The sequence below is a fragment of the Cervus canadensis genome, chromosome 12 (assembly GCF_019320065.1).
Source record: "Cervus canadensis isolate Bull #8, Minnesota chromosome 12, ASM1932006v1, whole genome shotgun sequence".
In the NCBI taxonomy this organism is placed as follows: domain Eukaryota; kingdom Metazoa; phylum Chordata; class Mammalia; order Artiodactyla; family Cervidae; genus Cervus; species Cervus canadensis.
The window spans coordinates 66432229-66720586 of NC_057397.1; the positions used below are offsets into that span (position 1 = coordinate 66432229).

Consider the following 288358-nt stretch of genomic DNA (forward strand, 5'->3'; position numbering starts at 1 on the left):
CAGATGGGTATTTTATTTTCATGTCTGCACCCAGCAAGCTCATGACTCTACCAAGCACTCTGCCTCTTACTGCTGGTCTTCCTGGAGACCAGGCACCGGACTAAAGCAGTAATACGGTTATCTGGGGCCCACAGGGAGAATACAGAGATAGACTACTTTCCTAGCCCAAATACCAACACAAACTTTTTTTAAAAATTGATTTTTACTGGAGTATGTGTGTTTACTCACTCAGTCGTGTCCAACTCTTTGTGACCCTTTGGATTATAGCCCACCAGGCTACCCTTTCTATGGAATTTTTCAGGCAAGAATACTGGAGTGGGTTGCTATTTCCTCCTCCAGGGTATCTTCTTGACCCAGGGATTAAACCTGTGTCTCATCTCCTTTGTCTCCTGCATAGCAGGTGGATTCTTTACCCGCTGAGCCATCAGAGCTGATTTAAAATATTGTGTTAGTTTCTGCTCTACAGCAAAGTGAATTGGTTATGCATAAACATATACTGACTCTTTTTTAGATTATTTTCCCATATAGGTCATTACAGAGTATTGAGTAGAGTTGCCTATTCTATACAGTAGGCCCTTATTAGTTATCTATTTTATATATGTAAGTGTAAATGACAGTGTTAGTTGCTCAGTCATGTCCAACTCTTTGCAACCCCATGGGATGGTAGCCCATCAGGCTCCTCTGTCCATGGAATTCTCCAGGCGAGAATACTGGAATGAGTTGCTATTCCCTTCTCCAGGGTATCTTCCCGACCCAGGGATCAAACCCAGATATTCTGCATTGCAGGCAGATTCTTTACTGTCTGAGCCACCGGGGATGCCCATTTTATATATGGTAGTGCATATATGTCAATTCTGATCTCCCAATTTAGTCCCACTCCCCATCCCCCTTGGTCCAACACAAATTTTTATAAGTGAACAGCACACATGATTCTATTACTATCCTCCTGTTACATAACTCCAACTCAGTGTTTCCACACTCAAAGCACCCAGCCACAAGCAAGGGTGATTCTGAGCATGAGCTGAAGACAGATGAAGCCCTGCTGTTGGTCACCCAAGCTCTAGAAGGGGCCAGCAAGAGATCAAAGTGCAGCCTTGTCACCAGCTGCCTGCCTCTGAGCAAGTGGTTCTTTGGAATAGCTCTGCCACAAATTATGAGCAACCGTTAGTCTAAATTTGGGGCTGGCAGAGATAAGAGGCCAGGCAGATGGCCTGGATGAGAGCTTTTCCAGGGCCTCAGTAAGAATCTGCAACCGACAATTGTCAAGAGGGTGTAATGCACTGGAAATATGGGCATGTCTTGTTACCAAAGGCATCCCCAAATCCCTTTAGAAGAGGAGGTATGGGTTGCAGTCTACAGGTTTGGTTGTTTACCTGAGTGAGTATTCCTGCCCATAAGACCCCCAAATAGAGATGAAATAAGGGAATAGCATGGAATATTGCACACTTACCATCACAGGTTTCTTCTGTTAGAAGAATTTTTCTGATCTTCTTTCTTTCCTTACCTCTTGGGCAGCATGAAGAGAAATCACAAGTCACATGGAGGCTGAAGTCCTGTGTTCAAATTTAGGTTCTTCTATTAGCTGAAGGATGCTGGGACAAATCACTTAACTGAAGAGTTTGTGAAAATGGGGACATAGCAATATTTACCTCGGAGGTGCTGAAAAAAAGCATCTCAGTTAAATAGTGCCTGTTTTCTGAATCAATGGATTATTTTTCTCATGAAAGAAGAAAAAAAATCATATCTTGAAATTGATATGCTGACGGTCTCATCAGACAAGTAACCTCTTTGGAGGGCTCCAGAAGACCCCTGGTAGCTTGGCATTATGACCTAGGTACTTCCTTCCTCACTTTGTGATGAATCATGATCAAGTGTGCGTGTGCCTGTGTGTGTGTGTGTATGTAAGAGAGAGAGATTGTGACAGTTAAGGGACAATTTGGCTGGGCTGTGCTGCCCAGATATGTTGTCAAACATATGTGCTTATGTGAGATTGTTTTGAGATGGGGACAGGGAGGCCTGGCGTGCTGCGGTTCATGGGGTCGCAAAGAGTCAGACACGACTGAGCGACTGAACTGAACTGAACTAAAATTTAAATTAGTGGGCTTGAATAAAGGAGATTGCTTTCCCTAGTGTGGTCAGCCTTACCCAATCAGTTGAAGGCCTGAATAAAACAAGACTGATTTCCCTGGGTCAAGCATGAATTCTGTCAGTCAATGGCCTTTGGATTTGAACTGCAACATTTGCTCTTCCTGATTCTCCAGCCTGCTGATCCACCTTGCAGATTTTGGATTTGCCAGAGCCATAATTTCATGAGCCAATTTTTTTTTTTAAAGAAATCTTTCTATTGGTTCTACTTCCTTGAAGAACCCTGGCTGATTCTGGAGAGACAAGAAGAGCATCAGCATCCTCTGCTGGCTTATAGCATCTGAGGAACGTCACTTGACAAACCTGCTCATAGTGCTTTTTTTCACAATGATTCTGCATTTTTGAAATACTGTAGTGTTTTTGTCTTGTGCCTGCTTTTCATTATTTTCTTATTTGGGATAAGTTAAAAACATGAAACAGGGAATACAATGGTCATTACTAGACTGTACTATGTTTGAGGGAATCTGAACTCAAACTAAGACCAAAAACACACACCCACTCCTCTTCTGAAGACAAAATAAAAGACAATACATGACAGTTTCCATCACTGTAGTTCTAAGGACCTGCAAAGCAAGGATCATTTTAATAATTATAATAGTAATAACAATAGCTGACTCTTAGAAAGAAAATGAAAGTGAAAGTCGCTCAGTCCATTCCAACTCTGTGACCCCAAGGATTATACGGTCCATGGAATTCTCCAGGCCAGAATACTGGAGTGGGTAGCTTTTCCCTTCTCCAGGGGATCTTCCCAACCCAGGGATCAAACCCAGGTCTCCCGCATTGCAGGCGGATACCAGCTGAGCCACAAGGGAAGCCCGACACATAGAAGCCCTTACCAATTATTGGGCATATACAAGAATTTACATATATTATTTCCTTAAACAGGATAATAGTGGTGGGAGGCCTTCTCAAATGTACTGGAGAACCACTGCAGGCCCCTAAATTTTAGTGCTTAATTTCTCCATACAAATGATACATTTCTTTGAATTTTATTTTTTTGTTTTTAAGTTTTGACTGTGCTGGGACTTTGTTGCTGTGTGTGGGCTTTCTCTAGTTGCAGCGAGTGAGGGCTGCCCTAGTTGTGTGTGGACCTTTCATTTAGGTGGCTGCTCTTGTTGACAAGCACAGGCTCTAGGACACTCGGGCTTCAGTAGTTGTGGCGCGTGGGCTTAGTTGCCTTGAGACATGTAGGATCTTTCTGGACCAGGGGTCGAACCTGTGTCTCTTACATTGGCAGGCAGATTCCTAACCACTGCACCACCAGGGAAGTCCTAAATGATACATTTTGAAAGGACAATTTCTTGGTTATTTTCTACTAGATTCGTTCCAGTTCAGTTTTATCTGTCTTCCACTCTTCATGTGGTAGAATAACTATATGTGGTGGAGGTTGTGTTTATCGTTATCCAGCAGCAGAAAAGCCAGCATGGTCAGAGAACATGTTTATCCTGGGTAATCAAGTATTCTGGGTTATATAGATTTCACATAACCATATGCGGCTGAACAGTTGTCAGATAAATTTAATTCAATAAGATACATTTAATGCTCTGCCTCTGGAATGTAATAGCATTTTGTGGGTCATAAACCTCTTGAGGATATCTCGCTGCCTCTGGGTCATCTTCACAGTCATCAGTTCTCACTGTATGTATCACTACTTTCTGTGTTTTAAAAAAGTGGAGTATAGTTGCTCACAATATTGTGTTAGTTTGCTGTACAGTGAAATGGATCAGCCATATGTATACACGTACCCCTCCCCTGTTAGACCCCTGTCCCAGCCTGTCTGCATCCCCACCATCGAGGTCACCATAGAGCGCCGGGCTCCGTGTGCTACATGGCAGCTTCCCGCAAGCTGTCTGTTTTCACACACGGCAGTGCGCTACTTGCTAATCAATAGGACGCTAAATAAATGAGCCTTTAGTGCATTACTTGCCACGAGGGACGAGGGGCTGCTTGGGTCTATAAAATACATTTGTGGTCAATTTATTTAAAAGTGATGGAAGGTGATGGGAAAAAGGAGCTGTGAAATATACTTTCTCCTTCCTCACTGCCCACCAGCCCCTGCCGGGTTTTCTGGATGTTTTTTGTCCTGGATTTGCTGCCCAGATAAGCAACAGAGATATCAGTTGTCTTCTGAAGTCATTCACCTTTGGTAACAGGTCTTCATCCTTTCCCTGATGGTGCTGTTGGCCTTATTTCAGTGGGCAGGATTTTCATCCAGGAAATGCTCTGGGCTTTGGTGCCCACAAAATGCCACCTGTGGCCTGCCAAACCCAGACAGTGGGGGAAGGCTTTTGAAGGCAGAATTCCATAAGTTAGAGGACAAATGAAGTCACTTGCTGGCTGTGTGACCCTGAGAGAATAACTCAACCTCTCTGAACCTCCTTTTTCTTACCTGTAAAATTGTGGTGGTGATGCCTGTGCCGTGAGAGAGGGGAGACTGGCACGATTCACGGAGGAATGTACATAAAATGCTTAGTACGTGGCCTGGAATGGTAATTCATGAATGGCAGTGGATCTAATTGCTTGTAGCCCTGCCATCAGCTCAGATTTCTCTGACCATTGGAGACACAGAATCTCAAATCACACTGTGAGAGGCTAAAGACACCCCCAAGATACCTGTAGATGCCTGAGACCTAACCTCAAGTGGGCAAGCTGCCTCTTCCTTCTCCACCCCTTTTGCTTCCAGGTCACAGGCTCCTGTATCTATAAGCGGGCTACTTCTGTTTCTCTCTGCGCCCACTGGCCGAGATCCTTATATCCTTGAGATGCTAACACAGGAGAACAGTTCTTATGTTTCAATACTAATATTGTAGTGCTCTGAACTCCAAATTTACCTTCCAATTCAGGAGACTTCATTTACATTTTCTGAAAGGCAAGATTCAGAATGTGAAATTAGAGGATTGGCACATGGCGTTATGGTGGGACAGTCCCTTCTCTGGAAACTGTCCAATGAGAATGTGCTTAACACTGTCTCTAAAGAAATAAATACCTTGATGGTTGGAACCAAAAAAACACTACTCACCCCTTATTGACCCAGATCCTTTGCTCAAAACAAGAACAAGAAGTTGGGAAACTCAGGGTGTGCATGTGTGTGTGTAACTAAAGTGTTCTCATTTTAAAGTTTACTAATAAAGCATGTCAAAATCAACAAAAATAGAATAATGTAATAAACTCCTATGTGCCATCATTGCCCAATTGCTTTGGCATTTAGCTTTTGCCTAGGCTTGTTTCATTTCTGCTGCCCTGTACCACACTCCCTTCCCTTACAACCAGAATGGATTCTTATGAAGCAAATCTAAGACAGCAAATCACTCCATCCATAACTATACATATCGCTAAATAAGGACTCTTAAAGAACCGAAACCACATAACCGTTTTCACACCCCAAAATGGAATTTACCTATTTTTATAATTAAAAAAAAAAAAAAAGAATTTGTTTGGGGAATTCCCTGGCAGTCCAGTGGTTAGGACTCTGAACTCTCACTGACCTGGGTTCAGTCCCTGGTTGGGGAGCTAAAATCTCCCATGCTGCATGGTGCAGCCGAAAAGAAAAAAACAAAACCACAGCAGAGAATTGGTCCATGCCTTCTTTTAATTTTCTTTTAATCTATAACTGTTTAATCTTTTTTCCTTTTCAATTTATACATGGAAGAAACAGAGTCATCTGTAGTATTTCACATTTTCTATTTTGCAACCCTGAGTGTCATTTCATCCGTAACTTGTTCCTCTCACCAGCATTTCCTGTAGACTAATTCTTTAGACCTACCGTCTAGAATGGAAAGTTTTATCTGGTTTAGATACAATTTTCTATCAAGAAAGTTTCATAAGCGTACTTCTCTCAGGGGGCAATGGTGCGACAAGTTGTCTGTTTGTTGTAGTTCATCATCTTTGATAGATTCATTATTCACTAGGGGTTGCAAAATGATAGTAGTCTAATTCTATCATTCCTCCATTTATTTGATGGAAGTCTTCTATAAAGAGAAACTTTCCCTTAAAAGTATCTTGGTTACCCCAAGATACAGTTTGCACAGTAAGGGCAGGTTAAGTCCTTTATTCTTAACTGTTCAGAATGATGACTTGGTTCTCAGTCATCCTCCAAGGGTGATCAATGAGTTTTTGTTGTTGAGTATAATTATAGCCTCATGGATTTTAACATATTTGATGTGTTTCAGTTCATTTTAGTCATTATTCTTGTTGGTTTTCAAAAATTTCCATCTTTTGCCTCTGAGAGTCTCTTTCTATTTGCTGAATTCTTTGAATACAACCCCAGTGGTTTTTGATAACTGCTGTCCATTATGACAAATGTTCTAGGTACATTTTGTACATTTCCTGCTACAGACCAAGAATCAGCAATTTCTTCAAGGAGACTTAGTTCCTTTTGTGAGAAATGATGTTTAAAGATCACAAGTTGGCTTTAGGGCTGCTCATTGCTTATGAGCTGGTCATTGTTTCTAGGCTGATTCAGTGGACAGAATGATAAAAATTATTTAGGAGAAAATACATCATGAGTTCCTGCTAAAATTTTGAATTTGGACTTAGTATTGTAGGACTTCTATTTAACTTCTTTGATTTTGTATTTGTAAATTTTCTTTATGCCTAAAATCTTGATTCCAAGCAATATTAATATAATTACTTTGGCTTTACTATCTGTGTTTCAGAATGATGATATTAATATCATTGCTAGGAGAATGATTTCTGAAAACAGTTTAAGATTTTTAAGGTGATTTCTGTCCTTAGGATCTAACCCACCAGGGTTCGCAGTGAAATTGCTGTTTTTAAATCATTTGAATTTATTTCCTCTCAGGCTATGCTTCTCATTCAATACACAGCAAAGTTTGTTTGTTTCATTTGCTTTCCATTTAAGAGTGGCTTTCTTTTAATTTTGACCTAAGGTTGTTTTGCAGTTATGTAAAGAATTTTCATAGTTCTAATGTCAAATCTATACAGTCAGTTATATTCAGAGAAGTTCTAGCTTCTCTTCTTCTTCTCTCCACTTTGATCTCTAGCTTCCCCTATGATAACTATTAAACAAATGTGCTTTATCCTTCTCTTTTCTAAAGTATAAGTAAATATATACCTGTATGTGTTTATATATATGCATAATTATATATATACAAATATATGAATTTGTATCTTCCCCTTCTTCAGTATTAGGTAAATGGTTCAATTCAGTTCAGTTCAGTCACTCAGTCATGTCTGACTCTTTGCAATCCCATGGACTGCAGCACACCAGACTTCCCTGTCCATCACCAGCTCCTGGAGTTTACTCAAATTCATGTTCACTGAGTCAGTAATGCCATCCAACCATCTCATCCTCTGTTGTCCCCTTGTCCTCCTGCCTTCAATATTTCCCAGCATCAGGGTCTTTTCCAATGAGTCAGCTCTTCGCATCAGGTGGCCAAAGTACTGGAGTTTCAGTTTCAGCATCAGTCCTTCCAATGAGTACTCAGGACTGATCTCCTTTAGGATGGACTGATTGGATCTCCTTGCAGTCCAAAGGACCCTCAAGAATCTTCTCCAACACCACAGCTCAACAGCATCACTTCTTCGGTGCTCAGCTTTCTTTATGGTCCAACTCTCACATCCATACATGACCACTGGAAAAATCATGGCTTTGACTAGATGGACCTTTGTTGGCAAAGTAATGTCTGTGCTTTTTAATATGCAGTCTAGGTTGGTTATGACTTTCTTGGTGGCTCAGATGGTAAAGCGTCTGCCTACAATGTGGGAGACCTGGGTTTGATCCCTGGGTCAGGAAGATCCCCTGGAGAAGGAAATGGCAACCCACTCCAGTATTCTTGCCTGGGGAAATCCCATGGACGGAGGAGCCTGGTAGGTTGGTTATAGCTTTCCTTCCAAGGAGCCAGTGTCTTTTAATTTCACGGCTGCAGTCACCATCTGCAGTGATTTTGGAGCCCCCCAAAATAAAGTTTCTCACTGTTTCCATTGTTTCCCCATCTATTTACCATGAAGTGATGGGACTGGGTGCCATGATCTTAGTTTTTTGAATGTTGAGCTTTAAGCAGCTGTTTCACTCTCCTCTTTCACTTTCATCAAGAGGCTTTTTAGTTCCTCTTCACTTTCTGCCATCTGCATATCTGAGTTTATTGATGTTTCTCCCGGCAATCTTGATTCCAGCTTGTGCTTCATCCAGCCCTGCATTTCACATGATGTACTCTGCATATAAGTTAAATAAGCAGGGTGACAATATATAGCCTTGATGTACTCCTTTCCTGATTTGGAACCAGTCCATTGTTCCATGTCTGGTTCCAACTGCTGCTTCTTGACCTGCATACAGATTTCTCAGGAGGCAGGAAAGGTGGTCTGGTATTCCCATCTCTTTAGAATTTTCCACAGTTTGTTGTGATCCACACAAAGGCTTTGGCATAGTCAATAAAGCAGAAGCAGATGTTTTCCTGGAACTCTCTTGCTTTTTCTATGATCCAACAGCTGTTGGCAATTTGATCTCTGGTTCCTCTGCCTTTTGTAAACCCAGCTTGAACATCTGGAAGTTCATAGTTCATGTACTGTTGAAGGCTGGCTTGGAGAATTTTGAGCATTACTTTACTAGCATGTGAGATGAGTGCAATTATGCAGTAGTTTGAACACTCTTTGACATTGCCTTTCTTTGGGATTGGAATGAAACCTGACCTTTTCCAGTCCTGTGGCCACTGCTGAGTTTTCCAAATTTGCTAGCATATTGAGTGCAGCACTTTAACAGCATCATCTTTTAGGACTTGAAATAACTCAGCTGGAATTCCATCACCTCCGCTAGCTTTGTTGGTAGTGATGCTTCCTAAGGCCCACTTGACTTCTGACTCCAGGATATCTGGCTCTAGATGAGTGATGGTAGCATACTATTAAATATATAGACTTTCTTTTGGTTTTACTTATTTTATTTTAAACTTTTTATTTTGTATTGAGGTATAGCCAGTTAACAAACAATGTTGTGATAGTTTCAGGTGAACAATGAAGGGACTCAGCCATACATATAGATATATCCCTTCTTACCCAAACTCCCCTCCCATCCAGGCTGTCACATGACATTGAGCAGAGTTCCATGTGCAATACAGTAGGTCCTTGTTGATTAACCATTTTAAATATAGCAGTGTTCTGGGTTAAATATAGCGGCAGCCAAGCAAAGACTGAGCTGTTTGGTTAGAGCCCGAAAGTCAGTTCCTCTCAGTTGTTGACCTGAGGCAGCTATAAGGCATTTTTTCAACTCATGAACTTCTATGGTTCAGAGAGCAAAAATTCCTCAAAATTGCCTACCACAAACAAGTGATGTTAAGAGTAACTTGCATGGTGCCTCTTCAGGCCCTAGCACAAACAGATTTGGAAAAATGCTCCAAGAACCCAACCAGTTCAAAAGTAGAAGAGCTTCTGTTCATTGGATGCCTGTTAGATAGAGAGAAAAGCTGATGTAATTTTGTGAATTGAGAAGCTTGGCCTATAGTTCAGGTGATGCAGGACCATTTGACCTCTAGCAGAGTTGACCAGAAGTCTGCCTCCAGGCAAGACCACTATTTCTTTTTTCTTAAGAAGTCAGTTTAAATGCTCTAGGGTGAAGGATCAGGTCATGTGTTTCAAGGGAAATACAGATGGAACAAAGCTGGACATGAGCTGTCAACTGCTGAAGCTGGAGGTTGGTACAAGTGTTCATTACATTAATCTCTCTACTTCTGTTTATGTTTAAATTTTTCCACTGCAAAATGTTACAATAAGAGAATTCAAGTCACACACACACACACACACACAGCCTGACTGAAGCATTTGGTATCCAACCATAGACTACAGATACTCCTGTGGGCCTTCTACATCTATCCTTGAATCAAATTAATCACCAGCAGAGAGATTATCTTAGATGGACCTCATTAATTTAAATTCCAGTGGAAAAGCCTTTTTATTAAGTTACTTTTTCATGTTATATCCTTTGCTTTCATCAGTGATGGATGTAAGAGATACCCTTATAGTGAATGTACATCTTTTATACAGTCAATGCAAAAAGAAATTACATTGTTGGATATACACTCTAGAATTGAGGTTTGATCTGATTCAGGTACATTTTCCCAGCAATAATCCTGTATAAATGGTATTGCATACTTCTACCAGAAGGCATCTAGTGACCAGTTTGCCAACTTGTGATGGGGCAGTCTAGTCTTTATCTAGACACATTATTTCACTAGGCATTTATAAAATGTTAACATTCAAATTCAAGCATACAGGACTTCCCTATAGCTCAAATGGTACAGAACCTGCCTGCGATGCAGGAGACCAGGGTTCGATCCCTGGGTTGGGAAGTTCCTCTGGAGAAGGAAATGGCAACCCAGTCCAGTATTCTTGCCTGGAGAATCCCATGGACAGAGGAGCCCGGCAGGCCACAGTCCATGGGATCGCAAAGAGTTGGACACGACTGAGCGACTAATACACACAAAAAACATTCAAATTATATCATTGTCATTTCATTTGTTTGCTGAAAGACATCTATAAGAGGAACTTTTCCTCATGACCCTAGAGTTCCTCTCCTCACAGAATGGCTGGCATGCTTTAAGCCTGGAAAATGCTAAGAGTGGTTACCACCTTCCTCAACCTCAGCAGAACCTTAGTAAGCTTCTGAAATGGAGAGGATGGCATTTGGACAGAGCAAGCTGGATGAATTCATATAAATATGTCCTGGAGAGAATATAGAAGTAGATGAATAAACAGGGCTGGTTTAACGTTGCCTACTTCAACATTAGTGAGTTTGCCCAAAGTAACAATTTTGGTTTTGATGTAAGTTCTCCAGAAAATTTTTTTGACTATCTGAAACAGTTAATCGTATACTAAGGCCTCTTCTGATTGGTTGAGCCACTCAAGGTCAAGTAATAGGAGAAAGGATGTGGTCCTGGTGTTCAGGGTAGAAGCTGTGACTAGGACATCTCTATAAATCAGGAGTAGTGTTCACAATGACAAAGATCCTGAGTTATCTGAATCCAAATCTTAGCTCTGTAACCACCAATTACGTGTCTAAGAACAAGGTATTTGATTTCCCTGAACCTCAGTTTCTGTAATTGGGGTTGGAGACTGTGATCTACCTTGTGTAGATCTTGTGTACATTAGAGATAAGATAAGCCAAGCACTTTGCCCAGCATCTGTGCCATCTATCTGGCACAGAATAGATACTTGCTAAATAGACCTCATCATCATTTAGAAGTAATTCAGAAAAAAGCAAACAACATATGATACCACGTATATGTGGAATCTAAAATATGACAGAAATGAACTCATCTACGAAACGGAAGCAAACTCACAGACACAGACAATGGTCTTGTGGTTGCCAAGGGGGAGGTGGGGTGGGAGAGGGATGGACTGAAAGTTTGGTGGGGCGGGGGAGAAGGCATAAATAAAGCAACAAATGGAAGAAAGACAATGGAACTGCTTAATGATCAGACTAAATAGTCAAGTTGGAATTGGGGACCATCCTTAGATTCAGGGCTGAACACATTGGGTGGCAAACCAACTTCTGGAGCAATCACATGGGCTGCATTTGAAAACTGTGGAAGGTTCTTACTGGGGAGAATTGTATGTCCACCAAATGCAAAGACGTTGCTGCAGAGTTATAAAGTCAGGGCAACTCTCTAGTTGGCTACCAATAGAAATCAGAGTTTTCACTGCACTTTCAGAAGTCATTTGGTGAGAAATATGTCCAAATTGTGTCTGTTGAGAAGCCTAATGACTTATTTCAAGTTTTCTCACTGATGTTTGCTGTATTTTAGCTTTTAAAATAGAAACTTAAATGAGAATTTGAACTTAGCTTTCTGTGGCTTCCTTTGTATTTGGTTTGCTTATTAATAACACCAATTTTAGTTTCCTAGCAGCCTTTGCAATACCACGAGATTAGGGTGATTAAGCCTTCTAGGCTTGTGGTAGATGAGGCTAATTGCTGTTGGTTCCTGGTCTGAGTGAGGTTGGGAGGCAAATGGCAAAACACTCTCAAGGCAGGTAGAGTAGGGTTGAAAGGCTCCTTAGAAAAGTAATTAATGGAAGATGTTGGAATCTCCTCTTTCTACCTTCAGTATATTCTTACGTATCTTGGTACCATTTTAAGGCAGAGTTCAGAGCTCCCTACAAACACCCCTATTGCACCTTAGTTTTTTTAACCCCTTAATTGTGTCACTGCTGTTATGAGCACAGAGTAGGCGGTTCAGTTATGGAAGGTCTAGTCTAAGATTTCCAAATCCTTGTTGGTGATAAATGTGGGAGTCAAAGAATAGCATTGGAATTGGGATTCGCATCCTAATTTGCCAGTCCCCAAAGGCTGTGGTCTTAAACACCTTGACTCAAAGAACAGTATGCATGTGTTAGCCTCTCAGTCGTGTCTGACTCTGCGACCCCATGGGGTGTAGCCCGCTGGGCTTCTCTGTCCATGGAATTTTCCAGGCAAGACTACTGGAGTGCATTGCCATTTCCTTCTCCACAAAGAATAGTAGACTAACAGTTTATAGGGAGCTGACTAAAAATGGGGAGAAATAAGTTCTCATTGCCCGTGTCAGGCTCAGGAAATGTGTCTGTGACACTGAGAACCCTGGGACTGGCTCTGTGGTAATTCTCCCTCCATTCTTTTCCTCATGGTCAACAAAGAAAAAAGACCAAAGTGTCCTCTATTCCAAAGACAGAAGAAAATTAATTTCAAAGTCCAAAGTGCATGTAACTCAGACTCTTTGCGACCCCATGGACCATACAGTCCATGGAATTCTCCAGGCCAGAATACCGGAGTGGGTAGCCTTTCCCTTCTCCAGGGAATCTTCCCAACCCAAGAATTGAACCCAGGTCTCCTGCACTGTAGGTGGATTCTTTACCAGCTGAGCTACCAGGGAAGCCCAAGTTCAAGTCAAAGTCCAAGGTCCCTGTTAAATTCCAGAAGGAAGGTCAGCACATTGGCACTGTTGTACTGGGAGCCATGTGATACCCCAGTAATGGAGAGGATGTTCAGTTACTGGGGGAAGGGGCTTCCCAGGTGGCTCACCGGTAAAGAATTCACCTGGCAAGCAGGAGATGGTGGTTGGATCCCTGGATTTCTGACCCTGGTGGGTCAGAAAGATCCCCTGGAGAAGGAAGTGGCAACCCATTCTGTATTCTTGCCTGGAAAAGCCCATGGACAGAGGAGCCTGGCCTGCTGCAGTCCAAGTCAAGTCAAGTCAAGTGAAGTCACTCAGTCGTGCCCGACTCTTTGTGACCCCATGGACTGCAGCCTACCAGGCTCCTCCCTCCATGGGATTCTCCAGGCAAAAGTACTGGAGTGGGGTGCCATTTCCTTGGGGGTTGCAAAAGAATCAGACACAACTGAGCGACTAAACAATGAACAACATGTAAAAAGCCCAGGAAGTCAGGGATAATTGAATGACTGCTGGGGCAAAGTGCACCTGGCCTCGTGTCTAATTCTTTGAACAATATTGGCTGCTGGGCTGGGCTGGTCTGAGCTGAACTCCAGTAAAGCTAACCACTTCCTCATTAGCTCTGAGACAGGGTGACCTTCCTCCAGACCAGCTGAGAGAGAGACTGGATCCAAGTCGGCCAGGTGATGCTCTCACTCCACGACGAGAAAGGTCAGGGGGATGTCTAAGAGGATACCAGCTGGGGAGGAGATCTGGGTAGAACGTTCTCTAGGGGGTAAAGTAGTTGGTGTTATCTCTGAATGGCAATGACACCAGGGAAGGATTCCCAGGGAAGGAACTCTCAGAAAAGGTGGAGCGAAGGGACAGCTGGTGGGAATGTTGTCAGGGTGGGAACGTAGATGCTTGGGCTGTGGTTCTGTGAGCTGATGCGTCTGAGCTGCCTCTGATTCTGGTGCCTGGTGCATAAGTAGAGCTGCATAGGAGAGGCACCCTGTGGGCTATTAAAGAGGCTCAGTCCCGGGTAGCTAAGAAATGCTCTGATATATATATATATATTTTTAAATTCACACCTGGATTCAAGCCTTGGTGAGTCTATTTTTATCTTCTTTTTTTCTCAGTTTCTTTATTTGCAAAGTAATAAAAATAATGACCTCACAGCATTGTTGTGAGTGTAATATGCTGAGACCAGTTAGGAAAGTGCCTGACAAAGGGCAGGCCTTGGATCGGTGAGTCTCAAACTCAGTTGAGCCTTTGGTACCAAGGAGAACATAGAGATGGCTGTTGTCAGGTCATCAGACACCAATCCAATTAGAATCACTTTGTTTCTGTGCATCCAGGGTTAAGAACCTCATACTAAAAATTAATTGTTTTCGGAAAGCTCAGAGGATAGAAAAGAGTGGTGCTTTTTGGTTAAATTTTAGTCAAGTCCTGTGTTGTTAACTGTGATTAGTTTTCTTTTGTATAAGGTGGTATCTTGGAGAAGGTACAGCCACCTCTGTCTTATAAATCAATCTGATTGGATACAGTCCTGGTTCCAGGCAATTCCTTTTGCTTCTCATGCTTAAGAGAAGAACTGGGAGGATATGGGAGTAAAATAGTCTCTCTGGAGCCTTGCCTCTGGGACTCACCGGACAAGACCGCCTGGTTTAAAATAGGGGCATGGTGTGAGTGGGACTCTAACAGTTTAATCAAAGACAGTCTGTGGGGCCTCCCCCCTGCTTTGTGAGGGGACCTGGCATTACCTCACCGCTCATTGGTGACCCTCAAGAATCTTTCCCCAGTGGCTTCCTGCTTTCCTCCTCCTTCAGGCTTCTCCTGAAGAACAGCAAAGTGAATCTCAGGTGTAAGATTTCATTCCTGGATTTTCTCATGTAGCAACTGGAGAATTTCAGGCTTAAGATGACAGAGCTTTTCCAGAAATTCTCCTGCGTTATTACTGTGTGTGTATGTGACACTAGGCTTAGTATTACCCTGAGCTGGAAGACCAAAGGAAGAAAAAAATTTCTCTTTTGTTTTCCGAGTTACTAGATTTGGTCACGTCGAAAGAAAATAGACTTCCTTTTTTGGGGGGCAGTGAATTCAGAGTTTCTCTAGTTCTGTACTGACTGACCTGAAACGCTAAGAGAGAGACGGAAAGGCCTGTGGTAACCAGGTCCTCTTTTCCTTCCTTCTTTGCTCAGGGCAGAGAACTTTCAAGAATGGAAGTGTTTTTATAGACATTTTTAAAAGTAAAACATAAAAGATGAGATCAAATAATAAGTAAAATAAGCAAAGCAAATATATTTAGGTGAGACTAACATGATTAAAACCCCTCAAATCATCTGTGATAGTAGAACACAATGAATTTGTTCTGAAGTTCCTGGTTTGGGGTAACTGGAAATGTTTAAGCCTGTGCCTTGTATTTTGTATCATGGTGAGTTTGGTTGTAGCAATTACTTCTTCCCTTTTTTTGGTAACAGTTTTACTGAGATAAAAATTAATGTACATAAAATTTACCGATTTAAAGTATGGAACTCAATAGTTGTTTTTAGTATATTTATAGAATCATGCAACCGTCACTGCAACGAATTTTAGAACATTTTCATCACTACAAAAAGAAACCCCATATCCTTTAACATAAACTTCTAACCCCATCCACCCACTCCCTGACCTCAGGCAACCATTAATCTACTTTTTAGCTCTATGAACTTGCCTGTTCTGGGCATTTCACATGAATGGAATCATACAGTGTTTGGCCTTTTTTGTCTGGCTACTTTTACTTCATCTATGTTGCAGCATATGCCAGTGCTCCATTTTTTTTTTTTATGGTTGAAGAATACCCTATTACCTGGATATACCACATTTTGTTTATCCATTTGTTGGTTGGTTCTTTTTACTTTTAGTTATTATGCATGATGCTGCCATGACTATTCATGTACCAATTTTTATGTGGACGTATGTCATTTTTTCTTAGATACATACATAAAAATGACATTGCTAGGTCAGATGGTTTAAGTTTTTGAAGAAATTTCCAGATTTTTTTTTCCAAAGTGACTTTATCATTTACATTCCTATTGAGTATACAAAGATTCTGATTTCTCTATGTCCTCTCCGATACTTGCTATTATATGTCCTTTTTGCTATAGCTATCTTAGTGGGTATAAAGTACTGTCTTCCTGCAGTTTTGATTTACATCATGCTTATGCCTAATGATGTTGACCATCTTTTCATGTCTTTGTTAGCTCTTTGAATACCTTCTTTAATAATATCTGTTCTTATCCTTTATCCACTTCTATTGGATTTTAATCTAGCTATTTTTGAATTCTAAGAGTTTTTTTTAAAGTGTGTTCTAGCTATATTTCCTTTCTTGGATATGTGGTTTGCTTTCATCCTGTGGGTGGCCTTTCCACTTTAAAAAAAATTATTTTTATTTATTTGGCTGCACTGGGTCTATGTTGCAGCATGTGGAATCTGATTATAGTTGCAGCATGCAAACTCTTAGTTGTGACATGTGGGATCTGATTCCCTAACCAGGGCTTGAACCTGGGCCCCCTGCATTGGCAGTGGGGAGCCTTGGCCACTGGACCACCAGAAAAGTCCCTCACTTTTAAGAGTGTTCTTTGAAGCACAAGTTCTTAATTTTGATGAAGTCCAATTTGTTTTTCTATTGTTGTTTGTGCTTTTGCTGTTATGTCTAAGAAACCATTGCCAAAGCCAAGGACATCCAGATTTACCACTGTTTTCTTCTAAGAGTTTTATAGAGTCCCTAATTTCAGGTCTTTAATCCACTCTGAGTTGATTTTTCTGGATGGTATGATGTAGGAGTTTGACTTAATTTCTTTGCATGTGGGTATGCAGTTATTTCATCACCATATGTTGAAAATACTATTTTTCTCCAGGAAATACTTCTTAAGGACAACATTTTCAGAGGTAATCCCAATGTTTTGTTTTCTAGCGAGAGACCCATAAGTAGAGAAGGGAATCCAGAGTTTACTGAGCCCTCCTGTCCAACTCACGGAGTCCTTCCTAGGCAAGGTCTGTGATTCCCAGGCATATTCACTGCCAGCCTCCTATTTGTACCCATGACAAGAATTACTAATTAACCACAGCACCCTGGCTAAGGCTTGGTGACTACCAGGGCTAACATGAAGGGGTAGTGTCCCAAAAGGGTCAGTTTGGGAGAGAGTGAAATGGTGAGGTTAATTTTGGATATGTTGAGTTTGTAGTGTGTTGGGGACCTTTAAAGGGAGCTTTGGAAATAACTGGTTGGTGTAAAAAGACTGAAACCCAGGCCAGGGGAGGGATCTAGGCTGAGAGACTTGAGACTTTGCTGTACAGATGGGAACAGATCCAACCTCCTAGAATGAGTGACAAGGCGAGATAACCCGGCATTGACCCAAGGAGTCTGGTGAGGCTACAAATGGGACTGCCAGAGATTGGCTCGAGAGGTAGAAAAGAAACCAGAACAGAGTATTTGCAAATAAACCAAGGATAAAGGGCAGTTCAGGGAAGGCTACTGATAGTGTCACATGTTGTGAGAGATCTGGTAAGGTGCAGCATTTCTGATTATCAAATGGGGTTGTTATTGCCTTGACAAGTGCAGCTTCCATGGGATACTGGAGGTGGAAACAAGATGCAATAGTCTGAGCATTGAACTGGATGTGAGCCGAGACCAGTGCTGGTGAAATCTGGTAAGAGAGACAGAGATAAGACTCAGAAAGACAACAAGATTATTGTAATTTCTTGGAATTAAGAAAAAAATTTGAGGTCAAATGAAATGTTCAGTAGACTGTGAAAAAAATGTTTGAGGCAAGATAAGCATCTTTGTGTTTGCCAGATTCAGTCTGCATGGATGACATCAACTCAACCACAGTGTTGTCTGAGACAGGTCCTGCAGAAATGGTGGGGGAAAATTAATATCAAGGACAGACCTTGTTAAAGAATATTTACTTACAGACAGAGCACAGAATCACTAAGCTGTGTTTCTCAGAGAAGGGTCCATGTGATTACCTGCATCAGGAATCCAGAGGGCTTTATAAAAATGTTGATCCCTGGGGTGCATCCGTGACCCCTGAGTCAGGATCTCATCATAGGAGGCCAAGTTTTAATAAATTGTCCAGATTTAGAAAGTTCTATAAAGCATTTGTCCAATATATGTCTGATGTGGATACTTACTAACCATTCCAGTCATAGGGTTCTCGAGCAGTTTCCTGATAGGGGTAACTGGAGCCAGATTAAGGACCTATTGCCTATTAGGACCAATTGCCTACTAGGCAATTGCCTGGAGCAACCCTCTGTAGATGGAGTTAAAATATTCCTGAAATAAACAACTGCAAACCAGATCCACTTCTGTCAAAATTGAAAACAGGGAAAAAACTTTTCATTAGCTTCAGTCTTTTTTGAATATTTTTAGGATGAGCACAGGTCATAGCTAAGATTTTGAAACTTCATTATGTATGGTTCAGTGTTTTTGGCATTATTGTTTTATTTTAATTTCTAAGTCTTAAATCACTTAATAATTCCTTAAAGTGTTCTGGTTTGGGAAATTGCCCAAAACAATAACAGGAAAAACAATAAAAAACCCAAACAAACTCAAGGACAAGAGTAAGGGCAATGTAAGAGTGGGGGGTATGTTGCTTACTATTATCAGAAAATGGACACTGCCTTGGCCAGTGAAAGGAATTAGAGAAAATTCTGCTTTGGTCTAAAACATTCACTAGCAGAAAATTAGTTTCATGTCATCCCACTAAATAAATATGGAATAGAAGATGTAAAATATAGCCTTGAGAAGATCCTAAATCATTCACTTATCTGGGTTCCCATTAGCCTGGGTAGAGCCTGCATGCAATCCTGACTATTTGGAGTTATCGAATTAAATAACTCAAAAGAGTTTAATTCTAAAAAGTATTTACTGAGGATTTCCTGGTGGGCAAGTGGTTAGACCATTGTACTCCCCCTGCTGAGGGCCCAGGTTCAATCCCTGGTCTGGGAACTAAGATCCTGCAAATTGCACGTCTCAGTCAAAAAATAAATAAAAAAAATAATAAGAATTTACTCAGTGCTAATGGAAGACAGATGACCATTATATCTACTAGTGTGGGCAGGAATTCCTTAGAAGAAATGGAGTAGCCATCATGGTCAACAAAAGAGTCCAAAGTGCAGTACTTGGATGCAATCTCAAAAACGACAGAAAGATCTCTGTTCGTTTCCAAGGCAAACCATTCAATATCATGGTAATCCAAGCCTATGTCCCAACCAGTAACGTTGAAGAAGCTGAAGTTGAACGGTTCTATGAAGACCTACAAGACCTTTTAGAGCTAACACCCAAAAAAGATGTCCTTTTCATTATAGGGGACTGGAATGCAAAAGTAGGAAGTCAAGAAACACCTGGAGTAACAGGCAAATTTGGCCTTGGAGCACAGAATGAAGCAGGGCAAAGGCTAATAGAGTTTTGCCAAGAGAACGCACTGGTCATGGCAAACCCCCTCTTCCTAGAACACAAGAAAAGACTCTACACATGGACATCACCAGATGGTCAACACCGAAATCAGTTGATTATATTCTTTGCAGCCAAAGATGGAGAAGCTCTATACAGTCAGCAAAAACAAGACTGGGAGCTGACTATGGCACAGATCATGAACTTCTTATTGCCAAATTCAGATTTAAATTGAAGAAAGTAGGGAAAACCACTAGACCATTTAGGTATGACCTAAATCAAATCCCTTATGACTATACAGTGGAAGTGAGAAATAGATTTAAGGGACTAGATCTGATAGACAGAGTGCCTGATGAACTATGGATGGAGGTTCATGACATTGTACAGAAGACAGGGGTCAAGACCATCCCCATGGAAAAGAAATACAAAAAGGCAAAATGGTTGTCTGAGGAGGCCTTACAATAGCTGTGAAAAGAAGAGAAGCGAAAAGCAAAAGAGAAAAGGAAAGATACTCCCATTTGATGCAGAGTTCCAAAGAATAGCCAGGAGAGATAAGAAAGTCTTCCTCAGTGATCAGTGCAAAGAAATAGAGGAAAACAACAGAATGGGAAAGACTAGAGATCTCTTCAAGAAAATCTGAGATACCAAGGGAACATTTCATGCAAAGATGGGTTCGATAAAGGACAGAAATGGTACGGACCTAACAGAAGCAGAAGATATTAGGAAGAGGTGGCAAGAATACACAGAAGAACTGTACAAAAAAGATCTTCATGGCCCAGATAATCATGATGGTGTGATCATTGACCTAGAGCCAGACATCCTGGAATGTGAAGTCAAGTGGGCCTTAGGAAGCATCACTACGAACAAAGCTAGTGGAGGTGATGGAATTCCAGTTGAGCTATTTCAAATCCTGAAAGATGATGCTGTGAGAGTGCTGCACTCAATATGCCAGCAAATTTGGAAAACTCAGCAGTGGCCACAGGACTGGAAATGGTCAGGTTTCATCCCAATCCCAAAGAAAGGCAATCCCAAAGAATGCTCAAACTGTCACACAATTGCACTCATCTCACATGCTAGTAAAGTAACGCTCAAAATTCTCAAAGCCAGGCTTCGGCAATATGTGAACCGAAAACTTCCAGATGTTCAAGATGGTTTTAGAAAAGGCAGAGGAACCAAAGATCAAATTGCCAACATCTGCTGGATCATCAAAAAAGCAAGAGAGTTCCAGAAAAACATCTATTTCTGCTTTATTGACTATGCCAAAGCCTTTGACTGTGTGGATCACAATAAACTGTGGAAAATTCTAAAGAGCTGGGGAATACCAGACCACCTGACCTGCCTCTTGAGAAACCTATATGCAGGTCAGGAAGCAACAGTTAAAACTGGACATGGAACAACAGACTGGTTCCAAATAGGAAAAGGAGTACATCAAGGCTGTATATTGTCACCCTGCTTATTTAACTTACATGCAGAGTACCTCATGATAAAGGCTGGGCTGGATGAAGCACAGGCTGGAATCAAGATTGCCAGGAGAAATATCAATAACCTCAGATATGCAGGTGACACCACCCTTATGGCAGAAAATGAAGAGGAACTAAAAAGTCTCTTGATGAAAGTTAAAGAGGAGAGTGAAAAAGTTGGCTTAAAGCTTAACATTCAGAAAACTAAGATCATGTCATCTGGTCCCCATCACCTCATGGGAAATAGATGGGGAAACAGTGGAAACAGTGTCAGACTTTATTTTTGGGGGCTCCAAAATCACTGCAGATAGTGATTGCAGCCATGAAATTAAAAGACGCTTACTCCTTGGAAGGAAAGTTATGACCAACCTAGATAGCATATTAAAAAGCAGAGACATTACTTTGCCAACAAAGGTCCGTCTGGGTCAAGGCTATGGTTTTTCCAGTGGTCATGTATGGACGTGAGAGTTGGACTGTGAAGAAAGCTGAGCGCCAAAAAATTGATGCTTTTGAACTGTGGTGTTGGAGAAGACTCTTGAGAGTCCCTTGGACTGCAAGGAGATCCAACCAGTCCATCCTAAAGAAGATCAGTCCTGGGTGTTCATTGGAAGGACTGAAGCTGAAGCTGAAACTCCAGTACTATGGCCACCTCATGTGAAGAGTTGACTCATTGGAAAAGACCCTGATGCTGGGAGGGATTGGGGGCAGGAGGAGAAGGGGACGGCAGAGGATGAGATGGCTGGATGGCATCACTTATTCGATTGGCATGAGTTTGGGTAAACTCCGGGAGTTGGTGATGAACAGGGAGGCCTGGCATGCTGCGATTCATGGGGTCGCAAAGAGTTGGACACAACTGAGCGACTGAACTTAACTGAATGGAAGACAGTTTCTGCCATCAGTAACATGAGTAAGACAGATATTAAGTAATTAAAAGTATTGTTACAGATATGTATTATATAACTCCTGTTAGATGAGGCTCTAGTTGATAGATGCATGATAAAATGTTCTTAAAATACATGATATGTAATGCAAATAAAGCCCAAGATAAAGTGCAAGTGAATGAAAAATGGACAAACTTAGCATTTATACATTTACTTTGAGCTTTAAATAAAAAGAATATTGGAAATGTAACATTCTTTGAAAGTTAAGGATCATTTCAAATTTTCTTCAAGCTTTTGTCTGGGAGGCTATCCAAACTTTATTACTTGCTAACTAGCTAACTGGCACAGTCTATAAATCAAACACTGCTTATATATTTTCTATGGCTAATGTTGGAGGAATGGTTAAAACACTATTAATATTAATTGTTAACATGTTCTAATACCATGAAGCTGTTAGTCAGAAGTATTTGTCCAAACTTTTCCAATTGTTCACTTGTTTCCATCATATAAACAATTTATATCTACTTTGCTCTGATAAAAGGAATTTGTAATCTTTATCGATTAAAATTTCCTTATTATTACTGTCAGTGTTAAACTATTGAACTGGAAATGCCTCATTTTTGCATAAGAATGGGTTCCTAAAATGCAAAGGTGTTCACCCTGAAACACAGGGCAGAATTTAATCTAGAATTATAAATCCAGATAATTTTAATCTATAGTTGTAAACCCAGATAATTTTATAACTTATAAATTTTATAACTTATAAATTTAATGTATGAATGGTGAACACACAGCTCTGAAAACTATGCTAACCTATTATCATGGCAAGCACAGAGCCTTTATAATACAGAGATGTAATTACCTGCTAATTTCTCTGATGGGTGGTTTTGGCCTTTTTAGAGTTTAATCAATCTAATTCTCTGACTTGAGAATCTAGGGACCTAGAACATAAAATATATAAAGGGAAGCCCACTTTAGGAACCTGGCTATCTCCCATCAGGAACGGGGTCACACAAATGGATTTCTTCCTAAATGGAACCAGAAGAAAAACAATCTGGCAGATTCAACAGCTGTGGTGGTGAATAGGTTAGGCTTTGAATCAGATCAAGGCTGGAGTCCTGATTCTGTAATTTTGATCATTGCTAAGAAACAGTGATTAAAAGTGGTATATATATACACGTTCTTTTGAAGCAAAGCTTATAGATTTAAACGTACTTTTTGCATGAATTATTAAAAAGGACCACAAGTTTCTGAAGAAGAAGCAAACTCAGAGCAATACCTTGAGATTCTTGCCATTGATTCAGGAAGTAAAACATACAAGTGAAAGTTCTTTGATCTGTGGAACAAGGTTATTTTATTTGGTTCACGGGAGGACAGAGGTGTTAAGAATGTGAGAGTTGCTTGGCCTCACTGACCTCATTTTTCTAAATGTAGCTATGTTGTGAGACAGAGGAAGAGGATCCTTGCTGGGCCTGCTGGTCCACCGAGCATGTGGACCGCTGGCCCACAACCAGATGGTTTCACCTCAGGGTCCCCAAGACAAGTGAGGCTTAGTCTTCTCAAGGGGATCGAGAAGGAAGAAGCCCGTCTAGACAGTGGGCTATGCTCTTGTGCTTTGGTTGTGCTAGATACACACTAGAGACCGATGGAGAACACAGTGCAGCCCAGGAGAAGCCCAGAAATGCACATCAGAACGACTATCACATTTGACATAAAAGTGACCTTGATTCACATCTTTAGTGTAGGTTTCCAGAGTGACTGAGGGGTGGGAATGAGGAATCCGTCAAAAAGAGCCCTTGACTTAAGAAATCTGGGTAATAGGCTTTTATTGTTTAATTGGAAACCTCATTTTGAGTGGAAAAAGTGATAACTTGTTCTTAATAAGTCCATTCTCAGAGAGGTGAGAAAAAGGACTTGGTTTGTGTTTTTGGGGAGGCTACTGCCGGCTGTCTCATGCAGATTTTGAAGAGGACCTTTGGGCTTCAGAAGCAGGTGCTGTCAGATTGCATCCTGGGTTGCACCGTCTGAATCATTTCCCCCGTCTCTTGTGCCTGGTTATCAGAGAACTGAGTCACTGCTCAGACATGACACCCTGTACTCGTCTGTGTTTAAGTTGGAATCTACACAAATATCTGTCAATTATTCTTCTGTGCCAGGTGGTGGGAAAGAGGACTTCCTCTCTGGTTCATTGGGTAAAGAATCTACCTACAATGCAGGAGACACAGGAGATGCGGGTTCAATTCTTGAGTCAGGAAGATCCCTTGGACAAGGAAATGGCAACCCCCTCCAGTATTCTTGCCTGGGAAATCCCATGGACAGAGGAGCCTAGGGGGCTACAGTCCACGGAGTCGCCAAGAGTTGGACACGACTGAGCGACTAAACGCACAAGGGTTGGGAGAGCAAAATATGGATGAAATTCAGAGATGTCAGGGAACTCACACTCTCCAGACAGTTGAATACACAGAAAGTTATTCCATGCTAACTTCTCCTTGTCTTCTATTTTATTTAACCTACATTCTGAAATTCAGAAACTTGTTCTGAGACATATTAGATGTGAACAAACTGCTTTTGGTACAAACACATTTCTTTCCTGGATTATGATTCCATTTATGACATCTGATGAAAATCAATAAAACCAGTCGATGGTTAATGTTTGACTGAAGGGGAAGGGAGAGGCTGGGGAACCAGAGCCGTGCACTGGGTGTGGCCTCTGGGGAAGATACTTGAGTCCCAGCAAGGGTCCCAGCAGCTGATGGAAGAAAATAACCTTTCACCACCACTTTTATTACTTACAAAAAGGTAAGCTTCGGTATGTCTTAACTATGATGATAATGTATTTCTTTAAGAAGAACACAATAGATGGCGAAGGGGCTTACTTAAGTTGCTGGACAAAAATATTCCTTGAGGGGTGCTGGGTAGCATTTGCTGGGAAGGAAAGTTTATTCCTAGTGTGATAAGTTATGCTTCTGGAGCATAATTTCTTTTGCAAGTTCTTTTTATTAGTCTATATCTTCTATAAATCCATTTCATGAGTGGTTTGGGTTAAATCAAGCTTGGTAGTAGAGTTAAAGGAAAACATGATACTTTGGATATTTATATGTGGATTACCCCCATTCTTTGTAATTAAAATATAAAAAAGTGCCCAGCCCTGAGAGCCCCTGGGACTCTCATACTCTAGAAATCAGGGCCAGAATCTCATTTTCACAAAGTGTCATCTCTCAGAGGTGGTCTTTAAAAACTGTGCATTTTATTTACTTCTTAGAGAGCGAGATTCAATTTAGGATTCATAGGACTGCCTGGGACAGAGCAGAGAAAGGGAAATGTGTAGGAGGAAAAAAAGTCCTTTGTTAAAAGTAGTGGAACAGGAATTGAAAACAGAGAGACAGATCTGACTTCCCAATTGGGAAAGCAAGGTTGGTGCGTGTATCGGTCAGATTCTGGTCCTGCTTTCGGCCACATCGGTGGATGTAACATTAACTAACGAGTGATTATTTTGAGATGTCAAGACATATACAGCTTGTTAGTGTCTTCAAAGGTACAGTGCCTGTATATGTCCCAGTTTTTTCTTCATTGTGAGTGACTTTGAAACAGATGCCCTCTGGGCTGGCAGACGCCAAGCAGCAGACAGGCAATGCATTCTCTAATATTTTCTTGTCTTTCTGTTTCTTCAAAAACTCAGATAGCAAGAGAGGAATAATTTGAAAGAAGAAGAAAGCATATGTTTCGATGACATGGAAAATGAATGGCATTCAGCCCTCACCAGGAAATGAGATGAGTCTTGCTGAGTGAGAGTTTATCATGGACTATAGAGTATATAGTTTATGAGTCTTCAGGGTTGGGCAGATGGGTTAGGCCAGTTTCATCATTTACCAGCCAGTGGACACCGAGCAGATTGCTTAAGCTCCCTGTACCTTAAATTTCTCACCTACAGAATGGAGATACCTGCCTCACCAAGTAGTCGTGAGAGTAAGTTAAAAATTAGATCAGCATGTCAAGAACTCAGTACAATGTTTGGCACACAATAGACATTTAATGAATGTTAACTCTACTTTCCATGAGAAAAGATGTTAACTCTACCTTTCAAGTAGGTGATTCAGGTCAGACTGAGAAGTTGCTCTTTCAATCTCTAGGGAAAGAAACCAACAGTAATGTTGCAGTAACTACATCTACCATTGTGCAAGGGAGAAACTAATTCTATGCCAAAGAAGTAGGGTCCCAAAATATGAGATAATGAGAAAACACTTGACTTTTGCTTTTTTTAAATGAAGCATTTTAAAGCATGTCTGATGTTTCACATATATCTTTGGTGAGAAGGGGTTGTGGTATCCTTTGAGACTTGCTAAGATGTCCCCTGGGAAAAATCATTGCTGTCGTTCAAGATGAAGATTGCATATCCAATACCTTCTCCCTTCTTTTATAAAAGGCAAAATATACTCCGACAACAACTTACTTCCTGTTCCTTTGTCAAAGGAACTCTCTGGAAAGGAGGGTGGGCTCCCACTTTTCTTTCAGGTCAAGAGAGGTGACTCTGCTCAGGAGGAAAGCTGAGCACCATTGTGCTCCTTTCTTTGAAGGTTGACAGGTGCCTTTATGGCTGTTAGTTTACACGGGTAGAAATATACAGATTTATTTGTTGGCATAAGGCGGTATTCCTTCAGAAATCCCTGGTGTCGAATTTAGCAGGGGCTAGTTGTTCTGTGCTCTCTTCAATGATTAAACAAGAAAAGAGGTACTGAAGTTTGTTAGGGGAATATCAGTCTATCTATTTGTTACTTGTGAGAACAAACAAGAATGTTTATTTAGGTACAAGAAATGTTGTTAGCAAAAGCTGATACTCACCCAGTGGTTGAGGTTTAAACTCTTGTACACTCAAGCTGAGCTTTTCACTTCTGCACGTGTAACAGATCAAGCTGTCCATGGGTATTGTGTATGCGACACAAATAAAACCTGATTTCTCTTACAATATTCTGTAAGACCGACATTGAGTTCTCTCATCCATGATATTCTGAATCAGTGATTTCTTACTGCATTTTAATTATTTTAAAACATAGGACTTGTGTTTCTGAGTGAGAGACAGAGAAATCGGAAGGGTAGACTTGTGCCCTTAAGGAACGTTAAACTCAGGATGAGCGCGCCTTCCTCACGTGGAGGGTGACGTGTTTGGTCTCTGTGATCACACTGATGCTCCTTCCTCAGCCTCGCTGAGCTGTTTCCTGCCCTGTAGGATGACAACAGGTCCTGTCTTATGGGAACATTGTGAAGCTAAAGGGAATAAGTCATCCAAAGTACATAACTTGGTAAATATTCACTAAATGCTAGCTTTTTTTTTTTTTTTTGTAAAGGTTTCAATTATAAAAAACCAACTCATGAGGGAGTTTTCATAGTGGTATAGCACCCTTTATGGAGATAGAATTAAATTTATTTTCCCCTTACTCTCTTGTCCATCCCAGTTGTCAATTACGACTTAATTACAGAGTCAGAAAGTTAGGCTGCCACACTTGAGGAGGACTGCACATTTTTGTTTTTAGAGTCCTTGCCTGAAGTTCATCTTGTACGTGAGCTAGTATTATAGCAAGTCTTTTGTTTTGTTTTAAATCTCAGTGTTTAAACTATACGTGAAAATTAAAGTGTTAGTCACCCAGTCATGTCTGACTCTTTGCGACCCCATGGGCTATAGCCCGCCAGACTCCTCTGTCCATGGAATTTTGCAGGCAAGAATACAAGAGTGGGTAGCCGTTCCCTTTTTCAGCAGATCTTCCTGACCCAGGGATCGAACCTGGGTCTCCTGCAATGCAGGCAGATTCTTTACTGTCTATCCACCAGGGAAGCCCTTAAATCATATGGGATGGGATCTAATTTAGATTTACCTCATATTGAATTTTTAAGGTCAGAATGTATTATCTTGACAAAGTATTCACCTGTGCACTTCATAATATGCAAAGAAATGTTGTATAAAGCATGAAGAAACACTCTGTCAAAAATAATTAAGCCACTTTTTTGAGAAACATTAATTTCTACTCTCCTTTTGGTGACTTAGTAAAAAATCCGCCTGCAATGCAGGAGACTACCTGCAGCGTAGGAGGCCCAGGTTCGATCCCTGGGTTGGGAAGATCCCCTGGAGAAGGAAATGACAACCCACTCCAGTACTCTTGCCTGGAGAATCCCATGGACAGAGGAGCCTGGTAGGCTACAGTCCGTGGGGTCACAAAAGTCGGACACCACTGAGCAACTAAACAACAACAAAACCCTCCTTTTAGGCTAGTAAAGACCCTTGTGATGTTGTTGTGCTATATATGGAGGAAAGAAGTCCTATCTCTGCCTTAGGTTTCTGAGGTGGAAACCTAAACACCTTAGAGACCTCAACACTGTTGTCCTTACTGCCAATCTGCTTAAGTGGTCGGAGAAGTACCATGGGGGAGTGGGTAGCCATCTGCGACCCCATGCCAGGGCCTCCCTTCCCTCTGACCTCCTCACCCGAGCTGCCCCTTCCCTAGCTCACTCTGAGGGGAGTGCTGGGTGGCGGTAAGTATGAGCACATTTCCTGAAACAGTCCTCTACCCTCTCATAAGACTATATAACCAATTATTCACCTACTGATAAAGTAGGAAATCACCCTCAATTTTGCTTGCGTGTAAATTCAGATTTTCATATGCTGTAAGATGGGCATAGTTCTATTGCAAAATTCAGTGAGAGAACAAAGGGCCTGCCTTTATGTGTGCATTGGGTGGGGAAAGGGCAAGCCACCCATCCTTTTACTTCTTTGGACCTTCCTTCCTCCTTTCTAATCAGCCTGAAGTGGAAGACAGCAGCCCAGATTTTACACCTTCCTGTTTGTTTCTAGCTTATTATTAGCCGCTTTAATTGGGTCCTTAATTTGCCAAGAATGCAAATTGGTCAGATCCTCCTGTGATTTTTTTCTAAACCTTAAATGATGTAACGGGTGCCAGAGATTTGTGAGCAAGAAGCCCACAAAGATGGGCATGATTGATCTGAACATTACTTGATGAACAATGTGAGCAAGCTTTTAATCTGATTTTTATTCCTATCTGGCCTTGCTGTCCAATTTACGCTGCTCTTAGCAATATACAATGCAGAGGTGAATTAAATGGCACACAGAATATTTGGCTCTATTATGTGATCCTGATGGTGTTATGAATTCTAGTCACATTCTTTCCTTGGCCACATCACCTATGATATTTGAGAGCAAATTTTGCACCCCTCTCCTTCTATACGTTCATTGTTTGGAAAGGCATGGTTCAGCCTTAGAGCGTGGTGAATTACTTTAATTCAAAGCCCTTAACTTTCCTTTTTTTAAACAAAAAGGATGAGTATGGCTGACTTGATTTAAGGTTTGCCTATCACTTAGCTTTTTGTAAGAGGGGAAAAAAAAAAATCAATGCTTGTGTATTGATTTACTTTCAGGTTTTGAGACCTGGGACCTAGAAATTGCTTGCCCTTACTCAGATAAATGGGGAAATGACAGGGGAGTCTAAAAATACCTCTTGGAGGCACTGGAGCCCAGCAGGAGATTCAATCAGCTTGGAGTGGAGGCCCTGGGATGCAGTGGCGACTGCCTATATAGTAACTGGATGAGGCCCCATCTGAGGCCACCTCTGTCCTAGGATGGCAGTGCCTTTGTCAGTCAAAACTAGGGCCCCTTGATGTATTAGTTTGGTAGGGATGCTATAACGAAGTGCCACAGAGTGGCTCAAGCAAAAGAAATTTATCGTCTCACAGCTCTAGAGGCTCGAAGTCCAATATCAAGGCATCTGCGGGGCTGACTCCTTCTGAGGACCTTGAGAACAGGTCTGAGGCCTCTCCCCTTGGCTTGTCTTTCCCCGTGGCCCTTCATATCCTCTTTCCTCTATGTGTGTCTCTGCGGCCAAGTTCCCCCTTTTGACGAGGACACCAGTCATATCGGAGCAGACCCACCCTGACAACTTCATTCTAACTGCATTACCTCTGTGAAGGCTTGCGTCTCCAAGTCAGATCACATTCTGAGGTACTTGGGAGTCAGGACTCCAACATGAATTTTGAGGCAAGGGTCACTCTTCAACCCATAACACTTAGCTCGATTAAAAACTAAGAAACGACTGGGGTGAAGGTCAGAGAGTGAAGGAGGAGAGCGTACGAAAGAGAAATAGTTGTGCGGTAGGAGCCGGATCTCCGAGGCCGTTGGTCCTCTGAGAAGGCGGACACGTGTTAGCGTCTGAAGAGGAAGAGCCGCCATGGAGTGAAAAACAACTTTTTGAAATTTCAGCAAGATAACGTAATAGACTCAGTGACACTAGCCATCTTATTTGTAAGGATGTTCATGCTTTCAGAGAGACTAATATATGAATAAGAGCTTAGGTATGAAGTTAGCCAGACAGTGTGATCTTGGACAATGTCTTGTAACTTCTTTGATTTTTGATCTTTATGAGGTAAAATTTTTTTTACATTAAAAAATAATTTTGTATTTATTTTTGGCTGTGCTGGGTCTTACTGCTGTGCGGGCTTTTCTCTAGTTGTGGTGCATGGGCTTCTCATGGCAGGAGCTTCTTTTTTTGTGGAGCACAGGCTCTAGGGTATGGACTCAGTAGCTGTGGCTCCCGGGGTCTAGAACACAGACCCAGTTGTTGTGGCACATGGGCTTAGGTGCTCCAAGACAGGCAGGTAGGATGTTCCCAGATCGGGGATCGAACCCATGTCTCCTGCATTGGCAGGTGGGTTCTTTACCGCTGAGCCACCAGGGAAGCCCCTTTAAGAGATACATTTTAACAGTGCCTGCTTCATTGGGTTCTTACGAAAAATCAGTAATTCATATAAGAGTCTCAGCATGTGCTGAGACAAAGGGCTTCTAGCAAATGTTAGCTGCCTTTGTGTTGTTATCCTGGCTGGACACAGATTAAGGGTATGGAGGGTTTCCAGTGTTTTCTGGGCTGTGGTGAATTAAACGAAGCCATCAGCTCTAATCGTCAAGGCCAGCAGCCCTGATTCCGCTTTTGAAAATGGTCCACGGTTAAAGCAATTGATGGTGGCTTTTCAAAACTCTCCCAGACCTTTAACCTCTGTTGCTAAGGATGTATTTGGCCTCTCAGATAGTTGCATAGAAACTGTGTGAATTTAGTCTTTGTGCCTAAGGGAAATTCTGACAGATAGCAAAAATTCCTAGCAAATGGTTGGATCAACTATTTCAGATAGTTCAGATAAAATGTCACTGAATTATCTGGAAATCTACTCCAATCCTTTGCCAAGTAGGGTTGGTGAAGTAGTCTATCAAGTGTTTATGGCTTGGTGGTTTTAGTCAGTTTCAGTTACAAACTATGGTTTCCTTCCAGCCAGGATGTAATATTCATTAGTGAAATTATGTCTGTGCAAAGAGGAAAGATAGGCGAGACTTGTTTGTGAGGACGGAATCCTCCTCTGGCATAATCCTAGCAGTGGTGTACTTTGCCTTGGATCATTCAGACCAGCTTAGCCACTTCATTTGGCCGTGAGGGTGTTGCTGTGAAGGCTGCTTCTAGTATCCTTGTGGCCAGGGCCATCGAAAGCCGGGAATTGTGACAGGAACTGTCTTGTAGGACAACATTTAAAGTTCTGACTAATAAACTTGGGTGGCAGAAGAAAGTTGTATTTGACAAAAAATATTAACTGTTCAAAATATTCCCTTATTGAGGTCCACAAAGTAGATACTATTATCCTCGCTTTACAGATGAGTAGATGCGAGTCAGTGGAGGAGCCAGGATTCAAACCAGCCAATCTAACAATTGCGTTGTGTGACTGATTCATCCATAAAGAAATCACGAGACCCTAGGCATGGGAGCGGAAAGCAATTACTTCTGTTTCCCACTGGAAACCTTTCTGTGAGGGGTGAAACCAAATGTAAATGACAAAATAAAGGATGAGTTTAATGGTTTGTTTACTTTTTAGGTTTCATTAAGCACCTCAAATGGTGGCCTGTTGAGCATCTAGCTAAAATAAGGCATTTATTTTAATTTGCTTTTGTGTCATTCAACTTACATGTCTTTGGAAGATTGGAAGTGCTAAAAAATCATTTCAAGTGGAGATGGTATATATCAATCGGTTCTTAACCTATTTACTGAGAAGAAATCTGTTTGTGTATTTAAAAGAGAAATAATCCTTTTCATCAACAATAAGAATTTATTACTGTGCATCAAAATAAATCTTTAGATCTCAAGTTAGTTTCCTTTAATATTTTCTGTTTATTCTGAAAGCTCTTATTAATTGGAGAAATTCACAGAATACCAATGTTAGACAATTACAAATGTTTTAGAATTTAATAAACATCTGTTGAGAGCGTAATATATGCAAACCATAGTACGAAGAGCTGGGAGAGGTTAAAAATATATAATTTTAAAATAAGGCCTCTGCTTTGAAGGATTTTGTTTTCTAGTAGAGGCAGCAACACAGACATGTAAATAAGCGATAAAAAATAAAATGCAGGCAGGAGGGGCTTTGAGAGCTTCTGGCTGGAAATCAGAGAGATTGCATGAAGGACATAATTTCTAGCTCCATGAAGCAGATGCTCTCCCCCTTATTTTGTTTTCCCAGATTTTAGCCCAGTATCTGGCACATAATAGAATTGTTAAATTCAGTGATTTTAAAATAAATAAGTTGGCCCCAGATGGTCAAGTATGTAAGGAAAAATGAGAACACATAATCCTCAATCCAGCTTGATTCAGCAAATATCAATTGTCATATACTCTGGGTGGGGCCCTTTGCTGGGTGGGAAGAACAGACAGTGCCAAAGCGTGGAGACAGGGAAGCTGGGTGCAAAGTCCATGGAGTGCTCGGCATTCCTGGGTGCGGTGGGTGTGGGAGATAAGGCCAGAAGAGCAACTGGGGACCAACATTTAAAAGATCTTGATGCTGAGGTTTTGAGGAGAAAGATCCCCAAATGTCTATATTATATTGTCTGTATTTTTACTTCTCTTAAGCAAATATTGGTTGCTAGCTGATCGTGTTCATTTTACTAATATAAAAAAAAAATGACTAGTTAGATTTAATAATACCAATTGATTCATTTTAGATATATTGTAGTATGCTAGAACCCGGGCTTGTTATTTGTTTCTGTATGTTTCCAAACCACATAAGCAGTCTAAAGCACTAGAAAAAATGTCTTGTTTGTGTTTGACAAAGAGCCAGTCCTAAAATGATGTTTGGACACATAGACCAGACTAATTCTGTTGCAGAAGCTCATTTCTAAACATTCACAGAATTTACAGATCTAATTGTCCTGAAGGGTTTTAATCCTAGCTCTTTCTTAAAATAGCTGTAGCCCTGGGACACTTTGCTTCATTTACCCAGCATGTGCAAACAGTATGTACATCTCTATACCTACGTCTATGTCTCTTCAGCTATCACACAGTACAGGGTAGAGCAGAAAGAGAGGAAAAGTTCTCTGAACTTTGGCCTCTGACAGATCTGGTTGGCAACAAGGCAACATTACTTCCTAGCTGTGTCTTTAGGTGAATGGCTAAACTTTGAACTTCAGTTTCCTCACATATAAAATAAGAGTAACATTTCCTAATTTGTTATGGCTGTGAGAAACTCCTAAGAGTGCTCGCTCACTATTGAGCAATTGCTATGTATTTTCCATTTGAGTAAGCTGAGGCACACAGAGAGATTAAGTAGTACCCACATGGCCACACAGCTAACGAAAGGCTGCACTGGGTTTCTGGTCCAGACTCCGACTCAGAGTACACCTTCTGGGCCTCCATTCTGTCTGTAAAGGTCCCTCCACTGATCTACCCTATGTGTTGTGCTGGGCTGAGTCGGTCAGTCGTGTCCAACTCTTTGCGACCCAATGGACTGTAGCCCACCAGTCTCCTCTGTCCATGGGATTCTCCAGGCAAGAACACTGGAGTGGGTAGCCATGCCCTTCTTCAAGGGATCTTCCTAACTCAGGGATCAAACCCAGGCCTCCCACGTGGCAGGCAGATTGTTTTTTTAGCATCTGACCCACTAGGGATGATCCTTAATAAACACTAATTTATATCTTTATTTCCCAGGACATTTGTGAAGCTAAATTGTTGTAGTACTTTGACCTTTCTTAAAGTTCAAATATAAGTTATCCAAAGGTAAGGAATTAAAAATTTTCAGGGTTTAAATTTTTAGATAGTTAGAATTGTATAACCATTTCCTCATGCCGATTATATTAGCAATGTAAGTTCAATGTAGATAACTTTAAAAAATTTTAAAAAAAGAAGTAAAACAAGATCATCTACAATTCCTCAAGGCAATAAAATAATTGGAATTTTAGTGAAGTGAATGCATCCTTCATTTCCTTGTTTTTTTGTTGTTTTGTTTTAGCAGTCCAATATTATGATAGGCAACAGTCCTGCTTTACAGACCATGTGGAAAATTTGTCTCAGATCTTAAAATCAGTTAGTCATGAAAAGATAAGAATAGGAAAAAAATCGGTTAGTCATGATGTATCTTAGGGTGAAAGGTATATTTTTTGTGAAATGTGAAGGCACAAGGAAAGAGGAAAAATAATGTTGAGTAGGAGAGAAGAGGGGCAGAGTCTGGATTCTTATTGGGTTGCTTTGGGAGTAATAAATACATTTTTTCCTTTGGTGTATTGTACAGTTAACAGCAAGGTTTAGAAGACCAAAGAGGTGGCTGGTGAGGTTGCTGAATGAAGGATTGGGAACATTCTTGGTTCTTCCTCCTTGAAGAATCTCACATATTTGCAGCTGTGAATCAGAACCACTAAAATTTTAGCATCTCGTTATTTTGGAATTTGCGCATCTCCTCCATCCATATAATGAGGGTCTTCATTGCAGCACACGGGGGCTTCTCTAGCTGTGGTGCAGAAGCTCACTAGTTGCGGTTTCTCTATCTGCCCCCAGGCACAGGGGCTCTTAGTTCCTCTACTAGGGACTGAACCCTCGTCCCCAGCATTAGGAAGGCGGATTCTTAACAACTGGACCACTAGGGAAGTCCCCATTTAAGACTCTTTAAGTGAAGAAGACTGATAAAGTGAAGCGGTCAAGATGGAGTTAGCATAAGCTTGTTTCGGGATATTGACTTGGTACCGGGGAGCTAGGGGAAGACCAGACTGTTCCACAGAGGAGAGGCTGGCCTTCAAGGATGCCATCTGCTAGGTTTATAACTGAGTATCGTCCAGTGATCCTTTGTGCTTGGGTAAACATGGTTTTAACAGGATGGGAACTAATCAACTTGTCTCCGGTTTATTCACAGGGGTTTGAATAAGGAAAATTATGGCAACGCAAGCCCAGCTACACTGCCTCTGTCTCCTCACACTTTACTTGGTAAGAGAAGAGAATTGTTCTTTCTGTATTTAGTGGACTATTTCTAGCCCGTATCGGGGAAGCAGCAGCTATCATCACTTAAAAAAAAAGCCTATCAAATTAACTTATTGTGAACAAAGCACACAGCTTACCCCAATGGGCTGCTTTTGATGAAATGGCTGTAAGTTATATGTCTAACTTTCAACCAGGGAGACGCTTTCTCCTCAGCTCTTATAAGCCAATGCCCCTTCACGGGCAAGTGTTAAACAATTCATCTACTCAGTTTCAGACCTTCACATACAGCTCAGGGAATCTGGAAAGAAAAGTATACTGATACATGTGTTAATCTATATCCCTTAGTCTTGACTTTATTTATTTTTTCTTTAACCGTGGTTAAATTACCACCACAATTAAGAAAAGCATTTTCTCCATTTTTGACTCTGCTCTGCTCTGTACTTTTGTTCCCATATATGGCTTGGACTTTTTTTGGCCAAATTTGTCCTTAGTCACTTGTTGAGCTAACCCTATCGACTCAGGCTTCTAGAAGTTGGAGCTGAATGGAACGTGGGGAGACCAGTCCAGACCTCAGGTAGATAGAGGGATGCTGTCTTCCCTTTTGTCATGAGGTTCATAAGGGTCATACACTTGCCAGATTTGTTGTGTTACGAAGCAAAGTTATGGGGAAACATTTGCTTTCTCCTTAGAAGGAAGCTACTAGATCCTCTTACCTCTAATCTTGGTTCCTTTCTTTGAAAACCCAAATATAACATCGAATTTCAAGTTCCAGAGAACCCCTGAGAGTCTACACAGTTCAAAATATTTAGAGTGACATATAGCTATACTTGTAAACTTACCAGAGCATTCCTCCTGAGGGGAAAAGCTGCAATTTGAACCTTATGAGCACTGTGCATCCTTATAGCCTAGGCCTCGAAGCTTGTCCTTAGGACTGCCAAAAAACACCACATGACTTCTCTCCTCTTCCTACCTTCTCATATGTGCTTTGCAGTCTATATTATGGTAGAATGGTGAAATCAGTGCCTAGTTCAAACTTGACACTGCTGTTGACTGGTGATAGGAACTTGGGTGAGTTACTACACTCTGAACCTCAGTTTTCTGCCCTGTGAAATGGGTCTAACAAGAGGACTTGCCTTGTGTGGCAACTAAATTAGATCATATAAAGCCCTTGGATCAGTGACTGGCACAGTCTAAGGTCTTGATAAATATTAGCTATAATTATTACTACCACATTTTAAATATTCAGTAATTACACTCATATGGACCCTGGCCTCCATGAGGAAGGCTGTGTTTTAGTCATCTTTGCAGCCTCAGCACATAGCACAGTGCCAGGAACAAGGTAGAAGCTAAATACATAATTATGGATTCATATTAGGAAACAAAAGTGAGCTCTAAGAAAGAGCGAGAAGATTCTATCATGATAATTTAACATTAGCAGGCTCAACAGCTTCTGATCTGAGATGGGGCTATGCATTTTTCTTCCTAGATAGAGGGTGAAAATAAGTTTTCCTTTTCCTTACTTTCATTTTCCTTACTCTCACCATAGTGAGGTTTCTACGTGGAATAAGAAATATGGCCCAAACCACTGCTGGCAGCAAGAGCGTTGCCCGGGAGACAGCCCTGTGCTCAGCTGTCTCTGGGTGAAGGACGGAGGCTGCGACCTGCGGGGTGGGGTCTCGGGGCACTGGGCGGAGCCGTGTCTCTTCTGCCCCCTCACCCCTACGCCCAGACCTCTCCTGTAAAGACTGCAACTTCACTGGGTGCTTCTTTCTTTCAGCATCAGGCTTTTATCTGGCAGAGGTTATTTATCATTTATTACATACTATAGTGGTTCTCCCATTCTTTTGTGAGAACTGGTTCTCTTGGGGGATTAGAAACACTGCATGAATATATGGGAAGGGCACTGAAGAGAGGATTTGGGGGCGTGCTGAGTAGGGATGCAGGGAAATCAGGGAGAAGCCAACTCTTTTAGAATTGTGCCTGGGACTCTGCTTCCTGCAGAAGGAAGAAGAGCTTGAAATACTTACTGTGTAACCAATGCAGAGAACTCTTGTCGTAAAGTACAATGGAGGTGGCTCCTAGGCAGGCAGATCTGACAATTGCGAGTGTCCTCTGCTGGCCTGGAAGGCAGTGGGGCCACATGGTGGAGAGTTGGGGCTTGGTGGTCCAGCCCATTGGCACCATTCCACAGTAACACCAACTATCTGTGCCTCTGCTAGGGGGATTCGCTTGAGAGACTTCCCTGATATTGATGAGGATCTTAAGAAATGACATGTGTGGAGGATCTCATTCCATAGCAGGAAACACTCAAAAATATCAGTTCCATTCGCTTCCTACCTTTCACCTCTTTATGCAAGATGGTGGGTTTTATTCCTCCAACTCTTTCACAAGTTATCACCGTAACATTCTTCCCAGTTCTGGCACTATGGCTCATTGACTCGTGCATTTTGAAATCTTTATAGCTCAAATAGCCCTGATATGAGAACCCAACCCTACTTTGAACCTTGCCACTGAGACCTCTCCTTTTTTCCTGATAGGTAAGCCAGCTTGTCCACCGAGGAAAAATGCAGGCTTGTGTGTGAGGTTTGCCTGACTAATGTAGTTTTCCTGTAGGGGCCGCCACCGGTGTGATCAGCTGAAAGACAGACTGCTTACTGATGGGAGCAGAAAGCTGATGAAATGAAATGAATGAAAGTCGCTCAGTTGTGTCCGACTCTGTGACCCCAAGGGCTATACAGTCCATGGAATTCTCCATTTCAATTCCATTCTCCATGGAATTCTCCAGGCCAGAATACTGGAGTGGGTAGCCCTTCCCTTCTCCAGGGGATCTTCCCAACCCAGGGATTGAACCCAGGTCTCCCGCACTGCAGGTAGATTCTTTACCAACTGAGCCACAAGATGGACTGCTTACTGATGTGAGCAGAAAGCTGATGAAAGCAGTGTGCTATTAAGCAGTAGCCCCTCAAAAAGCACTGCCCTCATCCTCTATCCACCATGGCACCCACTTCTTGTGCCCTGCCTTCCAGAGGGGCCAGTGGAGCTGGAGAAGATGTGGAAAGAAGCGGGAGAGAAGATGAGCCCTCAGAGGAAGATACACCTTGAAAGGAACTGATGAACTAGGAGTCTGTATGGTTATTGTGTCAGTTAAGAAGTCCTTTAGCTACGAGCAAATTTAGAGTGTCTCCAGTCAACAGGGATTTATTTTTTCATTAGACAACAACAATCCTGTAGTGGGCAGTCCTGGGCAGGTTTAGCAGTTCTGTGATGTTATCAGAGACCTGGGCTTCTTTATCTTTGCTCCACCATTATTTGAGCTGGTTTATCCCCCATGGTTTCATGACAGCTGCCACAGCTACAGACAGGGGACCACTGCCTGAACAAGAACAAGGAAAGAGGAAGGGCCATGCCACCCACATCTGTCCTTTTTCATCAGCTTGGTTCAGTTCAGTTCAGTCACTCAGTCATGTCCGACTCTTTGTGACCCCGTGGACTGCAGTACACCAGGCCTCCCTGTCCATCACTAACTCCTGGAGTTTACCCAAACTCATGTCCATTGAGTTGGTAATGCTGTCCAACCATCCCATCCTCTGTTGTCCCCTTCTCATCAAGAGAACAAAAGCTTGACTACAAACATCCCCCCACCCACACCCTGACCCAGCAGACTCCACCTTTCGTTTCATGAACCAGAACTGAGTCACTTGGCCATGATCTTTCCTGCAAAGGAGACTGGGAAAGAGATCATTTGTCTTTCCAAGGGATAGAGGTTGACAGTGGCTGCAAGGGCAGCTAACTCTGAAGGGGAGGGAAGTTCCAAATTCCAAAACCTCTGTGTTCTTGTTTGTTACTGCTTTTTTGTTGGACACCCAGATCAACTCAGTCAAGGTTTAATGAGCCATAGTACAAGATCTTTTTCCCCATCATTTCATCCTAATTGTTTTTGGGTTATTTATCGCGTGTTTCTGTGGCCAGAGTGTACTTGCTCCATACAAAGAAATGGAAAATAAATCTCTTCTCCCCAGTTTTTCTTTCTTTTTTTTGGTTTTACCTGTCCAGTTCTCCAAGCCATTAACTTCCCATATCATTCTAATCTATCCCACCCCTGACTCCCGCCACAGGAGGAGAGCGGAAGGACCACTCAGGAGGGGCACTGACGTCGGGTGTCGTGCTAGATGCCTCATTCCAGGGGTGCCCACTGTGGTGGGTTTATAGCTGGCGGTCCCTTCCTGCGTGCTGCTCTGCCTCGCGACTTCCTTCAGTGATCCTCGTTGGGGGAGACAAAGGGATGGCAGGAACTACCGCTGAATGTGCCCCCTTGCACACTCCCCATGCTGCAGATTTCCTGCCAGGCTGTCTCAGCCACCTCTGCTCCTTCTAGTGGGTAATGGGGCCGTGGCTTAGCGCAGCTAAGGGTGGTCTGGAATTGTAGGTTCGAATCCTGCTTCCTGCACTGTGAGCAAATGACTTAACCTTTCTGCATCTCAGTCTCATCACCGGTGAAACAGAGCTAGTGATGATAATTTACCCTGTAGGATTATTAACGTGGTTAAATGTGCTTAGGACAAAGCTCAGCATACACTAACGTAACAAATCTGAGCTCTTTCTGCTGTGTGCCAGGCAAGCATTGTACTAAACAGGTCCATGTATTTTTCCCCCTTATGGATTCAATTGTCTTTGAGGTGCCTGAATTCTAGCATGCTGGGGATCTGCCATGGACTTCCTTATAAACTAATGAGAGTGGAATGGAGGGGTTTTAAGAAACTTGTGTCAACCAGGTAGAATTGAATGGCATCGTGGCCTTGTGGGACGACGATCACCAGTTTTCCTTCAGCTAGAACCTAGTGTGTATGCCATGTCAGCCGCTCATGGGTTCTACCCTGGTCAAGTGACTAACCCTCTGTGAGCCTCATTGAAAACACGGCAGTGTTAATTTTCCCCCTCAGGCTGATTGCTTGAATCACCTTGAACGAGAAAAGCAATGCTAGGCTGCTGGCAAACCATCTTGACGTAGTGGAGCCTCAACAAATGTGAGAACCCTTCCTGCCTATTTTGATTTGATTTCACTTTTTTTTTTTTTTTTTTAGCCATGTTAGAATCTTAGGTTTCATATATCACTCCTGGAACCATAAGAAAATCATCAAGTGGCACATATACATTCATAGTACATGGTGTTGCTAATTTTCTCTTTTTCTTTCATCTTTTAACAGACAACTGGATATGGGCAAGAGGGAAAGTTTAGTGGACCTCTAAAACCCATGACTTTTTCCATTTTTGAAGGCCAAGAACCGAGTCAACTCATATTCCAGGTAAGGGCTACTCTTAGTCCCTGTCATCTTGATTTTGTAGGCTCTCTCCATGGACTTTTACTCCTTTATCTACTGGACACCCTGAAATAAAATAGAGGCCTAGGAAATCTCATTATGGAGAATGGTTTCAGGAGCCAAGAGACAAGCAGCCTCAGTAATACCAGGCATCCTCATTCGGACTTCCTCTGGTATCTGGGGTATCCCCCATCCCTGAGGTGGGGACCTTAGGGCCTGTAGACTCCAACCCTCCCCGGGGGTGGGAAGGGAACCAGTCTTGGAAGGGGGTGGTTATCTGAGTCCTGGTCTGTTCCGTGAGCTGGCTGCTTGCCGAGTTTGAAGATGCAAATTCTCTGGATTAGCGCTGGAATAGCCTGCCTTCCTGGAGAAGGAAATGGCAACCCACTCCAGTATTCTTGCCTGGAGAATCCCGTGGATGGAGAAGCCTGGTGGGCGATAGTCTATGGGGTTGCAGAGTCGGACACGACTGAGCAACTAACACACACACACAGCCTGCCTTCCCCGCTGCCTCCTCTGCGCCCGTCTCTAGGCCTCACCCAGGCGTTGGCCGAGACACACTGGGAGGCAGGCATCTTGTTTACTTAGTTAACTGAGAGAAGCCTCAGATTGAGGGTGGACGCCAGGGGCTTGAAGGGCAAGATACTTCAGCTTTAGGGGCACTGAAGTAATCCTGGAAACATAATGGACAGAGGGAGAAAAACATACTACTGCATTGGTCAGAAACCCCCTGGGGAAGCCTGCTTGGCCCTGGAGTGGTTGAAGAGGCTTTGATGGGCCTTAGGGGGTGCCCATGACTCCCTGCCCCATGCACTGGGGGAGCAACAGGGTTGCTAAACTACTGTCTGAGTTGGGTATGCCTTCTGTTAAGTTCCCCGCATCTCTTTTGTTGGACAGTTCCCATCCACAGAGGAGGGCCTGAAAGCTGCCTCTTCCCACCTTCTGTCATTTGGTACCAGATCAGTGCGAAGTGGCCCTATTATATGAGCTGGTGGGGGTGCACAGGTATCTCTGTGCCCCCGCTGTGGGGTGTTGCAGAGGCTTTGACCTCTCCTGTCAGGGGAGTCAGGCCCTGAGGGAGGAGCAAATGCTTTGAGAGCTTAGACAGAAGAGCACTTCAGCAAAGGCACAGCTGGGACACCTGCCCTGTGCCGGGAGAGGGCAGGGCGTGCCTGGGTTCTGGCAGAAGGCCAGTGAGGCCGGGAAGCTGTGGGCCTGGAGAAGGAGGTAGGAGCGGAGGCCGCAGAGAGAGGAAGGACCCTGACTTCTAAGGGTCTTAGATTTCCCCCCAGAGGAGCAGGCCTGAATCAAGTCTCCATTCAGGGCTGCAAAGTGGAGGGGGCTGGAAAACAGGAGAGGATGCCAGGAAACTGGTTGGGAGTCTCTGGCAAGGGCCACTTAGGGGAAGATCTCCTTGTTAACTGACTCTGTCTCCCTCGCCAGGGAGCATTTAGTTAGAGATTTCTCATTTACATTTGGAAAGTCCTTTTCATTTGTGTGTTTTTATGCTTCATAAGTTGGTAAGAATGCTGTGGGCCAGGCACACATTCATCTCCTTTTATGAACTGTGCAGAAAGTGCCTACTGTTACAAGATGCTGTGCTGGGTCCTGGGGGTGCAGGATGAGACCCACAGCATCCCTGCCCCCAGAGAGCTCTTGGGTAGCAGAAGGAGACTAACCAGAAAGCAAACAGTGCAGTGGAAGGTTCTGATTGGAGGCTGGTGGGCTGCAGAGGGGACCAAGTGCAGGCGGAGAAAGAGTGGTCGATTTTAAGAGTGGAGGGTAGTCGTTGGACAGAAAAGGTTTCATTGGACCCCTGAACTGAGTATTTAAAGTTGACCAGGCACTCCCCAACAGAAAGAAGGCCCTGAGGACTAGATGGAAAAAAAATAAGGGGGCATGCATTTAGCAAGAAAATGAAAGATGGCAGGTGGTTTAGGGTGGGAGGGGGTGTGAGGAGAAGGAGAGACTGCTGAGGGTGGGGGGTTGGTGTGGGGGTCCAGACTGGCTGTTTAACCTGTGCCAGGTGGCAGGACCCACTAGGACGTTAAGGAAGGGGTGAAGGAGTTAGGCTGTGTTTGCCCAGACCTACTCTGTGATCGCTTTGAGGGTATGATGAGGGGAGTGAGCCTGGAGGTGGGAAGGGTCTTGGGACACTGTTTGCCATAGAACCACTGGGACGTGATGGAAGCCTGGTGTAAGCAAGTATAAACGGGAGTGGAGGGGAGGGGAGGGGTGGGAGCAATGCCAGGGGGTCCCAGGTGCTGGAATTGGTTACCGAGTGAGCGCAGGCAGTGAGAGAAGGTGTTGAGGCTAACTCTGGGGTCTCTGGATTGCTTGACTGGCTGGTTCATGGTGTCATTCAGAGAGAGAGAGAGAGAAGGAGAGGAGGGAAAGTTTATGGGAAAGTAAGTTTTAGCCTTGTTGAATTTAATCTGTGGGGTTAGTGAGGTGGAGATGTTTAGGAGACAGTGGCCACATGAGTTTGGAGCTGTAGGCCAGGGAGTCTTCCTCTCACAGTTGCTAATCCAGGGCTTGGGTTTGAAAGCCCATCTGTAGTGAGTACCTCAACTACCCACAGGGGCCAGGTAGACGAGGAATGGTACTATCTTGGGATAAGAAAGGCAATAACAAAAAAGAAAACAGATGTAGAAAACCCCCAACTGTGCAAATGTGAAATTAAAAGTCTTCTGACACTTGGTTTCAGCCTGTGGGACACAGGGGACAATGGGGAGGGTGGCAAACTGTGGGTGCCTCAGAGGGCAGAGGCTCAGTGCAATTCCAGATAATTTCTCAAATCAGAATTTGTGTATGGTATTACAGGATTTCATGATTTTTTCCACAAAAGTCAGACATTTTTCTATTTATGTAGAATTTCCTAAGAATCTAGATATTTCCTAAGAATAAAAATCTAAGAATATTGGCACAGTTAAAAGAAAAAATCATCCTATAATCAAAGCAAAAGCTATCTGTGGGCCAGAGAGTCTGCCGTCACTTCTTCGGGCAGAAAGGAATGGATGTTCTGTGAGTACAGGTCCATGTCTTGTTCAACAGAATCAGAACTGTGTATAGTTTTGATGTACTGAACTGCACAATCTCCAACTTACAAACATCACAGACCTAGAAATTGCTTCTTAGGACCCTTTCACAGTCTCTGAGGATTCCAGCCAGTAAAATCATTCTTTGGGTTGCTCCACTTTATTTTCTGTTCTTTTTCCATCAGTCATGCTACAAAGCTTATCTCTTCTAGGCAGGAAATGAGAGGCCCGTTGTCATGGCTGAAAGTTCTTGTGTATGGGTGTGTGTGTTACAGTGGAGAAGTATGAGATGGAGGAGATTTCCTTCTAGAATCTCAGAGTCTTTGCGCTAGAAAACACCTTAGAGACTTTTTGTACCAACTGCTTGTTTTACAGATAGGGAAACTGAGACTTAAATAAGTTAATGGCATGACTGATATTATAACCCTGCTGTTCTCATGTTCTAGTCGAGTCTGTCATGCTACCCAACACCATATATGGCTTCCCAGGCGGCGCTAGTGGTAAAGAACCCGCCTGTCAGTGCAGGTAGAAATAAGGGACATGGGTTCAATCCCTGGGCTTGGGAAGATCCCCTGGAGAAGGGCATGGCAAGCCACTCTGGTATTCTTGCCTGGAGAATCCCATGAACAGAGGAGCCTGGTGGGCTATAGTCTATAGGGTCACACAGAGTCAGGCACAACTGAAGTGACTGAGATGCATGCAACACCATATGCAAAAATTAACTCAAAATGGATTAAAAACCTAGATGTAAGACCAAAACCATAAAACTCCTAGAAGAAAACATAAGCAGAACACTCTTTGGTATAAATCATATCTGTCTTCTAAAGCAAAGGAAATGAAAGCAAAAATAAGCAAGTTAAACCTAATTAAATTCCAAAGTTTTTGCATAGCAAAGGAAATCATTGATAAAATGAAGACAATCAACAGAATGGGAGAAAATGTTTGCAAATGATATAACTGATAAGGGGTTAATATCCAAAATATACAAAGAGCTCATACAACTCAATATCAGAAAACAACCTAACTAAAAAAATGGGTGGAAGACTGAGATAGACATTTTTCCAAAGAGGACATGCAGAAGGCCAACAGGCACTTGAAAGATATTCAACATTGTTAACCCTCAGAGAAATGTAAGTTAATAAACTTTAGAAATGATCCCTGAAAGTATAGTCTTGAGAAATGCAAATTTAAACCACAAAGAGATAGCACCTCAAGTTGTCAGAATGGCTATCCTCAGAAAGAGCACAGATAACAAAGGTTGGTGAGGATGTGGAGAAAAAGGAACTGCTCATGCACTTTTTATTGGGAATATAAATTGGTGCAGTCACTGTGGAAAATTGTATGAACATTTCTCGAAAAATAGAGCTACCATATGACCCAGTGATTCCACTCCTGGATATATGTGAAAGAAAATGAAAACACTAATTCAGAAAGATACATGCACCCCAATATTCATAGTAATAGTATTTACAGTCGCCAAGATATGGAAGCAAGCTAAGTGTCCATCAATGGATGAATGGATACAAAATATGTGAAACACACACACAATGGAATACTCAGTTCAGTTCAGTCACTCAGTTGTGTCTGACTCTTTGCGACCCCATGAATCGCAGCATGCCAGGCCTCCCTGTCCATCATCAACTCCTGGAGTCCACCCAAACCCATGTCCATCAAGTTGGTGATGCCATCCAGCCATCTCATCCTCTCTTGTCCCCTTCTCCTCCTGCCTCCAATCTCTCCCAGCATCAGGGTCTTTTCCAATGAGTCAACTCTTCGAATGAGGTGGCCAAAGTATTGGAGTTTCAGCTTCAGCGTCAGTCCTTCCAATGAACACCCAGGACTGATATCCTTCAGGATGGACTGGATGGAATACTACTCAGCCATAAAAAGAACGTCCCTGCTGGCTGAGACTGTAAAGAATTTGCCTGCAGTGCAAGAGAACCAGGTTTAATCCCTGAGTCGGGAAGATCCCCTGGAAAGGGAATGGCAACCAACTCCTGTATTCTTGCCTGGAAAATCCCATGGACAGAGAAGCCTGGCAGGCTACAGACCATGGGGTTGCAAACAGTCAGATGTGACTGAGCAACTAACACTTTCACTTTCATAAAAAGAATGAAAATTTGCCACTTGCAGCAATATGGATGGACTGATAGGGTATTATGCTAAGTGAAATAAATCAGACAGAGAAAGAGAAATATTGTATGAAATCATTTATATGTGGAATCTGAAAAACAGAACAAACTAGTGACTACAACAAAAAAGACTCATAGGCACAGAGAACAAACTACTGGTTACCAGTGACAGGTTGGGGGAAAGGAAGGGGCAAGATAGATGTAGGGGATTAACAGGTACAAACTATTATGGACAGCAAGTGGATCAAACCAGTCCATCCTAAAAGAAATCAACCCTGAATATTCCTTAGAAGAACTGATGTTGAACCTGATACTCCAATACTTCGGCCACCTGATGCAAAGAGCTGACTCAGTGGAAAAGACCCTGATGCTGGGAAAGATTGAAGGCAGGAGGGGAAGGGGACGATAGAGGATGAGATTGTTGGATAGCATCATTGACTCAATGGAGATGAGTTTGCGCAAACTCCAGGAGATAGTGAAGGACAGGGAAGCCTGGTGTGCTGCAGTTCATGGAGTTGCAACGAGTTGGACACAACTTAGCAACTGAACAAGAACAAATAATCTACAGGGATGTATTGTACAACACAGGGAAGAGGACCAGTATTTTGTCGTAACTATTAGTGGAATATAACCTTTAAACGTTGTGAATCACTATGTTGTACCCTCTAATTTATATAATATTGTGTGGTGTGCATTGCTTTGCTTAGTTGCTCAGCCTTGTCCGACTCTCTGTGACCCCACGGACTGCAGTCCTCCTGGCTTCTCTGTCCATGGGGATTCTCCAGGCAAGAATACTGGAGTGGGTGGCCATGCCCTCCTCCAGGGGATCTTCCTAACCCAGAGAATGAACCCAGGTTTCCTGCATTGCAGGTGAAGTCTTTACCACCTGAGCCACCAGGGAAGCCTATGTAATATTGTGCTTCAATTTAAATTAAAAAGTAGGTTACATGGCAAAAAATAAAATAAAATCTGACATCTCAGGGAAAAAAAAAGCACTTCATACTCTCTCCATCTTTGGATGTAGAGATGATGTGGAAAACTCAGCTTTGGTAAGATGTACTCTGAGCTCTTTATTCCAGTGGTAGCAAGGAGTTGTCCCAGTCCCCTCATCTGTACCACTCAAAGAACTTTTTACCTGAAGTCAGGGAGGCACAAAACAAGCTTATTGCCCCATGAGGTTGATCCTTGCGCTGTTAACATATCTTCTAAACAAGAAAGAGAGAAAAGGAAGGAAGGAAGAAAGGAAGGAAGGAACTACACATCTATGACTTCTTTCATGGAAGATTTGCAACTGTCCCCAGCTCTGTACTCTCAGGGGCTTCCAGATGAAAGAATTGCATGATACATTTCTGAGATAGGTCATTTTTTGCCTTTTCTCTTTGTAATGTATGAGATGTAACTCACATATCTTAAGATTTGCCCTTTTAAAGTGGCCAATTCTTTGGTTTCTAATATATCATAAAAATATGCAACCATCACCACTGTCTGATCTCAGAACACTTTCTCCAGCCTCAAAGAAACCCTGTACCCACTGGCAGTCACTCTTTCCTCTCCTCCCAACTCCTGGCAAACACTAATTTACTTTCAGTCTCTATAGATTTGCCTTCATAAAAATGAAATCATATAACATGTGACCTTTTGTGTATAGTGTCTTTTACTTAGCATAATATTTTCAAGGTTCATCCATATTGTAGCAGGTATTAGTATCCATTCCTTTTTAATAGCTGAATAATATTCCATTGTGTGAATATACTACCTTTTGAATACCATTTATCATTTGATGGACATTTATGGCTATTACAAAGTAATGGTATTATGGACATTCATATACAATTTTTCGTGAGGACATATATTTTCCATTCTCTTGAATATATACCTAAGAGTAAAATTTCTGAGTCGTGATGAATTTAATATTTAGCCTTTTGAATAACTGTAAAATTGGTCTGCAAAACAACTGAACTATTTTACATTCCCACCAGCATTATATAAGTGTTCTGATTTCTCCACATCCTTGGCAACGCTTGTTACCATTTTTTTTTTTTTTTTTATTAAAGCTATCCTAGTGGAGTAGAGTGGTTTCTTTGTGGTTTGGGTTTGCATTTCCCTAATGTTTAATGTTAATATCTTTTAATGTACTTATGAGCTATTTGTATCTGTTCTTTGGAGAAATGTCTCTTCAAATCCTTTGCCTATTTTTGAAATGGATTATGTCTTTTTATTGTTGTAAGAGCTGTTTATATATTCTGCATAAAGTTCCTTATCATACAAATAATTTGCAAATACTTTCTCACATTCCATAGGTTATCTTTTCAGTTTCTTGGTGATGTCATTTGAAGCACAAAAGCTTTTAATTTTAAAGTTCAATTTATTTATTTTATTTTCTGTTTGTGCTTTTGATATAATCTAAAAAACTATTGCCTGATCAAGAGTCATAAAGTTTTATGCCTGTGTTTTCTTCTCAGAGTTTTATAGTTTTAACTCTAACATTTAGGTCTTTGATCTATTTTTAGTTTTATTGTGCATGGTGCAAGGTAGGGATCTAACTTCATTTTCTTTTGCATGTGAGAATGCAGTTGTTCAAGCATCATTTGTTGAAAACACTATCTTTTCCCCTTGAATAATCTTAGCACCTTTGTTGGAAATTAATTTGACAGTAAATACAAAAGTTTATTCTGTACTCCTGATTTTGGTTCCACTGATCTATATGTCTATCCTTATGCCATTGCCATAAGCTTATTGCCCCATGAGGTTGATCCTTGGGTTATTAACATATCCTCCAAAAACGAAAGAAAGAAATTCTTATACAGTTCTAATATTGTACCTTTGTAGTAAAGTTTGAAATGAGGCACTGTTAAGTCTCCCAACTTGGTTCTTTTTCAAGATTGTTTTGGTTATTCTGGGTCTTTTATATTTTTACCTAAATTTTAGGATCATCCTGTTAATTCCACAAACAAGACATAGGTAATTTTGATAGGGATTGTGTTGAATCAATATCTCAACTTAGGGAATATTACTATCTTGAAAATCTTGTTTTTCAGTTTTTAATCATGGGGTGTTTTGCATTTATTTAGATCTTTAATTTCTTTCAACAATGATTTGTAGTTTTCAGTTTACAACTCTTGTATTTCTTAGGTTAAATTTATTTTGAAGTATGTTATTCTTTTTAATCTTATTGTGTATGGAGTTGTTTTCATAACATCACTTTCAGCTTTATTTTTGCTAGTGTATAGAAATAGTATTGAGTTTTGTATATTGATCTTTTGTCCTGCAGCCTCACTGGATTTGTTTATTTGCTGTAAAATTCTTTTTAGATCCCTTAGGATTTTCCATATATAAGATCATGTCTCCTGTGAATAGAGGTACTTTTACTTTCCAATCAGGATGACTTTTATTTTTCCTCTTGCCTAGGATCTCGAGTATAATATTAGATAGGAAGTCCCCTACATACGAATGAGTTCTGTTCTGAGAGTGCATTCTTAAGTCCAATTTGTTCATAAGTCCAATAAAGTTAGCCTAGGCACCCAACTAACACAGTTGGCTATAGAGTACCATATTATAATTGATTTATAATACTTTTCACACAAATAATATGCAAAAAACAAACATAAAAATAAGGAAAACATTTTTAACCTTACAGAATAGTACCTTGAGAAGTACAGGACAACATCTGACATACAGAGGCTGGTACAGAGTTAGTAGGCAAGAAGAGTTACTGATCTGAAGAGGGAGAGGAGGTGGGAGATGATAGAGCTGAAGCATTGTCAGCAGTAGGAGGTGGAGGGCGAGCTGCGATTTCACTCCCACCTGATGTTGATAGCACAGGTTCTTGTTCCTTGCTGGATTCAATTCTATCTACCCTTTTGATAAAATGATCCAGTGATGTCTGGGTAGTGCCTCTTTTTTTCTCATCATAGATGATATCTTGGGCTGGAAATTAAGACACCATACTTCTCACTCTATACAGTGCGTGCTCGCTCAGTCGCTCAGTCTTATCTGACTCTTTGAGACCCCAGGGACTGTAGCCCACCAGGCTCTTCTGTCCATGGGATTCTCCAGACAAGAATACTGGAGTGGGTTACTATTTCCTCCTCCAGGGGATCTTCCCAACCCAGGGCTTGAACTAGCATCTCCTGTGTCTCCTACATCGGAAGGCAGGCTCTTCTCACTACTGAACCATCTGAGAAGCCCATTCTCTACAGAACTGTAAAGGACACAAAAGCGCAACTCCTTTTAGAGGACGGACACATGTGATAATGTGCGCCAGATAAGTGAACTAACTTAAGACATGCAAACGCATATTTGAATCTTTGAGAGCTCGCACTTGAAGGGGACTTACTAGGTAGAAGTGACATGATTGGGCTTCATTTTCTTGTTCCTGATCATATGGGGAAAGCTTTCAGTCTTTCACCACTAAGTATAATATTAATATTAACTGTGGGTTTTCCTTATATATCCTTTATCAGGTTGAGGTATTTACCTTCTATTCCTGAATTGTTGCATATTTTTCATCATGAAAGGATATTGGATTTTGTGGAATGATTTTCTGCCTCTATTGAGATACTCGTCTGGTTTTGTCCTTTATTCTATTAATATGGGGTATTAAATTAATTGATTTTTGTATGTAGAACCAGCCTTGTATTCTGGGATAAATGCCACTTGGTCATGATATATAATTTTTTATAGTTGCTAGATTCAGTTTGCTAGTATTTTGTTGAAAACTTTTGCATCTGTATTTATGAGAGATATTGCTCTGCAGTTTTATTGTATTTTTTTCTGGTTTACATATAAGGATGATACTGGCCTCAAAGAATAAGTTAGGAAGTGTTCCATATTCTTTTTTTTTTTTGGAAGTATTTGTGAAACTTTGGTGTTAATTCTTCCATACTTGTTAGGTAGAATTCACCAGTGAAGTTATCTAGACCTGGACTTTCCTTTGTGGGAATTTTTTAAATTACTAGCTCAATCTCTTTACTTGATATAGTTCTTTTATTCTTTTGTCAATTTTGGTTCAGTTCAGTTCAGTTCAGTCGCTCAGTCGTGTCTGACTCTTGTGACCCCATGGACTGCAGCAGTCCAGGCCTCCCTGTCCATCACCAACTTCCGGAGTTTACTCAAACTCATGTCAATTGAGTCTGTGATGCCATCCAACCAACTTATCCTCTATCATCCCCTTCTCTCCCTGCCTTCAATCTTTCCCAGCATCTAGGTCTTTTCAGATGAGTCAGTTCTTTGCATCAGGTGGCCAAAGTATTGGAGTTTCAGCTTTAGCATCAGTCCTTCCAGTGGATATTCAGGACTGAATTCCTTTAGGATGTACTGGTTGGATCTCCTTGCAGTCCAAGGGACTCTCAAGAGTCTTCTCCAACACCACAGTTCAAAAGCATCAATTCTTCAGCGCTCAGCTTTCTTTATAGTCCAACTCTCACATCCATACATAACTACTAGAAAAAACATAGCTTTGACTAGACAGACCTTTGTTGGCAAAGTAATGTCTCTGCTTTTTAATAAGCTGTCTAGATTGGTCATAACTTTTCTTCCAAGGAGCAAGTGTCTTTTAATTTCATAGCTGCAGTCACCATCTGCAGTGATTTTGGAGCCCAAAAAAATAAACTGTTTCCCGATCTGTTTGCCATGAAGTGATGGGACCAGATGCCATGATTTTAGTTGCCTGAATGTTGAGTTTTAAGCCAACTTTTTCACTCTCCTCTTTCACTTTCATCAAGAGGCTCTTTAGTTCTTCTTCGCTTTCTGCCATAAGGGTGGTGTCATCTGCATATCTGAGGTTATTGATATTTTTCCCGGCAATCTTGATTCCAGCTTGTGCTTCATCCAGTCCAGCATTTCTCATGATGTACTCTGCATAGAAGTTAAATAAGCAGGGTGACAACATACAGTCTTGACGTACTCCTTTCCCAATTTGGAACCAGTCTGTTGTTCCATGTCCAATTCTAGCTATTGCTTCTTGACCTGCATACAGATTTCCCAGGAGGCAGATCAGATGGTCTGGTATTCCCATCTCTTGAAGAATTTTCCACAGTTTGTGGTGACCCACACAGTCCAAGGCTTTGGCATAGTCAAATTTGGTAGTTTTTGTCTAAGAATTCATCCATTTCACCTAGGTTGTCTGATTTGTGAGAAAACGATTGCTTGTATTATTCTATTTAGATTTTTTTATCTCTGTAAGTTTGGTAGTGATGTTCCTTTTTTTTGGTTTTTTTTGGTTGTTCCATGTGTGGCTTGCAGGTTCTTAGTTCCTCAACCAGATATTGAACTGGTTGAGGTAAGTCCAGTTGAAGATTTTTTTTCTCTGTATTGATCTTTAAAAAAAAAAACAAAAAACTTTTGGTTTTGTTGATTTTCTCCTTTGCTTTTCATTAATTTCCACTTTACATTTCCTTCTGCTTGCTCTGGGTTAGTTTAGTCATCATTTATTTAGTTTCTTTTTAAAAATATTTTAAAATTTATTTATGGCTGCACTGGGTCTTCATTGCTACATGTGGGCTTTCTCTAGTTGTGGTGAGCAGGGGCTACTCTTTATTGCCATGAGCGGGCTTCTCATTTCAGTGGCTTTTTTTTTGTGGAGCACAAGCCATTTATTGTTTAAAAAATATTTCCTTAAGATAAATTCTGTTTAGCAATGTTTGCTATTAAAGGCTAAAAACATTTTATGCCTCAAGTTATTTCCAAAAGGATTATGCTCATTTATATTTTCATTAATAATATATGTACTTCTTTACATTCTTGACAAGAGCTTTTACAACATTGCTATTATTGATTTTTAATTTGTGAATATAGAAAAATATATTAAAATTGTTAATGAGGTTGAATGACTTTTATGTCTGCTCCATTTTACGTAAATTTTCTCTTCCATGGTCTTAAAAGTACTGTAGCTATCCCATGAATGATCATTGACATTTTCTTCATTTCTGAAAAAGTGAGATTTTCATACAGAATTTTATCAAATAAAGCCACTTTAACATTGTTTTCCTTAACATTAAAATATCTCTTAATCTTTGTCATAGTTTTTAGAAGTACTAAATGCTGTCTTTTTCATCCTAGCAGTGAAACTACACTTCTTAATGTTTCTTAGAAGCTAGTAGTAATACGGCTGTCAGATATTCCCAGAAAAATCTCATCTAACTCTAGCTATAATGTAAAGTATCAATTGATTTTTGTAAATATATTGAATTAAGTCATATGTTGTTTCTTGAGGGAAATGTAGTTTGAATGTTAGTTAATATTAAAGCAAACTTTTAGAATGTATCCCTTTAAAAACTTAGCAATTCTTATTTTGGTGATTGTGCAAATGAAAATGTTTCCTGAAATTGGTGACTTACTACAAATTCTACAACATTGCTTTTCCTTGTGACTTAATCTAATTTTTGCTTTTTCCTAGTTTAAGGCCAATCCTCCTGCTGTGACTTTCAAACTAACGGGGGAGACAGATGGGATATTTCAGATACAACCTGACGGACTTCTATATCACAACAAAACCCTGGACAGGGAAACAAGAGCTGTTCACAGACTCCAGGTGAGCTGACGCCAGACAACGGACACTAACTCCAGTCTCTGAGCACTGGAAATATCACTGACACACTCATCCCCAGCACAGAATACCGTTTCCACTCTCCTGACCCTAATGACGTGTTTGCACATCTCATTTGTCCACATTTTTTTTAAACCAACTAGAGAGTGATTTGGTAAAGGTAGCCTCGTTTTTAGGCTTTTTGACCAGGGTAACCCAAGTTATACTGCCAAGGCTCTCAGACGGGTCACTCATCCCAAGTAAGGCCCTACTTAGGCACCTGGATTAAACCACTCGACACTTCTCTGATGTTTCACTGATGTCTCGCTCTGGCTGTTGGGTGGGCTCTGGCTCTGCAAAGAAGGCAGCATCGGTGCTAGATGGCACACCTTTGGGCCTTGCAAGAAGCAGCAGTAACCGATGACCAAAGTCAGAGTCTGACTAAAGAGACCTCCTCCCTCTCTCCTTTAGATTTCATGGTTTGTATGTGAATACACAGAAATGGTAGAGAGCTAACTGTGGGTAAAGAGCCGGCCAAAAGCTTTCTGTTGGTAAATCTGCAGACTGACCACTAAAGTGCCTGTGTCTAATAGCACGTGACGTTTCCATACCCTCAAGGGTCAAAGTGTCCTTATTTCACTGATTCTAGCTATTTAGAAAAGAGCATGTCCAGTGTCCAGCATATCACACTGCTGGAAAAACACAGTCATGATTAGCTAGGCTTAACTGATAGGGCCCTTATTTTAGCAGCCCCCAATTTGGGCTTTTATAGGTGTCTTTCTCTCCTGTAGTTATCAGATTATTGGTTATTTGGGCTCTAATTTCCTTCAAGTGACTTTTGGGTGTGTGATATGAGGTTCAGACTTACCAAGAAGGTTTCCTTTTCCTGTCAACATCAGGTCTCAGCCCTGGATGCTCAGGGCAATACAGTGGAGGGCCCGGTCCCTGTCACCATCGAAGTGAAGGACATCAACGACAACCGACCTGTGTTTCTCCAGCAACATTATGAAGGCTCAGTAAGGCAGAATTCTCGCCCAGGTAATAGGCAGGAGCCTGGAGATATTTGGCAGAATGGCAGATTTGTGTGGTTAACAGCTATGGCTATCATTCATTAAGTGCTTACTATCTTATTTAAATTTCATTTATCGTATTTAAATTTCACAGCAATCCTCCAGGATTTGTTTTATTATACCCATTGCTCAAGGGCACAATTTCTCACCCTTGGCACTACTGACATCTTAGGCTCTATAATTCTTTTTTGTGTTGTTGTGTGTTTTTTTTTTGGTCAGGGGCTGCAGTTCTGTGCATTATAGGATGTTAGCAGCTTCCCTGACATCTATCTACACATCAGATGCCAGGAGCAACACTTCCCTTCTTTCTGCTTTGATAGCAGAGATGTCTTCAGACATTGCCAAATATCTCTTGGGGGCAAAATCACCCCCAGTTAAGGACCACTATCTTAGGGTGAGATTTTAGAATACCTTACAGCTCTAGAGGGGCTTCCCTGGTGGCTCAGACAGAAAAGACTCTGCCTGCAATGTGGGATACCTGGGTTCAATCCCTAGGTGGGGAAGATCCCCTGAAGAAGAGAATGGCAACCCACTCCAGTATTCTTGCCTGGAGAATTCCATGGACAGAGGAGCCTGGCAGCTACAGTCCATGTTGTCATCAAGAGTAGAACATGACTGAGTGATTAACACACACACACACAGCTCTAGAAGGGTAAGCTTACTTTCCCACATCCTCCCAGGAATCCACATTCTCATGGTCACTGCTGGCTCCCAGTTCTTTTTCTTCTCTTCCAACTCCTAGCTATGGCTCATCCTTTCGCAATTCTCTTAACTTTCATCTCCAGGAAATCCCCTCATCAAAAGCTAGGTGTGTGCGGTAGGCTTTACTAAAGATTTAGAGAAACGAAGGAGCATCTTGTCATAACAGTGCACAAAATAAACATGAATATTAGACTTTGAGTTCTCAAAAAGACTCTTGGCCATTTCCATTGACTCACTCTCAAGCTTCCTTCTGTGTTACTTAATGTTCCGTCTCATTTTTCAATGCCCACTTCCAGTAACTCAGGAAGAGTATTCCTTTCACTTTATTATGTAGAGTAATTTCATGTGTCTCAGTACCTGAGGTTGTATACCAAAGGTTCACTGCTGAACTGTGCTAAGTAATAATCTTGCAGGTCTTATTCTTCACCAATAGGATTTTCTAGTTCAGTGGTTCTCAAACTTTTTGGTCTTAAGGCCTTTGTATTCTCCTAAAAATTATTACAGCCTCCAGGGAAATTTTCCAAGGATATGTGGCTTATATCCAGTGGTATGCTGGCAAATGTTAATAGCTATCTCTCTGGGCGGGGGGGGGGGCAGGAAAAAAACCTCTGATTTGTAGCATTTGTCAATTTCTGTGGTATAAGTACTCCCACCATAACCCATTTTAAACTACCAGTGGTGTTAATAATTGACTCACAGAATTCCTGGAAATTCAACTGGGTTGTACAAATTGGCTCCACTATATCACTGGTTATATCTACCAATAGTTATCATATTTGAAATCAAAACTGAGAAATTGAAAAATTATTTAGTAATTGATTTAAAGTAATTATCACATTTTAATAAAAAGAACTGTATTTTCGAAGATAGAAAGAATTGTTAAGAACATGGCATTGTTTTAGTCTTTACACATCCTTTAATGTTTGGATTAGTTGAGAACAATTGGATTCTTATGTCTGTTTTTGCATTCATTTTGTGGCCATATACTGTTTTGGTTGAAACATTTAAAGAAAAACTCTCAGATATGTAGTTGGAAAAAGGAGTATTGTAACAGTGTTTTCAGATAATTGTGAATACTCTTTGACACCAGACAAAACTCAGCAGGGGATGGTTTCTTTATTGTTGGTTGCAATGTGGAATCTGAAACTGTATCAATGTTTTTTGGGGGTATTCCTTTATGCTAAAATGCATCAATTTATCTTGTGATTTGGATGGGTCTTTTATACATCTATGACCTTAAAAACAGTCTCAAAGACCCCTAGAGGTTCCTGGATCATACTTTAAGGAACTTCATCCTAGGAAAAAAGAGCAGAATAAAGATTTATCCCACACTAATATGAATTATGGCACATTCCTCCACTCTATTTCTGCCCCTTGGAAGGCAAATGTGTCTATGGTTGGTTTGGGTATCATTTAATATCTTTTTTTTTTCCCCTGGGTACATTTTGTTAAACAGGAAGGCCCTTTATGTATGTCAATGCTACAGACTTGGATGATCCAGCCACACTCAATGGCCAACTTATTTATCAGATTCTCATGCAGCTTCCCAAGGTCAACGATGTCATGTACTTTCAGATCAACAACCAAACGGGAGGAATTTCACTTACTCCACAAGGTGAGTTAAGTGATGCCCTCATGGGACTCTCTGAATCAATACAAAGGACCTAGATCCGTATCATCTTCAGAGACATTTCCTTTTGTTTTCTCTCCTACTTCCCATAGGATCCCAGGAATTGGATCCTTTGAAGAATCCTTCCTACAAGCTGGTGGTCTCAGTGGAAGACATGGGAGGCCTGAATGAGCATTCCTTTAGTGACAGTGTACCTGTGGATATTACGGTGAAGGAGAATATTTGGAAAGCGCCAGAACCTGTGGAGATTGAAGAAAACTCGACTCAACCTTACCCCATTAAAATCACTCAGGTAGTGCCCAAGGAATGCTAACAGCCTGCCCAATCAATGCACTCACATTGTCGGGGCCCAACCTCATGGTCTTCACTGATGTTTTTGCATAGTATCATTATAAAGCAAACTAAATAAACAAAATCTCTGGCCCCAAGTCTCTGGAGTTTGCCATCATGGGTGAACTCTGGACTGTACCAACTTAGATTCATGTGTGCTAAGTCACTTCAGTCATGTCTGACTCTTTGTGACCCTATGGACTATAGCCCACCAGGCTCCTCTGTCCATGAGATTTTCCGAGCAAGAGTACTGGAACAGGTCGCCATTTCCTTCTGCAGGGTATCTTTCTGGCCCAGGGATCGAACCCAAGTTTCCTGCATGGCAGGCAGATTCTTAATCATCTGAGCTACTAGGGAAGCCCAACTTACATATATTTGAGTTCTAAAAGAGAACTTTACTCATCTTCATTTTCTAAGTAGATAATGCTGATTTCTTTTTCTTGTCTATAGTGTAAGATATGGTTGAGTTGTATGTGGTACTTGTGCATGATTTGAATTTGAGACTGCGAATTATTTTTGAAAGGTTGCTTCTTATTCCGGTGGGGAAAATCTTGATGTGAAAGATTCGCCCCATCATAGGCTGAGGGGCAGAGATAGGACTGGCCAAGAGTAAGAGCTGAGTAGACAACTTTTATCTTTGGAGCCCACCCCCTTCCCAACGCCATCCCTTTGTAGGTACCTCCCCTCTCCCTTCAGGCACTCCCCTGGTCCCACCTGTGTCTCACTCTGAGCCTCCTCTTCCTGCTTTAACTCCTGGAAATCCACTCTGGGGCCCACCCAGATCTGATCTTTCCTGGGAGATCAGGAGATTTCTTGACACAGAAAGAGCTGTGAGTCGGTGGAAGAGCACTGGATTTGGAAGCAGATAAGTAAAACCACTGCTACACTCAATATGCCAGAAAATTTGGAAAACTCAGCAATGGCCACAGGACTGGAAAAGGTCAGTTTTCATTCCAATCCCAAAGAAAGGCAATGCCAAAGAATGCTCAAACTACTGCACAATTGCACTCATCTCACACACTAGTAAAGTAATGCTCAAAATTCTCCAAGCGAGGCTTCAGCAATACGTGAACTGTGAACTTCCAGATGTTCAAGCTGGTTTTAGAAAAGGCAGAGGAACCAGAGATCAAATTGCCAACATCCTCTGGATCATCGAAAAAGCAAGAGAGTTCCAGAAAAACATCTACTTCTGCTTTATTGACTATGCCAAAGCCTTCGACTGTGTGGATCACAATAAAATGTGGAAAATTCTGAAAGAGATGGGAATACCAGACCACCTGACCTGCCTCTTGAGAAACCTATATGCAGGTCAGGAAGCAACAGTTAGAACTGGGCATGGAACAACAGACTGGTTCCAAATAGGAAAAGGAGTACATCAAGGCTGTATATTGTCACCCTGCTTATTTAACTTATATGCAGAGTACCTCATGATAAAGGCTGGGCTGGATGAAGCACAGGCTGGAATCAAGATTGCCAGGAGAAATATCAATAACCTCAGATATGCAGATGACACCACCCTTATGGCAGAAAGTGAAGAAGAACTAAAGAGCCTCTTGATGAAAGTGAAAGAGGAGAGTGAAAAAGTTGGCTTAAAGCTTAACATTCAGAAAACTAAGATCATGGCATCTGGTCCCATCACTTCATGGGAAATAGATGGGGAGACAGTGGAAACAGTGTCAGACTTTATTTTTTTGGGCTCCAAAATCACTGCAGGTGGTGATTGCAGCCATGAAATTAAAAGACGCTTACTCCTTGGAAGGAAAGTTATGACCAACCTAGATAGCATATTAAAAAGCGGAGACATTACTTTGCCAACAAAGGTCCGTCTGGTCAAGGCTATGGTTTTTCCAGTGGTCATGTATGGATGTGAGAGTTGGACTGTGAAGAAAGCTGAGCACCAAAGAATTGATGTTTTTGAACTGTGGTGTTGGAGAAGACTCTTGAGAGTCCCTTGGACTGCAAGGAGATCCAACCAGTCCATCCTAAAGAAGATCAGTCCTGGGTGTTCATTGGAAGGACTGATGCTGAAGCTGAAACTCCAGTACTTTGGCCACCTCATGCGAAGAGTTGACTCATTGGAAAAGACCCTGATGCTGGGAGGGATTGGGGGCAGGAGAAAGGGACGACACAGGATGAGATGGCTTGATGGCATCACCAACTTGATGGGCATGAGTTTGAGTAAACTTCGGGAGCTAGTGATGGACAGGGAGGCCTGGCGTGCTGCGATTCATGGGGTTGCAAAGAGTTGGACACGACTGAGCGACTGAACTGAACTGAACTGAAGTAAAACCACATTCTTGCTCTATTACCTCAAGGACTGATCATAAAAAAAGAAAGTGAAAGTGAAGTTGCTCAGTCCTGTCTGACTCTGTGTGACCCCATGGACTGTAGCCTGCCAGACTCCTCTGTCCATGGGATTTTCTAGGCAAGGATACTGGAGTGGGTTGCCATTGCCTTCTCCAGAGCATCTTCCCCACCCAGGGATTGAACCCAGGTCTCCCGCACTGCAGGCAGATTCTTTACAGTCTGAGCCACCAGGGAAGCATAAACAAGTCATTTATTATTTATGAGGAGTTGAGGCAACTTCTCACCAATAAAATGGGGATAACGACAGCTCTTTGCGGTGTGGCGGAAGTTGATTAGTATCTGTGAAAGTGGATAAAAGGTATTAACATTATGAGGCAGTTCTGGTCTCTAGTACTCCTATTTTTTGTTTAATGGCGCTGCTGTTATTAAGGGGTCCTGGAATGGCCCATCCCACCGTATCTATCATCTAACTTAAGATTTTTATTTATTGAAGTTTTTTAATGTGAAAAATGTTTCACCTCCTTTTATTTATTTAATTATTTATTTAATTGGAGGATAATTTCTATACAATGTTGTGTTTGTTTTCTGCCATACAACAATGAGAATCAGTCATAACTGTATATATATCCCTTCCCTCTGAAGCTCCTCTCTCACTGACCCTCCTGTCCCCTATCCCAGCCCTCACAGTGCCCCAGACTGGGCTCCCTGTGTTATATAGCAGCTTCCCACTTATTGAATGTTGAATTAATGAATTTCACCTTTGGAAGAAAAAAATGAAAGCAAGAAGTATTCTGCTTTACCAGATAATAAAGTATACCCGGACTCATTACCTAAAGAATTTCAGTTTGGGTTCCTTTATGAAAGTCTTCCTATTTATTATTCAGGTTGCCTTCATAAAGATTTGTAAATGCTAAAAAAAAATGCATATACTTATTTTTTTCATAGGGCTGTCAAAGAAAAGAAAATATAAACAGCCACAGCCAATACCCAGGCCTGGGAAAAGTACTCCGTGTGTCTTCAAACTGAGGAAGAAGAGTGCAGGGGGACAAGATGGAAGAACTTGGGCTGAATTTGTAGGGCATAATGGGAGCTTGCTTACAGCCAAGAACATGATCTTTGACTTGGAGCTTAAATAACTAGAAAAGGACAGTAGTGGCTCCTTGATACCCTTCTGAAACTGTCTTTGAGAAAATAGAATAGAATAGTGTAGAAATTTCTACACTAAACTAAGTACAGGACCTAAGTGTAAACCTAAGTGTAGGACTTGAGGCAAGTCATGTAAATATTCTGTGTGCTAGTTGCTCCATTTATAAGATGGGGATAACAATAGTGTCTACCTCATGAGACTGCGGATTTAATGAGATACTTTAAAGTATTTAGAATTATGTCTGGAATGGGGCACAACCCTCAAAAAGTATTGTTATTAGTAGTAAGTAGATTATCATATAGGCTAGGCTCTGTCTGTAGCAAGTAGATGGGACTTACTATTGAGTTTATTGATTTTTATTTTTTTTTTTGCCAAGTTATTTACAAAACAACACTGGGAGTTGGCAAATATTCTTATCCCTAAAGTCTATGAGATTAAATATTTAAGGGAGAGATGTTCTTTATTTATGTATCACTTGTCTTAAATAACAGCATGGTGAAGAATTGAAAGTGTCTCCTATCTTTACTGAGGAGTTTTGGGAGCTTGTCATTCATCATGGCTTAGTCCTCAGATAATGCCAGATACTAAGTATATCTTGTTTCTTAAATTGGTGTTTCGTGACAGGAAGTCTTCACAGCCAGCCTTCCAAATGAACAACCTATAGACTCTTCAGAGGGTTCACAAAGAATTGCTTTAGGGCAGAGAAACACCGCTATGTGCTTATTTGGAGCAATATAACAGTGAAAAGGCAAAAAAGGAGAGGGATTATTTTAGGTTGAAAACCAAAAATGTAATTTAACAGTTATGAGAAACCACAGACATCCAAACAAGGTTGTCAGAAATTTCAAATGGAGAGCTAGAAAATTGCTTATTTCCTTTACAGTTCTCTCCGTCCGGGTCTGTCTTTCCTCACATTTCGCTCTGGGCCCTGTAGGTGCAGTGGAATGATCCAGGTGCTCTATACTCCTTAGTGGGCAAGGAGAATACACCACGATTTCCATTTTCGATCGACCAGGAAGGAGATATTTATGTGACTCAGCCCTTGGACCGAGAAGAAAAGGACGAAGTGAGTAAAACTAAGAGGAGGTTCACGGGTGACAAGGCAAGGTCCTGTGCCCATGGAGATCTGAGAGCAGAAGGGATTTTACTTAACACCCGCACGTCCGCCACCAAACCCCCAAACTGTGTTCTGAACCTCAGTGCCTTATTGCTCTCAAACACATGGAAATAACCCCACAAATTTGATCCATTTTATATTTTCTCATTTCCCAGTTCTAAATGAATTGAAAATAAGGGGATAAATGAAATAGTCTTGAAATAGTTGTTTTCTCTGCCTTTTAAAGAGGATGATGAAGGAGTCATGTTTTACCTCTGATCTTCTTATAGTATGTTTTCTATGCGGTTGCAAGGGATGAGCAGGGAAAACTACTCTCAAAACCACTGGAAATTCAAGTGAAAGTGAAAGACATTAATGATAATCCACCTACGTGTCCATCTCCAGTGACTGTACTTGAGGTCCAGGAGAATGAACAAATAGGTAAGAAAGTGTGTGTCTGTCTTCTTTAACTCTGTAATCCCTTTCTCCTCCCTGTTGGGTAAATGGTGGGCAGGTAAACCTGACTGGGGATTGGTTGTCCATGCCCAACACAGCACAGAGGTAGAATGCATTTGGGGACTCACACAGGTACAGTATTTCAGCAGGGAATATGCGAGAAGTGTTCTAAAATGGGAGTTTTCTAACTACCACCCCTACTCATAGCACTTTTCCTGCCACTACCGTTGTTACTATTACTATTACTACTACTGTTACAACCCTCACACCCGCCGTGAGCGCCGTAACCACTTACACCAGGATCCTGTATAAATGTGTAAGGTTATCTCATCTGCACGGTTTTCCCATAGATTCTTATCTGCCTTCCAAAAAAGTCAGTGACAGATGTAACCCCATCAAATTTGCTAAATAATTTAAGCAAACATTCACACTCCATGTTAGATACCCTGCAATTCACCCTCTCTAGGAAGCTGGTAAAAGCTCATGGGGCTTGAAGATGAAGTTCAATTTCTATCTGTTTTTGTCCTTTTGTTCTTGACCTGCTTCGTTTCTTTGTACTGTGCCAAGATAGCTTTAGTTTTGTGCAAGAACAACTACTATTAGAACACTGATTTCTGGGGGTTTTATGACTTCACTGGATTTGGGACTCCTCTTATCTATTACTCCTTACTGCTCAGCTCATTGGTTGTGCAGAAGATCTTTGAAAACCTCTGTAGATGATACCTCAAGTATCTTTGCGTAGGGTCCAACATTTCGTGTATTAGTCATCTATGCTGCATAACAAACTGCTCCAAAATTTAGCAGCTTAAAACAACAAACATTTATTATCTCACAGTTTCTCTGAGTCAGGAATCTGGACATGGGGTGAGTACCTTTCATTCAGAAAGAGAGAGAGTTAAAAAAAAATGGCAAGTAAGATGAAAGTCAGTCTTTTTATAACCTAATCTCACAAGGGACATCCCATAACTTTTGCCATATTCTTTAGAAATCAGTCACTAGGCCCAGCTCACATTCAAAAGGAGGCAGTTACACCAAGGCGTCACTGTCAGGAGTGGGGGGACTGCTGGGGGCCATCACAGTGGTGGCCTGCCTTACTAGGGAGGAGAATAGTGCTAGTTTTCTGAGACTAGTAAGGATGTCATTGTTGGTAAAACAAATTGTTCAAGGGTGCAGCCTCTCCAAAAGTGATAATTTATTTTGTAACGATGTTTCGCAGTCTTGAGTTGTGGACTTAATGGACCAGGAATTCTCATAAATCAACACAGAATGAGTCTATTCTAATATATAGCCTAAAAGGGCACCCCCAAAAATGTCCCTGCCTTTTGGGGTCTTACTATCTAGCTCGCTAAAATACTAAATTATTCTTTCGTATGTTTATATTCTCCTGTTTGGTGTCTTGTATCGGCCAGAAACTTGTGAGACTCACGTCCCCAAGTCTCAGCAGCGCCAACTTTAATTCTGAAATCCCACTTGCCACCAACACCTTTGTGTTCACACCAGAACTTTATCCTCTCATAAAAGCCCCACCTCCCCAAAGTATTTCTCAATGCCCCAAGAAATGCTGTATGTACCTCTAAATCAGTTTGGGCTGCCACTTGTTCCTGGCCTTTGTCACTCGGAGACAAGACACTTCTTTTTTTTTCCCCATTTATTTTTTATTAGTTGGAGGCTAATTACTTTACAATATTGTAGTGGTTTTTGCCATACATTGACATGAATCAGCCATGGATTTACATGTATTCCCCATCCCGATCCCCCCTCCCACCTCCCTCTCTACCTGATCCCTCTGGGTCTTCCCAGTGCACCAGCCCGGAGCACTTGTCTCATGCATCCAACCTGGGCTGGTGATCTGTTTCACCCTAGATAATATACATATCTTGATGCTATTCTCTCAAAACATCCCACCCTTGCCTTCTCCCACAGAGTCCAAAAATCTGTTCTGTATATCTGTGTCTCTTTTTCTGTTTTGCATATAAGGTTATCGTTACCATCTTTCTAAATTCCATATATATGTGTTAGTATACTGTATTGGTCTTTATCTTTCTGGCTTACTTCACTCTGTATAATGGGCTCCAGTTTCATCCATCCCATTAGAACTGATTCAAATGAATTCTTTTTAATGGCTGAGTAATATTCCATGGTATATATGTACCACAGCTTCTTTATCCTTTCACTCCTGGCTCATTCATAAAGTTCTCCGCTCCCACTGAGTGGTGCCCCCTACCAGAATTTCCCTGTCATTGATGCCAAACAGTCCTGGTGTCTCTGACAGCTGGAGGGTTCCCCCACAGTGAGGGAAGACCAGCGTCCTCTGTGTTACGCTCAGCTCACTTGCTGGGGGAAGGGTCCCGAGCAGGGCTGCTCAGACGCCAAAGTGAAAGTGAAAGTCTCTCAGTCGTGTCCGACTCTTTGCAACCCTATGGACTATGTAAAGTCCATGGAATTCTCCAGCCCAGAATACTGGAGTGGGTAGCCTTTCCCTTCTCCAGGCGATCTTTCCAACCCAGGGATCGAACCCAGGTCTGCCTCATTGCAGGTGGGATCTTTACCAGCTGGGCCACAAGGGAAGCCCTCAGACACCAAACTATCACAGAATTTAGTGAGACGCACTTTCATTCCAGCACACAGATGCTTTTCTTACAAGGGCAGATGCAGATTCCAAAGGTGACTTGGTTGCTTGTGAGGACGCAGAAATGGCAGCTGCTACCACGCTAGACACACGTTCTGATGCCTCTCCTCCCCTGGCCAGGAGACACGCCTGCCAGAGCAACCCCCTTAGAGGCATAACCTAAGTACTGCCATTCCTTCTCTCACAAAACCCTCCAAATCTCCCTGTGAATCAGTAGATGCAAAGTAACAGGGCGTGGGGATAAAGCCAGACTCCACAAGGGGGATACATATCCAAGTTCTAGCCCTCACGTGGGATTCCGGCTGGCTGTGTGTAGATAAACGCACAATTCCCATTTAATGCAGCAAGATGACCCAGCATCTGTCAGAGCTCATCCAGACAGACCTGGGTAGAGCACTGTGTTGTGACCAGACTTCTAGAACTCCCTGGACTGAGATGCTCACAGAATTAAAACTTAGGTCCATAAACTGCAGCGAGGCAGAGAGGACGCCTGCCTGCTCTCCGCCCCGTGCTGTCTTTATCTCTGGGGTGGAGTCAGTCTCTGTCGTTGTTCCAGAAACTTGCTTAGAATTCAGCACAGTTGGCTTGTCCTTCCCTAGTGCTACCATTTGCCTTGTGCAAATGTGCAAAAGGGAGGCTGTAACAAATGACCACCAACTCGGAGACTTGAAAGAACAGAAATGTATTTGCACACAGTTCTGGAGGCTAGAAGTCTGTGATCAAGGTGCCAGCGAGGGGAGAATCCTGGCCCCTGGTAGCTCCTGGCATTCATTGGCTGCTCCTGGTGGTCATGCTGCAGTCTCTGCCCTCTTCTTCACATTGCCTCCTCCTCCCTGAGTGTCTCTGTTGCCTTTTCTGAATTTAGGGCTCACTCCACATCCAGGATGGTTCATCTCAACACCCTGACTTGGGTCCTCCTGAATTCATATGGTGAAGTCCTAGCCCCCGGCACCTCAAAGGGGGACTATCATCTAGAGACAGGGTCTTCAATGTCATTAGTGTGAGTCTTAACCCAGTATGACTGGTGTCCTTCTGAGAAGAGAAAATCTAGATAGACACAGAACGGGGGAAGACTACATGCAAACACATGCAGCCGATGGCCATCTATAAGCCAGAGATCTCTGAAGAAATCAGTCCTAGCACACCTTGCTCTCAGACCTCTAGTCTCCAGAAACTGAGAAAATAATTTGCCGTTGTGAAAGCCATCCATTGTGTGGTCACTTTTTTTTTTTTAATGGCAAGCCCTAGCCAGCTAAAAATGGACTTCCATGGTGGCTCAGGCAGTAAAGAATCCGCCTGCAATGCAGGAGACCCAGGTTCCATCCCTGGGTTGGAACATCTCTGGAGAAGGGAACAGCAACCCACTCCAGTATTCTGGCCTGGAGAACTCCATGGACGGCGGAGCCCTGCGGGCTATAGCCCATGGGGTCGCAAAGAATTGGATGCGACTTAGCGACTAACACACACATATGCAGCCAACTAAGACGCTGCTCCACACACTGCACTGCTGAAAAGGTTAGAAGCACCAGCATCAATCTAAGAACTTTATTCTGCTTCTCACGGTTACTTCCAGTGCCTTCTAGGAACCCGATTCTCCACGGAAGCCATTTTTTAATAGGCTAAAAAGAATAACGGATGGGTTTCCTTCTTTCTTTCCCTACAGGGAGCAGTATTGGAACTCTTATTGCTCATGACAAGGATGAAGAAAACACTGTCAACAGTGTTTTAGAATACAGAATTGTGGATCAAACTCCCAAAGTTCCTCAAGATGGACTGTTCCTGGTCCAAACATACCATGGAACACTCCAGTTAGCGGTGCAGCCATTGCACAAGCGGGACACTCCGCAGTACAACCTGACCGTAGAGGTGTCTAACCAAGGTTAGTGTCACTTTCACGGTGTCGAGTGAAAACACTTGTCTTCTTTCTAGCTGTGATTGTTAGGCTGCTCTGATGCCTGGGTGTGTTACAAAGGCTGCCATTGAAAAAGGTATTGCTTCCCACATAAAACAAGCCCAGAAGCCAGCATGGGAACGGCCAGAGTGGCAGCTCAGAAAATGTGATTATGTTTGTTTCCTGAGAAGTAGATGCCCAAGAGGAGATTAAATATATAAGGATTTTATTAGGGGAACTGCCTATGAGAAAAAATGGAAAGGGATACAGAGGAGGCTGGAAGAACCATCAGACCTCAATACGAGCCTGACCCTGAGTGAAGGAGGGAAGGAATGAAAGTGCTGGGGAAGCTCCTGGTCAAAGGGAAGTTCGGCAAGGTCATCGGAGGTCCAAGGTTGGCTGTGGAAGGAGTCTGTTGTCCCCAAAGGCAGGCCTACTTAGCCTGCCTGCCTTGTTCAGGCACTGCTGGGGCAGCCAGTGGGAAGCAAGGTCTTGGTGCACACATGGTGATGGGTTTCAGAGCCCGGCAGCTCGTTGTCAATTAAGATCCCTGTTGTTAGAAGTTGTTGGCAAGCCTCGTTGTCATGGCCACTGTGATCACAAACAAGAAAGTTAGTTGTATTTCTCAAGTCTCCCTTTCAGACTCAAAGGCTTTTACTATATGACAGTGAAGGAACTTCTGGAAAGCTTTGCCTTCTCCTGTTAGCTTCTAATTGGCCGTTTGACGATATCAGGAAACATTAATCTTTATACTTTATACTATTTCAAAGCAAGTGGCTTTTAATCTTTGTGAAGTCATGAGACCCTTTGAGAATCTGATGGAAACTATGAATTCCTAAACAAATGCATATGTTCTCAGATAAATTGCACAGACACCCAAACATACTCGACCTCAGAGAAAGGCTTATTTTAGGGTCATTAATACTTATAAGTTAAGAATCTTTCTTTGAACTAACTGGTACTGTGTCTTAAATAACCAAGTAGTTCAGTAATTATTATGCTAGGAGAGAAAGATTATATAGGTATGCTGTAGTAAAGAGCGTCATTTCACATTGTTCTTCATATTTTTTTTTTTTATCCAGATGTTGAGATACTAAAGAGAACTGAGAGTACTGGGGTTTACTCGGCCCCTAAAGCAGGAAGTTTGAGACAGAGTAATTTGGCAAATATAGAGGGCCTAACATAATGCTTAGCATTATGCTAAGAGGTACAACGAAAGTGGGTATAATAAATCATCCCTGTCTGTGATGAACTGACAATTTCACACCATTAGCCAGCCATTCTTCCAGTGGTTACTGAGTATTTACCTTGATTGAGATACCATTCAAGATACTGGGAATGCACAAATAAATAAGACCCAGTGTCTGTCCTCAAGGAGCACTTTTTGTTAGAGGAAATGGACAAGTGAATAAATAAATTATAAGGAATATGTACAAGGTAGCCCATGAAAGCAATGAGTGACTCAGTGGAGAGGGAGGGAGAACTGATAAAGCTTTCTGGAAGAGGTGTCATTAATCTGAGTTTCAGTGGATGAATATGACATGTTACAAAACAGTGTAAAGACTGACAGAGAAGAAAGTCCATGTGCAAATGCATGGAGACCTAAAGCAGTTTGATGCCATAAGAGCATAAAGTGGAAATCAGATTACAAATTGTCTATATACATGAATACATCTATAGACTATATGGACCAGATTATGCAATATATTTATATGTAAATATATGTGTGTTGATGGAATTAAACATTCAGTTGTGTACTACAGAAAATTAGTCAGTAGACTATAATTAGCATAGTTTTACATAAATTCAGGGAAGTGATTTTATTTACATAAAACCACAAGGCTCACTGCTGGTCCAAATGAGGCTTACTTGGAATAGGCAAGTGGTAAGTTCAGGCCCTGGGACCTCTCCAAATCTCCAGACATTCTTGCTGTCTACAAATGTCCTTGGGGCTGGACCCAGCTTTAATTAGCATCCACTTATTTATAAGATGGTTATTATTAGGTTACATGCCTGGCCTTGTGTCTGGTGTGTTGAGAACAAGCTCTGGAGCTAGGCAGCCTGAGTATGTTTGTCAGCATCCCAGGAAAAGAAAGCCCCCTTCAAAGAAGTAACCAAAAGGAGAGTCAAGAAGTGATTGTCTGTAAAGCTGTGGGTAGGGGTTATGGAAAGCCAGCAGGAGGTGTGAAGCACAGTGGAGTCATTTTTACCCCAAGGTGAGAAGGGGCAAGGGAAGGGCCCTCCCCTGAAGGAGCAGGCCCTGGGCCTGGGGCTGTGACTCTAGAGGAAGCTGCTGGCAGTGGGAGCCAGACTCTGACTCTGTGCTCCTGCCCTTCCTCAGACCTCCTGCCAGTGCTCCCCCTGGCAGAACTCAACTGCTACCCAGAGGGCCAGGATGCCCGGTGATGCTGTTCCTAAGGTCAGCCTCCAGGGCACAGAGCAGGGTGAAGGGCGGGGAGCAGATGGAGAGGACTAAGGAGCACATGGAATCAAATTCTGGCTTGACCACGAGCTAGCTGTGGGACCTTGGTCAAGTTACCCTTGGCTTCCTCGGTTGTGAACGAAATGAAAATGGTAATAGTGCCTACATCACAGAGTCAGAGTGAAGATGAAGTGAGTCATGTAAGCAAAGCACTTAATACCGTGCCTGATACACAGAGTGCCAGCAATGTCTCTTATGATGAGAACCTTGATTTTGTTGCTCTCTGCGTTTTGTAAACTGACTACCACACACTGATTTCAAGTAACTTGCCCAACCTCTTACACATCTGATAAGTAGCAGAGACAGAATTTCAGTGGTGGGGTTCCAGAGCCCAAAGTCTTAGCCATTGTATGATACAGGCTTCATGGTTGGAATAATGGAAACGTGGATCCCATCCTGTTGGTCTTCATGTGGCTGTTTTTCTGGGGATCCCATCCCTACCCGTACTCCATGCTCACCTTGCATCCAGGTTGACTGCTGTCTCTGACTAGGTCTGTGAACTGTCAAACCCACCCCTCAAAGCCACTTTCCAGGATTCTGTCAGCTGCCTCTGGGTAGGCATGCCCTTGGAAGAGGGCTAATTGTATCGTGGGCTTCCCAGGTGGTGCTAGGGGTAAAGAACCCACCTGCCGATGCAGGATACGTAAGAGACGTGGGTAAAATACTGGGTCAGGAAGATTCCCCTGGAGGAGGACATGGCAACCCACTCCAGTCCTCTTGCCTGGGAAATCCCATGGACAGAGGAGCCTGGAAGGCTACAGTCCGTAAGGTCACAAAGAGTTGGACACGACTGAAGCGACTTTGTACACAGACACACAATTGTACCTTGCCTCCCTCACTTGGGCCTTCCCTTTATGGCGGCAGAAGAGATAAGGACAGTGAGTGCTGGAAGTGTTCAGAGAAGGAAAGACAACCTTCTGGGATGCTCAAAGAAGCTGTCTAGAAGGACAGTTTTGCACTGGGCTTTGAAGGCTACAAAAGTTTCACTAGTCAGAAAAGAGAGGCTGCTTCCCAGAAAGCCTGGCTCAGGAACAAGATTTTACCAAGGAGGAGGCAGGTGGGTGGAGCGGGAAGCCCAGAGGAGCCTCTCCCAGGGTTTTCTTCTGCCCCACCTTGGTGACCTACACGTGGGTGTTGGTGGGGAGCAGAGAAACTCCTTGCCACGCACTTCGCAGGTCACTAGTCAGATTGTGGCATGGCTGTCACTGTACTTGCCAATTGTTTTTCTTGCAGATTTCTGATCTTAATGCATGATTTTCAGAGAAAATTTTTGTGATATGCTTTTGATTTTCAGACTTCAAGACCCTCTGCTTTGTGCAAATCAACGTTATTGACATCAACGATCAGATCCCCATCTTTGAAAAGTCAGATGTGAGTAGTCGTCACCTTGTTTTTGCTTTACTTTGTTTATATTACCTGACCCCTACTTCTGGAATAGAGACACAAATAGTAGTTAGGGATAATGCCAGATTTAATATCTTAGTTAATACGCTGGTAGTAAACTCAGGCCTTGTCTTCAGTGCAAATCTTCTGGGAACAGTAACATTCACTGTTATAGTATCTGTGAGCATCTGTTTATAAACTTTTGCCAACAGCTCATTTATTTCAAGGACTGCTTGAAAGCTACAAGCACAGTCTTTGTCAAATTGAGACAAATTGAGTGGCTGCTTGCAGTTTGCCTTTATATATTTTGTGTGTATAGGACAATAAATAGATTATTGCTAGATTCTCAAACAAGAATTTTTAGTCAAAATTTAAAATCTGGCAAAATATTGGCAATTTAAACCCACCTTGCAATAATTGAATAAGAGTCCCGTAGTCATATATGGATGTGAGAGTATCTGAAGGCTGAGCGCCGAAGAATTGATGCCTTTGAACTGTGGTGCTAGAGAAGACTCTTAAGCGTCCCTTGGACTACAAGAAGATCAAACCAGTCAATCCTAAAGGAAATCAACCCTGAATATTCATTGGAAGGACTGGTGCTGAAGCTGAAGCTCCAATACTTTGGCCCCCTGATGCAGAGAGTCAGTTCATTGGAAAAGACCCTGATGCTGGGAAAGATTGAAGGCAGGAAGAGAGGGGATGACAGAGGATGAGATGGTTGGATGGCATCATTGACTCAGTGCAAACCCTGAGAGATGGTGAAGGACAGGGGAGCCTGGCATGCTTCAGTCCATGAGGTTACAAAAAGTCAGACATGGCTGAGCAACTGAATAACAACAACAAAGTCGAAGAAAAAGCTAATCTCTGGTTTATGCCAAAAGAATGTGCTCATGACACTTGCAAAAATGAGAAGAACTGGGCAAAAAGAGCAGGAGGAAAAAGATCAGCTGACTACATCAAGAAGAATTCAAGCTAATTTATTGTTAATGTGGGCTTTGAACTTGGCAGTAGTTTTATCATTGCTTCCCTTAAAATGGATGCCTCTATTTATTTATTCTGGAGGAGAGAGAAGCTGTTTTGACTAGATTGTTATGTTTGAAGTCAGTGATGAGGCAGCCCAGAGTCTTGTGATGATGTTCATAAATCAAAATAAGGATAAAGCTGTGACAAAGAAAGGGAATTGATTTACAGGAGGGTTTGCAGAGGTAAAAGGTGTGACAATATAACTTGTGTAGCAGGCACTGAGGTTAAGTGGGCATGAGATTAAGAGCCTGTCTCTTCTCTGTCTCCATTCTCTTGGGTATTTGATCTTTTCTGTGTGTTATAGTTTCCTCGCATTACATCTAGACAGTGCTTTTAGACTGAGGACAAGAGTTCTGCTTTAGGAATCCCAGAGCTTGGAAAGGCAAATGGGGCTCTGGAAAGTGTGAGTCCACTTCTTTTGCTGCCATGGTCCACTCCTGGACCCTGCCTGTTATCATCTTCATGATCGTGATGCCAAGAGACATGACCTGGGGGATTTTCAGTGGAGGAGTGAGAGATTAACAGCACCTGCTTTGGAGGTGGACAAGCATGGATCTGAAACCCAATTCTGGACCAGCTAGCTGTGTGGTCTTGAGTGGGTTTTTTTTTTTTTTTTCCTTCCCAATTATTTTTATTAGTTGGAGGCTAATTACTTTACAATATTGTAGTGGTTTTTGCCATACACTGACATGAATCAGCCATGGATTTACATGTGTTCCCCATCCTGAACCCCCCTCCCACCTCCCTCCCCATCCCATCCCTTTGAGTGGGTTTTACCTCTCCAATCTTTTGCTTCTCTGTCAAATGGAGATGATAACACAGCTATTCAGTAGGGCATTTTGTCTTGTTGCTTATCTTTATTGAGCACTTATTATGTGCCAGGCATCCAGAGGTTTTATATGTATTATCTCTGTAAATCCAAACAGAAAATGTAAAATAGCTTCCATTTTTATTATGTCCAATGGACAGAGGATGAACTTGAGACTTTAAAAAATCAGATAACTTATTTCAATTCACCCAGGTAATAAGTGGCAAGCCTAGGATTCATAGTGAGGCCATTTGACTCCAAAGTTCAGGCTCTTAACAACTATTCTCTGATTGATTAAGAGTTAATTAAAATGATATATGTAAAGTGCCTGTCACATTGTAGGTACTCAATACATAGTAGCTATTTATCTGTCTCATTACTAAGAACTATAATGATAGTTACAGTTATTAAATATATTGGATGCGGGTGGGAGAATCTGTTTTAGAATCCTATCAGTAGCTCCCTGAGACACTGTTTCTTGGTGTAACGGATATCAGTCTACAAGTGTGACTGGTGTCAAAAGCAACTGCATTTTGCTCATCAACAGGAAAAACATGCTTGGTAAGTATTGATGTAAACTATGACTGTGTCCATTCTGAAACCCGAGGCAAGTTTGTTCTTTAACAATTGTGCTTGATGACAATGGACATTCTCATTGTTTCTTTCCCCTATTTGCTTCTTAGTATGGAAACCTAACTTTCCCTGAAGACACAGCTGTGGGATCTGTCATCTTAACCATCCGGGCCACAGACGCTGACGAACCACATACTGGGAGCTCTAAAATCCTGTATCGAATTACACAGGGAGACAGTGAGGGACGTTTGGAGATTGAAACAGATCCCCAAACCAATACTGGATACGTCAAGCTTAAAAAGGTAAATCGCCCAGTGAATGGAATTTGTCTTTTTCATAGATTAGTTTCCTTAGGACCATTCGAGGACGTATAAGCAGAGGTGATGAATTGGTGGTGACCTCTCAGGCATGTGATGGACTGCTGGAACACCCTCAGTGATTCCTGTCCTCGTGAAAGACAGAGGCCAGGATTCTAGCTCTGGGTCGGTCACTAGCTGACCAAGTAACCTTTGCAGAGGGAGGCAGGATTGCCATAAAAATTATAGAATGGATCATTTTTAGTATTAGTATGTACCATGTAATAATTGGGACATGCTTACACTAAAAAATCGCTTACTGTTTATCTGAAATTCCAATTTAACCAGGCATTCTTTATTTTTATTTGCTAAATCTCGGACAAGGTGGTGCTCAGGGCTTTTTTTTTTTTCCCCTTTGCAAGTGTGGGATATTAGACTAGATGAGTCCCATGAACCCTTTAGGATGTAGGCTGTTTATTCTAGTGGACCAGCCATAGGCTCCTCTTTTTAATAATGACTGGAGATTGGTAGGTCTCCTTTAATAGGCAAGTTATAATAATTAAATTTATTCTCTTATACCTTCTTCCTGCCCACCCCTTACCTTCATCTTTTACGGTGTTGCTAAGTCCACTGGCTCCTGCTTCGTCTCTCCCTTTGTAAGGACTGGGTAGTCTGGAAGCCAAAATCTTGATTACTGTGATACTTGCTTCTTTGTAGAGGGTCTTCCCATTCTTGGCTTAATCTACTCCTATCCCCTACTGTATACACCTGAAGTTTGACCCTCTCCTCCCTGGCTGCCTCATTTATGCATGTTAACTGTGTATCAGATGACTCAACAGGAAGCGGCACTCAATGTCGTCCAATATCTTTAGAATGAAAAGAGATCAGAGTTACAGCAATAGAGACTCTGCAGACCTGGCTGAATGCTGAGAGTTTGTAGTACAGTGTGTGGGAGGCCACATCAGAAAGCTCTGAAGGGAAGTTTTGACCCAGAATAAAGGTAGAAACTGAAAATGAAGACAAAAGAAAATAATTTTACAAAAAATGGCTAGAAGCACGGGGAAAAAAGTGCCAGTGCTGAAGGAAACCCTGGAGCAGAATCGCAGAATTCTGGTAGCGTTCTGACCACACACCCTGCCTCTGACAAAGGGTCTCACTGGGTTTCAGCTGCAAGGTTTGTGCGTGGATCTACTTAAAGCCAGTAGTATTTTGTGTGAGTCTGACCTTTGAAAAAGGCGCCGTTACATCTTCCCCCGCTATTCATGGCTGCCTACATGGACTCAAAGAACCCAGAAGGAAAGGCCAGGGCCCAGAGTTTGCAAGGCCTGCTCAGCAGGTCCGCGCAGCAGGCCTGGTCCTGTGGCAGGAGGTGAGGGCAGATAGCATCCTTCCTTCCCCAGGACCAGCACCCTCTAGATGTCTAAGAGAGGATAAAAGGGCTGTCCATCTCAGTATGAAACTCGGTAACTTTTCACGGTGGCTTGTTGTAAACTAATGTAAGTTAATTTGACCATCTGTGGCTAACGGGCACCTATAGAGAAAAGTTGGTAACCTTGATGATCAGCAATAGGTGAAGGCTCTAAGTATCTTCCCACACCTTCCTTGACATGAGGGGGTGTGTTCCAGTACAGCGGGCCTCTGGCCAAAATCTTGGTCTCATCTTTATTTTGTTTGTGGTTGTATGCCAAGTATCCAGAATATTTGCACATAGTGGAGGTTCAATAAATCTTGGTTGCCTGAATACATAGTTGAATTCTGTCCCATGTGCAATAAATAACAAGCAGGTATGAAAACCATCATTCAACTTGTGCTTTAGGCTTTAGGTTTGTCCTGGCTCTCTGTCCCTCAGGCACTGTGATCACAGTAGTCTAGGAAGAGGATTCATCTGACTGTCCACAGAAAAGGTGACGATAGAACAGAACTGGAGTCCTGGAATGCTGAAGGCTATAAGCTGCTAGACTAGCCAGAGGCTACATTCTTCTTCAAGAATGTATTTTTCCACCAAATTGCATGTCTTGAATACCACAGATATCTCAAAAACCTCTTCGCAAGATCACTTTGGTAATTAACAGACCTTCTAGTGAAGCTTAAGACAGTGCTAGCTCAGAGCCTGTAGCAGCTGCCTCTGGGGTGTGGCTCTGATTGGGATCTTTCAAATGTTAAGTGACAGCCAGCCCAGAGGTGTGGATCCTTGACCAGGATACCCTGGATATCAGCCAACTGCCCCTAGGATGTGTGTCCTCGCCATGACAGATGTGTTCATGCAGTTTTCAGTTTTTAAAAAATAAATTAGACTCTATTATGTGGTTTCTCTGGTGGCTCAGAGGTAAAGAATCTGCCTGCAATGCAGGAGATGCAGGAGGTGTGGGTTCGATCCCTGGGTTGGGAGGATCCCCTGGAAGAGGGCATGGCATCCCACTCCAGTATTCTTGCCTGGAGAATCCCATGGACAGGGGAGCCTGGTGGGCTACAGTCCATGGGGTCACAAAGAGTCAGACACGACAGAAGCGACTGAGCACGCATGTGTGTGTTTTCTCTTGCATAGCTTAGCCTTATTTTCTAAGTCCGTTCTCATTAAGCCTTTCATTGCTTCAGAACCATTGTACTGATCATTTAAAAAAATTTAAATCCCAATGTAAGCTATCATGATTCTATCAGCACCTGTTCACCTGAATTAAATGTGCAAATAAAAGTGAAACTCACTCAGTCGAGTCCGACTCTTTGTGACCCCATGGACTATACAGTCCCTGGAATTCTCTAAGCCAGAATACTGGAGTGGGTAGCCTTTCCCTTCTCCAGGGGATCTTCCCAACCTAGGGATCGAACCCAGATCTCCCACATTGCAGGCAGATTCTTCACCAGCTGAGCCACAAGGGAAACCCAAGAATACTGGAGTGGGTAGTCTATCCCTTCTCTAGGGGATTTTCCTGACCCAGGAATTGAACCGAGGTCTCCTGTATTGCAGGCAGATTCTTTACTAACTGAGCTATGAGGGAAGCCCTAAATGTGCAAATGGAAACCGATAAAATTCACCGAGGAGCGCATACTCCACAACTGAAGCCCCTTTCGCTTACTCCTTTGCTTCTCACGCTGACCCTAAGGGAGGCAAAAACAGTCCCATCGTCCAGCTGAGGTTTGGGCTCACAAGTTACAGTCAGCCCCTCTACTAGATGGCAGAGCTGGGAACTTGACCCCTGGCTTCTGACTCCTTTCAGGAAAGAACTGCTATGGGGGCCTGGCATTGCCATGTACTAGCTCTGCAACCTTGACACAAATGTTGTGACCTCTCAGACCTCAGTTTTCTGATCTGAAAAACTGACGAACTGGTAGAACCTTGTTGATGAAGACCCTGGAGGATTCAGTGAAAAAATACACACATAGCTCTTAAGACAGCCCCTAGCAGGTGGTAGCCAACTTCATAAATGTTCAGCATTATCTTAATTCTAATTAACTGGAGGGAGGGCAGAAGTTAGGACTCTGGCTGTGGGCAGATGAGTCGTTTTCTTGTCTTGCCAAGGGGGCGAACTTGTCCGATCCCAGAGTCAAACGGTGCCCGCTGGGGACAGCTGACTCAGGCTCTTTGTGGGAGGGCCTGGAAATCAGTCATTTTAGCAAGCGCCCTGCAAAGGCTCTCTCCTCTACTCTTGAGTAATCGCTGCACTTCACGTTGGATACCAGGTGTGTGGGCTTTCCACACACCTATCCATTCTCCAACGCCAGCCTGGTGTCCTACGACGTAACTCAATTCTGACACTATCTGTTGGGAGACAGCATCCGACCCCCCAGGTTAAGGGCTCAGTCCCACTCTCCCACCCCTCTTCAGAAGCCAACCGCAAGTCTCAGGTTGTCACCTGTTCTTCTGACTGACTGGCTATACATCAAATGTTCACGACTGCCTCCTTAGGTTCCAACATTTGCTAGAACAGCTCACAGAGCTCACGGAAACGTATTTACCAATGTATCACGTAATAAAGGATATGATGAAGGATCCAGCTGAGCAGCCAGATGAAGAGATGCATGGAGTGAGGTCTGGGAGGGCCTCGAGAGCAGGGGCTTCCATCTCATGGAGTTGAGTTGTATGTCACTTCCCCAGCTCGTGAATGTGCTCACTAAACCAGAAGCTCTCTGAATGCCTTACTCTGGGGCTGTCTATTGAGGCTCCATCATGTAGACATGATTGGTCATGAACTCAATCTCCAGCCCCTCTCCCCTTCCTGGGATATGGGAGGAGTTGTGCTGAAAATTCCAAGCTTCTAACCATGGCTTGGTCTTGGTCTGATAACCAGTCTCCCTCCTGAAACCATCCAAGTAGCCACCAAGAGTCACCTCATTAGAACAAAAGACACTCCTATCACCCAAGAAATTGCAAGGGATTTAGGAGCTCAGTGTCAGGAACCAGAGGAAAAGACCAAGAAATACTTTTTCTATCAATTCACATGCCCCAAGTGATGCTTGGGAATAAACACGATTTAGAACTGCTGTCCTCTCTGTCTTTACTGCCACCCTGAGCTCTGGCCTATTGTGTGATAGATCAACATATACTTGAGACCAAGCAGGTATCAAGAGCCAGGAAGGCTATTTCTCTGAGCCCTGCTGGACTCATCAATAACTCTCCTGAAATTGAAATTCAGATGTTTGTTTTGGCTTTAATTTTCTTTTTTTGTGTGTGATACAAATTTTGTCACTTCCTCATTATGGTTGGTTCTTTTGAATTCTCAGTACATGATGTGTTTTTAAGCAGCTAGAGTACCATGTGGAAAACTAATGTGCACTTTTTTCTCTTCACTGATTATTGATGAAAATGTTAAATGTCCCTGGTCTCAGCTCCTTTCCTTCAGCACTTTATCTATGCTTCTAGGTTGAATCTAAATCATGGGGTTGACCTTCCAAGCAGTCGCGTACGCAAGAGGGATTGTGGCATGAGCGTGTGTTTTCTGCCTACCTGATGAGTAAGGTCGTGAGGGTCTCTTGACTTGGCTCAGCAGGCATATCCCCGTGTTGTGAAAGACAGGGCACGTGGTTTGACAAAGCTTGTTCTTGATTAAACTCTGCTGATTATCACTTGCTAATTTTAGTATATTCCATTTCTAATTTTATTCCTGGAAAATGTGGTCCCATGTGCTTTTCTGGTGTGAAAGTTAAGCGGACTGACTGATGGCAAGCTGTTACTTCCATTCAGTAAGTGTTGAAGGAGCACTGACACCCCCTCCTAACGGGCCTCCCTGCCCAGGTCAGATCAGCTCAAATCCACCCCTCCCCTAGCAGCTCCCAGAGTTAACTTTCTTCAACCCGAATCCCACCTTGTCAGTCTTGTGCTCACCACCTCTCTCTGCTCATCAAGGATCAAGTCCCAGCTTGTTAGCTTGACATGCACTGTCTTCTCCATCACCTCTCTCTTCTCTCAGGTCACACATTCTGTCCTGATAACTCTTGCTGCTCCTCATTTGCAGGTACACCATTTCATTTCTTTATCCCTCACCTCCGGTGGCGTCGTGAAAGGATTGGAAAGCCAGGGAGGGGACTGAGGACCTGTTTGATGTAAGGATGGGGTGTGCGTCCTCTGCCTGAGCCCAGAGAGCTGTGCTGCCTGTCTGAGCCTGGAACTGGCTGGACCCCAAGGAAGAGGGTGCCACATCCTTGATCCACATGGCGGGTTTGCTCTGGGGGCTGCTGCCTTCCTGTTCCATCTACCAGACTTTCTCGTTCGACAGCCCTGCCTCCCTCCCCTGAGATGATGGGTGGTCCCTGGGAGTCAGCTCCAGCTTGCACACACCCCTTCCCAACTCCCCTGGGTGGGGAGCCCTATCCCACCATGAGGTCGTGACCAAGAGGTCATCATGGGGTCATAGCCTGTAGGCACTGGGTGCTTATCTCTATGAAAAACCTCTCTTTTTACATCTCAGCTGGATTACAAAATCTTATATTCTGCATTTTAGCAAGAGCCAATTGATTCTCAATGATCTTGAGTCTTTACACATAATTCTTTCTCTTTCATATGAGGAAATTTTCTATCTTCCTTTTGAACTATCAATTGGATTGCGATGTTGTGTGTGTTTGTGTGTTCATGGAGAAGAGGGTTTCTAGAGAGTGAAGATTTTCTCCAGAATCTCTTTCCCACTGGAGCCTGCAAGGGCTTGAGAAGGACCAAGACCTTCTCACTTTTATATTTCCTAATGGATATACTATATGGGCACTGTTTGTCAGGGAAGTGATGAGAAGCAAAGAATATAATACAGTTCCTCTTCTCAGAGAGCTCATGGTCAGTAAGGATCTGGAATAGAGAAGCAAACAATTAGAATCCTGAGGTAAGTACTGTGAGATTACAGAGGGCCTGGAGCTCATCTATTTGGGGATACAGAGTGGGATTTGGGGAAGATGATATGGAAAGGACAGCACTGAGTCAACTTTTGCCTGATGGGGAGAATTTTTTCAGATGTTGGGGAAGAGCAGGCTGAGCTAATGCAGTCATGTGTCAGCATTTCCTCTTCATGAAAGGAAAATACCATTTTTGTTTAACTGATGAGAAACTGATATAAACTCAAGTTAAGGAACTGACGGCTCCCCAAGAGATCCTGGGTCCTCCAGGCCTGAAGAGTGAATAAAACAGTGCAGTTCCCAGAATCTATAATGTGCTTTTTGAGCTTTCCTTGGGTTCCTTCATCTTTTTGAGGTCATGGGTACCTTTGAGACACTGGCAAAAGCTACATAACCTCTCCTGATGAAAAAATTCGCTTATGCACAAATAACAAAAATTCAATGGAGTAAATTTAAGGATCAAATTGGCTTTATTAAATAATTCATAAATCAATTGTCATTCCATCTAGCAAACAGAAAGGAGCTCCACCAAGCTGTAGAAAAGGAAAGATTTTTAAAGGGAGAATGGGAGTGGAAAAAGGAAATTATTGGCAAAGAATGTCTTGTTTCAGACAAGGTTGCCCTCCTAAAAGGAACAAAAGGGCCTACTGGGTGGATTACCTCACTGGGGCCAACCAGATTCAAGACTCACTGGTTAAAGTTGGGTTCCTGGGCAGGGATTGAGAATGCAATGAGTTAGGTATTAGGTTTTGTTGCTGACATGGGGTTTAGCACAAGTGATTCTATTTTGGGCCTGTTGTTTCTTTAAAGTGTGTGCGTGCTCAGTTGTGTCTGACTTTTTGCAACCCCAACGAGTCCAGCTCTTTGTGGACTGTAGCCCACGAGGCTCCTCTGTCCATGAGATTCTCCTGGCAAGAATACGGGAATGGGTTGCCATTTCCTTCTCCAGGGGGTCTTCCTGACTCAGGGATCGAACCCAAGTCTCCTGCATCTCCTGCCCTGCAGGTAGATGCCTTACTGATGAGCCACGAGGGAGGCCCTTTAACAGTTTCCCCATTTTGATCAGATTCTCGCTTATCTGAGAAATGTGATAAAAACTTAAAGCATTAAATGCCATTATCAGATACTGCTCTTTAGTTCTTTCTGCTTCTGTTGATCTTCCCTGTGATAGTCACAGGTCATAATTTTTTTTAATTAATCCCTGTGGTAGTCACAGGTGTCAGCTTCAGGTTTAGAGTTTTTAAGTGGGTCATTCTCTCTGCCCCCTTTCTGATGTCCTTAGGCTCAGTGAGACTCGGTAGTGAGTGGTTGTGAGCGTGTATTTAAAGCTTCTGAGGGAACGCAGCACATGAGAGAGAGCACTCTGACTCTAACCAGCAGGATAAGTCCTCGTGTGTGGCATGTGCCCTTGAGCCGTGGTCCCCAAGCCCCAAACCAATCAAATGCAAATAATTCAAAGAAAGACCCATGGCAGGAGTCACCCTTTGAAGGCAAGTGACTTGCTCAGTGATCTGATGTTCCAGAATTTCAGCTGCCCCGAAAGTGTTACTCCAGGTCCAGCAGGTGGTGTTGGCTACAGCATAGACACTTCCTTGCTCAACTGAGAGAGAATCAAGGGCTATCTTATGTCAAGAACAACTTTGGCCAGAAAGCCTTAGGATTTTTGTTGGGCAGCTATTGCTCTAACAGTGAGTTTTTCAATATTTTCAAGAATTAAGGAAAGGTTCCTAATCATATTCTGGTTTACATGCACTCTTAACCAGGGAGGGCTTCCGTGGTGGCTCAGCTGGTAAGGAATCCACCTGCAATGTGGGAGACCTGGGTTCGATCCCTGGGTTGAGAAGATCCCCTGGAGAAGGGAAAGGCTACCCACTCCAGTATTCTGGCCTGGAGAATTCCATAGACTGTATAGTCCGTAGGGTTGCAAAGAGCTGGACATGACTGAGCGACTTTCACTTCACTTCACTTAACCAGAGAAGAATGGACCCACTAAGGAAAGTGAATCCTGAGTCATGAATACCTCTTGACACTTCCTTTATAACTCACTGATGTAAATCCAGGGAGTTCAACCAATGAGGTATCTCAGTTTGTTTGTGAACACTCAGGGGTACAGTTAGATAACCTAAGAGACTGCCTGATGACGATGTACCAGCCATCTAGGTACATACAGAGAATGATAACCATCACAGACAAGATAAATCCTGTCAGGACACAAATCATTTCCATCAAGGCAGCACTGTTAATGGATTCACTCACAGGGATAGTTAGTTGCATATGCCTATTCAAGTTAGATGTCAGTTAGGTTTTCTCCTAGCCCCAAATCATAGTTGTTTTAAATTTCAGAGGCTACCTCCCTTATCAACGGCCTGGGAGATACAGATGATGGTTTACCTTCTCAGGCCGATGCCAGAGTGAAAGAAAGGGAAGGAAAAAATAAAATAAAAAAAGAGAGAATTTCATGTTCAGTTGAAGTATGAAGTGTTGATCTGATGTCCTGGAGGGAGCATCCACCTCACTGTCAGCTGCCTCTCTTCCTACTCAAGTTGATTTAGAGATTCAGTATTTTACAAGACCAGACGTCAGGTGGACTCCTCTGCAGCTGTGAGATGTATATGTAAGGTTTAAGACCCTAAAGATTGGCTGCCATGTGGGTAGTGAGGAGGACCTGGTAGAGTCCCTTCCAAGGAGGTTCAAGGGCAGTCTTCGTTCTCACTGATTCCAATTCAGAAAGGTGGGAGACAATGGAAACATTAGCTTGGAGAGTTGTAGCCAGATATTTGAGGAAACTAGAAAAATTCAGGATTCAGTCCAGTTTATGGGTATATGTGTGCATGCTAAGTCGCTTCTGTCATGTCCGACTCTTTGCAACCCTATGGACTGTACCTTGCCAGGCTCCTCTGTCCATGGGATTCTCCAGGCAAGAATACTGGAGTGGGTTGTCATGCCCTCCTCCAGGGGATCTTCCTGACACAGGGGTCAGCCCTCGTCTTTCATGTCTCCTGCAGTGACAGTCGGGTTCTTTACCACTAGCGCTACCTGGGAAGCCCAAAGTCCGATTTGCTCTGCTGTGCTTAGTCGCTCAGTCATGTTTGACTCTTTGTGGATCCCATGGACTGTAGCCTGCCAGGCTCCTCTGTCCATGGGGAACATAAAGGTTCAAATACAATTTTTCTCCCTACAATTATTCCTGCTTTGTAAAAAATTCTTTACAAGAATAATCCCAGTAAAACTTAAATTTTTTTTCATTAAATTTGGCTTGATTATATACATAAGCGCAGCAAGAATAGTGATTGACCATGTAAGCTCTTTTTACGATTGCTTTGCTGGAACCTTGAAAGCAAGGTCCTCTCTGAGTCTATGTACATCTCTCTCCAATGTGACAATCCAGTCCAAGCCTTGGTATTGTAATCAGCGTTTCCAATTGTGTTCCATTACGAGGAGAACAGATTCTTTTTGAACATATGTGAATGACTACCTATACGCCATGAAAAGAATGTATTGAGAGTTTCTGAATTCTGGAGAGATCACATAGAAAAAAAAAATGTCATTTTTGTTTAAAAAGGTATACTTTATTGATTGCTGTAAGTCATAGATTATTTAAAAGAAAACATTTCTTTAAATCTGGAAAATAAAACATGAAGAAATACGCACTGTATTAGAACAAAAAGTCATACAAATTATAATCAACCTCCTCAGTTTATTTAATTCAATGTAATTAATACTGGCTCTATTTGAATCTAGTTTTTCCATTATTCTGGAATTCTTACCCACTTTAGTTTTATGATTTTAAAATGATCAGAAACCTGTACTCTAGAATACCTGTTACAGTTCAAAGTTCTTTTTATGGATTTCTCTGAAGATGAAATAGTTTTGTAGGAACACTTTTGCAAAAGCATCAGAATAAAACAATTAACTATCTGTAAATGACAAAATCCTTAAAATGCTCATTATTAAATATCTGATAAGAATTCATTGTAATGGAATTGACAAGGAAATTTGGTAATCTTTGCAATGAGTAATGTTTACGATAACTAGAATTATGACTGATAACAACATACCAGGAAATAATAGATTTCCAGGAATTTCATACAATTTCCATAACACATACCTATGTAAATATAACATAAAGAAGGTTTGGACTTCCCTAGTGGTCCAATGGTTAAAAATACGCCTGCTAATGCAGGGGACATGGATTCGAACCCTGCTCTGGGAAGATTCCACATGACACATTAAAACCGTGCACCATGACTGCTAAAGCCCTTGCACTTTAGAGCCCTTGCTCTGCATGAGAAGCCTGAGGACCACAGCTAGAGTGTAGCCCCACTCGCTGCAACTAGAGAAAGCCTGTGTGCAGCAATGAAGACCCAGCGCAGCCAAAAATAAATAATTTTTTTTAAAAAAGAAAAAAGCCTGAACACTCAAATCATTAAAAAAAAAAAAGCTTAGTATTACTTGTTTGACAAAGTTTTCCACATAATTTAACATATCAAATAATCTTAATTAGTATAACAGCTCTCTTTTTATAAGGAGAAAGAAAATGCCTTTTCTGATTTTTCCAAAGTACCTCTGGAAAATCCCAAAGTTATTTTCAGGTCAAAAAGACTTCACTTAGAATTTGATTTTGGGAAGTTCTGCCAAAAAATTCAAAAGATTTGGACACAACTAAAAAGGATCACAGATCATTATGAAACAATACCTAATTACCCCCTTAATTATTCAAATAGAATAGAATAGAGGTTTTCAAGAGCAAATGCAGTAAGTTACATACTTCTGAGCCAAACTTCGATTTTTAAATATTGAGATGACTCAGTTTACTTAAATAATCAAAGACTTGATAATAAAGATATAAAGCACAAAAAATTATTTTGATAAAACACAAAGTCTTTGCTTTCTAAACAGACTGTTTTAAAGATAAAGGAAAGCTTTTCAAATTTCTCATAAGGAGTAGATCTTTTTTATTAATAGATCTAATAAAATTTGCCCTTTTAGCAGATGAAAGAAAATTAAGTTTTAGTTTTACATAAGAATATTTTAGTATTTAAACTTATTTTGAAACTCTTATAATAACAATTAATTTTTTTAGCTAACTTGACCGCACAGGGTTTCCTCTTTTTTCCTCTTCTTCTTTCTTTCATGCTTCTTTATTTTCTATGTCCACAGTTTTTCCGTAATTTTTCTCCTTCCTATTTTAAAATAACTAGCTTTACTTTAGAAAAAAACCACTTTTATTTCCCTCAACACAATATATTGCCATACCTCATACCCTTTTAAACCAAAAAAAGGCCTCTGAAACAAAAAATACATCCTATTTTCCTTGCATACACAATTATTTCTTATTGTTTTAAATTACATGAGTGACTGAGCTTGCACATGTTAGAATCCTTAACCCTTAGAAGCCTTAATTTATAGTGAACACTTGCTAAGCAATTAAGAACTGTTACCCTAGCATTCTTTAGACTAGTAAATTTATGAATACATTTCATAATTTTTAGAAAAATATGCTTCCTCATAGTAAACATTTTTAATGTGGCACTAACCATATTCACTAATAGATCCAAATATCTTTAGTTCCTCTGCAAAAGGAAACCAAGGTGGGTAAAATTTATGTTCAGTAATTAAAGTTTTAGTATTTTATCTTGTTTAGAAGTGATCTAGATGTGCAGTGAACTTCTGTGGAGGGGAGCAGTAGGAATTACATCAGTCCTATAGTCTTTTTTTGGATACCTTTTATATCTCTAATTTTTTATCTGGCTTTTGCAATGAAATTTTCAATGAAACTATTTTGGAATTTTGAAGTCTTTTGGAGGCTTCTGCATGCCAGTTAAAATAGGTATTCCTTGCTTTTAAGTGCTCTTCTTAAATGCTCTTGTCTAATTGGAACATTCCTCTTAATGGCCATTGTAATTCCCCTTAAGACAGCAGTTTGCTAGGAACCTTAGCAGCGTATGGAATTCAACCTCCATTTCTTTCTGTTCAGCCATGTTTGGGGCCCCAGTTTGATGTTACCACACCAAGTTCTCATGCACAAAAGTCTATGTTGTCTTTAGTAAGGTTTTGGCCATTTTGAGGGGTAGGTATTTATAGTTTCTGAGACAGTTTTTAGATGTAAAATGAGCAGGCATGCTCTAGTTTATGCTAACCTCTCCCAACTGCCATGAGTTTAAGTTCTTTTATTTTGAAATTCAAATCCTGAGGTTTCTGGGAAATCATCCTCCTTACAATGTGGTTGCTGTTTAGTTGCTGTCGTGTCCAGCTCTGCAACCCCATGGACTGTAGCTGCTTCGGGCTCCTCTGTCCGTGGGATTCTCCAGGCAAGAATACTGGAGTGGGTTCCCATTTCCTTCTCTAGGGGATCCCCTCGACCCAGGGATTGAACTTGCATCTCCCGCATTGGCAGGTGGAATTCTTTGCCAGTGAGCCACCAGAGAAGCCCCACACCATGTGGAAATCTCTGTATAAGCGTTTCCCAGTGACTTCTGAGAACTGTCTTGAGGGACTCAGTAAGTTTCTGCTGAATGAATGAATTACCCCAGGATTAAATAAATTGGAGGAGTACTGTACTGATTCCCTCTTCTAGGAGGGTCAGAACACACATTAGCATGTTAGAAGTCCTGGTAAGTCCTGTAGCAAAAACTTCTCCATGGCTCTACTATCCAGAGAAGGAAGTTTTTACTGACACTAGTTTAAGAACAGATGCTCTGTCAGAGTGTTTTTAAGGGCGCCTGGGGGTGAATTTTAAGGGGGTTAATTATCCCCCAATTGATTTTCCTTCTTTTTTCCCCTATACAGCCTCTTGATTTTGAAACAGTAGCCATTCATAATATTGTCGTCCAAGCAGAAAATCCTGAGCCTCTGGTGCCTGGCGTACAGTATAACGCCAGCTCTTCTGCTACCTTCAGACTGACGGTGACAGACGTGAATGAGGCCCCGCGATTTTTCCAACAAGTATTTGAAGCAACAGTCAGTGAGGCTGTGGCTAAAGGCACAAAAGTGGGCAACGTGACTGCCAAGGATCCGGAAGGTCTGGACGTCAGGTAGAGCGGAGCCATGTGGGGAAGCTTGGCTGCGTGCTGTGGTCACGGCCCGTGGGAGGAGGAAGGGCTGGGGGGCGGGGGGGCAGAGAAGCTGGCCTGACTCGAGGGCTCTCCCCTAAGGGATCTGAAGCTGTGTCCCTGTGGACTTGGTGAATCTGCCCTTGGTTTCGGCAGGTGCCAGTCACCTGGAGGGCACTGGGGAGCATCCAGGCTCGGGAGTGGGAAGCAGGTCAGATTCCAGCCCGGCCTGCCTACTGCAGGTCTCCGCTGAGAGCTGGGGAGTCCAGGAGGTGGGGCTGGAGACCCGGCTGCCCAGAGGTAGGCCCTGTGTCTGGGCGGGTCACAGGGCCAGGTCCGGAGACGAGCTCCAGCTCCTGAGGCAGACAGGTGTCCTAGACAGCAAAATAAAGTAGAAATCTGACGGGGTGGATTCACCCACCTGAGTGGGTGAAGGGAACCGTCTCCCTGAGGGGCTCTTCAGAGCAGGTCCAGGGCAACAAGGTTCATTCTGGAGCTCAGCCCTGGAAAGGTGAGTACGTGGGCAGAGAAGTTAGACAAGATGTGTAAGTATTTCCATTTTAGTAGTTCTCATTGTTTTTTTCATGGTGATAGAACCCACACAGATTTTCCTTAAATATGTACAACAATAAATCAAATTTTCCAAGATAACAGATGGATGTGTATACATCCATGTCTGTATCAATGTAACCTTCTTAAGATCATCTCGTTAATAAGCCCAAGGACAGGACTTGAACCTGGATCTTTTGTTTCTATTGTATAATGTCAGCCCTACTGTCCCTGGCATGACAAATATTTTAGCATGGCTTAAAACCTATGCAAGTGATTATGAATGTTATGAATGACAATTCCTTAAGTGTCTCTAAATATTTGAGGGGAGTCTTGCCTCCCACTGAGTGATCCTTTTGGCATTTGGAATGAGTTTCAAGACGTCTTTCTGATTGTCTGTCAGAGTAAAGTTCCCACCTACTATTTGACACTGCAAGCACTTATCAACTTTCACAAAGACAAATAAGAGAAAAGATGTGTTGTACTGCATGGTTAGTGTAGATACTACTCTATACGTCAGAGTTACTAAGCGTGATGGGGCACAAAATGTTCCTAATTTTACAACAGTTTACTCCATAACAAATGCTTCTATCTCCTTCATGAGAATGCCATGAGAAAGTCATTAGTCAGAGGCAAGTGAATAAAAATTTGAGTTTATGAGGGGAGAAAACTAAGTCATTTAAGAACATTCCTCAGATAGATATTCATTCTTTCATCTGAGGAAAAGATATGATGTATGTACCATTAAGTTAAAATCAGGAAGATAAATAGAAAGATAGTGTCCTGGAAGAAACAAATGAAAAGAGTACTTCATGAATGAAGAGTAATCAACAGTTGGGATGCTAGGAGTAAGTCAACTCCAAAGCTGCTGCTGAAACCTGAGCAATTTAATTCTCTTTCTTTTAGATCCACAAACTTGGAATCCATTAGCACCCAAATGGATCCTAATCCAATCTATCAGTAAATATTAGTGATGCTTTTGTTGACATATATCCAGAATTCACCTGCTTCTCATCACTTCCGCAGTGATCCAGGCCACATTATCATCTCTTCCACCCATCCATTCACTGCAATGAGGGCAGGTCTTTAAAGAAGTAAAATCACATAACTCCTCTGAAAACCCTCCAGAGGGTTTCCATCTCACTGAGAAATCCTGACTACATCAGTTCAGTTTAGCCGCTCAGTCGTGTCTGACTCTTTGCAATCCCATGGACTGCAGCATGCCAGGCTTCCCTGTCTACCACCAACTCCCGGAACTTGCTCAAACTTATGCCCATCGAGTCAGTGATGCCATCCAACCAAACATAGGCAATTTTTAATTCATTGCCCATACACAGAGCCTAACACTTGCTTGGCATATGGAATATTCTAACACTGGGAAAAAATTAGTTTGAACCAACAACATTATTACTTTTAAATCATTCTCCTACTCCCAGACACGTAGGTTGTTTCCAGTATTTTTTAAGTTGTAGAAAAGTTTTGCATGTATGTGTATAATTTGTTTTTAAAACTTTTATTAAATTGTTTTTTATTTGGAGAAAATTTCCAGAGGTGGAGTTTTTTTTTATTCAAAGATACAGACATCCTCATGGCTATGACGCTTTGTTCCCAAAAGGCTGTAGCCATCTGTTTTCCTTTGGTTCTAGATTTTTCTCGCTCAAATTCACCTTTCATGCATCTACCAATGAGTTCCACTGAAAACACAAACATGACTAGGTCACCATCCCCTGCCTGTACATCGCTTTCCATGACCCAGCTCCTTCCATCCCTTGAGCTTCATCCTTTGCTGTCCACTGTGTCCTATTTTTATCCCCTCACTCCTGGAATGTCTGATGCCCCCACACCCTTAGCTATTCCTTGGCCTCTCTGCCTTAGTTCCTGTAATTTCTTCTGCTTAAAGCATCCTTCTTTTTCTTGCTTTAGTTAACATCTACCATTTCAGATGTTTCAGAAAAACATCTATTTCTGCTTTATTGACTATGCCAAAGCCCTCGACTGTGTGGGTCACAATAAACTGTGGAAAATTCTGAAAGAGATGGGAATACCAGACCACCTGACCTGCCTCTTGAGAAACCTGTATGCAGGTCAGGAAGCAACAGTTAGAACTGGACATGGAACAACAGACTGGTTCCAAATAGGAAAAGGAGCACATCAAGGCTGTATACTGTCACCCTACTTATTTAACCTATATGCAGAGTACATCATGAGAAACGCTGGGCTGGATGAAGCACAAGCTGGAATCAAGATTGTCGGGAGAAATATCAATAACCTCAGATATGCAGATGACACCACCCTTATGGCAGAAAGTGAAGAAGAACTAAAGAGCCTCTTGATGAAAGTGAAAGAGGAGAGTGAAAAAGTTGGCTTAAAGCTCAACATTCAGACAACTAGAGGGAGGATTTTAATAGACAATTCCAGGTTGTTTTATTTGAAAAAGAAGTTTAACTTTTTTCACTAGAGTTTGTGACTCTACCTTTTTAAAAAAAATTAAAACAGGTACAAAAACCACTTTGTAGGGATGAACAAATCCTTCTTTTGAAGGCTGACAGTAGGCAAAGAAAGCATTGAAGGTGAAGGTGAGGTTGTTCAGTCATGTCTGACTCTTTTTGACCCCATGGACTGTAGCCTACCAGGCTCTTCCATCCATGGGATTTTCCAGGAGAGAGTACTGGAGTGGGTTACCAAGCATTAGTAATACTAAATTATGCTTCTTTACATATGTTGTCAATAGTCTGCAAGGGACAGTGCTGATATAACAGCATAGAGGTGCATAAACTATCTCCATGTTTTCATGCAGGTAACATGGGCTTTCTTTTGCTCTTTTCTCTTACTGAAGTTATTCACTGAGAGGCGACAAGAGAGGTTGGCTAAGAATCGACCCTGTCACTGGTGAGATCTTCAGTGCAGCGCCGCTGGACAGGGAAGCTGAAAGTCTGTATCGGGTACAAGTGGTGGCAACGGAAGTAGGTGAGCCGACACAAATGCGTACAAGGTAACACAAGTGATCGGGGCTCCGTCAGTAGAAGTGGGAGGGAAGGCGAGGTGAGTGGGAAACTCTACCGGGTCAAATGGCCGGAATATCTGACAGTGGAGAAACGAGAAGAGTCCAAGCACGGAGGGAAGGGCTCACCCCTCCTTGGCTATGTTCCAGGTGAGAACCCTTGTGCCTGCCATAGGGCTCTTTCAGGCCGGGCTGCCCCTGGAGGCCGGCAGGATTTAGGGCTGCTGCTCCCTCTGTGGGGTGTGCAGGGACCACGGCTTCTAGGAAGGTTCCTGTGCCCCCACTGAACTACCCTGCCTTCCTCCAAAGTGGCTGTGGGTTTCTCCAGGCAGTGGGATCAAACCACTGCGTAGTAATATAGAGTTATATGGTGATGGTGGTTCAGTCACTAAGTCGTGTCTGACCCTTGTGACCCATGGACTATAGCCTGCCAGGGTCCTCTGTCCATGGGATTGTCCAGGCAAGAATACTGGAGTGGGTTGCTATTCCTTCTCCAGGGGATCTTCCCGACCCAGGAATTGAACCCAGGTCTCCTGCATTGCAGGCAGATTCTTTACCAACTGAGCTATGAGGGAAGCCCCAGAATTATATAATATATAGTAATATACCTGCCTGACTTACCAAAAAAAAAAAAAAAATGAGAACTGAGCAAAGTATGACTAAATAAACACAGATTTAGAGCAAAGAAAGAAACTTGCAAAACAGAAAGCCCAGGTTTGGGAATAGGAATAGGGTAAATTCCAGTAGGTGGGAATCATGAAAATGGTCCCTGTCTGTGAAAAGATGAAGAGCAAAAGTACTGTAGTCATGTTAAACCAAAGAGGCTGGACCTGCAGATGTGTGTGCTGAATTTGAAATGGTTGTGGGTGAGCGCACGGACCTCGCTGAGGTGGGTTGGGGGCACTCTCTCTCTTGCTTCTAGTTAATGTGCTGCTAACACATACCACTATCACACTCTACACATTTAACTCTTGATTTAAAAAGCTCCTGATTTCATCAGCAGGAAGTTTCTGGTGAAGTCTTTGTGCTCCGCCTTCCGCTAAAATGTACCGTGGGGTCAGCACTTCACTTTAGACGTGTCCTAAAGCCTATCACAGTTTAGAAGTGTCGGGAATCAAAAACAGGGTTCAAAACCCAGCCTGGTGTGCAGCTGTTGGCCCTTGAGTGATCCATGTCGATGAAATGACTTCAAGAACACGGTAGCTCTTCCTCCTTTGGTTAAAGAGACAGCTGACGGGAAAAGCAGGCAAATAGAATTTACTGGAATTGAAGCAGGTTGGAGTCAGAAATTGTAGAAACATCAGGGAGAATGAGAACCGTCAGTGTTACTGCTATACTAACCATCTCCTTCTAAGCACTTACCCCTCACACAACACTATGGGGAGGGATTATAATTGATCATATTTGATACAGAAACCAAGATACTGATAAGTAACTCACCAATGATCACACAGCTACTAATTGCTCAGGCAGCAAGGTCAAAATTTTTACCATGATACCCCAGCAAATAACATTTGTACAGATCTGTACAATTTTCTAAGAATACTACACATTGGATCCTCATAAAGTCACATTTTATAGCTGAAGAAATGAGGCTTAGAAAAGTTTAAAAAATATATATTTATTCATTTATATTTGGCTGCCTCGGGTCTTAGTTGTGGCACTTGGACTTCCCTCTAGCTGTGGTGGGCAGGCTCAGCTCGGTAGTTGTGGAGTACAGATTTCGTTGCCTTGCAGCCGGTGGGATCTTAGTTCCCCGACCAGGAATCAAATCCTCACCCTCTGGACTTGAGGCAAAGTCTCAACCACGGGACCACAGGGAAGTCCTGAGGCTTAGAAAACTTAACCATGCCTAAGTCAGTGATGAGGAGCAATTGAAGTTGTGGGCTCTAGAGTCAGATCTCCTGAGTTGGAAGACTCTCCACTGCTGTGTGACCTTGGGCAAGTCACACAACTTCTCTGAGCTCCAGTCTTCTCACCAATAAATGTATGCCAGTATTGTTTTGAAGTAACGTGTATAAAACATTAGCACATAATTCTTGGGTGTGTGCGTGTGTGCTCAGTTATGTCTGACTCTTTGCAATTCCATGGACTGTAGCCTGCCAGGCTTTTCTGTCCATGGAATTTTCCAGGCAATAATACTGGAGTGGGTTGTGATTTCCTCCTTCAGGGAATCTTCCCGACCCAGGGATCGAAACTGTGTCTCCTACATCTCCTACAATGGCAGGCAGATTCATAATTCTTAGTTATTTTTATTATCAAGACTTTTAAAGCAGAAAATGAAACTAGGTCTGAATTGTAAATTTTTTTAAAGTAAAGGAAATAGCCTTTCTGATTGAGAGGAGAATGAGAGCAGACACCGTATTTCAATGATTCAATTCCTTAGGTGGATCCTTCTTGAGTTCCACGGCGCAATTCCACCTGACCCTTACGGATGTGAACGACAACTCCCCACGGCTGGCCAAGGAGTACACGGGCTTGTTCTTTTGCTATCCCCTCAAAGCACCCGGAAGTCTCATTTTTGAGGCCACCGATGATGATCAACCGACATTTCGGGGTCGACACTTTACATTTTCCCTTGGCAGCGAAAGCTTACAAAAAGACTGGGAAGTTTCCAAAATCAATGGTGAGTTGTGAAAAGAACATTGAGAAAAACACCGATGGGCGATGAAATGAGTTTTCAATTTGCCTTGATGTGTGTGCAGCACTCAGCACAGAGCTTTCTCCCATGCTCCCGAAAGGAAGTTCATGCTGTGGAGACTCGCACAGGCAAGCTCTCCAGAGGGGTGAAAGCCCCCAAGGTTGGGAAAGGACAGATTGTTAACGCTCAGTGTCCCCTTTGGTGTACACGAACGGTTGGACAGCAGTTGGTGTACATGCATGGTTTTGCAGTCAGAGCAGCATTGCAGAGCAACCAGTGGCAGCTGAGAAACAGATTTCGTCATGATCTTTTAAAAACAGCTTTATTGAAATATCATTGACATACAATTAACAGCATATCTTTAAAGCATACAGTTTTACAAAAGTTGACATATGTATGTGCCACTGAAGCCATCTGCACAGTCAGGTAAGAACAGCTCCACCAGCTCCACCAGGTTTGTTCATACTCAGTTGCAATCCCTATTTTCCACCCCACGCTGTTCATCCATCCCTCAGTCAGTTCAGTTGCTCAGTCGTGTCCAACTCTGCAACCCCATGGACTGCAGCAGGCCAGGCTTTCCGGTCCATCTCCCGCGAGTAACCACTGATCTGCTTCCTGTCATTGTAAATTGGTTTGCATTTTCAAGAGTTTTATGTGAATAAAATAACAGCGTGTACTCTTTTTTTTGTTTGGTTAATTTCACTTAGTATACTTATTTGGAGATTTCACCGTGTTGTTGCATATTATCAACACAGCACTCATTTGTATTGCGGAGGAGTATTCCATTGTATATCATGATTTATTATCCATTGACTTATTGATTATTACTTAAATTGCTTCCAGTTTTTGCCATTTCAAATAAAGCTGCTATGAACATTTGTGAAGTACTTTGTAAGAGCCTGTGCTTCCATTTGTCGTGGTTAAATACCTGGAAGTGGTCATATGGTAGCTATATGGTCAAATTTTTAAGAGGATATCAAATTGTTTCCCAAATAGTCTGTAACATTTTACATTCCCACCAGTGAATGAGAATTCTTGTTGCTTAATATTCTCAATGCTTGCTATGCTCAGTGTTTTTAATTTTAGCCATTGGAGTGGGAGTGTAGTATTTCGTTATGGTTTTAATTTACATGGCCCAGGGAAATGGCAACCCACTCCAGTGTTCTTGCCTGGAGAATCCCAGGGACGGCGGAGCCTGGTGGGCTGCCGTCTATGGGGTCGCACAGAGTTGGACAGACTGAAGCGACTTAGCAGCAGCAGCAGCAGTGACTGATGGTGTTGAACGGCTTTTCATAAGCTTATTTGCCATCCATATATCCTCATTAGTGTAGTGTCTGGTCAAATATTGTGCCTGCTTAAAAAATTTAGTAAAGATTTGACTTCTATTGTTGTCTTTATTTGTCAGATATATGTTTACAAATATTTCTTCCCAGGCACTGTTACATTTTTATTTTGTAACAGTACCTTTTGAAGAGCAAATTAAATTTTTCTGATGACATCTAATTTATTGATATTTTTCCCTTATAATTTGTGACTTTTTTGCATATTCTTTAAGAAGTTTTTGTCAAGGTTATTAAATTTTTCTTATTTATTTTTCTTCCAGAGGAAAAGGAAGCTATGGTTTTAGCTTTTACAGTTAGCTCTATGATCCATTTTAAGTTAATTTTTTTGTGCACGTATGGTGAATGTCAAGGTTCATTTTTTTTTAATATGGCTATCTAATTATTTAAACACCTTATTGAAAATATCCTTTTCACATTGAATTGTCTTGGCAGCTTTGTCAAAAATCAAGTGACCACATATATATGGGTCTATTTCTGGACTCTCTCTTTTCTGTTTCATTGAGTTCTTTGTCTATCTTTATAGCAACACCATAATGTTTTGATAATTGCAGCTCAATAATAAGACTTGAAATCGGGTAGTGTAAATGTCCTCGCTTTGTTCTTTTTCAAGGTTTTTTGCATTTCTATATAAATTTTAGAATTAAGCTTGTCTGTTTCTACCCCTAAAACCTATGCCGGTTGTGACTGAGATAGTATAAATCTGTGCCTGAATCTGGGGGAGAATTTAAATCTTAACAAAATTGAATTTCCCAATCCATGAATATGATTATGTCTCCACTTATTTAGGTCTTCCTAATTTTTCTGAGCAATGTGTTTTAATTTTCTAAGTATAGTTTTACAGAATTTCCCCTAAGCGCTTCATATTTTTATGCTGTTATAAATACTTAAAAATTTTAATTCCAGGATATAGAAATATAACTGATGATTTTCTTGTACTGATCTTGTAGCATATAACATTGCTGACCTCACTTGTAAGTTCTCTCTCCCCCTTTTCCTTACATTTTCATAGTTTTTCTACATGTTGTCTGTGAATCATAATAGCTTTATTTCCTTTCCAATCTGGATGGCTTTTTATATATTTAGCTTGCTTTCTTACTGGTTAAAATCGCCAGAACAATGTTAAATGAAGGTAGTGAGGGAAGAAACCATTTGGCTTCTGATCTCAGGGAGAAGGCATTCATGGTCTCTCACTGTTAAGTATAAAATTAGCTATAAGTTTTTGTAGATGTCCATTATCAGAGTGAGGATTTTATCTTTTATTCCTAACTTGCTGAGAGGTTGTTGTTGTTTTTTTTTTAATGAAGTATGATGCTAAAAATTTCAGGTGTTTTTTCTGCATCTATTTAGATGGTTGTTGGTTAATTTAGGTTTTTGTTGTTTTTGTCTGTTAGTTGGTGAAATATTTCAATCAACTTTTATATCTTAATTCAGTCTTTTCCTGAGATAAGGCCTACTTGATGTGAAATATTAGCATTTTTATAACTGATTGGATTCAATTTGCTAAAATTTTAAGAATATTTCTATCTATATTCATAAGGGACATTGGCCTATATTTTTCCCTTATAGTGCCTTTGTCTGATTTTGGTATCAGAGTAGTGCTGGCTTCATAGAATGATTTAGAAAGTGTTCTACCTCTTCAATTATCTGGAAGAATTTGTGTAAAATTGCTTTTTATTTTTTCCTTAAAGTTTGATAGAATTCACCAGTGAAGCCTTCTGGCCCAAAGTTTTCTTTGTAGGAAGTCTTAACTGCAAATTCGATTTCTTTAATAGATAAGGGACTACTCAAGTTATAGATTTATTTTTGGTTGAGCTTGCTAGTTTGTATCTTTCAAATGATTTCTCTGTTTCAATTAATTTGTCTAATTCATTGGCACAAAGTTGTTCATAATATTTTATTACTTTTAATAATTACAGAATATGTAGTGATATCACCTCATTCTAATATTGGAAAGTTTTGCCTCTATTTTGGTCCAGAACAGTCTGGCTAGAGGTTATTAATCTCACTGAATGAACTTTTGGTTTCATTGATTTTGCCTTATTTTTTGTTTTACATTTCATTGCTTGGATCTTTATTATTTCCTGTATTCTTCTTATGTTGTTTTTAACTTGCTTTTTGGTTCTGTTTTGATTAAGGTGGAAGCTGAAGCAACTGAGAATTTTTTTCTTTGTTAATGTAGGCATTTGGTGTTATAATTGATCTCAGTGTCGTATTAGCTGTATTCCATAAAGTTTGATGTATTATTTTCATTTAGTTCAAAACACTTTCTAATTTCCCTTTAGAGTTCTCCTGTGACACATGGGTTATTTAGAAGTAGGCTATTTGGTTCTCATATATGTGGGGACTGCCCACATCTTCCTGGTTACTGATTTCTAATTTAATTCCATAGTGACCTGAGAACATGTGATTGGAGTACTTTTAAACTTACTCAGAGTTTTTCTTTCAGTACTTTACAGACATTTCTTCACTGTGTTCTGGATTGTGTTGGTTCTTCTTTGTTCTTTTGAGTATAATATCCTTTTTTCTCTGGATACCTTTAAGATTTTCTTTTTCACTAATTTTCAGTAAATTGAGTATTATATACCTTGGTGTAGTTGTGTTCACTTTTCTTTTTCCTGAGATTTGCTGATCTTCTTGGATCTGAGGATGTAGAGTTTTCATCAAATTTGGAAAGATGTTAGCAATTACTTCTTCAAATATGTTTTCTAATTCAGTGTTTGTGGCCACTTTATGGAACATAACTACCAGGAGTAATGACAACCTGCTGCATTTAGTGTTCATTTCTACAGCGAAGTCAGGAATTGAGAATTTGATGGCTGCTTCAGCATCCTTTTTAACATTATGGGGGGTACCTGTGGAGTGGTGATACTTGTGGTAGTTTAACTCACACTTTCATCTAACCATTCACATATGAGACAGAGATTAGCTTTATTCCTGCTCATCCAGGGGCCCACAGTTGTGTTTTCACGTCAGTCATTTTTTTCCCCTCTTCTGACAGGAACTCATGCCCGCCTCTCCACCAAGCACACGGGCTTTGAGGAGAGAGTTTACAACATCCCAATCCGCATCAGTGATGGTGGCTGGCAACCCATGGAAGGGACTGTCTCTTTGCCAGGTAGATATTTTGCCACAGGCAACTTGGGATAATGTCTCTCAATATGGTAATTTGTGAGAATTCTTATCTTTAATACAGGATCTTGCAGTTGTTTGCTTGAAAATTTATCTACCAAATATTATTCTGTTTCTCAGTTACTTTCTGCAAGTGTGTGGAAAATAGGTGTTTCCAGCCAGCGGCTCACATGCCTGGGATACCCCCGGTGGGCATGGCAGTTGGCATACTCCTTGCCACCTTTTTGGTCATTGGTGAGTATAGTTTCAAGGATTTCTGCCCTGGGCCTCAGAAACATGAGCTTACACGAGGGTCTGACTTCATAGGCTGAGCTGGGGCTGCTCAAATGGCAACCTGGGCAATAACCAAGAATATAGATCACCAGCAAACCATAGCCAGCCTTCCTGATTGGGAGTTACTGCTTTGGTACTACCCTCCATCCATCACTGCCTTGCTGGTTAATTTGGGAAACACCACATATGCGGCTTTAAAGAATAAATTATTGTATCTCACTCTGAGTTACCAAGCTTTCATGATGAAGGAGAAAGAAATGCAGTAGCTGTGCCTCTGTTATGTGTCAGGTACTGGGCCTGGTGGAAGACATGGTGACATAAACGGATCTTTCACTCACAGAGCTTAGGGTCTAGTCTGCCATTGTTGGAATAGGTAGAAGCTGGCCTTCCAGTGGAGATGCGGGCATGTCTGAAGGACCTGACATGTTGCAGAACTCCCCCTTTTGTGTTATTGTGACTGTGGACCTTGATTCTTTATTATCTCAGAATAATTCCACTGCATCGCAGGCCTCACTCTGCCTTGGCCCCTAGAGAGCAGAGTTCCCTGTCTTCTTTTTTGTAAACAGCTCAGTGTCTACTCTAGTCTTTACCCTCTTTCAATGGTTGTTCTCACCACAAATTAAGTATTAGAAGTAGATACTTCATCAGTTCACATGCACTTGAGTGAAGGAGTTGACAGAGTTTCACATCCTTTCTCTTTTAAAGGAAGAGCTGGGGTTATTCTAAGTCTTCTTCATTGTTCTTTTGGCATCTGTTCTTTTCTGCCATCATTCGGTCTACCACCCTGGATTCTGATTCATAGCTCTAAAAGGGATTTCATTTCCTTATACCCTTCTGTTTGTATTCCTCATTATTATGATATAGAAGGGGCTTTGTGACGTGACCATGGCCCATCCTAATATGTGCATAGTAATAGTAGTGTTAGTCGCTCAGTTGTGTCCAATCCTTTGCGACCCCACAGACCATAGCCCACCAGGCTCCTCTGTTCATGAGCTTCTCCAGGCAAGAATACTGGAGAGGGTTGCCATTCCCTTCTCCAGAGGATCTTCCCAACCAAAGGATCAAACCTGGGTCTCCTGCATTTAGGCAGATTCTTCACTGTCTGAGCTATAAGGAAGTCCCTAATATATGCATGGTGACCATTATTTCTCTCTGACAACAGTTTGCTGCAAATCTATGCTAATTGAGCTGGCTTTTGAGGTTTACTCACTTACCAAACTCCCCCCTACGTCTATGCCTTTTCTTATTCTATTTGTCTTCTCATCTTGAAAGGATTTTTGAGCTTACATGCCATGGTTTTCTAGCATGACCATTTACTCTCAAAATTTTACCACAAGTTAAAGATTGGATGAATTTGGTGATCTACAGATAGAAGTAATAGGATCTTGTAGTTTCATATCCTTACTTTTTTTCAAAATATGAGGATTGGGATTATTGTAAGATTCTTAATGGGCCTCTGAGCATCCAGTCTTTTCTGCCATTATTCCTCCTGTGACCCTAATGCCAGGTTAATTTCCTAGAAACAATCTCCTTTTTCATATAGGTCTCTGGTTTGTAGTACACATGTAGTGCTAAAACACACAATGTAATTTTGTAGGAGGCCAGAGATGAGGGAAAGCAGAGAGGTTAGGTAGTCTACTCAAGCTGGAGCCATGAGGAAGGTGTGAAAGAAAATGTGATACTTGGTGAAAGTAGGCTTTAGGTAGGTTGACAAATCCAAGAAAAGCTCTCTGGTTGTTCTCATTGGACTATTTCCTCCAGGGAAGGAGAAGGAGGACTGGAATCAACATCTATTGACTGTGTCCTAAGTTCAGGAACTCTGTCAGCTGCTCATACACTTAGTCTTCAGGGTAGTGCAAGCATAAAGTCCTATATCCCTTGACAGAGGCCTGGGGATAGCCATCAGCTTATATATAACTTGGGACTTGTTACACACTGACAGCAAGATAAGTGATAATCGTACTCATCCAAGAAAACCCATGCCTAGAAGCCCTTAATCACCATGACAACGAAGCTTTGTTGACCCACTCACAAAGTGAAATTATATGAGTCATTTTTTCCTACCAGAGTGCTACTTTATAAATGAATGTGACAGTACATTGTAAGATTTCATCTATTTGACTCTGATTTTTCTCTTTTAGGTATAATTTTAGCAGTGGTGTTTTTCCGGATGAAGAGGGATAAAGGCCAACATAATGCTGAAAGTGCTCAGGCATCTGAAGTCAAGCCTCTGAGAAACTGAATGTGAAAAAGAATGTTTGAGTTTATGTACCAAGTGCTATTTCAGTAACACAACCATTTAATCCCATACTTTTACTTTTCATCCAACATGTGCATGGCCAGTTTTACAGATAAACTCTCTTGTCTTTCGATATTTTATTACTTTTAGATATTTCATGTGCTATAGACATTAGAGATATTTTCCAATTTCTCATGACACTTTTCTACTCTGCAAATGCCATAGCTATTTCTCCAAACACAAAAATGTGTGTATTTTTCCCTCTTAGGGAATGAGGGGCTGATGAAATACTCTGTTTATTTTTGCTTCCTCAAGAGGTTTTATCAGTCACCCATCACAGAGCTTTCTGGATTCCATTTATGCTTTTTTCTAATTCCATCCTGTGTCTCCTTCCACCATATCTCCCTTGGTATTTCACTAATTTTAAAACATTTGTTGGAGAAAAGAACAAAGCAGAGTCTCAGGAAAAAAAATAAAAGGGCAGACCTGTCCCTCAGTTTGAACAGAAACACTTCATCGTTTGAAGAGGCCTGAGTCACAGACCCTGGTTGCAAACACCAACCACTCACCATGTTTACTCACCACCCACCATGCTCATGTGCTGTGCACGTTTCCTTTATGTGTATATTAATAAAGTTTTGGTTATTATATATTTAATGGTGAAGGAAAATAAGGAAGCATGAAAGATGTAGTGACAACAATCAAGAATAAACATTGGCTGTGGTTTTGTTTCTTGGATTTCTTTGGTTCTGCTTCATGGTTCTTTGCATTTCTTGAGGGAAGGAGTGGTTACCTATCATTAATCAAAATTACCTCTCATGTAGAATTAACCCATAAAGAGGGGTCCACAATGAAATAAAAATTCACTGTGCTTATGATCATGGATTGGGATGTTCAAGGCAGGTACATGAGGAATTTTAAATTTTTAAATAAGAAAACCTCAGATTTGGAAGCACTTCTAGGACCTGGAGCTGTTGTCCAGCTCCCGATTTGAGTCTTTGAAAGCATTCAATATTACACAACCTCTCAGAATTTTCAGGAATTTTGGGGAAAACAACTTGCTTTTGAAAAGGTGCTCCTACACTGATGGCTAAAGCAGGCTGTGGAATTCTGTTTTTCATAAATAACCCTCTTTGTGGGCTTTATATTTTTTTGAAAGCAAAAAAGACAAAAGAAATTATGTAAACTCTGTTTCTAAGACCTCAGTATTACTTTCTTGCATAATGTTATCCTGTGTCTCAGCATCATACTGAGCTTTTTTACCTGTTTTTTTTTTTTCACACAAGACTCGTTGGAAGTCTCATGATGGATGAGGTTCTCTCTTGTCTCATCAAATGCTGAAAGACCAAACAAAAGAAGACAAAAATCTAGGAGCGCCAAAAGCAAATCTACTGCACAAATTATACCCCAGCCTAAAGAATGGTCTAACTTCTATAGGAAATTTTCTTGTGTGTTTTTGACCAAAAGTGACTGTGATCTAGGTCACTTAAAACTGCGTCCTTGTTGTTGGTCAGTCTCTCAGTTGTGCCTGACTCTGCGACCCCATGGACTGCAGAATGCCAGATCCCTGTATCATTCCTGAAAGACAGGCAGTTCTGTGGCAGGTCTGCTCAACGGGCTCAAGAACCTTCCTGCCTCAGTTCAGGGTTGTCCTCTCTAGACCAACTTGTATCACCTAATAGTAGACTGATCACACATAACCTTCTCATCTAAAGTCACTGATTAGTATTCATGCTTTTTCCCCTTGGTGGGCCCTCCCTCTAAACCTTCTACTCCTTTCATGACCAGATCCTACCCATTCTTAAGAGTCTTCAAGACCAATTTAAATACTGGTCCCTTTGGGAAGCCTTCTCTGAGGATACTACAGGGACCTGGCCACCATCTCCTCTAAACCTCTACACTGTGGTGAGGAAAATGCCAGGACCTATTCCCTCTGCTGGTGAGAGTGGTTCCATTTCCACTGGAAGACATCTTCCCCCCCCTTTCCCCAGCTTTTCCACACCCAGTCTGTATAGTTTGAGGCGTCAATTTCCTGTTTTTCCCCATGTCCCTAGACTCACTTCTAGAATTTTGTCGAAACTCTCAGAAAACAGCTCTCTTTAAGTACAATTTGCTAAACTAGTAGAAAATAAGCTTAGAGCATTCTCGTCACCATAAGAGGTAAGCCTGTTTCAGAGCAAGGCCCACAGAGAGTTCAGAGGAGGCTTTGAAAATGCTGAGTGCCTGTTCCAGCTCTGTCTGAGGGCAGCCTTCCTCTGGACTTTGCCATCCTGTGAGGCAGTATGTTCCTTTTTACTTAAAACTCAGTGGACTTCTGCCCTGGCAACTAGAAGACTGGATGTTTGTACCTTACTTGTGGACCTTCTGTTCCACAACTGGAGCGCATTTGACCTCCCCAACTAGTCTGGGGTTTCTCTGGATCCTTTCAGTGTCTCTCTGACAAGTCTTGGCTCATAGCGGCTCCTCCGTAGGTTTTTAAAGAATGAATACATGAAATACCTGATTCATTTAAGCCATTTATGCTATTGTCATTTAAGGGGCACCCATCAGACAAAATTGAAACTAATCCATCCTGTGTTTAGTTACGGTATCTTCAAGGATACCTTAAGCTCCCACTTTACCACCCTGCTTTTCCCTACATGTAAAGTGATGCACCGTTCAAACATCCTCAGAGCTGAAAGCAGTGGTGAGTGAGGCCTGTGAGTGACAAAGCCCGCAAGAGTTTCTGGATGATTGACAAGTGGCTGAGAGAGAGAGAGGGTCTCAGGAGCAGGGGTGGGGGTACTCCTGGGAGAAGCTCTGAGGAAAGCCTTGGGGGCTTCTGAACCGCAGTAAAGGAAGGGAAGAGATCTCGGGCGGTGGTGGTAGCGGCGATGGGGTGGGGGTGGTCCATGGTCCAGATACTCACAGGCAGGAAGCTAAGTTTACCTCGGGAGGTATCCAGGGCAAGAAGTATCCAGGGAAAGAAGGAAGGAATTTGTTTTCAAGGTTCTGTGTGATGCTATACGCATCATGGGAACTTGTTAAACTTGGAAACTTAAGAGTTATCTGAAAAGAAACGATGTCTTAAAATTTTATTTTTAAAATTCATTTAAACTATTTTAAAAGGTACAGTTCAGTAGCATTAAGTCCATTCACATTATTGGACAACCATCACCGTCACCCATCTCTAGAACTTTTTCATGAATGTGTAGAGCTTCTAAATGAAACAATTAAACATGAACTCCTCATCCCTTCCTATCCCTAGTCCCTGGCAACAACTGTTCTAACCTTCTGTCTCCATGAATCAGGTATCATACACTATTTGTTCATCATATCAGTGTTTTAAAACAGGTTTTAAAATAGTAAGAGAGAAAAAGTAGCATTCAAACCTAGGAGTTATCTTATGAGGAGACTGTCTCAAAGCTAATGCTACTTTCGATTTTGCTGCAAATGTCCTTCTACACTTATATATACATTTTACACATCTATGAAGATATCCATACAATGCATACACAATGCATGTGGGTTCTCCAAACACACACACAGTCTCGTTGCTCCTAAATTTCTTCTCACTGAAGCCTGTATCTTTCTGGCTAAATCCCGAGACTATGGACAGCTGTGGATGGCCAGCTCTCTACCACAGGGGTGCTCAGTGGACACATGTTAGAATCACCTGGGGGAGTTTTTAAAAAATACTCACTCCAGCTCTAGCTGCCATCTTGCGTCCCCGCGTGTGTGCGCCCAACCTCAGCTGGTCTGCCCGAGACCACCTGAGCGTCAACCCTAGTCCCCCGCGCGGCCCCATTTCCGCTCCAACAAGATGAAAGAAACTATCATGAACCAGGAGAAACTCGCCAAACTGCAGGCACAAGTGCGCATTGGTGGGAAAGGAACTGCTCGCAGAAAGAAGAAGGTGGTTCATAGAACAGCCACAGCAGATGACAAAAAACTTCAGTTCTCTTTAAAGAAGTTAGGGGTAAACAATATCTCTGGTATTGAAGAGGTGAATATGTTCACAAATCAAGGAACAGTGATCCACTTTAACAACCCTAAAGTTCAGGCATCTCTGGCAGCAAACACTTTCACCATAACAGGCCACGCTGAGACAAAGCAACTGACAGAAATGCTCCCCAGCATCTTAAACCAGCTTGGTGCCGACAGTCTGACCAGTTTAAGGAGACTGGCTGAAGCTCTGCCCAAACAATCTGTGGATGGGAAAGCACCACTTGCCACTGGAGAGGAGGATGATGATGAAGTTCCAGATCTTGTGGAGAATTTTGATGAGGCTTCCAAGAATGAAGCAAACTGAATTGAGTTAACTTCTGAAGAAGATAAATCTTGAAGAAGTTACTGGGAGCTGCTATTTTATATTATGACTGCTTTTTAAAATTTTGTTTATGGATCTGATAAAATCTAGATCTCTAATATTTTTAAGCCTAAGCCCCTGGACACTGCAGCTCTTTTCAGTTTTTGCTTATATACAATTCATTCTTTGTAGCTAATGAAGCTGAAGAAGCCTAAGAATAAAGTTTGAGACAAAGATAAATAAAATTCTTTGCCTAGTATATGGTTTTATTTTTTATTTCATTGATACCAATTTGTACACAGAAGGCAAAATTGTTTATAGAAAGCTAATCATGGCATGTAATATGACTGATAATGATGAATGGAATCTGATTAAAGATTTAAAATGACAGTATAAAAAAAAAAAAAAAATACTCACTCCAGAGCCCCATCCCCGAATGAGTCAGCATCTCTGGGCAGGGTGTTTAAGCTTTAATATTCTGAAAAAAAAAAAAAAAATCCCTGTGTGAGTCTAATGTGCAACCACGGCTGATATCCCTTATTCCAGGCAATCCTCAGAGGGGTTAGCACCAGGCTGGTGTGGAATATGATCCTCTGTGGGGTCTGAATCAGCATCTTTCTTCAGAACATCAGCTTCCCAAGCCTCTCAACTTTCTGGCACCTTTAACCTTAATCAGGCCTTAATCTTAACCCAGCTGGAAACACAGACCATGACCTAGAGCTCAGGGAAGGGGGGGGGGGTGGGGTGGTGGTGGGTGCTGTCAAGAGAGCCATTCCTCAGCCCTCAAAGATCCTTCTGCTGAGAGAGGCCTTGTGGGTACAGACCCAGGTCACCCTGCCAGCACATAGGAGCCTGTGAACTCCAACCATGAAGCTGAGAAGAAAGACATGGCTTTCACCTGTGGAAGAGCAAAATTTTGTAGACTAGAGCAAAAATTACTCTGAAAACACACATTTCTGTAAAGTGGTCTTCTTGTGCTTGGAGACTTGGTTATTTAAAGGGACATTCCTAACAGTCTTCCCTGTAGCTCACACGGTAAAGAATCTGCCTGCAACGCAGGAGACATGGGTTTGCTCCCTGGGTCAGGAAGATCCCCTGGAGAAGGAAATGGCAACCCACTCCAGTATTCTTGCCTGGAGAATCCCATGGACAGATGAGCCTGGCGGGCTACAGTCCATGGGATTGCAAAGAGTCAGATACGACTGAACGACTAACACTACTTCCTGACAGTGTTAAAGACAAAGAATATTTTTCATAACACAATTCGGTTCAGTCGCTCAGTCATGTACTACTCTTTGTGACCCCATGAACCACAGCACGCCAGGCCTCCCTGTCCAGCACCAACTCCCAGAGTCCACCCAAACCCATGTCCATTGAGTCGGTGATGCCATCCAACCATCTCATCCTCTGTCGTCCCCTTCTCCTCCTGCCCTCAATCTTTCCCAGCATCAGGGTCTTTTCCAATGAGTCAGCTCTTTGCATCAGGTGGCCAAAGTATTGAAGTTTCAGTTTCAAAACCAGTCCTACCAATGAACACCCAGGACTGATCTCCTTTAGGATGGACTGGCTGGATCTCCTTGCAGTCCAAGGGACTCTCAAGAGTCTTCTCCAACACCACAGTTCAAAAGCATCAATTCTTCAGCACTCAGCTTTCTTCACAGTCCAACTCTCACATCCATACATGACCAGTGGGAAAATCATAGCCTTGACTAGATGGACCTTTGTGGACAAAGTAATGTCTCTGTTTTTTACTTCCCATTTTATTGGTTTTCCACTTGTACCTCGAGCATGGTACAGGCACCATTCAACATGTCAAAAGGACTGTATGCTACGTGCTAGTCATGTATCAGCCATCTGGGCCCTTGGGACAAGGAAGGCTGCATCCTGACAGGGTAGATAATTCTAAAGGAGAAGGGACTGTCCTGGAACCCAGGGGTAATAATGTCCCCAGCTAGGGCACAAGTCACACCTGGGACCTCCACAAGTTATTTGTCTCCAATAGCCCTTGGTGTTTGGGGACAGAAATCAAAGCCCACCCCCCACCTTTTTACACAAGATCCTCATCCTGGGAGTGCATGGTTGGACAGAAAGAGGAGTGAAGCCGGGCTATGGAAACAAGGGCTCCTCTGATGGGGAGAAAGAGTTCTCACTTTTTCCATTGCAACAGCTGGGCTGAGGGGTAAGTTCCGGAGTTGGAAAGCTACACTGGAAGGGGAGGAGGGCAGACGTGAGGGAGGTGGGAATAAAAATAGCACCTGTGTGCTCGCAGCATTTTAGTTACTTGAATTAAGCACAGGACTGGGCGGAAACAGAAGGTATTTTTAGTAACCGAAGTTAAACTGAGACTTTCTGGCTCTTGGCCGAGAGAAGATCCCAGAGGCGGAATTTCCAGGGGTCTGCCACGGCCTTGGCTGGCTGTGGACACAAAGAACCGGGTAAAGGTCCCCTCAGGGGCAGGAGGGGAGAGGCCCCGGGGGGCTCCTTGCCTAGTGTGGGTCTCTGTGGGAGGATCTCAGAGCGCCTTTCTGGGGCCTCTGAAGGTGAAGCCTTCCCTGGAGTAAGCAGGCCGCGCGACTCGGCGCTGGATCACTTCTTGGAGTCCCGGTTCCGGTTCCGGTTCCTGCTGAGCCGGAAGTCGGTCCTGGGGTACGGCTTCCTCGGGGTGTGAGTTCTTCCGCGGTTGCTCCGCATCCTCCCAGCTCGGTTTCAGTGACCTGAAGGGTTACTTGGGCCCGTGTGTTCTCCAGGAAGGCCCTTCAGGAAGTGGAGGCTGAGAAAGGGCCAGGCAAGGAGAAGTTCTGTGGGAGGCAAGGCCTGTGAGGGATGGAGGGAAGGAACCGCGAGGGTAAGGGGAGCCCGGGCTGTGACCGATGGGTGCTGGGTGTTAAAGGAGCCAAGGAGGGCGGGAAGACCTTTAGGAGGAGCCTCAGGCCTGCTGTGCAGCTCTGAGAGCCCGGGGCCAGGCCTAGGCCGAGCTCGAAGCAAAGACTGTTAGAGAAGCCCACGTTGGACAGAAGCCTCTGATCTCAGAACCCCTACTCCGCCAGGCTGCTGACTGGGGATGTGATCCTGAAGGTGGAGGTGGCGATCCTCCAGCTCCTGCAGTGAGGGGGCCTCTTGAGGGAACATCTGAGCCTGCCCCCACCCCCATCCCATAGCTGTCATAGTTAGGTGACCATCTTGTCCTTTTGCTTATCCATAGGTCAGATATTTGTCGAGTCTCCACCATGGCTAGAGGTAAAGAATCCTCCTGCCAATATAGGAGACTCAGGTTCAATCTCTGAGGAAAGATCCTCTGGAGAAATGAAATAGAATAAAATACACTCCAGTATTCTTGCCTGGAAAATCCCATGGACGGAGGAGCCTGGGGGCTACAGTCCATGGGGTCACAAGGAGTCCAGCACTACTTGGAGACTTAAAATAACAACAACCACATCAAGGTCTGATACTGAGCTAGGCACTGGGAACACAAATCACATTAGTTAGTAATTCTACAGCATTTATCATGTGCCCTGTACTGTTCTCAAAGCCTTGCAAAATATTGTCATTGAATTGTTACAACAACTGTATGAGGGAGGTACAATTATTATGTCTGTTGTACAGATCAGAAACTGTAATAGAGAAAGGTGAAGTATGTAACTTGCTCAAGGTCGCATACCAAGTAAACAACCCTAGAAGTTGTAACTCTGAAGTCCATGCCCCAGACTACCATATTTCATCTAATCTAAGGAACCATCTTTTATAAGATGCACTGTTATTTCAAGTGACACTAAGAAAGAAAGAAAGTGAAGTCGATCAGGCGTCTCTGTCCATGGGATTTTTCAGGCAAGAATACTGAAATGGGTAGCCGTTTCCTTCTCCAGGGGATCTTCCCAACCCCAGGATCGAACCCAGGTCTCCTGAACTGCAGGCAGACGCTTTACTGTCTGAGCCACCAGAGAAGAAAGACAAGAGCTCTGCAAATCAACTTTGCCATTCCATTATTAGTAAGATGCATCCTCAACTGCAGAGAGGTTAAAGCGTGAAAAAGAAAGCAAGTCTTGAATTGATCATTGTTACAAAGAGGCACTGTCTCTGTTCTAAGGCACAGTTGCACAAGGGAGACAACTTCAATGATCGTTGTGCAGTGAGCTGAGCAAGTCACACCAAGGTGGCGCACACACGGACTGCTTCGGTGGCAGAAGGGGGCGATCTTCACTTCTATCTGAGGGTCTGGGAAGCCATCGCAGAAGTGGTGCCCAGCTCTACCTTAGGGTTTCTCCAAATAGAGAAGGGAAGGATAGAATTGGGAAATCTGGGGTATTTTAAGGGCCATGATTGCTAATACGAATGCTATTAATAATCAGCAGTAGCTAACAATAGCTAATCATTTAGTCTTCACCACGTGTCAGGCACCGTATTTAGAGCTGTCCATGCATAATCCCATCTAATCTTCACAGAAACCCTTTGAGAAAGCAACCTTACGAGGAAGAATCCCAAGGCTCAGGAAGTGAACAGATTCATCTCCTACAGCACAACTAATAGGTAATGTACGAGGATAAGGATCTCTGGCAGCCCAGCTCCCAACTCTCAGGTTTTAACTACACTGCAGAGCCACCTCCAGGAAGCAGGTTAGTCTTATAACAATGTACTATACACCTGAACTTTGCTTAGAGAGTAGAATTTCAGTGTTCTCTCTCTCACACAAAAGGTAAATATGTGAGGTGATGGCTGTGTTGATTTAATTAGTTCAGTGGGAAGAATTCTTTCATAACATGTACGTATATCAACTCATCACTTTGTATACTTTTAAGTCTGTTGCTATGTTATTTGTCCATTGCTATATTTCTCAATAAAATGGAAAAAAAAAAAAAAAGAAGAGAATTGGTGATGAGACCTGCTCACCAAGATCATTCTCATCCACTGAGCTCTCCATTTCCTGGGAAAAGCACATGTGAGGGCTAAGCGTTGTCCAGCCCAAGGGTTGAAGAGAGACCTTTGGCATACCAAAGACCTGTCTCTGAAGTTGGGCAGAGGATGAGTGATGGGCAGGAGGTTCTGCAAGCGTTGGTGCAAGATTGGGGGCACTCAGTCATTTCAATGAGCAAGTCTTTGCTGAAAGCTCATCTCAGGCAAAGATCTGTGCTGGGCATCCAGAGGACTTTTGAATGAAGTTGTGGACTGAGCGTCAAATGTTGCATGAATGAAATATAACGTTGAATTCCTTTGCAGGCCTCTCTTATCCAACCCCTACCCACTCTGACCTCATCTCCTGCCTCCTCCCTCTTACTCACCATGCGTTAGTCACACCGGCCATCTGGCACTTCCTTAAGGGGGCAAATTCCTTCCCCTTCTGTTCCTTTACATGTGCCTCTGCCTGGAAGATTCTCCTACTTCTAACCCCCTTTTTTTGTGTCGGCCCTTTTCTCTTGCTTTAGGTCTCAGTGTTAAGTTGGTCTCTTCCAAGCTGTCCTGTCTGTTATTTTTACACCTGTTAATTTTCTTCCTGGCACTTTCATAGTGTATATTATATCCTTTATTAGTTTGCATCTTTAGGGGCAGAAACCTTGTTCGCTGTTGTATCCCATCACTGAGCATGGTGCTGGCATGTAGGAGAGGCTCTGTGTTTGAATAAGTGAATAGCTTAACTTAGAATCTAATTATGGAGCCAAGATGTACATCGATGGCAGAGAAGAGTTAGCTGCTGAACTTTCAATGAATGGAGAGAAAATGTGGGCAGAAAATGTCAAGGAGGTACAAGCATTGAACAGGGTGGGCAGAATCCAAAGACATAGGGATAACCCTGGAGAAGAACCAGCTAGGAGAGAAAACCCAGTCTGTGGGAGAACACAGAAATAGTTTTCTCTTCCCTACAGGTTTGAAGCACCTTCAGTTTCAGTACCTGCAGTCCGTCTAGCTTTACTTACCCCGTGCGCTCTCCTCCTGCTTACTGGAACATGAGCAAAGGCCACAGTGGCCAGTTGTCCAAACTTCCTTCCCCAGAGTGCTCTGGTGGACTCCCCTGGGGGACCAAACAACCCTGAGATTGAATTCGCCTATGGCTCAGCCCAGGAATGAGGATGTTTGGGGGAAACCAGCATGGATGCTGCCTCACCTCATGAAAAGTGATCCCCAGAGTCCATGGCTCAGAGGGTAAAGAATCAGCCTGCTAAGCCAGAGAACTGGGTTCAGTCCTTGGGTGGGAAAGATCTCCAGGAGAAGGAAATGGCTACCCACTCCAGTATTCTTGCCTGGAAAATTCCATGGACAGAGGAGCCTGGTGGGCTACAATCCATGGAATTGCAAGAGTTGGACATGACTGAACGACTAACACATGAAGTCCAGAAAGGACCTCAGATGGTCATATTTTAGAATCCCTTCAAGGAATGTAGACACAGATATAATTCATCAATTATAGTGTCTTCAGTCAGCTATTCTCCCTCACCCCGCATCGAGGTCTAATAGAGCACATTATTTGATTCACTTGCTTAAGAGTTGTACTTGCACAACTTTGAATTTCGTGAATTTCCACACTGTACATTTTGAAGGTTAAGACTTGTTACCATTTTACACATGTTCTGCCTTATTCATCTTACATGTCTAGTAGGATGTCTGTAGAGCATCAAGTCTTATTTTAATTATTTATTCATGTGTTCACTTCACCTCACCCCATCCCTATCCAGCACACACTCTACACAACTTGAGGGCAGGAGACCAGGTCTTATTATCATTGTAACTCTGCTGCCAGCAAAGAATCTTTAATAAAACAGTTTCTTGGTAAGTGTTGAATTAAACTGAAGCATTCTAAGACCTTCCAGAAGTTCAGTTCTCTTTTTTAGCAAAGTTGCCTCAATTCACCTGAGCCCAAGGTGGTTTGCCTATTAACTGTATAATCCAAAATCTGTGTCCTCCTTGTCAAAGACTATTAAAGGGCAAAGATCTCGTTTTAGTTTTAACTGGTCTGTGACTTAATTTGGGAAGCCTCGCCTTATCCACGATTAGACATTATTGAACAAGAATACAGAAAAATGAACTGAAAGTTAAAAATAACTTTCTGCTATAGTGAAATAACAATTTAAAACTCTAAGCAAAACTCTTTGCCACAAACCTCAACCCAGGAATCTAGCTATTTCAGAATTTGTAGGGATTTAATTGCCACATTTCTGCCAAGGACAATACCATGCAATGGAGCTAGGAATGAAGTCATTTGGGCATGTGTTTTCTGGAACTGTGCCGAAATAGTTTTCTTCTTGACATATGCCCAGCTCTTTAAAACAGCTTAGCATTAGTAATGCTCATAGTTTCTTTATAAAATCATGTTTGAAATATAAAGGAAGCATGGAAAGATGCTCAGAGTAAGGGAAAGGAAAGAAAAGTAAGGAGGAAAGCATTTGTTGAGGATGAGTGAACCCTCAACAAGAGTGCATGATGAAAACTGCTCTGTCAATGACAGCCTTATCCATCCAAAGAGTCAGCCCAATGATTGACATGACATTTGCCCCCTGAATTAGGACACTCTGAATTTAGCTAAGGATTATCTTCTTTAGGTTCATGCATTATTCACTTAATCCACAAATGACTATTACTTTTTTTTTATTCCTAAGAAATAGGCAGAAGCAGTGATGACAACCCTATGCCTTTGCTCATGAAGTTTCCTATCACTCATTTCACTCCACTCCTGTCAAGTCTTCGGAAGGAATTTTGGATGTTCCCTGACTCCAGGTTTAAGGACTCTTCCACCAAAAGGTTATAAAGTAAATGTTTACAGTAATCTTTGCCCACCTTGGACTGTTCCTATCTCTGGTATTTCACCACGATCAGAGTCTAAGATCATTTGGCAAACATTTTAAGGAAATAAAAGGTATGAAAATCCCTTTATTGAGGTCAGAACTATGGAGTTACAGAGAGACTTGGTAGACTCCCCAGCAGCTGAGAACAGTCAGCTAGAAAGTGATGCAGAAATTCATAAACCATATTAAAAGTTTTGGTGCCCTGGAAAAAGCTCTGCAATGTTCCAATCATTAAATTACTCAACTGAAATCACTTTCAGATGAGCAAATGCAGAACAAACCCAAGCTTTTAAACCACAACATATGTTCCAAAAGTAAAATGGAAAGCAATAAAGCAGAGCGGTCTGTTCCTACTCCCACCTGCTTATGCAGGTGATTTCAGATTTAATACAAAGACATCTCCAGTATGTCTGCCCTCAGAGCCAAATATGTAAAAATAATAAGCTTGGGCCACTGACTCAAAGGAGTTTAATCTTTAAATGGTTCTGCCAATTAGAGTGGTTGATGTCAGGACACTTAATACGTGGTAGATTTCAGTAATGTTCATTTCAGTGATATACAAACACACGGATAAATAATATCTGTGGTGAGAATAAGGTGAAAACTCTTGGCAAAGTAAGTATCCCTATGAAAGAATAAAAACAGAGGCCAAAAAATAAGACAAAAACTTGCAGACTAAAGTGCTGACAAAAGTCAGAGAAGAAAATCATAAAAAGGAGTAAGTGGTTGACAAGCTCAACTGTACTGAGGTGCCTTGGACTGATCAGTGTCAAGCAAATTTAATAACAACCTGGTGATCTGGAAGATGATAGTTGCAATTTGCATGCAAGATCAATTAAGTAGATGTTGCCTCCAACTCCCTATGCATTCCCTGGTATCATCCCCTTAACAAGAGTGTGGGTGGGGTTTAGTGACGGAATACTAGTGAATAGAGTCTGGAAGAAGTGACGGGTGTCACTTCTGATATTAGGTAAGAGAAAGACTGTGGTTTCTCTCTTGGGCTGCCCTGTCATTCTCACTCTCTGATTTGCTTGCTCTGGGGAAGCTGGCTGCCACCCTGGAGCTGTCCTAAGGAGACAGTCATGTGACAAAAGCCCTCCTGTTTCTGGGCGATAGCCAGGGTGAACCCGAGGCCTGCCAGCAGCCATGGGCATCCAAGCACATTCCTGCAGTCATTTACTGTGTTAGGAATATGTATTAATAGACATGGATTGCTTTCATTTATCTCAAGAAGTACTACTGTGCTATTAATACTACTGAAAATCACATTGTAGCCATTCCCCGACCTAACAGCAAAGAGTGATGGCCCTATGGGCTTAAGGATAAACGTGGAAGATATCCTTCCTCAATGACCGAGCAAAGAAGATAGATGTCCTTTCACATTCAATTTACTCTTTAGTCTCCTAATTCATGGTTTCACTTACCATTTCAAGGTCTGTTTAGAAAATTCCAATCTGTTTTGACTCGATAGACAAAAATAGATGACTAAGAGCCAAAACAAAATATTTCAGAAACTGTGATCTTTTAAAATAGGATTTATTTTTAAGTCACTTTCTCTTTTGAAAAAAGATAACCTGAAGGAAAACAGTTTAACAGAACTGATTAACACAGCCATTTGGATGTGGTTATTTTGATTTAGGAAGTGTTTTGGTGTAACTGTTTTGATCCCAGTATTCCGATTAAAATGAAAAATGCTGTTTATTTTTAAAAATTTCCAAGTGATATGCCCAGTAAATTAGTGGATCTTTCTGTCCTGACCCTCCCTCACCCTGGATCACTCTGATCTTAATTTCCAGGTAGTAGTTGATGATGAGATGAAACTTAGGGGTTGGGTAAAGATGACAATTTCAGAGTACTGCAGAATGATATTTAAAATGTAAAATTTTAGTGGCACAATTTGGGGGGGGGATATTCAAATAATCTGATTATCAATATGGCCATTGCAAATTGTCAAGAACTTGGAGGTATATTATTTTTGCTAATATCTCTTTGCTTATGTGACCTTACTCAAAATGTGTAATATCCACTAATATAACTTAAGTAAATGTTTTCCAGATTTAAATGTAAATGGATAGCAGTTACACTAAATGCTCTCTGGAATACACTATAATGTAATGGTTAAGAATACAAGATAATATACTCTATAATATAGTATATAATACTATACACTATTTTAATCCTCTATAATATAATATATAATATTAGTGTAAGCCACTCTGTAATATAGTGGTTAAGAATTCAAGATAATATAATCCTATATTATACTAGTAGTATTGTTATCAGAAATGCATATGTTTAAGTTGAATCTAGGAAGGCAATTCCATTGATAACATCATAAAATATAGATGAGAATTATTAGGATTTCCCTGGTGGTCCATTGGTTAAGACTCCATGCTTCCCCTGTGGGGGGACATGGTTTTGTTCCCTGGTTGGGAAGCTAAGATCCTACAGGCTCACATGCCATGTGATGTGGCCAAAAAACAAACAAACAAACAAACAAAAGCTATGTAAAGTTGTTAATATTAGGAATTTCCAAACATGGTTGCATATTAAGAACCATCTAGAAAAATTTCACCTTCCTGTGAAGCCTAAGGAGAAAAATTTCACTTTTCCTGTGAAGAGTAAGGAGGTTTGGATTTAACTTCAGACCATAAACAACTAGAAAATAGGGTAAAATAGATGAAACGGTTGTTTTCATGCATTGGACAACAGGTAGCACATTGATTCTTGAGAGAAGGAAAAGAGATAAGATGAGCCCTGTGAATCCTGTGAATCCCCCAACCTTCTGCCTACAGGCAATTTATGGATCAGTGATATGGCAGGAGGGAATCCAGAGACTTGCTGAGTTGAAGAGATAGAGACAAAGTTTGGGGGAGACGGAGGTGGCTGAGCTTGTGGGATAGAGTTCCAGAAAGGAGGGAGTAACACAGAAAAAGAATTTACTTGTGTAGGGATTCCTTTGAATCTCTGCTGAGTACTATGCTGTATAAAGTGTGAAATTCCACAAGCCTGCGTACAGAATGACCAGAGTTATAAACTGAATAATTCCCAAAGCTCACACAGGGAGGGAAAAATTTGAAATCTGGTCAGTCAGTCTGATGAATCCTTTACATCATCTACAACATTCAGTAGAGGGCCCAGAAGAATCACATCATGGTAATAGGACTCTATTATTTTGGGGTGGCTAGACTAGCCTAGCTTCCCTGGTGGCTCAGCAGTAAAGAATCTGCCTGCAATGCAGAAGATGCGATAGACATGGGTTTGATTCATGGGTCAGCAAGATCCCCTGCAGAAGGAAGTGGAAACCTACCCCAGTATTCTTGCCTGGAAAATCCCATGGTCTGAGGAGCCTGGTGGGCTACAGTCTATCTAAGGGGTTGCGAAGAGTCGGACACAGCAGAGTACATACACACACACACACACACACAGTTATATTAGAAAAGATGGCCAAAATTAATGATCTAAAATCTCACCACCTGACCTGCCTCTTGAGAAACCTATATGCAGGTCAGAAGCAACAGTTAGAACTGGACATGGAACAACAGACTGGTTCCAAGTAGGAAAAGGAGTATGTCAAGGCTGTATATTGTCACCCTGCTTATTTAACTTATATGCAGAGTACATCATGAGAAATGCTGGACTGGAAGAGGCACAAGCTGGAATCAAGATTGCTGGGAGAAATATCAATAACCTCAGATATGCAGATGATACCACCCTTATGGCAGAGAGTGAAGAGGAACTAAAAAGCCACTTGATGAAAGTGAAAGAGGAGAGTGAAAAAGCTGGCTTAAAGCTTAACATTCAGAAAACTAAGATCATGGCATCTGGTCTCATCACCTCACGGGAAATAGATGGGGAGACAGTGGAAACAGTGTCAGACTTCATTTTTTTGGGCTCCCAAATCACTGCAGATGGTGATTGCAGCCATGAAATTAAAAGACGCTTACTCCTTGGAAGAAAAGTTATGACCAACCTAGACAGCATATTAAAAAGCAGAGACATTACTTTGCCAACAAAGGTCTGTCTTGTCAAGGCTATGGTTTTTCCAGTGGTCATGTATGGATGTGAGAGTTGGACTGTGAAGAAAGATGAGAGCCAAAAAATTGATGCTTTTGAACTGTGGTGTTGGAGAAGACTCTTGAGAGTCCCTTGGACTGCAGGGAGATCCAACCAGTCCATCCTAAAGGAGATCAGTCCTGGATGTTCATTGGAAGGACTGATGCTGAAGGTGAAACTCCAGTACTTTGGCCACCTCGTGTGAAGAGTTGATTCATTGGAAAAGACCCTGATGCTGGGAGGGATTGGGGGCAGGAGGAGAAGGGGACGGCAGAGGATGAGATGGCTGGATGGCATCACCAACTCTATGGGCGTGAGTTTGAGTAAACTCCAGGAGTTGGTGATGGATGGGGGGGCCTGGCGTGCTGCAATTCATGGGGTTGCAAAGAGTCGGACACGACTGAGCGACTGAACTGAACTGAACTGAACTGAAAATCTCACCTTAAAAAATGAGATGAAGAAGAGTAAGTTAAACCCAAAGTAAACAGAAAAAAGAAGTAATAAAAAGCCAAAAACAATAAATAAAAAAAGTAGCCAAAATCAGTTCGTGTAAAAGCTGATTCTTTGAAAAGGTCAGTGAAACTGATGAACATTTAGCTGGACTGGTCAAAAAGGGAGAGAGAGACACACACAGAGACACAGGGAGAAGACACACATTACCAACAGCAGAAATGAAAGAAGGAATATCACTATACATCTTACAGACATTAAACTGAGGTTACGGACAAACTTATACAAGCAAACTAAAAAATGTAGACAAAATGGACAAAATCTTGAAAGACTCAAATTATCAAAAGAGACTCAGGAATGAATATCTGATTCGTATGGAGTCAACTGAGCACTGATTCTCTGAATACTATTGAAAACCATTGGTTTTGATCAGATTTTATCTGAATACATCAGTGGGCCAAAATTATAGAAGATTTGAGCAGGATTATTTGTTTTTGTTGTTTTAGTCACTAGGTCGTGTCCTACTTTTTGCAAGTAGGACTGTAGCCTACCAGGTTCCTCTGTCCATGGGATTTTCCAGGCAACAATACTGATGTGAGTTGCCATTTCCTTCTCCAGGGGATCTTCCTGACCCAGGGATTGAACCCATGTTTCCTGAGTCTCCTGCATTGGCAGACAGATTCTTTACCTCTGAGTGAACAGGGAGAGCCAGAATTAGGGTGTCCAAATAAAGCCAAACCCATTAAACAATAAAATATGCAACTGCAACTGAACGCTGCACCACCAAACACATCTCCAAATAGTTTTCATGGCGTTGCTGAATGACTTGAGCCAATTGTCTAGGAGTTTTACAAACCTAGCCTTCAAGATTTAGGTGTGAAGACACTGTGCGTTGGCTTACTTGACAGCCATTCCCAATCCCCTTCTCTTTTGCTTATTTTCCAAGCCTTCTTTGCAGCTAGATAAAGGTGGCCAAATGCACCAACCTGGCAAGAATTATAAGCAGATATCTGCTAAATAGTGGGGGAATTACCTTGATAAAAGGTGAAAAAGTTCAGCAGCTCTCTTGCAAATGAGAAAATGTCAGGGACAGTAGTCCTAACATCTTTTAGCTGTTGAATTGGTAATGGAAATAATGGGCTTCTTATGGATTTTTTATTATTGATATGTAAGAAAAAAATCCCTATTTATTTGAACAGTTGATATTGAGCTTTCATTTACTTGCAACTGAGCAGTCTTAACAGAAGACTTGCTGTTACTATTTAGTTGCTAAGTTGTGTCCGACTCTTTCGTGACCTGATAGACTGTAGCCTGCCAGGCTCTGGTGGAATTCCCCAGGCAAGACTCCTGGAGTGGATTGCCATTTCCTTCTCCAGGGGATCTTGCTGACCCATGGATCAAACCCGTGTCTATCTCATCTTTCATCTTGTACATTGGCAGGTAGATTCCTTACTGCTGAGCTACCAAGGAAGCCCAAGAGAAGACTAGGGCACCTTTATATACCCCCCCATAACCAAGGAAACAACGAAGACAAAAAGGGAACTGTCGTTCAACTCTTCCCTTGATTGGCTGTAAAATCTTAGAACCATTCCTTTGCATCAGTGAGCCTGAGTTTTGACACCAGATTAGCAGCAACAATAATAGCTATGTAGTAAAAACAGTGCTGAGAGAAGAAATAAACAAGAGGCTTCAGAATCCTTTTTGGCCACTGGAAAGACACTATGCCAGTACAGGAAGTTTCTACACATCAGAATGGCTAAATCAAGACTGAGATTCTCCATGTGGCATAATGAAACTTGATTAAGCCTCAGTTTTAGCGCGAATAAGAAGAGTCTTGAGGTTTTTTTAGAGGTACATATGCTAACAAGGCGTCAGCTCTAAAGGGATCGGGAAAAGTAAATGAAGTCGCATTCAGTGTTTCCCCAACAGAAGCATGTGACAATATTTCATATGAAGGAATCTTTGCCTCTATGATTCACTGCAAATCCCATGACCCATGTGTCTTTTTACATGAAAAACCACCAAGGTTCCCCCCAGAATAACTCCTTGTTTAGCAGATATTTGTGGTCAAGGTTCAGAGAAGATTTTTTTTTCCCATAAATGGCTTGTGCTCTGTCCACTTGGAGGAAAGTAAAGCTCACAGAATTTCAAAAGACTGCTAGTGCCCAAGGAAATCCATGCAAACCACCTGGGCATGTAAGCAAAAGGAGCAAGAGAGTTATGTGCCACCTCCAGGTGACAAGGAAGGGCAGTGAGATTGGGATCCACACAACCACGATGCCTTACCTTTCTTTCTTGAAGCATGGAGCTTTATTTGCTCACTAGTCTAATTGCTTTCTGGCTTCCCATGGGCCACAGTGGTAAAGAATCCATCTGCCGACACAAGAGACACAGGTTCAATCCCTGGGTCTGGAAGATCCTCTGAAGTAGGAAATGGCAACCCACTCCAGTATGCTTGCCTGGAAAATCCCATGGACAGAGGAGTCTGGTGGACTGCAGTCTCCATGGGGTTGCAAAGAGTCTGACACAGTGGAGCATGCACTAACTGGTTTCTTATATAAAAAAGGGCTCTGGTATCATCCAGCCCCACCACTTACCACCTGGCTGTGTTGACATTGGGGGAAAAAACCAAGTTGTGTCTCAGTTTTGTCATATGTAAAATAAGGATGATAGTAGCTCTTCCATAGTAATAATGGGCTTCCCTGGTGGCTCAGGGGTAAAGAATCTGCCTGACAATGCACGAGACACAGGTTCAATCCCTACATCTGGGAAAATCCCCCGGAGAAGGAAATGACACCCTGCTCCATTATTCTTGCCTGGGAAATCCCATAGACAGAGGAGCCTGGCTGACTACTGTCCATGGGGTTGCGAAAGAGTCAGACACTACTTAGCACCTAAACAACAATAAGCAACTTTAATAATAATAAGTTTATTGAGGTTTACTTCATACAGAACACTATTATAAGCACACTAAGTATGTTAAACTCCTGCAACCTTCACAACTCCATGGTGTAGACTCTATTATCATTATTGCATTTTAAGTTGAAAGAAGTTGAAGAAAGGGTAAGAACCTTCCTGAGGTCACATAGCTAGTAAGAGACAGAGATTACACAGAGGGTGACTATCAGGATTGAATGCAATAACGTATGTATGTACAGCCCTGCCTGGCGTATGGTACATATGTGCCACTACAAATACTAGCTGTTATTTCTAGGTCACGTTTTGCCCATGATGTCACCTTAGAAACAAGTATAGGAGTCTATTCCAAGTTATGAGTAGGGGATGTAACATAAATAAAAGCACTGAACCTTTTTTACTGAAACCTAATTTTGCAGGATAGGAACATGCTGGGTAAGGTAGTTCTAATCGTTTTCAAGGGAGTCTTTTCGGAGAAGCAGCCAGCATAGACCAGTCACAGAGACATTGTCAGTGGTGCACTAAAGTCAAGCTTGAGAAACAAATGCTGAGTTCTCACAATGGCAGGGGAATTACAAGAGAATATAAAGGGATAAACCTGTAACAGACACCATCCCACTCCTTCCGAAAATAATCTAGAGACACCCAATCCTTCTGTTTTTCTACTTCATAATAAAAGAGTCATTGGCTATCTATCTGCTCCTCAGATAAACCCATTCTATTAATATGAACTCTTAGAACATTTTTTCCATTCCCTGAGATACACTTAATTCTAATCCACTTTTGATTTCATCTTTAGCCAAGCTGAATTTTATGCATCTTTACTTGTATTGCCTCCAATTCTGTTTAAAACTATTCACTGAGCTCCTATCTTCTCCAAGATTTTTCCTGCAATCAAAAAGATTTATTCTTTAATGAACTTCCATGGAAATACTTTTAAGGGTTCTTTTTCTTTCTTTTTTACAACTCTCCAACACAACTTTCTGTTCCGACATTTGTTAGAAATGAGAACTTTGTGGACTGTCTTGTGATTTGTGATATTCTCAGAGAGATGATTCTTTCCTTTCTCAGAGGTCTCCCCTGTGGCTACATAAATATTTCTCCAAAGAACACATACAAATGGCGAAAAAGTACAGAAAAAAGATGCTCAACATCATTAATTATTAGAGAAAAGAAAATAGAAACTCCAATGAAGTAGCACTTCACACCAGTCAGAATGGTCACCATCAAAACAATCTACAGACAATAAACGCTGGAGAGGTAGTGGAGAAAAGGGAATCCTCTCGCACTGTTGGTGGGAATGTAAATTGATATAGTCAGTATGGTGATTCCTTAAAAAAAAACTAGGAATAAAACTATCATATGACCCAACAATCCTGCTACTGGGCATGCACCCTGAGGAAACCATAATTAACAGAGACATGTGTACCCCAGTGTTCACTGCAGCACTATTTGCAATAGCTAGGACATGGAAGTCACCTAGATGTCCACGGACAGGTAAACAGATAAAGAAGTTGTTGTACATATATACAATGGAATATTACTCAACCATAACAAAGACCCCATTTGATCAGTCCTAATGAGGTGGACCAACCTAGAGCCTATTATACAAAGTGAATTTGGTCAGAAAGAGAAAAATGTTATATATTAATGCATGTATATGGAATCTAGAAAGATGGTACTGATGAACCTATTTGCAGGGCATCACTGGAGAGGTGGACACAGAGAACAGACTTGGGGACACAGTGGGGGAAGGAGAAGGTGGGACGAATTGAGAGAAAAGCATGGAAACATGTATATTACCATATGTAAAATAGATAGCCAGTGGATATTTTTTTAAAAAGATGTGGTACAGATATGCAATGGAATGTCAACCATCCATAAAAAAGAATGAAATAAGGCCATTTGCAGGAACATAGATGGACCTTGAGAGTGTCATACTGAGTAAAGTAAGTCAGAGAAAAGCAAATAGCATATGATGTCACTTATATGTAGAATCTAAAAAATGTCCAAGTGGACTTATTTACAACATAAAAATAGAGTCACAGAGAAAATAAAGTTATGGTTATCAGGGGGCGAAAGAGCTGGGGGAGGGATAAATTGGAAGGTTGGGATTGACATATAGACACATATACATATTAAAGAGATGACTAATAAGGACATACTGTAGAGCACAGGGGACCCACTCAGTACTCAGTAATGGCCTGTATGGGAAAAGAATCTAAAAAGGAGTGCATAACTGACTCACTTTGTTGTACACCTGTAACTAACATAATATTGTAAATCAACAATGCTATACCAATATACCAACTATACAAAGAAAAGTTAAAAAGGGACATCCATTCATTCAATGTTCAGCACCAATTATTTCCTAGGAGTTGGGAATACAAAGATAAATAAGATGTCATCACTGTCTTGGACAAGATACTAGAAGTAAAGGCAAAAAAAGAGTCAAGGCAGAAATCAACATAACATTGTAAACCAACTATACTTCAATAAAACAAATTTTTAAAAGAGTGAAGGCAGAGTTGAGATTTAAATACAGAACTCTCTGGCTTACAGAACTCTCTGGCTCCAGCACTTGTTTACATCTCATTGTGTTAGACACCCACTCATTGACTTACTCAGAGTTAGGCTCTGGGTGAGGTGACATGGCCAGGAAGTCATCAGGGCATGCAGCAGCTGGGACTTGACCCCAGAGCTTCCATACCAGCCCAATGCTCCTCCCAACACCACTGCAGTCCTTGACTGGGTACTTACCAAAATCGGGCAAATACCAGGATAAACACTAGTGGTAAAGAATCTGCCTGCCAATGCAGGAGACTTAAGAGACTTAAGAGACACAGGTTTGATCCCTGGATCAGGAAGATCCCCTGGAGAAGGGCATGGCAACCCACTCCAGTATTCTTGTCTGGAGAATCCCATGGACAGACAGAGCCTAGCAGACTACAGTCCATAAGGTCGCAAAGAGTTGGACATGATGAAGTTAGTTGGCATGCACCCATAAGACTGAGTGGGGTTGGGGGTGTGGTCTCCCTTGGTTCAAAGGCACCCAACAGAATGTGCAACCCTGTCCAGGTCCCCGTTCCCTCCCCACTGCTGCAAATGGTCACCCACTTTGCACCTCATCCTTTGCTCCTGCTTTCTTCCTGGGCTGTCTGCAAAGCACCAGAGACTTAGTGTAGGCTTTATTTATTCTTGTCTCCTTGAGGTTTTGCTTAGGTATACTTTCCAGTTTCCAAAGTGCTGAAAGATATATTGTTTTTTTTTCTTCTTTCCATGCAGTTTATTGCAGAGCCACTCACAGAATAACTCATTTTAGAAAGAGGTTGCTACAAATGTAGCACACACTTTAATTTAGAATTGTCCTTGCTGTCTTGTTAGAGCACCAGTCTTGACCTCTGGGATTTGTCTCACCTAATGAAGATTGCAGCCAATACGATTTTTGCCTGAATGTCTACAGTTTTAGAAGGAGGTCTAGGATTGTTTAAATACAGGTTAAACCCATTTAATTGAGCAAATATGTAAGGTCCATTGAAGTGCAACCATCAATAATAGAATCTCCCAGGTTGGAGGCTGAGGGGATAGCCAGGATGAATGAGACAGTCTATGCCTTCTGCAAGATTTTGGTTTAATTTGAAGGGAGGCTGATGGAGAGCAGGGGTCAGCAAACTTTTTCTGAAAAGAGTGATACAGTAAATATTTTAGGCCCTGTAAGCCATAACATCTCTGTAACAACTACTCAATTCTGCCTTTGCAGCACAAGAACAGCCATAGACAATAGTAAACAAATGGACATGGCTGTGTTACAATAAAACTTTATTTATAAAAACAAGCTGTAGGCCAGATTTGGCCCACCAGCCATAATTTGCCGACTCTTGGTTTAGAGTGAGGTCTCTGCCATGAGATTGCCCGTGTTACAACCCCACTGCCTCCAACTGTGGGACCTTGGTCAATTCACTTAATCCCTCCAAGTCTTATATTTCTTATCTGTAAGCGGGAATGGGGATAAAAGGTGCTTCACGGAAATGTTCTAAAATTGAATGAGATATGGTTTATGTAGGGCAATGGCTGATTCCTGGTAAGAATTCAATAAATGTTAATTATTCCCACTAAGCCAAGAGCCCAATCAGAAGCCTGTCTCTGGTGAGGGCATCACAGGGATAGAAGTAGAGAAAGGGGATCATAAACCATAAAGTGTTGTAAAAGAATTCCCCTAGAAATGAAAGGCTTTCACAAGGCCCTTGTGAAGAAGGGTGTGAGGATCAGAGAGATTGCTGAGTCTTTTTCTGATGGTCTCTTCCACCAACACATATGCCTGGCTTTGCCCTGCTCTCATTTCATCTTGTGTGAACTTCTGTTAGGGTCATTGATGGTTCCTCTGAGGAAACCAAGAGTTAACACCTGTCCTCACTCCACCAGGAGCCTCTCCTTCTGGGATTCCAGGACCTTGAACAGGGCTGGGCTCAGCGTTAGGTGGTTAGTGAGTATTGTTTTTGTATACTTTTCAGCGTTTAGGATTCTACATGGGTAAAGAAACAGCTCTGCTATAACAGCTCTGAGCTCTCCAAAGCCAGTCCAGGTTTGAGGGGGTTTTGGAAGGACCTTCCCATCATGCTGCTAACATCCTCCCCCTTTTGACCGCAGTTTCTAAGCTGGATCTTACCCAGTCTCTGAAAGTCTGTTTTCTTTATTTCTAAAAGTCAAGGACTGATCCTGTAACACTTACAGAATGTTCTTGAATAACCAATTGACCCCTGATTATTCAATGAATAATCCTCTTTTACTCATAGGAATGAAAACAATAGAAGGTGCCAAAGCTAAACAATCCTAGCATCACAGTTCTGTGCTGGGTAGTGGCCGTGCCACTAGGCAGAGACCCAGATAAACAAAGTGAGTGGAAGCCAGACAGCCAGCTTTCCACCGCACCCCCGGTAGGCATCCTCCAGCGCCTTTCTGGCACAGCCTGGAAGGGGGGTGCCAAATGGGGACATGGCTGCCATCCGCCTCAATTCTGACAGATGCAGATCAATGAACCGGGCACCTAGCTCGTCTTCATTTGGATTGCTTTTGAAAGCCCTAGGTAGGGAGAGCCAACCGGCTCTGCAACACAATGTGCTATTGGCCTTGGCCAAAGGCTCTCCTGCTGCCTGCCTCTCCGCTGCGCTGAGTCACTCTCAACAGAAGAAGCGGCAGGAGGAAAGGGGCCTTTTTGCAAACATGTGGAACCAGCCTAACCGCATCCCAGGTCTTGGCACAAACTGGGCATGGCTACTCACTTCTGTCTGAGCCACAGAATCAGAAATGTAGCAGAAGTGAAGAATGGGGGCCTCGTAGAAGAACAAGCCAATGTGCCTTGGCAAGCTTAGCACCAGAGGCTGACACACACACTCACATGAGATGCCCACAGAAGGTCTGAGTGCTTCACACCAGAGCCCTTCTTTACCCTGGATCCCAGGTATGAAGGCTGCTATCCAGTCTTAACCTCCACAAACCTCCAAGAGGTTCTATCACCACTTCACGCTCTCCCTGAGACCAGTCAGTGCTTGCTGGACTTGCTCTTAAACTCAGCCTTCTCTCTTTGACCTCAGAACCTTTCCAAGTGCTACACCTTCCCTCTGGAGCTCTCTTCTCCTCCTGATTCCCCTTCCTCCAGCCTTTTATCTTACTAACTCAATATTTATATCTCAGTTCAAGTTTTCCTTTATCCAGCTTCACCTGACCCTGCAGTGTAGGTCTGTATCTCTCTTCAAACCTCTTAGATCAGCTTGTAATCACATTTATTAGCAATAAGTCAGTAGTTAATGCAGTGAGTGTTTTATCCCCATTGTTAACACAGTTCCTGGCTCTAGAGCTGACCTCTTGGGACTTAAATCTTATTCCTGACACCTACCAGCTGTATAACAAGGGCAAACCACCACACCTGCCTGTGCCTCAGTTTATTCATCTATAAAATGGGCGTTAGAATAGAACTGATGCTTTTGAACTGTGGTGTTGGAGAAGACTCTTGAGAGTCCCTTGGACTGCAAGGAGATCCAACCAGTTCATCCTAAAGGAAATCAGTCCTGAATATTCATTGGAAGGACTGATGCTGAAACTCCAATACTTTGGCCACCTGATGGAAAGGACTGACTCATTGGAAAAGACCCAGATGCTGGGAAAGATTCAAGGCAGGAGGAGAAGGGGACGACAGAGGAGGAGATGGTTGGATGGCATCACCGACTCGATGGACGTGAGTTTGGGTGAGCTCTGGGAGTTGGTGATGGACAGGGAGGCCTGGCGTGCTGCAGTCCACGGAGTCACTAAGAGTCGGACACGACTGAGCAACTGAACTGAACTGACATCATAGAGTCATTGGAATGATCAGTCAAGTGAACCCCTGAGGGGCTGGCTCTGCCTCTTCTCCTTGGTGTTGACACCTGCTTGGACTTGTGCATTCACAGGGATCAGTCAGTTCAGTCGCTCAGTCGTGTCCGACTCTTTGCACCTGTGTGCATTCACAGGTGTAGTCTGAACCTAAGCCTTAACCACTCCTGACTTCTTGTTTCCACCAACTGGTTTTGCCGTCAGATTGGCTCATTCCTGCCTGCTCAGCCCATGATTTTTTGCTTCAGTCCTGACCCTGTTTCCAGCCCCAAAGCGAACCGGGACATCAGCAGCCCTGGCTCCCGTCCAGGTTGGGTCCCCGCTCTGGAGGAAGGGGCACAGAGGTGACAGCGGGGAGGAGCCGGACGGACCGAGCTCTGACGTGAGCCACCAGCACCGAGAGGCTGGGAGTCCCTGCAGGGCAGAGACGACACGCAGAGCCGTGGGAGACTCCTGAAACCTGCCTTTCATCGCATTTCCCTACTCCCCTCCCTGACCTGGGCCGCAGGCTGTCACGCTCCCCTCCCAGTGACCCGGAAACAAACAGCAATGAGAATTATGTCGGTGGCGTTTCCCAGTATGATCACTCGTCTACTATGCTGTGATGGCATTTTACATGTTTATATTTTTATTTTATCTCAAATTAGTTTTTAAAAAATATTTATGTATTTGGTCGTGTCAGGTCTCGGTTGCCGCACCCCGGATCCCATGTGGGATCTTTCCGGGCAGCACATGGACTCTCTAGCTGTGGCGCACGGTTCCATAGTTGCGGCTCACAGGCTTCGTTGCTTCGTGGCACGTGGGATTTTAGGTCCCCGACCAGGGATCGAACCCATGCCCACTGCGTTGCCAGGCAGATTCTTAACCACTGGACCACCAGGGAAATCCCTCAAATTATCTTTTAATTATAAAAGTAAAATAAATTTACATGAGGGCTTCCCATGTGGCTCAGTGGCAAAGTATCCGCCTGCCAGGGCAAGAGATGCAGGAGATCTGGGTTCAGTTCCTGGGTCGGGAAGATCCCCTGGAGGAGGAAATGGCAACTCACTCCAGTATTCTTGCCTGAAGGATCCCACGGACAGAGGAGCCTGGCGGGCTCCAGTCTATAGCGTTGCAAAGAGTTGGACAAGACCAAGGGACTGAGCACACAAGCAGATGTACATGATTTAAAATGATCAGAAGCACAGAAAAGTTATGAAAAAGCTCTCTCACAACTTACCTATACTTAAAAGTCCCAGCCCTTTCTGGGGGGTGTCCACAGTCTATTGTGTGTCTTTCTAGGAAAAAAGAAGTCACTCAGTCGTGTCCAACTCTTTGCAAGTCCATGGACTGTAGCCCACCAGGATGTCTGTCCATGGAATTCTCTGGGCAAGAATACTGGAGTGAGTTGCCAAGCCCTTCTTCAGAGAATCTTCCCAACCCAGGGATTGAACCCAGATCTCCTGCATTGCAGGCAGTTAGTTTCTTTACTGTCTGAGCCACCAAGGAAGCCCTGTCTTTCTAGAAAAATGTTTGCCAAATATGGATTTATGCAAAAATATCTGTGCAAATGATATATCATACACAGTGCCCTGCACAAGGGCACTTCTTTTAATAAAGCTGTTCCTTTGTTTCATTTTAAAAGATAGAGACTGAAGGAGAAACAAAGATTCAAAATACCACTTGTCAACCTATGCTGATTCTTCAAATATTTTTGATATATGACTCATTCTTCTCAAGGCAATAGCATTCTGTTTGCAAAATTCAGAAAGGTCATCATTTCAAAACCAAAGAAAAACTTTGGTCTTAAATGGATAATGGTACTTGTACAGAGTGGGCATTTATAACTGATAGTGATACCACAGCTGATAACATTATTAGAATATTCTAAAGGAGAAGGCTGCCCAAGAGGAGCTGGTTATTCCTTCCCTTGTGCCACTGTTATCCCTTGAATACTATAGCCACATCTGTATTCCATATTTATAATTGTGTGTTTGCATTTCTTTCCTTTTGAGTCTTTTTCAGCTTTCAAGTCGCACGGACTCAGTAGTGTCTGGGACATAATATGCAATCAGTCTTTGCCCTGTCAGTCTCTATGTAAAGGCATAGCTTCAACTCTTGAATATAAACAAGCAACCAAGGATCAGCAGCCTTGAGGAAAGCTACGTCATAAGGTCCAGGATATAGGGAACCTAACACAAGGACAGGGAGAGGATAACCAGGATGATGGCAGAAGTCAGTCCCAGGACCACAGCTCTGCAGCAGGCCTACGAGGAGACCAGAGATGAAGGAGCAGAAGAACAGAGGATGTCTCCGAGGAAAAGTGTGATTGATAGGTTACCTGGGGCTCTTCTGGTGGCTCAGGGGTAAAGCATCTGCCTGCAAATGCAGGAGACGCGGTTTTGATCTCTGGTCTGGGAGGATCCCACATGCCCCAGAGCAACTAAGCCAGTGTGCCCCAACTACTGAAGCCCAGACACCCTGGAGCCCACGCTCTGCAACCAGAGAAGCCATCCCAGGGAGAAGCCCGCACACCGCACCTGGAGAGCAGCCGCCACTCACCACCCCTGGGGAAAAGCCGGCACAGCAACCAAGACCCAGCACAGCCAAAAGTAAATACGTAAATAAAATTGTTTAAAAACATAGGTTGCCTGATGTGTTTGATCACGTTGAGGGAAACTTTACAGCTTTGTAAGTGAGTCTGGCTGTAAATTGGTGATAAATACACAACATAAACTAAAGGAATAAAAAAAAAAAAATGATCCTTAATTCCAAGAAAAACAAGCCCTTCTACAGGAAAGCAAAATAAACAATGCTTGACTAGATATAAAAATATAAACACAAAATAGTAATTTAACCAGAACTTGGGGTATAAACATACTTTGGATATGAATGTACTTGAAAAATGTATAGAGATGGAAGTGAAGTGAAAGTGAAAGTTGCTCAGTTGTGTCCGACTCTGCAACCCCATGGACTATACAGTCGATGGAATTCTCTAGGCCAGAATACTGGAGTGGGTAGTCTTTCCCTTCTCCAGGGGATCTTCCCAACCCAGGGATCAAACCCAGGTCTCTCGCATTGCAGGTGGATTCTTTACCAGCTGAGCCACAATGGAAGCCTAAGAATACTGGAGTGAGTAGCTTATCCCTTCTCCAGGGGATTTTCCCAACCCAGGAATCAAACTGGGGTCTCCTGCATTGCAGGTGGATTCTTCAGCATCTGAGCTATCAGGGAAGCCCATGGAGATGGAAGAGAAGTATCATATAGCTTATCTTTCAGGGTATAAAGTCAATCAATAATGTCTATAAAATCAGGAAAAATAGCAAGAAATTTCTGTTAAAGCACATTACTTAGACACTATGGAGATTCCATAGAAAATTAAAAATAGAATCACCACATAATTCAGTAATTCCTCTTCTAAATATATATCTGCCTTCCTATGTGGTGCTAGTGGTAAAGAACCCACCTGCCAATGCAGGAGACATAAGAGACATGGGTTTGAGCCCTGGGTTGGGAAGATCCTCTGGAGAAGGAAATGGCAACCCACTCCAGTATTCTTGCTTGAAGAATCCCATGGACAGAGGAGCCTGGCAGGCTATAGTCTATCGGGTTGCACCAAGCTGGACACGACTGAAGTGACTTAGCACACACAGCACATATATATCCAAAAGAAGTGAAAGCAGGGTCTTGAAGAGGTATTTGTATGCTAATGTTCATTGCGGCCTTATTCACAACAGCCAAAAGTGAATATCCATAGGTGAATACATGGAGAAATAAAATGTGGTGTACAAACACAATGGAATATTATGTAGCCTTTGAAAAGAAGGCAGTTCTGCCATTTATGTTCACATGGGTGATTCTGGAGGACATTATGCTAAGTGAAATAAACGAAGAGACAATACTGCATGAGTCCACTTATATAAGATAACTAGTCAAATTCATAGAAACAGAAAGTAGAATGGTATTGTCAGGGCTGATGGGGAAGAGGGTATGGAGAGTGTTGGTCAATGTGTATAGAGTTGCAGTTTTGCAAGATGAAAAAGTTCTAGAGATCTGTTGCACAACACAGTAAGTATAGTTCACACCACTGAACTGTACACTTAAAAGTGGTTAAGGTAAATGTTGTGTTATGTTTTCTAACCCAATTTTAAAAGATTCGTAATTAAAAGACACTTGCTCCTTGGAAGAAAGGCTATGACAAACCTAGACAGAGTATTAAAAAGCAGAGACATCACTTTGCTGGCAAAAATGTCTGTATAGTCAAAGCTATGGTTTTTCCAGTAGTCATGTATGGATGTGAGAGTTGGACCATAAAGAAGGCTGAGCACAAAAGAATTGATGCTTTCGAATTGTAGTGTTGGAGAAGACTCTTGAGAGTCCCTTGACAACAAGGAGATCAAACCAGTCAATCCTAAAGGAAATCAACCTTAAATATTCATTGGAAAGATCACTGGAAGATGCTGAAGCTGAAGCTCTAATACTTTGGCCACCTGATGTGAAGAGCCAACTAGTTGGAAAACACCCGATGCTGGAAAAGATTGAGGGCAGGAAAAGAAGGGGGCAACGGAGGATAAGATGGTTAGATGGCATCATCAACTCAATGGACGTGAATCTGAGCAAACTGCTGGAGATAGTGAAAGGCAGGGAGGCCTGGTGTGCTGCAGTTTATGGGGTCACAAAGAATCAGACACAACTCAGCAACTGAACAACAAAAAACCCTCATCAACAGTACAGTTAAAATATGTGCATTTTATTGTACATAAGCTATGCCTTAATGAATTTGAAATCATTAAAAAAGAAGAAGAAGAAGAAGCATGTTACTTAGAGAAAACACAGGAAGAAATAGCTCTTTTTAAAAATCTCTTTAAAGAGGCCATCCCTGGGGGTGGGGGAAGTAGAGCAGGGACTACTAGTTAATACTACAATTAAATGTTAAATGGTATATTTTGTTCATATATTGCTCAGAAAAAAATAAACAATAAACTTAAAAAAATCCATTCAAGGACATGAGTAAACATTAAGTTTTCAACAGAAAAATAGGTCAAGACTACAATTCAAGAAATACAAAGAGCTAATGAAAATAAGAAAAATAATTCAAAGTTATTAATAGCCAAAGAAATCCAATGATGTACTATTTTTCCTATTAAAATAACAAATAGTCATAAGAAATCATGTCATTCAATGATGGCATAGAGAGAATGAGATGAAGGTTTTCACATGCAACCTTCCAAAAGGGCACTTTGAGAGTGTGTATTAAGGTCCTTTGGGCCATACTTTTTGACCCAATGGCTCTAGTTTTGGAATTAATCATACAGAAAATTAAGGATTAAATCAGAGACATGGACAAAAAAATATATACAAAAGAGTTAATCATTGCACCATTATTTGCAATGTTTTATTATAAAAAATTTCAAACACAGAAAAGTTGAAAGTATAAAGAACTCCCATATACTGTACACCTAAGTTCAACTGTTGACAATTTGTCACAAGTTAAATTAGATGATCTCAATAGTTAACAGTGGTTATGTCTGGCTATTGGGATTATAGGTAATTTTTACTCTTTATATTAGCTTTTAGTAAAAACAAACATCAACACTATATGACTCAGCAATCCTACTACTAGGCATATTGTTGTTCAGTCGCTCAGTTCATGTCCGACTCTTTGCGACTCCATGGACTGCAGCACGCAAGGCTTCCCTGTCCATCACCAACTCCTGGAGCTCACTCAAACTCATGTCTATCATGTTGGTGATGCCATCCAACCATCTCATCCTCTGTCATCCCCTTCTCTTCCTGCCTTCAATCTTTCTCAGCATCAGGGTCTTTTCAAGTCAGTCAGCTCTTCGCGTTAGGTGGCCAAAGCATTGGAGCTTCAGCTTCAGCATCAGTCCTTCTGATGATCTTTCCAATGAATATTCAGGGTTGATTTCCTTTAGGATTGACTGGTTTGATCTTGTTGTCACGGGACTCTCAAGGGCCTTCTCCAAGGCTCTCTTATAGTCCTTCTGTGTATTCCTGCATTTGTTCTTAATCTCTTCTGCTTTTGTTAGGTCCATACCATTCCTGTCCTTTATGTGCCCATCTTTGCATGAAATGTTCCCTTGGTATCTCTAATTTTCTTGAAGAGATTTCTAGTCTTTCCCATTCTATTGTTTTCCTCTATTTCTTCGCTTTGATCACTGAGGAAGGCTCTCTTATCTCTCCTTGCTATTCTTTGGAACTCTGCATTCAGATGGATTTATCTTTCCTTTTCTCCTTTGCCTTTCATTTCTCTTCTTCTCTCAGCTATTTGTAAGTCTTCCTCAGACAACCATTTTGCCTTTTTGCATTTCTTTTTCTTGAGGATGGTTTTGATCACTGGCTCCTGTACAGTGTTATGAACCTCCATCCATAGTTCTTCAGGCACTCTGTCTATCAGATCTAATCCCTTTCTATTTGTCTCTTCCACTATATAATTGTAAGGCATTTGATTTGGGTCATACCTGAATGGCCTAATGGTTTTCCCTACTTTCATCAATGAAAGTCTGAATTTTGCAATAAGGAGTGCATGATCTGACCCACAGTCAGCTCCTGGTCTTGTTTTTGCTGACTGTATAGAGCTTCTCCATCTTTGGCTGCAAAGAATATAATCAAATCTGATTTTGGTATTGACCATCTGGTGATGTCCATGTGTAGAGTGGTCTCTTGTGTTGTTGGAAGAGGGTGTTTGCTATGATCAGTGCACTCTCTGACAAAACTCTGTTAGCCTTTGCCCTGCTTCATTCTGCACTCCAAGGCCAAATTTGCCTGTTACTCCAGGTATCTCTTGACTTCCTGCTTCCTATACCCTGAGAAAAACCCAAAATTGAAAAAGACACATGTAACCTGATGTTCATTGCAGCTCTATTTACAATAGTTAGAATGTGGAAGCACCCTAGATGTCCATCAACAGATGAATGGATAAAGAAGCTGTGGTACATATATACAATGGAATATTACTCAGCCATAAAAAGGAATGCTTTTGAGTCAGTCCTAATGAGGTGGATGAACCTAGAGTCTATTATAGAGTGAAGTAAGTCAGAAAGAGAGAAACAAATATTGTACACTAACACATAAATATGGTATCTAGAAAGATGGTACTGATGAAGCTATTTGCAGAGCAGCGTTGGAGACACAGACTTTGAGAACAGACTTACGGACACGGCTGTGGTGGGGGTGGAGAAGGAGAGGGTGGGAGGTATGGAGAGAGTAACATGGAAACAAACATTACCATATATAAAACAGACAGCCAATGGGAATTTGCTGTATCACTCAGGAAACTCAAACAGGGGCTTGATAGCAACCTAGAGGGGCGGGTTGGGAAAGGAGGGATATTTAAGTGGAAGAGAACATGGCTGATTCATGCTGATATTTGGTTGAAACCAGTGCAGTACTGTAAAGCAATGATCCTTCTACTAAAAATAAATAAAAACACACATCAGCAATTCTCAATTAATATTTCAGCAAAAAGAAATTCCTGATAAGTGATTTGTTTATTCAACAAATATTACATAGTGAGTTGTTTCCTGTGTGTCATGCCATGTTGCCCTCCCACCACTAATACCATTTATAAATTCAAAATGCCAACCTTCAGAAGCTTTAGTAAAGTCGGTGGTGAGCTTCTCTAGGTTTTTGTTAACAGTTCACCTTTGAGAGAAGTTTGTAGGTTGCACATCATTTACTGAAACTAGGAGTGAGTTTCCCTCTAGGTCAATCTGAAACTGCATTTATTTCTTCTATTCTATTTCTTCTATTTCTGATGACCCTGGAACTTGCCCTGAATTCTAGCTGGTTGCCTCTGTTAACTGGTCTGAACCACTCTCCTCCACGCTTGCCTGCCTGGCTCTCACATACCCGCTCTGGAAGGCCTTGCCTGAGCCCCTCGTACCTGTTACCCCAGGAGAATGAGAGGTGCTCCTCCCACCTCCCACGACCCTGCAGTGCTGGGGTCTCTTGCAGATGGATTGTCCCTCCATCTCCTTACCTGCTCCCTACACCTGGCTCTTGGCTCTTGAGGACAGGGCCTGCCTGATCCCAGTGTCACAGGACAGAGAAGACCAGGGGGGCCAGCCCCCGACTCTGTTGCTTAGAATATCATTCCTTTTCTCTGGAAGCTGTTCAAAATAACTTGTTTTGGGGGGTTTCTTAACTTTACCGAGAGAAATGCCTGAAGAAGATATGGTTTACCGTCTGGCTACCAAGCAGGAGCTCAGAAATTTTGTCCTGCCGCTGATCGCGAGCCTCAGTTAGGGCAGCTTTTTCCTCATCCAGAGGGCAAACAACAAGGTTCAACTGTTGTTCCAGTTTGGGAACAACAAGGATCACCTTCCCAAAGTCTGCTGTGGGAGGAAGGGTGGCCGGGGAGGAATCCAGAATACAAGCTCTTTTTGAGCTATCTGAGCAGAATCCTCTCTCTGGGCAGATTTGCTTCCTCTCTGAGCTTGTTACCTCGTTTGTGAAATGGTTAAGTCTGGACTTGAAGGCATCTCAGGCCTCTTGGTCAACGTGAGTCAGAGCAGGGCCCTTGCTGGAGTCCTAGCTAGGGGTGGAGGGGATACCATCAACTCAAATCCCTAGAAAATACCAGACAAAATCAGGGGAAAGGAAATTCAGAGCAGGTCTCCACCCTGGGCAGGTGTTCCCTCCACTTTGGAGAAAAATTAAAAACCCACCTCAAATGCATGCCCCTACTTCAGCCTATTTTTTTGCGGTGTGTCCCTGGCTAGGGGCCTCGGGGCACAAGCTCACCTTGACTTGCAGCTGTTTAGTTGGTAAGTCGCTTCTGACTCTTTTGTGACCCCATGGACTGTAGCCCACCAGGCTCCCCCGTCCATGGGATTTCCCAGGCAAGAATACTGGAGTGGGTTGCCATTTCCTTCTCCAGGGGATCTTTCCTACCCAGGGTTCGAACTCGTGTCTCCTGCACTGCAGGAGGATTCTTTACCACTGAGCCACCGGGGGAGGCCTTGCAGTGGGGAAGATGCTTCTAACATATGATTTGCAGACTTGAGAGCTGATTCGTGGTTATGGGGATGGCGCAGCTGAGCTGGAAACAGAGTTCCGCACACAGGGCTGCCTGATGAACAAGGGTCAGGGACTCCGTTAGCTTCGACCTCCTGCTAGCTGGCCCGAGCCCAGGGCCTGCCTACTGGGCCAGGCTGCTCGGTCACCAGTGAAAGGACTGCTTCGCTCTGGTGGCAGGCTGCTTTGGGGTTGGTACGTCTGAATCATTTTCAGAAACAGCAAATGGACCTCGGGTTCAGACGCCCGTGTATCATGTGTCACAGCAGCCTTCAGAGAAGCGTCACAAACGGGCAGACGGAAGATCAGGCAGGAAGTTAGGGCACCGTTTAGAAGAGGGCACATTACTGCAAAGGTCCTCACCATTTATCTTTTGAAACAGAGACTGCCGCAGGGCTTGAGAGGGTGTCGTGCTGGAATGAGCTCTTCCTGGGACAAAGTAATTACCCCCCGGCTCCCCAGCAACTGTGGAGACCAGCGACCAGCGGCAAAGGGCCTCTGACTAACGTGAACTGAATTTTAAAAGGCGCAATTTTGCCAAAAAAAGAAAAGCAGGACAATAATGAAATTCATAAACATTTGAGTATGACATTTATGACTTCTCTCCTTATGTGCTTGAGATATTTTTCTTTGATGGAATCCAGGGCACAGAGACTTTACATCCTGACTATTCAGAATTAAGTATCTCCAACTTTGAGTATGACTGCCTTGTGACAAAACAGAGCGCGGGGCAAGCGTGGAACTTGTAGCTTCATAAGGTCATAAAAAATAAAACAGAAGCCATAATAAAATGTGCTTCCCAGTGCTTTTATTAAAACCTGCTGGTCTGACTGCTCACAGACAGGCCTAGCCCACACCACCTGATGCAAGCCTGGGTGAGTGGCCAGCCTGACGTGTGGGGTAGATTTAGGCCCTTTGGTGGTGCCTCCCACTGTCTTCCGCACTGATTTCCTTTGACCTCTAGAGTAATTTGAAAACAGATGATGTTTGCCATGGAAAGTTCTCCTCTTGGAACTGTGCCCAAGCTTTTGATATGGGAAAATTCTTGCATCAATTGCTTAATAATTCCCAACACACATCATAAAACCCTCACAATTTAGGGTACTTAAGTTCACCCTACCAAAAATAAATCAATTTATTAAAACAACAAAGGGAATTTATTTCCCACAGTAAGTGGAGAGAGGGAGAAACCAGCAGGGCTGCTGGTCCCTGGGGCGGAAGAGAAGTTTTTACCCTTCTTTCCCCTTGCTGTTCAGTTGCTCAGTCGTGTCCGACTCTTTGTGACCCCATGAGCTGCAGCACGCCAGGCTTCCCTGTCCTTCACTGTCTGCTGGGGTTTGCTCAGACTCATGTCCATTGAGTCAGTGATGCCATCCAATCGTCTCATCCACTGTCGCCTCCTTTTCCTCTTGCCCTCACTCGTTCCTAGCATCAGGGTCTTTTCCAAAGAATCAGTTCTTAGAATCAGGTGGCCAAAGTATTGGAGCTCCAGCTTCAGCATCAGTCCTTCCAATGAATATTCAGGGTTGATTTGCCCTTCCTTGCTTCTAGAGCTGCTAATCTGCTTGTTCAGATTCTCAGACACTGACTGGGTCACGTTCAAGCAGGCGAGGGTGCTAGGAGTGAGTGGCTCCCTCAGCCTCTGTGTGTAGTTGAAGTACAGGAGTCAGGACGGACCGGCCCATCTTCTTTTCTCTTCTCAGTGGGGGGAGCCGGGAAAACACTCTCGTTTCCCTGTGGGGAGCTTCTCTCCTTTGCTGCCAACTAGAAAATGAAGAAGTGGACACAGGAGGAAACTGAGGGCTGCCCTTAAGGCCTCAGGCCTCTGGGCCACTTTCTCCAATCCATCGCTTTGCCATTTGGCACAGACCAGTGGTTCTCCAACCTCCATGAGCGTCTTAATCACTGGAAGACCTTGTTAAAACCCAGACTGCTGGACTCCAGCCAGAGTGTCTGACTCAGGATGTCTGAAGTGAGACCTTAGGATGTGCATTTCTAATGAGCTCCCAGGTGATGCTGAAGCTGTTGGTCCAGGACCACGCTGTGAGAATTATGATAAAGTAATATTTTGCTTTCTTTTACAAATTAGGTGTTCCCTGTCCCTTGCTGAATACCATCAAAGCCTCTCTCTCTCTGAACCCTGAAATGAGTAACAAAATTATTAAATTATCCCAGTAATAGACAATGGATTTTATGATGCAGTGATGAAGGACTCAAAGGTTTTTAACCTAAAGAGAGAGAGGCAAAGAATCTCAAGGAGAAAGCTGTCCACATGTCCTGCACAGACAGTTCAAAAAGGCCTGAGCAGCTATGAGAGAGGGCCTGGTGGACATGAGGAAGGATTTCCGAGGATGATTAAGCAAGTTCGCTGAAGGGGCCTGGAGAAATCTTATCCTCAGGGGTCTCTAAAAGCAGGATCAATGACCATCACTTGGACTGCTTGAACCTGGATGAAAATAAACATTTCTAGAAGAGTTGTAATTAGCTTGACTCTCATCCTCTTCCAGGAACTATGCTAAATGCTTTATTTTATTTTATTTTATTCTCTTAATAATTCTATAAAATTGGTGCTCATATCACCATTTTACAAATAAGGAGGCAGAGACCACAAGAGCCTCATGCTCACTACACCTGGAAAGTAGCAGAACTCAGGTTCAGACCCATGTCTGTGTGATTCCCTGTCCGAATTTCAGGTCATACATGAAGTTGTAACTAGCCATTGGTGGTTTGTATCTTCAGATTAAAGAGCCATTCCTGTCCCAAGAAGTTGGGAAGAAGAAAATTCCCTGTAACTGAATGAAAGACACATGATTGACAAGTTTTGATGGGTTGAGAATTAGGGAGTTGGGGTAGAGGATGTTGGAAGCACACAGGCCCTGGCCAACCAGTGAGGAGGTGGGGTGGGGGTGGGGGGACAATATGAAGAGCCTGGAACCCATGGAGCAGATCACACTGAAGAGGGTGGAGAGAAAGGAAACTCAGCTCACAGTTTGTAGCTTTCATAATTTTGCTTGGATCAGATCTGCTAAGTGTAGGCATTATCAAGGTAACCCAGATTCAGGACAGACTTACTCAAGATGGAAGTTTGTTTCTCTCTGATGTGAAAGCCCAAGCTGGTAGAGCAAGTTTCCTTTGTGACAATGTCAGGGGCCCCAGAAGATGTGGCAAGAATACACAGAAGAACTATACGAAAAAGGTCTTAATGACCCAGATAACCACGATGGTATGGTCACTTACCTAGAGCCAGACATCCTGGAGTGTGAAATCAAATGGGCCTTAGGAAGCATTACTATGAACAAAGCTAAAACGGAGGTGATGGAATTCCAGCTGAGCTACTTCAAATCCTAATAGATGATTATGTTAAAGTACTACACTCAATATGTCAGCAAATTTGGAAAACTTAGCAGTGGCCACAGGACTGGAAAAGGTCAGTTTTCATTCTAGTCCCAAAGAAGGGCAATGCCAAAGAATGCTCAAACTACTGCACAATCGTGCTCATTTCATATGCTAGCAAGGTTATGCTCTAAATCTTTCAAGCCAGGCTTCAGCAGTATGTGAACTGAGAACTTCCAGATGTACGAACTGGGTTTAGAAAGGGCCAGAGGAACCAGAGATCAAATTGCCAACATTCCTTGGATCATAGAGAAAACAAGGGAATTCCAGAAAAACACCTACTTCTGCTTCATTAACTGCACAAAAGACTTTGTGTGGATCACAGCAAACTGTGGAAAATTCTTAAAGAGATGGGAATACCAGACCACCTTACCTGTATCCTGAGAAACCTGTATGCCAGTCAGGATGCAATAGTTAGAACCAGACATGGAGCAATGGACTGGTTCAAAATTGGGAAAGGAGTACGTCAAGGCTGTGCATTGTCACCGTGCTTATTTAATTTATATGCAGAGTACATCATACGACTTGCCTGGCTGGATGAAACACAAGCTGGAATCAAGGTTGCAGGAGAAATATCAACAACCTCAGATACGCAGATGATACCACTCTAATGGCAGGAAGTGAAGAGGAACTAAAGAGCTTCTTGATGAAGGTGAAAGAGGAGAGTAAAAGAGCTGGCTTAAAACTCAGCATTCAAGAAACTAAGATTATCGCATCTGGTCTCATCACTTCATGGCAAATAGAAGGGGGAAAGTGGAAGCAAAGGCAGATTTTATTTTGTTGGACTCCAAAATCACTGCAGACAGTGACTGCAGGCATGAAGTTAAAAGATGCTTGCTCCTTGGAAGGAAAGCTATGACAAACCTAGACAGCATATTAAAAATTAAAGACATCACTTTGCCAACAAAGGTTTATATAGTCAAAGCTATGGCTTTTCTGGTAGTCATGTATGATATGAGAGTTTAATCATAAAGAAGACTGAGCACTGAAGAATTGATGCTTTTGTTTTGAGTTGTGGTGCTGGAGAAGACACTTAATAGTCCCTTGGACTGCAAGGAGATCAAACTAGTCAATGCTAAAGGAAATCAATCTGAATTTTCCTTGGAAGGACTGATGCTGAAGCTGAAGCTCTGATACTTTAGCCACCTGATGTGAAGAGTCGACTCTTTGGAAAAGACCTTGACGCTGGGAAAGATTAAAGGCAAAAGGAGAAGAGGGCAGCAGAGGATGAGACGTTTAGACAGCATCACTGACTCAAAGGATATGAATCTGAGCCCAATCTGGGAAATAGTGAAAGCCAGGGGGGCCTGGTGACCTGCTGTCCACAAACAGTCAGACACAACTGAATGACTGAACAACAGCAAGGATGCACGTGACCGCCTGACCCAAAGCCATTCCACAAGCATTACACGTTTACTCTTCAGGACTCGGCCAGATGTCATTCTCTCCGGAAAATTATTTGGATCCTATAGTTTCATTCTAAACCTCCAGGCCACTCTCCTGTTATAGCACTCCTCATTTTCCTTATCTTCTAATTTATTTACTTGGCCACACCCAGCTTCAAGACAGGTGGGATCTTAGTTCCCTGATTAGGGAACAAACCTGTGCCCCCTGCAGTGGAAGTGAGGAGTCTTTACCACTGGGCAGCTGAGAAGTTCCTCTTATCTTCTTGAGGCTGAACACTATGCTGATTTTGTCTCTAACCCCAGAACAAAACACAATGTCTGAAAAATCTCTTAGTAAGTATATGTTGGGTCCAGTTAAAACTCCAAGAATCAAGTTGTACTCAACACTTCTGTGTCATGCACATCACAAACCAGTGGCTAAGAGTTCTGTCCCCTGGCTGGGAATTCACCGCCTGGGTCTGGGCCTGGCTAGAGCAGAGCCGTCCCCTCTCCCGCAGGCCACATGGGAGGAAGAACTGGGCCCGGGAACCCCCTTGGAGAATACTCAGGTCTCTGAGCTTTTCACATTATTTCAGATCTGCTGCCTTGTCTCCTGGCTCAGCGCCTTATAGGCATGTCAGAGCCTTTTGTAAAGTCCCTTTACAATGGCGATGAAAGGCTAGCAAAGCGAGGCTCCATCCAGCCACCGCAAGGAAAGAAGTTGTCGGAGGTAGTTCCGCTTCAAGTCTGAGGACAACAGAGGTGATCAGCTTTTGGCCCTTGGTATGGGCTTCCCTGGTGGCTCAGACTGTAAAGCGTCTGCCCGCAATGCGGGAGACCCGGGTTCGATCCCTGGGTTGGGAAGATCCCTGGAGAAGGAAATGGCAACCCACTCCAGTATCCTTGCCTGGAGAATCCCATGGATGGAGGAGCCTGGTAGGCTACAGTCCACAGGGTAGCAAACAGTCGGACATGACTGAGCGACTTCATTCATTCATTCATTCAATTTTCAGGCATCGCATGGAAAGGTATTTCAAATCTGGCAAAAGATCTGAATCTGTGTCCCAACATATCTGCAATCAAAGAAGAAAGGTCGTATTATTTGTTTCCTGGTATTTGCAAACCCAAGGACCAGACACTGAATGGCCGGGCTGTCTTTCCTTGGATGAGGAAGAACTCAGACGAGAGGGTGCTACCCCCTGGGAAGGGGACAAAGGTCAGATGTCACTCATTCATTTGTCACCCAGCAGTCACCCTCCCAGCCAGGCCCTGTATCGGGACCTTCAGAGATCAAGACCCACTCTGCTGAGCTGTTACCACCAGGCAGGGCGTGACACGTGCAAGGTTGTGTGATATTGTAACAAAATGCTCTACACAGCTTAAATGTCCATTGCTTACAGTCCACTTAATAAAGTGTGACCTCCTCATGTTAGCGGATGTCAGACAGCCATTAAAAAGAATACTGACTGTAAGATATGTTGTTATGAGAAGAAAGGAAGCTTCAGGACAGTGTCAGCTTTGATTAGTATGAAAAAGAATCTATTGATCTGTGTGTCTACACACACATACATTTGGGCACGTGTGGTCTTAAATGCTTACTGGCTTATTGTTGATGCTCTGGGAAGGGAAACTGGATAATATAGGGTGAGAAGAAGATGCAACATTCATTTTATATATATTTCAGGCTTCCCTGGTGGCTCAGCAGTAAGGAACCTGCCTCCCGATGCAGGAAATGTAAGAGACACAGATTCAATCCCTGAGTCAGGAAGATCCCCTGGAGGAGTGCATGGCAACACACTCCAGTATTCTTGCTTGGAGAATCCCATGGACAAAGGAGCCTGGTGGGCTATGGTCCATAGTGTCTGAAAGAGTCAGACACGACTAAAGCAACTGAGCATGTATGCATGCACACGTAAATATATATATTTCAATAATGTGTGAACCTTTTTAAAAAAATCTTTAAAATAATTGCTCCTTTTTGAATTAAAAAAAAAAAAAGCAACCTGAGGAGGGTTTGAATACTACTCTTGAATACTGTGCCAGACACTGGGTGTGTGAGCATCACCTCATTTACTCTTCATGAAACCTGTGAGGAAGTTATCATGGTCCCCAAACACTCGGTGAAGGAAGACAGAGCCACTGTGGAGAGCCAAGAGGGGGCCGGAGCTCCCGGCCCAGGTGTTGAGAGCTGACTGAGCCTCCATTTCCAGAGTGAGTCTGAGGAGTCAGGTTGGGAAGGCAATGCCCGGAGAAGAGAGCCACAACCCGGCCAGGGGGCCAGGACGGCTTAATGGCACCAGGGTGTTGGGCATTGCTTCCTCCTGACATCTGAGCCCTGGCAGGTGAGGAGGATGAGCCAGGAGAAGAAATGGGGGTGAAGTAGGGGGTGAGAAGGGCATCGAGGGGACAGAGCAGCAAAGGCTGACGAGTGGAGGCTGAGGGGTGACGGTGCCTTGCTGGGGCTGCCCGTCCTGGGGTGACGAGTGTGGGAGGCAGGCTGCAGACAGAGGCTGGAGACGGCCAGGAGCCCCCGCAAGGTTCAGACCAGGAAAGAAGGTGTGTGCCTGCTCCTTCCTCATCATCTCCACACTGTTGTCTGTCTTTTTTCAACACTGATTGCTGTCTACAAAGGGCTTCCCCGGTGGCTCAGCAGTAAAGAATCCATCTGTGTTGTAGGTGATGTGGGTTTGATCCCTGGGTCAGGAAGATCCCCTGGAGGAGGGCATGGCCACCCCCTCCAGTACTCGTGCCTGGAGAAGCTCATGGAGAGAGGAGCCTGGCGGGCTTACAGTCCATGGGGTCGCAAAGAGTCAGGCATGACTGAGTCACCGGGCACGCACTGCCTATAAAATCCTCTTTGTAGTCCACTTGTTTACTCTCTGTGTCCCTCAGCTAATATATAAGCTCTGGAGAACTAGGACCTCGCGAGTCCTGTGGGCTCCACCATCTGCTTGCCTAGAGCAGCGTGGGGTAGGCTTGGGCTCTCAGCATTGAACAAACGGGTGAAGACTGGTTGACTGGGGGCCTGCTGTGCACCCCATGCCCCAGTCCTCATCTTGCAGGAGGGAAGTTAAACACAGAGCTGTTCTATCTCCCCCTAGGTCCACTCCCCACCTTCACCACCCTCTCGGCTTCCTGGGAGGTGGGCTTGGAGGGGCTGCCTCACCACCGTAGGGGCTCCCTTATTCTCTAGCTTCTTGGAGGGTCCAGCCAATGGCAGCACTGGCAGGAGATCAGGGAGAGGGCCTTCCGTTAAGCCTGTCTTTTATTTTCTGTACGCTGAAGCTTTGACATCTTTGACTCCATCAGACCCTGGAGTGCCCCCTTTCACAGACAAATAAACCAACCCAGTGTTCCCGCTACCAGCTGCCATCTTCATCAGCTCTCACACTCTGGGCCATAGTCCCCTGTCCTGCCCACCCCGGACCAGGTACCAGATGACTAGAGGCAGCCCCTATACCCACTGTTTAGCCTAGCCAATCCTAAGGAAGACTAGCTTCCTTATCCTGTCTCTCTTTTTCCTTCCAGTGGAAACCACAGGAAAGGCTCTTCTTGGTCATGTTTTCTCCTGTTCCTTCTGCCCCCTGACCAATTATAGGACCTCCCATGGACGCCTCACACAGTGGAGGGCCATACCTCCTATTTCTGAGGAAGCATGCATATAAAAATGTCTTCCTTCGCGAGTCATTTCGTGTCTGTGTGTCTTGAGGGACTGGATTAAAACAAGACCCGAGTACCATGAAAACTGGGCACAGTGAGGTCGGGGTATGTGTTCCCTCGACACCCTGCCCTTGGAGGGCTGGCTGCACCCCTCAGGCGAGTGACTTCACCTCCCTGAGCTTTGGCTTCCTCATATGTACAGTGGAAATACTAATATATCCACCTGGCAGGCTTGTTCTGAGGGATAAACAGACAATGTACCGTGTATGTCTTCCCATGAGGGGAGCTTTTTCTCCCTCTGAAAACTTACCCCTCAGAACTAAAAAGGAACTACCTTTTATTCGTGTCGCTATAAGGGTGTGTGTCAGAGGCCCTGTGATAGCCTCTCAGACTCACTTGGTTTCAAGGTAACTCCCAGCTGCCACCGGTGGTGTGCCTTCACACAGGGGTAACGACAGCCTCCCACCTCCTGCCGCACCTTCTTCCCGCCCCTTTGGGGGCTCCCTGCAGACGCTGCCATCTTGCTGTGAGGCCCGTTCAGTGCCCACACTGAGCGTCCACAGGGTGGGGGGAGCTCTAGCTCCCCAAGGGCCAATACTGACCCCAGGGAGACTAGGGGGGGATGAATTCGTCCCCCTCGCCGACCCGTCCCAAGAAGCAGTTGTAAGGCCTCTTAGAGGGTGTCTTGAGAGATGGCGCCCTTGGTTCCCTTGATGCCAGCAGGGGTGCAGCTCAGGAATGCACCCCGTATCTGCTGCTGCCCGGCGCCCCGCTCCTGCCTGCGGTTCCCTGATAGACTGGCAGCTGGAAGGCTTTGTCTTCTGTGGAACCTGGGCCGAGACACTTGAGGATTCTTTTCCTCTATTTTGACAAAGTACTGTTTGAGATGGACGAATTGTTCTGAGACAATGTTCTGCTGTCAGCAGCAGTTTGGAGTGGTTATAAGGGTTGCCTTACACAATGGATTTTTTCCAAAGGAGGCAGATTTAATACAGATATAGTCATAAATCTGTATTATCTCAGGATAATACGGATTTAGTCATAAATCTAGGGAGATGACTTCATATGAGCAAATACTAGATATCGCTGAAAACAGGCCTTTAAGGATCACTTTTAAAAGCAATAATAATTTTATAAATATCATAAATACACATTTAGAGAATGAATGAAGAGACACATCTGTGCTAAGCCTTACAGAAATGGATATCTGGGGCCTCAGGTAAATTTTCATTAAGAGCATATTATTATATTGATTCAAAAAGCAATGTTATCTCAAAATGGCTTAGTGGGAAGTAAAGGTGATGTGTTTTGGAAAACTGTTAGATGCCTCAAAATGTGACTGTGGTTGTGACAAGGACAGTGACAGTAAAGAAGATATGAAGAACTAATGTACAATGGTTTCATAAATGTGAGATGGGAATATTTAAAAGAAATATTTCTAAGTTAGCAGTATTTCTAAATCACTACAATATTTGTAATGTCTTGATAAATTAATAAATGTAGCAGGTAGACATTTGTCTATTTCATTTATATTTCTAAAAGAATATATCCTCACATTGGTCAAAACCTCTTTTTTGATCTTCAGTCTTTTGAAAGTGGAGACTCATCGTTCTTTTTGTGTTTGCTGTCTGTTTAGAGAGTTGTGGTACATAGAGGGGTTGCACAAAGGAAGGAGTTGACAGACACTAGCCCCTTTGCCATCTCACTTCCTGAGTAATAGCTCAAGTCTCCTTGCTCTTTGCTGCTTAGGCTGTACCAGGCGCTAGTTCACTTTGCCCTGTTTTCGCTAATGAGGGAGCCAGCCTTGGGCCTAGATGGGCACCTGACTCTTTTTACCCGATGTGTCCTGGCTGTCTTTCTACTATATAGCTGACAGGGGGGTGGGGGGGGTGCGAGTTAAATTGGGATCATCTAATTTTTGCTGATGAAAATGATACCTTATTTGCCCAAGAGATATGATTCTTGGGAGACTCCATTCCACTTGTCTTGAAGAGTCAGGGTACCTGCCAATTGCAGGTTAGAGCCACAGAGAAGACAGATGCAGGGCAATATTTCTTACTGGGAATTTTTCCTCATTACCATAGGGGCAATGATGCTCAGAGGTAGCTAAAACCAGACTGACACTACTGTGGCTGCTTTGAGTAAAGAGAATCACTAATTTTTGCCCTTCTTAAAAGCAGAGATGTTACGTTGCCAACAAAGGTCCATCTAGTCCAGGCTATGGTTTTTCCAGTAGTCATGTATGGATATGAGAGTTGGACTATAAAGAAAGCTGAGTGCTGAAGAACTGATGCTTTTGAACTGTGGTGTTGGAGAAGACTCAAGAGTCCCTTGGACTGCAAGGAGATCCAACCAGCCCATCCTAAAGGAGATTAGTCCTGAATATTCATTGGAAGGACTGATGTTGGAGCTGAAACTCCAATACTTTGGCCACCCAATGTGAAGAACTGACTCATTGGAAAAGACCCTGCTGTTGGGAAAGATTGAAGGCGGAAGGAGAAGGGGATGACAGAGGATGAGATGGTTGGATGGCATCACTGACTCAGTGAACATGAGTGTGAGTGAACTCCGTGAGTTGGTGATGGACAGGGAGGCCTGGCGTGCTGCAGTCCATGGGGTCACAAAAAGTTGGACACGACTGAGCAACTGAATTGAATGGCTCTTCATCAGGTGTTAGGTTGTTTCATTATTATTATGGTTATTACTGCTTCCACTTGGAGTCTTCACTGGCTCCTTAGTAGCTGGTCATTGTAGACAGGATCCGTACATAGATGCTACCATGTTCTCAGGAGCCACAGGCAGAAAAGTTACCATTTGGGTATCTTCTGATGGCTGGAGAAGGAAAGCAGTTGATAGATGCAGTTATTGGGACCAAGCTCTTGAGTGGTTTCTGGGTCTCTGATCACCTAGCAGGTGAGTCTAGAGCAAGGCTCTGAAGCCAGCTCCAAAAAAGGAACAGGAAAATGGCTTCTTCTCATTAGCTGACCAGGTGACCAGTGAGAGTGGAGTGGTAAGGACTTAGGTTTGGGGTCAGGCAGGCCAAGTACACGTTTCAGCTCCTCTGCTTACTATTTATATAACCTTGAGTGTATTAACCTTTTTTGCTTTCCAATTCTTTAGTTCAAAATGGGTATAATAATAGCTTCCCCCTTTCCCCTTAAAGTTGTTGAAAGAATTATATAAAATAAATATGGGAAATGCTTGGCACATTGTCTGGCATCAAGTACTCCAAAGATGTGAGCTATTGTATTGACTATATTACATTTTCTTTAGATAGCACTTGACTACACGAAATTCTTCTCTGTCAACGACGTGTGCTTGCTCTCGATATACTAAGTACATCATGACTCTCCTCGACAAGTTCTGAGAACTTCCCCCCCTAATCACGACCCATGAGAAACAAGAAAAATAGACATGAAGTCATGATTAAACCCCAAACACTTCGCATGGGTTTAGGGAATGAATTAATCAACTGATTTAGGCTGATAAGAAATTAGATAAGGAGTTCTTAAATGAAAAACAAAGGATGTTGCAAAAACTGGTTGAATTGTTTCCTATCGTGGGGTTCCTTTTTAGTGATCTTGGTGGGCCAAACAGGCGAGGAGAAAAGTAGCTCAAATCCCCAGATAAGCACAACACCTGTTTTCATTCAGTTCAGTTCAGTTCAGTTGCTCAGTCGTGTCCGACCCTTTGTGACCCCATGGACTGTAGCCTACCAGGCTTCTCCATCCATGGGATTTTCCAGGCAAGAACACTGGAGTGGGCTGCCATTTCCTTCTTCGGGGGGATCTTCCCAACCAGGGATCGAACCTGGGTCTCCTGCATTGTAGGCAGACGCTTTACCGTCTGAGCCACATCTATCATTACTAAGTCTGAAGCAATTGGGTATTGTTCTAGAATCTTTGAGTGAGGCCTTAAAAAAATGAAATACTATCCTAAAGGACAGCAAACAAGAGAGGGCCATTATCTCCCCTTGAACCTTGCCCCCCAGGCACTCAGCTCCTCTCCCGAGAAGCAACCAGAGTCACCAATTTCTTATGCATCTTTTGGAGATATTCTGTACAGAATCAAGCAAAAAAAAACACTTTTACCCCCTTTTTTGTACAGATAGCAACATACCAAATGCATTGCTTCATATTTTATTATTCTAGTCAACAATGTATCTTGATAATCATTGTAAAGTCAATACTGAGAACTTCCCCATTCTTTTCAAGGCTGCAGAGTATTCGCTCTTATGCAAATACCATCATTCATTGAGTGAATCCCCTCCTGATGGACATTTGGGTTGTTCTCAGTCTTGCTATTACAAAAAGTGCTGCGACAAATAATTTCTGACTTATGACATTTCTCACCTGTAGAGACAGAACGTTTTAAAGAAAATGTTTCTTAATCCTTTGGGGTCAGGATGCCCAAATACTCTGAGAAACGTGTGTAAGTGATGTCCCTCCAAGACCAGGCCAGGGCACCAAGCCCCTGGCTGCGGTGAGGGTGGGCTGCCAATGGCCCGAAGCTACCTCTTTCTCCAGGGTGCCACCCTACTAGATTACCCCAGCAGCCGTGGCTCACCCAGATGGACAAAACTGCTGCCAATTCTGTGTATCTCATGTTCCAGGGTGCCCCATAGGATCACGTTGAAGCTGGACTTGGGTTGAAGCCACCTTCTCACTTGGTTTTATTCTGTGCCTTGTCCTATTCCCCTTAGTCTTTTCACCTTGAGGTAACTCCCTCATGCACCCAAATTCCTGTTTTAGGCTCTGCCTCAAGGGTACCCAACGTAAGATAATGTTTCTCCTAAGAAAAACATACATACAGATGTCAAAGAGAATTTTACAGATAATTTCAGAGAATTCACTGGGCCTCTCCGAGTTCCAGACCAACACAGGGCTTTACTTCGAAACATCCTAAAATATTCACAGTCTCACAAATACCACCTTATATAAGAGATTACTTTATAGTCAGCTATTTCTTCAGTACTTTAACTTCTCTATTTCCTTTTCAGTGGAAGATGTTGACTTGATTAATTACCTTTAGAAATTCAAATATTTTAATCGCTAATTGGACTGTTCACTATTGATGGGTTAGGAAGTGGAAATTTTTACCACAAAATAGGCTCCAGTTCTCAAATGCATGCCCAGGGTAGAGTGTTTTTCCCTTTGGGAAAATAGTGGAAATGAGTAATCTTTCCAAGTTGCTTCAATATCTGATATCCTTTTGGGGGAAAATGTGGGAAGTATTTTCTCAATCTTTTGAGGTTAGATGCTCTGGTTTTCTCAGAGTTCCATAGAATTCTGAAGGACACATTCTGCTGTAATTTGCCAGGTTTTATTACCCGATTTTCAAAAGTTGTAGGAAAATTGCTTTCTTAATCATTGGTAAATTCAAATGCCACAGATTCTTCCAGTTGGGTTTAATGAATCAAATAGGTCCTGAAGAATGACTTTCCTAACCAAAATGGCATCTAAGTAGAGCAGTCTAAGTCCCCATGTCAATTACTGAAGCTTTGTTTTTAGTGCTGCCAGATGTGAGGAGAAGTGATGGATAGGAGCCTGAATACTAGTTATTAACAAAAACAAGAGCAGCATTAATGGCAGCTGCTATTTACAGAACATCTGCTACCATAGCACCGTGCTAGGCATTTGCTAAACAGTTTATGTGCATTGTCTGATTTAGGACAACCCCATAAGATAGGGCTCACATATGAGGAAAACGAGGGGTCAAGAGGTGCTTCTTTTTTGACTTCAGTGATATCAAATCAAGACTCTCCCAACTTCTGCCTGATAAAAAGCAAACAGAAGCATTATGATTGTGATTGCTACATTATGGATGGAATTGAATGGAAAAGAAGGAAGAAGTTAGGAGAGATGGGGCTGGGAGGACTTGCTGAAAATGAAACTTACCCCTAAATGTGCTGTTGGCGAGGCTTCCATCTCCACTGACCATGGAGAGGGCCTTGGGGTGGCAGTGGCTGGCTGAGGACCCCTCCAGGCCTGTGAAAGGGGGGGATTCTCAAGTGTGAACTAAACATAGTCTTCTCCTTTCTGCCCTCCAGATTCTGAATCCATTTAGAAGAAAATAGGAGTAATATAGGGTGCAAAATATCTGCTTTCAGGATAGTCAAGCTGATGGGAGAGCATGACTGGAACTTTGGACAACTTAGTGATGTAACCCCATCCCCCAGTTTAAGCTTTGGGAACTGGGCACAGGAAGGCAGCCTGGAGAATCGGGCACAGCCTCACACTTGTGGGACTGAGGCTGTGAGACAGGCAGAAGGAGGGACTGCGTGTGTGCCTTTGACTCATTAACTTTGCTCAGCAGAGGACCTGAACATCCAACATCCAGGGCCCAATGAATGTCAAACGCCAGTCATCTCAGCAACCAGATAAATCACTCTCCCCATAGGGGGAGGACTGGGAGTTTAAGAAAGGGGCCAGAAACATTGTTCCAGAAGCCTTTCCTCTGGAGAATAGGACGGATGTTCACTCTCCTCTACAGAAATATGAAGACAAATATGAACCTCCTGCCTCAACCCTCCCCAGCAGGAACCTCTGTGGTGAAGCCCCACTTGCTCAATTTTAATTTGCTTCTAACAGATGCCACATATCCCGGGAATTCAAGACCAAGACTCAAATAGAACAGAAGCATAAAGATACAAAGTGCCTCACATTCCCCACTACTGATAAAAATAAACTACTGCTCATACGCCACTCAGGTGCAGATATATGACAGTTGGATGTAGAAACACATGCAGTATATAGCCCTTGGGGAGTGGCAAAAATGTTTTAGACAGGAGAAAATCTAAATGACCTGGGATATGGTGATGATTTCTTAGATACAACACCAGATGCATGATCCATGCGAGAGATAGTTGATTAGAAAGACGTCACTAAAGTTAAAAATTTCTGCTCTGAGAGACTGTCAAGAGAATGCGAAGACAAGCCAGGGACTGGGAGAAAATATTTGCAGAAGACAGTCAAGGACTGTCATCCAAAATATACCAAGAACATTTAAAGCTCAACAGTAAGTAAACAAACAACCTGACTTTTTAAATGGGCGGAAAATGTGAACTGATATCTCACTAAAGAAGATATACAGATGGATAATAGGCATAGGAAAAGATGTTCAATATTATTTGTTATTAAGGAATTGCAAATTAAAACCACAATATTATACACCTTTTGGGCTTCCCAGGTGGGGCTAGTGATAAAGAACCTGCCTGCCAATGCAGGAGATGTACAAGACATGGGTTCAATTCCTGCGTCAGGAAGATCCCCTGAAGGATGAAATGGCAACTCACTCAGTATTCTTGCCTGGACCCCATGGACAGAGGAGCCTGGTGGGCTATGGTCCATGGGGTTGCAAAGAGTTGGACACGACTGAAACAACTTAGCATGCAAGCATGCCTGCACCTGTTGGAATAGCCCAAATTCAGAACAGTGCCAACACCAAACACTGGTGAGAATATGGCACAGTAGAAACTCTTGTTCATTACTAACGGGAATGCAAAATGATACCATCACTTTGGAAGACAGTTTGGCAGTTTCTTAGAAAACTGAACATACTAAGTATACAGATTACCACACAATCCAAAAATCATGTTCCTTGGTATTTACCCTTTAGCCCAAAGAGTTGAAAATTTATGTCCACACAAAAATATGCACATGGATGGTCATAGCAACTTCACTCATAATTGTCAAAACTTGGAAGCAACCAAAATGTCATTCAGTAAAGGGCATGGTGTAAACATAAAACTAATCAAATGAGAAAAACAAAGGCTTTTCATGAACTTGCTATATAGGAAGGCAGTAACTAATCAAATGAGAAAAACAAAGGCTTTTCATGAACTTGCTATATAGCAAGGCAGTTGGCCACTCACAATTGACAAGGACTCAAAGGCAGCAGAAGAGTAGGAAAGTTTATAGGCGGAAAAAAGAGGAGCCTTCAGGTACGCCTTGTTGGAAGCCATTGGCATGGGGGAGCTCCAGAGGACTACCTAGAAGTGCGGCACCCTGGGTGACTGGTTAGAGGACGTATTTGGTTGGCCCTAAGTTGGAAGCTGTCAGTGAAACAGATCGCCAGTCCAGGTTGGATGCATGAGACAAGTGCTCGGGGCTGGTGCACTGGGAAGACCCAGAGGGATGGGATGGGGAGGGAGGTGGGAGGGGGGTTCAGGATGGGGAATACATGTAAATCCATGGCTGATTCATGTCAATGTATGGCAAAAACCACTACAATATTGTAAAGTAATTAGCCTCCAACTAATAAAAATAAATGAAAAAAAAAATACCACCAAGTGCTGGCCACTAGAGGCAGACTATTATAGAAGTTATTGTTTAGCTCCATGGATTGTCACCAGAGATAGCAACTTGGCTTCCTTGAGTCTGACTTATACCAGGCTGACTTCTGAGTTGCTTACTGAAGATTAGTAGAGGTTGGCTTCCTGGGCAGTTTACTGTAGGTTATGGGTCAAAGTTCTATTTTTATGTGGGGTCTGACCATTGTCCATTTGTATATTTAGTCTCTTAATGGATAAGTTAACTGCGGAGCATCACACATTAGAATATTATTCAGCACTAGAAAGAAAGGAGGTATCAAGCCATCAAAAGACATAGAGGAAACTTAAATGCATATTACCAAGTGAGAGAAGCTAGTCTGAGAAGGCTGTGTTCTGTATGATCTGTCTGTATGACATTCCAGAAAAGGCAAGTCTATGGAGACAGTAAAAATATTGGTGGTTGCCAGGGGTTGAGGGGGTGTTAATTAGTTATACAAAGAGGCCCGTAGACTGAGGTGTCTCTAATGGAGAAGAAGGCCTATATAAACCAACCAAAATCTAAGCCTAAGCTTCAAGGTTAGGAAATGGAAAGCTGAGGACAAGCAATCACAGTTTGTGACCAAAAGTCCAATAGACTCTAAGCTACAGCTTATCAAATAATTTTCTTTCTTTGCTTCACACCTTGTCTGTGTAGGTACTTCCCCAGCTCCTGCTTGAGGCAGGATCGTCACCACTTCCCATTTGATGCTGCCCCACTTGAACCAATGTTTGCTCTAATAAATTTAAAAAATTTTAATATGCCTCAGTTTACGATTCAACAAAGGCAGGGGAGGGATGAATAAGCAGAAGACAGAGGACATTTTAGGGCAGTGAAACTGTACTGTATGATATTATAATGTTAGATAGGTGTCATTATAATTTGTTAAAGCAGAGTGCACAATGCCAAGAGTAAACACTAATGTAAACTGTAGACTTTGGGGAATTATGATGCACAGGTTCATGGATTTCAACAAATGAATTACCCTTGTGCAAGATGCTGATCAGTGGAGAACACTGTGCATGTGGAGGGGAGACAGGTTATGGGAACTCTATATTTTCTGCTCAGTCTTTCTGTGAGCCTAAAATTACTCTAAAAAATAAAATCCACTTCAAAGGAAATAAGACTGTTTTAGAACTAGACAGTGGTGATGTTTGCACAACATTGTGGAATATACTAAATGCTACTGAATTGTGTACTTCAACAAGGTTAATTTTACATGATATGAATTCTGCCTCAATGTTAAAAGAAAAAAAATGCAGAGGTGTTCACACACAAAACCAAAACGACACCTGTGGTGAGCATCCTACATCTTTTTAAACTGGTTCACTGCTGGGACTCGGCCACATCCAGGCCCGCCTGGAAGCTGTGAGCTGGGCTGCTGAGGGACAGAGGTCCACTTGAGAAAGGACCTGCTCTGACAGGAGGGGAAAAGGCAAGCTCGGTCCAGAAAGGCAGAGGGCAGGGTGACTGGAGAACTAGATGTTTCTGGCCCTCACCTTTCCCTGGTGTAAATGTGTGTCCCCCGTCTTCCAGGCCGACTGGGCTGCCCTCTCATTTACCGTCAGGCCCCAGCTCTGCCTTGAGAGTAGGTTATCCAGTGCGCACTCAAATAGTGCTGACGCTTCCCAGGGGCTGTGCTGTTCACACATCCCGCTGGGGCCTCTCGCCACTGGTACCAGAATTCTGCTCTGGTTTTTCCTCACACTGCCTCTGACCCATCCGCTGCCTCTCCTTGCCAGACAGGCTTCTTCCCAATATAGGGCCATTATTCTGGCTGTAGGTTTTGTAATGATGGAATTGTTATTGAAAGGGTGACCTCTCCCAGGGCCTGGGAGTGGGCTCTTGTCCAACATTCAGAAATAAATTGTCCAGGGAGACACACTCTTTACAAAGTGAGAAACTTTATTGGGAAGGGGCGTCTGAGCAGACAGCAGCAGCGGGAGGGAACCCAGGAGCACTGCTGTACTGTGTGGCTCAGTCTCAGGTTTTAAGGCAATGGGGTTAGCTTTCTGGATTGCCTCTGGCCAATCATCTTGTTTGTGCCCGTGTTTGATCTGACTCAGGTCCTCCCTGCTGGTGCCTGCATCTCTTAGCCAAGATGGGTTCCAGCACAAGGATTTCTGGGAGGTTGACTGGACATATTATGGGCTGGTGTCTCCTCCTTCCTTTTGAACCCTCCTGGATTCTTCCAGTTGGAGGTAGCTTGTCAGTTCCATGTTCCTTGTATGAATCTCCTCTTGTGAGATCACTCGTGCCAGTGGTTATTATCCTGCCTGGCCAGGGTGGGTGGTTTCAGTCAATGGTTCCCTAACAGAATTACATCAGTTTCCCTAAAGCCCTGGGTCAAATCCACCCAGGCCAGACTCCTGGCAGAGGCCACACTCCAGCACGGGCCATCACTGTGCCCCTGGAGCCTGTCCCTCAGAATAGAGGTCTACTTCCAATGTTCTCTCTCCTTGAAGTCTAGAACCATCTTCACGCCTCCCCCTTCTCTTTTCTTTTGGACTGGCCCAGAGGAAGCCAAAAGTCAGAGATCATGAAAGCCAGGATAAGCTAATAGTAAAAACATGACATTATGTCAGAGAAGGAAACATTACACAAACTCCAAAAAGAACTCAACCTCACAAGCAATCAGAGAAATACTCATTTAGTATTTAGCATATACCTACCAGATTGACGAAAATGAGAAAGACCAGCAATACCAGCTGTTAGCAAGGATGCGGAGCAACATGTCTCCGCTACCCGCTGGTTGTGAGAGTCACATGCAATTAATGGGGAACAGTGTTCAGCAAGAGCGCATGCTGTGTTGCTGGCCTCAAGAGCCCTACAATCCCTTCACTTCATGAAGGCAGAGCAGATCCTCTTTGCATCAACAGGAACATTCTGGATCAAGGTCTGGCCTCATCTTATAGTAACCTCTTTGCCAAAGCAAAGTCTCCTTAGGATGGCTCTGCCCCCATCTCCTCAGGCAATTGGCACAAGAGGCAAGCCTGGGGTCCTTCTGCCTCTGGTTCTCCTTGAGGTTCCCAGTGAGGCAGGCCAGGGCCTGGGATCCCTTGCTGCAGTGCTTGCAGCTTGACCAACATCTTCTCGAGCCACAGAATACAAAGAAATTATGAGGGACTAAAAATAGCTGCAGATGTGTGCAATTGGGGCAAACTATGAACATGCATGTGTGTGTGCTAAGTCAACTCAGTTGTGTCTAACTCTTTGCCACCCTGTGGACTGTAGCCCATCAGGCTTCTCTGTCCATGGAATTCTCTAGGCAAGAATACTGGAGTGGGTTGCTGTGCCCTCCTCCAGAGGATCTTCCCAATCCAGGGGTCAAACCTGCATCTCTTATGTCTCCTGCATTGGCAGGTGGGTTCTTTACCACTCATGCCACCTGGGAAGCCCAAATTATGAACAGTAAGAAACTAAAAGGCCAAAACCCAACTGCCACACCTGAGGTGCTGGGAGCAAAAGCAGGGTATTACAAATGATCCTACACAGAGCACCACCAGGGGCGTAAGCAGACCACCTAAGCCACTCTCCGGGCTGACCCACCAATCCAGCCCCACTCTCACCCTTCCCCCTCACCCCAGGGATTGAACGTGGGCATCTGATACGCATTCTCACTCCCTCCTGCTGGAGCTCAAGTCCCAGCAAAGCCTTGCCTGTATTTCTTTTCTGGCTTCTTATCAATTTGTGTGGATTACATTGTCCAAGGGCCAAGGCTGCCATGCTGGGTCAGTGTCACCAAGGTGGATGAAGGGATCTCCAGCTCCTTCTGCAGAGCAGCCTGCAGCAGCCTGGAGCTAGCCCTGGGCCTTGCTTTAGGGCTGGCATACTTCATGCCAGAGTCAGTGGAACCTTCGGCCCTGGGCACAGCAGAGTAACCAATGAAAATGGGAAGATGTAGCGATGCTCCCGCATCAAAGGAGCATCAGTATCAGTTTGTGAGACAGGGGACACTCATGCTTGGACACTGTGCCTGCGATGGCGGTCAGTGGTCCTGGGACGTGCGCCTGCAGGGACAGAGCAGGAATGCGGGCATGCAGACATCTCGGGTTGATGAGGGCACACTCCTCACTGCTCCAGGAAGCTGGAGCAAAGGCCCTTTCACTGAGGGAAATAAAGACAAGAACCAGATGGTGATGACGATCATGACGGTAACATGTTGATGCTCCAATTTTATACCCTGCTTGCATAACCTGGAAACCGGCCATAAAATACCAATAAATCAGGAAATCCTCCAGAGCCAATTCTGTATAACGTTTCTCAAAGGGAGCCCTTCAAATTAGCATCAGCATCAAGGGCAAAGTCCTTTAGGCCTGGATGCTCAGATCCTACCCTAGGCCTCCTGAATAAGAATCGCTGAGTGGGAGCTGAGGAACCTACATTTTAAGGAATTCCCCGGATGACGCATGTTTCCTATCCATCAGGGGAGGCAGGAGCTTCTTTGCAAAGATGGCCATGCCTCTGATGACCCTCGGGCTCAGGGTCTGAGCTCTGCTTCCTCCTCCTCTCAGCTCAGTCTTTTCAGCAATGACTGGGGAGCCCTGCACATTGAAAAAGGTTCAAGAGTTGTTTTCCAAGCTCGTTCCAGTCTCAAAACACAAACTCCTTGCCCCAGAATTCCTTTTAAGAACATTTGCTTTGTAGAATGTCTTGAACAGGCGATGTTTATCTTCCTAATGGGTTGTCGACATTATTTTTTGCTTTCATGGTGATTTTGTGAAACATAAGATTTGGGATGTGTCTTAACACAGTTTCAGGCTGTTGTAGCCTGAAAGCCACTTGGGATTTCCCCTTAATGTACGTTTCACACAAAGGAAGAAAGGGGCAGTGGGCTGTGTGCAGAGTTTCAGGCTCCTTCACCCCTTGCCTTCCCCTCGTGTGCAGCCCTCATGGGGTGGGTTCTAGGTCAACTTGCCTTTTAGGGTTTACCGGGTTACCTGAATTTTTTTCTGTGGGTACTCTCTGTATCTTCTTCTTTTCTCATTTTTTTCTCTTCCAGAAAAACTCTTCTCTAGAGTTTTTAAAAGTAATGATGCAAAAGAGAGACCCAAAACAGGATTTTACACATTGGCTTGAATTTCTTGTTACCCACAGTTTGAGATGTTACTTAGTTACCAGAAGAGTCTGGCTTGGGCTCCAAGAAAATTAGTTTGACACTAAAAACTTAAAAGTGCCAGATGTGCTCACTGTTTAGACAGGCTTGGCCGATGAAAAGTTCCAGAACTGGAAAGTGGTAAAAGCATGAAACCCACTCAGAATCCACAGACCTCTGCATTTATGTGTTTTCCCCTCTCTCTTTTTTTTCTTCTCCTGGACGTTTAATTGCCTATGGGTGGACAACAAATCTGTGTTCTTGCAAACGTGTCTCCTCCTGTCATGAATGATTTATCCTGTCTTTTCCCAGTGGCTGTTCTACATTCCTATGAAAATAAAAATAAAGTGCCCCTGCTCTAGAAAAGGAGGAAGAGGGATTCTTGACTGAGTTCCCTATTTTTTTTTTTTATTTATAGAAAATCACAGAGGAGGCAGCATTGCAATTTATAAATATGTTTGTTATATCTCCCCTGCTGAACCCATGTTACACCACAGAGGGAAGTCTGATCTAGTCCATCTGGGGTGGGGCCCCTGAGAACTTGCATTTTTTAACAAGTTCCTAGATGGTGTTGATGCTGCGGATCTAAGGACCCCCAAGTTGAGAACCAGTCAGAGCAATGATTATCTCAACCTTGGCTGCACATTTGAAGCACCTCGGGGGCTTTACGAAGCTGAATGCCTGGACCCACCTCAGAAGAGCAGGTGACGTGAGAGCCACGTCAGCACTTTCAATCACTCTGTGTACTTGGCCGCTTCGGTCGGGGCTGACACTTTGCAACCCCGTGGACTGTAGCCCGCCAGGCTCCTCTGTCCGTAAAATTCTCCAGGAGAGAATACTGGAGTGGTTTGCCAAGCCTTCCTCCAAAGGATCTTCCTGACCCTGGGGTCGAACCCGCGTCACCTGTGTCTACTGTATTGCAGGCGGGTTCTTTACCCCCCGAGCCACCTAGAAAGCCCTTCGATCACTCCAGGGCTGTGTTTTCTCAGTCTTGGTTGCACATCGATTGCCTGGGGAATTTTTAAAACCCTGGTGCCTAGGCTTCTGCCAACTTCAGACCTATTCCCAGGCATCAGTGGTTTTCAAAGCTCCCTAGGCGGGTCACACATGCAGCCTGCAGGGTGAAGAGCGGCCAGAACACAGGCCCATTAGCTCTGAGCAGTTGCCAGTCGCTCTGGGATGTGGGCGGGCCCTTCAGAGTAAACCCTAGTTTACTGGTTACTTCAAGAGCGGTTGTTTGTTTTTGCTTTTTCCTTCCTGTCCTTTCTCCTCCTATTAAGTGGATTTTGAAACAGAGGCTCTAAATCTGCTGTGTTAATGCTGGGGGGGTTTTATGCAACATTTTAATTAGTCACGGAAGCAAAAAGGATCACCACACTCTTTCAAGGTCAGGGAAGCCACCACTTTGAACAAGTGGGCTTGACCTTGCTATTACCTTCTTTTGAAGGTGGGGCAGAGGTTGATGTTTACCGGGGTGGACCGGATGGCCTCATTGGGAAGGTGACATTGGGATGGACCCCAGGTGAGAGGTGAGGGAGCCTGCTGGTGGTTCCAACTGGCCGCACACCAGCCTGTGACTGCAGGCTGTAGAGACGAACACATCCGACCCTGGAAGAAATGGAAGCAGGAAGGGTGGTCTGGGGAGGTCTGTCCAGTGCTCAGAACAGCTGGAGGATGGGGGACCAGGCGCCTCAGGACAAAACAGGAACTCAGGGAGGCTTGGAAAACACCATTTGGCTCAAGCCTGGTGCTGAATGTGACTTAAAAAATATATATTTATTTACTTATTTGGCCACACTGGGTCTTAGTTGCAGCATGCAGGGTCTCTGTTGGGGCATGTGAACTCGTGGTTGCAGCATGTGAGATCTGATTACCTGACCTGGGATTGAACCTGGGCCCCCCGCATTGGGAGTGCAAAGTCTTAGCCATTGGACCATCAGGAAAGTCTATAAATGTGATTTTTTTTTTTTTTTTGATGAGGGACCCAAAGAACACACTTTCCTTTCAAAGAAGCTGGTTTAGACTAAGTCACTTTATGGAATTCTTAACCACACACAGACCTTTAAATCTGAAGGGATGCTTCATGATCACCCAGTGTAGTTCTCTCCAAAGTAGGTTTTACAGAGCTTTGGGCATTTCCAAATGTTCTTTGAGGGGTCCACTAGGAGATAAGCGGGCTTCCCTGGTGGCTTAGATGGTCAAGAATCCACCTGTCAATGCAGGAGACGTGAGTTTCATCTCTGGGTTGGGAAGATCCCCTGGAGAAGGAAATGGCAACCCACTCCAGTATTCTTGCCTGGGAAAATCCCATGGACAGAGGAGCCTGGTGGGCTACAGTTCATGGGGGTCACAAAAGAGTCAGACATGACTTAGTGACTAAAATCACAACAGGAGACAAGACAGGAGGTGAGAACCATGGTGAAGCCAAGCTGTGGCCTGGGGTGGCCCTTCAGTTCAGTTCAGTCGCTCAGTTGTGTCCAGCTCCTTGTGACCCCATGGACTGCCGCACGCCAGGCCTCCCTGTCCATCCCCAGCTCCCGGAGTCCCTACCCCCCACCACAGACATCAGGCCGAATCAATAAGGCACTTGCTGTGCGGCTTCAAGACAAGAAAAGACAATGTGGGGCGCCTGCTTATTCCTGCCAGTCTCCCTTCTAAGCAGTTGCCGTGGGTGAACTCATTCAGTCCTCACCAACCCTGTGAAGCTCTGTCCCCCTCCTGCTGGCAAGGAAATGAGCCCAGGGAGGCCAGGGCCATTGTCCAGGGTCCCTGTCCTCAAGAGGCCGAGCTGAGACTCACACTCATGGTGTACAGGGCCCTGGCTCCAGCACCGGGAGTTCCGCCTTCCCGGGGGCCAAGCCTGGCTCCCCCTCCCGCTCGCCTCCTGAGTTGACTTGGCCGCAGGACGGGGTTTCAAGGCTTCTCCACCAACAGTTCAGCCAGAGCTCCCCCCGTCCCACGCCAGGATGGCAAGAACCTGCTTCTTTATCTCCAAGTGGGTGCCTCTGTCTTTGCGGCTACAAACAAGCAGAGGGTCTGTGTCTGCTTCCTCCGGCAGGGTGGGCTGTGGGAGCCCCCCAGGCACCCCCATGCAGCCCCAGGTCCCTCAGAGCCCTTCTCTGGCTCTCCCCAGGCAGCCTGCCTCTCAGGCCTCCTCCTGGCCCAGCACGCAGAGCCGGGACGGCCTCTTCATGGAGGGCCAGGCGGGTCTCAGGGCCGACAGAGGCGGGCAAAGGCTGGCCTCTCTGCAGCTCAGGCGTTGTCCTGTCCTCATCCTGAGCAGGTCCTTTCCTCCCTCCTTCTGCAAAGAGAGGGCCCCTGGGGTCTCACCTCTCGCTCCCTTCTCTCCAGAAGAGGCCCTCCCCTCACATGCTTCAAGTGCTTACTCCGGGGCTCGCCGCCCCACTCTGTTTACAGCAATGAGGTACGGGTCGTGGGTTCTCGTAACTTGCCCTGAGGTTGATTCAGGCCCTCTGAGGTTCTTCTCTGAGCTTTGCAGGTCGAGGTTGAGAGGACGGAGCCCACTCCAGACCCTCTATCAGATCAGCCTCCTATTAGAGCCGTTCGGAGGAGAGGGGTGAGTAACCTTGCCAAGCGGAGGACTAGCTAACCAGTTTCTGGGGAAAACCATGCAGCTTTTGAGTCAAAGGCTATTGCTCCTTTGAGCCGACCCACACCTTGTGGAGTAGCCTTTGTCCTCTAAGCGTGGCTGGGGGCTTTGCTCAGGTGTCTCCCTTCCCTGCCTGACCTGAGCCTGTGGTCCTTGCAGGTCAAGCCACTTTCACTGCAAATGGCCCTTCATTCCAGGTGCTGGATTCTGCACTTCAAACATGTAAAACTCGATTCCAAGACTCTGCACACTGACATAAGTTTGTTGGATCCATGTAACTTTCAGTTTCAAAAAAGGAACTCAGGCTTGGGGAAAAAAATGTCTGAGACCAGATATTGAAGGTCTTTGCTCCTCATTTTATATTTCAGAAAACTCACTGCGAGGAGATGAGACATCTCTGACATGGTTATTGAGCTCAACTTACATGAAAGAAAAACAAGCCTCGCATTTTCCAGGAAAGAGTTTAGGGAGAGAAAGACGTGACTGAGAATCCTTCTAGAATAATGAGCAAAGTGCCGATCACAGACCTATTACTTGTCCTCCTTGAGGGCCTCACCCTGATACCTTCTCTCCTTTCTTTTGGGGTAGCTTAGATAGGAAGTGTGGCCTTGGGACAGTTTCATGTCATTGTTTCAAGCCTATACATAAAGCCAGATCCTGGCAGTTTCAACCGTTCTCCCTCCTGGGCTGTTTGGAGGCCTGTACCTATATTCCACAAGGCAAAATCTGATTCTCTGGAATGCAGCCGTTGTTCCTTTTTAGGCTCTGGGACAGTTTGTTTAAGATAAGGAGAGGACTAACAGGCTGGATTTAGAGTCACCGAAGGAAAGACTGAGACAGCGGTTGCAGGCTATACCTATACAGGCACAATGACCTCATCCCTGGGGAGGGCACCAGGGCCAGGGAAGGGCGCCCCACCCACATGGCCCCTGGTCACTGCCATTTACAAGAAAAACTGTCCTCATTTTCTCTCTTCCTCCAGTGATGTCCCTAGATGGCTAATTCTTACCCCTGGAGCTGTGGGGCTTCCCTAGTGGCTCAGACAGTAAAGAATCTGCTTGCAATGAAGGAAACCCAGGTTCCATCCCTGGGCGAGGAAGATTCCCTGGAGAAGGGGAAGGATACCCACTCCAATATTCTTGCCTAGAGAATCCCGTAGACAGAGGAGCCCGATCGGCTATAGTCCAAGGGGTCGCAAAGAGTCAGACACGACTGAGCGCCTAACACTTTCACTTCACTTTACCTGAGGAGCTGTGGGGTTCAAGAGTGAACTGGAGTGAGAAGCAAAAAAAAAAAAAAAAAACAGTATGCTTAAGAGCTGAAACTGCTGCAGGAAAAACATGGGGCCCAAAAGGGATGGTTAAGTCCCAGGTCTCAGGCAAGTGCCTGGAATGGGCCACCACGTGAGGAATTCAAGAACTTCCCAAAGCAGAGTGAAAGCAGATTTAGTCGGGGAGACACGCGCTCCATAAACAGAGTGTGAGCCATCTCAGAAGACAAAAGGCCCCAGGGCAGGATGTTGTTGGTTTTTATGGGATGGGTAATTTCATAGGCTAATGAGTGGGAGGATGATTCCAACTATTTGGCAGAAGGGGTGGGGTTTCCAGAAATTGGGTCACCACCCATTTTTTGGCCCTGCATGGTCAGCCTCAGAACTATCTTGGCTCCAGAGGGTGTGTTGTTTAGCATATGCTAATGCCTTACAATAAGCCCATGAGGTTCAGGGTTCCCTAAAAGTCAAATCTTCTGCCATCTTGGGCCTTATCAATTCTAACAAGTTTATGTCACGTCCCTAATGGCCGAGTCATTGTTTTGAAGGTTGTGCCCTGCCCCTTTCACACCTGTTTCAAAACCAACTCCAATCCTTACCGACCTTGTGATCTTATGTCTCCATCTTCTGACACTTAAATGGGGTGCCATCAGACATTTGTATCATGATGATAGCAATTAAGATAAGGCAATATTTCTGGAAAGAGTTGTCTGAAGTCTGTTTCACCTTCTGTGTTCCGTTGTGTCTCCGCAACCCTCTTCAGCTGGTTTGCTGTTCCCAAACGCTCCATATGCTTCCCTTGCCTTTGTCTAGATCACCGATGGGCTTCCCAGGTGGCTCAGTGGGAAACAATCTGGAGACACAGATGTGGGTTGAGTCCCTGGGTCGGGATCCCCTGGAAGAGGACACGGCAACCCACTCTAGTATTCTTGCCTGGAGAACCCCATGGACAGAGGAGCCTGGTGGGTCACAGTCCATGGGGTCGCAAAGAGTCGGACACAACTGAGCGACGGAGCGTGAGCAGATGACTGATGATAAGCCGGGTCACTTGTCTGTGACCATCTTCCTGACCCATCTACTCTACTCAGCACAACTGCCACTCCCTCCCCGGGGGCATCCACGACACCCTCGCCCTTCCCCCTCTGCCCCTCCATCTTAGGGCCTCGGACAGCGCCTCCTGCCCCAGCCCTCCACCCCTCAAGGCTGGGCCCTTCTTTCTTTCCCCTTACACCTAGGTGATTCCACCTAGTCTCAGAGCTTTAAGGGCCATTTGGAAGCCAGCGACACCCAAGTCAGCATCATCAGCCTTGACCTCTTCCAGGAACTCCACACTTAGGTACCCAGCTTCCCACAGGACCTCACCACTTAGGCGCATAATGGTCACTCCATGCTTAATATGGCCAAAACGAGACCCTTAATTCGCACTCTTCCACCTCTCCCTCAAAAAGGCCTGCATCTCAGGCTTGGCTTTAGAAGCTACCTTTGATTATTCATTCTTCTCAACCCTTCCCCCTTCCCCATCACCCCCTTTCCCACCACCATAGTCTAATCCACAGCCTGTTCTGTCAACTGCGTCTCAAATCCTACGTCAGTCCACCTCCACTCCTACCACCCTAATCCAGTCCCTTGTATCTATCCCCTCTGGACTTGTAGCATCATCTCCCTGGGTTTTCCTTCTACCCTGGCAGATCACACCCTCACCTGCCTCTGCAACCTGGCCTTGTCCATTCTCTCCCTCATCTATTCTGCTGTTGCCATATTGACCCTGTTAAAATTTCTCATACTTGCCAAGTTCGTTTTCACTTTAAATCATTGACTCTAGACATTTCCCCCATCTGGAATGCTCTTTGTTCTGATGGGGCAAACAGCCCCCACCACTTCAAAAATGCACTTAGTATTTGAAAGCAAAGGGCACATAAATGTTTACATTATTTGCCACTTTAGATAATCTACACCATGACTATATTCTTTCATCTGGGATGATTAGGAACTGTCGAGAGAAAAACAGAGACACTCAGAAATGCACCTTTCTTGTTAATAAGGTACTGTGATCCCAAACTGAGGAATTCTATGAGGTTATATGGTCCGTGACTCAGAGTGACTCACACTCCACCCTGAGTTTGATACAAATCCCTTCCTGATGCTAGTGGGAGATTTCTGTGGGTAATTTAATTAACTGGACCTGTTGCTATGTTACCAGTGCATCACTTCTTGCTAAGATTTATCCCCCCTTTCTCCCAAAACAGTCTCCGTGCTGTCTCTTAAACTTTAAAATTGACAATGAGCAATACTTTTAGGACAGACATTGTAAGGCTTAAACACGAAGGTCACAAAGACTGAATCCAATTTTCTTTTCTAAAATGAGACATAGAGGAAATGACACACAGAAACATTTCCCTGGATATGACAGGCTCGATTGTTTTGCTAAAAGTGCCAAAGCGCGCACCCCACCCTCCCAGGGTGAAGTCAGGTAGGCTGCAAACACCTCGGTCACCATTCAACTATTTTGCAGTTTGTCAGTGGCTTCCGAAGCTCGTGGTCTTTGGGCCCTAGAGGAGACGTTTGCACTTCAGGTTGAGGTGCGGGCAGCTGGGAGCAAGTCCATCATGTTGGGTGTTTTCAGACACCTGCATGTCTGCTCTGGGAAATAGAAGTTGGTGGCAACGATCATTCTTCCACTCCCTGCAGGCTGTGTGGCCAGCATGCCCCCAGACTAGGGGGAAGGCCGAGACTGACAGATAGAAGGTGTGTGATCTCCTGATTAGCCAAGACATTCAGAAAACGCTCATTCTCCCCATATTTGAGCCATGCCCTATTTGCCATCTTATGCTACCTTTGCCTGGGCTTCCCTGGTGGCTCAGAGGTAAAGAATCAGCCTACAATGCAGGAGTTGCAGGTTCGATCCCCGGGTTGGGAAGATCCCCTGGAGGAGGGCACAGCGGCAACCCACTCCAGTATTCTTGCCTGGACATCCCCATGGACGGAGGAGCCTGGGGGTCTACAGTCCCTGGGGTTGAAGGGTTGGACATGAATGAAGTTACTTAGCACGCACGCACACACACATTCCCTTTGCTCTCCTTCGGTGACCAAGGTGTCAGAGGCAAAGTCCATGCTCCAAGGCAGTATGTTTCTGAGAATAAGCTAAAAAACTAAAACAGGGAAACAATTTAAATGTGAGCAAAACCCTGGTTCACGCTGTAGTCAGCGTTAAGTTTAGGCCTGGATTCACGATGTTGACCTGCTGCTTATTTCTGCAACCATAAAACAGGTTTATTCAGGATCAGCAGCAAGTTCATTATTCATTTTTGGCTGCACTGGGTCTTTGTTGCTGCACCCGGAGTTTCTCTGCTGTGAAGAGCAGGGGCTACTCTCGAGTTGTGGGGCATGGGCTTCATGCCTGGCTTCTTTTGTTGTGGAGCACTGGCTCCAGGGCAAGCAGGCTATTGCTGTGTGCGGGCTCTAGAGCTCGAGTTTAGTCGTTGCTGCGCGTGGGCTTAGTTGCCCTGTGGCATGTGGGATCTTCCGGACCGGGGATCGAACCCATGTCCCCTGCACTGGCAGGCAGATTCTTAACCACTGGACCACCAGGAAAGCCACAATCAGCAGAGAACTGGAAAAAAAAAAAAAAAAGGAACTGCATCCATGGAAAACTGAAGTGAAGTTGCTCAGTTGTATCTGACTCTTTGCGACCCCATGGACTGGGGACCACCAGGCTCCTCCATCCATGGGATTTTCTAGGATAGAATATTGGAGTGGGTTGTCATTTCCTTCTCCAGGAGATCTTCCCAACTCAGGGATTGAACCTGGGTCTCCCACATTGTAGGCAGACGCTTTACCATCTGAGCTACCAGGGAAGTCACATGCAAGTCCCTGCGCAGCAAGGGAAAGACAGCACTTTTATTGGGGAAAAGGAAGTTCGGAGGGCTAGAGTAAGCCAGCGGTCCAGGGCTCTTCGCTGGCAGAACTGTTGCCAGGAAAGAGGAGTCTGTGTTCCTGTTGGGCTCTGCTGTGATCTCAGGACAGAACAGCTCCCTCTTTTGGTTTCCCAACTCTATTTAATTAAGGTTGCTGTTGATGAACTTTTCACAGCAACTACTATGCGAAACCCTCAAATGTGTGTTTTTACCTTTCACTCTTTTTGAAGGATAAAAGCAATAAAAGAAAAAAAAAAAAAAGACAAGAGTAAAAAGTGACTAATCCCCACCAGATTTTTAATCTCAGTACCTGTTTCCTGATAGCAAGCTCAAGTAGGGGGAAGGGGTACAGACAGGAGTCTGTTAAGAGTCCACAACTCAATCGCAGATGACTATGGAGAAGGAAATGGCAGCCCATTCCAGCATTCTTGCCTGGAAAATTCCATGGACAGAGGAGCCTGGCCAGCATTAGTCCATGGGGTCTCAGAGAGTCAGAAATGACTGAGTGACAAACACTTTCACTTTCACATGTTTGGCACAGACTAAACAGGTTCTGTTCATTCTTTTATCTAAACTCCAGTGTTCAAACTAGCATACCCAGATAGCTATTACTATCTCCATTCAATGGATGCAAAAAAAGGCACAGAAAGTGAGATAAATCTCTCTAGATCGCAAAACTAGTCCATGGAAGAGGTCCGCCTGGCCCCCGGTTTTCTGGTCTTGGCACTCCCAACCCTGCTTCCTTCTGCAAGGTTCCTTCTCTGATTCCTCTGGATATCCATACCTGCTCCAGCATCTCCAGGACTAGAAAAATCAAAGAAAAGAGCACAACCCTGGCCAGACACTTCATTCTCTTCTTGTTACGGTCCTCTCATTCTCCTCTACTTCAGTGAATGAAATGATTAATTTGTAATGAGATAGATTTTAATGCACACAAACATTTTGTTCTGTCTTGGTACTTTGGATCATTTTTGCTGTGTTGTCAGTAGGAAATGATTGTCAAATTAATCCAAGCATCAGGATCATCTGGAGAAACTTCAAAATATATATATATATCCAGGACCCCATTTCAGACCTGAATCAGAATTTCCATGGCCACAACACGTGTCTCTGTTAAGAGGTGGGTGTGTGTGTGCTTGCACGCGTGCACGTCTTGTTGATAACAAGATCTCCCTTCTTAGCAAATTTCAAGTATACAATACAAATAGTTAACTATAGTCATGTTAGTACATTAGACCTCCACAACCGATTCATCTCATAACTAACACTTGGTTCCCTTTGACCATCTCCCCATTTCTCCTCCCCGCCCCCAGTTCCTGCTCCTCTGTTTCCATGAGCTTGACATTTTTAGGTTCCACACATTAGTGAGACCATGCAGTATTTGTATTTGTGTTTCTTCATCCAGTTTATTTTACTTAGCCACAATGTTCTCTCAGTTCATCTCTGCCATTACAAATGCTAGAATTTTCCTTTTCTTTTGGCCATGCCTCATGACTTGTGGGATCTCAGTTCCCCCACTAGAGATTAAATTTGTGCCCCCTGCAGAAGGAGCACAGAATCTGAACAAGGGAAGCCCCAGAATTTTCCTTCTTTTTAAAGGCTGAATAATATTCCATTCTATATATATACACTCTACTTTCTTTATCCATTCACCATTGATGGGCATTTCGTTGTTTTCATACCTTGGCTACTGCAAGCCATGCTACAGTGAACATTAGAAAGGAGATATCTATTTGAGATCCTGGTTTCACTTTCTTTGGATGTATACCCAGGAGTGGGATGGTTGCATCCTAAAGGTAGTTCTGTTTTTAATTTTTTAAGAAATCTCTATATTGTTTTCCATAATTAACCTTTAAAATCAAGCTTCTTCAAAGTACAGAAGTGTGTAAAATATGCCACAACTTTGTTTAAAGGGGGGATTATATATATATTATAATATATATATTATAATATATATATATATATTCTCTGGTGGCTCAGACGGCAAAGAATCTGTCTGCCATGCAGGAGACTTAGACTCCATTCCTGGATCAGGAAGATCCCCTGGAGAAGCAAATGGCTATCCATTCCAGTATTCTTGCCTGAAGAATTCCATGGAAAGAAGAGCCTGGTGGGCTACAGTGCATGGGGTTGTAAAGACTCAGACATGATTTTTTTCTCCATCAGCCTGGAGGACATCACAGTTGAGCCGTCGAGAAGAAAAACTACCATGTCCACTGCTTTGGCCAAACCTCAGATGTGTGGCCTCCTGGCCAAACGTCTGCGATTTCATATTGTTGGAGCATTCATGGTCTCCCTGGGGTTTGCAACTTTCTCTAAGTTTGCTGTGGCTGAACGAAGGAAGAAGGCATACGCAGATTTCTACAGAAATTGTGATTCCATGAAAGATTTTGAGGAGATGAGGAAGGCTGGTATCTTTCAGAGTGCAAAGTGATTTGGAATATAAAGAATTTCTTTGGGTTGAGTTCCATGAAAGTTTGTCACTTTCCTGTGTTCCTAAACTATGAAACTATGACTATCTGGGGTGAGAAATAGTCTCTCAATAAATAAACAATTAACAACAACAACAACAAAAGAGTCAGACATGACTGAACAATTTTGACAAAATAAAAGATACCCAAGAAACTGGTAATGTTGGTTCTCATGGGGAGAAGCTGCTTTCTTGCCGGGAGCAGAGCCACCCAGCTGAGCACAGTTGAGGTCAACCAAGCCTCAAGCAGATTCACAGCTGTGTGAACAATACAAATAATTACTGTTTAAAACTAACAGAAATAAATCATAAAAGTGCTGTGTATCTCACCATTATGCTTCAATAATTCCCTGCTTACATATTTAATCAAGGAAACTACAGTGTAAGGGTCAGGCTCTGGAACCAGACGGCTTGTGTTTGAATCCCAGTGCTGGTGCTATCCAGCTGATGTCTTTGGGCTAATCACCTAACCTTTCTGTGCATGAGATTTCTCACCTGCAAAGTGGGAATTATCATAGCTATTGCTGTTCAGTTGCTAAATCGTGTCCAGCTCTTTGTGACCCCATGGACTATAATCTGAAGGCTCCTCTGTCCATTGGATTTCCCAGGCAGGAATCCTGGAGCATGTTACCATTTCCTTCTTCACTTATGAAAGGGCCAATCTCAAAGAGCTCAGTGTTTTCTAACATGCATTTTAAAATACAAAACTATTGATATATAAAGTGTCTTGTCTGTATACCACCTAAAATCACCTTTTAAAATACCAGTTGGCATTATGCTGAATTTGGGCTACACCACTATTACATAAAAGAGAGAAAGGAGGGAAATATGCTCAGCAAGAGCCCTTCTGGAGCCCTAGGAGGAGGGCAGAGTTGCACTCACGGGACTGATCAGTGACTCCAGGAGGAGCAGCCCCGCCCAAGGCTGGCACCAGCAGAGAGGCTCGTGTTGTTTTCGTGAACCTACGGAGTCCTCCCCGTCTCTGCAGTATCTGCCCATTCCAGGATAGTGAAAGGTATTGTGAGATCATTCAAAGAGGCTCTTCCAGAAATTTAGGCTGAAAATTCCCCCTGGGATAAGAAGGAGTGTGAGGAATCGATGTTTTCCTAACCTTTAATTCTTTTTTTACCCCAAACCATCAAATTTAAAAAACTTTTGGTCAACCTAAGACTTTACTAATATCATAAGGATGAGAGAGTGTTCTCAGGCTCCCCCCAAAAATCTAAAGATGAAGTAGTGAAAGGGAAATCTAGAATGTCAGTCACAGGGGAAGAATACTTTGTAGCTTCTAAATTCAAGCACTTAAAATATCAAAGCTATCCAACAGCATACTACCATGAGCTGGATGGAATTGAACAATTTTTTTCACCTTCATAAACATGTGTATATATGTGTATATAAGAAATACATCTTTAAAACTGTTGATAATGTTTTTTTGAGAAATTTTAAGCTATTTTTGAAAAATGTCCAAAGCAGAGAAAAGCAGAAACATTTACCCTAAAGATGGACAAGAGCATCCCTGAGAACCGGTGATGGTGGAAGTGTGCCTTACACCACTGTCTTCTCATTTCCCACACCTCCAGCGAGGTCTGTGGGATGGTTTCCAAGGTAGACCAGAGACTGAAGGCCAAGGCTTTCATTTCCTAGTTCTGTTTCTGCTGTTTACTTCCACAGAACTTTGTGCATTATCTCGTAAGAAAAATAGAAATAAAGGCTTAAATGAGCTAGTTACAAAGTGGTTTTAAATAATTAAAACAATTATGATGCAGAGATAACACTCATGTATACCGACACGTATGAAGAGTTGCAAACATGGAATCTGAATGCTAAAAGAGATTTTAGTTCTATCTCTCTTTTGACAGATGAAGAAACTGAGGAACAGAAATGTCAAATGACCTGCCCAAGGTCACACAGTAAATTCTTGCTGTTGGAGATTAGGACATAGGTCTCCTGATGCCATCTAGTACCTGAATTGTAATGTACATGGAACAGAAAAGTCCATGTCCAGTCTGAAAATGGAAAATAAATGGATATGTTTGAAGAATAATTACTTTAAGTAGAGACAAATTTTTTTTTCCCTTGATACGGGTAGAGGACAAGGAAATTAGTATAGATTTTAAAGGTTGCTGCTGCTGCTAAGTCGCTTCAGTCATGTCCGACTCTGTGCAACCCCATAGGCTGCAGCCCGCCAGGCTCCGCCATCCCTGGGATTCTCCAGGCAAGAACACTGGAGTGGGTTGCCATTTCTGTCTCCAACGCATGAAGGTGAAGTCGCTCAATCGCGTCCGACTCTTCACGACCCCATGGACTGCAGCCTACCAGGCTCCTCTGTCCATGGGATTTTCCAGGCAAGAGTACTGGAGTTAAGTGATAGTAAAGATAATAAGAGACGTTAAATAGTGCATCATTTAGTAATAATAATATGGCTAAAATGACACAGTAGACATTACATGGCAGGCCCTGTGCTTATTACCTCACTTTTCCCCATGATATCCCTGTGAGATTGAAACTCTGCTTATCTCCAATTCAGCAAAGAACAAACAGTTTTACAGAAATTTTCCAGTGAGATGGCTTACACTTGTGGGTGGTGGATGAGCTCAATTTTACAGCCTCACTTTGACAAACGCAAACAGATGAGAGGCCTTTCCAAGAACAGACGCCGGGGATTTAAAACCTGCCGTGGCAGAGGGGGCTGAAGGACTGGATTTGGAGTGTTCCTGTGAAGTTAAGTGCATTTATACACTCATTTAATCCTCTCAGCCACCAAAAGACCTGGTTACTAAAGTTTTTTTTGGTTCCATTTTACAGACATGGAAACTGAGAGAAGAGAGATCAAATAACTTGACAGAGGTGGAGCTAGGATTTGACCCCAGTTCTGTTTCCTTCTGATTCCAGGCTTCTGGCCAGCATGCTCTGCTTCCTCCTGTGCCTCAGTTCTTTCATCTAGAAGGCAGGAGTTAAAGCACCACTCGCGAGGTTTAAGAGAAGATTACACTGCACGATGCCAGGTAAATGAAAGAGCTATAGCTATAGGTGCTCTGGGAACGCTATTTTTGTGGGGATGAGATGGTAAAGAAACCTTGGTCTGGAACTGTAGAATTTAGAACTTGGAGTCTTCCTTGGAATCTTGGCTAATTTTTTCCCCCTAAATTCTCAATGCTAACATTCTCCATGTTTTCTTGCAGTTTCCCTTCTGCATACGTTACTAAAATATGCATGAAACCCCAAGATGCAAATTCAGCTTTCTCATGAAAACCATTACCATTAAAACACTTTGTCAGATTGGTGATGAGGGGGGTTAAAATCAAAATAGCAAGCTGTCTCCCGAAGGGTTGTGGTTCCTGTCGACCTTGAGATTCTGAAAGAAAATAATTGAAGCAGGGCCTGTGCAAGGTTCCCACAGAGATTTATGAACAAAAACTTAAACACCTCAGCAATGCAGCCTGTGTTTAAATCGCTTCATTGTCAGTGACCTCCAAGCAGAAGATCTGAGAGGAGGGTGTTTGAGAGCTCACAGCAGGAGAGACACCATGGCGGAACGGGAAAAGCATCTCTCTTGCAGAACTACCTGGACACCTGGACACACAGGGCAAGTAAAAGCTCTTGAGTTGAATTAAAAGGTGAGGGGCCAAGACCTGGTGGGCCATGCATGTTTTTAATTCGTTGTCTGTCCCCGTTAGCGTTTCACATCTCAGCCTTGACCACAGATTTGTCCCCCACTAACATGTATACTCAGACACATGCTTAACTTTTCAAAATAGAATAGTTTGCCCAAAGAGAACTCTGGGACATTTTTTTTGTTAAAACAGTGTCCGTTTCTTAGAATTGGTTCTAATCAAAGCCAATGGTGACTTAATGTCTTAAAACTGCCTCAGTGAGACATTTCTGAATTCAGTCTACAGGGCATTCACACTTTGGAAAACAGATAAACCTTCAACGAGTCACAGTACAGGTAGTTTGTTTCCATTCGGAGAATTGACCTTAAGCTTCGTAATATCAAATCCATTCTATTTTTCCCTGTGTTTTTTTCAAGATTTGTTCCAGATAATGCTTACATGGTAACCAATACAAATAACCAGTCACCCAACTGAGGGACTTCCCACAAGGGAATATGGAAATAAGGATACAGAGACAATGCTGGCTTGCTTCCCTGAAATGATTTCATCAGTCAGCCAGTTCAGTCGCTCAGTCGTGTCCGACCCTTTGCGACCCCAGGGACTGCAGCACACCAGGCCTCCCTGTCCATCATCAACTCCCAGAGTTTACTCAAACTCATGTCCATTGAATCGGTGATGCCGCCCAACCATCTCATCCTCTGCTGTCCCCTTCTCTTCCTGCCTTCAATCTTTCCCAACATCAGGGTCTTTTCCAAGGAGTCAGTTCTTCGCATCAGGTGGCCAAAGTATTGGAGCTTCAGCTTCAGCATCAGTCCTTCCAATGGATATTCAGGACTGATTTGCTTTAGGATGGACTGGTTGGATCTCTTTGAAGTCCAAGGGACTCTCAAGACTCTTCTCCAACACCACAGTTCAAAAGCACCAATTCTATGATATCATAGCTGTACCCAAATCCAGCATTTGTTCTCATAGACACACACATAGCGTTCACCCTCAACCAAATTCACCAACCCACCTGAGTCAGTTTTTTCATAGTAAGACTGAGATCCTTATTGTGAAGAAAAGGGAGATGGCGATGTACTTCAGTCAGCTCTCTCAGACATCCTCAGAAGCCAACTTATTCAGCTTTGGCCAAGTGGATGTACAGTCAGCTCTCCCTATCCACGGACGCAGAACCTATGGATCTGGGGTGCTCACTGTACTACATCATTTCATATGAGGGACTTGAGCATGGCAGAGTCCTGGACCCAATCTTCCATGGAAACAAGGGATGAATACAGTTACATCGTCACATAAGTCCTTCTACAGATGTTTGGTGTAAAGAGGTTATCAATTTCCTCTGGAAACCAATTGTCAAACAGAGTCACTGGGACTTAAACAGGTTCACTGGTTAAAAAAATAAGCCCACGTGAAAATGGATGGGCGGCAATTCCACTCCTAGGTATAAACCCAGACTCCAACACAGGGACTCAAACACATACTTGCACACAAATGGTCATAGCAGCACTAACCACAATAGTCAGAAGAAGGCGGAAACAACACAAATGTCCATAATGTGATGAATAGATCAGCAAAACGTGATGCCTCACATTGTATATCATTCAGTCTTAAAAGGAATGAGTTTCTGACCCATGCTACAACATGGATGAACGTGGAAAACATGCTGAGAGGAAGAAGTCAGACACTTGTTTCCATGGAAGATTGGGTCCAGGACTCAATCCGGACTGCATGATTCCACTTACGTGCATATCCAGAACAGGTGAGTCCATAGAGACGGGAAGCAGATTAATTGTAGCCAGGGTCAGGGAAAGGGGGGGTGAGAGAATGGGACTTGATGCCTTAAGGGGAACGCAATTTCCTTTTTGGGTGGCGGATATTATTTGAAACTAGGTAGAGGTGATAGCTATACAACATGGGACTGCGCCAAACGCCGCTGAACGTACACTGGGAAGCAGTCGATTTTGTTACGTGAACCTCAGCTCAACAAATAAAAAGAAAGGCCAGGGAATGAGACACAGACCCCACCAGAGGAAGGAGCTTCGCTGTTCCTGCCTGTGCTGCATCTCCAGCCCCATGGCCTCTCTCCCCTCTCGGGGATCTCACTGGTTTGCTTGGATATGCAGCCGTTACCACTCAGGTTTCTATTGCCTGACGTGCGGCAAGCAAAAGCACCGAGACACCGAGGTTTGCAACAGAGAGAGGGTTTATTCACAAATCAGCCACGTGAGGAGGCGGCAGAACCTGTCTCAGACTCATCTCCTCAAAGGCAAGGGGCTTGGGTATTTATGGCATAAGGCATAAATAAGAGTGTGAGCTGAGGCATGGGCAGTCTGGGGAAGGGGCAGTATTTGTCATTCTGCACAGTCATGACTCCAGGCCTCCCCACATTAAATGTGCAGGTACATAGCACCATCCAAGGGTGGAGTGACCTTAGCCTTCGAGAGGTCACCCGGGGTACACTTGTGCATGCCCAGTTGGAGAGTTGGTGGTTCTAATCAGTCTTAACTAGCTCCGCTTGAACCAGACACAGCATACTCCAAGTTCCTAGAAAACAATTTGGGCAAACATTTATTGCTTAGCCTTGAGGACACGCAAGCCTTCACCTTGATTCATGAAGGCAACGGAGAGGGATTTGACCAATGATTGGCTTCAATGGCACGGAAGATGAGAAATCTCCATGCCACCCACTTGTCCAGCCCATCAATGTGCTTCCAGTCAGCTGCCATCCCCAGCTTGGTACTCACCTTCCACTTCCAGTGACAGCTGCCCTTGGCTGCTATTCAGAGAGGGTTTGCCAGTACCCATTGGACAGTAGCTGCTGAGGGCCCAGGACCCTGTCTTTACCTGGGTACCACTTTGCTCATCCTCACGTTGCCTCGGAACTTCAGGGAACCAGGCAGTTAAAGGGTTTTGAGGTGTCCTTCTTGAGGCCAAAGAATTCTGACCTATATATGGGGGGTTTTCCTGAAACAACAGAACACTTTTCAGATTCAAGGAAATGAAAATTGGATTGTTGTCTTAGCCTGGGTCACCCAGAAAGCAGAGCCTGAGACTAACGCACACAAGCAAGTGGGTTATTTGGGAAATGATCCCATGGAAGAGTGGAGAAGGGCGGAGTGGAACTAGGAACCAGGGAAAAGGGAAAACCAATATACAGATGCATTATCACTTTGGCCTCTGCGACAGGTGCTGCTTGATCTTGCCTGAACTTTGTGAGGCGCCTCCTGCATGGTATCTTCTCAGGACTACCAGCCTTAATTACAGTAGGGGGAAATATTTCTCCATCACTGTCTGTCCCCGCTTGATCAAGGGTGGTCCAGTAGTACTCACATTTCTGAATTGCACATTTGTGAGTGCCCAGCTCCTTGGAAGAAAAGCTATGACCAACCTAGACAGCATGTTAAAAAGCAGAGACATTACTTTACCAACAAAAGTCTGTCTAGTCAAAGCTATGGTTTTTCCAGTAGTCATGTATGGATGTGAGAGTTGGACTTAGAAAGAAAGCTGAGGGCCGAAGAATTGATGTTTTTGAACTGTGGTGTTGGAGAAGACTCTTGAGAATCCCTTGGACTTCGAGGAGATCCAACCAGTCCATCCTAAAGATCAGTCCTGAGTGTTCATTGGAAGGATTGATGTTGAAGCTGAAACTCCAATACTCTGGCCACCTGATGCAAAGAGTTGACTCATTGGAAAAGACCCTGATGCTGGGAAAGATTGAAGGCAGGAGGAGAAGGGGACGACAGAGGATGAGATGGTTGGATGGCATCACCGACTCCATGGACATGAGTTTGAGTAAACTTTGGGAGTTGGTGATGGACAGGGAGGCCTGGTGTGCTGCAGCCCATGGGGTTGCAAAGAGTCGGACATGACTGAGCGACTGAACTGAACTGAGTGCCCAGCAGGTTCTTGTAGTGTCTCACACGCTGGCACCAGAGATGCCCAGGCAGGACAGGACACATGTGTTGGCAGCACTGGCCTGTTTGGAGCCCTGACTGGGCTGTTTGATCAGCAGCAGCTGGAGCAAGCGGAGGCTCGTGGGACCTGCACCGACTCGGGGCATGAGTGCCACAAGGACGTGGGGCGAGCGCCTTAGACTTGGAAGCAAACATCTGATGGCGGCATCTATGAATAGCTAGCGTATTCCCGCTTGTGTCTCCACAGGTCTTCATTCTCCCTGACCAGGCAGCCATCGTCGAATAAACTCTGCCTGAAACCTCCTTCCAAGCCTCACGTGTTGACTGGGCACCATCTGTGTGCTAGTCGCCGGGCATCCGGCAGCAAGACCACGACATCCTTGCTCTTAAGAAGCTTACATTCTAGCGGACAGAGATAGACAACATAAACCACAAAAGAAACAAGAGACATGTCAGATTAAGTGCCCGAAGCTGAACCAGGGTGGTGTGCTGGGGCTGGGAGGGCCAGCATCCCTGCTTACTATTGCTTTGAAGCATTATGCAGGTGGGTGGTTTGGCTTCTGGTTCCGGTTTCCAACAGCTCTGTGACTCATTCCCATTTTCTTTAAAATCTATTTCAATTCTTAGTCAGACACAATTGCACAGTTTTTAAGTCTAACACTTAAAAACAAATTCATGATTCATAAGATCCTATGACACATACTAAGACCAACAATGTCTTCTTAGAGAAAATGTGAGAATCATACTTAATTTACTGTTCTCCTTTGCATCCCTCTCCCACACTCTCTCTCTCTCCCACACACTCTCTCTCTCTCTCACACACACTCTCTCTCTCTCTCTCCCACACACACACTCTCTCTCTCTCACACACACACACACACGCACGCACATCAGCTGTATTTCCTGCCATTTCTCAAACCCACTCTCTTTTTCCGGCTCTCCATGCCCACAGCACGTGTGGTCCAGCCCTCTGCCGCCTCTGGTCCGGGCTCTGTGCGGCTTCCTCTTGACTGCCCAAGTTTTGCTTCGCTCTGCAGCCTCATTGCCTGGTATCTGGAATAATTTTTCTTTTTGTACCTTTTACCCACCTGTCTGTGTTATACCCTCTAGATTTTCGAGGAATGACTATAGGCAAATATTTAGCTAGAGAACTGCTTTCCCAATGAATGACTAGAATGACAAGATACCTTCCTGTGTCCGCTCTCTAGCCTGCGCCTCCCTCATTCCTTACCTTTCTTATTGCATCATCACTTCCTGATCCTTCTTCCTCCTGGTGACCCAGATCTGAATATACTTTGATTTATTGTTTTTAAAATGTACTAAAACTGAACACAGCATTTCAAATGCGGTCTGAACAAACCACAGTGGTTCTATTTCTTCTTTTGAACTAATGTTATTTTAAAACAACAACAAAAATTTATTTATCTATTTGGCTGCACCAGGTCTTAGTTGTGACTTGTGGGATCTTCAGTCTTCATTGTGGCATGCGAGATCTTCAGCTGTGGCATGTGGGGTTTAGTTCCCTGACCAGGGATCAAACATAGGTGATGTGCTGTGGAAGCACTAGATCACGTGTCGAACTAATGCTTTTATTAAAAATATCAGGTTAGCCAAAAAGTTCGCTTGGATGGAAAAATCTGATTGAACTTTTTGGTCAACCCAATATATTTGAAGAGTGCATCTCTGAGTTTTGACACATAAATACACCTGTGTAGCCACCAGTCCAAGGTAGAGAACATTCCCGTCACTTGAAAAAGTTTTCTCTTGCCCTTTTGAAATCGTGTACAAGCCCCAGCAAGTAAAATGCTGACTCAAGAGTTAATGAATGGGAGATGTGAAGATGGAGAAACAAAGAATAGCTATTGGGCTAGGGAGCTGGTAACAATTTAGACTATAATTCTGCCACACAACAGAATCACTAAACTTTCAGTTTCCTGAAAGATATAGCTAAAGGCCTGACGCACATTCTGAAGCAGTTTTTACAGGAAGCAGACCACCCTCCACATGAAAACTGCTGACCACAAGAACATAGACCCTAAACTAGTTGAAACCAGAAGGTTGAGGATGCTTGAAACTTCACCTTGATGCCAGCCAATCTCCACGTGCTGATCATGCCCCGCTCCTTGAACACTAAAACTCCTCTCTCTTCTCTAAAAGGTGGGTCACACAGTCTTCAGGGCCTTAGCCCACTGTGGCCCCCTTTGCCTGGCAAAGCAATTGAAGCTTCTCTTGTCTACCCACCTGAAACTCTGGCTCTGTGTTTCTATTCATCACTGGTGAGCAGAGGCCAAGTGTTGGCAACACGGTCTTAGTCCAACCTTACCAACAGTAGCAACCACTATTCTGATTTCTCCCACTGTAGATTAGTTTTGCTAAACCAGAATTTCATCCAAACAGAATCACAGAGAATGGACTTTTCCGTGACTGGCTTCTTTCAGTCAACACAATGCAATTGAGCTTCATCCATGTTGTTGTGTATGTTGGTAGTTAGCTCCTTCCTACTGTTGAGTAGTATTCTGTTGAATGGTTATACCACAGTTTGTTTATCCATTCTCCTGTTGACGGTCAGTCATCTGGGTTGTTTTCAGCTTGGGGCTATAATGAATATAACTTTTATACACATGTAATTTTATTGACTTTTGTTTTTATTTATCATTTTTCATCTGGGCTTTTATTTACCCAGGAGTGGAATTTCTATATCATAATGTAGGCAGATGTCAATTTATAAGAAATTGACAAATAATTTTCTGAAATGGTTGTGCCAGTCATGTATGAGAGTTACAGTCCCTTGCTCCACATTCTTGCTAACACATAGTATTATAAGTTATTTTATTTTTTCATTTTAGCCATTCTTATGGATGGAAGTGGTCATTGTGGTTTTAATTTGAATTCACTCAGGGAACTTGATCATCTTTTATATGCTTAGTAGCCCTTCATATATCTTCTTTTACAAAGTGCTTGGTCAAGTCTTTTGCTCATTTTTTTTTTTTTTTTAATTTTTTTATTAGTTGGAGGCTAATTACTTCACAACATTTCAGTGGGTTTTGTCATACATTGATATGAATCAGCCATAGATTTACACTTATTCCCCATCCCGATCCCCCCTCCCACCTCCCTCTCCACCCGATTCCTCTGGGTCTTCCCAGTGTACCAGGCCTGAGCACTTGTCTCATGCATCCCACCTGGGCTGGTGATCTGTTTCACCCATAGATAGTATACATGCTGTTCTTTTGAAACATCCCACCCTCACCTTCTCCCACAAGTTCAAAAGTCTGTTCTGTATTTCTGTGTCTCTTTTTCTGTTTTGCATATAGGGTTATCGTTACCATCTTTCTAAATTCCATATATATGTGTTAGTATGCTGTAATGTTCTTTATCTTTCTGGCTTACTTCACTCTGTATAAGGGGCTCCAGTTTCATCCATCTCATTAGGACTGATTCAAATGAATTCTTTTTGACGGCTGAGTAATATTCCATGGTGTATATGTACCACAGCTTCCTTATCCATTCATCTGCTGATGGGCATCTAGGTTGCTTCCATGTCCTGGCTATTATAAACAGTGCTGCGATGAACATTGGGGTGCACGTGTCTCTGTCAGATCTGGTTTCCTCAGTGTGTATGCCCAGAAGTGGTATTGCTGGGTCATATGGCAGTTCTATTTCCAGTTTTTTAAGAAATCTCCACACTGTTTTCCATAGTGGCTGTAAGTGGTGCTGGGAAAACTGGTCAACCACTTGTAAAAGAATGAAACTAGAACACTTTCTAACACCATACACAAAAATAAACTCAAAATGGATCAAAGATCTAAATGTCAGACCAGAAACTATAAAACTCCTAGAGGAGAACATAGGCAAAACACTCTCCGACATAAATCACAGCAAGATCCTCTATGACCCACCTCCCAGAATATTGGAAATAAAAGCAAAACTAAACAAATGGGATCTAATGAAACTTAAAAGCTTTTGCACTACAAAGGAAACTATAAGTAAGGTGAAAAGACAGCCGTCAGATTGGGAGAAAATAATAGCAAATGAAGAAACAGACAAAGGATTAATCTCAAAAATATACAAGCAACTCCTGCAGCTCAATTCCAGAAAAATAAATGACCCAATCAAAAAATGGGCCAGAGAACTAAACAGACATTTCTCCAAAGAAGACATACAGATGGCTAACAAACACATGAAAAGATGCTCAACATCACTCATTATCAGAGAAATGCAAATCAAAACCACAATGAGGTACCATTACACACCAGTCAGGATGGCTGCTATCCAAAAGTCTACAAGCAATAAATGCTGGAGAGGGTGTGGAGAAAAGGGAACCCTCTTACACTGTTGGTGGGAATGTAAACTAGTACAGCCACTATCTTTTGCTCATTTTTATTGAGTTGTCTTTTTATTATTCAATTATAGGAATTCTTGATAGTTTCTGGATATAGATATAGATATATATACTGTGAATATTTCTCTATATGTGTGGCTTACCTTTTCGTTTTCTTTTTTTTTTTCTTTTCATTTTCTTGATGGTATCTTCTGAGGAAAAGAAATGGCAAATTTTTATAAAGTTCAATTGAACTTTTTTCTTTTATACTTAGCACTTGTTTGTTTTGTCTAGCACATTTTAGCAAACATATTCTCTTAAGTTTTCCTCTAGAAGCTTTATATTTCAGGTTTTTGGTCAGGGCAATCCATGATCTAATGAGTCAACTCTTCACATCAGGTGGCCAAAGTATTAGAGTTTCAGCATCAGTCCTTCCAATGAATATTCAGGACTGACTTCCTTTAGGATGGACTGGCTGGATCTCCTTGCAGTCCAAGGGACTCTCAAGAGTCTTCTCCAACACCACAGTTCAAAAGCATCAATTCTTTCGTGCTCAGCCTTCTTTATGGTCCAACTCTCACATCCATACATGACTACTGGAAAAACCATAGGTTTGACTATATGTACCTTTGTTGGCAAAGCAATGTCTCTGATTTTTAATATACTGTCTAGGTTTGTCATAGCTTTTCTTCTATGTCTTTTAAAAGAAAATAAAGTTTGTCACTGTTTCCATTGTTTCCCCATCTGTTTGCCATGAAGTGATGGGACTGGATGCCATGATCTTAGTTTTCTGAATGTTGAATTTTAAGCCAGCTTTTTCACTCTCCTCTTTCACATTCATCTAGAGACTCTTTAGTTCCTCTTCTATTTCTGCCAAAAAGACTTTTGATATTTGAGGTTTTATATCTGAGGTTTTTGATATTTCTCCAAGCAATCTTGTTTCCAGTGTGTGAGTCATCCAGCCCAGCGTTTCTCAGGATGTGCTCTGCATATAAGTTAAATAAGCAGGGTGATAATATACAGCCTTGATGTACTCTTTCCCCAATTTTGAGCCAGTCTGTTGTATGTCTGGTTCTAATTGTTGTTTCTTGACCTGCATACAGATTTCTCAGGAGGCAGGTAAGGTGGTCTGGTATTTCCATCTCTTTAAGAATTTTCTGCAGTTTGTTGTTGATTATATATATAAATTAGTGTCAAGATTTAAATTTATCTCTTGCCTCCAAAACCAGCAACATCTCACAGGCTGTGTTGCCTTTCTAGGTAGTTAGTCCCCTGTCCAAGCAGCATGCCATCAGAGGAAGGAGGGCAGTCAGAGAAAAACTGTTCAAGGCCCTTCAAACTACCAGTTTAATTATAATTGTAATCATAGTTTTGCCCAATGGCTGGAAATACATATCAGCCTCTAAAAGAGGCAGAGAGAAACAATGTAGAAAGGCTCATATTACTAACAACATAACTCACTGCCTCTCTACAGTATCTTCTCATCAAGAAAGGGTGAACAGTGGATGGATGAGTGACCAAGGTGTGGATTCAGCATTAAATAATCCAAGATAAAGATTCATGTAGGGAAAACATGAATCCTGACTCATTCTTACTGGCAAGAATTGTGCTGCCAAGTCAGCATCTGTTCCCTTTGTCTGATAAAGGTGAAAGCCCATCTCCAAGATGAGATACTTAGGGAAAGAAATAGAATCACACAACTCTGGTTTGCTGGAAGTAAACCAGACAGAACCTAACTTTTGCTGCTTTGCCCAGTTCACTGAATTTATAAAACAAAAGTAAAAATCAAGCCTTAGAAAGAAGAAGGGAGGAAGTACAGAGAGAAAACAAGATTCAAAGCTGCATCCGTGAGACTGCCCTAAGCTTTCCTAAATTTTTTCCCAAACCAGGAAGAACCATGAAGGGTTTATTTGTGTATTAATCAGAATTCTTTAAGTTTCAAGCAACAGAAACCCAACTCCAGCTGTTCAAGGAAAAAATAAACATGTATTGTAGGCTTACAGGATTGGTAAGAGTGGATAGTGTCAAGTATGGCTGGATCTAGTTAAGGCAGCAATTCTCAAAATGTGGTCTGAGGATCTTGGAGACTCACTGAGACCCATTGGGGTCTGGAAGGTCAAAACCATTTTCATAACAACACTAAGATAAAGTCTTAGTCCCTTCCACTGTCAGCATCTTGAGACCATAGGGTTGTTTTTCTTTCACTAGGGAGGAGAGAGGATCCAGTTTCATTTTCTAATTAGACTTTGGGTCCAAGTTGTATTCCGTTTTCCATTTGTTCTCTTATAAATGTACAGTGGGGTTTCCCAGGGGTCACATGACATGATATCAAACAGACAGAATGCAGGAATAGATAGCAAAATTCAATTGCTCTTCTACTAAACTGACCATTTAGGGGGTTTTCAAGCGTGTAAAACAATGTCATGCTCTCCAGCAATTATTTTGTTTGAGATAATATTATTTTTCATAAAAATACATTAATTATTTAAATAAGTAATGGAGCTATTGTTACTTTCAAATGAATTAATATTTTAATTTCTTTTCCAATTTTCAAATACAGTAAATATTGATAGATATATCAATAATTCTTTGAAGTTCTCGATTAAAAAAAAGTCAAGCCTTTCCTTCATGTCTAGCCATTTATTTCTGGGAGTCTATCTGTGTGCCCCAGACCTCTGGATGGCAGAGTTTCAGTTCATCATTTTGCCATTTTAACAGCTTTTCAGTTGTGCCCCATGTACTGAAAAGTTTGCAAACTCTGTGCAATGGCTTGATCTTAGAACTGTAAACATTTTCAATGTGATGAGGCATTTATAAACTGGAAGTACAGCTAGGGTCCAGTGCTTCCAGGTATAACATATACTACCAAGAGGTTCTTAATAAGATACATTGTAGATTTCTCCTGCCTTTGAGTGGGATCATGTGAGTTTTTATGAGTTTACCCATGAGTCATGAGCATGAGACTATTAAGCAGACAATGTGGGATCTTCATCTAGATTGATAAATCCTATAAAATCCATCCCACAACAGTGTCAGGAGGCAGTTTTGCAGAAGATGTTGATAGACATTTTGTAAAAATTTTTAGCTCTGATGTGGTGAAATCACAGCACTTTCCTGGTATTTTCTCCATTATACATATCTGTGTAACAGCAAAAAAAAAAAAAAGATTAAAATAATCTAGAATAGAAATACAGTTTATGAAGTAAAATGCCTTTAACTTTTATTCATTCACTCCCCAATCATTTTTTGATCACCTGTTATGTGGCAGGAACTCTTGCTTGCTATTTAAACATGACCTGCTTACAAGGCTCTTAATCCCATCCCACCATTCTAAGCAGCTTATCAAAGTAGTCTTTCCAAACATTTATAGTTCACTCCCTGAGTGGATCCGGTTAGTGCAATTTTCTTCAGTTCCTCGGAGTCTAGTAATGCCTTCCTTTACCCCCTTGGTTGCCCACCCTTTAATCTTCCTCTGCACCCACTTCTTGTTTGAAACAGACTTTGCTCAGCACTTTGCCAAAACATATTCTCATCATGCACCACCAAACTGATACCCCAAAATGTTTCCTTTTCCCAGCTTGATCTCCACACATCTCAGCATCTGGTGTCCATGTATTCCTGGATTACATTCAAGCCACACCTCAGTATGTGTCCTGGTCACATGGTTGTTACAATTTTGAATATCACTCTTACATATATTGCTGTGTAACCAATTTGCATTTATAAAACCACTGTAAATACTCTTCTTTCATTCGTTTGCCATACTGAGACATGTTAGAGGGCAGAGGCTATTTATAAATAAACATAGATGTATAGATATAGATATTTATGTCTAGTGCAGTACCAAATGATGGATCATTATACATTTGTCCATGACAGTTTGAATTTAAGAGGAAAAGAGAAATACCATTTAAATACCATTTAACCCTTTACTTAAAACTTCTCTCTACACTGTGTTTAATGCGATGTTTAAACTCTTCTATTTTTCTGAAAATAGAAAATATTTAATGCCATACAGAAAATATTTATATTCATTTCAATTCAGTCGCTCAGTTGCGTCCAGCTCTTTGTGACCCCATGGACTGTGGCATGCAGGCTTCCCTGTCTATCACCAACTCCTGAACCTTGCTCAAACTCATGTCCCTTGAGTAGGTGATGGCATCCAAACATCTTATCCTCTGTCATCCCCTTCTCCCCCCACTTTCAATCTTTCCCAGCATCAGGGTCTTTTTCAATGAGTCAGTTCTTTGCATCAGGTGACTGAAGTATTGGAGCTTCAGCTTCAGCATCAGTCCTTCCAATGAATATTCAGGACTGATTTCCTTTAGGAGTGACTGGTTTGATCTCCTTTTTAACAACATTTGAGAGATCTGTTGTCAACTTCATGCAGGTGAAAGCTTCTGTGAGATGAACAAGACCTTCTTTCAATGGTAGTGCAAGCTTCTCTGTCAGAAATTGTACAAAATTATAACAACTCATTGCATTGGACCTCCACAGCTTTATCAGAGGCACTGAGAGAAAATGCTCATAGTGATCCATCACAAGGAATGGGAATTCTGCAAGATGCTAAGATATCTTCACTTAGTCATCAAGTCCATGTAACTTTAGGTGATGTGAGCTCTCATCTAAGTCCTAGACTTCACCCTAATGGATGTTGAACAGACACACTCACAAGATAGCCCTAACTCTTGTGAAACCTGCAGTCTTCATCCTCAAAAATGCTTCACACAAATGGGGCAACTAACAAATATTTACTGAATAAAATTGAGGAATTGAATGAATGGAATTGGACTCTGTAGCCAGGGGTTGCTACTGTCCTCAAATGATAATAAGATTAAATGATGAGAATTACACTTTCTAACTCTAGCACTGGTCCTGGGGAAAATGATTTTGAGTCCTGTGGATAGTCAGTAATTTATCTTTCTCTTTAAGTCTTTCCTGTTTGCTTATTTCAAGATAGAATTAAAGCCTACCAGCAAGTACATTTCAGAAAGGAGGTTAATTTGCAGATGAAGATTCTCTAAAGCAGACATTCTTCAAATAGGCATCAAACTATTCATAAGAACCAAAATGTTCACCAACAGATAGATGAATGGATAAAGAAGATGTGACACATATATACAATGGAATATTACTCAGCCATGAAAAAGAATGAAATAATGACATTTGCAGCAACACGGATGGACCTAGAGATGATCATACTAAATGAAATGAGTCAGAAAGAGAAAGACAAATATCATAATATATCACTCATATGTGGAGTCAAAATATGACATAAATGAACATATCTACCAAACAGAAACACACTCACAGACATAGAGAACAGACTTGTGGTGGCCAAGGGGAATGGGGGTTGGGGAGAGGTGGGATGGGAATTTGAGATCAGCAGATGCACACTATTATATATGGAATGGATAAATAACAAGGTCCTACTATATGGTATAGGGAACTATCTTCAATATCTTGTAATAAATCACAATAAATAAGAAAAATAGTATATATTTACATGTATATACATATATATACATTTTAACCACAAAAATTAATACAACACTATAAATCAATTATACTTCAATAAAATGAAACTGTTATAAGGCATCAACTCACTTTCCTGGGTGAAAGCCACATGCGATTATTTGCTCAGTCCTCTCATCCCCTGTTAATTCCTTTTCTCCCTTCCTAGTTGTATAACAGCAGAAAGTAAGATATCAAAATCCCTCTATCCTGTTCCCAACCAAAATAACAGAAATCCTGAATCATAGCACCCCAAGGCCCAAATACTAAATCTGATTTCTTCTCCATCTACTCCAGAAAGAAGTAGATGCTTTCTGCAGAGAAAGTGACTGGAAGAGATATGAGACCTTGCATGAAACCCTGTGTCTCCTAGTGAATCTTCAAGGGCCAACTGAAATCATGCACAGAGGCAGCTGGTTTCTGATCGCTGCATATGTCTCCTTGGGACAGACATGTTCGCAGCCTGGATGAACAGGAAAGAAACACCAGATGTGCGAGAGTGGTGCAGAAGGGTGGGTAAAAGGACATTAGAATTAAACCTGACCTTTCTCCTTGCTCCAAAGGATGAGACGATCCTAATGCTACAGACATTTATTTGTACTAACAAGCTCTTATTTCAAAATGCAATTACGCACGAGATGATTAAGCCTACAGCACTGGCGATTGCATTAAACTCAATTAAGTCCTCTGCAATCAGAGTCATTATTTGGGTACAGAGGGGGAAAAAAAGATGCACATTGCAGTTACCAGGAGATGGAAAAGAAAATGATCTAGGGCACAATTTCCAAAATCTGCTGCATAAAATCTATCAGAAAAGCTTCTTAAAAACACAGATTCCCTTTTCCTTCTCCCCACCTCACACCAGCTCTGAATCAGGAAAGACTGATGTAGGGGCCAGGACTCAACATGATAAAAAGCTTCCTGGGTTGTCTGATGCTGGTAGCCCAGGAATGGGCATTGAGGAAGCACAGGTCTTGGACACTGGTTTGCTGCCCTAATCAAAATTCAGTCTGATCTTCAGCTTGACAGACGTTAAATTTGACATTGCACTAATGCTGATTGGGACTGATCCACCTACAAAGTTCACAGGAACTTATGTATAAACCAGAATGCCAGCTCAGTAATTATAAGGAGGGCTAACCCTTCTAGGAGATCAAAATACCCATGTTTGCCATACAGAACACCTGGACAACCACACATTTAATCAGATGGTTGCCTGCTATTGATCTATGAAATCAGATCTAACAGGTGTTCCCAATGGCATTTTCATTCAGGCTACAGAAGCAAAGCAGTAATCCTTGTACCACTGATGTATAGGCATACTGATGTATGCCTCAGACCAGATCTCCTTAACTGTGGCCAGAGCTGGAGATACACTGCCAAATTCTTGCCCTCAGGCATACTTTTCTAGATTCTGTATCTTCTAAAAGCAAACCCAGAGAAGGTTCTGCTGCTCACCGTGCTCAGGCAGCTTGCCTCTTCGGGGCAGATTTTCCAGCCTCGACTGGAGTGGTGTTGTGCCATCCCTAGTGGGCATGACCAGACACTTCCTGGGATGTTGCTTCTTACTCTGTTTTATAAAATAGTGTGTACTTTACATAACAAGGAAATCTTTACTTAAAAAGTTATCTACGTGCAAAACTGCAGGTGATGAAAAGTTTTCATTGTTGGTTAATTGATTTGCAATGAAAATGATATTGTCATCCAGATTTTGCTAACATTTTTTTTTTAAGATGTTTAGTCTCTCTTATAATAGCGCACATACATTTTACTAAATTTCCAGTTTCTTTGTTGAACTCACATTCCATTCATGCTTCTCTGGTCCCCTATGTCATACTCCATGTGCTCACACCACCAGTATCTTGGTGACTCCTCAGATGGGATAAATTTATTATCTATCCTGCTGTGATCTGACGCTCAGTCTTGTAAACTTACCTCCCAGTGGGGAGGAGACTTGTAATACATGTATAATAAGAATCAAAAAAATAAGAAAGTGTGAATGCTTTGAAGAAACTAAACTAGACCAGACGGTAGAAAGGGGTAGAAAGACTGGAGCTGGCAGTTGGTCAAGGAAGCCTTCTCTTCAGATGTGACATTTATGTTGAGAGACAGAGCCTCATAATTATACCCTCAAAGCATATTTATTTCCAAAGCCACACATATATCTCCATCGTGAATACAGACATTGTTTAACTAAAAGATTCAGTACGCGGTTTTGCTAAATTTGTTATGAACAGCTACAGGGGAAAATAAATGTCTAGATAGTTTGAAAACTATTCCACTGCTAAATACAAGAAATACCGGGTACAATATAACAAATATTTATAAATATACTGTTTCCAAATGAAATATATATTTAAATTAAGAGATGGGCTCACAATAAACTAAAAGAAATCATCAGTCACCAAAAATAATAAGGAAAATGAAAGCCAGTAAGGTCAACATGAGACTTGGAGCTTCAGCTACTGCAGGGAAGGAGTTTGGACACTAATCCCTACGTAGGGACAGGAGATAAAGCCTTCAGCCTGAGAGACAAGAAGTTGGAACTGAAACTGCAACATGAAGCCAGGATAAAAGACTGCAGAATTTTAAAATAAATTTTTAAAAAATCCATCAGCTTTGGATAGGAGTTTGTTTGTTTGTTTGTTTTTAAGATCTCCCTGAGGATTTATAGCCACATAACCATCTGGTGTTCAAATTCATGCCATAAGCAAGATGTGGAAAACTTTAAATTGAGATAATAGCATAAAATGTGGAGTTTAGCTGGTGATGGTCCTGGACTGTCTTACAAAAGCATAAACAACACCTCTCTTAAAGAAGGTTCCCTTAATGTGTCTCTGTCAGAATTTCAAGAGATTAAATTTTAATGAGGCCAAGTTCGTGGTCTAAAACTGCAAAACATATGAGGAAACAGTAATGTGAAAAAGAGTATGCAAAGAGTATAGAAGACAGAATTAGAATTTTAAATGTCATAATTCTTGAATAGGAGTGATCTTTAAAAGGATTTAGAGGATTAGCTATATAAAAGAAGGTCTTAAGGGAAAAGTACAAGATTCTCTGAAAAAAGATCAAGCTGACCTTTAAAATAGAGTGAAATAGAACTTTTAGAAATTAAAAATATGGCAATAAAAGCTAAAACTTGTTGGATGTGAAAATATTTACATATTACATATCTAACAATGGACTTGTATCTGGAACATGTAAAGAACTCTCTAAATAAATTGTTAATACATATAATAATTTAGATGGATCTCAAAGACATTATCTTCTTCATGGATCACAGCTTTGTCATGGTGATAGGGCCTGTGTAACTCAATAAATCTATGAGCCGTGCCATGCAGGCCCACCAAAGACGGACAAGGCATAGTGAAGAGTTCTGACAAAATGTAGTCCATTGGAGGAGGACATGGCAAAACACTCCAGTATTCTTGCCACAAGAACCCCATGAACTGTATGAAAAAGAAAAAAAATATATGACACCAGAGGATGCACCCCTCCCAAGTTGGAAGGTGTCCAATATGCTACTGGGAAGAGCAAAGGGTAATTTAATAGCTCCAGAAAGAATGAAGAGGTCCATTTCTGCTGGTCCAAAGCAGAAATGATGCTCAGTTGTGGATATGTCTGATAATGAAAGTGAAGTTTAGTGCTTTAAAGAACAATCAAGGTAAATTGGACATAGTAAAGTAGGAAATGTGGGCAAGAGTGAACACTGACATCTTAAGAATCAGTGAACTAAAATAGATGGGAATGGGTGAATTTAATTCAGATGACATTAGATCTGTGGGCAAGAATCTCTTAGAAGAAATGGAATAGCCCTATAGTCAACAAAAGAGTCTGAAATGCAGTACCTGGATGCACTCTCAAAAGCAACAGAATGATCTTGGTTTGTTTCCAAAGCAAACAATTCAACACAGCACAGTAATCAATCAGCACAGTAATCCATCCCAACCACTGATGCTGAAGAAGCTAAAGTTGACCAGTTCTAGGAATACCTACACGATCTTCTAGAACTAACACTAAAAAAAGATGTCCTTTTCATCCTAAGGTGATTAGAATGCAAAAGTAAGAAGTCCAAGATACCTGGAGTAACAGGCAAGTTTGGCCTTGGAATACAAAATGAAGTGGGGCAAAGGCTAACAGAGTTTTGTCAAGAGAACACACAAATTTCCAACAACACAAGGGACGACTCTACACATGGACATCACCAAATGGTTAATACTGAAATAAAATTGATTACATTTTTTGAATGGGAAGATGGAGAAGCTCTATACAGACAGCAAAAGCAAGAGCTGGAGCTGACTGTGGCTTAGATCATCAGCTCCTTATTGGCAAATTCAGACTTAAAATGAAGAAAGGGAAAACCACTAGGCCATTCAGGTATGACCTAAATAAAATTCGTTATAATTATACAGTGATGAATAGATTCAAGTGATTAGATCGGGTAGATATAGTGCCTTGAGAACTACAAACAGAGGTTCATAGCATTGTACAGGAGTAAGGGACCAAAACCATCCCAAAGAAAAAGAAATGCAAGAAGGCAAAGTGGTTGTCTGAGGAGACTTTACAAACAGCTGAGGAAGAAAGAGAAGCAAAAAAAGCAAGGGAGAAAGGGAAAGATATATCCAACTGAATGCAGAGATCCAGAGGATAGCAAAGAGAGATAAGAAGTCCTTCTTCAATGAACAATGCAAAGCAGTAGACGAAAGCAATAGAATGGGAAAGACTAGAGATGTCTTCAAGAAAATTGGAGATTTCAGCAGAATATTTCATGCAAGCATGGGCAAAATAAGGGAGAGAAATGGTAAGGACCTAACTTAGGCAGAAAAAATTAAGAAGTGGTGGCAAGAATGCACAAAAGAACTATACAAAAAGGTCTTAATGGCCAGGATAACGAGGATGGTGTGGTCACTCACCTAGAGCCAGACATCTTGGAGTTTGAAGTCAAGTGGGCTTTAAGAAGCATTAGTATAAACAAGGCTAGTGGAGGTGATGGAATTCCAGCTGAACTATTTCAAATCCTAAAAGATGATGCTGTTACAATGCTGCACTCAATATGTCAGCAAATTGGAAAACTCAGCAGTGGCCACCGGACAGGTAAAGGTCAGTTTTCATTACAATCCCAAGAAGGGCAGTGTCAAAGAATGTTCAGACCATCAGACAATTGCATTCATTTTGCATGCTAGTAAAGTTATGCTCAATATCCTTCAAGCTAAGCTTCAGCAGTATGTGAACCGAGAATTTTCAGATGTACAAGACAGGTTTAGAAAAGGCAGAGGAACCAGAGATCAAATTGCCAACATTCTCTGGATCATAGAGAAAGCAGAGAATTCCAGAAAAACAGCTACTTCTGCTTGATCTATGCATTGACTATGGTAAAGCCTTTGACCATGTGGATCACAATAAACTGGAAAACTCTTAAAGAGATGGGAATACCAGACCATGTTACCTGTCTCCTGAGAAACCTGTATATGAGTCCAGAAGCAATAGTTAGAATCTTACATGGAACAACTGACTGGTTAAAACTGGGAAAGGAGTTCAACAAGGCTGTATATTGTCACCCTGTTTATTTAACTTACATGCAGAGTACATCATGAAAAAGGCTGGGCTGGATGAATCACAAGTTGGAATCAAGATAGCTGGAAGAAATATCACCAACCTCAGATACATAGATGATAATCACTCTAATGGCAGAAACTGAAGAGGAACTAAAAAAGCCTCTTGATGAGGGTAAAAGAGGAGAGTGAAAAAGCTGCCTTAAAACTCAACGTTCAAAAAACAAAGATCATGGCATCTGTTCCCATCCCATCACTTCATGGCACACAGATGGGGAGAAAGGGGAAACAGTGACATATTTTATTTTCCTTGGCTCCAAAATCCCTGAGGACAGTGACTGCAACCATGAAATTAAAAGATACTTGCTCCTTGGAAGAAAAGCTGTAATAAACCTAGACAGTATATTTAAAAGCAGAGACATCACTTTGCCAACAAAGGTCCACATAATCAAAGCTATGATTTTTTTCCAGTAGTCATGTATGGATGTGAGAGTTGGATCATAAGGAAGGCTGAATGCCAAAGAATTGATGTTTTTGAATCATGGTGCTAGAGAAGACTCTTGAAAGCCCCTTGGACTGCAAGGAGATCAAAGCAGTCAATCCTAAAGGAAATCAACCCTGAACATTCATTGGAAGGACTGAGGCTGAAGCTGAAGCTCCATACTTTGGTCACTTGATGCAAAGAGCTAACTCACTGGAAAAGACCCTGATGCTGGGAAAGATTGAAGGCAAAAAGAGAAGAGGGCAGCAGAGGATAAATTGGTTAGATAGCATCACTGACTCAATGGACATGAATTTGAGCAAACTCCAGGAATAGTGAAGAACAGGAAGCCTGGCATGCTGCAGTCCATCAGGTAGCGAAGAGTCAGACATGACTTAGCATCTGAACAACAGCAACAACTAAGACATTACACGGAGTGAAAAAAGTCAGTTTCAAAGGATTATAAACTGTACAGTTCCATTTATATAAAGTTCTCAAAATGAAAAAATTAGACAGGTAGAGAGCAGATCAGTGGATGTTCAGATTTAAGAGAAAGTGGAAGGGATGTGAGACTATAAGAGGCAGCATGAGGGAATTCCTTCATGGTGATGGAACAAGGCTGTAATGCTGGTTATATGAACCTACACTTGAGATAAATGTCGTAGATTTATACTTAAATACCTTAAAATATGAGTGCATGCAAAAACTTGTGAAATCTGTTCTTTATTTGATAGTATTGTGCCAATCAACTCCTTCCATAATCCATTCTAGCTGTTTAATAAGTCACCATTGGGGAAAGTTGAACATAGGTATTCGTGAACTCTCTGTACTATTTTTGAAACTGATGATTCTATAATTATTTTAAAATGAAAATTATTTCAAATTTTAAAACTATAGAATATGTATACATTTTAAAACTTAATGGACATGTTAACAACAGACAAGTCACAGAAAAAAGAGAATTGATCTGAAAGACTGATCTGGGGAAATCACCCAAAGCCCATCAACCCAGGAAGATAAAGAGAAGAAAAGTACAAAAACATTGAGACATGGAGGACAAAGAGGTGTTCCACATAAGTCTAATGGGAATTGCAGATAGGAAAAACAGAGACAATGTAGGAAAGAAGCTATCTGAATAGATTGTGTTGAGTTTACAAAACTGATGAAAGACATGAGCCTATAGATTCAAAAAAGCCCAACAACTTGCAAACTGTGTAAATAACAATACACTCACCCTCAGACATACTGTAATCAAACTACAGAATACCAAGGGAAAAGATATTTTTTAAAAAACAACAGGCACGGTTCACTTTATCTGTTGCTAATCATTATTTTATTTGCACCAAAAAACAAACTGCCTGGTGCTTTCTCTTGTATTTACATTTGAAATCTGCTATCCAAATATACCAGTAACTCAGAATATCTACAGTTTATTACTTTGGGGAAAAAATTAAAAACACTCTGCACTGCCTAAACTTTTGTGCAATCCCAGTAGTAAGAGCTGAGTAAATCTGACAGGCACATGGTCCTTGCTGGCCAAGAACCAACCAACAGGCTGTAAGTCTGCTTTAATTTCACTCAACTTGTTTTCACTGCTATAAATAGTGAATAAATCAAACCCACCCTTCCTTCCAACTCAGTCTGCAGCACAATGACAGCTCAGTGTAAATACCCTTCAATTAATTTGTTGGGCACTCAGAGGGTACAGGTTTAGCTCCACATATCCCTTCTACCTGGGCTACCAGGCTCTGACTCTGAACAGGGAAACTGAGTGAAGAGAAAAACCATGTAGCTCTTTTTTCTTCTTCTTCCTCTTCTCCCTTTCCTATTTTAAAAAAATTTTCTCCCCCCTCCAACCCCATCCCTTCTTCTTCATCTCTTTTACCTAGTGAACATGAAACTTCTCTGTGAAACAGGCAATTTCATTCAAAATGGGGTGATTTACAATATAGGGCAATGGGCTGTTTCTGACTCTTCTATAAAGCTCTTAAATCTCTGAGTCTTGTTTTTACCCATCTCTAAAATGGTGCAAAAATAAAACCCTATAATACTGCTTATGTCAGAAGAAATACAGTGTTACAGCCCAACACTTCACAAACATGTTTTACCACTGTATTCCACTGCAACATAAGCTGTAGCGGAAATGAAAATCATTTAACTTTTTAATATATTTTTCAACTGACACTTGATTAATATGTCAAGTTGACAATAAAAAGACAATCCTTAAGGATTCATTGGGACACTGTGGAAGGATCATTTATCTCTTTCTGTTTGATTTTTGGTGAAAGAGTGAAGGGTGAGGGGCCATTTCCTTTGGAGTTGGCTGAAAGTAGGATTACATACATGGAGCAAATTCTTAAAGAATGAGAGTCATATGGAAAATCTACTTACAATTTCCTCATTTGGGGGATTTCCATGACTCTCCCCCATTGGAAACTTTCTCCATTTTTCACACTGTCCATGGCTTTGATGGACTCTGACAAGTGTGTTTCTATAAACAGCAGTTAAAAATGGGACATATTGTGAACTTCTCAGTTCTTGGAGTAGGAATAACCAGAAAGAACTATGTAGGAAAGAAGGCTGTATCATCTCTGCCCGTATCAAGATCTCCTCATGCACATGGATGGAAAGGGTCCTCAGCTTGTCCTCTCGGATCTGGAATGGGGGTTCCACTCTGTTTCCAGAGGATCTGCACGAGGGGGTCATGTTGATGTCATGCAAATATGATTCAGTCTCTGGTCACAGGTCATCTTGATGTCTTCGTGGCTTATTTTTAATTAAGAAAAATTCACAGTACAGACATATGCAAGATTTTTACTTAATTTTTATACTTATTGGTGCTCAACTCTACAGTTTTTCATCTCTTACTCAACAGGCTACTCTCCTGTCTCTCTTCATTCTCTCTTCTTTGTTCTCTCATCATTTACTTAAAGTGCTGACTTTCAAAAAATTCTGTTCAATGAAAACAATGAGAAAATGGCAAATCGCTGCCATGTTCAGGCTGGCAAACTTTGGCAATATTAAATAATTATACATATGTTTAACCATCACTATACATTATACCAGAAGTCCACAGTTGGCTAATATCACACTACTTTTGAAAAGTAAACATTTTAGCAATAAATGTTCCAAGGTGACATGGAAGTATTTTCACTCCTAAAATTTCCTATACAGATGTTATACATAGAGTTAGTATGCATAGAGATTCTCTTGTTCCAGATAATAAATTATTCCACCAGGTTGTATCCTTCATGTACAGAAACCTCCAGGCTCTGTTTGTTTCAACATTCCCTGCAGCTGTTCCTTAGATTTTTGCTACATAATTACTGTTTATTCAAAATCTCTCACTTGTTAGGGGTTTACCCACAGAGCTCGCACATTTAGCTTTCAAAACGTTATGATTTTTAAGCTTTTTGTTTTTTATGCTAAATGTTGAAGGTGGCTTTTAGCCCTAACCAAAATATTTGCATGTTGCTAATTACATCTCTGTGAACCATCAAAATAAAGTCTGTAGAAGAATACATGGAAAATGTGCATCAAAGTTCGTTATTGCAATTTCAAATCTTTTGGAACAAAGAACCTTGAAACATGAGAAAGTACAAATACAGGCACCCTCTTGCTTATGAACAGTAACAGGAAAAACAGCTGAGAAGTACTGAGTGCTTCCTGCGGGCCAGGCCTTCTCTGAGTACCTTCCACACTTAATCTTTAATTAACCACATGAGGTAGCTGGTATTATCAGCCCATTGAACAGATGAGAAAATTGAAACCTGGAGGGGATATGTCAGTTGCCCAAGGCCTCTCAGTTAGTAAGTGATGCTGTCTGAATTTAAATCCAGGCATTCTGACTGCAGTGCCCATGCTTGATCCACTACAGGATGCTCTCCTTATGAGGAAACTTCTCCACGTTGGTATATATATTTTAAATTCAGCATCCTCTGTACTAGAAAAAAAGAAAGAAGAAAGGCAGGAGCTTCCTCCTACTGCCCTGATTCTGGTCCCCCTTTCAATCCACCACTCCCTACGCCTCCCCACTACACCCTCTACCCTGACAAGAAATGGGAGAAGCCCCCAGAGGGCATCCAGTTCCATAACAGTTGCTTTTCCTCTTAAAATTTATTTAAAACATCTAGACTCTGTCTTCTAGAAGTTGGCAATCCAAATAAACAATATGAAGAGGCATATAGTTTAAAATTTAAGAAAACAATATAAGAAGGCAAATATAAAAAAACATGAAAGTGAAAGTGAAGTCGCTCAGTCGTGTCCGACTCTTTGAAATCCCATGGACTGTAGCCTACCAGGCTCCTCTGTCCATGGGATTTTCCAGGCAAGAGTGCTGGAGTGGGTTGCCATTGTATTCTCTACATAAATTAATATAACATTGCAAATCAACTCTCCTTCAATAAAATTTAAAAAAAGAAAAAGAAAGAAATGGCAGATGGCCAAGTTACAAGGGAGATCTGCGTGAGCAGCCTGGTAAGGGTAAGACCACGTTGCAAGGGTTTAATTGAGACTGCAAAGGTCGGAAGTGATTCTGCTGCCCTCTGCTGCTGGACTTGATTTAATTAATTAAGTAGGACAAACAGAAACATTTACTTGACAGTTGTTTAGTTGCTAAGTCATGTCTGACTCTTTGCGACCCTGTGGACTATAACCCACCAGGCTCCTCTGTCCATGGGATTTCCCAGGCAAGAATACTAGAGTGGGTTGCCTTTTCCTGCTCCAGGGGGTCTTCCCGACCCAAGGATTGAACCCACATCTCCTGCATCGGCAGGTGGATTCTTTACGACGGAGCCATCAGGGAAGCCTATTTGCTTAACTATCAGCCGTGAACTAGATGCTTCGTGCTGTTTAAATTACTTTTCACCAGTCTTGTGAAGAAAACATCTTTCCTTATTTTAGTTTTTTAGTATCCATTACTACATAATATACAGTTTAAATGAAGTTCAGGGAGGTACTGCCTGGTGGGCTACAGTTCATGGGGTCGCAGAGAGTCAAACTCGACTGAATGACTAACACTTTCACTTTTTCAGAGAAGTACTATAACTTGCATAAAGACACACAGTGAGTCAAGTTACTAGACTATAAGTTTCACAAGGGTAGGACCCATGAGTTCCGTTCATCGTCATTTATGCCTACATAGATAGCAATGCTGGGCATACAGGATAGGATGATTTTTCAAATGAATGAATCAAGTTCGGTGGCAAAGTTAGGTCTAATTCCAAAGCCCATAAGCCTTCCGAATATCCACTGCTGCCTCTCAAACACTCTTGTTCCAACAGAAGAGACTGTGCTATTGCCAGTTTTGCAACTGAAGAAAGCTCACGTGGAGCCATGAAGACCCAGAGCAGCCAAAAATAAATAAATAAATCTTTTTATAAAGTGCTTAAGAAACAAGAGTGAAGAAGCTGAGACTGAGAGACATTATTTCTAAATGTGATTATAACCTCACTTTGCAAATTACCCAGCAGATAAACCAATCAAACAAGTCAGTCAAAGCTAAATTCATCATGTGTACATCAAAACTGACAAGTAAGTAAATGTGTATGAATTTTAAGAAATGTATTTTAGGAGAGGAAGTGCCCCTCATCCATCCCAAAACTCATTCTTGGGCCAAATTGTCTCAAATTACAGGGGACAACTTTTCAGAATTTTTTTAAGAGAAAATTATTTTCCTAAGGTGACATTTCTCATATAAATTTCAGAAGACAAATTCATGGCAAACAGTGGTCATATATTTTAAACTAATTATTAGAAGTTGAAAGGGAAGAGATTCAAATATAACTTATATAAGTTGTACTTTCTGAGTCTTATTAAAAACACTTGGAAAAGACATTTCATTATAAAGAAAAGGTCTGAACCACAGCAATCCATGTGTTTCTGTCATGGGGGGAGGGGACAGACATCATCCTGATAGTCACCTTCTTCCAAGTACAGCTGGGAGCTGGGAGGCTGTATAGTTCATTCACAAGCATTGTAGATGAAAATAAATTTCAAGTCTGCCTATTAACCAAATGCAAGTCTGGAAAATCAGCTGGACCTTCTAAATATCAGTTTTTCCATGTGTAATGTAGGGTTTAAAGTGCCTGGTCCACTTGATTGACAAAGTTGTAGGCAACACAAATATAAAGCTGGTAAGAACTATCAAAGCATTATACAAATGCAGGGTCATCCGCATTATCTCTTTCCTAAAAGATATTTTTCATCCAATCCCATCCAAACAGAGGAACAATCTTCAAGCAGTCATGTTGCTGTTGGGTTTTCTCTGTGCCATCATCTTACAGAAACACAGAACTGACCGGCTGTTCAAGAAGTCTCCAAGTCAAGCTGCCTTTAAGCACTTTGGGGGGGGGGGGGGGAATATGATCTTCTCTCATCTAGAGTTGCAGATGTTTGCCTTTTGGAAGCTTCTAGATGGTCCTGAGGTTTTGAACTTCCATGAAGCTTCTAGAATCATATATCCCCTATAGATACGAGTATATGATTTCCAATTCTGAGGTGGAAAACCCCCATTAGCATCTTTCCCAAAGTAAAATCCAAGGAGGCTGTGGCCAGGATCAGCTTTGGGAGGCCCCTGAGACTTTGCACTGTGGCTCTTTCCAGAGGTTGAGCCTAGACATCAGCGTTCTCCCTCTGGGCCCCATCTGGGCTAAAGAGGTGGTTGGGACTGGGCCTGACTCTCAGAAAGCCGGCTGCTTTCTCCCGGCCCAGCCCTGGGCTGCTGCTGTGTCTCGGGCTGCTAGTGGCAGCTCTGCAGCTTTGTGCGGAGGTGGATAATGATTGCCGGTCAGAGTGTCCCTATCGGGACACCCCGTGAATGGCTCTAAGTGCAAGTGAAGATGTTTGAGGGTGTGTAGGAGAAGACAGGTAAAATGCAGACTGAGTCATATTTGAGGGTTATCTGGAATAAGGTAACAGAGGGCAGTGGAGATGTTTGCCAACAGAAACTATTAAGTCACCATATATCTATTCAGCACTTCTTATGTGCCAGGAACTTTAAATACATTACCTCATTTAATCTTCCTAAGAATTAATCCTTCTGGGTAGAGATCATGGAACTTCTTCTACAGATGAGTAAATTGAGGTGCAGAGTCTCATTTCCACAAAAGATTTATCCAGCACCTATCTTTTTTCAGACACTGTGAATATAAATAGTGACAAATACAGAGCATTATTTTTGAAGAACTAATAGCCAAGAGGAGGTCAAATATCTTGCCCAGGACAATGTCCCTGACAGGATTTAAGAGTCGGAATTTAAGTATGGATCTGTATGCTGGAAGCTTCATTTATTTGATTAATGCGGTCCAGAGGCAGATATTGAGCACATACTGTGTGCCGGGCACACTGTCAGGGCCAGAGCAGCTGAACCCATAAGTCAGACCGGACAGAGTGGGTTCCCAGCTTCACGGAGCGTAACCCCTGTGCCGCCCGGGGAACCGCTCAAGAGCTCAGAGCGGCTGTCCTCGTCTCCCACCGAAGCCTGCCCCCAGATTTTAGGCTGGTCTCTGGGGCCCCAGTTCACGCTGGTTATGTCAGGCACCACGGTGGGGACATTTCTAGGTGATTTTTCTTTCCATTTTCGGACAGAGATATTTTCTTGGAGAAAACGCCGGTTCTGGACAGACGAGATCGTTCCTAAGTGAGAGCAACACAAGTAAGTAAATGAAATAAAATGAGAGACGGAGACCCCCTATGTCCAAAGCCGGTTCCCGGTGAGGCGCATGCAGCCTCTCGGCCCCTATGACACACATCCTCTGGGCTGAAAGTAGCAGAGGGGCCCTCTGTCCTGGGGCTGCGTCAGTGGCCACGCAGGAGCCACGCACAGCCCCGAGCTGCCGGCTGCCCACGCTCCACGCGGGCTCCGATCGCGGTCCTCCGGCCGCGTTAGCAGGATGGGAGGGGTGTGTGTACGTCTGAGGAAGTGTGATTGCCACCGCGGGGAGCCGAGCCCTCTGCGCACACGCCCGCTCCCCGCTGAAATCCGCGGGGTTTGCAGCCCCCCAGCTCCATCTGTTGACTGTTCCCGGCAACTGTCGTCGCCTCTCCGGAGCCTTCTCAGCGTCCCAGGGGCTCTGATTGATTCTTTCTTCTAATTTCCTTCAGCTTTTGACTTCAGTGTTAATCGTAGGATTAAGCTTTGTGTGACTAACCCTTGCACTGCCGGACGGTAATTTTGTGTTGGTTCCTAGTATTCAGGAAGGAAATTGTTTCTGCCATTCTTTCTTTTAAAAAAAACAATTTTGTTGTATGGTTGATTTGCACTGTTGTGTTAATTTCTGCCGCAAAGCAAAGCTACTCAGTTACACATGTATATTCTTTTTCATCTTCTTTTCCTTTATGATTTTTCACAGGATGTTGAATAGATCCTCTATGCTGTGCAATAGGATCTTGTTATTTAGTCATCCTCTATATAATGGTTTGCATTTGCTCATCCCAAACTCCCCATACTCTGTCCCCACCCTCCACCCCTTGGAACCACAAGTCTATTCTCTACGGCTTCGAGTTTGTTTCTGTTCTGTAGATATGTTCATTTGTGTCATAGTTTAGATTCCGCATGTAAATGATATTATATAGTGTTTGTCTTTCTCTTTCTGAGTTACTTTCCTAGTGTGATCATCTCTACTTGCGTCCATGTTGCTGCAAACGACGTCATTATTTCCTATGCATACCACAGAGGTGGACTGATGTTCTTGGTTCAGGTTCCTGGCAGGAAAGCTGTAGTCACTATCACACCTATTACTTTGGTCCTCTCTCTTGGCTGTCGTCTTATCTCCTGGCTTTACCCACCTTTCTGGTGTCCCTACAAAGCCCATTTACACTGTCCTCCGCCCTCAGCATGGCTGTATATTCCTTTCTTTTCTGAGGTGTGTCTGGGAGATCTCTCTGTAGCACCGAAATGTTCTCTTTGCTATTTACCTAGCTCTTTTCTGTAATTCTCCCAAGCTTTGTCTGCATGTCACATATCAAGCTACTCAAGTATTTTGACAAACAGATGAATGACTATCTACCCACCCCAGCCTATATTTTTCCACTAAAAAAAACATACCAATGATGAAGATGGAATTTTTCTTAAACTGAATTTAGGTCAAATTTAGCCCTGATAGGGGAAAATTCTTTGTCTATTCCTTGGCACAAAACAAAGTTTAATACATGTTTATTCCTCTCGTTCCTCGGAAGAAGTCATTTAGCCTGAACTGTCTTAGAGGCTCTCCATTCTTAGATATGCATGAGCCCGAACTCAAGATGAGAGCTGTCAGAGATCTGTGCGTGGGCATCTCCACATTTCCTAAGCAATCCAGTATGGCAGAGCTTGTGAAATAATCAAATTCTGGAACCGACATGGCCCTTCGAGATCATCTGCATTGATCCTTAGGCAATTTGAAAGGCTTTAAAATAGACTAGTAATGTTAAAAATAAGTGGACAGTGAGATGGTGGTGATTACTGGACGATCTCATCTTAGTTTTTCTCTCAAGCACAATCTCCAGTGATAAACTAACCATACTGAGTAATTGTGCCCAAGAATGATCCCCTTCCCAAGAAATGATCTGCTTCCCTTGGGTTCATGTCCTTTGATATATCAGTTGCTTTACAAAAAAAAAAAAAAAAAAAAGCCACTGACTTAGGGTGGTCGTTAAAGAGACACTGCAGGCCCCTGGTGAGATCCCATAACTTTTAAACTGGAACGATTCCCTTCAGAAACCACACTACCTAAACCACATACCTAAACACAGGTGTGCCCCCAAACGAGGGGACCTGGCCTGCAGCAGAGAGGACAGGCTTTGGAGTCAGGCACACGGGGTGTGAGTTCAAAGTCTGGCACAGTCTGGTTGTGGGACCTAGCGTCAGGGAAGACAGTCATGCCTCTGTCCCTCAATTTCCACATCTGCAAACTGGGAGAGTAATACCTTTCACTGGAGATTGCTGGGGAAGTAAAATGACTTCATGTATGCAAAGTGCCTGGTAGATGATAAACATCAAGTATATGGTACTGATTTCCTATCATGTCATTGAGAGTGGGAATGCAGACTGTAATTTTTCCTCATGGTGGTCTACACCCACTGACATAAACAGATTTTCTGACAAATATGATACAGAAGGCAAAAGAAAGGCACTTTGCTGTTGTTTTAAATGTTGAATTCCACTTCCGCTGTGTCACTAGATATGCCTTGTCTTGCTTAGAACTGTATTCACACAATATTTTCTCTTTTAATTTGCTATCATATTGTTAGCACCTCTCATGTATTTTATTAGGTGTTTTATATGCATTTTTCTTGCTTGAGACTCCCAATAATCTATGGAAGAAGTGTTGTTATTCCAAGATTATAAATAAAGCTCAGTGAAATTAAGTGACTTTTCTGAGGTGACACAGGCTTGCCAGCCATGAAAACCCCTCTGGATTTTGGAGGGTGTATCTATGTGTGTGTGCACATGTGTGGGTGTGTGTAAGGCTGACTTGTTTATGTGCATGTCACTGACTACGTTTGGCAGGCATGTACATGAGTTCTTTCTTCCACAATGAAGGTGACTGGTGTTCACCAGATATTTCTTGGATAAGTAAATCTTCTCTTTCTCTTCGGACCTTACTTGTAATCAGCTCTGTCTGTGATATAGCTAGCAAGGTCCATGGATTGGAGTTTTCCCCTCTGGGCAGAGTACTTACTTTTGTATTTGCTCTGCTAACTATCTGGGATGAAGCAAAGATCATGTATGGTCTCTTCTCACAAGCCTTGTACTGTCTGGCCTGTGTCTCCCCTCCAGCCTCCACACTAACTACTCTCCCCCAGGTTCCCTGCATGCTGGCTACACTGGGCTTCTTCCAGTTCTTGACAGTGCCATGATTCTCCAGCCTTGGGGTCTTTATGCATTGCTCCATATTCCCGGGGCATCAGCCCCTTCTACCCACTCTTTGTGCTCCTGCAAAGTCGCTCGGTAGTGTCCAACTCTCTGAGACCCTATGGACTATAGCCCACCAGGCTCCTCTGTCCATAGGATTCTCCAGGCAGGAATACTGGAGTGGGCTGCCATGCCCTCCTCCAGGGAATCTTCCCAACCCATGGATCGAACCCACATTTCCTGCATCTGCTGCACTGCAGGCAGAGTCTTTACTGCTGAGCCACTGGGGAAGCCGGTACCCACTCTTCAAGTCTTAGCTACAATAGAACTCCCACCAGAAAACCCCCTTGGCCTCTGTTTCAGTTATCTTTTGTGCAGCAAAAGCCCCCTCAAAAGTGAGGGGCCTGAAACCACCACCATGCATTTGCTCATGAGTCTGTGGAGATGGGCGTCATGGGGGAACAGCTCACGTCTGCTTCACGTGGCCTGGACTAGCTCAGCTGAGGGTGGGGACCCCCGGTGGCTTCACTCACACGTCAGGCACCTCAACTGTGCCTGACTCACTCTCTCCCCATGAAATGTCTCTGGCTGGACTTCTTCATGTGGTGGTTGGTTTCTAAGAGGAGTCCAGACACACGACACAAAGCAGTTATCACATGTGCAGTAGAAGGGAAAGTGGAAGGTGCCAGGCACCCCAAGGGGCATGCTTGGAAGTCATGTGTGTCCCTCCTGCCTCTTTCTATTGATCAGAGCAAGCAGGCCCTTTCTACTGATCAGGGCCAGCTCAGATCAAGGTGGAGGGAAAATGGGCTCCATTTCCTGAAGCGACAAGCGCTGAGAGGGTTGGAAGGAAAAGCTGGTGGCCATCTTTGCAGCAATCTTCCACACCCTCCCAGGCTAGATAGTTCTAATAAACAGAGAGCTATTTAGCTATCTATTAGCTATCACTAATAAATAGCACCACCCTCTTCTCTGTAAAGGGGCTTCCCTGGTGGCTCAGCTGGCAAAGAATCTACCTGCAATGCGGGAGATGTGGGTTTGATCCCTGGGTTGGGAAGATCCCCTGGAGAAGGGAAAGGCTACCCACTCCAGAATTCTGGCCTGGAGAATTCTGTGGACTGTAGAGTCCATGGGGTCGCAAAGAGTCAGACACGACTGGGCGACTTTCACTTCACTTCTCTTTAAAACTAAGAGCACTTGTAGGCACTTATTCAATGTCTGCCTATATTCTCCCATCACCTCTCACACTAGCCTGTAAAATCTATTAGAACAGAAATATTGTCTGTCATGTTCATTGTTAATTATACACATGGAGTGAATGAATGAATGAGTAGGTGAGCATACTGTAGTCCAGGCACATAATACAAAACAGTTATCACATAGGCAATAGGTGATTTCTTGTTGATCATAAGCTTGACACATAAAGTCCTATGGCCTTGCTCTCCTCCGGAAACACTGACATGTCATGAGGACTGAAATTTGGCGATCTCTAAAGGCACAGAAAAGCTCATGGTCTTTTAGACAACTTGGAAAATCCTGATTTCTCTAGGAGGGAAAGGCAATGATCATATTGTCAGCAATTTTTCTTAAAGTTATTGTGACTTGTTTTTGGTGCCTGGAAAGCTGTTGCTGCAATATTAGAATATCTTGCCTTAATGTTTGTCTAGAAGTGGCTGTTTTGGAAACACATTGGAAAATCCCTTCCCCCGTCCCCATCTGTCTTTTTTGTTCTAAATATTAACAAAAACCAGAAGGGGATTTCTAGAGAACAGCAAAACCAAACATGGCTATGCAGCCTTCATGGGAGTTTGTTTTAGAAACTCACATTTCAAATGCTAAATTAACTGCAGGCTTATGTGAGGGAAAAAGAGAAACTTCTGAGAACCAGAAGAATAAAGGAAAAGAGTAAGCCAGGGAAATTAATCAATGTACATTTCTTTTGATGTCATTTTCCATGAGAACAGAGCAGGATGTGAGGCACAGGGAAATTAGGACTTTTTCAGCCAAAGCAAGGCTTGAAAAATCTGGTTTTGACCTATGAGTCATTTGCTGCACATTGATGCAAATCCGGGCCTCACTGGTCCCTGGCCATCTCTTCGGCCTTCATCTGCCTGAGCAGCTGAGCTGAGCTGAGCCAAGGCAGATGACAAGCAGAAACTGGATGATCAGCCACCCCTGCATTGTGTCTCCCATGCTCCACTCCATATTAATGATGCTGAGGTGCTAGGAGTGTTTGCAAGCATTTCTAAGAATAAAGGAAGGCCTGTTGGTAATAATGGTAAGGAAGAACTCTGATTTGCTTCAAATTCCTGTTAAAAAACATATATATATATACACATATGTTTGTGTATTTGTGTGTTTTAACTTTTCCATTTCAGCAAGTTGAAAAGATAGTCTGGAAATAGGCGAATGAGTCAAGCATGGCCTCTTAGCCTCCTAGACCAAACACAGCATCTCAGAGCTAAGAGCGGCACCTTTTTCATGTGGATTTCTCGGCCTAGGATCATCATTTATTTCTTTATAAATACGTACAAACAAAGTTTCTAGGCAACCATCAGGAAATAAACTAAGGAGTTCTGAAAAGCAGAATACTGATGTTCATTTTATTTTTATATTTTGCTACTTAGAAAATCTCTTCCACTGTATACTCACCCCCGCCAACATTCCTTCATAAAAACAATGGTAGTTTGCAGGCTTTTTTCACCACCAAAGAGGGAAACATTTCTTGAGCCCCAACACATTAAGTATCAGAAGCAAATGCCTTTACAAAATCCCATCAAGGTAATGTCCTAATGGTGCGTCTTTCCACCTAAAACGTAAATCAAAGACTGCAGGCGATTCCACAGGCTTCTGGTATCATCAGCTCCAAGCAGACTCCTGTCACTGTTGCAGAGTTGCCTAGCAACGAGGCTCACTCTTTCCTGCTCTTTTACTTCACTGGTCCTTGCAGGGGTTTTTGCTTTGTTTTGTTTTTCCGTTTGTTTTGCCCCACAAGAACAGAGTCTGAACACACAATCCCTGCAAGGGTGGCTTCGAAGGAAGTGGGCACACTGGGACAGCTGTTGGTGACTTCCTCCCAAGCTCCAACACATGACCACTGGGCTGTCCCCTGACCCAGGCTGATCTAAGCTCAGCAGCTCCTTCCATTAGCCCCATGATTGGCCCAAGCTGGACAGGGTCCTTGGCTAGCATGGCCAGGATAGCGTCGCCGTTCTCAGAGGCTGAGCTCTGGAGTGTCTCCCTCATTTGGGAAGTGGTGGGGAGACACTTATTCTGAAGCAGCAACAGGATCCAAACTTATTACTCCAGCTTAGGAGGTTGTGAGAGGAACAAACCACAGCAGTGACCATCAGCCTGGACAAGAGGGTGCAGAGGAGAGCCATGAGCCTGCAGGAGAAGCAGCACTGTGAGGGCCCTGGGGTGCCAACAGTGCGGGTATAGCTCCGAACCCAGGGCTGGGGCCGGGTGCTGGAGCAGTGAGCCAGGAAGACGTGTGCCAGGTTGGACATACTGAATCTGAAGTGTCAGAGGAACAGAGAGGCCAACGTTTTCCCCCAGGTGTCCTCCGGGAGGTCTGTCACCAGAGAGGGCATCCCAGGAGCAGGTGCTTTACTAGGCAACTTCCTTCAGATCATAAAGACACCAAGAGGAAGTGGGCACGCTGGCACAGCTGTTGGTGACTTCCTCCCAAGCTCCAACACACGACCACTGGGCTGACCTAGGCTGATCCAAGTGCCGCACTGCCCCCCGCTAGCTCCATGATTGGTCCAAGCTGGGCAGGCCTTGGCTAAGGAATCAAGTTCCCGGCAAACGCCTTCAGTGGAGGCTCAAAGGGCAGAGGTTTTTCATCTGAAAAGATCTGAGTCTAGAGCATGTTCCTGGCCATTGAATGCTGCCCATTTTTCGGAAGGAGAGAATGAAACCAATTTCCAGAGTCGGTAAAGAGGAGAACCAGGCAGTCCCGGTGGAGATCCAGCCCTTGAACCCAGCCAGCTCTGAGGCCCAGCTTCTCCTTCGCTGGGCTCCAGGAGCTAACAGAGTCCCTTTTTGGATGAAGCAAGTTCAAGCTGATTTTCCATCATTTGCAACTTAAGGAGTTCTGGGGGGTGTCATATTGCCATCCCAATTTTACTGAGAGGAACTGATTCGCAGAACGGTTAGCTAAGTCCCGTGTGATCACAAGAACACTTTAGAGCACAAGCTTTGGAACTTGAGTCTGCCTGGACTCCACAGCCAGCGTTCTTTTCTTTATACCATTTGCTTCTCAACTAGTCCCACAACTGGGGCGCTCAAGAGAAGAGGTAAATAAACAGATGTGTTTGGATCTCTGCACATTGTCTGTAATCCTCCAGTGAAACCATCTGTGACATTTTTAGATGCCTGATGCCATGAAAAACAGGAGATCTGCTCATTTTACAAATGTTTTCCATTCCTTGTGTGATGATAACTCTTCCACCTGCTCAAGCTTTACAAGCAAAACACCTACTTTCAGCCCAAAAAGAATCATCAGGCAGGCTATTTGCAGCCTGCCACTTAAAGGGAATGGGAGAGAACTTTGTGTCTGGGGAGCAAGTCTTCACTCAGGACCATGGTAGAGATGGGGAGAGGTGCTCTAAATGGGTCAGCCATCCACCTTCCAGCTCTCGAGGAACCAGAGCTGACTCAGGTAAAGGAAGTGTGGCTGGGGATTCAGGATTGCATAACATCATGAAACCTTCTCTCTAGAAATTTCTTGTTAGCATGTGTTGGCAATTTCTGAGCTTGTTTGTTCCAAATTTCAGACTCACAGAAGACAGATACTGCTTGGTACAGGATGGGTTGAGAGGCGAATCCTAAATTACCCTCCCAGGAGAGGGCCAAGGTCACCGAGGTCAGCAGGACCACAGGAGCCAGAGCAGAGAGGGTGGTGGTGAGTCAGGTGGACGTCCTAGGAGGGGTCCACTAGAGCATGATGGTGGCCCAGAGGTAGTGATAACATACTCTCACCTAGCTCTGCAGGACGTCCTAGGAGGGGTCCGCTAGAGCATGATGGTGGTCCAGAGGTAGTGATAACATACTCTCACCTAGCTCTGCAGGCAGGACCGTGGGAGAACCATGAGATCACAGCAGATGTTAGTGGTCTGTGAGCAAATGTGAGACACAAACGGGAAACCAGGAACAAGGACAGGTAGCTAGTGTGGTGAAAAATAGTCATCGTTACCAGTTACTCAGTCCTCATGTACACAGCCTTGTCCAGAGCTCTTAATTACGCTAACCCACGTAATCCCCACCTCCCCCTATACAACAGGCACCACTGCGCTGGACAAGCAAGTGAGCAAGAATGGCGAGACTGAGCAGCTTTCCCAAGGTCACACGCAGGAAAGAACAATGCCTTGGCTTTGAACCCAGACAGTTCAACCCCAGAGGCCCCATGCCTTACCAGCATTTTACTCAGCAAATGGGGCAATGAAATACAGGTATTGTTCTTACAGGGGCCCTATCTGAAGCCACTGATTACAGTCAGGCCCGATGGGGGCATTTGGCTTGTGTTTTGCTGTTGTTTTAGATCGACTTTATTCACCACTTGACAGAACGTGTCCAAGGGGTAATTACTCAGAAACACTTTATTCTTCCAGACTCCACATATGTCTTCACGTTTGAAACTGTCTACATCCTTGTGGCTACAACAAACCTTTCTCTATGGTAACCCATAATGATGACACCATTACGCCCCACAGCATGTGATCAGTCTGTTCCACATACAGATACTCAACTGTGTCATCCTAGGCTTGTCCAAAGGCCCCAAAGTCTGGACATGTGTATTCACAGACCGCCCAGTCCTTTCTAGAGGAAGGCAAGGGGTACGCTGGCTGTGAGTTTTGTGGTCATGTAGAAGCTGCTGCTGTTGTTATTTAAGTTCTAACTGTGGCATTCCTCTTAATGCCTTTTTTTTTTTTTTTAATGCCTTTTGAACTAGACCATACCACGCTCATGTATACCTTCTGGAGGCATTCCTAAGCCAGCTGAGCATGGGTTTTTAACATATGCATTCAGAGTTGGGAATGGGGTTGGAGGGTGAAGAAGCAGGTTGGGCACGTGGGTTTTAAACAGATAAACCACCAGAGGGAGCTATAGTGGAATGCCTTCAGGGGATGGAGCAATTCATATTCGGAATCACTCCAGAGCCAGTGAAAGAAAGCCTAGTCTGGGGCTACATTTCTGTCATGAAGATTTGCCATCTAATTCCTGCATGTTTAGCTAATTATATTTTCTCAGCTCCCCTTAATTATACAGACCAGATGCTTTATGACTAGAAATAAACACAAAAAGAGAAAGAGCATCAAAGACAAATCGTCTATGACGAAGAGTCATAAATCGCAAGAAACCAACAAATTAAGTAGTCTAGTCACTGTCACACTTCACTTGCTGCAGTCCGTCTTCTGCATTCAATTAGTTTTAGCGCTGAGGGTAATGGTAAGCATTTTTTTAAAAATTGGAGCCAAAGTATTTTGGTTAATTTCTCTTCTTTTTTTGAATAAGCAGTAAAGGAAAATATCAATGCTAATTTTCAAATCCTTTAATGGAAAAATTCATCAGCTGGAGAATGTGTTCCAGAAAATCCTTTGGTAGTGTTCATCTTTTAAAATTAATTTTTAACTATAGAAGTAACACATGAATACATTATCTTTGTTAAAAGAAAGTCCCCTTTGAACAACATCCACAGTCTTCCCCAACTCTCCATCTCTGCAGTGATAATCGGGATGTCCTGTTAGTATATTTTCTTCCAACTCTTCTCTAGTTATTTATGTAGGTGATGATAATCTATCTGAAGGACAAGCTTCCTTATACCCTTCTGATCAGCCAGGTTTGAGTGAGGTCTTACAAGATACTGCACAGAGCACCAGGCTTGGATTGGGTTGGCCGACACTTGAATCTCTGTTCCCAGTTATGTGGCTGACTTTGCAAAAGCCATATTAGTGTCCTGCAAACGAGGTGAGCAAAACCTACTTCACACATGTGCTTGTTCATATACTCCACAAATATTTTACTAAATCCCTTCTAAGTGCCAGGCACCTGGGCAAAGCTTTGATCTAAGGCAGCTCACAAAGAAGTAAACAGACAATTATAGTATGATATAGTATGGTAAGAAGCATGTCCTAGAAGTACAGGGTGCTGTGGGATCATGGCACCCGGGAGTCAGGGATGTGTTCCCGGAGGAGGTGATGACGATACTACAGTCTGAATGATGAGAAGGCATGAATCAGGAAAACAGGAGTCTGGGGTGTGGGTCAATGTGCTGGAAGTTTGGGGAGGTAGGAGCCATTTCCTAGACAGATAAAATGTTCTGTCCAAAAGTTCCTTGGTTAAAGAAAATGAAATACGTATTAGATTATTTTTAAGTTTAATAAGCTGAAGCTTGGTTGAAACAGACAATTTGGAGGGGACATAACTAAAGATGAGAGGGGGAAGCTTGGCAAGGACTTTATGTGAGGGAATCACAGCTGGATCCCAAGGACAATGGGGAGGCACTCAATTTAGCCAGGGACATGCTGTGTTCAGATCTGCCCTGGAAACAGTGAGTGCTAATAATATTAGCTGTTACTAACCCATTGTATTCCTTTAGCCAACATCACCTGCACTGTCGTCAGCAGTAATTGTTACCTAAGAATCAATTTCCAAGAGAAGAAGAGAAAGAAAGAGAAGGCTGGCTGGGGTGGGGGGAGTGTGTGACAGTTGGCAGCAGTCACTTGGAATCGATATTCCTTCACGTGGACCCTGCATCCCAGTGGTCCCAGTGGAGTCCAGCTGTGACTTTCACCGTTTTCCTTCCCCGAAACCAGAGACCAAGAAAAGAGTGAAGAAGAAAAACAGAGAAATCTTCCCAGGAGCATAGAATCCAGAGACTCGGGGCTCCAGGTCGTCACTGGCTCTGTCCTGTTGGGTGGATTTGTGCTGTTTTGGTAACCACTTGGCAGACACAGGAGTGGGACCATCAGCTTAGAGATGCCAGGCTCCACTATGCTCCATGGGATGCCTGGAGCCTTGCTGTTCTCAGGGTCTCTCTCAGCTCAGAACCGGGTCATCAGACTGGAGACGAAGCTTACAATTTGTGCTTGTGTTTTCTTGATGAGGCCACCCTCATTTCTCTTCGTTACACTCTCCGTGTCTCACGTCTTCACTGTTAAAGCGGGGGGAGGAGGAGAGGTCATAAAGAAAATGGTAGACACTGCCATCTTTTCTTGCTCAGACATTCCATGATTCTTGCACTTGGGGAACCTGTTCAGAACAATTCAGTGGGACCCAGAGTCTCTGATTCTTCTGGGGAAATCACTGCCTTCATAAGGCATACGATGCCAGGCCCAGCCAGATGTCTACCTGGGGATGAGGTCACAGAAGCACCCGCAGCAGGACAGAGACAAAGTGCCAGGGGGCCTTTGGAAATATTAATTGAGGCATTTCCCCTCTCCTCATTGGAACCGGACCACATTGACTGTGCTAAGGAGGGGAACACGCAAAGGAACCCCAGGAGAACTGCTCCATTCTTGGCTTTGAGTTCCAAGAGTCTTAAAGTCCTGATTCTTTAGTGGCAAGAACAGTAGGATGGGAGTTGGGGAGGGGTAGATTTCTTTGGATTCAAAAAGCTTCGCTTGAAACATCTGGTGCCAAGCCAAGAGGATTGAGAGCCTAGAACAGAGGTTAGCAAACTTTTTGTAAAGGGCCAAAGACCTCAAAAACCCGCACTGTGCAGGAGGCTCATAGACGGCAAGTAGACAAATGCTGCGTTCCAGTGCAACTTCGTTCACAAGCACAGGCTTCACCAGGTCTGTCACTGGAGTCCTAGCCTAGGCTGTAGTTTGGAAACCAAAGAATAAGAAAGAATAAGGTCCTTTTCTCTTATGGGTCTGGGGAAAATGTTTTGGAAGGGAATGGAAGAGGAAAACAGGGAAACTGAGCTTCTAGAGTAGCCTTCATCTCTGCCCTCACTTGGGTGGATGAGCTCAGTGCTAATCAAATCTTGAATGGGTTTGGAGGTTTGGGAACACAGGGCCTTGTGCCCAGACATTCTTCCTAACTGTCAGAGGAGACAGTCCTAAAGAATGCCCCCACACACACCCTCCTAGGATGGCTGCAGGAGAGCAGAAAAGGCCGTGTGGTGGGGTTAGCAGAGAGGATCTGAGTCAGCCTTCCCACACTGCCGGCTCTTACTTTCCTTCCACAGGACAAAGAGGAAGCTGAACTTTCCACGCTCCAAGCAGCGGTGTGAGGAGCCGTGTGGAGCGTGTCTCTGGAGAGTCCTGCGCTGGTTAAGAGGATGGTGAGGACTGGGGAGGGCAGACCCCCTAGCAGAGCCAGGAGGTGGACCGCACGGGGAAGTCACCTTGGTCAGAGTCAAGTGGGTGCTTGGTCAGCAGGAGACCCCTCCCAGCTCCCAAGCAGTCCTCGGGATCAGCCTTGCTGAGAGAAGGGACAAATGGTACCAGTGGTGGGTGCCCAGGGAAGAACGTCCATGGAGGCTCAGGGTTCTTTCCTGACACCATCACGGGTATAAATTGAAACTGAAATCGCTCAGTTGTGTCTGACTCTTTGCGACCCCATGGACTGTAGCCCACCAGGCTCCTCCATCCATGGGATTTCCCAGGCAAAAATACTGGAGTGGATTGCCATTTCCTTCTCCAGGGGATCTTCCCGACCCAGGGAGTGAACCTGGGTCTCCAGCATTGCAGGCAGATGATTTACCAGTGAGCCATGTCACACAAATTCCTCCACTTAAGTTCCCCCGGGGCAAGAGGAAGGAAGAGAGAAAGGGAACCAGAAACTGAGGATTAAACCTAAAAGGGACAGGTCCTAAACAGGAATCACCTAGAATTGGCAAGATTAGGTTTTCTATCACAGCCTGAGAAGTGAGTCTTTGAGAACAAACCTAAGTTCAAGTATAGGGAAACAAATTATATTTGGGAGCATCAGGCTCTGACTATGAAATTGAACCAAACCATTTAGGATAAGAAGGGAGAAACCAAAGCAAGATCATGAAAAGGTGGGCAGGTCCCTAAAGTAGACAGTGTTTGAACCTCAGGGACACATATTCAAGTCTGTTCTGGGCTTCAGGTTATATAGACAGTCACTTCAGCCCCATCAGTGAAGCTCAATGGAGTATGAAAAGGCATAAGTTTTGACTGGAGGAAAGCAAGGCCTCATAGGCTAAGGTGCAGGGTCTTTCTTAAGTCTGTGGGTATGGCTGGTTCATACCTGCAAGCGTGTCTAGCCCATGTAAGTGTCATCACTTCAAACAAACATGGACATCTCGGGGCAGAGCTGGGGAAGTCTTGAGTGCTCAGCGTCTCCTGTCAAATTCCACAGCTTATGATTCATGGTAAAGCATCTGCCTGCAGTTCTGGAGACCAGGGTTCAATCCCTGGGTCAGGAAGATCCCCTGGAGAAGGAAATGGCAACCTACTCCAGTACTCTTGCCTGGAAAATTCCATGGACGGAGGAGACTGGTAGGCTACAGGCCATGGGTTCGCAGAGAGTCGGATACCACTGAGCGACTTCACTTATGATTCACAGGGTAAGTGATGATCCGGCATCTGACACAGGGCTTGCCTGTAGTAGTCTGAATTAATTAGCTAATGAATACCTCTACCATTTCCTCCTGGTCTGGTTATTCGATCATCTTGTCACTGTTCCATAGCAATTATGCCGAACTGTAATTATCTGTTGAGCTCTTCATCTCCCCTGATGAACTCAAGAGAAAGAATGGTGCCTTCTTTATTATTTCTAGCTTCAAATTTATGTTAATAGATAGAACATTAAAATGAATTTCAGAATACTCGGTCGATCACTGCTTCCTAAGAGAGAAGCAGGAGGCTGACCGAGTCCAGCCCGATCGGTGAGGGGTCGTGTCTCCTGCGGGCCAAGACACTACTGTCTTTCCCAAGTTCCATTTTACAATCTGTTGTAAACATGTAGACCCATAGTTTAAAGCATTGAAGACATCATCTGAGATGGAATACTTGTAGCATTTTAAGGTACTTTTGTATTTTCATTCTGTCTCAGTTTATTTCCATACAAGGGCTCTCAAAGTTTTAGGGCTGGTGACGATCAATACTGAACATTACGCAGAAGATGCACCATTGACACGAACTGATGGTGGATGAATAACCCGCTCCATCACAAGGAAGAGGAAGTGACTCTTTCCTGCCCAGAGAGAAGATATCACAAACCCTGCCAAAGTCAAGGCAGTTTTCACATGACAAGCAATGCTTGTGTGAAATTAAATGAATACACAAAAAGCATAAACAGCATTAAAAAGATAAAAACTCCACCTTCACCAAAAGTTAAGGCCATTTTTGTCAAGAACATAGCATGAATCAATCACTAGCATCACAAAACAGTTTCCATTAACTCCCAATAGTCAGAGGCAGAACTGGATGATCAATTAAATTGATGGTCCACCTCTATTAGTTTTCTATTCTGCTGTAACAATTACCACAAACTGTTAGTGGATTAAAACAACACAGATTTATCTTGCAGTTCTGGAAATCAAAGTCCCAAAATCAAAGCATTGGCAAGGTTGCATTTCTTTCAGAGACCCTAGAGGAAAACTCATTTCTGTGCCTTTCCCAGCTTCTAGAGGCCACCTGCATTTCCTGTCTCATGTTCCCTTCCTCAAATCATTCTGACCTCTGTTTCTGTCATCACATCTCAGAGACTGACATCACATCAGACTCAGAGACTGACCGCCCCACCTCTCTTATATAAGGACACTTGGGATTACATTGGCACTACCTGAATAATCTAGAATAATCTCCCTACCTCAGTTCAGTTCAGTTCAGTTGCTCAGTCATGTCCAACTCTTTGTGACCCCATGGACTGCAGCACTCCAGGCTTCCCTATCCATCACCAACTTCCGGAGTTTGCTCAAACTCATGTCCATCGAGTTGGTGATGCCATCCAACCATCTCATCCTCTGTCATCCCCTTCTCCTCCCGCCTTCAATCTTTCCCTACCTCAACATCACTAACTTAATCACAATAGCAAGTCCCTTTTGCCATTGGTAATATATCCATGGGTCCCAGAAATCAGGACATGGACATCTCTGAGTGGGGGTGCGGGGGGAGATTATTTAACCTATAATACCACCCATGACATGAAGTCAGAACCAGAGCAAGCCTGCCACAAATCCCTTGATCTGCCTGACCCTGGATAAAACACTCAAGGTCTGGAACAACCAGAAAAATAGTTAGCTAGAGCTCTTCTCATAATTTCCTCTCCTCTTGCTCCACCATGTTCTACATTCAGTCAGAGATGGTCAGAATACAATTAGGAAAGCAGTGAGATTGGGACTCCAGGGACCAACAGAGGCACACTGCATCCTGGGAAATGTATTTCCTACAAGTAAAGAGCTGTGGGAAGGGTCAGTGGCCAGAGGACCCTAATAGAAATGCATTCTGGGAGTTGTAGGCCATCATGTCCTAGCTCTGTCAGAGACCCTGAACCAGGCAGTAGAGATAAGAATGCAGTCAGTCTCTGGTCAGGAGAATTGATTGAGATAAATGACGGCTAAAGAGGGCATTGTGCACATCCTCTTGCCATTTATCGAAGGAGCTGAAAAGGGGCTTTGGTCTCCTCTTTTGGTTTGGCTTCTTTCAGTCCAGGAGCCCTGCTATACAGTCTAGAGAGATCTTTCCATATCTGAACCACAACTGAGAGCTAAATTCAAGTTCTATCCTTTGGCATTCCTAAGTCCAAGCAAAACAAGGAGTAAAGATTTCCAGTTCTCTTATGAAAGATGTAATTAGGACCAATCCACTCACTGAGGACAACTAAAAAAGCTGGAAGAGAAAAAATTTTAAAGCATCAAAGAATAAACATGTTAGTGAGGAATTGCTGGGTTCAAATCTAGGAAAGGATAAGAACTCAGAAACGTAAATCCAGTGGTCAAAGCTGCCTTTGTCCTGAAAGCATTTGCTGATAAGAAAGAAACAGCTGGATACTGAGTCTGGCGGGTTTCCAGGCTCAAGAAGATGAAAGTCAAAGCCTGGACGGAACACACTAAAAATACTGTGTTAAAAAAAAAATCCCCTATTTAAGCTGGGAACCCAAAGAACCTCAGCCTCAGAATAAGGTGAACCATCAGGAAGCCTTGTAGTGACCCATAGCCCAGTTTTACCACATGTTGGCAGTGGAAGAAAATTCAAGACTTAGATGAAGGGAATCCTAGACTAGAAATACCGTTAGGTACCCAGCAAAAATAAATGAAAAAGCTCTCAAGATAGACATGTCCTTATCTTAGGTCTCATAATTAATATTGTAAATAACTTTTCAAAAGCAATGACTAACTCAGAAACCAGAAACTAGAAATTCAGACACCATAGTCCATAAGTTAAAAGGAGCAGAAAGACCAGAGGTACAAAGCCCTAACTATGAGATGCACAAATACTTAACTATTAGAATTATCATGTTAAAACTATAAAACAGTTAGACTTACTGTGTTTTAGAGGTAAAACACAGGCTTAAGGGTTTCAGCTGAGACCTGAGAACTGTATTTTAAAAACACTATAGCAGAGCTGAAAAGGAACCAAATAGAAATTACATAGTTTTAAAATGCAATCTCAATAGAGGGTTTAATAGAAAATTGTCCATAGCTGAAGAGAGACTTGGCAACGTGGAAGATGAGAGAAGAAACTATGAGATGCAGCACAGAGAAACCGAGATGGGAAATACAAAAGTAAGAGTAAGAGACTCCAAGGATTCCCTGAGAAAGTTCAACAGGTTTTTGAGGTTACGGAAGAAGAGAGGGGAAAGAAGGAAGCAGAAGCAATATCTGAAGAAAGAAATAATTTGGACATGGATATCAGATTCTGTCGGGAGCCGCCGGAGTGCGCCCAAACCTTGACAAGGCCACGGGACGAGAGAGGAACCTGCAAGGCAGCTCTTCCCCTCGGGGTTGTCCCGGGGGCCCGGTATGTCCCTTTCTTCTTTCTGTCTTACTGTTGTTGGGCTTTCTATTAATTTTTGGAAATATAATATATAGTAATAAGGCCTCCCTGGAAAAGTCCAAGCCTTTTTGGAAATGTTCATGATTGCTCTGGCTCAGGACATGACCATAAACACCAAGTCAAAAAAGAAAAGGCCACAGGTATAGTTTGGCTGCTTGCTTAAAAGATTATAATGTTCTAGAATAGAAAAGAGTAGAGGCATTTAGATTTAGAAGTAGATATACTGCTTTAGTTTACTTGCTCCTTGGTTGAGAAGGTTTTCATTATTGCTATTTCCTTGCTGCTATTTGTTCATTGTTTCCCTTTCTTTAAACAACATGGAAGATTATGGGTATTTTTGTAGAGTTAGGAAATGGGGTAGATAGGATTTCAATAGAAGATTTATATTAACCAGCTTCACTGCCATTATCTCACTATTAATAGAGGTGTTTTGCTGCTTTAGAGGTGTTTTTGCTGTTTAATAGTTAATCATTGTAAATTGAGATTTTGTGGTTTCAGGTAAAGAAAAATATCAAGGTTTTTCTCATGGTACTATTCTCAGAAACGTCAAACATGTTACTGTGACCCTTCCCATGTATTGTTTTATTACCCAAAGAATTCATACTATATCTGGAATCTATGGAACATTGTTTTTGTTAGAATGAGAATGTTAGGCCATTGAGGCAAGAAGACTATGTACGGGACATTGAAGAAAAAATCCCGTAATCAGGAACGTTCTAGATGAATGCATAGGGGAAAAACATGGGAAAGAAAAATATTGACAGAAGCACGAAACAATATCTTACGTAATATGTGGTGACTTAAGGGGGAGGTAATGTTCATTCTATAAAAACTGAGCTGTCCTAAAAATAAAAAAAAGCTACTTCTTCTACCCAACCTTCTGTGTGTGTCTGTCTTCTTCCTCACCGACGCCACTCATCCCTTAGGTATTCCTGGTCCTGCCGGGGCTGAACCTTGGCAAGATTCCCTGAATATTCCATCAGAGCTTAACTTCCCCAAACACTCCCCGGTTAGTGGCCTGGTTAGTTCAGAGCACATGGGAGTCCCCCAGGAGGCAGCAGGGCCTAATGCCAAACACCAGTCTGAACACCTCAGCTATGAAGAAGCCCAAATGCTCTGCTGGAAGAGAGGCGGTGAGCCAGAGGAACAAGGAAGGAATGTTCCAACCTGAGGAAGTAGCATGTGCAGAGACTGGATGCCAGGAGGAGGGAAGAGACAAAGGCAGAGAGGGAGAGAGAATATGAATGACTGTAAAACAGAAAACTGTTCAGTATGTCTGGGGCATAGAAGGGGATGACAAGGTGATTAAGGAAGTCCCCAAAGGCCCATGAAGAACCTCATGGGCCATGAGGACACTTAGGTCTCCTTGTGTGGGGTATGGAATTTAAGAAGGGATATTAAAAAAGTCAGTCTGGGTAGAACACAGAGAGTTGATTAGAGTAGGGCCCGCTCAGAGACTGTTGCAAGTCACCCAGATGACAGCTAAGGGCGACCCGCGTCAGGTGATGGCACTTAAGAAATGACGATACCTAATGTTGAAGAAGGGTGCAGAAAACAGGCATTCTTAAATGCTGTTGTTGAGATACTTGATGCAACTATTTAAAAAGCAATTTAGGAATTTATCTGTTGTTGTTGTTCAGTCATTCAGTTGTGTCCAACTCTTTGCAACCCCATGGACTGCAGCACGCCAGGCTTTCCTGTCCTTCACCATCTCCCGGAGCTTGCTCAAACTAATGTCCATTGAGTCAGTGATGCCATCCAATCATCTCATCCTCTGTCATCCCTTTCTCCTCCTGCCCTCAATCTTTCCCAGCTTCAGGGTTTTTTCCAATGAGTCCTCTCTTCACATCAGGTGGCCAAAGCATTGGAGCTTCAACTTCAGCATCAGTCCTTCCAATCAATATTCAGGATTGATTTTCTTTAAGACTGACTGGTTTGGGAATACATAATAAAGCTTAAAAACAGATACAAGTTTTGACTCAAATATTTTCCTTCTAGGATTTATTTTAAATAAATAATTAAGAATGTGTAGTTTATCTCAATATTAATTATGAAAGGAAAATATTGAAAACAACTTAAATGTTCAACATTGGCATCATATATATGTACCCAAATAATACTTTAGACAGTAAAATCACATTTAAAAGATTCATTTTCCTCCTTATGCTTTTATATTTAATTTTTTCTGTTGATCTATATGAACTATTTTTGTAATCAGGAACAAACTAGTGAAAATATTTAGAATTTATGAAAACATATACAAAAATTTACAGAGAACACAGGAACAAGTTCCAAAAATGAAAATTATGTAAAGCATATGCTTCAGTCACTAGAAAATAAAATTCAAAAGTAACACCATATGTATAAATGTCTCCAGCCAGGAGGGAAGCAAGCAACACTACATTGTATTTATTTCTCAAATTAAGTAGAACTGGTTTGAGTCCCCACATTCCAGACTGGTGTGAAGTTATGGATTCCATTCTTAGACATTTATCCACCATGGGTCACTTACACTCTTCTAAGGGGTTCATTTTAGGCAGTTTAAGAAGGAAAACAGGCAGGCTCTAATTCTCGAGCTGAGAAGAATTCTAGCTTCTTTAAGCCTGCTGCTGCCTTCGCCACAGTTGCTCCTTGCTTCACAGAAAAATTTTGCCAGTCTGGGTCTTCCTCTATCTGTCCAGAACTGCTGGTCCCAGCATCCCAAGTAATGCCTCAACTCTGTCTTTAAAAAGGGAGCAGCTTTGTGAGCAAACCCACTTCTTCCACATGAAGCTCACTCCCCTTACTTGGGCCCCAGTATTGCAGCTCTTAGTACCTGGACCTGTCTTCACCCACAGCCACTTTCCTCCAAGGTCCTATACTTCAGAGATGTTTTGCAAAAGTTGGTTCCATCGTCTTCTCATCCTTAAACCAGTCTCTATTCCCAGGGCTTGGAGACCACACTTCAAACTGGAGCGCTTTAGTTTTTTTCATCCATTATCACACTTCCCCAAACCCTCCTCCAAAATTAAAGGTGCATCACGTTCCTTTCTTTTACAATAGGGCTTGTTTGTCTATGATGAAGGGTCACACTTTAGAAATACACACAAAAAGCCTTTTTACTTGAAGAGGGATGAGGATGGAAAGATAGTTTCCATTCTTTCCTGATGAGTTACTATTCCCCAAGGACAGATCAGAAGACTTTCTGCTGAAAGAGAGACAATAGTATAAAGATCATCCTAACCATAAAGATAACAAAAACTTAAAAGAAAGAATCTTGGACAATAAGAAAACAAAACAATTCTCCTAAATAAATTTGGGGGCAAACCAAAAGCTAAAACATAGTTTATAGACAATACTACATTCATTTGAAATTTATGGAATATTGTCAAAGCTATGCTCAGAGACAAATCAGTAGCCTTAAATGGTTTCTATGTTAAACACGATAAAATAAACTCCAATTAAGTATTCAGTGTAAGAAATTAGAAATCTAACTTAGGCAGACTAAAAGAAGGTTAAAGCTAATTGAATTAGAAAACAGAATCCGTAAATTGGTTCAAGTTCTGTTTCTTTGCCGGGAAAAAACAGCAACAAAAGCAGTTACAAGAAAAATCTTTAGTAAATCTAATTAGTAAAAGAAGGGAAAGCAAAATAAACATAAAGCATTAAAGGGAGGGATGTAAGAAGAGACAAATGTAAAAACCTTAACAGAATATAAATTATTCACTGGGGAAATGTAAATTATCAATATTTATCCAAAATGTTGACAGTTGAATACACTGTCATGTAAGAAATTAGAAACTTTTTCAAAGAATCGTCTATAAAAAAAGAGCTCAGAGCCAAATAAATGTTACCAATTCTACACTAAGTGAATTACCTTAGAAAACAGAAAAGGGTAAAAAAAAGACTTCACAACCTATTTTGCAAAACCAGCATTACCTTAATATTGAGATTTAACTAAAATAACAACTGAAAAGTGAAATTATTGATATATATATATGTATTTGTGAAGGTGTTAGTCACTCAGTCATGTCCAACTCCCCATGGACTATAATCCACCAGGCTTCTCTGTCCACGGGATTCTCCAGGCAAGAATACTGGAGTGGGTTGCCATTTCCTTCTCCAGGGGATCTTCCCGACCCAAGGATCGAATTTGGGTCTCTCACATTGCAGGCAGATTCTTTACCAGTGGGATTGCTGGGTCATATGGCAGTTCTATTTCCAGTTTTTTAAGGAAAATAAAGTCAAAATGGACTAAAGATCTAAATGTAAGACCAGAAACTATAAAACTCTAAGAGGAAAATATAGGCAGAATCCTCTATGACATAAATCACAGCAAGATCCTTTATGACCCACCTCCCAGAGTAATGGAAATAAAAGCAAAAATAAACAAAGGGGACCTAATTAAACTTAAAAGCTTTTGCACAATGAAGGAAACTATAAGCAAGGTGAAAAGTCAGCTTTCAGAACGGGAGAAAATAATAGCAAATGAAACAACTGACAAAGAATTAATCTCCAAAATATACCAGCAGCTCATGCAGCTCAATACCCCCCCCCCCAAAAAAAAGAACAACCCAATCAAAAAGTGGGCCAAAGAACTAAACAGACATTTCTCCAAAGAAAACATACAGATGGCTAATAAACACATGAAAAGATGCACAACATCACTCATTATTAGCGAAATGCAAATCAAAACCACAATGAAGTATCATCTTACTCTGGTCAGAATAGCTAGCACCAAAAAGTCTACAAACAATAAATGCTAGAGAGGGTGTGGAGAAAAGGGAACCCTCTTACACTTTTGGTGGGAATGCAAACTGGTAAGCCACTATGGAGAACAGTGTGGAGATTCCTTAAATTTTTATATAATTTTTAAAGTTTACTTTCCACTTACAGTTATTGCAAAACATTGGCTATATTCCCCATGTTATACAATAATCCTTAAGTCTGTCTTATACCCAATAGTTTGTACTTCTTTTTCCCCCAACCCTATATCACCCCCCTCCCCTCTCCCCACTGGCAATCACTAATTTGTTCTCTATATCTGTGAGCCTGCTTCTTTCTTGTCATATTCACTGGTTTGTTGTATTTTTTAGATTCCACATATAAGTGATATCATACAGTATTTGTCTTCCTCTGTCTGACTTATGCCACTTAGCATAATGCCCTCCAAGTTCATTCATGTTGATGCTAATGGCAAATTTTTGTTCTTTTTATGGCTGACTAATATTCCACCTCTTCTTTATCCATTCATCTGTTGATGGATACTTAGGTTGCTGCCATATCTTGGCCATTTGTAAATAATGCTGCTATGAATATTGGGGTGTGTCTTTTCGAATCACTGCTTTTGTTTTCTTTGGATACATACCCAGGAATGGAATTACTAGACCATATGGTAGTTCTATTTTTGAGAAACTTCCATACTGTTTTGCACAGTGACTGCACCAGTTTATCAATTTCTTTTTGATGATAGCCATCCTGGCAGGTATGAAGTGACATATTTCACCACGGATGGTTTTGACTTGCGTCTTTAGTCATGTTGGGCATTTTTTCATGTGCTTGTTGACCATTTGCATTTCCTCTTTGGAAAAATGTCTATTCACTGCTTCTGCCCATTTTTCAATTGGGTTGTTTGTTTTTTGACACTGAGTTGTATGAGCTATTTACATATGTTGGATATCAATCTGTTATCAGTCATATCATTTGCAAATATTTTCTCCCATCCAGTAGGTTGTTTTTTTCATTTTGTTGATGGTTTCCTTTGCTGTGCAAAATGTTTTAAGTTTAATTAAATTCTATTTGCCTTTTTTTGCTTTTATTTCCTTCACTTTAGGAGATGGGTCCAAAAAACATGGCTGTGGTTTATATGTCTATGTTTTTCTCTAGGAGTTTTGTAGTATCCATCAACCATATATTTCTAAACACTATTTTGATTTTTAAAAACCTATGCTATAAATACATTTCAAAAAGAAAAGAAAAGAGATCAGTTCAATATGTCAAAATGTCATTTGATAACATTCAAAACCCAATGCAAGCTAAAAATGTCTTGGTAAAATGAAAAAGGCTATTTACTAGATATAGCATAAAAGTATAGCATATAGTATATATGTATATGTAGTAAATATAGTGCATCAAACTACCAGTCAAGATCACCCTTAATGAACACTGGAGTTGTTTCCTGTGAAATAAGGAATAAAAAGGAGTTGTTCATGATCACTCCTCTTATGTAACTTTAACTTAATAAAAGCAAAAATAAACAAAAGGGACCTAATGAAACTTAAAAGCTTTTGCACAACAAAGGAAACTATAAGCAAGGTGAAAAGACAGCCTTCAGAATGGGAGAAAATAATAGCAAATGAAGAAACAGACAAAGGATTAATCTCAAAAATATACAAGCAACACCTGCAGCTCAATTCCAGAAAAATAAATGACCCAATCAAAAAATGGGCCAAAGATCTAAACAGACATTTCTCCAAAGAAGACATACAGATGGCTAACAAACACATGAAAAGATGCTCAACATCACTCATTATCAGAGAAATGCAAATCAAAACCACAATGAGGTACCATTACATGCCAGTCAGGATGGCTGCTATCCAAAAGTCTACAAGCAATAAATGCTGGAGAGGGTGTGGAGAAAAGGGAACCCTCTTACACTGTTGGTGGGAATGCAAACTAGTACAGCCGCTATGGAGAACAGTGTGGAGATTTCTTAAAAAACTGGAAATAGAACTGCCATATGACCCAGCAATCCCACTTCTGGGCATACACACCGAGGAAACCAGATCTGAAAGAGACACGTGCACCCCAATGTTCATTGCAGCACTGTTTATAATAGCCAGGACATGGAAGCAACCTAGATGCCCATCAGCAGACGAATGGATAAGGAAGCTGTGGTACATATACACTATGGAATATTACTCAGCCGTTAAAAAGAATTCATTTGAACCAGTCCTAACGAGATGGATGAAACTGGAGCCTATTATACAGAGTGAAGTAAGCCAGAAAGAAAAACACCAATACAGTATACTAACGCATATATATGGAATTTAAAAAGATGGTAACAATAACCCTCTATGCAAAACAGAAAAAGAGACACAGATGTACAGAACAGACTTTTGGACTCTGTGGGAGAAGACAAGGGTGGGATGTTCTGAGAGAACAGCATTGAAACAAGTATACTATCAAGGGTGAAACAGATCACCAGCCCAGGTTGGATGCATGAGACAAGTGCTCAGGGCTGGTGCACTGGGAAGACCCAGAGGGATGGGATGGGGAGAGAGGCAGGAGGGGGGATCGGGATGGGGAACACATGTAAATCCATGGCTGATTCATGTCAATGTATGGCAAAAACCACTACAATATTATAAAGTAATTAGCCTCCAACTAATAAAAAAAATTCAAAAAGAATGAAAAAAAATGTAATAAGAAAGGAAAGTACGTTGAAATAAGATAAGAAAGGCAGAGTCAGATAAATCATTGTTTTTAGATTACACCATTTTCTATCTACAAAACTCAAGTGAGTTAATTTAAGCTATTCTAATTCATAACGAGTTAGTGAAGAATTAAGAGAAAGAAGAGAGGAGAATGATTGGGAAAGTGAAAAAGAAAAGGAAATGGCAAAAAAAAAGAAAACAAGAGAGAAACCATTGTCTCTGCCTTGTCATAAACACCAAAGTCTAAGCACTAGCCTCACTGTTGGAAGTCTAACTCAGTAACAGAAGATGCTTTCTTTCCAGGGATTATATGCTGAGTGCGTTTTATGAGCCAAGAATTGTTTATGTTCTTTTAGAGAGTGCTGGACAGTTTGGAGTTGCTGCGCTGAGACTCAGACACTGTGAGGACAGACATGTCTTCATGCCCAGGCCCCAGAGTCTCCACGCACTCACTCACACACCTGGAACTTCATTTGTGTAACTGGGGGCTGAAAGAGGAATCGGGAGAGGAAGGATGAGCAGGGATTTTTTTTTTTTTCTGTCTCCTTGAATAGTGTTTAATCCCCGAAACTGAACTATAATATTTCTTGAGACATTTGGTGGGTTTATGGGCAAGAAGTTACGCCTGGAGGTGAAGAAACTGAGAGAAACTTTTGAGGCTCTGAGCACAGTCTGAGATATTACAAGGCTCAGGAGACAAAGCAGCAGGAACTGGCTAAGAGGCGATTGGCTTCTCCTTCATGGAACCCAACATTACTCTCTACCCACAGGAAGTGGGAACTTTCGGAACAACTGTAGGGATAACCTTGATATGAACACTGGCATTCTTGAGAGCTTAGACTTCTCTGTAGCTCAAATGGTGAAAAATCTGCCTACGATGCAGGAGACCAGGGTTCGATCCCTGGGTTGGGAAGATCCTCTGGAGAAGGGCATGGCAACCCATTCCAGTATTCTTGCCTGGAGAATCCCATGTACACAGGAGCCTGGCGGGCTACGGTCCATGTGGTCACAAAGAGTCACACGACTGAGCGACTAACACACACTCTTGTGAGCAAGAGGGGCTTACACCCAAGTGACCTTCAGGAGCTGCAGACTTGGATAACTGGGAGCTAGAGAAGAAAAGTGGCAAGACAGTGAACAGTCACCCCTGGAGACAGTCTGATTTGGAAACTCACACTAGCCCTGCCCTTTTGGACTGCCAGATACTAACGTGATGCACTTCAAGGACACCAATTTCTAGTACTTCAGGGCATAGGAAACTGACTCACTGGTTTTAAAATTCATATGGCAAACACAAAAGCTCAAAAGGAGTGAAGGCAATCTTAAACAAAAAGACTTTTAAAAAGCCTGAAGACTTAAACCCCCACATACAAAGACTTATTATAAAGCTTTAGCAATTAAGATAGTGCGGCACTTCAATAAGCATAGACAAAAAGACCAGTGGAGCAGAATACGAGTTACACATGAACAAAAACCTACCTTACAACAGAGGGGATACTGTCATATCCTTTTCAGAGGAGAAAGGATGATTTTTTTCATAAACAGTGCTGGGTCAATTGGTTATATAATGGAGGAAAATGTATCTTGACCCCTACCTCACATCAGAAACAAAAATGAATTTCAGATGAATCACAGGCCTAAATGTAAAAGGTAAAAGTAATAAATCTGAGAATATAACATAGAAAATCTCAAGATCTTAGAACAGGCAATGATTTCATAAATAAGACACAAAGGATGCTCATCATAAAAGAAAAAACTGAAATATTGTACAATGTTAAAATTAAGAGCTTCTGTTCACCAAAAGACATCATTAACAGAGTGAAAGTATTAATAGGATACTATTAAAACTATTAATACTTTACAGAGTATTAATGATACTCTGAAAAGTATCTTTACAGGTAGGACAGATATTTGCACAGAGTAGGGCAGGATATTTGCAATACATATATCCAACAAAGCCTTATACCAAATACATAAAGAATCATACAAATCAATACAAAAACCCACAGATGACTCAATTAAAAAGTGTGCAAAAATTCTAAGCTATTTCACAAAAGAAAATATCCAAATATTCAATAAACATATGAGGAAATGTTAGATTTCCTTAGCCATGAAGGAAATGTACTTTTTCTTTTTTTTTTTTGGAAATGTACTTTAAAACCACTAAGAGATACTGCTATACCTCCAACAGAATGGCAAAAATGAAAGTAAGAATACCAAGTATTGGAAAAAATACAGAGCAACCAGAACTCTCATAGACTACTGCATATACAAATTGGTTCCAATCACCTTAGAAAACTATTTAGTAGTATCTACTGAAACTAAACGTATGCATAGCCTGTGACCCTCTAGCTTCACTCTTGAGTATATATATATACACTCAACAGAAACACAAGCATATGTTCATCAAAATACATGTACTAGAATTTTTAGGATTTTCAGAATTTTCATAAACCACACTACTTTTAGGAGCCAAAACCAGAAAGTTACTATCTAAATATCCACTAACCAGGAATGGGTAATAAATGGCAGAGTATTTGCACAAAGGAATATTATATGGCAATGAATATGAATGGTCCAGAACTAGTCACAGCCATATGGAAGAGCTACTATTAAGTCCACTATACAGAATAATTGAGGCTCAAAGAAATTAAATAACTGGCACAGGGTCACATAGACCATATGTGGTAGAAAGTAGACTGGGATTGAAATGTTGAAATCCAAGGTCATGTGAAAGATTACTCTAGTTTTCTTGAGGTTCATTTGATCCCTCCCAATAACCTTCATTACTCTATGCTTTTTTCTCTGTCTGTTCTACCTGGAACACCCTTACCTCTCTACTCTACCAAGAAAATTTCTACTCAGTTTTCAAGGACCAGCTTAAGGTCGTTTCCTCCCGTGAGGTGTTCCCTTATTCCTCAGCCTCCTTCCTCATCTCCAGCTGTTAACAACAGAGATCCCAAAGGACCATAGCAGGTACTGTGAACGAGGGAGGCAGCGGATTACGATAGGGAGTCATGAGGACTGTGAAAAAATGTAGTGGGCAAACACCATCTCAAAGTAAGAGCAACTACTCCATTCCAACTGATTGCTGCAAGTCAGAAATACAGTATCCTGAAGGCAAAAGTCTAGGTTTTTCTATGAATCTTTCTTATAAATATTGCTTTTTAAAATTAAAACCAGATACAAATTAAAAAACAAACAACTGTATCAGGCAAACGCAGCATGTCCAAGGACCAGATTTAGCTTATGGATCCCAATTTCAACCTCTGTTTAAATTGGCAGGGTCAAACAAACTCCAACTGATTAAAAACTGACTTCTTTCCTGGGGTTTTTCCTTCTTCCTGCTGGAGATACTCTTCAGATATAGCAGATGAGAGTTGCCTACTAAAATTCCAAGCCTCTCCCTGGTAGCTCAGATGGCAAAGAATCTGCCTGCAATGCAGGAGACCAGGGTTTGATTCCCAGGGTCGGGAAGATCTCCTGGAGGAGGGCATGGCAACCCACTCCTGTGTTCTCACCCAGAGAATCCCATGGACAAAGGAGCCTGGCTGGCTATAGTCCATGGGGTCGCAAAGAGTCTGACAACTGAGTGACTAACACTTCACTTTCACATGACCTCCCCCCTAAAAAAACCTTTGAGGAAGGGATGGAAGAAATGCTTTGGGTCCCCTTCAAGCCCACCACCACTCTTCAATAGCCTATGATGTACTCACTCAGAAACTATTCCTCATTACTGGGTGGTTTCTCCAGGAAGCACGAGAGAAAAAATGAGGCGGCATTTGAAATAGAATGAAATCTGCCACATTGGGGCAGTATAACCACATCGTGCCAGCAATCCCTAGCCAGCCGGGCTGCCGCGGTCCCAGCCCCCCATCCCTGAGGAGCAGCCCCACGCAGGGAATGAAACCCACAAGGAGGGAGAGGCTGACAGACAGCCAAGCATCTGTTTGGGACATTATCTCTGGTTTAGAGCAAAAATTGAACTGGAAAATACCTAGATCCATGTTTTGTGGAAGAATCAAGAGGGAAGTTCAGCAACAGAAGAAAATGCATTATCTGGGCTCTTATTGGTGTTTTTCCCTTGGGGGTTTCAAAATGAGGAGTTTACCTCTATGAGTTAGCCAGGTAAACAACTTGTCACAGATCTGATGTGCCTTAGAGGCAATCTAAGGGAAAAAACGCTTTTATTAGCACCAAACATCCAATTTCTTTTTTCTATTCAATAGATGGGCAGGGGCGCTTCCCTGGTGGTTCAGTGGTAAAGAGTCTGCCTTCCAATGCGGAGATGCAGGTTCAATCCCTGGGTCAGGAAGATCACCTGAAAGAGGAAATGGCAACCCACTCTAGTATTCTTGTCTGGGAAATCCTTTGGACAGAGGAGCCTGGTGGGCTACAGTCCAAGGAGCCGCAGAAGAGTCGCACACGACTCAGCAACTGAACAATAAAAATTCAAGAGAACTGAATAAAAAGACCCAAGCTTACAAAAAGGTCATTTCCAAGTGTGCTGTTCCTTTAATTTTTTGGAAGTTACAATGCATTTTTGTACAGAACCAAAGCAACGTCTGAGAATTAACTTCTCATGAACAAGTCAAAAGAAACAGTTTAGCCCGTAATGAAATGAAAATACGACTTTTGCATTGAAGAATAGAAAATAACTCTGTACTGAGAAAGAATGACTAACACACTGAATAATTTAGTCATCATTTATTACATATCGCTTTGTGCAAGATGCAGGGGATCTGAGTCTAATGTTTGGAGGACCAGCGGAAGCCTTTGAGGGCAGGGAAATTGCAGTGCGGGCAACAGTAGCTGATGAAAGTGGACGAAGGAGGAAGAGGCGGTGAGAGAGGGAAGCCACGAGGGGTTGTTCTTTCTAGGACCTGACTGGGGGCAAAGGAGAAGGTCATCACGATAACTGGAGAAAGATTCAGGAGCAAAGGGTCAGAGCTCTTTGAGTATGCTTTTAGGCTGCTGAAAACAAGCCAAGACAGAGGGGAAGCAAAGACACAGGTTAAAGGAGGTATAATCAACAGACGTATATTCTTGGGACAAAAGACTACTAGTTGTCTGGCTCTCCAATCTCTGCCTACCTAGTAAAAGAACCCTGATTGTATCCAGGGTACTGATGTACTTAGCCTAAGGCCACATTCTCCAGCCTCTCTTGCAGCCGGATGTAGCTCAGTGACTAAATTCTGGCCCAAGAGATACAAGTAGAGATTTTCGGTGGAACATTTAGGGAGACTGCTGACTCAGCTGGGAGAAAGCCCTTCTGTCCCTTCTGCTATTGAAACCTATAAATGTTAAAAACGGGAGACCTGGGTTTGGTCCCTGGGTTGGGAAGATCCCCTGGAGGAGGGCATGGCAACCCACTCCAGTATTCTTGCCTGGAGAACCCCCAGGGGCAGAGGAGTCTGGCGGGCTACAATCCATTTGGTCGCAAAGAGTTGGACAAGACTGAGGAAGTAAGCACAGCACAGTCAGCTTTATTTCTAAGTTTTGGATAACTTTCCTGAACACCTGCTATCTGGAACGTGGATACAGGGGCTGGAGCAGCCCTAGGGACGGAAGCTGCGAACTATTCATAGAAAGGCAGGGCAGAAAGGAAGCCTGGGTCCTTGATGAACCATCAAAACAGCCCTGCACTACTTACTCTCGGGCTTCTTTTATGAGAGAGAGGGGAGAGAAACTTCTCTATTAAGCCATTGTTATTTTGGATTTCTCTGATGTGCACTCAAGTTTAATCTTCTAATGGAGCAGGAGGCAGATAGAATGAGAAATCATTACTAAAGCATGCTGGAAATCCAGTGGACCACTGCACTCAGTGAAGGTGCCTAAAGGCAGGGATTCTGGCAGGGAAGCCTCTTAGTGAAACCACCAATGGAGATATGGAGGACATAGAACTTTCCGGAACACATACAGAGAATGAAATGGCGTGTCATACGAGTGGGTAGTGGTGGCTTAACTACAATCTGGAAGAGGAAACGGGAAAACCAACGACTAGGGGGGAACTGATAAAGTTATCCCTGAAAACTAGGGTGGGGACAGCATATGGGGAGATAGAATGCCACTAGTTTGTTCAAGGTTCCAAAAAAGCTTACTTAAGTAGTTTTCTCAAAGCAATCCCTCTTTGGAATTTCACGCTATACATTACCATGTACTCTGTGTAGCCTTATACAGTATTCATGCCTTATACCTGTATATTACTGTCTGCTTGATATACTCACACCTACATATTACTTTCCAGGACTATATTCTCAAAGCCACATTTGATCTGTTGTTGTGGGTAATTTAAGAAAACTTCTAGGGTAATTTTGACTGTGTGTGACTTTTGTCCTTGTGTAGACTTAAGAACCTAATCTCCACCTTAAGATGTGATTCCACCTAGAAATGCTGAAGGCAAATCTGATTAACAAGACTGGTGGAGAGGTGAGACTTAAACCAAGAGAGAAGGAGGGAGGTGTAGAAACAGATCAAGTTGTTGGCTAGGGAGTAGGAAATGAGGCAAGTTCTCACTTGACCACCTCAATGTCCTTGGTATGAGACAAGCCATCTGTTGAGAGCCAATGGGGACAGAAATAGGAGGACTTTTGGGAGCTTGGGGAAGTGATGGAGTTTTGAAATAGCTGTTCTGGGGAATGGGCTTGGGAACCAACCAAGGACTTGCAAGAAGATTAGAAAAGGGAAACTCTAGAGCCTCGGTCGTGATTTGGATCCCGATGGGCACGCTCTTCCTCTCTGTTTCCAGTCCCTGCTGGGGGAATTGGGGAATAGGGAGGAAAAAGATCAAAGCAGTTATGCATTAAGCCTGTTCAGAATTCAGTTCAGTCGCTCAGTCATGTCTGACTCTTTGCGACCCCATGAGTCGCAACACGCCAGGCCTCCCTGTCCATCACAAACCCCCAGAGTTTACTCAAACTCATGTCCATTGAGTCAGTGATGCCATCCAACCATCTCATCCTCTGTCGTCCCCTTCTCCTCCTGCCCCCAATCCCTCCCAGAATCAGGGTCTTTTCCAGTGAGTCAACTCTTTGCATGAGGTGGCCAAAGTATTGGAGTTTCAGCTTCAGCATCAGTCCTTCCAGTGAACACCCAGGACTTATCTCCATCAGGACGGACTGGTTAGATCTCCTTGCAGTCCAAGGGACTCTCAAGAGTCTTCTCCAACACCACAGTTCAAAAGCATCAATTTTTCGGCGCTCAGCTTTCTTCACAGTCCAACTGTCACATCCATACATGACCACTGGAAAAACCATAGCCTTGACCAGACGGACCTTTGTTGGCAAAGTAATGTCTCTGCTCTTTAATATGCTATCTAGGTTGGTCATAACTTTCCTTACAAGAAGTAAGCGTCTTTTAATTTCATGGCTGCAGTCACCATCTGCAGTGATTTGGGAGCCCAAAAAATAAAGTCTGACACTGTTTCCACTGTTTCCCCATCTATTTCCCATGAGGTGATGGGGACCAGATGACATGATCTTAGTTTTCTGAATGTTAAGCTTTAAGCCAACTTTTTCACTCTCCTCTTTCACTTTCATCAAGAGGCTTTTTAGTTCCTCTTCACTTTCTGCCATAAGGGTGGTGTCATCTGCATATCTGAGGTTATTGATATTTCTTCCGGCAATCTTGATTCCAGCTTGTGCTTCTTCCAGCCCAGCGTTTCTCATGATGTACTCTGCATATAAGTTAAATAAGCAGGGTGACAATATACAGCCTTGATGTACTCCTTTTCCTATTTGGAACCAGTCTGTTGTTCCATGTCCAGTTCCATGTTGCTTCCTGACCTGCATATCGGTTTCTCAAGAGGCAGGTCAGGTGGTCTGGTATTCCCATCTCTTTCAGAATTTTCCACAGTTTATTGGCATCACCGACTTGATGGACATGGGTTTGAGTAAACTCCGGGAGTTGGTGATGGACAGGGAGGCCTGGTGTGCTGCGATTCATGGGGTCACAAAGAGTTGAACACAACTGAGCGACTGAACTGAACTGAACTGATTCTCACCAGAAAAGGGTGGTAGAAGCAGTTTGCACTCACTGGGAGCCAAACGATAGTATACACTTACAGTTAGTTTCTCTCTAGCTTTTCGGTTAACTCATGTCATTTGTCGTAAGATAGTCCCAAGGGCTCCAGGCTATCTGGAAATTCTGTAAAATATTTCACTGGTCTACCATACTGATGACATTATGTTCATTGAACTAATGAGAAAGAAGTGGCAAGTATATTGGAGGCCTTAGTAAATGTTTTAGACTTATTATAGAATTAAATTCTGTTCCTGATCAATAGTAGGCATTTAATAACTATTGAATGATTGACCGAATACAAGCAACTGAGTGGCCTGTAGCTGTCTGCATGCTGCAGAAGCCATTGTTTAGAAGAAAGATTTGTCATGAAAAGATCCCTGCAAATAGCAAGGAATTCACCTGTACCCTACCTGTGAAGACCAGGAGAGCTTACACGCCTGTTGCCGCTGTTTCTTCCTGCTTTTGAAGGCATAACTTTCTTTTTCTTTAAAAAAAAAAAAAAATCCTTTGAGGTTAAAGCTATAGTAATCCGAAGGGTACGGCACTGGCATAAAATCATACAAATAGACCCATGAAACAGAAATAAAAACATGCATATTTGGTCAGCTGATCTTCAGGAAGGGTGCCAAGAACACCCTGGAAAGGACAGTCTTTCAACAGTGAATTGGTGTGTGGAAAATTAGATATCTACATGTAGAAGAATGAAGTTGGTCTCATACCCACCCCACCCCATTTTTGCCTTTATCTCTCTAGCCCACTTCTTCTCTGATCTCCGGTCAGAAGAGCAACCTGTCTATGACCTCACGTACCTCACAGTGTATCTAGGCTGTCATATATCACTGCCCACAGCTTTGCTGGTGCTGGTTTAGCCAAAAAGGGTTCTAACTCCAGAGTGAGCTGGACCATAAAATTCCCAGGAGGTAAGTAACCATGAACAATGGATTCTTTTTGGCTTCCAAAGTTCTCCTTTCTTTTTCTCTGGCTCCCAACCTGACTTGAACTATGCTTTCCCTCTCTGCTAAAATCCCAGATTCAAATACCAAAGACCCAATTCTGGAATAGTGGCAGGAACAGCCTCTCAGACCCGCTCTTCAATGAAACAGTCATAACTGCTGACAGTTACTTTTAAAAACTTAACCATTTGAAGTCTGTACAGATTGTCCTAGGGGCATACAGCCAATGAAGCAATGTTTATTCAAGAAAACCTACTAAATCTCAGTAAGAACTGTGAGAATCTATGGCATTTGAGCTATGAACTGCTCCCCGCCTCTCCCTGCCCCCAGAGAAAAGTAGGATGTATTCTTCTGCCATAATTTGTAGGTTATGAAGAAGCTGGCACATAACTGGTCTTGGGTCACAGAGAAAGTACTTGAAACAGTCAAAGAGAATGACTCTATTTTCTGCAATTTCACATGCTCACAAAAGGGCAAAAAGATAGCCTCATGATCCTGCTTGGAGAATTCTTACACGGTCACAGCTCAAGTGGTCTAGTCTCAGAATGGACACTAATTTGAAGAAACACAGCTCAAACAGGCATTTCAGCTTTACTCACCTCTCTAAAAATTTTTAAAAATCTAAGTCATAATTCATGATTAATCTTTAAACCCTTTTTAACTCCCTGGTGGCTCAGCTGGTAAAGAATCCTCCTGCAATGCTGGAGACCTGGGTTCAATCCCTGGGTTGGAAAGATCCCCTGGAGAAGGGAAAGGCTACCCACTCCAGTATCCTGGCCTGGAGAATCTTTACAGTCCGTGGGGTTGCAAAGAGTCAGACTTGACTGAGCCACTTTCACTTTCACTCACTTTCAACTCTTCTTTGAAAGTGAAAGTGAAGTTGCTGAGTCATGTCTGACTCTTTGAGACCCCATGGACTGTAGCCTATCAGGCTCCTCCCTCCATGGGATTCTCCAGGCAAGAGTACTGGAGTGGGTTGCCATTTCCCTCTCCAGCTCTTCTCTGCTAAGTCACTTCAGTCGTGTCCGACTCTGTGCGACCCCATAGACGGCAGCCCACCAGGCTGCCCCGTCCTTGGGATTCTCCAGGCAAGAACACTGGAGTGGGTTGCCATTTCCTTCCCCAATGCATGAAAGTGAAAAATGAAAGTGAAGTCGCTCAGTCGTGTCAGACTCTTTGCCACCCCGTGGACTGTAGCCTATCAGGCTCCTCCCTCCATGGGATTCTCCAGGCAAGAGTACTGGAGTGGGGTGCCATTTCCTTCTCCAGCTCTTCTCTAGAACCTACTAAATCCTCAGGCCTCACAGTCTCCTCCATACCCTCCCTCTGCCCTCCTGTCCAGTGGGTCTGCTAGAGTCTTTCCACCTCTTTTGTCCCTTCCCCCTTGCCAATCTAGGGGCTTCCCTGGTGGCTCAGTGGTAAAGAATCTGCCCGCAATGTAGGAGATCCAGGTTCGATCCTTGGGTTGGGAAGATCCCCTGGAAGTGGAAATGGCAAACCAATCCAGTATTTTGGCCTGGAGAATCCCATGGACAGAGAAGCCTGGCATGCTACAGTCTATGAGGTCACAAAGAGTCGGATACAACTAAGCGATTAACACATCTCCCCCATCTATGCAGTTGGCAGAGGAGGCAAAGGAGGAAGATAACAGGACAGCTAACACCCAAGTGATTTTGCCCAGTTGCACTTCAGTCACATTAAGCTTCTGCGGTTTTAGACTTTATCATAGTGTTTTTGTGTATGTTGTTTAAATTTGTGTTTGTAAAAGAATTACCATGTGTTAGTGGGTGTTTTTTTGGCAAGTTATCTTCTTTCTGTGGACAATGGCTTCTGTGTGCCTCACTGGTGCCCTTCGTCTGCATGTGAGTTTGACTATCTTGGCATTATGGGTTCATTTCTCTTTCTGGGAAAAAAGCCTGCCTCTCACCTCTCACAACTCCTCAACCCAGGTGACTGGCAGAGCAGACAGACCAGCAGCCAAGCCTACAAGCAGGCAAGGGAGTAGCTGCTTCCCGACTTTGTTGCAGCTGCCCCAGGGCTGGAGCCTGTTCAGAGCCGGAGCGAGGAGGCTTCCTTTCTATGCAGGCCTGTCAGGCATGTAGTAGGAGCTCGAGAAAGCTGCTCTGATTCTGTTTCTGGCTCAGTGTGGCAAAACTATTGGTCTCTTCTGTGTCACACCAGTCTCTTAGAAGGGCAGTGAGGGTAATTCAGATGAAAGCGGCTACCATCACAAAAGTTGGAGACAAAGTTCATGTTTGGTCACTGCGGGAGATCATTCAAACTAAGGTTTCAACTCTGTCCTATATCCAGTGTCTTCTCTGATCGGGGTCACCGCAGCCCATATCCTGAAGAGTTGTCTTGCTAAGGCCTCTCTTGGCTCAACTATATTCCTTTAGTTACCTAAGAAGTGGACTTTCTGCAGAGGGACATGGATTTCCTTCCTCGCAGGGCAATCTGACCTTTCCCTCCCTTAGCCACCAAGAAACTGAGCTCCATGTTCATGAGCAAAGGCTGCTAAGGCTAGGAGGCTCCTGCCAGATGCTGCCCCCTGCCTTCTCTTTGACTTGATCCTTGTCTAAAAGCCCAGGGGAGATGAAACACGCCACCCACGTCTCTCCACAAAAGATGCTATATTACTTCATCCGCGTTTGTGAACACCCAACACAGCCGACCACTCCGATGATGTCAGAGTGTCCTGGAGTAGATAGCCGGTGGAGAACCATTCAGCACAGCATGCGATTCTAAAATACAGTGCTCTCGAAAGTAAATATAGACACTAAAGGGAATGGTATGAAGTTTAAATCGTGGCATAAAAAATATGTTACGTAAGAGTCTAACCTTCATGTTCAGTCCTTTTCTCTCAGGACACATTTCCCTGATTCTTGTTGCAGCTGCCCCAGGGTTTGAGCCTGTTTAGAGTCTGAATGAGGAGGCTTCCTTTTGAGTCATTTTTGCTATTATAGTTCCAGATCTTTCGACATGCATACATACATTTAAAATAAAATCAGATTGTACTGATTTTGTGCATATTGATTTGAAACCTGTTTGTCCACTTTATGTACCTGTGCTTAGTCACTCAGACGTGTCCGACTCTTTGGACTGTAGCCCACCAGGCACCTCTGTCCATAGGGATTCTCCAGGCAAGAATACTGGAGTGGGTTGCCATTTCCTTCTCCAGGGGATTTTCCTGACCCAGGGATCGAACCGGAGTCTCCTGCATTGCAGGCAGATTTTTTACCAACTGACCTACCTTTTTAGGTATATCATGTTCATGGATTGGAAGAATTAACACTGCTAAAATCTCCATTCTACCCAATCTACAAATCAATGCAATCCCTATCAAAATTCCAGTGGTGCTTTTCACAGAAATAGAAAAAAAAATCCTAAAATTCATATGGAACCAGAAAAGACCTTAAGTAGCCACAACCATTTTTTAAGTAAGAACAAAGGTATAGGCATCACACCTCCTGATTTCAATATATATTACAAAAATTGAAAGTGAAAGCAAAAGTCACTCAGTTGTGTCCAACTCTTTGTGACCCCATGGACTACAGTCCATGGAATTCTCCAGGCCAGAATACTGGAGTGGGTAGCCTTTCCCTTCTCCAGGGGATCTTCCCAACCCAGGGACTGAACCCAGGTCTCCCACATTGCAGGCGGATTCTTTACCCGCTGAGTCACAAGGGAAGCCCACTACAAAAAATAGCACAAAGCAAAATAAAGTGAAGAACAATGAAATGAGGTTTGCCTATAAATAGAAACCTCATTTAAAGTGGCTCCAGGAGGGGCACTCTCATGCTCCACCTCTGGAATTCAACTGCAGACCCAACTGGAAGAGCTGTACCTTTGCAGCTCCACAGGAAGAAAGTTACAGCATGACTACCCAGTAGGAGGAAGGAACAATTTCTCCTTGCCTGGCAACAGCCCAACCATTGAGACAGTCACAACTCAGCCAATGAAAATCCACTACACTCCAAATTCTCAGTTTTCTCCAGTGGACTCCAATGTTTATAACAGATTCTCCCACTTCTCCTCTATTGAAAAAAAAAAAAGTTCCTCTCTTGTGTTCTCCAAATTCGCCTATGGTGTGCCACAGATTGCATGTCCTAAAACGCAATGTTCTTGCTGTTCCCAAATGAATCTATTGTGCTAGTAAAAGAACTCACTGCATTCTGAGGGTTTGGAATTTGGAAGCAGCTTTTCTAGCCCAGGATCTCTTTGAGGCTATACACGTGCCATAGTTGGAGTTGCCGACTTCGGAGTCTTGACTGGAGCTGTGACATCTGCTTCAACTTCACTCATGTGACTGTGGCCAGGAGGCACCAGTCCCTGAGGATGTGGCTCTCTCTACAAGGCTGCTCGCAACATGGCTCCTCCAAGAGCGGGTAATCCAAGAGACAGTAGGTGTGACCAAGACAATATTTGCACCGTCTTTTATAATCTGATCTGAGGAGGGACATGCCATCACATCTGCTATGTTCCATTGGTCACACAAACAAATCTTACAGAGTATACAAACTATACAGTGTATAAATACCAGGAAATAAGGATCATCCGTACATGACTACTGGAAAAACCATAGTTTTGAGTAGACAGAACTTTGTCAACAAAGTGATGCCTCTGCTTTTGAATACACTATTTAGGTTTGTCATAGCTTTTCTTCTAAGGAGCAAGTGTCCTGTAATTTCATGGCTGTAGTTACCGTATGCAGAGATTTTTTTTTTCTTTCTGCCCAAGAAAATAAAGTCTGTCACCGCTTTCACCTTTTCCCCTTCTATTTGCCGGGAAGTGATGGGACCAGATGCCATGATCTTAGTTTCTTAAATGTTAAGTTTTAAGCCAGCTTTTGCACTCTCCTCTTTCACCTTCATCAAGAGGCTCTTTATTTCCTCTTTACTTTCTGCCATTAGAGTGGTGTCATCTGCATATCTGAGGTTGTTGATATTTTTCCCTGCAATCTTAATTCCAGCTTGTGATTGATCTAGCCCACATTTCAGATGATGTACTCTGAATACAAGTTAAATAAACAGGGTGACAATATACAGCCTTGATGTACTCCTTTCCCAGTTTTGAACCACTCTGTTGTTCCATGTCTGGTTCTAAATGTTGCTTCTTGGCCTGCATACAGATGTCTCTGGTATTCCCATCTCTTTAAGAATTTTCCACAATTCGTTGTGATTCACAAAGTCTCTAGCATAATTGAGGAAGCAGAAGTAGATGCTTTTCTGGAATTCCCTTGCTTGTTCTATGATCCAGTGGATGCCAGCAACTTGATCTCTGGTTCCTCTGCCTTTTCTAAATCCAGCTTGTACATGTAGAAGCTTTTGGTTCACGTACTACTGAAGCCTAACCTGAAGGATTTTGAGCATAACCTTACTAGCATGCAAAATGAGTGTAACTGTATGGTAGTTTGAACATTCTTTGGCCCTGTCCTTTGGAACTGGAATGAAAACTGACATTTTCCAGTCCTGTGACCACTGCTGAATTTTCCAAATTTGCTGGCATATTGAGTGCAGTACTTTAACAGCCACATCTTTTAGGATTTTAAATGGCTCAACTGGAATTTAGTCACCTCCATTATCTTTGTTCATAGTATTGCCCCATAAGGCCCACTTGACTTCACACTCCAGGATGTCTGGCTCTAGGTGAGCGGCCACACCATCATGGTCATCCAGGCCATTAAGACCTCTTTTGTATAGTTCTCCTGTGTTTTCTTGCCATCTCGTCTTTATATGTTCTGCTTCTGTTAGGTCAAAACTGTTTCTGTCCTTTACTGTGCCCATCTTCGCATGAAATGTTCTCTTGGTATCTCTAATTTTCTTGAAGAGATCTCTAGTCTTTCCCATTCTATTGTTTTCCTCTATTTCTTTGCATTGTTTACTTAAGAAGGCTTTCTTATCTCTCCTTGCTATTCTCTGGAACTCTGAATTCAGCTGGGTATATCTTTCCCTTTCTCTCTTGCCTTGCACTTCTCTTCTTTCCTCAGCTACTTGTAAAGCCTCCTCAGACAGCCACTTTGCCTTCTTGCATGTCTTTTTCTCTGGGATGGTTTTGGTCACTGCCTCTCACTGCCCCCTGTACAGTGTCACGAACCTCCGTCCATTGTTCTTCAGGCACTTTGTCTACCAGATCTAATCCTTTGAGTCTACTTGTCACTTCCACTGTGTAATCATAAAGGATTTGATTTAGGTCATACCTGAATGGCCTAGGGATTTTCCCTATTTTCTTCAGTTTAAGCCTGAATTTCGCAATAAGGAGCTCATGATCTGAGCCACAGTCAGCTCCCGGTCTTGTTTTTGCTGACTATAGAGCTTCTCCATCTTTGGCTGCAAAGAATATAATCAATCCAATGTCGGTATTGACCATTTGATGATGTTCATGTGTAGAGTTGTCTCTTGTTTTGTTGGAAAAGGGTGTTTGCTATGACCAGCACGTTCTCTTGGCAAAACTCTGTTAGCCTTTGCCCTGCTTCATTTTGTACTCCAAGGCCAAACTTGCCTGTTACTCCAGGTATCTCTTGACTGCCTAATTTTGCATTCCAATCCCCGAGGATGAAAAGAACATCTTCTTTTGGTATTAGATCTGGAAGGTCTTGTGGGTCCTCATAGAACTTGTCAGCTTCAGCTTCTTCAGTATCAATGATGGGGACACAGACTTGGATTACTCTAACGTTGAGTGGTCTGCCTTGGAAACAAACTGAGATCATTCTGTTGTTTTTGAGATTGCACCCAGGTACTGCATTTTGGACTTTTTTGTTGACTATGAGGGCTACTTCATTTCTTCTAAGGGGTTCTTGCCCTCAGTAATACATATAATGGTCACCTGAATTAAATTTGCCCATTCCCGTCTATTTTAGTTCACTGCTTCCTAAAATGTCGATGGTCACTCTTGCCGTCTCTTGCTTGACCATGTCCAACATTCCAGGTTCCTACACAATATTGTTCTTTACAGCATCAGACTTTATTTTCCCCACCAGACACATCCACACCTAAACGTCATTTCCACTTTGGCCCAGCCACTTTTTTCTTTCTGGAAGCTACTTAAATTACCCTCCACTCTTCCCCTGTAGCATACTGGACACCTTCCAATCTGTGTAGAGTAGGGCTTATCTTCCCAAAATAATGAACAAGCCCAATAAACATTTTCTAGGTTGGACTGAACTAACTGAATTAACTGGCAGTTCAATCCAGCTATAATGTTCCAAGACTTTGATGAGTGACTGATTAGGTCACTCAAGTTCAGTTGTCAAGTTACCCCATACCTGAGTAGAGCTCAGTGGTCATGTACTATGGTAACCAAGGAATCAAGAGAAAATATTGATTGTGTTTGAATTAAATGTTATCAGTTTATTAAATGTGAGTATACAGACATGAATGACTAATGGCAATATGTAAATCACACAGATGTCTCTTACCTAACCACCAGCCCTTCCTCAGCTAGAATTAGTCAAGTCTCCCACCTGAGTGTCTAGAAGCCAGATTTCAGCCTGGCTGTGGCTCTGGCTCACCTCGGTTTACTTCTTTCTCCCAGTCCTGCCCCTACTAACTCTAACACCCATCTGTGCTCAGTTAGTCTTTACCTTCTCCGGTAGTTCTTTCTCTAAGTGTATGCCAGCTGCAAGGATGCTGCAGTCACTGTGTACAGCTGACCCTTGAACAAGGGATTGAACGTCCCAAGTCCACTTATATGTGGATATTTTTCAGTAGTAAATAATACAGTGCTACTTGATCTATGGTTGGTTAACTCTGTAAATGTGGAATCACAGATACAGAGTAATGGTAGATCCAGGTGAACTGAGTATATAAAGGGCTGACTATAATTTATACTGAATTTTCTACCGTGCTGGGAGGTTTGGGGCCCCTGTTACCTCCTTGTTCAAGGCGCAAATGTATATACACCTAAGGCTGTCTCTGTGGCTTGTATCTTTCTACCTCACCTCCCACTATGGAGATTTCAACACGTGAACTGGGGAGCTGAGGAACTGCATACTTGGACATCCCCATGCATGGCTGATCCTGTCCCCGCTTGGCACATTCTGTGGGTGGCTCCATTCCTCTACGTGTTAGACTAACTGCTTGGCTACAGCGGCGCTTGCTGCTGCTTCTGAGCATCTTTGTCTCTGCTTTCCAAGGGCTCACTTGGCTATCGGCCATTTGACAGCCCTCAAGTCTTCTCAGTTCCAAAGGGATCACCCTGGTTATACGGAGAGACCAGGCCGTGTGATGTGGGGATTAAACACACAGAACTTTGGAACGTCCACATATGGCTTTGTTCGCTGGGTGATGAGGGATAAGCTGCCTCACCTCTTTGTGTTAGGTAAAATAGGGGAAATAATACTTCAATTTAAGGATCATATTGGTCAGGTCCTGGCAGGAAAGTGATTTCCCCTTCCGCTATTCAAATGAATGGATTACTCACAGAGGTGCAAGCAAGGATGAGGAAACAAACAAGGGTTGTTGAGGCACCCAGAGACGAGCAGCAGTAGGAAGCCATTAGCATCCCTAAAGCTGAAAGGCAAAAGGGAGGAAGAGCCCGCCTAGAACCAGAATTGTGGAAGAGGGGCTGTAGAACGGACGGGCACAGCTAAGGCTGGAGGTGCAGCCTGAAGCCTGGAGAGAACGAGGAAGACACTTCCCAGCATCTCTCTCATCTCACCTGCGGGTGCTGCCTATGGGCTGAATGGAATGGGAATCAGGAGACGAGAGAGCCTGGCAGAGCAGCTGGAGAGCTGGGCTTCCAGGCACACAGATCAGGGCACAGAGGGTTTAGTGAAGGGGCTGAAGAACCAGACGAGACCAGCAGCACAGGATTAAATGAGAAAATATACAGTATACTTTCCACAGGACCTGGCACATGGCAACTGCTCCACAAAGAGTGATTGTGGTTATTGTTAGTATCACGAAGGCTGCAGGGTCACTGGAGTTTCTGGTTATACCTGAGGCTATCTTTGCCCCTCTAAGCAAGTCGTGAGGCTCGGTTTAGTAATGCACTCTCTCTGGTCTGCGAACACCAGAGCTTTAATGATCTAGTTTCTGTTTTCATCAGCTGAAATTAGACTGTTTAACCTGTCCCCAGATTTGGAGCAAGAAAAATTAATTTCTGAGCAAAGTTCTTTTGAGAAATCTGTCCATCTGGGCACCACAGATCCCCTTACATATGGCCTAAGACTTTGCTTTGTCCCTCTTATCTAATGAGCCAAGACGAAATGGTCACGCTAATGGAAACTGCTTTGCACTCCAACTGCTGCAGCCCAAGCATAAAATCCATGATTTCATAAGGGCTTAAAAATGTTTTTAAACTCCCTTACCTCACCACTATTTGGCTGCCTGCCGTCTTTCCCGTTTTGCTTCTGTCCCCGTCACTGGTCCAGGGTGTCAGACGACCTGATGCTCCCTGCCCCCTTTCCTGCCTCTAATCACACCCCTCTTTCCTCACCTTTCCTTTTTTCTCCCCTTAGATCTTGTTTCACATTTCCCACTCTTCTCAGTTTTCATGCTTGAAGGCTGGCCTCTCAGTCAACACTGCCAGCCAATCGAATTGGTCTTGTTGTTCAAGGAGATGGACTGATTAAATCACCGCAGGTGAAGATAAAAATCTTTGGTTCTTTGACTCTTCTTGGCTGCTTGGTGTGGCTCCGCACTCCAGGTTTGAGGTTTCTAAAGGGCTGAATGTGATGACTAACCTCCTTGCACCCGTGCATGCTAAGGCACTTCAGTCGTGTCCGCCTCTTTGCGACATGGTCAGGCTCCTCTGTCCGTGGGATTTTCCAGGCAAGAATACTAGAGTGGGTTGTCATTTCCTTCTCCAGGAACCTCCATGCACTGTAGTAGTCTGAATGTTCAGTTTGGTTGAGTGTGTGCTGAAGACAGAAGTGAGTCAGTGACCCTGGTATAGCTTAAAAAAGCAGAGAGGTGTGACTCTTAAAGACAGTATTAAACGCCCCTCAGGGTATGAAGGTGAACCAACATGAAATACTGAGTTATTTTGGAGCTAGGTACCAGGTACTTCCAAACAGCTGCTAAAGTCCTTGGCAGATCCTCAAAGGAACACTTCTCCCAATCTGTGTAAAAGGAGCTGGGGGAGGGGACAAGGGTTAGATGGGGACCATTTAGCAAAGTTTTGCTGGGGGAAATAAGCTGACTTTGGGAGTCCAATTGACTCACTTGAAAATTGAGTTATTGAGGCCTCTTCCAATGAACACAGTAAGCCTTCTCCTCTAGAGGGCTAAACTCGTGATGGGCCTATCTGTACCCTGGTACTTTAATTTTTTCTTTTGAATATTCTTTGCAACAGGGAACTAGTTCAAGTTTTAGAAATCATTGGTTTTTACCTATAAAACAAAACTGAAATTACTGGAATAAATTACTTCTCTACATCTAGGTTGAAATGTTAACTTCTGACAAATGAAGAAGAGAACTTCTTAAAGTTCACTTAGGCTTCTTTTAAAATTGATTATACATCTCTAATGTAAAATAAAGTGGATGCAGAACGTTTTTTATTCAATATTGTGTTGGCTCAGAAAAACAAACAAAATCCACAGGCCTTGACCTTAATTGAAAACCCTGATGGACAAACAAGATAAAGTTAAAAAATTATTAGAACAACTTAAAACCAGACATGTATACATTTTAGGAACCTAAATATTGGCTATATTACTGAGCCTAAACTGTGTGGTCCTTAGAGTATATGCATTGAATAATGATTAATGGAACATGAAATGTGTGAATTTCATCATTCTTGATATATTTACTTTGAAGACTTAAAATTTGAAAGCTATTTAGAAGACAATGCTGCATACTGTTAGGATTCAATCCAAGGTATAAATTTTGTCATAAGAACCAGGCTGGCTGGATTTAACAGGATTAAGCTTGGCTTTCAAAGTTACTTCTGAAAGGAACAAAAAGTGACCTTCATACTGTAACAAGTTTATTTAGATACCATTTACCCAGCATGTTCAGGTCTCAGCTACAGTAAATAGTAGTTGTTTTATTATTTATGAAAAAGCTCAGAATTAAGGTATGTTAATGAACAGACTAAGGAAAGCAGTTGTCTAGACCCTCTTACTACACCCAAAGACAAAGCTAACGATAACGCATATTCAGGCATGTGTTTGACTAGTGAGTAGGAAATCTTGGTCTAGGAAGAATTAATTTTTTTAAAAAGCTGAGATATTCAAGTGAGTTACATTATTCTAGTCCCAATTTAACAGTCAGCATTTAATCCACTTCCTTTCCCATTCCAATCCTAGCTATGGCTGATGGGAGTAATAAACCAAGACCATCAAAAACTGGAGGGGACATATATATACCTATGGCTGATCCATGTTGATGTATGGCAGAAACCAACACAATATTGTAATTATCCTTCAATTAAAGAAAAAAAGAAAAGCAAACAAACAGGAAAAACCAAGGTATAATTTGTCTATTTTTTATAGGATAGTCATCAGCTCAGTTAATGAACTTTTAACTCAATAAAGTTATCAATGGGAGAGGTACAGAGAAGTCATTAGCAAAGGAATGCTCTCCAATCCCCCCAAATTTTTCACCAAGTTTCATTTTCATTGCTTGTTTAAAGGGCATTTTTTAAAAAGTCCTACCATTAAGGTATGGAAGATAAAACTCGTTTGTAATCTATCATGTTTTTGATGTTAAATCTATACTTCAATCAAATAATATCCCTGGGAATTGATAACCTAAGTTAGCTTTTAAGGGGGAGAAGAAGGGGCTGATGATGCACATCAGCAGTAGATAAACTATTCTATTCATACTATGGAATGCTACTTGGTAGTAAAGAGGAGATTATGCATACACTCAACATAAGTGAATCTCAAAAAAAATGAACAAAAGTCATATACGAAAGAGTACATATTACATGATTTCATTTATATGAATTTCTAGAACAAGTAACACTACTTTATGGTGACAGAAGTCAGAACAATAGTTCTATGGGGAAGGATTAACCAGAAAGTGGCATGAGGGAATTTTCTGCTGGAGTAATGCAAAAGTCCTGTATCTTTACTGGGGTTGTGGTTACCAAATCTCAAATTACACATTTAAAATCTGTGCATTTTATTGAATGTAAAGTATACCCCAGTTTTTTAAAAAGTACTATCTATCTAGAGGATCCTAAAGTATAAACTATCACCATAGAAAGCATCTAATGAATCTATTAATTAAAAAACAACACAGGTCGGTCTTTCACAAAGCAGATACGAAGCTTTAGTTCACTGTGGGCATTTCTGACTATTCACTATATAATACATAAACTTTTCACATTTCTTCACACAGATAAATCTTTTATAAGACTTTTCTTCCTTCCAAGTACTGTGTACCATAACACCATTGCATTTAACTAGCTAAGGACATATTATAAATACCATGAGCCACTGACTAAATACAGAAAGTGACACGTTAGAAAGTATAAATTAAAAATGCTTAAGAAAGGCTGAATACAATGAAAGTTTACATGTATTCTTTAATTCTAGGTATCACATCACAGTGACAACCAATTACAATAAAATCAAAACTTCTTTTAGATGATAATACATTCAAATTTTTAACATCCAATTCTTTTAATTTCCACACTGTTAATACTACAGGCTTAACACAACCAGCTTTTAGACCGCAGACCAAGTTTCTTGTGTAATAATAAGAGCAAAGTTTCTTGTGTAATAATAACTACTATCTTGATCATGACCAAAAGAAACCAAATTTATATATACTGTACTATATAGAGATGAGACTTTATTAAGTATAATATGGAACTCTTTAGTAAAGGTGTTCAAGAGAAATTCAAGTAGTAGCCTGAAAATGAGTTTTAATTGCTACTGTATTCTACATACATTCCATTAAAAAATGAAGTCTCTGTCAAAACATTTATAAATAAGTATATAGTATAATAGCTTTTCCCCCTCCAAAATACCAGCTGGGAGAAAATTTCCAAGGTGACCAAAGGAGGGAAAAAAGGGGGGGGAAAAAAAAGGCCTCAGAAAACAAACATTATATGGTCTTGTAAGCGGCAATCTTCCAGAGTCTATTTTCAATTGGAATAAATTCTGCAGCCAATTCTACCTTGCTTCGGTGTCCACAGTCCAGAGTCCTTGAATATCTAGTTCGGTATTCTACAGAAATCTGCAAGGACTCCTAAACACCCCTCAACTAATTACACAAGGGAAAACAGATCATGTTCTGTATTAAAACTTATGTGAAAATTGAACATAGTCATAGCCATTCTTTTAACAGTGATGCTAGAATAAGTGATGAAATATATGCACAGCTGTACACGAATCACCATTAAACACAGGAACAATACACCATTTGATGCATATCAAATAAGCTCCCCAAAAGCCAATCTGAATATATTTATTTTCATTTACTTTGATACAGCGTTGGAAGGGTCTGCATATAATTACGGAGACTGCTGCAAACAATATTTGATGCTATTAAGTGTTCCATTAAGCATCAGGCATGCACAATAGTTACTTTAAAGAATTTCTCATGTATGTACGTTAACATTTCTATTTATAAGCTACAATATGTTTAAAGCATTTAGTAATCTTTAAACCAATTATTTAAATTGACCTATACCTAAGTGGGGAAAAACAACAACAAAAAACTTCATCTCAACACCTGAAGGTAATATTTAAACTTTACTCCCCCAAATTATGTAAATTTTTAATATGTCATCCTTAAAATTCCAAACATGACAAAAATTCTTACCACTACTTAATTAGAAGTGTGATTTCTCAGCAGCAGTCTACCCACCACACACTTAGAGCATGCCACACTTCAGGGGTTTACATGATAAGAGTGATGTGCTGGTGGATGCAGATGACCATAATTGAACATATCAGTCTCTTCTCTTCATTCTGGATCTTTCATTTCAAACTAAATAAAGCTTTTCATTAATATAAACTATGACTTTTTCTCCCCTTTATTTAACACCAATAAGAGAAGATAAAACACCTTTATTGTCTTCAACTGCTTGGCAAAATAGAAAATGTTCCAAATACATTAGGTAATCGGGTGAAGGGTTAGTGTTTTCTCATTAAGAAACATTCCAAGTCAAATGATCACACACACTGACAAATTCAAATTGCCTGGTTCTCGGTCCTTTATGGCTTAAAGTAGTGGATTTGAAAACTACTTTGGGTTAAAATAAAGTTCATGAATAATGCACAGGTTATACATCTAGGAAATCATGCAATAAATATATGTTCTCACGTACACTGGAATCTTGGTGATGAAAGGGGTCTGCAGGTGTGAACAGTAATGTTTCTTCATTTTACCAAAAGAATACGCCCAGCAAGTTCCTTGCTTTGGGCCTACTCAAACCCCTGTTTGCCAGGTCATCCTGATTTTCTCAGATTGATAAAAGCAGCCAATGTCCTAAGCCATCTGTGGTTAAGGAACTGATGGGCCTCAACTGCAGGTGCTGTGAGGTCCAAACTAAGCCGAACGAGACTCTCAGGATCCTGCCACTCTGCTACAAAGTCAATTTGGACTACCCAGCAGACTAGAGTATCAAATAGAGAAATGCTGAGAATGACCCACTGGAACTATTTATTACAGTATTATCTTTAAAAAAAAAAAAACTATCTGTCCTTTAAATCTATTTGAGAATCGCCTTGGTAAGACCCACTCACTGTTCCTGGTTTTGATATGCCCCTACAACATGAGAATTGAACTGAACTACAATGATTGTAATGTCATCTCTGTACATCCGAGCAAGCTCTTCAGGAAGACTAAGCATTTTGGAGAGGCGCTCATGATCAACAGCCCCAAACTCATTGTTGCCCACAGCATGGCGAATAAGGTGGGTTGCTGCATTCTGGTCCTCAAACACTGATGACATCTTAGCTCTCCGTTCTGTTAAAAGGCCATGCATCTGCCCCAGAGTCACCTTATAGCCACCAACGGCTATTGGCTGCTGGTGATGCATGCCTGTTAGGTACTCACCCACAATCCTAACCACATCCTGCCTGTGCATTGTCTCCCACAGCCCATCAGTTGCCAGTATCAGAAATTTATCCTGTGGCCTTAATCGGTGGTAAGTTACTTCTGGTTCAGCAGTGAGATAAGGAGGTGTGTAATAATTAGGAGGGATGAACTTGGTGTATTCATTGTCATTCAACTGGTCTGGGCCAGATTCTATCACTCTCTTCTGAAGGTCAATGCTCCATTTGAACTTGACATCTCCAAAAGCCCGAAAAGGCATCAGCAAGCCAAGCAGCCGATCCTGTTTCACCACACTCTTGGCCTCGTTCTTGGGGTGCTCCAGTTTCAGCCGTTCCACTTCTCTCTCATTCTGAGCATTGTGGTCATTAGATAGCGTGACTGCCGACCAAGAGCCGTCCTCTTCCTGCACCCCCAGCATGGCTCTGCTATCGCCAGTGTTGGCCACATGAAGGTCAACGCCATCCACGTGGGCCACGCAAGCTGTGGCCCCAGAAAATGCCACTCGAAGCACCAGGTAGTTGAGGAAAGAATTGGGATCTCCGACTTGAGCCTCCAAGGAGATGTCATTATCAAGCCTCTTGAAAGCATTAATCAAAGCCTCCTTAACATCAATATCAGTTGACTCCCCAGTGTTGAGGTCAATAAGCTCTTGCCAGTAAGTCCTCAAGCTGTTGAAATATAACTTGGACGCCTCCTTACTGAAGTAATCGTTGGGGTGCTTGTGCCACTGGAGAATGGGTAGTAGGGCTCGACCACTCTCCACGGCATTTTCGATCTCCAGCAAAGTCTCGTGGGGTAACAAAGAGACAGCAATATAATAAAAGAGTCTTTCACTAACTGCCTGGGAGCAAGCACAGCCTGCGTGGCCATCGAAAACCCCCAAAAGCATCCCTCTGGTCTGCAAGCAGGTTGCTGCACTCCTCCGGTCCTCAATGGGTGCGTTTGCGGGCAGCTGATTGCTGTCAAATCCAAGGACAGAACTGACATTTTTGCCATCAAATTCTGGCACTTTGAAACTGTACTCATTAGCTTTCAGGATGCTATTGACTTGGGGAGGTGTGAGGTAAAACTTCTGCGGCGTGGAAGCATATCTCCTTCCTTGGGTGTACTGCCACCAGCTCTCCTTTGGCCTGTAAAAGGTAGCATACGCTGGATGGGGTGCGTATCTTGGGCGACTCTGCGGAATATAAGGGGGTGAGCAGCAGAGATGTTTGTGGTGGCAGTAACATGCAGTGCCATAGATTCTGCTCAGTTCACAGTTACGAATCAGAGGGAAAAACAGTTGAGTTGGTGCTGGCATGGCATCAGAGAACAGTGGCAAGCTGGAACTTCTGACTGGGATTCCTAGACAGCAATTTCACAGGTAAGCACAAAGAAAAAAGTTACATTCAGATTACTTAATCTATTTTTGCTTTCATAACAGATATTTAGCAGGTGAATTTACAAGTGTCCTGTGCCTCCTAAGGTACTATATTTTACACACATACCATGTACTATCTCTACAGGATCTCTGCCAAGCGCACTTGATTACTTAATGGAGCCAGGAGCAAACTGTCTTCTAGCTTTACTTTTCTCTTTGTATTTCTTTATGCAGCACAAACTGGGCAGAATGTACAACAGATCTGGCTGGGAAGAGCGGAGGAGATGAAGGTTATATAACATTATGCAGTGGCAGTCGACCTGGCCAATTACCCTTCTCTTTATCCTTAAAAAAGGCCATGGGTCTCCCATATTGCACAGGGACTTCTCCCATTTATGAAGATCCTGTTTATAGAGCCATGTTCAATGGTTAGCACTTGATACACCTGGGTATCACCATATACGTGTTGGGATGCAGCCTCAACCTGTGTGTATTCATGAATTATTGGTACAATATATACATATGTCACTATAATTAACACGTACAAGAAAAATCTTACATAATGGATAAAAATAGAAGTTCCAAAATGCCCTCCTTGTATCCAGGAGATGGTCTTGCAAACAATGCTTCTCCAGACCACTGTGCCGATTTGGCAAGTTTAGGGACACAGGTCTGCCACCAAGTCACCAAATAATCCTGGAAAAGTGGGCAGGTTTCATTTATTCATTAATTTTACTGTATTTTTTGTGATTTAAAAAAAAAAAGCAAGTATTTTAGTAGCTCTAAAACTTTGTTAGTAACATAAATGGTCTCAGTTCTGGAACTTAATTTACTTGTTAGTATTCTCCTCTGCCTATCAGCCGTAAAAGAAAGCTACAGAAATATGATCTTCATCTATTACAGACCCCAAGTAGAATTTACCCCTAGAAAACCATTCTCTTACATTTTAAAAAATGGTTATCTATTTGCCCTTGGAAATTAATAAACAGTGAAACAGTAGTCTAATGGACTAAGGTTTGGCTTAGAAAGGTAGAGCATTATACTTGTGAATAAATGAAAATCGTATCACTTATATCTGGAAGTGGAACACTGAAAATATTTCGATGAGCATTTATCTAGAAAACGTAATAAACATGTACCACTAAGCCAGGTAATGTATACAAGAAAAGAATCCCTCTTGTAACACATATTTCCCCTGAATTCTTGAGGTATTGCCTCAAAGTATTCACCTGGCCTATAAACAAATAGGCTTTAGAAATATCTTAAATAAGGAAACAAATGCAATAAACAAAAAGGAATAAGGAATAGAAAACCACTTGAGCCTTAATATCAACTATTTTTTCCTAAGGTTGAACACATTAAGAAAAAATTTTACAAATATCATAGAGTATTAGCTATATTATTACATTATTTTCACATACCCTCTTTTGAAAAACAGTTAGAAAAATGATAAATGGAATGCAGGGAGCAAACACTGAATTTGCTTCGGTAACAAGCACTGTGTAAGCAAGTTATATAGAACCCCTTTTGCATGTGATAGAATGTACCGTTATTTTAACTACATTATTTAAGAAGAAATTCGTTTACAAAATTGAAAACAAGATTAGGCAAGAGAAGGTAAGGAATAGAATTCTTGAAATAAGAGCAATAACTAAATAACGTCTGAAAGGCAGTCTTGAAAGACAGAAGTTCCAGAAAAACAGGAATCTATCAAGAACAACCACTTAAATAACAGCACTTCAAACTGAATACCTGAAAGTCATCCAAAGGTTAAGTGTACATGACTGAGCCAGGAGATGTGCTAAAACGCTGGGCCACATGACACTGGCTTTCAGATATGAACCATAACTCTTGCTAGGTTTGTATGCAGAAAGCACATGGACTCATTTCATACTTTGTATGAAGATTATTTCTATTATTAAAAATGTAAACATACCAATTTTCATGAAAATAAATTTTCTCTGTAAGTTTATATATGTCTGCATTTAAGCTTACTTTAACATGTAAGAATTTTAGAGGACAAAAAATACCTGTGTTTCTGTATGGAATGTAGATTGAATCAAAGTACTGTTTGTGTTTGGAGGCAGGGTTTGAGAGACAGATGTGTAACAGAATTGGGCTATATGACATCTGATGAAGAAATAACAAGACCAGGAAACCCACACTTTCCTTAAATTCCTTTGTTTTGACAATCCTCCTGTTTTTCTATTTGACTGCAAAATGAACTATTTTGGCAAAAGAACTGATTCATGCAGCAGATGCTTTGAATAGGTAAATTCAAACACCAGGCACTCAAGTAACATACATTTTCCCCTCAGGCATAAATTCTCAAGATTAAAAAAAAAAAGCAGAGTGTCAATTTTATTAACTCGATCCTTCAATTACTCAGGGGTTTATGGACTGAGTATGGACTGAGACTCCCAACATGCCTCTAAAAGTCAAATTCTGAGGGAAGTTACCTACTCTGTGATTAAGGAGCATTTGTTCACCACCAGTACAAGTGACATACTCTCTTCATCAGACCAGTTACTCCTAGAAGTCAATGTACTTTTGAATGCTTTCATAAACCGTAAGTGAACATTCAAAAAACTCTTGAGTATCCTTCTGAATATCCTGTGATTCAACAACAAAACTCCATGAAATCAAAACTCTTGTTGACAACTTGCTAAATCAACGAAGTTAAAGGGTTCTGATGCGGCAATAAGAACAGCAGCAAGGTACAGCTGTGGTAAACTGAAGCACCGTCAAATTTTCAAGTTATTTATGGCCACAATTTCACTTAAAAATTCCCATCCCATGATCCAGACTTAGCCACCTTAGGTACAGCATCTTAGTCTTAGGCAGATTTTGCCAGTGACTAATAAGGCAAGATGAACTGTAAGGAGAAACAGGAAAGAGACCCATCCATTCTTACTGATGTACTCTGCAGGGCTTGTGCCAGGAAATGATTCCATTTTATCAATAAACTCTCAGAACAAACTAATTAGAGAATGCAATTACTGCCCCGACTCCAGAGCTCTTCAGCTCTGCAAAGCTTTTGGTGTAAATGGGAAAAAAAAAAAAGCTATACTAATCATTAAATGTGTCAGAACCCCAGTTTATGTAATCCGATTGCATTAAACACCCTGCATAAAGACTCTCTGCGATTTTTCAGCATTTTTGGGCAATGTTTAGCCATTTCACAGCTCCTGTTATCTCTATATGAATAAAGAAACCGGCTGCCTTTGGAAGACTCCGAAGCCCCAAGTCAGCACTTGTTTGATCAGTTTCCTTTGTACCCTACCTGAAAATGGCACTCACTTAACGCACCAACTGCTATTCTGGTGCAGGATCCCTTTGTACACCCCCCCCCCCCCATTTTCTACCTACCTCACCTCTTCATTCCACACAGACCCACCTAAGACCATCCACACGCAAAATCAGTCATCATCCTTCCTGGGTACCCAACGCCAGGTAGTTAAGGGAATACCTACCAATTCGTCTGGGCCCGGGACACACACACATTCTCCTGTCATCACAACACGGAGCCGACAACATCCACAACCCGCGCGGAGAGCAGCAGCGACAGCGGCACCGGCCCATTGAAAAGCAAGGCAGAGATGCTCGTTAGAGGAGGCGTCGGCAGGGGAGGCGCGAGAGGAGGAGGGGCGAGGTCTCGCTGCAGCCGGGTGAATGGGGCTAGGAGGTGGGGTGGGGTGGGGTTGGGGAAAGAGGATGGAGGCGCAAGACAGGGAGTGGGGAGGAGGGCGGAAACCTAACCAACAAACCCACCCCTCGGGAGCCGCGGAGCTACAGCTGGAGGCGGCGGGGGCCAGGACGCCGGCGGAGGCGCGCCCCGGGACCGGCCCGTCCATCCAGCCCCGGAGCGGAGCCCACGGGAGCGCGGCATCCTCCGCCCGCCCACGCCGCGCCGGCCGCAGACCTGAAAACCGAGGGTCGGCCCGCGGGGTCACCCTGGAACCGGGGTGTGCGTGTGAGGGGTGGAATCCTCAGGCCGAGCGACTCCGCGCCACCTGAGCCGCACCTGCCCCGGAATCCACCCTCGCGCCGGCCCTCACGGCGCTCCGGGCGCGGCCAGCGGGCCCACACCCCCGCCCAAGACCTGGAGCCCCGCGGGCAGCCCCCTGGCGCAGTCACGCCCGCCGCGGCCCCGACGCCCCTCGAGCGCGCACCTGGCGCCCCCAGGCTCGTCTCCTCACGCGCGCCGGCCGCCCCCCTCACAACTTCGGGCGGGCGGAGGAGGATTCCGGACGGTGCGGCTCGGCGCTGGGGTGAGGGAATACGAACCGGGCACTGCAGGGGGAGGAGCCGCTTCTTCTCAACGAGGAGGCGGTGGCGGCGGGGGCACCTCCCGGCGGTCCTTCCTCACGAGCCGCCGCGACGCCCGGGAGCGCGGCCCCGGGCCCCAGGCCGGCCCACTCCGCCCCGCCCCCTCCCGCCCCCCCAAGCCGAGCCGGGCCCCCGCCCTGCCCCGCCCGAAAGTTCGGGCCCGAGCGCTTCCCGCCTTCCCATTGGGTGCGCAGTGGCGAGGGGGCGGGGCGCAGCGGAGCGGGCAGCTGCTCGGCGCGTGGGGGCGGAAGAGCCTCGCGCTCCCCGCCCGCTTTGTGACGTCACGAGGGTCAGACACGCCCATCCACTCCGCGTGAGCTGCCCATTGGCTCCGAGGGCCCGCCTCACGTGACCGCGCCCGCGCCCGCGCCCGCTCCCGCACCCGCTATAGCCGGGTGAAGGCGGGGCCGCGCGCGGCCGCGGGCTTGACTGAAAGGCCTGGAGGGAGGAAGCGCCCGGGTCCGCACGAGCGTCCCCGAGCGGGCAGGGCCGGTGAACGGCCATTTCCCGCAGACAGGCTTCCACGACGCCAGGCACCTCGGCGAGCCTTCTTCCCTCCTTACGGGGGTGGGCTGGGGCTTCGTAGGTTTAGGCTTCGAGAGGAGGCTCCCTTCCCAACGGGAAGCTAAATTCCCAGAGACGGCCCTACCTGGAATAACAAGGCATGAGAGAACCCCAGTCTATCTGAGGCCTGGTTCATGGAATTCTTTTCGGAGCGTTGACTTTGGAGCATGTTTTCTGTCATTTTCTGGACAAGTCTCAGGGCCCAGGGAGAGAAAGGCGGTCTGAACAGCAGCCAGAGGAGGTTGTGATGAAGGAATTCTTGACTCTGTCGAGTAGGTGTGTGTGGTCACATTTTCTGAAAGAAAGAAAGTGAAGTCGCTCAGTCGTGTCAGACCCTTTGCGACCCCATGGACTATAGCCTGCCAGGGTCCTCCATCCATGGACTCTTCCATGCAAGAGTACTGGAGTGGGCTGCCATTTCCTTCTCCAGGAGATCTTCCCGACCCAGGGATTGAACCCAGGTCTCCCGCATTGTAGGCACACCACGTTTTCTGAAGGGCTTTGAAATCAGTGTTTATTTGCCGTGAATAGGAAAAGAGTAGAACGCACAATGCGAAAATGGGAAGAACCCTGGACTTTCTGTGTCAGGACCATCATCCAAGTCACTTCCGCTCCGTGAGAATCAGTTTCCACTTCTGTAAGCTGGATTGGGGTGGCCTTGGCAGTCTTGGTTAAAGGGTAGACATGGCCGGGACTGCTTCACTTGCTTCTGTCCACACGTAATCCCCTCTTTATTAACCGAGTCATTGATAGTGGCTTCTGAAAACTTCTTTGGAGATGGTATCAGATAGATCATTGCACTTAGCCTGCCTACTGTTAAAAACAGTTAACTGACTTATTAAGCATATCTGCTTACTAGCCGATAAAATTCCCAAATTGATGTGCGCAGGCTATAAAAGCTGTCATATTAACAGTATTGTGGAGTTTTGTTTTTGTTAATTTGCACTATCTGATTTTATGTAATAAAGGATAAATTTTATAGACACAAAACAGTGCCAGGAACTGGTTCTTTATAGCTCCTAGATCTTTCCAGCTGCCTCCTCTATTCTTGAAATAGAGAATATTTTGGCCCAGCCCCAGGGTGCCCACGGAACTCTTGTGGCTATTTTTATGTGGCCTTCATCCATTTTACATGGGTCTATCTGCCTCACATCAACCCCTCTTTTTTACTTCTCAAATGAGCTTCCCATAAGTTGGTAAGTATTTTTTTTCATGGTCTTTTATTCTGTTGAGTATCTGATTTATGTATGTTTTCCATAGTCTCATAGAGGCAGTATAGGGTGGTATAGTGGAGTGAGTAAGAACACAGCTGGAGCTAGACTACCTGAATTCCAGTTCCAGCTCTGACTCTTGCTATGTGGTCTTGGGTAACTTCTTCCTGGCTCAGTTCTTTCATATATAAGATAGGAATAAAACTAGTAACATTTTAAAACTTTTTACCCTCACAGGTTTGTATTAAGTGAGTTGCTATATATATATATCATGCTGAGTAAGTACAAGCAAGTAGTAAGGGCTGTGTAAGTATCAGCTATTATTAATATTATAGACAAGTCCAGGTGAGTGTGTTTGTTTTATTAAAGACTGGAGGTAGGAGATGAATACACTCAAGTAGAATATATTCTACAGCTAAATACTAAATATTAAGCGATTATACAGCTAAATACTAAGCAATTATTAATAGAGTGGAGAGTCTTACAACCTTAGGATATCAGGTTAAGGTGATTTATTTACATGAGGAATGTCACTGCCTCTTAACCCCTACTTTACAGACATGGAGACCAGGTAGTTGAATGTAAGTGGATTTTTATTTTGAGAGTTTCTGCCTGAGGACTCAGAAATGAAGTTTACACTAGGCTAGTTTGCTGTCTATAAAACTTTTTCTATTGTGAAAATAAAGTCATGAGACTCCAAGATATATATATAGCCATAGCAATGATCTCTTTAGATCGCCTTGGTAGCATATACCTTATTCCACACCAGTATTGCCATTATTCAGAGCCCTTTAAAAATGACCTTTTCAAATAGTTTTTGGATCTGCACAGGAAACTCCAACTTATTTTACTATAACTGGTACCTTGGTTTTTATTCCAAAATAGTATTGATTCTCTCTTGGTAATATTCTTAGTTTTGAACAACTTATTTCTGAAAATAACACCTACTCTCAAAAAATTGATATTTGCCACCACTAAATATAGTCAAAAGAATTTGTCCTGAGACTTGAAGGCAATGCCAAAGTATTTCTGGAATCAGAATAAAGGATCCCCCAAAGCAATGGCTTTGCAATAAAAGTCATTTAGAGGTGTAAGTTTTGTTCTCTAGCTGCAAAGTTATATGATTCTGTGACATGTATGTTGTAAATAAAGTTATAGTCCTTCTGCACAGGAACCAATTGCTTGTACCACTGGGGGAGGTTCTTTAGTATCTCAGCCTTGTCTCCCCTCTGGCCTGGCTTTCCTCCTGTCTCTAGATGGAGCTCCTTTTAGTCACCCAGTGATAGGCTTGCTTCAGTTCAGTTCAGTTCAGTCGCTCAGTCGTGTCCAACTCTTTGCGACCCCATGAATCGCAGCACGCCAGGCCTCCCCGTCCATCACTAACTCTCGGAGTTGACTCAAACTCATGCCCATCGAGTCGGTGATGCCATCTCATCCTCTGTCGTCCCCTTCTCCTCCTGCCCCCAATCCCTCCCAGCATCAGGGTCTTTTCCAATGAGTCAACTCTTCGCATGAGGTGGTCAAAGTATTGGAGTTTCAGCTTCAGCATCAGTCCTTCCAATGAACACCCAGGACCTATCTCCTTTAGGATGGACTAGTTGGATCTCCTTGCAGTCCAAGGGACTCTGAAGAGTCTTCTCCAACACCATAGTTCAAAAGCATCAATTTATCAGCGCTCAGCTTTCTTCACAGTCCAGCTCTCACATACCATTGGAAAAACCATAGCCTTGACTAGACGGACCCTTGTTGGCAAGTAATGCTTCAGAAGTTCACCTTTTATCACATGGCCATCTGGCCAAGGCCAGAGCAGGTCTGTGGGTTTGCTGCTCTGATCTCACAGACTGTTTTAGCCACCAGAACACCTGTTGACACTAACATTGGAAGGCATGGAAAAATAGCACCAAACAACCCAGGATTTTTGTAAGGGCGGGCAAGGAGAAAGGAGGAGGGGGCTTCCCAAATACTCCAGTACAAGGAAAGCACTGTGCAAAAATACATATTTTTGTTAACAGAATGCTTTTTGTGACACCAAAAATGAAAGTCAGTACCTGAATTACACCCTTAACACATAGTCATTTTCTTGCCCTAGAATAAACCTGGAAATGAGCAAGTGCTTAGCCAGATTGGCCTGGTATTCTTATGGGTGGATGATATAAACTCTTGGGTTATTGGAGGTTAGCTGTGACAACATGGAGATGGTCCAGTAGAATCTCAGTGGTGCCAGACAGGAAGCTTAAAATAGACTTGCAAGTGGGTCTGAGATGCTGTTCGCCTGATGGCTAGTGAGTTAACCGTGGCCTTTGCCAAAATCAACAATTAGAGGAAAGAGAGGCTGCTAGACAGTCTTTAGCTCCTTCTTCCCTCCAGGTCTTGGATAAGAAATCAGCAAGTACTTACTATTAAGCATTAGGTACTTGTTTTATTATCCTGGGGGTGAGAACTGCTTTCAAATTAAATTTATTTGGAGTTACGTGCTGAGATCAACAAATCATCTGTAAGAAAGAAGCAGATCATGTACTGTGACTCATTTCTTGTGGGTCAGAGGTTATAGGTGCATTCAGACTTATTTAATATTTTTTTAAAAAGTAGTCCATTCTCATCAGAATTCACGAAGTAGTAGTAGTTTGAGGGAAATATATGTATCATTGTTCTCTTGCCAAATTAGAAACAAAAATCTCCTGCATTGACTTAACATGACAACGAATATGGAAAGTGGGTATCTGGGGTTGCTTTCCTTCAGAAATCCCTACTAATGGGGTTATCTTTGAGTATTAAGGATGATGTGCGTGGGGGGAGGGGTTTTATTGTCTAGCCATCAGACAGCTAGGCTGTAAAAAATTATACTTTTTCAGTGTGTCTCTATAGACAATTCTTCAGAATACAGGAGGTAAAAGGTGAAAGGTTTCAGGGGAGCTGAAACCTTGGGGTGGATCCAGAGCACTTTACAGTAGGTACCAGGTCATGAGTGCCCCTGAAGCAGGCCATGCCAATCTGCAGGCTTCAGCAAAAGCCCCCACACTATGTACTCAAAAGTAGTAGCTGCTGATCTACACACTTCTTAAAAACTATAATTCTCTGCTTACCTGGACACCATACCTGTAAGAGTATAAGCTTCCCAAGGACAGGGATCATGTCTCTTTTATATACCCATATACACCCACAGCTTGGCATAATAGTGAGAACTGATGGGTAGTGAATGCTTACTTCATACTGTCCTCTATTCTAAGTGCATTGTCTGGTTGTATCCTCATAACACTCATAAGAGGTAGGTGTTACCATTATATCCATTTCACAGAAGAAGACTCTCACTGAGGGTGATTTGCACTGTTTACGTAAGTAGGAAGTAGTAGAATATCCATCTTGCATTCTGAGGCACTATGTTTTAGTGACCACTGCATAAAATAGATGCCCAGTAATGAACTCATGTCAAACTACAGAAAGTTTCACATTTTCATTATGTACCTGAGGATAAACTATATCTTTGCAGGATTTCCACCCATGTTACTGTGTCTGTAACTAGCAGTAAGTTTTGCACAAGTAAGCGTGTCATCACTGAATAGCCATTCTTGTCAGAGCACTGCAGGGTTTGGTTATGGTTTTTCAGGAAAAACAGTTGTAGCTAGTTGAGTAGCCACAGCTGGTCCCCTGCTTGACACCTCAAGATACTAGCAGGAGCATCAGACCCTGACTGACAAAGTGAAAGACAAAGCAACCACATTTTTCTCATTCTTGTGGTCAAGGGGCTTTTCCAGCCCACACAGGCACAGAGAAGGTCCTCAGGATTCAAGGGAGGGAGAGGGAGCCAGCCCATAATATGTCCCACCAGCTTCCCAGAAACCTTCACACTGGAATCCATCTTGACTGAGAGATGAGTGCACATCCACCAGAGAGGGCCCTGAGTCAGGCCAAATATGGAGACAAGCAAGATGACTATTCAGAGACAATCTGGAACATTGTCCATATATAAACCATGTAAACAATCCTCATTCCACACTTCACTCCAGCTCCACCTGTGTTCTTCCACACTACTTTGCTTCTAATAAATGCTTTCTCTGCCTCACAGTCTGTCTCTTTGCTGAATTCTTTCTTCAAAGAAGACACGTTTCCTGCTTCAAGTCACTGCATCCGTTATCCCATGAGATCAGCTATAAAAGCATATTTTCCTTGGAAACGATGTAAATATTTGTAGGTGAATACCTAATGTATACCTAAAGAAGGCTGAACACCAAAGAGTTGATGTTTTGAATTGTGGCGTTTGAGAAGACTCTTGAGAGTCCCTTGGACTGCAATGAGATCAAACCAGTTAATCCTAAAGGAAATCAACCCTGAATACTCATTGAAAGGACTGATGCTAAAGCTGAAGCTCCAATACTTTGGCCACCTGATGTGAAGAGCCGACTCTTTGGAAAAGACCCTGATGCTGGGAAAGATTGAAGGCAGGAGGAGAAGAGGGCAGCAGAGAATGAGATGGTTGGATAGCATCACTGACTCAATGGACATGAACTTGGGCAAACGTGGGAAATAGTGAGGGACAGGGAAGCCTGGCATCCTGCAGTCCATGGGGTCACAAAGAGTTGGGCATGACTTAGTACCTGAACAATATCACCACCTAATGTATTCAGTTCACACCCTGGTAATAAACTATAGTTGATATATGAAGTAAATAATTTAATCTGTTTAAAGCTATATGTTCAGTTTAAAAGAAAGCACTTTTAACTTTAGTCAGTATCCACATGAGAGGGGAAAGTTTGAGAGAAAGAAGACAAGAAGAATGTTAGTAAGAGTTATTGAATTATGTGTCCAGTTTCTGCTAGGAATAATGGACTCCAGAAGTCTAATCAGAATATACTAAAGTACAGTATCTGGGTTGTGATTTTATCCCTTTTTAAGGCATTGAGATTTTATAAAATGAACATAAGTTGGAGCCAGAGACACCTGAGTTCAAATCCTAGCTCTGCTGCTTACTAGCTGGTTAATCTTCAACACTTTAAAAATCTAAACAGTGTTGTAAGGGTTAATCATAATCTAAAAGAAAACGCGAAATGATGGCTGGCAAATAGCTCAAAGTGGTAGCACGAAAATGAGTCCCCTATTGCTGCCGTAACAAGTTACCACAAATTCAATGGCTTAAAACGGCACACAGATCTTGCAGTTCTGGAGGTCAGAAGTCTAACGTGGGTCTCTGTTGGCTAAAATCAAGGTGCGTCAGCAGAGCCACATTCTCTTCTAGAGGCTTTGAGGAGGATCTGTTTTCCTGTCTCACCCAGTATTCAGAAGCTGCTACAGTTCCTTGACTGACTGCTCCTTTCTTCACCTTCAAAGGGTGAGAGCAGCATCTTCAGGGCACTCTCACTGTGATTCTTCTGCCTTCTTGTGATTACATCGGGCCCATTGGGCAATAATCCAGGATAATCTCTTTATCTTAAAGTCAGTTCATTAGCAACAGTACATCCATATGCAAGCTTCATCCCCCCTTGCCATGGAGCACACAGCATACAGTTCCAAGGGACTGTGGTGTGGACATCTTTTAGACAGGGCTGTGGCTGTGCATACCACAGTGCTTTTCACCCTTGACACTTGTTCATTCATTCATATACTTACTAAAGGAAAATACGAATAGTATAGTAAAAGTATCTTTACCTCCCAAGAATTCTGTTTCGGTAAAGCGCTTCAGTTCAGTTCAGTTCAGTCGCTCAGTCGTGTCCGACTCTTTGCGACCCCATGGACTGCAGCACGCCAGGCCTCCCTCCCTGTCCATCACCAGCTCCCGGAGTTTACTCAAACTCATGTCTATCGAGTCGGTGATGCCATCCAACCATCTCATCCTCTGTCATCCCCTTCTCCTCCACCTTCAATCTTTCCCAGTATCAGGGTCTTTTCAAATGAGTCACTTCTTTGCATCAGGTGGCCAAAGTACTGGAGTTTCAGCTTCAACATCACTCCTTCCAATGAACACCCAGGACTGATCTCCTTTAGGACGGACTGGTTGGATCTCATTGAAGTCCAAGGGACTCTCAAGAGTCTTCTCCAACACCACAGTTCAAAAGCATCAATTCTTTGGCACTCAGCTTTCTTTACAGTCCAACTCTCACATCCATACGTGACTACTGGAAAAACTATAGCCTTGACTAGATGGACCTTTGTTGGCAGAGTAATGTCTCTGCTTTTTAATATGCTGTCTAGGTTGGTAATAACGTTCCTTCCAAGGAGTAACCATCTTTTAATTTCATGGCTGCAGTCCCCATCTGCAGTGATTTTGGATCCCCCCCAAAATAAAGTCTCTCACTGTCTCCACTGTTTCCCCATCTATTTGCCATGAGGTGATGGGGCCGGGTGCGATGATCTTAGTTTTCTGAATGTTGAGTTAAAAAGTGCTTAGATTTATACATTAAAAAATTAGCTGAGGCAGTTGCGGTGGGCCAAGAGCATGAGTCGCTTGCCTGGGCGCTGCCCGCTGTCCCGCTGCCCTCTGAGCGCAACCATGTCCCAGGAGAAGCCCAAGGAGAGCGTGAAGAGGAAAAAGGGCCACATCAACCCTAAGGTTGCCGGGCAGGATGGCTCCAGGGTCCAGTTCAAGATCAAGAGACACGCACCGCTCCGCAAGCTGATAAAGGCCTCCTGCCAGCGCCAGGGCTTGTCCATGAGACGGATTCGATTCAGGTTTGATGGACAACCAGTTAATGAAACAGACGCCCCAACACAGCTGGAGATGGACGATGAGAACACCATCGATGTGTTCCAGCAGCAGACGGAGGGGTGGGGGGTGGGGCTCCAGCGGGGCCAGCTGCCTCTTGGGGGAGGGGGCGGCCTCTAGAGCCTCCGTCCCCTCGTGGCGCCGGGCCGTGTTTGCTGTCGAACAGTGCACGTGTGGTCAAGCCCGTCGGCAGGCAGGCTCGGACACCGAGGACATTCCCCAGGAGGACTTTGCTCTGATGCACTCAGCGCCACCGCGGCGACAGTCCCCAGCCTCCCTCGGCCTGTCCCCTGGTAACTTTGTTTGGGTAAAATGCCCATGTGAAGGGGGACTTGGGCTTTTTTTTTACTTATTTGTTTTTTCCTCCCTCCTATGACATATTCTCCCAACTTGTGACCTGAATGCCTGCTTTCTGTCTAGATGGGGATCTTAACCCCAGGTGTTGAGCCCCCCCTCATTCCAATCATGGAGAGAACTGTCACCACTCTGGGGGTGCTTCTATGGGGCCAGTTTTGGGGTCACGGTCAGTATGGGAGATACACTTTCACTTACTGTTTATTGGTGGCACGGGTTTTTTTTTTAATGCTAAATATTAGAAATGTAAGCTTTGCCAGAATATAGGAAAGTTGAAGAGGAAAGACTGGAATGTTTCTTAAAGGTATGAGGTTCTGCAGTAACACGGCCCTAGGTGGTGTATGGGGCCCTGGACCCATTGCCATCAATGGCTGGTGACGCTGCTCGGACACAATGAAAATGGGCTTTTCCCCTCTTCTTAACAGAAAAGGAAGTAAGTCCCACACATCTGCTGTGGTCACAGTGCCAAGGCCTCAGATTTCCTCCAGTATTTGCTTCTGATGAGTAACGATGGTCTATATGTAAACTAGGAAGATAGAATACTGCTGATTTTGCCGTTATGTCTTTGTGTAAAAGAGCTGCTTCAAAGTGTGGCTACAAGTGAGAGATGCCTCCAGGTTCTCTCCAAGGATCGTGCTCTGCTCCCCAAGTTGGTATGGAGCTTACACGTTATGTGTGATTTCGGTTCTGTGCAGCATTTTGGGGTCTGTCTTGGTCAGCCTCCAATGGTTGTCCCGTTGCCGTTCCGTGCGGACTCACTCCTGTCTGGTGGCCCCTGGCAGCCTGTTCGGGTCACCTGGGCAGGATGACCACCGTCATCTCCTGCCCACCTGAAACCTCACTGGAGAAGTCTGCACTTCATTTGTACCTTGCTGTTCGGGCACGGGCGGGATGTCTGCCGGTTCTGTTGTGTTTATTCCCCACTTTGTATATTATTTGTTGTCCTGTACTACTGTCAATGGTAAATATTGTTTGGTATTCTGTCGGAAAAAAAAAAATAGCCGATAATACAAGATAGCATGAACAAGCCCCAAGATGAGTCATTCAAGAGGGGAGATCACTTAGATGAATGAGGGAGAAAAAAAAATTTTTTTTGATCATCCACCAGAAGTAATAAGGTCATCTCCTTCCCTCCACAAAAGGACAATGTGATCTTAGGTTGCATTAAGATGAGAACAAAGGAGGGGCTCGCCTTGGTAAATCCCCTGGAGATTTTGAAGGGTTTAAAAAGTCTTCAGTGGAGCCAGAGGAGAGAGCCAACAGGGTGAGGAGCCTAGAATCAGAAAGTATAAGAAGTTTGGGGATATTTATGGTGTGGTCTTCAAATACCTAACTGACAGACATATGAAAAGAAATCTAGATTTATCTTTGAAATCTCTGGAGTTTTAAACTGCTAAGTCACTTCAGTTGTGTCCTACTCTTTGCAACCCCATGGACTATAGCCCGCTGGGCTCCTCCGTCCATGGGATTCTCCAGGCAAGAGTACTGGAGTGGGTTGCTATTTCCTTCTCCAAGGATCTTTCCGACCCAGGGATCAAACTCATGTCTCTCATGTCTCCAGCATTGGCAGGTGGGTTCTTTACCACTAGTGCCACCACTGGAATAAGTGTGTAGAAGTTAGATTTAAAGTCAATGTGGTAACTTTACATGGTTATAGTTTCCTGAAATGGAATGAGCTACCTGAGTTTCCTGTCCTTGGAGGTATTCAAATAGAACCTAGACAAGTGTCAGAGAATGTGCTCCCAAAGCACTTCTTCAGGCCTTGAACATTGTATTTACATTGTAATCATTTGCATTCCAGTCTCCCTGTGCAACTAGTGACCTCTTTCTAGTCTGAATCTATCATGTTCATTTTAACTTGGCTCAGAAGGTACAAAATGAATGTTGGGTTGGTGAATAGATACATGAATGAGATTAAGAGTTGGATAGAGTGACCATTTAGTCCTTCCAACTCAGGCTCTCAGTTCTCAGCTAGGATTTGAACTAGGTTTAAAGAATGGAATTGGTTGCAGAAAGGGGGTGGCGGTGTTGCATCCTAGGTTTCACAGTGCAGAAAAAGCTCAGAGACAAGTGGGAGCAAGAGAGTGGAGGAGCTATGTTGGGTGAAGTACAGGAATTAGAGTTGGGGCAGAAGGTTGAGTCTTGATTCCTAAAGGTCTAAATTTCACGGATGTCAGGCTTTCTCATCCTGCAGTCTGAACCCAGGCTGATGCTTGACTAAATCCTTGTGAAAGAAGACCGAAAACGTGCTCTTAAGTCATGCATTTTGGCTCTGCTGGGAAAGACTGGGGACTTGCTATGGACTGAAATGTCCCCCATGATTCTTATGTTGAAGCCCTAACTTCTAGTGAGATGGATTAGGAGGTAGGGCTTTGGGGAGGTGATTGGGTTTAGATGAGGTCATGAGGATGGGGCCCTCATAATGGGATTAGTTCCCTTCTAAGAAGAGATACCAGGGAGCTTTCTCTCCCTCTCCGTCTCTCTCTGCCATGTGAGGACACATGGAGAAGGGAGCCATCTGCAAGCCAGGGAAGGACACCCTCACCAGGGAGCAGAACCAGCCGTTTGCTCTTGGATTTCCCAGCCTCCAAAACTGTGAGAAATACTGAAATAAGCATCTCCTGTTTAAGCTGACCGGGCTATTGTATCAATATGTTTGTTATGGCAGCCGGAGCTGACTGATACAGGGCTCTTGCCTACATCTGGGAGTAATGAGTCAGAACTCAGCGCTAGGCAGTGGCACAAAAATGTACAGGAAACCAGATGGGAAGAGAAATTACTGAAAACATTAAGACTTGGTAGTGAGATAACAAGAAGGGTTTAAAGGGGAGGCCCACAGCTTTGTGAACATGAAGGCAGACAGTTATGTCCACTGAGCTTCTTATTACAATGGAAGGAAGATGAGAAACTATTTGGAATATCCAGGATTTCCTGCAACTGTTTCCATTAAGTTCGTGGCTGAAAATGGGCTATTTTTAATGTTGATGAGAATGGCAAGCCAAGAGTTTTAGTCTGTGGAGAGCAAACTTTTCTTGGAGGGGAGCTGTAGTACTGATAAAACTCTGCTCTGAATGGTAGCATTAACAACAGGCACTGTTGGACAAGCCCTATGATGGGCCAGCCTGATACAAGACACTGTGTGTATCATCCCACTTCATTAAATTATCCCTTGTTTGAAGGCCTCAGCTTGTACCCCATGCAGTATCTGCTTTAGGGAGTGCCCAAGGAAAATTCTCGTTCACATTAGCTCCAAGGGTAATTATATGTCTCTTAAATAAGTGAATTTCTTTAAAAAATGTTTGGACTCTGAATGGAATTAACACGTGACCCTGTGTGTGTGTGGTGGGGTTGGCAGAGGTAGGAGGAAGTTGGAGGAGTTATGCTAAGTTTCGGATCCAGCATTTTGGCCCAATTTTAGTTGTGTGTAATATATTATTTTTTAGCCTCTTTCCTGTTTCTTATTTTTTCGCTGCCCTTGTTTTTCTATCCTCCCTCCTCTTTTAATTTATGCTGCCTTGTATTTTAGGTGTCTCTGAAGGCAGTCCTAAATTCTGAAACAAAGGACAATAAGTATAAATATATTTCTATTTACGTCAGTCCCCACTTTATAGATGAGGAAACAGAGGCTCAATTAATTTATTTAACTTGCCCGAGATCACAGTGGGTGTACTACTTACCTATTGCCGGGTAACAAATCCCCTCCAAAACTAGCAGCTTAAACCAACAAATCTATAATTTCTCAGTTGGTTCCTGAGGGTCAGGAGCCTGGGAGTGGCTCACTTGGGTAGTTCCAGCTCGGGGGCTGGTGGGGTTGCAGTCGAGCCGTCTGCTGGGGCTGGAACTTTCTGCAAGCTGCAGAGTGTTTTATAACTTAATCTCAGAAGTGACAGTCACTCCCGTGTGCCACCAGTCACACAAACCAACCCTGGTTAAGGGAAGGGAGTCCACAAGGGCGTGAGTTCCAGGGATAGGATCGCGGGAGGCCGTCTTGGAAGCCGCCACTCGCGGGGAGGAAATAGCATAGGTGAGCCTGCCGGATGTTGCTTCTGCTAAAGCACTGGCTCTGGATATGCTCAAGTTCGGTCCCCAGAGTTGCTTTCATTTTTTTTCTTTTCAGTTTGAAGAACAGGTGAGTGAGCATACCAAGTGAGGAGGCTCTGGGTTTCAGTTTTCTTCCTCTGATCCTGCTTACAGGTTGCCAATGCTGCCACAGTTTCATCCGTGAAGCTTTGTATTGCCTCATAACTATTTAATTGCTGCCAAAAGTAAATTTGATTTTAATCCATAAGACAACACTGAATGGTCTAACTGTCGGGTCCCACTAAGAAGTGGAGAATAATAGCTAACATGACACTATATAGGCTGACAGCCTCTGACTTTGGTAGTGCAAGAAACAATTGTTAGTAATTGTAATTCCTCCCATTTTTATATTCTTTGCTTTATGGGAGATATGGGTATATAAAGTGTTAGAAAAACGCCGCGGGAGGAAAAAAGCCGCCTCTAAGGACCGGTGGTAAAGGCCTTTATTAAGCGGTCGCTCTCGGGCAGAACTCCCGGGGGCGGGTGAGTGAGGAGACAAAGGGAGTCTGCGAGGTATGAGGGGTGGGGAGGGGTTTTATAGCCACGGCCAGGTCCAAGCCAGGTCTTTTCATATAAGGAAGAAAGCGCGGGCTACAGCGGCGGTCAGTGTCCGAGGGCTCCGGTCGGTACCTTATTGGACCAGGCTGCAGGGGGTCGGCCTCCGGAAGTTTAGCCAGCCTCCGGAATTTGCCTTGCGGCACTTTCCCGGGGCATGCCCCGACCTTTCATAAAGGATGGAAGTTTTTGGTGATTCCACCCCCCCATAAGGTGATTCCACCCCTCATTTGTTAGTGTAATGAGAAAATCTATAAAGATATTTTTATGGAACATATTTTTTACTGCATTGCTGATCTGTGGCCAAATTTTGTCAGGGTGATAAATTAGGACGTGTTGTTTTCCTGGATTCAGGAAACTGCCGGCTCAGTGTTTGGTATTCAGACCTCAGATCCACGACTCACCAATAAACCACCTGGACAAATGAACACAGAGGATCTCAACTGCTGTGGACTATTGCCCTGCCTCTTGATTCTTAACTCTGTTCTGTATCTGGAAATTCCATTTTCATTTGATGTCACTCTCCATGTTTAAACATAGCCCCAAACTGAATTCTTACCTGAGATTGTTTTTCAGAACAGTGGTGTTGAACTTCAAATAAAATTTGCAAGCCATCACTGTGTGCCAGTGGTATTTGAATGGACATCTCTGTGATCTCCCTCCAGGCCTTTGTGCTATGCCAGTTTGCAAATGAGATGATCAGTTTGGTCTAGGGAGAGGATTTTCTCTTTAGCTTTGAATGATTTAGGTACAAATTAATTTGTTAAATTCTCTTAGAGTGTTCTAGGCTTTGTGCTATGTTCTCTGCTGCTGCTGCCGCCGTCTCTTCAGTCGTGCCAACTCTTAGCGACCCCACGGACTGTAGCCTACCAGGCTCCTCCATCCATGCAAGATTCTCCAGGCAAGAGTACTGGAGTGGGGTGCCATTGCCTTCTCCAGCTATGTTCTCTAAGTGGATAAAAAGCTAAGACACGGTCTTTGTGCCTTTAAAAACTTGTGGTCTAGCTGCTAGGTAAATATTAACAGGAACAATTATGAAACCATGTGAGATAGCAGAAGTATTCACAAAATGCTTGAGGAGAATGAAGGGGATTAGTTCTACCCAGTGGTGGAGGAAGACGATTTTACCAGGAAAGACCTCTCTTAGATCGGTGACCCCCAAATGTCGGTCTCAGGACACATGCTAGTCTCTAATAGAATTTTCACTGACTATGGCAGTGAGAAAGAAAACTAAATTAAATTCCATAAGCTAATTTTAAGATTAAAAAAAATTCTTTAGCATGAAATTATTTTTCCTGTGATGTCCTTCATGAAGACATGATGATAATAAATATTACTATTTGTTTTCTTTCACTGCAAAACAAAACTTGGCAACCTAGCATCATCCAAATTTTCTTGTGTGCATTCATTTATTGGTCCTTGAAACCTAAAAGGCTAGAAGCCCTTGTGTGGATGGTTATATTTGTGCTGGGGTTGGAAGAAAGAGATACTCATGTAAAGGCATTCTTGCTGTTTGCCTATCAGTGGTTTAACAATACCTACATTAAGGGGAAATGATTTTGCGAGAAAGAAAAAATGTATGCTTGCATTTAAAAACTGGCTTTGAATGTTTCTCTAGTATGTGTCTGGGGCAATGTGGAGCGGGGTGGGTGTAAGAGAGGAAAAAAAAGCACCCATAGTGGTGGGCACTTAGAATTTGAACTGTAGCTTTGGAGACCTGCTGTTGCCAACATGAATACTGGTTCTAGAAGGATTCCCACCCCCATCCCCTCAACCTCCACCCCGCAGTATAAAATCTTCAGAAGTTTAGATAAGATTAAGCTTGATGATTGTAAACCTTCTACTTCTTTCCAGGTATTGGATTAAGAAGTAACCTTTGTACATATGGGCCCCTTTGCTCCCCTGATTTTTCACCCGGGGTCAGGAGAGTGAGCCATTGTGTCTGTGTGTCTGAGCAGGTCAGTGGTAATGGAACATTTAACCTGCCGTGTTGCCAGTCTGCCTTGTTCATCTCACCTACAGTGGCAAAGCTTTTCATCTATTTGCAAATGGATGCCTCTCGGGAGTTGAGCTATATCCATAATTTTAGCGAATGTATCATCTTTGAAGAGGGATTCAAGGAGAATGACAAAGATGATAAAAGGGCTGAATAATATCAAAAGGTATTAGATTTAAGAAGAATACTATAAGGATTTCCGTATCTGAACTCCTGGGCAGTGATCTTACAGGATTCCTTCCAGCATAAATGCTTTAAAAAATGATCAAAGATTTCCCTGCAACTTTGCAAGACAACACTTGTAAATAGCAGGCTCTTCTACTGTGCGTTTGGAAGCAGCCCTTGTGTGTGGTGAAGTAAGAGGCTCTGAAGTCAGAGGATTCAAATTCTTGCTCACTCATTACTGCAGTCAAGTCACCACCTTGCTGAGCTTTCATTTCCTCCTCCCTAGAATGGGAATAATAGTCTTACTCCAAAGGGTTGTTGTAAATAGAAGTACTAAGCATGCAATAAGCACAAGCTATTACTATCCCTCTTATATTTAAATTTTTATTATTGTCACTTCTTCCTGCGAGGAGAGCCTCTCTCCTGGCCCTTCTCTCCCTGACTCTGCACCATCTCCCGTGTCTAAGTCCTGATTCAAGTGATCACATGCACTGATTGATTCTTTCAGCTTCCTTGAAACTAAAGCATCTGCACATGAACAACAACAATGAAATTATGTTTATAGGGCAGATCATTTATTTTGCTTAACTCTCAAACGTTAAAGGAGATGAATCAAAATTTTATGTCACAATATTTTTAGATAAAATCATGTGGAGAAAAAAAAATGTTATTTAAGCAAATTATGTATTCTCTTAATAATCCACAGGCTTCACTCTCCCCATGACCTTTAGCAACCCAGTAATGGAAATATTGGAAGGAGATAAACACACAAGAGAGGATGAGATGATGGAATATTCCATGTCCTTTCTGGCTCCTATTTTGTATTTTACGAAAGAGAGAGAGAAACATGGGCTTCAAGGGGTAGAACTGTGACCCAGTCTGGCACATAGAGGTGTGCTGTCCACCCTGAAATGACCAGCTAAGCTGTTGGAGATTGAGATAGAGAAGCTAAGAAGGGTCCTTTCCACACCTTAGTGCCAAATTTTGTAATCAAAAATAAATGATGGGGGAGAGGACACCTGTATACTTACAGCTGATTCATGTTGTGCAGCAGAAATCAATGCAACTTTGTAAAGCAATTATCCTCCAATTAAAAATAAATTAAGGGGAAAAAAAGAAAATAAAAGGTCCACGAGGTTTCATTGGTTCCTTAGCAGTGTTGAACTGACCTAACCTTGATGAGCACTATTTGAGTCATTCATTCATTCAACCAGTAACTGTTGGACACCCAGATACTGTTCTTTCTGAGAGTATGAGTGCATGCTAAGTTGCTTCAGTTGTGTCTGACTCTTTGCGACCCTATGGATTGTAACCCACCAGGCTCCTGTGTCCAAGGGATTCTCCAGGCAAGAATACTGGAGTGGGTTACCATGCCCTCCTCCAGGGGAACTTGCTGACCCAGGGATCAAACCTGTGTCTCCTGCAGCTCCTGCATTGCAGGCAGATTCTTTACCGCGGAGCCACGGGGGAAGCCCACCGTTCTGAATACCGGAGGGCAAACAGGACCAAATCCCGGTTCTCATGGCACCTGCAATCCAGGGGGGGAAATCACTGCAGAAAAAACTCCATAGGAATTCAGAGCAGATCCAACCTTTAGTGGCTTACAAGGCCCCTGAGGGTGGCCTTGGTGGCTGATGTTTCGTAATCACCTTGCCTAATATTCACGCAGAATCGTAGGTGTGTTTTTCTGTTACACTACTTACCATAGCAGTAACTTTCAATTAAAGCCATGAGAAGTTTTGACCTCCCAGAAATGATTGACATGGCTTTGGAGATCTATTTTTGTCCTGCTTTCTCAAGTTCATGTCCTGTGTGATAGCCAGCAAGGAAAATACCACACTGCCACAAGTGTACTCATGTAAGATCTGTGTTATCCGTGATACTTGGACTATTGCGATACTGATGGGCTGAGAAACAAATCTTTCATTTGCCCAATGTAATTTTCAGTTTTGAGCATTGATGTTACCAAACGAGGGCCTTACTCTTTGATATAGTTAACTTTTGGGGAAGGTATGCCTTCTTAACTTTCAATGTTGATTTTAGGTACTCAGAGATCTTGCCTGAGGCCAATACCTGGATAATATTGTAAGTGTTGGTGAAACTATGAGAATGACCATCAGGTTTCTGTAGGCAGGTGGTTTGTAAAGGAGGAGGATTAGTTTTAACCTTAACCCCCACTTCAACTCTTAACGAAAAGCTGTGGTAAATCAAGCAGGGCATGTTAGGTATTGCATTTCAGTTGTGGAGTGACATCTAATACCAAGTCAGCATTTGTTGTTAACTCTGGATGTACTGTATTAAGTAGTTAAGGACAAGTCTTCTCTCAAATATCCCCCACAGACAGTTCATTAATGACAACAGGAAAAGCATGGTACCTTTCCAGTGGGGTGACCAGATGGGCCCCACCATCACCAGTAAACCCAGCATCTTTAGCCACAGTAGTTATTGACTGCCACGAGGTTCTCCCTGAGATGCTTGGAAAATGCATGGCCTCACCTGGGAATATTCCTGCCAGGAAATGGTTAACCTGAATCTGATCATGAGGAAACAGGCAGACAAATCCAGATTGTGGGACATTCTGTTAGGCAATTGGCTTGGACTCTTCAAAAATGTCAACGTTATGAAAGCCAGACCAAAAAAAGAAAAAAACCTAGGTGGGTAAATGCTCTAAATTAAAAGAGACCAAAGAGACCTGGCAGCTGGGGGATGTGGTACTGAAGGACACTGAAGGAAGGAGAGAGAGAGGGGGAAAAGGAGGGGAGGAAGGAAAAAATACCTATAAAAGACATTTGGGGGCAAATTGGAGAAACTTTAATACAATCTGTGTTTGATTATCCTTTTGATGCTAAATTCCTTGCCTCTGAGCATTATGAAGGAGAATGTCTTTGGTCAGGAGAATTCAGAATTCAGGAGATTCGTGCTGAAATATTTTAGGTGTGAAATGTCCTGAGGTCTGCAACTTTCAAGGGGCTCAAGACAAGGGTGAACATGGAGAGAGAGAAACAAACGTGGCAAAATGTTAATTGGTGAGTCTAGGTGTAGGAAATACGTGTGTTCTTGTGTTATTCTTTCAACTTTTCAGTTTCAAGTTTTTCAAAACAAAAAAGGGAGAGACGAGGGAAGTCTATCTGAGGGAAATTATTATAGAAATCCAGAACAAAAACAAGATGTAAGAAAACACACCTGCATACAACTTAGCTGTGATGCCTCAGAGGAATAAAGGCCAGGAGAGTGGACCGACTCTGGAGACTCACAAGGGTTGTGCTCTGGTGTGTCCTCAGCCATCACCTGCCCTGGGATCATGGGCAGTTTGCCTAACTGTCTGTATCTGTTTCCTAGGGCTGCTGAAACAAGCATCACAAACCATATGGCTTGAAACAACAGAGCTATCTCCCTCATCTCACCATTTTGGAGGCTGAAGTCCGAAATCAAGGTATCGGCAGGGTCAGGCTCCTTCTGAAACCTGGAGGGGAGCATCTTTACTTGCCTCTTGCTGGATTCGGACGGGTTGCCAGCAGTCCTTGGCTCTCTAGGCTCACGGCTGCAGCCCTTCGCTCTCTGCCGCCGTCTGTTACACGGTGTCCCCGTCTCCTGTGTGTGTCCCAGGGTCCCTCCCCCTCTGGGAAGGACAGCAGTCATATTGGATTGGGGCCACCCTAATGACCTCATCTGAAGCTTGATTACATCTGCAGAGACCGTATTTCCAAATAAGCGTGCATCCACAAGTGCTGGGGGATTAAGACTTCGACACATCTTCTCAGAGGATGCAGTTCAACCCATAACACTCTCCATTCTTGTTTCTCCAACTCCCAACATGTGTGGGGGACGCGGTGGACCCGATCAACCAGAATGCACACTGAGGCCCCTTTGGCTCAGAGTCTGAGGCTCTCAGTGTCCACTGTTCTAAGTTCAGACATGAGTCAGCTTCGGGCAACTAAGGAGCCCAAGAGAGACTGATGAGAAGGAGGTTCCAGATCATTATTAAACAGATAAGAAGCGTGTCCTTTGGAAACATGATTCATGTACATTCTTGGCAAAGCAGGGGCTGTTTTATTTTGCTTGTCACAGTCATCCTTTTTGTCCTCATTTTTATTTGTTGAATGATTGTTGGTCAAAAGTTGTCTAAGCTGAATTCCCATCCTGTTACCCATAAAATTGCATAAAGTGAGATGCTAGAGTTAAAAAAAAAAATAACTGTCACATCACAACTGATATTAGAGATTGGCGAGGCTGCCAGCTGGAGCAGACTAACAAGGAAAATCAAGACTCCTCTCTCCATCTTTGTCCTTCAGGCTAAAAAAAGGCAAGATAAGAAGAGAGAACGTTCTGTAATGAGTAAGGGTGGCTGCGCCTCGTGATGGGTCAGCCCTGCGTGTCTGGAGGAGGACTCTCTTTGAGGCCCAGGAGGTGGGCTGGGGGCAGGGGGGTGGAGGATGGCAAGTGGAGGAGGGTGGGGGGAGCGTAAATGGAGATGAGAACCATCAACAGTCTCCTGATGTCTCTGTGCTTCAAAGGGAAAACTGTGTCACAGCCGCAGGAGGGGAAAGCACTGATCGCCAAGTTGAAAGAGGACATTTTCCCAGAGCTGTAGACCTACAGTCCTCAGCGTGACGGATGTACAGAGCTGGGTCTGCCTCCCTCCTGCGTCTCCCCCCCACGTGACCGAAGGTGGACACCAGATGTGTAAGTCAGGACAGGGCTGTGTCCCATCTATTAGAAATCTCTGACTTGTGGGCACAAAACAAAAACCTCAGTCAAAGGGAATCTTCTCCAAAATTCAATTGCACTGTTTCTTTTCCTGGCTTTCAGAAATCATTTGTATAAACCATGGGTGGCTTAATCATACTGTCTTTATGAAAGCAGGTTCTGTCACTTGCTGTCAGGGCCAGGTAAAAACACTTGGAATTCACACTGTGTCGTTATTACTCTGGTCTTCCTTTGCCGCTCTTCAGCAATGGGCGTTATGGATTTGTCAGCGTTTCCGTTGTTAGCTCTTATTTTCAAGGCTTCTGTCTTAGTTGCTGAAATTGCATTGTCCTGGGTGGGAGCCTGGAGGTAATTTCCTTTAGTGTTACAGTGGCTGCAGTCTTTTATGGGTGTGTGTGACTGTGCAAGTGATTTCAATATCTTTTTATTAAAAAATTAATTCATGCGTAAGTCTCAACTCATTTTTTCTGATGCGGATAGCTCTTATCCGAGATTGAGGCATGAATCATGTGAAGTAAACATTTACAAAGTCCACAACTCAGAAAAGGCCCTGCCTTGGCAGCAGCAGAGCAAGGCATGGTAAGGAAGTAATGAGATCACTGCGGTGATTATCAGTCATAGTTCTTTATGGTCACACATTGTGTATCTCTGAGATTTATAATATAAAACAGAGGGAAGAGCGGATGTGGTCTGAAATTGTAAATTTAAATTATGTGCCTTTTACTTGTTATTGACATTGAGAAGATCTCAACGAATCTTCTCAACGAATCTTAGAATTTCAGTATCTGAAAAAGACCTTAGAAAGAAAGAAAGAAAGTGAAGTCACTTAGTTGTGTCTGACCCTTTGCAACCCCATGGACTGTGGCCCACCAGGCTCCTCCGTCCATGGGATTCTACAGGCAAGAGTACTGGAGTGGGTTGCCATTTCCTTCTCCAGGGGATCTTCCTGACCCAGGGATCGAACCAAGGTCTCCCGCATTGCAGGCAGACGCTTTAACCTCTGAGCCACCAGGGAAGGAACTGGAAAAGACCTTAGAGCTTCTTTAATCCATCAGCTGTGGATACTTATTCCATCAGTTCCATATCCTCTCTTCTGCCCTTCTATTAATAGGTCAGTTATATATTGATGTGTGACAATCCCAAAATGTGTGTTTTGGCTAAGAAAACAATCACTGAGTAGTTCACAATTCTGGGTATTGGCAACTTGAACTGAGCTCAGCGAGATGCTTCTTCTGCTGGTCCTGCCTCGGCTCACTCATGTGGCTTCAGTTCATCTGGCAGTTCAGCCAGGAGCTGGCTGAACGTGTATGACTTCATCACATATCTAGCGGTTGACTATGGCTGAGAGGCAACTGTGACACGTGTCTGCAACATCCAACTGACTACCCCAGACTTTTCACTGGCCACTGGGTTCCAAGAGGAGCCAATGAGAGCAGATCCCAATTCACAGCTCTTTTCAAGCCTCTGTTTGTGTCACCTTTGCTAATATGTCATCCAGTTTGGTTCAGTTCAGTGGCTCAGTCATGTCCGACTCTTTGTGACCCCATGGACTGCAGCATACCAGGCCTCTCTGTCCATCACCAGCTCCCAGAGTCTACTGAAACTCATGTCCATTGCGTCGGTGATGCCACCCAACCATCTCATCCTCTGTCGTCCCCTTCTTCTCCTGCCCTCAATCTTTTCCCGCATCAGGGTCTTTTCCAGTGAGTCACTTCTTCGCATCAGGTGGCCAAAGTATTGGAGTTTCAGCTTCAGCATCAGTCCTTCCAATGAATATTCAGGACTGATTTCCTTTAGGATGGACTGGTTGGATCTCCTTGCAGTCCAAGGGACACTCAAGAGTCTTCTCCAATACCACAGTTCAAAGGCATCAGTTCTTTGGTGCTCAGCTTTCTTTATAGTTCAACTCTCACATCCATACATGACTACTAGATACATAGCTTTGACTAGACAGAACTTTGTTGGCAAAGTAATGTCTCTACTTTTTAATATGCTGCCTAGGTTGGTCATAACTTTTCTTATTAGCCAAAGCCAGCCATTTGGCCAGGCTCAAGTGCAAAGAGGTGAAGAGATAAGGTTCCACCTCTCAATGGAAGGGATAACAGAAGGGAAGTAGGCCTCCATTTGTTTTTATTTGGAAACTGGGATGCCATCCTGATAGCATCAGCTGAAATCTCCCTAGTATTCAGTCCTGCCTGAGAATGGAAGAGAGATTTATGGACCACTGTGCATTGTCCAGCCCACTCCTAAAGGAAGTGACAAATCATCTTAAAAAAAGAGAGGAGAGTTCAAGATTGTTCAAGGTCATTGAGTCAGTGATGTGGGTGGTTCCACCTCAGTACAGCCCTTATCTGTACCCTCAGACGGCCCAACCCTGCCCCCACGACCTGTACCCAAGACCCGGAGAAGAGGTTACAGTAGAAAGAACAGAACAGAGTTTCAGGGAAGTTTCTAGGGAAGACATGGGGATTTAGAGGATGAAGGGAGTTTCCTCATTTTGGTCTCCTCTGGGGATGGGAGGGTGTTGGCCTGAACCCGGTCTGCTCCTGGACCAGAGCTGACATGGGAGAGGAAATTGGCCTGGGATGGCAAACAGGCCATTGGTACAGGCTTTGATGGAACGTGCAGGAGAGACTCACAGCCTCAGCAGGTCAAAGCAGCAGAGATTTACTTGCAAGAGCACACAAGACGCCCTTTCCTGGATGAACTGGAGGACGCTGAGGGAACTCAATACTTATACTCATCGCGCCTGTTTTTAAGCCAGTATGTGAGTGTGTATGTGTTACTCAGTGATGATGTATGAGCCATACTGATATACGAGCAACAAGGGCTAGAGGAGACGTAGGAGCCCTCAGAGAGAGACTGCAGGGAAAGGCTAAGACCAGAGGTGGGTCTGCAGATACGGGAGGACTCAGAAGAGGATTAAGCTGGAGAACGTTCCAAAGTAATCCACTCATGAGGGCAGTTAATACTTCACTGAGAAACCTGCTCTTCTACTAAAAGCTACTTTGTCTTGGGTCACTTCAGTGGAGACATGAGAGAAGTTGTAGGATCAGAGGAACTGGGGAGGAATAATGTTCCCAGACGCCCCTAGAATCTCAATATTTAGAATCAGTAGGGAAATCAAGTTTCTTTAGCAGTGGCATTGATGAACTGCTGTCAGAGAATAAATGAGGTGTGTGTGTGTGTGTGTGTGTGTGTGTGTAATCTTGGCCTTTATTGGCTGCAGGGCTTAACACACTCAGGCCGAGAGCCAGGGCTCGGATTTTGTTGAAAGCAGTAATGTCAATGTTTTGCACGTGTGGGGACAAGAGAAAGCAGAAAGAACATAGAAGCCTTAGATAAAATGATGAATAACATATAACCCCCTTATTCATATGTATTTATTTATACACACTCTATTTTGTTGCAAAAGAAAGTTAGGGGGACTTAAATGAATACATTTATATATTGTATTACATACATATAACTTGAAAGCATAAATTTTAAATAAGGATGAAGTAATTTTTGCACAAGTTTTTCTTTTTTTTCCTGCATTGTTATATTAATAGCTTAGAACTTGTGGGGACAATTGAATGGCACTTCCCTCCTCCGACATACATAAAAAAAGCAGGTGTCTGAATTGTGCACAAGTTGGATCCCTTCTGAGTCACCACCTACTGTGCATCAGGTTTGGAATGAATTCTACAACCTCACCCAGTTTGGGTTAAGGAATAGGCTTTATTGGGGAAGGGCTTCCCTTGTAGCTCAGTCGATAAAGAATCTGCCTGCAGTGCAGGAGACTGGAGTTCAATCCCTGGGTTGGGAAGATCCCCTGCAGAAGGAAATGGCAACCCCCTCCAGTATCCTTGCCTGGAAAATCTCATGGACAGAGGAGGCTGGTGGGTTGTAGTCCATAGGGTTCCAAAGAGTCGGGCACAATTAAGCGACTAACACTTACTTACTTTATTGGGGAAAGGGAAAACTTATAAGGCAGGTTACACAGAAAGAGGACCAGGTTCCCTGGCTCCCACGGTCCAACAGAGAGACAGGCAAGGGTGCTGTGTAAGAAATGTGGTGTGGGTTTACGTTCCAATAGAGGAACAGTATCTCTCTTTATTCTGCCTTTTCTATAAAGCAAGTGTAAAACAGCCACTTTGTCAGTGGGGGAAAACTCAGGCAGTTTGATCAAGGCAATCTGGATTGGGGGCTGGCTGTTAACAGGGGTGCTGAGAAAGCCAGCAGCCACGTTCCATAGGATGCTGCAGGGAAAGGATGCTACTGGTCCCATGGAAAACTGAGCTGGGATGTAGCATTTCCACTGAAAGAAAGACGTCTCTGAGGTCTGCTACCTCATTGGCCAGGCAACCAGAGAGAGCTGCCATAGTCATTTTCAGACTATTTTGCTCATCACCCTGTAATTAGTGACAAGTCTGCAGCCAGGAAGCCTGAAACTTGCTACAGTGGCCTTACAAAAGTCCCTCCACCTGTCTGATACTAATTACAAGTCTAGTCCTCATCCTGCTCTGTAGCGTGTTAGAGAACCAAATGAGTGTGACCAGTGGCCAAACAACTAAAATGGGAGGCTGGCAATTTGGCCAGCAATATTTTTCAGCTGGAGAAGGAAATGGCAGTACACTCCAGTATTCTTGCTGGAGAATTCCATGGACAGAGGAGCCTGGTGGGCTCCAGTCCATGGGATTGCAAAGAGTCAGGCACGACTGAGTGACTATCACATTTTTCAGCACTTTGCTTTCAGAATTAAAAGATAAATCAGACAAGGTTGGTAATTTATCCAAAATGTGCTTTCCAAGATACAGCCCAGTAACCAGTATCAATTCAGTCCATTTTTCAAAGCCTCCTAATTCTAGAACTCAATGTAATTAAAAAAAAAAATTGATGCTCAGAATAGTGAACTGGGGGCATTCAACATTCCCAGTCACCAAAAAGGAGGAATATGGACCAAAACACAGGAGAGAAAAATTAGCCAAACATTTAAATCAAAACCAAAATAAGACTAATAATAATGGATGGTTGCAGCAGACCACTGGCCAGTCACCTACCAGGCAGCCCCTCCTCCTTGCTAACAGAACCCCCGTTTTGCTTTCCCCTTCACAGGGCACCCCCCCCCCCATAGCCTATGAGTATGTTTTGCTGTCCTAAGTCAATTGTGGTGATTCCACAGGGTTGTGATGTGATTCTGGCCAAAGAGTTGAGAGAGATGGTCTTCAGGGGGCTCCAGGGGAGGGTCTCCTTGTCCTTGAGGAAAGGCGGCTGCTGGAGGGGGTGAAGGGTGAGCTGCCTTCAGAATTGCTGCCGAAGTCCTGACCTCTGAGCCCATCTCGAATGAAGCTGCCTGCCCCGTGGGGTCTCTTAGATTGCTCCCTCTGCCCCCTGTCTGAACGACTCTCTCCCTCAATGTGCCCCATCGTGCCGGACCCCAGGACACAGTCCAGCTGGCACCGTGTCAACTCCAAGGTGATGAAAAAAGCCACGGACTCTTGAGCCCTGCTACCTGGGGGTTGCCCCGGGTCCCTGGCTCCGTGTCTGGATACCTTTGTATTCTGTCATTATCCAAGTACTTGACCGCTTTTCCATTTGCTGGGTCCCCGCTCAGGCCCATGTCCGATCACCACAGTCTCCACGACCCCAAACACAGTTCCTGGCACCAGAAGTTCCCAGTAAACGTTTCCTGAAGGAGTCAGAGAGGGAACTAATGTATCCCAGTTGCCTTTACCACACAATGCGACCTGGGAAAGCGGTGCAACCTGTCTGTGATCTGACTCCTTACCTATAAACTGGGCTGATAACATCCTTTTGTGAAGGTTATTGAGACAATGTATTTTTTTTAACTGTAGATACTGGAGAAGGGACAGGAAAACGGAGGAAGATCTGCGTCACCCGAGTGGCGAGGAACATGTCAAGTAATGATGAATCCATCAATGATAGCTGGAACTTTTTCAGTAGCTGTCACATATTGAGTATTGTATACCATTATCTCATTAACTACTTCCAAGTCTTTGAGGAGGGAATTACTGTACCCATAACACAGATAACAAAACTGAGACTCAGAAAGTAAAGCACTAGCCAGGTGGCAGAGCTGGGGCCTCAGAGCGTGCCTGAGTGGCTGAGGCTTGGCATTTTGGTGCCCATCGCAGGGACGAGCTAGGAGCTGCCTCCAGGGAGGTATCAAGCTGGGGACCCGGTCCAAGCTGTCCTCAGTTAACATCTCTGCTTAATAACTTGGACGGGAGCAGGCACAGCAGGTGCTTCAAAGACCAGAGGCGGAAACCAGAACAGACGTCCAAAGGCGCTGCCGGCAAGCGGGAGAGGAGGAACTGGGATTCGGTTTGGGGAAGTACAAACCCATCCAGCCGTGGGGAGCTAATCCACAGCAAAGGTAGAGAGGTCAGGAGAGAAAGGACAGCTGAGAGGCTGAAAAGCAACTGGGCGGACGGAGGGATGGAGATGCTGCTCTGTAACGTGATGAGGCTAGAGCCAGGCCAAGGCTATTCTGGGCAGCCTTCACTGGACCTGCTCCCTGCCTCGTGTGTACAGGGGCCAGTCCCTACTGCAGGCTCACACACACACACACACACACACACACACACACATTTCCATACTCACTTCCATGCAGCACACACACACACACACACTTTAACACTGACCCCCAAGACCCCCATGAAACACACACACACCTTGTCATACTGACCCCCATCACACCCCATGAATCTTAAACTTTCTTCCTTCCAGGTTTTGCCCATGTTTCATTTCCTAATGTCTCTAAGAGGAGTCACAGGGCTACTGCGTTTGTAGCATATAGGGTACAGTTCCGAGTCGATGGGGAGGCACTAGAAAGTAAGTGAATGAAGAGGGGCTCAAGTATGCTGATGAGCTGGTCTCAAGTTTCAGAAACTCTGTCTCCAGTCGGAAGCTCTGATCCTTCTTCTAGTCCTTCCAGAGGCAATGCTGCTCAGTGGTTAAAAGCAGGCGCCTCTGGCTTTTACTACCCATGTAAACATAGCCTACACATCTGAGTCTATTTCCTCAACTGTTAAGTGGGAATAGAATTCACACCTCCTCAAGGTTAAGTGCATGACCGCTCCTGCCTAGGATCAGTCCTGGATAAGCGGACATCAAGATCCCCTGAAAAATCTGCCCTTTGGTGGACAGTGGCGTGTTCACAATCTTTTTGTAGGCTTCTTGTTCAGATGCCTTCGGATCTTGATAAGCCGGGCTTTGCAAAGATGAACAGATTAAAATCAAGAGTGAAAAAGAGCCAGTTTGAGGACTTTCTCTAGAGCTGGAACAAAGGGATCCCGATTCCTGGCAAGCTGGTTAAGCGGGCTCAGGGATATACCTGCTGTGGAGTCATTCATACTCTTGTGCACCTCTGGGCCTGACACCATTGGGAGGGTCCTCACATGTGGGTGTACTTGGGAGACAAAGCTTAGTGGTGATTCTGCCTGTCCCAAACCTTGCTCCCTCTGGGGAATTAAGAGACCTGCTCATAAAACACAAAATATGCATACCAACTCATCAGACTGTTGGGCCTGACTATGACAAGGTGAGGGGGAAATGGAGGGAAGTTCTCTGGGGGGTTCATCTTTCTCTCTCTTTATTTATGGGACTTATACGATCCTTACCAGAAGCAAAAGGATGATCTGGACACTCTCAGCTGGCCGATTCCCAGGAAGGGGAAAGGAACATCTCTGCCCTTCCAGCTGGAAGGGTCCTCTGGGATCATCGAGTCCAGCTTCTCGAAGGCTCAAGACCCAACAATGCTTGTCTGCAGTCCCTTTTCGGAGCAAATGGTGGGCAAGCCCAGCACCACCCCCAGACCTGTCAGCCACTACTCTCTACTCCCGAGTCCTGGGGGAACAGGGCAAACTCAGGAATGTGAGAAAGACAAGCCAGAAGGGAATCATTTCATTTTCAAAGCCAAGCAGAGAAGCAAATTGTATGCCATTATCTTGTATCTGCAGAAGTGACTAAGCAGAATCATGAACAGGCCAAGATTAATCTTCCTCCTGATACATGAACCTGAATTTCTTCTTGTAGCATTTGATTTATTCAATTAATAAAATGCTATTTTTCCTTTATAATAAGCAGATAAATTTCTCCATTAAATGTCCTAAATGACTGCTTTTGAACTGAGTGTGACTCTCCGTGGGTGATTTTTGTAGATTTTGGAATGCAAGTTGTTTGACAGCCCTTTTAAAAGTGTTTATTGATCAGGATTATATGATATACGGACAAGAAGGAGGGCCTCGTCTCCCCAGCTCTTGCCCTTTGCATTCCTCCAACACACCTGGAGAAGCCAATCTGGAAGATCTTTCTTTGATTTACCAAAGTAGATCTTTGCTTTGCTTAATTTTATCTGACAGAGATGCCAGTTTCCAAGAAGACCAGTGGGGAAGACAGAATTACTATGTTTCAGATGCAATAGGAAGGGCGTGTCTAGGTGCCTTCCACATCCAGTAAGCCACAGTTCTCTCTGGCATAGCACATGCCCAGTGAGCCATGCAACTCCAAGGAAGTCATATGACCTCTCTGGATATTACCTCCTTATTTTAGCTATGGGAATAATCACTGCATCTCTCAGTTAAGTCGCTCAGTCGTGTCCGACTCTTTACGACCCTGTGGACTGCAGCATGCCAGGCCTCCCTGTCCATACCAACTCCCAGAGCTTGCTCAAACTCATGACCATCAATATCTACCTTATATGGTTGTTGTGGGGGTGAAAGGCCATAATGTATGACAAAGGGCTTTCCAGAAGCAACAAACCATATAGCTGCAAGAGGCAGTTATTGTGCTGTTACGGCTGTCTACCCTCACTGGGGGTCATTCTGGAGAACTTTATTTCCCCAGGTGAAAATTTCTTTGCTTCCAAGTTAAAATGATTAAATTTCATCAAGGACTGTGGCATAAAGGCATCGACCTTCCACTTTCACTGACAATAAACAGTATCTCTTGGAGACAAGTCTGAATGTTATCTGTGTGCCCACTAGTACTAAAAACTTTTCTAAACATTATGTCCTTGGATTTAAAAATCATTACATTAAAAATTCTTTCCTCTGCAGTTCTGCAGAGCTTTTGTGCACCCACATAGAACTGGCCAGCATGGAGTTCAGACCCAAGAGCTCCAAGGAATGTCAGACATAAAACTCACATGTAGTTGAAGAATATTTCAGAAAAGATGCAGGAACTTCAAGGGATAGAGCTGAGAGGACTTTACTATTCTGACCAGTTTATTCAGAGTCATAAACACTAAATTTGGAAAGTTATCTGGGCCAAACTCTTCATTTTAAGATGAGAAAATATGGCTTAAAATAGATTATTGGTTAAGCAGTTACTTTGGGAAAACTTAGCTTTTTCTGATTTCCAGGCCAATGTTCTTTCCATTACATTGCTAATAATATCAACAACCACAGCAGCTATTGTTTATTGAATAATGAGTGTGCTAAGCTATTTACACACGTTCACTCACTTAACTCCAGCAACAAACTAATGAGGCGGATATTGTTCCCATTTTACAGACGAGGAAAATGAAGGTCAGAAATATTAATTACTTCCCCAAGGTCAGGATACTGATGTTTAATCAGTCCACAGCATAGAGAGCAAGAAGGGGTATATGTGTCAAGGATTGGTGCTGTTTGCTTACATACGACAGAATGTCTCCATTTTTTTAAAATTTAGAGATGAAAATTACTCCTTATCCCAAATATCAAGGGCCCTAGAAAATACATTCTGAACTGAACTGTCAGCTCAGAACAAACTTTCCCTGAAGTGTGCCTGACTTTATATTGACAGGAATTAACTGGAAATGAGGGTGTGGCACTTCCCCATTCTTCTGCATGTCAGGCTTTTAGAGTTCAGACACAAGATGAGTCATAACAGAAATGTGCAGGCTTTTGGCCACAATGGAAATACTCATTTTCCCAATTGCTCAGCAGCAAAACATTGAGGCCAACTCTTTTTGTGTGCTAGGAATGTTAAAAACATTTTTCAGTCTTAGTGTGGCTTTAAAAATCATTAAACCAATTTCTGTTGGCCCTGCTGCAGTTTCATTCTAAAGATCCTATGCTCACAAGAAATTTGCCTGTTCCTTAATCTTGTTTTCTTATTTTTCCAACTTTCATTAAAAGCATAACTTCCTCACTCTGGCACAAGTTATAGAGCTTGAATTTTAAAACTCCCAACATGTATTTACTCAAAATATCAAAGGACACTTTTCAGAAATTCTGCCTTCCCTAAAATGTTAACTTTACACTAAACAGTGTGATGTATGAATGTCCCCCAAACACCAGAATGAGTTCTCAAAATTTCCCCAGTACAAAATAAAAGCATAAGAAGAGAGAAGGAGAGAGAATAGCAGTGTCTGAAATTAGCCAAGGTTCTTCAAGCCCAAATGGAAACTGGATGAAACCTGATAAAAATAAAAGAAAAAAAAATGTTATGAAAACAATCCCAAAGTTGATTATTGGCTGTTGTTGGAACACAGTGTAAAATGTTGACAGCAAAGGAGTTCATGATGTTCATTTATTAGGACATTTAAAGAGGAGGATGAGCTGTGAAAACTGGGGTCTACACTGTCACGCTTGCTTTCATTGTCTCTTCTACCCTTTCATCCAGATGTTCATGCCCAGATGCTTCCACACTTAGGGACTCAGGTCCTTACTGCACGCTAGACCCTCAGGATCCGAAACTTAAACGGTCATGGTTCATGCTCTTGAGAAGCCTTGTCCGTTGGTGGAAATAGACCCTGCATGAACCAGTACTGTGTGATGGCCACAATGAAGGGAGGTACAAAATGGAACGGGGCTCAGCTGTGTACCTCTGGGTAACCAGGGATGGATTTACTGAGAAGGTGGCACTTGGATGCTAACCAGTGGTCAACCAGCAAGGGAGAGAAAGGGGAAGGGACCCTCCAGACAATGGGAACAGTGGTTGCAAGAGGCACAAAAGCCTCAGAGACCATAAGTGGTTTAAATGGTTGTGTTGGTACTGGAGAAAGAGAGGAAAGAAGGCTGAGCCAGAGGCTGGCGTTAGAGTCTGAAGGACTTTTTACTCTAGAGTAGGCATTGGGAAAAGGAGTACGTCAAGGCTGTATATTGTCACTCTGCTTATTTACCTTATATGCAGGAGAGGGTGTGGAGAAAAGGGAACCTTCTTACATTGTTGGTGGGAATGCAAACTAGAACAGCCACTATGGAGAACAGTGTGCAGATTCCTTAAAAAACTGGAAATAGAACTACCATATGACCCAGCAATCCCACTGCTGGGCATACACACCAAGGAAACCGGAATTGAAAGAGACACGTGTACCCCAGTGTTCATCAAAGCACTGTTTATAATAGCCAGGACATGGAAGCAACCTAGATGTCCATCAGCAGATGAATGGATAAGAAAGCTGTGGTACATATACCCAATAAAATATTACTCAGCCATTAAAAAGAATACATTTGAATCAGTTCTAATGAGGTGGATGAAACTGGAGCGTATTATACAGAGTGAAGTAAGCCAGAAAGAAAAACACCAATACAGTATACTAACGCATATATATGGAATTTAGAAAGGTGATAACGATAACCCCACATGCGAGACAGCAAAAGAGAAACAGATGTATAGAACAATCTTTTGGATTCTGTGGGAGAGGGCGAGGGTGGGATGATTTGGGAGAATGGCATTGAAACATGTATGTTATCATATGTGAAAAGGATCGCCAGTCCAGGTTCAATGCATGAGACAGGGCGCTCAGGGCTGGTGCACTGGGATGACCCTGAGGGATGGGATGGGGAGATAGCTGGGAGGGGGGTTCAGGATGGGGAACACATGTACACCCGTGGCGGATCCTTGTCAATGTATGGCAAAACCACTACAATATTGTAAAGTAATTGGCCTCCAATTAAAATTTATATTTAAAAAAAAAAGCTTATATGCAGAGTATATCATGTGAAATGCTGGACTAGATGAAGCACAAGCTGGAATCAAGATTGCCGGGAAAAATATCAATAACCTCAGATATGTAGATGACACTACCCTTATGGCAAAAAGCGAAGAAGAACTTTGATCAAAGAGCCTCTTGATCAAAGTAAAGAGGAGAGTGAAAAAATTGGCTTAAAGCTCAACATTCAGAAAACTAAGATCATGGCATCTGATCCCATCACTTCATGGCAAATAGGTGGGGAAACAGTGGAAACAGTGGCTGACTTTATTTTGGGGGGCTCCAAAATCACTGTAGATGGTGATTGCAGCCATGAAATTAAAAGATGCTTGCTCCTTGGAAGGAAAGTTATGACCAACCTAGACAGTACATTAAAAAGCAGAGATATTGCTTTGCCAACAAAGGTCCATCTAGTCAAAGCTATGGTTTTTCCAGTAGCCATGTATGGATGTGAGAGTTGGATCATAAAGAAAGCTGAGCACTGAAGAATTGATGCTTTTGAACTGTGGTGTTGAAGAAGACTTTTGAGAGTCCCTTGAACTGCAAGGAGATCCAACCAGTCCATCCTAGAGGAAATCATCCTGGGTGTTCATTGGGAGGACTGATGTTGAAGCCGAAACTCCAATACTTTGGCCACCTGATGTGAAGAGCTGACTCATTTAAAAAGACTCTGATGCTGGGAAAGATTGAGGGCAGGAGGAGAAGGGGACAACAGAGGATGAGATGGCTGGATGGCATCACCGACACAATGGACATGGATTTGGGTGGACTCCGGGAGTTGGTGATGGACAGGGAGGCCTGGTGTGCTGCAGTTCATGGGGTCGCAAAGAGTTGGACATGACTGAGCGACTGAACTGAGGCACTGGGAACTCTAAGTAGGGAGGAGCTAGAGAATATCAAGAGAGGGCCAGGCCTGCTTTGGTACATGTTAGAAAGACAGCTTGGCTAGAAATACCAAGTCACTGGGAAGGAGAGAAGCCAATGAGAAGGACAGGGTGCCAGGGCTACCCCAGGGTTAGTCAGGATGCTCCAGAGAAATAGGCCCAATGGGGTAGGTACATGTGCGTGCATGTGTGTGTGTGTGTAATGAGACTTGTTGTAAGGAACTGGGTCACATGATTATGTTGTCTCAAGGCCTGAGAACTAGGACAGCCAGTGACGTAAGTCCCAGTTTAAAGGCAAGAGAAGACCAATGTCCCAGCTCGTAGACAGGCAGAGAGAGAATTCTCTCTTCCTCAGCCTTTTCTTCTCTTCAGGCCTTCACTAGTTTGGATGAGGCCCACCCACCACAGAGAAGGCCATCTGTGTTCCTCAGCTTACCAATTCCAAAGTTCATCTCATCCAGAAACACCATCACAGGCACCCTCAGAAATACTATTTAACCAAATATCTCGGCACCTCATGGCCTAGTCACGTTGACACAGAAAATCACCCATCATACCCCAGCGACCAACAGTTTCCTGAGTTTCCTTAAGGAGGCGTCAGGATCCGGCTCCTGGGCCCTTTCCAGACATATCTCATCATCCAATCTAGCTTCCATGTGTTCCAGCCACACAGGACTGTTGCTGGGCTCTTTCTTACTTTGTGACTTTGCTTAGTCCCCATGAAACACTAGTTAATCCTTCCGGATGCAGGAGAAATGATGCTACTTCCACGAAGCTGTCTGGATTCTTCCATGCAGAATGAATTGTTCTTTTAACTGTCCTTGTAACACATTTACTTCTCTATTATAATATTTACTATATTTCACAGTTTGATTTTTACACCTTTGCTTCCAGAGCTAGACCATAAGTGCTCCCAAAGCAGAGGGTTTCTCTTCTCTGCCTACTTCCTCTCATGCAGTACGGAGACCCTCTCAGAGTCAGAACTGAACAATCGTGAAGGGATCCATACAATTCCAGAAAATCTATTAGGATAAACCACCCACTACTTTGTAAGTCAGACATTCATCATTCATTTTTTTGAAATAAATATTTTAAGAAGAATTTGTGCATAAAGATCTACATTCCTCAGCAGGAACACAATTCATATGGATTCCTAAGAAGTATTAATTAGGAATAAGTTTGAGCGTGCAAAACAGAATACAAAAAAAAAAAAAAAATCCCCAAATAATGAGGCTTAAGGAAGATAGAAGTTTACTTTTCACTCATGTAGAAGAGTCCAAAGATAAATGTAGTATACCTGGTATTATTTATGGAGCTAATCCATTAAAATAATGCATTTTATATGAAAAAATGTACTCTAGTCCTCTAGAATAGACTTGGTGTTTAGTAAATGATAACAATTGAGAAAGACCACCTAAGAAGCAGGGAGTGGGTGAAATGGGTGAAGGTGGTCAAAGACACAGATTTCCAGCTTTGAAATGGTTGAGTCTTGCAGATGTAGTATATGGCATGGTGAATGAATGCTGTATTATTGTGTGTAATATTGTATTGCATATTTGAAAGTAGTGGGGGGGACATTGAAAATTCTCATCATGAGGAAAAAAGTTTGTAACTATGTATGTTGATAGACGTTAACTGGAGTTATTGTACTGTTAAGAAAAAAATGTTGCCTGCCATTCCAGTTTTGCAAGGATAAAACTATTAGTTACTGCAGTTTTCCACCGACAGTGTGCCCTTAAGGGAAGTCAGGATGGAGAAAAACAGGAAACATTCTGTTTTTTGGATATACTTTCCCTGAGAATTTCCTATTGGTCCAGTGGTTAGGACTCCCCACTTCCACTGCTGGGGGCACAGGTTTGATCCCCTGGTCAGAGGAACAAAGATCATGCAAGTTGTGAGGAGCAGCCCCAAAAAAGCCATAATCATATTTGCCCATAGATAGTTAAGATGCCTATTTTCAAATGACCACAGAGTTTTACATCTTCTTACACACAGAAAATCAGTAAAATTATTAACTTGAGATGCCTCTTCTTAGTGATTAGCAGTACTTTTGAAGCTTGACTACATGCTTCTCCCAGCAAAAAAAGTTCCTATATATCCTGGCTTCTCCCTTGCTGCCCTGAAGCAGTTCCTCAGAGCTTTCTAAGAGGTCGTCTCCTGGGCTATAGTCCTTAGTAAGATACCCAAATAAAATTTAACTCACAGCTTTCACGTTGTGCAAGTTTTCTTTCTGTCGACAGTGGTGATCATTTTGCAATACATAACAAATATCAAATCTTTATGGTGTATACCTGAAACTAATATAATGTTATGTTGACTACATCTCAATATTAGAAAAAATTTTAAATAAGCAAAAAGGAAGGACTACCTGAAATAGCTTTGGACACTGCATTTTCCTGATTCATCTGAAATACATCCTTCATAAATATCAGTTTTGTTATTCAGAAGGTAGAGCTTGATACACATGTTCCCCTGAAACAAAACACTTGAAGTTACTCTACCAGTGATTTTGTTGCTGTTTTTAGGGGCACTAAATCAGAATTTTAGGTCAAAACTCTGGGGCCTCAATAAGGCAGCAACC

General features: G+C 43.0%; 4 protein-coding genes and 2 long non-coding RNA genes across 25 annotated transcripts; 5 read left to right on the top strand and 1 right to left on the bottom strand.

Moving 5' to 3' along the window:
* Positions 1-13636: 13636 nt before the first annotated feature.
* CDH17 (cadherin 17) lies at positions 13637-100162 on the top strand. Of its 5 annotated transcripts, none has more exons than XM_043484149.1 (18): positions 13637-13727; positions 34982-35052; positions 40251-40349; positions 52931-53065; positions 53959-54097; positions 56288-56446; positions 56554-56753; positions 61180-61311; positions 61632-61782; positions 66090-66305; positions 70094-70170; positions 72697-72888; positions 85987-86231; positions 89635-89765; positions 92186-92425; positions 96782-96898; positions 97033-97146; positions 99327-100162. In XM_043484149.1, exons 2-18 carry the CDS (start codon positions 35002-35004, stop codon positions 99425-99427), a joined length of 2499 nt encoding a protein of 832 aa, XP_043340084.1. In that variant the 5' UTR covers positions 13637-13727; positions 34982-35001; the 3' UTR covers positions 99428-100162. The 5 variants fall into 5 exon arrangements, with proteins under 5 accessions (XP_043340084.1, XP_043340086.1, XP_043340088.1 ...); XM_043484151.1 differs by having other exon boundaries at positions 13651-13699; XM_043484153.1 differs by lacking the exon at positions 13637-13727 and adding an exon at positions 14059-14102.
* A 2950-nt stretch (positions 100163-103112) lies between these two features.
* LOC122451357 (transcription factor BTF3) lies at positions 103113-104106 on the top strand. The gene has a single exon (XM_043484129.1). It carries the CDS (start codon positions 103227-103229, stop codon positions 103713-103715), a length of 489 nt encoding a protein of 162 aa, XP_043340064.1. The 5' UTR covers positions 103113-103226; the 3' UTR covers positions 103716-104106.
* A 1972-nt stretch (positions 104107-106078) lies between these two features.
* On the top strand, positions 106079-111603 carry LOC122451149. 2 transcript variants are annotated; one of them, XR_006272318.1, is made up of 3 exons: positions 106079-106147; positions 108152-108322; positions 111296-111603. It is a non-coding gene; the product is annotated as an uncharacterized LOC122451149 (long non-coding RNA). The 2 variants fall into 2 exon arrangements; XR_006272319.1 differs by lacking the exon at positions 106079-106147 and adding an exon at positions 106460-106557.
* Positions 111604-244190: 132587 nt separating this feature from the next.
* PDP1 (pyruvate dehydrogenase phosphatase catalytic subunit 1) lies at positions 244191-252765 on the bottom strand. Of its 15 annotated transcripts, none has more exons than XM_043483669.1 (5): positions 252600-252764; positions 251786-251820; positions 248872-249008; positions 248440-248578; positions 244191-248296 (listed from the first exon to the last, which is right to left on the bottom strand). In XM_043483669.1, exon 5 carries the CDS (start codon positions 248250-248252, stop codon positions 246636-246638), a length of 1617 nt encoding a protein of 538 aa, XP_043339604.1. In that variant the 5' UTR covers positions 248253-248296; positions 248440-248578; positions 248872-249008; positions 251786-251820; positions 252600-252764; the 3' UTR covers positions 244191-246635. The 15 variants fall into 15 exon arrangements, with proteins under 15 accessions (XP_043339604.1, XP_043339608.1, XP_043339609.1 ...); XM_043483673.1 differs by lacking the exon at positions 252600-252764 and adding an exon at positions 252485-252565; XM_043483674.1 differs by lacking the exon at positions 251786-251820.
* A 599-nt stretch (positions 252766-253364) lies between these two features.
* On the top strand, positions 253365-273412 carry LOC122451110. Its single transcript, XR_006272308.1, has 3 exons — positions 253365-254401; positions 271600-272667; positions 272775-273412. It is a non-coding gene; the product is annotated as an uncharacterized LOC122451110 (long non-coding RNA).
* On the top strand, positions 260772-262886 carry LOC122451109 (small ubiquitin-related modifier 3-like). The gene has a single exon (XM_043483681.1). It carries the CDS (start codon positions 260844-260846, stop codon positions 261228-261230), a length of 387 nt encoding a protein of 128 aa, XP_043339616.1. The 5' UTR covers positions 260772-260843; the 3' UTR covers positions 261231-262886.
* Positions 273413-288358: the final 14946 nt, after the last annotated feature.

Bases quoted from the DNA above. Each gene is read 5' to 3' on its own strand.
- PDP1 (XM_043483664.1), bottom strand. From the start codon at position 252,166: ATGGACGGGCCGGTCCCGGGGCGCGCCTCCGCCGGCGTCCTGGCCCCC. The intron at 251,821-252,083 runs GTGGGTTTGTTG...TTGTGATGACAG, and splicing joins AGCTCCGCGGCTCCCGAGGG to GAGAATGTGTGTGTGTCCCG. The intron at 248,297-251,785 runs GTAGGTATTCCC...ATTGCTGTCTAG, and splicing joins TCCCGGGCCCAGACGAATTG to GAATCCCAGTCAGAAGTTCC.
- LOC122451109 (XM_043483681.1), top strand. From the start codon at position 260,844: ATGAGTCGCTTGCCTGGGCGCTGCCCGCTGTCCCGCTGCCCTCTGAGC.
- CDH17 (XM_043484149.1), top strand. From the start codon at position 35,002: ATGGCAACGCAAGCCCAGCTACACTGCCTCTGTCTCCTCACACTTTAC. The intron at 40,350-52,930 runs GTAAGGGCTACT...GCTTTTTCCTAG, and splicing joins CGAGTCAACTCATATTCCAG to TTTAAGGCCAATCCTCCTGC. The intron at 56,447-56,553 runs GTGAGTTAAGTG...TACTTCCCATAG, and splicing joins AATTTCACTTACTCCACAAG to GATCCCAGGAATTGGATCCT.
- LOC122451357 (XM_043484129.1), top strand. From the start codon at position 103,227: ATGAAAGAAACTATCATGAACCAGGAGAAACTCGCCAAACTGCAGGCA.